This window comes from Phyllostomus hastatus, unplaced genomic scaffold (assembly GCF_019186645.2).
Source record: "Phyllostomus hastatus isolate PE091 unplaced genomic scaffold, TTU_PhHast_1.1 phas_scaffold_501, whole genome shotgun sequence".
Classification (NCBI taxonomy): Eukaryota; Metazoa; Chordata; class Mammalia; order Chiroptera; family Phyllostomidae; genus Phyllostomus; species Phyllostomus hastatus.
The window spans coordinates 37,158,347-37,446,704 of NW_025334033.1; the positions used below are offsets into that span (position 1 = coordinate 37,158,347).

Genomic DNA, 288,358 nt, shown 5'->3' on the forward strand with positions numbered 1-288,358 from the left:
ATGTCCACAGGCTGACCTACAGTTTGAAGCAGGAGGAACCCAAACAAGAAGCCACCAGGGAGATGAGTGCACAAAGGGGTCCAGAGGCAGGGACTTGGCTCCCAAGTTGGGTGCAGTCACAGGCCCTCACCACTGCCCTTTAAGGAGGTTGTTTTCGTGACTTCTCCTCTTATCTGTAAGAAATTAGCTTTTGTTCCTTAGCCGGAACTCTGTTTACTGTAGGACTAGGGGTTTGGCCAAATCCTAGGCTCATAGGCTAGAGGGCCAGGCAGTCTGCAAACATGGGAACTTGGGGTGAGCAAACAGTGGGCCTGAACTTGGTCTGTGCTCTCCTACTGAAGCAGTGAGGTTCCGCCGTCGCCTCCCAGCACCACGCGAACCCGGAAGGTCAGTTCCCACTGCGGTGCAGGATTCACGGGCTTCAGCAGATCGGTGGGTTTGCACTGATGGCTTTCCCTGTTTACCTACAGATATAAAATTCTCAGGTATATGAAGCTCCTTTTCCTATTGCTTGGAAATAGGATTTTTAGCTGTGTCCCTATTCGTGGTTTTTACACCTATGAGTGAATGTGGTCAAATTGCCAGTTATTTTTAAAATTACAGGTTATTATAAAAGTTCCAGATAATAGCTGGCTGGGAAATGCCATATGCTTTCATGAGGTGTGGGCGGGAGGGTGCTGCGTGGGCACCCTCAGCCCTTGCAGCGAGGTGCCCATGTGAGGACTTATCGCCCCAATAACAGATCTAGCCTCACACCACAGCCCACACCAAACCCCAATTACAAGTCACCTGATTACATGTCAGCTGCTCCCAGGTTATTAGTTATATTTTGTTGCACTCTTTTGCAGGGAGGTGGTGAAGCAAGGAGTACAGAGAGATTCAAGAAATGTATTAAAATTCCATGTAGTTGTGGGAGAATTTGCTGAGCACCAAATGCTTTATGCAATTTTATAAAGGCATCCTATAATTAAAAGCCAGGATTTAGAGAAATGATAGAATATCCCCATAGAAAAGAATGAGAAAGACCCTGGCTGAGTAGCTCAGTTGGTTAGAGCGTTGTCCTGATATGCTAAGGTTGCAGGTTTGATCCACAGTCAGCACATAAAAGAAGCAATAATGATGCATAAATAAGTGGAACAGCAAATTGATGTTTCACTTTTTTTCTTTCTCTCTCTCTTTCCCTCTTCCTCTCCCCAACCATCCCTCCTTTCCTTGCCTTTCTCTAAAATCAATAAATCAAATTTAAAAGAAAAATGAAAAAGGATAAAAAAAGATAAAATAAAAAGTTAGACTTTGAAAGGCCCCAGGAGATTATTTATAGAAACAGTATCAGACAATGAGAACTGACAAAGTTATTTTCCAATGTTAGATGGCCTGGTATCACTGAGGGAACTTTCCATCTGATTAAAAATAATTATTGCTGGCATTAAATCCGGTTGGAATTGCCCAGCACAATTTATCTTCTAGTTCATGCTGCTACCATATGCCTGACATTGTGGAGCAGAAACATTCTCTTTCATTCTGATAAATAGTACTTTGTAAATATTTAGAAATGAAAGCTCTGGATCGCTGAACAGTTCTGATGGGGAACATGTGCAAATGGGTCCGTTACTCATGTTCCTGACAGACCGTTTGAGGTGTGGGAACCGAAAGCACTCAGGGAGCCAGGTAGGCCTTCTACAGAAGTCTGGTTCGGAATGCATAGCAAGTGGGGTGGGGGGTGGAGGGGGCGGGCTGTCCTGCACGAGCCCTACTTCACAAAACTGCGCGTATCCTCCAGGTGAGACGTTTTGCTGTCTGGCTACTGCTGCGTGAGATAACAAACTGCTGTGTTTATTAAGCTATCTTTCTCTGGGACCCTTGACTCAAGAAAGAAGCCATGCTGAATGTGACCTGTTTGGAGAGAGGGTCTTTTAGAGGTAATGGAGTTCAAATGAAGTCATTGGGGTGGGCGCTAATCTAGCGTGATGGGTATCCTTCTAACAAGGGGAAATGTGGGCACAGACACGTGCATAGAGGGAAAGCAATGTGAAAAGTCAGAGAGAGAAAACGACTGTCTGCAACCCAGAGAGAAAGAAAGGCCTGGAACAGCTCCCTCCCTCATGGCCCCCTGCCAACACCTTGATTTGAGGTTTCTGGCCTCCAGAACTGTGAGATGATACATTTCTGTGGCGTTGGCCACCCGGTTTGTAACACTTTGTTACAGCAGCCCTAGGACACCAACCCAGAAAGAAACCATGCCCAGTGGTCTTGAGGAGCTTCTCTTTGGGGAACCTGGGTCCCCTCACTCTCCGGGCCAGAGCTGCTTAGAGGAGTCCTCGTTCTCCCTGCTCCTGTCAGGGGCGGCTCATTGGGTCACTGATGTTGGGATGGGGTGACCGTGGGTGGCCTGGCCTGTTGTGTCTTGCTTTCTCTGGGACTGTCAAGCCCACACACTCCTCCATGTCTTTTCTCCAAATGCTTCCTTGTGGCAAACTGTTCAATCAGGCAGCACACTCCCTGTGGTGGTGTGACCACCTTTCCCCAGGCCCTTTCTTGGGCTCCATTCAAGGAAAGGAGCATGTGCAGTGGAAACGTTGGTAGTTTGATATCTGTTGTCTCAGTGAGTTAGGAGAACACTCTGCTGTCTGGGCCTCTAACACCCTGAATAAACCCCTTAGAGTTCATGTGACACAGATAGTAGTTTGTGGTGGTCCCTGACTGTTCTGGGAACTGGAACTGGGTGATAAGAGCTCATCCTGGTCGCAGAGATGTGGGCATGCCCCTCCCACTGGAACTTGTAGAGGAATATAAATAGTAGTAGCAGCAACATTCAGTTACTATTGGATTCAGGTTGGAATTTCCTGTTCATGTTGTTTATGGGCATCTGACATCTCCCTCAAAAAGAGGACACTTGGCTAGATTATCATTTTCTCTGTAATTGTTGATGATGTTTGAAGAAGCCTATAGAAAATCATTCTCTAAGTATTTTGGATCATTTCCAATGCCCTTATTTTTGTTAAGGAACATCGCATCTGTCCCATGGATATTCTGAAGTCTGTAGCTTTAAACTTATCACCTGCCAGGAGAGCAAAGATGAATATCTTAGGACACTAATTTATATCTTCCTGTTCATTGTTAAAAATCACTTACCATCTTGAATATATATTCCAAAATAATTGCCATGCATAATTTATCAGAGTGAAAGAGTTTTTCTACTCAGGAAAGTCAAGGCCTGGGAGCCCGGTAATGCAGAAAAGGAACTGTGCAGAAAAGAATGTAGATCGCCATTAGGAACAAAGAGCACGATGCAGGAACGGGAAGAAAATGCAGGACAAAGGAGCAAAGGCATTGTTATTAAAGTTCCCAGAGAAGATGCTCGGAGGAGTTAGAGATTGTACTTTTCTTGTTCTCCTCAAACTGCTGACCAGGGCCGGGCCATGCAGCCAGACAGGGGGAGGTGGAGTGAGGGGGAGGGAGGCAGGGATGAGGACTGGGTGTTAGCAGGGCTGGGAGACTCCGAGAACAAGAAATAGAGGACGTTTGTGTCTGTGTGCATTCTCTCCTGACTGCACACACACAGATACAATTAAACACCAGGGCTTATCTAAACAGTCACCAATTCCTATAGCTAAATACTAGACTAAGTGGGATTTTAAAATAGCATTGATATAGAATAAATGCTATGGTTCTTTATCCCTTATCAAAGAAAATACTTTATGTAGAAACATTTGTTTTTTTTTTCAGGTTATGCACCAAACTGATACAAGTTAATAGCTTGCTAATGAAAACAGTGGATGGTTTGGGAAAGAGATGTTTCAGCATTTTTCACTAATGGGTGAGAAGGAAAGTTGTTTGAATAGCCAAAAAAAAAAAACCCCTCCCAAAAGCCATGCGTGAAGACTGCTGCCCAAAGTTATTATTGAAGCATGAACGCACAATTCACTTCTGACACAGCGTGCGTTTTCGGTTTCCAACCATGTTGGACTGTGACTGGGCCAGAGGAATTTTGGAGGTGCTGGGATCACCCTGCTTCTTTCTGGAGAATATGGCGAAGTAAGATGTGGAAATGGAGGAGGAGGAGCTCCTTCTCCCATCACTGACGCCTGAGAAGACGTCTCAGGGGGATGAGGGGTTGATGCATGATGACAAATGAACCTGCAGCTTGAGTTTAAATAAGAAATTAGTATGTGTTGAGAAGGGTTGGAGACTCTTTAGAAACACATGTGGACAGTTCTTGCTTAGAGCCTCAGCACCATCTCAAAGATGTTGTTGTTAACACTGTGCCTTCAGTGCTCCTTGAGAAGCATCTAAACTATACCGCCTCCTAGGAATGGGACAGCCCATCTTCATGTTTTCCCACACGCCATTGGGACGTTGCCCACTGCCTCCTTCACGCTTCTCAGTTTTATTCACTCCTCAAGGGTTCTATTAAATTTCAATTTTTTCCCTTGAAATTTCTTGACATGCCCAGGCAGTGGTGATTTTGATGTAATCCCATAAGACTTAATGCTTATATTGCTCATAGCTGGTATGAATTTTGCTCAGCTACAACACTGGGTTGACAAAAAAGTGACTGAGCAATGAATTCATTCTACTACCAGGATGCCTGCCATCATTGTATTTTTTAAAATATTAAATTAAATGACTCAGAATTCTGCTGGCCAGAATGACCAAAAAAAAATCATTCTTAGTTCTTATTGGGATTTGCTGCTCTACCCCTTCACTCAAAGCCACCAGGAGTCTTATGCAGTCTAGCATACTGCCTTCTGTCCTCTTGGGCACTTCTGAGGCACTCCTTAACCAAACCTACACGGTCTTTTGACAGCAGTCAATTCTGCTGCCTGGGGCATGGTGGTCTCTGAAAAGTCTGGGGGCTCTAGAGCACAGAACACAGCCCGCCCTTAAGAATATCCCTCTGCCATTTCCTCATAGGTATGTCCACCGCCATAGGAAGACATAAAGGTTAAGTCTTGAAAACCCTGCAAAGGAGAGCCAAGATGGCAGAGGAATAAGAGGAAGCTGCACAAACCTCCTCCCAGGACCAAACTGGAATTATAACTAAATTGTAGAGAAATCATCCTGAATAACCAACCAAACACTAGCTGGAGAGAAGCCTTATAACCAAGCACAGACAGAAGAAACCACTTCACCACAACACGCTGGTAGGGAGCAGGAGAGGTGTGAGAGGGCTGGCCGGGCTCCCATGGGTGGCAGCTGAAGTTCCGGTGGGATATTTCAGTGGCCAGGGCCTTCCCTCTGAGAAGTGTGGGGTCTAAACACCAAGCTGAGCTCCCCAGCCTAGAGCACCAGAACTAGGAAAGGAACCCAAATAACATCTGGCTGTGAAAGCAGCCAAGTTTCTGTCCACCAATGAGAGATAGCTAGAGACACAGAGAGCTTCTTAAAGGGCCAAAGAACACAATTTCATTTGTAGCCACTTACCCTGGGCTCCAGCAGAGGGAGGGCAGAGTGGACTAGAGACATGTGATGACAGTCTGAGTCTGCTGGAGAGAGAGCTGAAGAGTCAGTTGCCGGGATCCCTGTGCTGAGTCATTCCCCATACTGCAGAGGACACCTTTCTCAGGCAGAGCACTCCCCTCCAAGAGGCATCAGCCTGAGGGGAAGGAATAGCTCTAGCTGCAGGAATTACTCTGACCCACTTTGTGGAGCTTAAACTAGCCTGCTGAGAACAGCTTGAGGCTGTATCAGTGATTAAGTTTAACAACTAAGGCAGATCTCTGGGAGCCCTGAGACCAGCTGACCCTTCCCTGGCCCAGTACTGCTAAAAGCCAGACGTGGTGCCTAGTCTTGTTTTTCCAACGAAGGAAAGAATAAAGATCAGAGCAGAAATAAATGGAATAGAGCATAGAAAATGATACAAAAGATTAATGAACTCAACAGCTGGTTCTTTGAAAGGATAAACAAGACTGACAAACCTTTAACCAGACTCATCAAGATAAAAGGATAGAGGATCCAAATAATTAAAGTTAGAAATGAAAGAGGAGAAATAACAACTGATACCAAAGAAATACAAATGATTGTAAGAAAATATTATGAACTCATAAAAAAATTGGACAACCTGGATGAATGGATAAGTTTCTAAAACACATAATCTTCCAAAACTAAATCAGTAAGAATCAGAGACTTTGAATAGACAGATTACACCTGGTGAAATTGAAGCAGTAATCAAAAAACTCCCAACTAATGAAAACCTTGGACTGGATGGCTTCACAGGTGAATGTTACCAAATATTCCAGGAACAACTAACACCTCTCCTCAACCTATTTCAAAAAATTCAAGAGGAGGGAAAGATGCCAAGCTCATTTTATGAAGCCAGCATTATCCTAATTCCAAAACCAGGTAAAGACACTACAAAAAAGAGAAAATTACGGGCCAATATCCCTGATGAGCACAGATACCAAAATCCTCAACAAAATGTTAGCAAACTGAATACACCAATGCATTGAAAAGATCATACACCATGATCAATTGGGATTTATTCCAGGAATGCAAGGTTGGTAAAATATTCACAAATCAATAAATGTGATTCACCACATAAACAAATTGAAGGTTAAAAACCACATGATCATATCATAGGTGCAGAAAAAGCGTTTGATAAAATCCAACACCCATTTATGATAAAAACTCTCAGCAAAGTGGGAATAGAGGGAACATGCCTAAACATAATAAAGGCCACATATGACAAGTGCATTGCTAGCATCATACTCAATGGGCAAAAACTACAAGCATTCCCCTTAAGGTTGGGAACAAGACAGGGATATTCCCTTTCACCTCTCTTATTCAACATAGTACTGGAAGTCCTAGCCATAGAAATCAGACAAGAGGGAATAAAAGGCATCCAAATTGGAAAGGAAGAAGTAAAGCTGTCTTTATTTTTAGATGGCATGATACTGTACATAGAGAACCCCAAAGATTCCACCAAGAAACTGCTAGGACTGATAAATGAATTCAACCAAGTAGCAGGATACAAAATTAATATCCAGAAATCAGTTGCATTTTTATATGCCAATAATGAACTAACAGCGAATTAAGAAAACAATCCCATTCAGTTGCTTCAAAAAGAATAAAATCCCTAAGAATAAATCTAGGATGTAAGACACTGAAGAAAGAAATTGAAGAAGATACAAATAAGTGGAAGCACATACTGTGTTCATGGATAGGAAGAAATAACATCATTAAAATGTCCATATTACCCAGAGCAATCTATAGATTCAATGCAATTCCTATCAAGATTCCAATAACATATTTTATAGAACTAGAACAAATATCTCAAAAAATTATATGGAACCACAAAAGGCCCTGCATAGCAACAGTGATCCTGAGGAAAAAAAACGAAGTTGGAGGAGTCACACTACCTAATATCAAACTATCCTATAAGGCCAGAGTAATCAAAACATCATAGCACTGGCATAACAACAGACACATTGATCAATGGAACAGAATAGAGAGCCCAGAAATAAACCCACACCTTTAGAGTTAATTAATATTTGACAGAGGACACAAGCACATACAATGGGCTAAAGATAGTCTATTGAATAAATGATGTTGGAAAAATTCGACAGATGTGTTAAGAAATATGAAACTAGACCACCTTCCTATACCATACACAAGAATAAATTCAAAATGCATCAAAGACTTACATGTTAGACCCAAAACCATAAAAATTGTACAAGAAAACATAACCAGCAAAATCTCAGACATTGCTCATAGCAGTATTTTATTGGACGTATCCCCCCTGGTGAGGGAAACAGAAGAAAAAAATAAACAAATGGGACTACATCAAACTAAAAAGTTTTTGCAAGGCAAAGGAAATCATCAACAAAATAAAAAGACAACCCACGAAATGGGAGAACATATTCACCAATACATCTGATAAGGGGTTAATATCCAAAATTTATAAAGTACTTACAAAACCCAACACCAAAAAAATAAATAACCCAATTAAAAATGGGCAAAGGACCTGAATAGATACTTCCCTAAAGAGGACATACAGACTGCCAATAGACATATGAAAAAATGCTCAACGTTGTTAATCGTCAGAGATATACAAATTAAAACCACAATGAGATATCATCTCACACCTGTCAAAATGGCCATCTTCAGTAAATCAACAAACAGCAAGTGCTGGTGAGGATGTGGGAAAAACGGAACCCTTGTGCACTGTTGGTGGGACTGCAGACTGATGCAACCCCTGCGGAAAGCAATATGGAGACACCTCAAAAAATTAAAAATGGATCTGCCTTTTGACCCAGTGATCCTAATTCTGGAAATATATCCAAATAAACTCAAAACACTAATTCAAAAGAACATAAGCACCCCATGTTCATTGCAGCATTATTTACAATAGCCAAGACATGGAAGCACCCCAAGTGTGCATCAGTAGATGAGTGGATAAAACAACTATGGGATATTTACACAGTGAATACTACTTGGCAGTAAAAAAGAAGAAAATCTTACCTTTGTGACAGTATGAATGGACTTGGAGAATATTATACTAAGTGAAATAAGCCAGTCAGAGAAAGACAAATACCATATGATTTCACTTATATATGGAATCTAATGAACGGACTGAACTAACAGGCAAAATAGAGACAGGCTCATAGAGAGCAGGATGACAGCTGTTGGGGGTGGGGGAAGGTTAAGGGGTGGAGGGATCCAGGAAAAAGGAAAAAGGACTCATGGACATGGACAACAGTGTGGTGATTGCAGGGGGGTGGGAACTGTGAGGGGATCACATTGTTCAAATCAAACAGGCTCCCAAGCCCTTGTGATTTTTTCCCTTAGGGCCAAAAGAACAGCTCATCCATCCCTTGCCTAATGAATTTACCTTGATTCTCCACGAGCAAGAAAGGGGAGGGGTGTCCATCTGACAATTCTGTGGACAATGCAGTCCACGGGATAGTCTTTCTCACCATCAGATCTATACTGAAAATGAGAGAATAGAAGGGTTCTGCCTTTGTACTGGGAAGCTGTGCACGTCCTACTCTCTCGAGGTGTCATAATACAATGCATTTGTTTTGAATCTGATTAAAACCCAGGAGTAAACAATGCATATTAATTGATCCATGCACTTTGGTGAACAATGTATTTGCCTCCCTGTATTGATTTTTCTGAGCTAGCCAATAAGATGAGTAAACCTTGCATTATTTATCACTGGCCATCCACTGTGATGTTTAAGCCAACAGAACTGGTGTGCTTCCTGTGTCTCCTCAGAAAAAGTAGCAGGCTGATTTGGAAGAGATCAGGATACAGCATCAGATTTTCCCTCTGAACCTTTCAAAACTCAATGGAAGGGCTACCCACAGCTTTCTGTCTTCTTTCTCATCAGGTGAGTACACACATGTACAAGGAAAGATAGTACATCTGTAACCTTTGAAAGAAGACAATAGGCTAAAATTAGATCAAGTGTATTTTTACCAGTCGGATGAGTCATTTTCCCCATGAGGTTAATTATCATTAATGGCTTTAATTAAGGAGTCACATGAGGTATTTATCTTGGAAAATGTGGGTCCATGTGGTTCGCACTATTGGATTTTCGCTCTCTGCTGTGATTGCGCTCTTTCAAAACACCCTATTAATGTGGAATCTCTTTGGTGCTGCGTGCTAATGTTGTGATGCCTGGGGGCATATATCACGGTGACACTGGCCAGGTTTAGCCTGGCATTTAACTAACTGTAGAGCTAGAATTATTCTTGCGCATTTGAGGCTTACAAGTTGGAATTTCTAAGATAAATGAGTCAGTTGCATCTATTCTCTAGCAATTAACTGGTAATTGGGGCATTTAATCAGAATACTGACTTGAAGGACTTAAGTCTGATTAGATGCTGTTGGCATGAAAACAAAGATTCAACTTCGAGTCCATCTCACTCGTCTGTTATGTTCGCACCCTAAGTCTAGATCAAACACAGATGTCGCTTGTCAGTGAATATTTTACAAGCAAACGTATACAAGTAAATGGATAAAAATTTAATTAATTATTTAATTTTTTTAGATTTAATATCGCGCATCTACTTGGTGCAAGGAAGTTGCTCAGTAGTATGTAAATATGAATAAAAGTGCTGCTGAATTCCAGGGAGCCTTGGCTGGCCTAAGTTTTACTTCAGTTACAGTATAAATCAAGGCAAATAACTGTACTTCAGTATCTTCTCTGTAAAATCACCACCACACTTCATGACCCAGACATCGAAACTTGACAGACGTATTTTTATGGTTCGCACAAAAATAATCAAGATTAAACACATATTAGCAAAAGTCAGCAGTTTAAGCCTGGCCATGTATTAGAATCACCTGGAATGTTTTCAAACACACCGTGATTTCTGAACCCACCCCCACCCACCCCCCTCCCCCGCCCCTGCCCAGACCTGTTAGATTAGGATATCTGGGCCAAAGACCTTAGCATCCATTTCTCAAGTAGCTTAGGTGATTTTAAGTGTTAAGAAGTGTCAAATAGGCCAAAACAAAACAAAACAAAATGAAACAAAACTTAACTTTAATGATATGGGTACAGAGTTGTAGCAAGAAGATGGAGGACCCTAACAGTCCGGGAGGCCGGAGGAGAAACAGGTGTGGGTATGAAGGGGCGGGGTGGAGGCCAGGGCACAGCAGCCATCCTCTGGCCATCTGAGTCCGGCCCTGCACTTGCTTCTCCGCTCATGAGTACTCGACCCTGCTACCAACAGAAAAAACTCAAAGAGAAGTGCCTCTGCTTCACATCTGCCTCTAAAGCCCAGGCAAATGTCACGTGAGGCCTTTTCACTTTTGCAGAATAGGAAGACACTGTAAAAGAGGGGTGAAATGTGGGGTGAGTTAGATGACCTCAGTATTCCTCACAGCCATCCCTAGGAGACCAATCCATTCTCTTAGTTTCAATTACCATATTTTACCATGTATAATGTGTACCTTTTGCTCAAAATTTTAAGGGAAATATAAGGATCTTCATTATACCTGGGTAGAGCTCATTCTGTGTCTATGTTTATAATTCTTTTATTCATGCTTGTGTGTTAAAAGTGTAACTCTAGACTTACCTCTCTTCTTATGCTTCCAATAATGTCACCATTATTCACCCAGGCACCCATATAGTTCTGAAACTATATGCTGGGTTCCTTCCTTTGCATCATCTCCCATATCCGATCTCCTAGAATTGTCTGTTTGTCTCCTGATAAATAACTTTATCAGTTATCCTGTCCTATCCAGCCCCACTATCACTGTTCTACTTTGAACCTCCATCATTTCTCACCTGGATTTCTGCAACAAATTTCCAATTGATTTCTGCTAGGACCAGTCTTCAACCCCTGAAATCTATCCTTCATACAGTTGACAATAATTGTATTTAATACAGATGTGATCACATCAACTCCCTACTTAAACCTCTTCTGTGATTTTTCATTACATATTACAGTGGCCTTAAATTCTGGCAGCACATTAAACTCTAGAGTCTATTATAAAACACATCTTGGGGGTTTTTAAAGCTATCAATACCTGAGCCCCACTTTAGACCAAGTGAGTCAGAATCTCTGGGAATAGGGTTTGGGAATCAATATTTTTAACAAGCTCCCCGATTGATTTTAATACGCAGCCAGTGCATTTTAGACCAAATTCTGTTATGTTTAACTATTTTCTACAAAACACAACTTAGTTGCTCAAACACTTAGTGTCTTAAAACAACCACCATTTTATTATATCTCACAGTTTCATGGATTGTGAATTCAGAGAGAACTTTCTTGGGCAACCTCCGGGTCCACATCAACTGGGGTCACTCGTTGGTGTTTAGATGACAGATGGGCTGGTCTGAAGGGTTCGAGATGGCTGGCTGAAGCTGGAAAGGTGGGGCTCCACTTCCGCACACACATCTCAGATTAATCTGTCTCATTTCACGATGGACTACTCATGTGGCCTTGTTGCCCAAAATATGGCCCACAGGCCAGCATGTAGGCAGCGTCACCTGGAAGCTTGCTGGGGAGTGCAGTCACGGGGAGCATCATCCCTAGAGAGAAGGCAGCCCTGAGCCTAAGCCTTCAGAAGATCGAACTGTTTCCAATTAACTGTGTCCCAGAACGTATTGAAAAATAGTTACAAGAACACAAAAATTTGGCACTCAATAAAGTAAAATTCACAATGCTTTAGGACCCAGTAAAAAATTACCAGGATGCAAAGAAACACAAAAAAATGACCTATAATGTGAAGAAAAATCACCCAATCAAAACCAACCCAGAAATGACACACAGATAATAGAAGTGGTAGGTAAGGACATTAAAATAGTTATTTTTAACTATATATATGATAGAGTATATTGAATAAAGATGGAACATTCTTTTAGAAAAGCACCCAACTAGAACTTCTAGAGATAAAAATCATAATGTATAAGATGAAAACTGCATGGGGTAAGATACTAGCAGATTAGACACTAACAAAGAAAAATGAGTAAATTTAAAGATGTAGCAATTGAAACCAACTGAGACACAGAAAAAAAACTTAAAAAAAATAGAGCATCAGTGAACTTGACCTAATATACATGTTGAGTATAAGGAGTTTATTAAAAAATGCATATATGTTTGAAGAAAAGGACCAGAATTTTTAAAAATTTGGTACAAATTATAATCCTCCAGTTTTAAGAAGCCCAGTTAACCCCAAACACAAATACGTAAAAATGAGGAAAGCTATATAGAAAACATCACAATCAATTTGCCTAAGACTGGTAATAAAGAGAAAATCTTAAAGCAGTGAGAGCAAAAAGACTCACTATTTTCAGAAAACCAAAGACTAAAAATTACAGCAGATTTAATCACCAGAAGCGGTGAATGCCAGGAAACAGTAGAGCAGCATTATTGAAGTACTAAAAGTGAAAACACACAGTCTAGAATTCTATAGCCAGATCTTTTTAAAAAAGATTAAATGTCCATGGACACAGAGAAGGTGGTTTTAGGCATGGAGGAAAGGGAATAGTGCTGGAGAGGGAAACAAAATCCTCCACTTTAACCAAAATATTGTATTTTGTTTATATTTAAGAAAATTGGAAGTAAAATCTAAAGCTAACATTTTTTTCCTTGTTAGATGTGTACACAAATGCTTTATAGGATTCTGAGAACTTTGACATTTTAAGCTTATAAAAACCAATATAAGAGGAGATTAATATCCAAATATAGTCTATTACACAGTTCAACTTCCGTAATAATAATAGTGCTAGAAATCTACACACGTAGTGCTAAATGGCTATATTGCCACTGGATTCTGAAGGCAGAGACTCACTAAAGTCTCACAGAATGAGGGAGGATCTCCTTTGGTTATGCAGAACATCTTGGTTGAGACCCCAGCACCCTCCCCTTTTTTGTGAACTTAGTTTCCCTAAGCAAATGTTACTTTGTGATGCGGTTTTCTTTCTTTGGCCATCAGATGGTGCCTTCACGTAGCTGAAATTTGTGGGGTAGAGGTATATGGCTGGTGCAGCTTGATAATAATATAACATTTTGAATGTCGGAGGTAGTGCTGTGCTTAAAGTGTCAGCATGGGAATGGCGGCAGCCATGATTTTGAAGGGTGAGTCATTGTCCTCTGGTTGCCTATGATGTGACAAGACAGCTCGGCCTTCCTGACTGGCTACTGTCTTAGAGAGACAGGACCACACTAGCCGGCCTCTGAAAGGGAGGTCCCCAGGACGGTATGAGGAATTAGGACAGTCACCTACCCTCTGCTACTGCTGTTGCAGCTGCTGAGACCTTTAAACACCCCGGCTGTGTGTCCCTGAGTGAACCAAGGAGAGCCCGGCTTCCCAGGAACCCGAAGACCATCAGAACGGCCCCCTCTTTACTGTTAGATTGCACCGGGCCCTGTCTGAATCCATGAGAAAGTTTAGCCCTTTCATTTTCTGTGAATCCATCCCTTTTTTCCCCACTCGGTCATGGGAGGACAGCGGGTGGCGGGAAAGTGTGCTTGTGTTTGCCGTGTGCTCTGAGTCTCTGCTTTTGTGTAGGGGAAAAGCTGAGACTTCATTTCCAGGACTAAAACACAGACCTTAACTATCCTGAGAGATTCAGGTGGGTGCAGGGGCCCTGCAGCAATGATGAGTGAACCTCAAAATGTGATCTGGCCTGTCACTCACTCACATGGTGACTGCAATCAGTGTCAGGCCGAGCCAAAAATCTGCCATTGAGGGCCCTTGGCAGGTCCACGGAGTCGCCCCTCTCGGGGTGGAACTTGGCTCCTGTCCCTTCAGCCACCTGTGGAGGTGGGCATCCACTGCACCCATTGTTTGGGGAATTGGAATAATGCCACCGGACCTTGAGGCCAGAGATCTTGTCACCATTTTGGCAAAGAGAGAAGAATGCCCTTCTGTATTTAGCCCAGGCAGGGGGGTGGGAAAGAGAAGGAAGGTTGTCGGTAAGGTTTATTGAGCCCCAAAGTGCTTTGGTGCTTAATATACAGTTCATTCCATTTCACACAACTAAGCCCTTTTTCTACAGTGGCAGATGCTGTCACCTGGACGAGGTCAGGAAGATTCTGGTATCCACCGTTGGGCAGTCACCTCTCCGTCTGGCTCCCTGGGCCCGTCTCCTCCTCCTCTGTGATAACTTCTCTCTGAAGACTGTTGAGCTCTGGCTCCTGTTGGGGCCAGCCCCATCCATCTGGAGTGGCTGTGTGGTGTGATTCCCAGTAGTGTTTAGCGTTCAAGTCTTTTGTGTCCCCCAGGAGGTGTTCAGTCCCTGTGCAATTTAGTGGCTATAAAAGGAAATGTTAAGGGAAGGGGGCAGTGTCCAAATCTACTTGCCAGGGGCTTCAAAGGCTCAGTTCCTATCTAAGAGACTTGGTATTGCAAGCATATTGACTTTGTCTGTCATGTGTTTCCATTTGATTTTCGCCTGACCTCTGTGACCTCGATGATATTATCCAGATATGTCAGACTGGAAGCAGTAGGTTAAGGAGGAGAGGACTTAATTGGAGAAGGTAAGATGAGCTAAGTGTGGAAAGTGAAGGATTTAGAAAGTGGCTGTGAAAAGTGGCATTTTAGGTTGTGAGTCTGCAGGAGGTCAACAGGTCAAGTGAAGAATTCAAAGATGAATAAGCTTGGTATACTTGGGACAGAGCTCGTGGCAGGAAGTAACTCAGACAGGTGGGGTGAGTCTCCAGGAGCCTTCGAAGTCAGGCAGGTGTGGTAGGCCAGAGAAATCCAGTGTGGGTTAGTGAGCAAATACGGACAGATCTGCCTGGTACAAAAATAACGTGGGGGTGAAGACAGGGTCAAGAGAGCGAGAGGAGAGCAGGGATGTAGGGAGAACAGAAACTACGGCATCGAATGCCTGGTCTGAGGTTGGAATACCTGAGTTACAACCCCCTCACTCTCTCTCCCTCCTCTGCCCACGCCCCTTTCCCTGTCTTTTTCCTCTTCCTCTTATTTTCCACTTATTTATAACCTTCCCCTCTTTATTGGTTTTAATATTATTTTATGTAAAGCATTTCTCCCCTTGGTAAAAGGGCCACTACCTATGCAAGAATAAAAACTTAATTAAGATTGCTTTACAATATTAAGCATTTTTAGGTATTTTGAAGGAATAGCTCATAGTAACACACAGAAGATAATAAGACCGTGAGAGCCCAATGTGTTTTGAACCCCGCTATGGGTGGGACAGGTGAAAGGGAGAGACATTTTGGAGGAAAAGACAAATTCTCTTAAGGACATGTTGAACTTGAGGTGACTGAATGGTTTGAATCCAACAAGAGATAAATTGTTAAAGAATCTATTAATTATACATTTGAACTTCAACTCCTGAGAAGAGCAACTTAAGGTTGAGTCCCTACATTATACAGTAACCCTGCAGTGTTTAGGATTTTCCACAGGGAGACCTGGGGGAAATGGCATCAGGAGTTAGAGATGAGAGGAACAGTCAGCCGGTGACCTTCTGGGCTGTGGGATGATCCTGTGGAACGTCATGAAGACCAGAAGACAAGGGTGCCACCACGGCAAGAAGCAGCATGTTCATTTCCTGTTCAGCCTCATCACATCACGCTCAGAAGTACGCACACGATGCATAAAGAGAGCAAGCATCTGACGTCTCCCGACGCTGAAGGCTTTGCCTATCATTCAGCAAAAAGAGTTTAGCTAAAAATCCCCAAATTTTGATGGGAAACTTGGGCCAAAAGTTGAGTTGATTCGATAATGTAAAGAGGAAAATTGCTGCGACAGTTACAATTGTGTTCTGGAAAACCATTTTAACTTGCTGGACAGGGTACACATTTTAGTATTGCATAGCCAATCCTGGAGCTTCAGAAGTGCGAGTGGCTCTGTATTGGAGCAAGAAGAATCTGGAGCTTGGGGCTTGGACTGGAGATCACCTGGAGTGTGTGGTGGGGAGGGGCCAGGGCATGGTGTTGGAAACATATCTGCATGGAGTCACCAGTGTCAAATCTTAATGGAGGGAAGGCCAGCCAGGATGTCTAGTGTTCAATTTTAAATGGCTTGAAATCTCATACTATGAAAAGCACCTCCTCTTTGGAGCAGACAAAGATTTGTCAGATAGGACTTAAAAAGAATGAAGCACAAAAGAAAAACTGATAAATCTGACTTCAAAATTAAAAACTTCTGCTCACCAAAAGCAGCATTAAGAAAATGGCTAGAAAAGCCACAGAATGGGTCCAGAGACATGGACCTTTGGGAGATACAGAATAAGGGTTCAAGCCACACTTGCCTGGATCCTGAGAGGTGGTGATATCCCAGCTACCATGTGGGCTGTGTTATGAATAACCTTCACCCAGGCCATTCTGACGTGCTCCCTGGGTTTGGATAAGCATTTGAAAACTTTGTATGAGAACTTGAAATTTTGTTTCGGATAAACTCTCAGTGTCACTGATGTTGTACTCAACAATGAGATCCAGTTATGACATAAGTTCAGCCATTAAATTCCCCCCCTCCCTTTGTAAAGGCTTACACAACCAGTGTCCCCCTCCCACTCTCTCCCCCTCCTCTGCCCACCCTCTCTTTCCCTTTTTTTCACCTTTCTCTTATTTTTACCTTATTTGTAAGTTTTCTACCTTTATTGACTTCAATATTATTTTACGTAAAGCATTTTTCCCCTTAGTAAAAGGGCCACTCACTATGCAAGATAAAAACTTAATTAAGATGATTTTTACAACAGTAAGCATTTTTGACCCCCTAAAAAGTAAAATTCAAACTTTAAACAATTGGTTTAAGTGGTAGCACCGATCAGAGTGGATTGAATCCAGATGTTACTGAGTTATCACCTGAAAAAAAAAAGCCCCACCCACCCAACCAAAGGTCTACCTAATTTATGAATGAGACCCTTGATTCCATCCACACAAAGGACACAGCTGTCCTCACAGTGTCCTCCTGTTGTTACTTTTAAGTTTGTAGTGTTTCGTAGTAAATACTAACAAGTGACGTTACTCCTAGCCTGCACAAGTGCTGAGCAAACTCGCTGACACGTGTAGAAAAAGATGTGTTATTTTTGTGTTTCTTTTGTTCGCATTTTTCTAAAGTCTGAACTTGGTGAAACTAAAAACACATAATCAATTTTGAGACAGACATAAAAATCTTCTGAAATTCTCTCCCGAGGGAGAACAAAAATAGGCAGTTTCCAATGCAAGAAATAACTGTGGTTACGGGGAAACCTTTGACGCTCAGATTTTTCCCTCTCTATCCACTCTAGGGCTCCGAGAGCAGCTTACAATCATGGACAGAAAACCTTTAAGAACTTGTTCTAAAGGGAGTTATTTTGGGGAAAGTGTAATTGAAAAAAAATCATGGCTGGCTGGTTTAGAATTTGCCTTCCACAATGCACAAAGAATCACTGTTATAAACCTCCCTTATACCAGGGAGGAGAACTGGTCTACTGGCAAATTTATCGAGGGATTTCTCAGTTTAAGTACTATTTGTCTGTGAAATCTTTTGCAGATGGTGAAATTATTTTAGTCTGCTCTGGTATCCCTCAGACTTGTTTAAAAAAGAAGAAAAAAATTGGACCGATGAGTTGTTAATAATGCCAGGATCTAATTAGATACACTATCTAGATATTTTGCAAGAATCCATACTATTCAGATGATGTCAACAACTCTTATTTAAAAATAAAAACAAAGATGTCCCAAATAATCTAATGGTTTCTGGCAGTAAAAATGAAAAGAAAGGAAAAAAGAAAGAGGGAGGGCGGGAAGAGGGAAGGAAAGAAGGAAGGAAGAGGGGAAGGGAGGACAGGAGGAAGGACGGGTGGAAGGAAGGAAGGGAACGGAGCTCCCACTCACTTTGAAAAGAGAAATTTTACTGGAGAATGAAACCCATCCATCTGCTCCCAGAAGCATCAGTTTTCAGCACATGGGTCACTGCTTCTGAACAGGATACCAGCTGTGTGCCATACATGCTGTTGACGAGGAAAGATTCTAGTTTGAAACCTCTGGCTGGTGTCATATCACCAAAATCAACCAACCTGGAGGCCCAAGGGTGTCATTTGTCTTTAGAAACTAGATGAACCGAGGAGCAAAGGTGAACTCCTAAGCCCACAGTGCTAATCGTGTTAAGGAGAGCACTTGACCCACACTCTCACATTCTCTCTCACCAGGGGCTCGATGGCCATGGGGCCACGGTTGCTGAAACACTGGGGTGACAATGATGTAGAACACATGGCTTGAGTACTCATTGCATTTTATTGAACACAGCTCCTACAGGCTGGAGCACACACCTGTGTTCTCGTGGGGAGCACGGTAGTGACTAGAGCACAGACAAGGATATTTGGGAGGCTAAGTAATGTGTGTCGGTCAGATAAGTAGATAGAAGCAGAGCAGGATTTAAACCCAAGTCGTCTGACTACAGGTTCTTAACCCCTATTCCAACACCTCTTCCAACTGGATTGGGGGAAGGGCAGATTAGGAATATTTATTATTGATTATTTCCAATTTTCAAAGTTTTTTTTCCGTGACCCATGAGTCCACTTCTCTTACTTTACCCCCATCCTCAAATGGTAGTGCAGGGAACAGCAAAGATGTTCCTGCAGATTAAGCAAAGAAAAATATAAATAAATGTCAATCTTCCTCATACCAGCAGTTTTTCAATTCAACAAAACCTGAAGCTTTGAAAAACCATGTGAGAATAGAGTGGGAGGGGCAGGTGGGAGGAGCGGAAATGGGGCCACGGAGATGCAGGTTTCAGGATGCATTTTTCTGTTTACCAAGGAACTCCCGGTTTGGTTTTATTCTGCTGTTCTTCCGTGCTCTTTTAATGTGGAGAAAGGAAGCTGTGAAGCAAAGAGCTGCAGAAAACTCCAATGTGATCGGAAATGGCCAGGAGCCTAAGACCTTTCGGCCAATAGGAGGAAAGGAGAGAAGGTCATTATTTATGCTCTTCCAAGCTCTTGGGAGAGACTCTGGTCTGTGTACCTGAACCCGTTTGGCTAGCTCTCCAGGCCACAGAGGTGGATGAATACAATGATGTGTTGGAGTATGAACCATTGTGGAATTAACTGTGACAAAAAAGTCTTTTCTTTCTTATATCAGTATGTAATTCCAAACTCAAGGAAGCATACCAACTGTCTATTAGATATGCACAAAGGTGAACAGATTGTTATAATGACTGCAAAGCACAAAGGGTACATACAGGCCATGGAATGTAAGGACTAAATAGCCCACATCGGAACCCTGGTGGGAGTGAGTGGGAGCTGGGGAAGGGCCGCAGCTGCTGAGAGGATGCCTCCCCCGCCAGGCAGGACCTCAGATGTGCCACCAGTAGCCCTGAGTCATAACCCTTTGTCACCTTCCACAGGGCCCCGTGTCTGTGCCCCAGCCTCCACCCGGAGTCCCATTCTCATCTCCCAAAGCAACCTTTGGGTTTCAATAAAGAGCCATTTCAGTTTTCACAGCTCATTGAAACCCTTTGTGCTCTTGCAGGCTTGACTTTTTCTAATCATTCTACTAATCTAAATCTACCTCATTCATTTGAAAAATGTCAGCAATAATTTGTTACACACCTCTTTGGTTAGTTTCTGTAGAGAAACATTCTGTGTCATACTAGGGGAGCCAGTACCCTGACCTTTGAACCAAAGCAGGACTTCTTTCCAAGACACCAACTCTGGGGAAAAAATGCCTATGTGAGTGTAGAAATCAAGCTATTCTTCCATAGAAATATGAAAAATCAAATACAAGTTTGGAGAGAAAAATTTTTTGGTAATTGATTTAATATGTATTCAGATATTATTCAGTAGTCCTGAGAATTACAATATATGTTTCATAGGCCTGCTTTTTCATGATGTCAGTTTTGTACTTTTTTTTGCAAGATTTGTGTAAATATAAGAACCCTTAATAGGAAAAGTGGGATTAACTGTGGGTTTTGAGGTCATTCTTTTCTGCACTTCCTACCCATGTCATAAACTGGTAACAGTGTGGGCAGTCTGAGAAGCACCAATAGGAGCTAAATCTGTGCTTTACAAATCAATTCAATGAGTGTCAACCAGCAATTTTTAAAATTGAAAAAAAAAAGGGCAGAAGGAGTGAAATAGAAAATACTGGAGTTTATCACATGCAGTATATTTTAACAAAGTGTTTGCTTTAGGGGTGTGTGTGTGTATTGGTTCTTAATTGTACTTCATTAAAAAAAATGGAGAACCGTTGGCTAGACAGACAGCAGAGATGATGACAGTTTCTCTCATACTGAGAGAGGCTAGATTACTCAGAATGCTGGAAATGAAGCTTAGGACCTTGACTTCACGTAGAACCCACCATACCTCCTTATGCACACATTTAAAAATGATATGATAAAAGTAAAGTTTTCAGAAGAGTTTGGCAGTGGTATGGGTGATAGCTTAGGGGCAGGGGCAGATATAGAGATTAGACTATGACTGAACATTCTCAGGGCTGAAACCAATTCTTGCTATCTTAAGCATGAAAGGAATTTTTCAAATGGATTATTGTACAACTCACAGAAATGCTGGGACGTTTAGAGAACCAGACTGAGCAATGAGCAGAACTGGAGGGGGCTACATGGCCAGAGCCACAGTGGAAATCACACTGCCAGCACAATGCCTGAGCCCTGGGCGCTGTAGCTGTAGCTGACCTTGCATGCTGAGGTCCCCATGTAGCACTGACAATGGCCACTGAAACTGCTGCCCCTGACACTGCAGTAAAAGAATTCTCAGCTGTTTCCACCTCCTGCATCATAGCACCAGGTATAGTTTCTGGGGTGGGTACTTCTGGTTGGACAAGCCCTAGTGCAGGTACCTGAGCTCTAGCTGCAAGAGAGGCTGACAGACAAGTCATCTGCCATTTTGGCTTCTACAGAAGGAAGCAGTCTCTGCCTCTAATGACTCTGAAGCGAATTCCAACAGATGGTGGTGGGGGGACAAATTCCCACACACCACCAAGCTGTTCTCCAACACCCTGTGGGTGTCCTACAATTCAACTAATTCTGAAACTATCTACCCAGAGTTAGCATCAGATTCCACAGGTTAAAGCATCAGTCATATAAGACTGCTCCACTTCAGATACCAATAGAAAGTCCAGGTTGTCCCTGTACTTCTGACAAACTGGCTATAAATCAGAGGTTGCCAGCACCCACGTTTTCCTCGAATCAGATTAATTTGACACAGCAATTCATAGAATTCAAAACATTTTTTTACTTACTAAATTACTAGTTTATTACAAAAGGATGCTCAGGAATAGCCACATGGAAGGGAAGCATAAGGCAAGGTGCCGGGAAAGTGTGTGGAGTTTGCCTCTCTCACCAAACCTCTGTGCTCACCAAATCAGAAGCTCTTTGAACGCCCGTCCTTTTGCGTTTTTGTTTTTTTATGGAGGCTTCCTTACATGGGCATGACTGATTAAATCACTGGCCATTGACAATTCATTCAACTTCCAGCCCTTCTGCCCTCCTTGGAGGTTGATGGAATGGCAGAGGGTGGGGGATGTGGGGGAAATTGAATGGTCTAATTCTCTAATCACCCATGGTTGGGTTCCCTGGCAACCAGCCCCCATCTTTTGATTACTGAGGGGCTTTCCAAAAGTCACTTCATTAACATAAAAAAGACCCCCTTATTGCTCTCATCACACATCTCAGCCTCCCATCCAGATTTCACACCATAGAGGGTTTTCTAAACCCAAGAGTTGGTTAATTATGGACTAGAGAAATGACTGCAGAATTTCAACTGAGGTGATAAGGGCATGGCGTGATGGTGACTAAGAAAAAGAACCTCAAAGGACTAACCCAAGAGATTGGTGAAGGAAGAATCAGCCAAGGTGGTGATAGATTATGTACAGATGATTAATGATGGGGAATGGAAAAAGCTAACTCCAGGCTTCTGTTCTGGAGTAGATGAGAAGCTGGTACTGGTGACAGAAAAGAACTGAGAAAAGAGGAAACTGAAGGGTGATTGTGAAGCCATATTAAGGGTCATGCCGCTTAATGATTCTTGAAGTTAGTGGTCATACTGAAGAAAACTCCTTCAGCTATACCCATGGTTTGAATTATTTGTAAAGACTAATTACCTGATTGTATCATTATTGTGTGTGGTTCTCTTATATATTGTCACTGGTACCCAGACATTTCGTGGTTTCAGAACTTCCTAAGCCAATGTTCCCATGCGGACTTGTAGCCTGCATCCCACATCCTTTCAACACTCATTGCTACATGCATTTGGAAGACTCAACCTAGAAACTTAAAGAATGCTTTATTTCTCTTAAAGCTGTAACCTTTAACACTCACAAGAATTATAGTTTCCCATGAGATTCAGCATGTTGAAAGGCTCAAGAGCATGTGTACATAACGCAAACACAGAAGCACGAACACTAGATAATACATCTACATGGCTCCTGACTGCTGGTGGTCCCCACCCCTCGCCTCCACACCCCCACCCTCAGGTGAGAGGGGTTCGCTGTGTTTTGCAGATCCGATGCCCTTGTTCTCTCCTTTTGGGATCAGGGCAAGAACTCCATATCTATGCAAACTTGCTCATTTGCATCTTGTGTCTCACTACAACTTTTAACTACTTTAGACCTTGCAATTTAGAGAGTGTGGAGGGTTGGGCTGTTAAGAAAAGATAAAAAGACCACACAAGAGAGGTGCCCAAATCAATTTGTAGCAGTTCTCATCTAGAAGAGTGGACCAAAAACCACTAAAAGCCCTACAGCATTACTTACCGTGCGGTGTCTCCTTTCCTAATTACTCTTCTCCCACCTCCTTCTGTATGCTGAGCTCACTATGCGGTTCAAATTTCCTTGCTTTTAAGATGAAAGCAAGATAGCGAAGTCTCTCTAGTAATTCTACATCTCTCATTTTCCATCTAGCATCATAATATCTATGCTTCCGAGTGTATGCGCTTTTCCTTGTATTTCAGGAAAAGAAAGTGGGAAAATGTAAGTGAGATTGAGTTTAATGGTAATTAGGTGAAAATCAAGATACTTGAGGTGAGGCAAATCTTTTCTAGGTCTGGAATAATATGAAAGAAGACCAAAAACCAATGCTGGGATGAATCTACAATGAGTTCCAATCAATTGTTTATTTTCATAATTTTTAAAATCATACCAAACATGTCATTCCAGTTTCACCTTCCCCCTAAGCACAGCTAGTGTTGCTGGTTTGTGTCACCAACAGACACTGGTGATTGGACACTATATTCTTCAACTATACCTGCCTAAATCAAAGGAAAGATAAAAACAAGGTGGCTGAAAAAAATGCATTTTGTGTGACTCGATGGTCAAGAGTAGTGATACATACTGGAAAACTCGTAGGATCTTTGCTCATGGGACCCCCTTCTACCTGGAATCCTCTCCTATTCCCTCAGGCCACCCCCTTCATCTGGTTAACTACTCCTCCGTCTAGTGGTTTTCAGTTCAAATGCCATTTCATCAGAGAAGTCGTTCCCTGACCACCCAGATCAGGTCAAGTTTGTTTCTTCTCATAACATTTGAGTCTGTACTTGTGGATCTGGTTTCCACTACACATGAGGGCAGGAGTATGTCTTTTTGAATGGTCTATTTGTTCTAATATCTTGTACAGGGTTTGGCATATAGTAATCGCTCAATAACTATTGTATGTATGCATGAGTGTACGTAAAAACTGTTGTATGTATGTATGTATGCATTTATAATCAATCATGAGTCAGAGGTCCTGGCTTCTAATTCTAACCCTGCTTCTAACATTAGAAGAATTCTCTTGTGACCTTAAAATGATTGTCTTCACGCTGTTGATCTTGATTTCTGCATCTCTAAAGTGAATACTTGGGGCTGGCTCACAGCTGAGGACCTTCTGCTCCAAATTTCACGGTCCTGAAATGTTATGTGCAAATATTTTTGTAGATTAAATAACATTAAAGTTTGCCTCTAAGAAACATTCTACAGTAAATTATTAATGATAGGTCAAGGTAAAATACCATCTAGCCATCTCAAGCATATATTATCAGGATAGGCACATTGATTGTTCAGAGTAGGAGAGGAGGCTTATTTTGAGATGCTGGTAGATTTCCTGACTTCCTTAGGGTAGCAGGTTTGGGGATATTCAAACCTGGATAAATAACTGAGAACAGGGGTGGGATGGGGGGCATATATTAAGGAGTATTGACAAGGGTGTTACACAGCCAACTGGTGAGGAAAATAAGACAAGAAGATATTTCTATACACACAATAGTGAGTCCTTTTGAAAAGTGAATCATTGTATACTGAATTACTTTGTAAATTCATGCTTTCAATTAACGAGATTCTGAAAGTCTTGTCCAACCACATTTCGATCTCTCTTCATGCTTCTTCTCACCAACTTCCTCATTCTGTAACCTTAAAGCCAGTTTCAGAAAGATGCTCTAGTGGAGGGGAAGACTGGGCTCCGTACGGGGCCCATACGGGGCCCTAGGTGGGAATGCGTGTCTACCTCTGCTAGTGACCAGAAGGAAATATCCTGTGCTAATATTTGAAACTCTGACAGAGGCTTTGACATGTTTGCCAATGTTTTTCATAAAGTATTTGTTTAAAAGACCAACTGCATCCCAACCATCTCTGGACTGTATCTCGTTTTGCTTTAGCACATTTATCATCCTCTGTTCCTTCCTCGGCTGTGCAGCAATCTCATGGGAGTTTTCATTAAAAACCGATCTGCAGAGCAGGAGTCATGTCAGTGTTATGAATGAGGACAGGTCTGATAGCATCTCCGACTGCTGTGGGAAGAGTCGCGTGTTAAGCCAGGATGCTGGGTGAAAAGCAAACTTGAATGTGAGACAGCCCTGGGTGCTGATTGGTGGCTGAGCTGATGTTGAACCATCACTTCTGAGGTTTGGCAGCTCTGTTCTGTGGACCAGGCCCAGTTAGAGGGTCAAGAGAGAATGGGGGGATTATTGGGGCTGCTGCCCTCAACAATCAATGGGTAATGTACAGCATGGTGATGTTGCATTGTATCAGTATAATTAATAATACTGCATTGTATATTTAAAAATGGCTAAGTATATCTTAAAAGTTTCATCTCAAGAAAAAATATAACTGTGTGGCGATAGACATGATGATGGATCATCCTGAACTGTATACAAAATCAATTTATTAATTTGCATACCCAAAACTAATATGATGTTATATGTCAATTATCTCAATTAAAAGAAAAGTAATTCAGATAATACTACCGTTCCTGAAAGGTTTTCTATAGATCACATTTTTACAAGCTGACAGTTTGTTAAAGTGATCAACTATACTAGAATTATGTACTTTCTAAAAGAAAAAGTAATTTAGGGTTAATAAAATAATTTTCCTAAAAAAAAAGTAAAGAATTGATGCTATACACTGAGGGAAGGAGATGCGACCAGCCCAGTGTCCTTTGCTCTTCTTGCACATCGCCCTTGGGGGCACAGTGTCACTTCCCCTTAGCCACCAGTAAGCCTCGGGGCCAAGCAGACATTCCAGCTGCCACTTCCTGGCCCCTAATCGCTCTTACATCACTCCTGTCCTAGCAGGACTCCAGCTCAGAGACAGATAGGCTGATTCAACAACACAGTAATAACTAGTATTTGTTGAATGGTTCTTGACCATGCAATGTTGCTAAATGTTCTATATACATTACCTCTTTTATCCACCCAGCATCTTGAATCGTGGTCTAATTCTTTTAAACTGAAGCACAGAGTCAAAGTAGTGCCAATCTCTGGGTGAGTGAGTGGGGGTGGGGGTGACTGGGCAGAATTATGAAGACCTCCTGGCATTTGGGAAATGTTCTCCTTCTCTCTCAGGTTTCACTGGTGTATACATACACAGCAACTCACCAAGCTGTATATATGCTATGCTGCAATTTTCAAAAGGTTAGAAAAGGGACATAAGCTCCTCAGGGCAGGGTTCCCTGTGTTTTGTTCATCTGAGTGTCCACGTTACCTGCAGGGCCTAATTAGCTGCTCAAAAGATATTCACTGAGTGAGTACAGGCATGCAGTCTGGGTTTGTATCCAGATTTATATTTAATCATATAGTCATATTTATTTCTTCTATGTTTTGCTTATAGCTCTTGGTTAGGAGTATGTGAAAACAGGCTGAGAAGTTAAGTATGTACCTGTCTCAAGATAACCCCGCTAATTAGGGGATGGAAGCTTCCCAGGTCTGTGCTCTTAAAGCACTGCGTTAATGCTCCATATTCTGTTTCGTAAAACGACGGGTGAGAAATATGGGAATGGGGGTATGACTGGGGGAGAGGAAGACTGTACTCCTGATCTCAGAGCCATACAAGTGGTAGAGGAGGTCGCCAGGGGAAGGGAAGAGTCATTTTTCAGACTCGGAGGAGATGCTTTTGGACGAGGCTGTGCTGTGCGAGTCCTCTGATCCCAGGGTCAGTGACAGTGGCCGTAAGCACCGTACACACACAGTGGGGGGATCTTGCTGAGGGCCCAGAGCTTAGTATCTCAGCTTTCCTTGGAAACGAAACAGACTGGTTCTTGTAGTAGGGGCCAGCTTGCCTACACTTCACTTTGTGCCGGGCGGGACTGTAATGCAGATGGTGAAAAGCAGACAGGTTCCAAGAAAGCAAGAAGAATTCAGATCCCCGATGACTGGGCTCTTCTTTCTCTTCCCTTTGCCCAGTTTCTTTTCCCAATACAACTTGAATAAAATGAGGAGATCTTCTATTCTTGGTAAAACACAGCAAAGGCTGTTGGGGCCTCTGGGTCTTGCTTACCCAGGGGCACGTGATTGGTGGTCCTGAGGGTGGGGCCATATATCCCTGCAGCGTTCCTTCACACTGGTAGGAAAGAGAAAATGGATACACAAACAGCTACAACAGAAGAAAAAGTAAAATCCAGCAATTTCCCTTTTGGATATTTAGACAAAAGAAACAAATCACTATCTTAAAGAGATATCTGCACCCCCATGTTCATTGCAACATTATTTACAATAGCCAAGACATGGAAACAACCTAAGTGTCCATCAACAGATGAATAGATTTTAAAATGTTATATATACAATGGAATATTACTCAGGCTTGAAAAGGAAAACCTGTCATTTATGAAACATGGATGGACCCTAAGGGTCTTATGCTAAGTCATATAAATCTGACAGAGGAAGACAAATACTATGTGATCTTACTTACATGTGGAATCTGAAAAATTCAACCTCATAGAAACAGAGAACAGATTGGTGGTTGCCAGGGTTGGCGGGGGGGGAGGGGGAGGGGCAGAGGGGGAAGAGAGAGTAGACCTTAAAAGCTCTCATCATAAGAAAATATATTTTTAACTATGTGTAGTGATAAGTGCTCACTAAATTTGTGTGTATTTCACAAAATATGCATATACCAAATTATTGTGTTGTGCTCCTTAAATGAATGCAATGTTAGATGACAGTGATTTTCAACCTTTTTCATCTCATGGCACACATAAACTAATTACTAAAATTCGGTGGCATACCAAAAAATATATTTTTTGCTGATCTGACAAAAATAAGTATAATTTTGACTCATTCACACCGGACAGCCATTGTTGTGTTGGCTGTTGTCATTTTTTTATTTGATAGTCTAGGGGGAAACAGGTCAGTGCCCCTGACTAAGTAGTCAGGTGCTGCATGTTTTAAAAATTCTGGTGGCACCATTGTGCCGCGGCACACAGGTTGACAATGGCTGTTATATGGCAATTTTCTCTCAAAAGTAGGAAAAAGAGAAAGTAAAGTGTCACTAGAGAGGTATTGGTAAACATTTCGGGGGTGAGTGAGAGAGATGTTGAGAGATCAAGTAGCTGAAATCTCACAAACAGCACACACTCACACATGTACACGCTCATACACACACACACCAGATTTGCTGATTCTCTGGCCAGGAGGAGAACACGACTCAGCTGAATGGCTGCATCTTTTCCCCGTCAGATCTTTCCCACACTCTGAGAGCTAATTCTCCAAATGCTACTCAGAAACAGGAAGCTTCACTTGTGCCCCATGCTGCCCCCCACCATACTGGGGTGGGCTCTAGCAACCCCAAAGCAACCTGAGCCCAGCAACCTCTCCAGGTCTGAGCACTGCCTGCTTGGCTAACCCGCGTGGGAGGGAAGAATGAGGGAAGGGCAAGCAAAGAAGGGGGAGGCTGGGTGGAGGAAGAAAAACAAGAGAAGTCTGTGAGAAGAGGGCTTCAGGTGCTCCTGCTCCATCTTAAGTCTGCAGAATAGGCATCTATTTCGTCTGTGTATTGCACTCTCATAGAATACAGAGGCCAGGGATTCAGGGGGAAAATGCAGGTGGTGACCCCCTCGTTGGCCTCTTCTTCCATTCTGCTTCTGAGAACGGAGGTGAGGTGACCGTCGCTCTCGCCCCAATTTAGGCCACAAGGATGAGGCCACACACTCTAGAGGGAGGGGCTGCCGGGAAACAGCGCTGCCAAACTAGCCCTGGACTGTCTACCTCCAAAGAAATACAGTCCTCACCTGTGTAAGTCACAGTTATGTTGGGTGTCTGTCACTCACAGTTAGTGCTCATCCCCGCCGAGACAGACCGTGTTCAGATACTGCATGGTTTTCTTAACAAATTAAAATTTGAAAACCGATGACTGGATGATTACCATTGCACTTGATGAGAGCTGATGTGATCTTTCTTTCAATTACATTTTAAATCTCAAAAGCAATTTTGCAGTTCAAACTACGTGGAGATATTTTATTAAAGAGTAACCATTTTTCTTTGAAACCCTCATCTTCCTCCTCCCCTAAATTCCTCTCTCAATCTCCCAAACAAGACTGCTAATCTTTTAGAATTTCACATACACTTCTTTAAAAAAGATATTATTCTGCATTTTTTTTTTACTCAACAACGTAGCATGAATAACTGTCCATACCGGTATATTCTGCTCAACCACTTCAATGAACCGTGATCAATGAGCCAGTTGCCCCTTGGCAGACTTTTAGGTGGTTTCCAGTTTTCAGCATCACACACAACATGCAGGCAACACCTTGTGCACATGAGTGGTATTTTGATAGGACAGATTTGCGCAAGTGAATTTTTAGGGTTTAGACCTTCTACAGCAGCCGTTTACATTTTATTAGGATGAAAGTCACATAGCAGTTTTCACTGTTTTGCCTCCCAGGAGCAGCTACCAGATACAGAGCTCCAGGAATGAGAGAGGGTTAGTGTGAAGGCGAGGGTCCCTTTCAACCCCTTGTCCTTTTCGGTCTTAGCAGGCTGAAAAAGAAAAGGCTCCATTAACAGGGGGAGGGCCTGTGGCTCCAGTGAAAGGACAAAGCCTGTGGTCACATCTGGCCCTGGAGCCCGCTGAGCCGATCACCCCCAAGTGTTTTCTGTACCCAACTGCATACATTGTTCTTTATGGCTTCTTGAACACCAGGACCTGGATCCAGGAAAGGAAAGGACCTTCCTGGGGACAGTTATGCAATTCTGTCATTTGCTTTACATTCCGCTCATCATAACTGATTTTTACAAACAGTTCAAACTTGCTGCTGAGTGATGCTCATTTTTGGAGAGCCCAGGGATCTGTCGACACCATCACCTTGGCTCGTAGTTCTCATCTGCACCATTTCCCCAAGAGCGATAAATGAAACCAGCCCGGAGCACATTTTGACTGAGAGACTGGATCTATAAAGGCCAACTATTTTGGGAAGGAGGCCAGAGGCTTCCTAACCAAACAAGCACAAACTTCGTTTTCTTTTGCAGTCAACCATTTCCTTTTGGTCCCAGTCTATTTATGGAGATCCCTGGAATAGGTCACATCCTTCTCAGCACATTGTTGCTCAGCAGACCAGGCCTGAAGCCTTCAAACACTGGACCAGATATTCTTGACCTTTCTTTGGTCCATGGGTATACTTGGCAGCCTGCTGAAGCCCATTGAACTCCTTCCTTAAAATGTTTAAATCCTTGTAAAGTGAAGGAAATTACAAATGAAACAAGTCATGTTGAAATACAATTGTTAAAATATTAAAAGCAAATGTATTATATAATATTTGTGCTTTTTTGGTTATTGTTAAATAATAATAGCAGCAGGTCTGATAACTAGTATTATTTTGAGGAGGTGATGAGTATAAACAATATTAAACGATGTTTTCAGGAACTGAAAAATGATACGAATATATCTGTGATTCCACTAGTGACAGAGTCAGAGGTACTGTTAATACCATTGTATTTGCTGCCTACACACATAAAGGAAATACCACATTTTAGTTGGAGGTTAGTGAAAACAAAGATGCATTTTTTTACCCACCCTCATTCACAGACTCTAAACTCTTTCAGTTTAAAAACCTCTGCTCTAAACCCATAATCCTCTTTCCTGCCGGACCTCTCACCCTGATGTCCCACAGGCTATCCCAAGTCCCTCCCCACTCCCCACCCCCTCCCTGTCTCTACGGACACGCCAGCCATCACCCAAGCTCAAAATTCTCCGCACCCTCTCAGGTCCTCTCCTCCTGGGCATTCCTCCGTTGAGTTCCCTTTGTCCCCCTCCAATCCTTTTCCCTTAGTTGGGAGTCACCTGGGCAGACCCTTGAAATAATCTGCCTGCTGTTTTGCCTGATTCGGCCTCCTGCCCTCCAGCGGGTTCTCCACCCCTCTGGAGGAGTGGCTCTGTCAGAACACCACCACGTTCACCGTTCACCGTTCACCGTCTCACTGGGCCGAAACCCTTCCATGACTGCAGGATAGAACCCACCTCCCTAGTGTAGCACAGAAGGCCTTCTGGAGTCTGACCCCGCCCCCGTTTTGGCCCCTGTCATTTAGTTCCCTCAACACTCCAGCTCCCTATTGTAAGGAAAGGCTTCTGCTCCTCTGTCACCAGGGTGTTTCCTGTGCCCAGGGACTCCTCCCTGAAATGCCCTTCTCCAACCAGGCCTCCTGGCCAGTGCTAACTCAAGCTGACTTGTCAATTTATATACACCCCAGCTCTGCTGGGGTGTGCACGCGTTCAACACACAGTTGATCGACCATTTTCTCCTTGGTTTCACCACATCCACCGACAGCAACTATAAGATTTTACTTGGCTCATTATATGTTTTTTATCCATCTTTTTCTCATCTATCTTTTTCTTGCCACTAGGCATGCTCCAAGGGCCGTTACCATGTATTTGTTTTTATTTTTCTTTTTGATTTGTTAACATCTAGCACAGTATCTAGCATGTAGAATAGCTTAATAAACGCATGGGCTTAAAAAATAACTGAAGAATAAATGGATTAATAGAAGGAAAAATGCACCTAAAATTTCTTGCATTTAAACAAAGTGTCAATTGTCACACTGATTCATAATAAAGACTGTTGTGAAGCTAAAAACAGAACCTCTGTAATCTCATTTATTTTACTTCCATAAGCTCATTTATTTTTCAGCCCTCGTGTTCCGCATGCGCCCCTCAGAGATGCAGGGACTAAGAAATGCAGGACTCTGCTCTGCGTCTGAAGTTGAGAGACAGGCTCCAGACCCCAGCTTCAGTATGGCTGCTGGCTTGTCATGAAATATGTTCTGAGGAGTGTAGGCATTGCTGGCTCCAGAAACTCGTGTTTTCCTGCCAGTGAGTGAAAATTCCAATTCCTATTTGAAATAAATTCCGGGTTTGGAGGTCACTGAGTAAAAGTTTCGTAATGTCTAACAGAACAAAGCCAGGATTTTGGCTTTCTACTTGAGTAGGTCTGTGTTTTCTATCTTCTGATACCAAATGCCTGGCATGGTTCCTGTATGACCTGGTCCCTCACTCTTGAAATCTACATTTTTAAAAAAAATTGGTGTCGTCATTCTCATCCACACTATTCATTTGTAAATAGCCACTAGGCAAGTACTAATGTATCCATGTGATTATCTACTTGTTCTGTCCAGCAGCTCCCCAAATGTATGTGGTAGGTTTGGGGTGGGGCAATTTCAGTCTTTCAAATGAGGGGCAAACTTGACCTTTTTGCTTTGTTCAGCTCTGTGGTCAGTATAGTATTATTCTATAGGTTGATAAAGAAAATAAGGTGTTTGTGTGTTTTTATGATCAATATTCAGGGATTCCAGTCTTTGGAAACATTGTTGCACTCACATCCTATCCTGTGCGTCCCCAGCCAGTATGATTCTCCACTCGTGGTGAACTGTTGGGAAATAGGTGAGCAGAAGCAGTGACCTTCAACAAATTGACCAGGGCGTTCGACTTCCTTCTTAGGAAGACCCTCATTATCACTGACTTGAGAATTGCTGCCAGTTACAAGACAAATGTGGTGGCGCCACAGTCATTCATCAAAGGAAGGGGGAGAGCGGCCTTTGCAACGCGCACGGGAATGAGAGGAAAGGCGCTGGTGTTGGCTCGGTCACAGTGGTAATGTGCCCATGTCTCCCTTTCAAATGGAGAGTCAGAGCATCACTACGTGTCATTTGAGCTTTCTACTCCTGCACAGAGGAATGTTTTATATAACCCAGTCTCTCGTTCCAAAAGTCCAAAACCTTTCATTGTCACCTGCCCTGTGAGACAGTTCTCACGCAGTGTCTTCCATACTTTGAAGGACAGGAGACAGCTTTTGCTAAGTGTTGTTGGAATCCACAGACATTTAGTTGCAGCTTCTTAAATAATAATAATAAAACAATCTCCCACAAGAGCTAGCTATCTTTAGTATGCTCCTCTTTTTCTTTTTCTCTTTCTCTTTCTTTCTCTTTCTCTTTTTCTTTTTCTTTTGGAAATGCAAAGCACCTATTTCTCTGGCTAATCTGTACTTCAAAAGCAAGCTCAGAGACAAGCAAGGAATCCAAAATGTTTTTAATTTGTAGAAGCATTTTGCTTTTGAAAGAGTTGAGGCAATTTAAACACATACTTTACCAGAAGCAGGCTGGGAAATGGATCTGTGGCCTGGGGAATTCTTGAGCAGCAGCCATCAGAGAGCCTAGAACTCCTGGCATGGACATGGTCCAATAGGCTAAAGATGCAGATTCAGTAAGGGGGTGGACCCTGTCAACTGTCCTGCCCAGACATCTACTTTCACACATTTATCTGCTTTGCTCCCCTTTGCCAACCTCCCTGCACTCAACCCCACCACAGGGGTTGGTTGCCTTAGAGACAGAACTAAAGCTAGAGACAGGAAAAGTGCCCATTGGGCTGGGGTGCTGTGTGCTCCAAAGGAAGCAGGAAAAGGTGTTGGGCCATTGGCTGAGGCTCCATGGAGAAAGTCACTGCCAGAACCCTGTGCCAGGGAGAAAGTCAAGGAGCACCAGGTTTCAGGGGCCTGAGCCAAGCACACAGAGCTGTGTCCAGAGATGCCAGGCTGCAGGAGGAAGAGAGAGGAGATTCCAGTCACTAACCCCAAAGTGTAGGGGTGCAAAGCCAAGGGAGACTGAGAGCATACCATATGGGCTAAGACAAAAATGGGGTAGCTTACTATTTTTGAGCTGCATCTCATGTGTGTTAAAGTAGCAAGGGTTTTCATGAGTAGACATCAATCCTCTTTTCTGTATCAGAAAGAGGCATCTCACCATTGTCTATTCCAAAGCTAAGGCCTCTGAGGGCATGCTGGATACCATGTCCCTCCCTACAGCCATGCAAATCATTCTATCTTTGGTTCTTCAGTCTTTCTGCAGTAGCTCTTTCCTGTCAACTTATAAACCTACTCCAATTTTTCCCATATCAGGAAAACATTGCCTTCCTAAATTATGGGTTTGTCCTAAGTGATACAGTAAGAAAGAATGAAACAAGAAATAAAAGGAAGGAAGGAAGGAAGGAAAGTAAGAAGGGAGGAAGGAGGATACTTTTTTTGTTTAAGAATGTGTACATGCATCATAAACGTTTTTAAAAGGTAGGAAATGATTATTATAAAGGTCAAGATAGAGGGTAGGAGATACCATACAATACCCTTCTGGGGAATTGATAATATTCTATATATTTATCGACATGTTTATTTCTTTATTATTTGTTAATTGAACACATATATTATATGATTTTCTACAAGTGTATTACATCTTAAAATTTTAAGAAGTTTTTTAAATTGAAAAAATAAAACAGCAACAGGGACTGTGCTTGGGGTCTCTACTTTTTTCATCTCTTGTCCTTCCCTCCTTATGTGGTTTGATTTTCTTCTCAGGCAGTTTCTACACACAGTAAGAAAGTTTGACATCACCTCAGAGTTTGCAATCCAGAATGAAAAAGAACACCTCTCCTCTGGGACCTGTAAATCAGATCTCTGGGCGATGTTCACTGCTGTGCGCTGGGCTCACGCCCACATCCAATAGTGTGCTGGTAAGCTGCCTTTTGGTGGAGGGTGGGGTAAGGGCTGATTTGTAGTGTCTGTTAACTTCTGTGTTGTGAATACCTCCACCATTGCTGATTTTAACCTACCAACATGATGCCACTTGTGAGCTGGAAGGAGCTGGCTCTAGCACGCCACTGCCACATGGCTGATAACATCAGTGTGGCCAGGTGATGAGATGCTCACTTTTTCCTTCCTGGGGCAGACGGCAAGCATAGTTTTAAAAGGACACCATGAAGATTTTCTTCACCAGAATTGCACAAAGTGGGAAGAGTGGCTGGCCAGAAGATAAGTGAAGACAGAGCACCAGAAAAAAGGAATGAATGCTGCACAGGTGAAAACAAAACATGCCCATTGGACTCTGCTTTTATATCCTTTTCCCTTCTCCTTTTCCTCTTCTCATTCTGTGTCTGCTCTGTGTGATCTCATCCATCCCTATCGCATTGATGTTGATGAAACAATGATTTCCAAAATCTACATCTTCCACCCAGACTTGGCTTCTGAGCCCCAGCCTCATGTTTCATCTGTCAACTGACTATCTCCATCTGGATGGCCCCAGCAGCCACAAACTGTGCAGATCCATGATTGAATTCACTTTCTCTCCCACAAGCATATTCCTCTGGTTCACTAGTTACAAACTTCAAAATCATCTCTGAATCATTTCACTGTTCCTCCCTCCCCACAACCCCGCCCCTGCAATCTGGTCAGCAAGCCTCAGTTCTATTGATTTGTGCCTTTAAAGTATCTGTGAGATGTGTCCCTTTGCTCTCCCTTCCAGTCCCATTGCCCTAATTCAAACCCACACTATCTTTTGCCTTGACTCTTACAGTGATCTCTTACCTGGTCTCCAGGCCTCCTCCAATTCATTCAAGTTTCAAACAGCATAACCTTTCAAAAATACAAATGTGGCCCTGGCCGGTGTGGCTCAGTTGATTGCAGCATTGTGCTGTGCACTGAAAGGTTGCGGGTTCGATTCCCAATCAGGGCACATACATAGGTTGTGGGTTTGATCCCTGGGTGGGGTGCTTACAGGAGGCAATCTCGATTGATAGTCCTCTCTCACACTGATGTTTCTCTCTCTCTCCCTCCCTTCCTGTTTCTCTAAAAGCAGTGAAAAAAAAATTGTCCTTGGGTGAAGATAAAGAAATATACAAATTCGATAATGGCTCTTTCCTGGGTCAAACTCCTGTAAAGCTCCTGTGACGATCCAGACTCCTTAGCACATGCGCAGAGCCCAGGACTGCCTACCCAGTCTGCTCCCTGGTGCCATCGGGCATCTCACACTCTGGGCCTTCACACGCGCTGCTCTTTCTGCCTTGAATTTGTCTCTGGTAAGTGTGAGTCTCCCTCACTGCCCACCCCCAGCCCTGGAACTAACTGCTGCCTTATCTGTGCTCCCACAGCTTGTGGTGCAAACCTTAATAATAATCCTTAAATTGCATTATAGTTAGATGTATATTGAGAAGTGTTTTCGAATGAATGAATTGTAGATATTTAGTGAATGGGAAAGGCATGTGGATCATATCCACTAAGCTCTACAGTCCTGGTCTTTATTTCAATGATCCAAACCCTTATTCTGCCATAGAGGCAGTAAAAGTTCTGTTTCAGTGTTAAAAATAATAATAAGAAGAATAAATCATTTGGGCTGAGTCTTGACAGTTCATCAAACTGTCTCATCAAACCATAAGCTCATCAAACCATTGGCTGAAAGATGCTGACAGTTCAACAACACATTTCCTTTTTGTAAAAAAAATCTGTATTTATATCTCATGTCTAGATGAATATACTTCCTCTTATTTCATGTAGAGTCAGATATATTTTAATATTAAAGAATTATTTTTGAGACACTCTTCTGTCTGTTGGAAGGCAAAGTGCTGTACAATACAACAACAAAATCTTTCTGCAGTGGAGCTGGCGTAACGCTGCGTCCGCAGGCCCCATCAGCTCTGGTACGACTCTGTCTGTTGAATTGCAGCGGCGTTAACTCTCGTTATCTCTCATTTTGCCAAAAGAAAAATTTAGGCACAGAATAAGAGTCAAGTTTGAGTTAAAGGAAAGCAATTTGATCAGTGTGCTTCTGTTCCTTGCTCCAGTTTCTAGGACACACTTGCTTCCTCAAAGAGGCTGAATAACTTCAAGTGGGAAATTAAGAGAACTGGTGACCAGAGATACAAGGGTCTAGTTGTATGAATGGAAAGACTTAAAGAGAAAAAGTAGAACACAGGACCAAGGCTAGACTGTGGAATGAAAATTAAATCAAAGTGGAGTGTTTTCCCAAAATTTCATCTCTCAGTTGCAAATTCTCTAGAATAATATAGTTTTAGAGTTTAAAATGTTATCCTGGTTATAAATAATTCCCTTTCTGGATATTGGCATTAACATCTGAATAACTGCAATATGAAAATGAAAACCATCCGCAAGCCTCCACTAAATTATAAGATCAAAGACTTGACTCTAGGATGAAGTTACTTATGGCCCAGTTTTTATCCACTATGATAAAGATCTAAGACAAGAGTAAGAAGTATATGGAATTCTTGCTATTTTTCCCCCTTTCTCCCATGTCCAAGGTCAACGCCAGCGAAGAATTACAGCACTGGTTATTGTGATCTGTTTGCCAGTCTTCAAGCCTCCAGTACAACGTTATTGGGGGAACCACTAATAATCCATCACGGTTGGCCCACATTTCAGTCAAGGATGTAACAGGAAGCAGATGGCACAGAGTGGGAACTTTACAAATGTTTACTGCACGGTCTCTTGCTAACCCTTGCCACTCCTAGGCCTGAAGGGGCAGGTAATTTGGAGAATTCAGAAGGAATGGCCGTGTAAAGAGAATATTTGGCGGGAGCTTAGCTTTTGATGGTAAAGCAGCCAACCCATTATTGCCTGGCAGGGAGGGAGCTGGGGAAATACATACCCGAGCCTCACCCTTCTCTCACCCTTCGGTCTCCTGCCAGTGGGTCTATTAATCAGGCCCAGTTTGTACAATCTACATCAGTCAGCCCCTGTTTCATGGAGTGGAATGGAGCAGATTAGAGAGCAGATCTGGATGGATAATGGGATGTATCTATTTATATATCTTCTGAGACCAGATTGAAGGCATGTCACATGTAGAGCTACCTTATCATACCGTCTTCTGCATGTGCGTGCAAAGACAAAAGACAGGCTGGGCTGCTGATGCTAGATGTCACTGAACTTTTATGTCTTCCTTTCCCACTAGTTAGGCAGGAGTGAGCCGGTGTCCTGTGAGATGGATGATGCAATTCTCCAAGTTTAACATAGTTCTAAACCAATTGAATTGTTGGCAGGAGAACACCAGCCAAGGTTGTTAGAAAGATGTGATAGACTATCTTGTTTCTAACACGACTCAAGCAAAGCACCCAAAGAAAATTTCCTCCTTCTTTTCATCTGCCTGCAGATGGGATCCTTATTTCTCTGGAGTCATCTGCAAGTGTTACTGATCCCCCATCTGAATCCCCAGCCAGTAGAGAAGCATGAGCTTTTGGGAGAGTTTATTCATATCCAGCCTATATATTTTTGTTTGAAACCTGATATCGTGACTTCAGAGCCAAGTGTCTTGTGATCTGCCATCACCCAAATGTGTTTTTAAGGCGTCATCCCAATGGTGTTTTCTTCTGCTGGAAATAGGATGTTGTTGATATGTTTCTGTTGTAGAAAATGTTTCATATGCCAGTTTTCAAAAATAAAAATTCTAAAACTGTCCGTGGAACATTCTAGGAGGGTTCTCAAGGGTGGAGAAGGCCTTGTCCAAGCAGGGTGTGTTTTGTATCGGGCCTGTGTTTAAATGATCACATCAGGAGAGCAGCCTGTGGGATTTCAGCTTAATTGAAATATATACTGTTAATGCAAAGAAGAATGAGGGGAAAAGAGAAAAACTGATATTAAAAATGAATTTAATGTATTGCTTCCCCCCCTTTGGGTACAAGGATAAGTAAAACAAAGAGGTGTAAACATGAATTCTATATATAATTTACCACTAGTTCTCATTTGGTTGTTTAAAAATTTATTCAATAGATGTTTATAGTCAATGTGGTCAGTGTGTCTTATTTACAATGTTTCATCAGAAAAACTAAAGACAAGTCTTGTGGGATGTTTTCTAGCTGTATTTAAGGAGGTTTGTCTCACTTTAATATTTAAAGACCATGTATGAAACAATAAAATCCCTCTTTCCTATACTTTATGTTTGAAGATCTTTCAAGCCTTTATAAATAATAAGCTCTCAAGTACTCTTCTGAAATTTGGTTTTATTCGCCCTGGACTAGAGAAATTACACAAGAAAATAAAGACCCAAAACCATGGGGCAGGAAACAGGACTCCCCTCTTTCCTGTTACCTGCACCGCTGCCTTCTGACTCCCCTCGCTCCCCATTTCCCTGAGCACCCCCACCTTCCTTTTGGCCTCCTGTCTCAGTCCTCTCTCATGGTGTTACAGTCCCCGTGTCCCCCTAACATAGTTCATTTTTATTCTTTCCTCCTTTGAGTTCTTTTTAACACTCATGTTTCCCACCTTTCCTGAGCCATCCCATCTCTTAGGGTCTAGTCTGGGAGGTGCTTAGGTGTCTGCACTTGATCTCAGCCAAAAGGCCGAGAAGTGATGGTGCTTAGGTATCTGAATACTCAGCCTACTTGCCCTTCCTATCAGTTCACATGGGTTCAGTCTACCATGAGAAATACATTATAGTCAGCATGTGGGAGTAAAAGGGTGATTGAAATATGTTCCTGTCCTACAGAGTTTACAGTCTAATGAGGGGGTTAGAACTGCACATGCCCAATCATAGTTCAAGATAATAATAATACATGTAATAATAAGGGCAGAAATGGGAATCCTTATAAAGCAAAGCCTCCCAACATAGAGCTGAATTCTAACTAAGGATGGATGAGACTAGAAGGCTTCCTGGAGGAGGTGTCATTGAGGACGGGTCTCCACCAGAGAAGGGGAGCAGGGGAACCTCCAGCCAGTCAGAACAGTGATGGCAGGGGGTGGGGCTAAAGATGTCCCTGCTCACACTAGGGAGAGGGAGGGCTGTGGGAGTGAGTAGAAGCTCTAAGGAAAAGAACGCAGAGGAAAAAAGAAAAAGCAAAAGGCAGAAGCTTGGAGACTGCCTAAATTTCAGGAAGAGACAGGAAGAGAGACCAGTGAGGGGGCTTCAAGAAAGCCTTGGAGATTGGAGGAGAACCAAGAGCTTAGTGGCAGGGATGTGAAGGGAGGAAAGAATTTCCAAAAGAGGGGATGGCTAATAATAGTTATGAGGAGAATAACAACTAACATTTGTGGACTACTTAGTCTGTGCCAGTCTCCTAACAGAGTTAAGGGACAGAGTTAGGACTTGTACCCAGGCCTGACTGCTGCCAGCACTCTTAACTCTACTGATCACAAACAGAACAAGGCCCCAACTATACCATTGACCACTGCTGATGTCCCAAGTGAGAGATTTCAGTAGAATGGTCAGGACAGGTTGCAATAAAAGGAAGTTAAGCTATTGTGAGTTTGGAATCTCTTCCAAAAAGTATAATAGTGAAACTTAAGAAATGGGGCAGTAGCTTAAGGAAATAAGAAGACTTTTTTTTTTAAGGGGAGCTACTTAGGCATTAGGTTGAACATGAGCTTGAAAATGTGAGAGGAGATTCCTAAGGCCAGGGGAGGAAGTAGGACCAAGGACACCCGTAAAAAGATTATCTTGAGAATGATGAGGGACACTGCTTCCTGCCTCTGAGATAAGAGACAGGAGGATAGGATGAGCACAAAGCAAATCTGCTCCAAAGATAGAAGGGTTAAGAAGTTGATCTAGGATGGCCTCCGTCTCCTCACCAAAGGCTGCTAGTGAAAGGAGCTGGGAAGGCTGAAAAGAGAAAATGGAGTGGCCACTGTAGATCCCGTGCTTGGAAAAGCTGATCTGTACCAAGTGCTAAGTGTCTACTTGGAATGCTGAAGAAGCCTGTTTGGGATGCAGAATACGGAACATGAAAACAATACCACCGCAGCACAAGATGAAAGTTGTTTTCGAAAATAAGGAATCACAAAGGCAAAAAAAAAAAAAAAAGAAGAAAAGAAAAAAAGCAGATCCTCATTCCAGTTGAGTGCCTCTTCCCTTCCTGGGTTTTTGGCTAAGAACACAGTAACCAAATAGTTTGGGTATCTATCTACCAGAGAGACCTCTGATAAATTAAAAGTCACCTTGGCAGAAAGCAGTGTTCCCAATGCCCATGGTGCAACAAAAGGTTCTTTGTAGCATAAACACCAAAGAACAAGGGCTCGAAGGAGGAGTTTCTGAAGTACCTGGAGAGCCAGTTTAGGGACAGGACAGGAAAATCTTTTATTACCCATTGATATAGCATTTGCCTTTCTGAATTGATCACAGAGCAAAGGACATGACCCTGAGCTCTGAGAGTCCAGGGTTCAAGTCTGGGTCCTCTATTTACTAGTGTGGGAATTTGGGCAAGTTACGTACTCTTGCTGAACCTCACCTATAAAATGGAGATAATAATACCTACTACCTAGAGATGTCATAATTCAAGGAGGTAACACATTCCAATTCCTGTTCTTTCCCTACTTGCCTGGACACTAAAATCTCAAATTCTAAGTTGTAGAAGCAAGTATTTATCACATTCATCATCATTCTCTACTGCCCCCTCTCAGAGATTTAAGCAGGTCTTTTTGTTTAATGACAGAAATTATTTTATATTTGTTAAGCAGGGAAAAAACGATCAAGGGCAAGTCCAGTGTAAATCTGGGGAAACCACTAAGATGCAGGCACCTGTATAGAGTTCCCCTGGGGTGTCTTTTTGATCCACTAGTCACTCCTACTGTCCCATAGTATGCTCTCCTGAACATCTGAAACAAGATTTAATGGAGGAGGAACCTTGCGGAAGAGAGGAAAGGCAGGCACTGTGAAGTTGAGATAATGGAAGGTTTGGTGTCCCTTCCCCGTGAGTGACAGAATTGGGTATGTGAGACTTCCTCAGAACCATCTAATCTGGGTGTCAGGAATTTGTTTCTAGAAAGACAGGCCTCATGCTGGGAGAGTAGAGCCCTGTACTCTTCAGATTATGTTAGGTGTAAAACTAAGAATAGCAGTACAACTCTTAGGTTTCCCAGTCACAAAATTCTTGACAATGACGTTCCTTAGCTTTGCAAAAATTTTTGGACGTAACCTCCGTGAGAAGTGCACACTACTTCAGCAAGAAAAGGGGAGTGATCAGAGAATTCTTGCAAGATTCTACGTTATCTCTAGTGACCCACCTGCCTCTCCAGCCTAGTCTCTGCCTTCTCCCCTGTCATTATGATGGCTTGACTTCCCCATGACCAATGTTTTCCCCTGGGCACTATCCCATCCCTTGGTCCTACCGCAAAACATTTGTTCTAGTAATTGTCTCCCCTCTCCTGTATCTTCAAGTTCTCCCCTTCTACAGGATCATTCTCATCAGTATACAAACATGCTGTTATGCCTGTTGTCTTAGAAATAACCCTCTCTGACCCATTTCCTCTTCTAATTATGCCCCAGTTTCTCCTTCCCTTTAGAGAAAAGCCCCTTGAAAGATGTGTGCAACCTCCATTTGCTTCTCTCCCTCTTTCCTGAACACACTGAAGGCAGGTTTGGGTGCCTACCCTTCCCCTGACATTGCTCAAGGTCACCAGATGTGTGACAGCATTGCTAAATCAATTGTAACTTCTCAAACTTTATCTTAATTGACCCACAAGCAGCATTTAACCAGGTCAATGCCCCTTTCCTCTTTGAAATACTTTCTTCTCTTGGCTTTCAGGTTCTCCTGGATTTCCTCCTACCTCACTGGACAGGGTCTTCTTCATCTCTTCACACTGTAAATATTAGGCTTCTCCAGAGCTCAGCCCTTGGGTGTTTTACTTTTCTAATTACATTTACTCTCTTGGTAAGTGCTGCAGTCTTATGACTTTAAGTGCCATCTCTGAGCTGATGATGCCCATAGATTTATCTTTACTCTAGACCATTCTTTAAACTCATAAGAACACTTGTCCTCTTGACATCTCCAGTTGTCTGTCTACTTAGCATTTCAAACTTAGCATGTCTAGAACCAAGGTCCTAGCATCCTCCCTGAAGCCAGCTTCTCCTGCAGTCTCCAGTTACTAGAGCAGAAGGGCTTTTCCATTCTATCAGTTCTTTCAGCAAAAAGATCTGAAGAGCATCCTTGACTCTTTCTTTTCTCTCATACCCAATAGATCTTGCAGCAAATGCAATAGCATTCGCAGTCTTCACATCACCTTCCCGTTATTGTCCTGGCCCAACTCTCCATCAGCTCTTACTACCACGGTCATCTCCTTGCTTCCACCCTTGCCCCCTCAGTTTCTTCTTAAACCAGCAGCCAGAGGTATCCTGTCAATACAAAATCCAGTCATGACACTCCTTATTCAAAACTTTTTGGGGGCTTCTTTCCATTTCATTCAGAATAAAAGCCAAATGCACACAATGATGCCCTGTTTATCTCTTGACCCATTTCCTACTGATCTCCCTCTCAAGTACCCCAGTGAAGTCAAACTGACCTCCTTGCTGTTCCTCAAACACCCCGGAGGCATGCTGCTGCCCTAGGGCCTTTGCGTTTGCCACCCTTTCACCTGGATTGCTCCCCTCCCAGATACTCATACGGCCACATCCCACACTTCCCTTATTTACTCAGACAAGATCATCTCCGGGAAGCCTATTCTATCTTCTGCTTCGTTTTTTCTCTCCTTAACACTTATCTCTACCTAACTATATATTTTACTTACCTTGTTTATTGTCTTCCTCTCTAGAATGTAAAATCCACAAGATTAGAGATTTTTTTTCTCTATTTTGTTCACAACTTTATTCCAGCACCTGGAACAGTGCCTGGCACATAGTATCTACTGAAAGATTTGAATGAATGGATTTTATTAATTGAATCTATTTGAGTAGCCAAAGAGATTGTCATCAAATTTTTAGAGAGGTATTTGTGGGGGAGGAGGCGGCAAAAACCTACTGATCTGGAGTATTTAAATTCATGCCAAAGACATCACCCTGTAGCAACCTTCCCCATGGTAATCAAGGGTGAGACTATCAGGGATAGCGTGTTCTTAGCTGCACACTCATGGCGGGCCTCCAGGCAGAAAGCTTCCTGCTGCCAGTGAAGAACCAGCTTTGTGGCTTAACATTAAGAATAAAACCGTGATGGTCACATATCCCAAATAAGGAATCATGAGCTGAGTAGAATCCTTAATGATTTATAATATGAAAGTGATAGGATGACATCTCGGGGCTGGGAGGAAAGGCACAGTGTTATGGTCTTGGTTATAGTTATGGTTATGGATATGGATGGGAAATTTGTTCTGTCAAGTCTGTGACCCAGTCACATTTCCAGGGCTCAGAAACATGAACTGAATTAGATTTAATGTTTCTTGTGTGTGAGTGAAATATGGTTTCTTCTTTTGAGGAAAGAAGCTCTGCTTTAAGCACCCAGGTATAAGAGATTTATGGATAATAAATATGATGTAACATAACAGCTGAACTCACAATTTCAAAAAAATTTGCCCCCCCCCAGGTATTAATGAAATGATTAGCTATATGATGTTAGGTAAATCTAGCCTCTTGAAACTAGAGTCTGTATCTGTAATATGGTAGGATAGGCTACATCATCACCAAGGTTGATTTTCTACTCAGATTCTTTTGACATGACATCATCTAACCCTTTGTCCTATAAAACAGAAAATAAAATTTGTCCTGCATAGCTCACATTTTGCTTATGGGGATCAAGTGAGAGAATGCTTTTGCAAGCTCTTGGTAGACTAAAACACTTTGCCCACACAAAACATTTGTTATTACTACTCTCTATTAGTTTGATGAGATGTGTTTATAATATATTGTCCCCAAGATATTTTTAGGAAAAGATACAACTCTAGTGAAGGGCAAAGTTGACTATGTTAAAACATAAAATACTTGAAAGCTTATCCTTTGAATTTTTTTAAAGTGAAGTAATTTTTAAAGCTATATCAGGTATGATTGTCTTGGTGGTATGTGACAGATAAGATAACTCAAGTCATCTATGTAAAAATGTGAATAAAACTGGGGCATCCAAGGAAAATCACCTTCAGGTGTGGCTTGATCGAGCTTCCATGATACCAACATAAACTGATCCTTCTCCTTTTTTCACACCGGCTTCCTTCACAGCAGGTCTAATCTCAGGCCTTGTATAACCATAAAGTGTCTTCCGGCAGTTCCTGGGGCTACATCCTTCCAAGTCTGAATACAACAGGAAGTGGAAAAGCCTTTGTACAGTTAGTATTGGCAAACATCCGGCAATTCACATACAAACATCCTGAACCAATGTCTGCGACCAGAAAAAATACAGTATGCTGTTTGGTTTAGGCCTGGATGTAAATTCTATCCTTGGGCCAAGAGGGGAGCTCTGTCCAGCTCTCCTGGATTAGCAGTAAGAACATCCCCCAACCAAAATTGGTCTATTGACCCAAGAAGATGGAGCCATTGCTGAGAAAGTGGGCTGTGTGTATATATTTCATAAGAAAAATATAGGCATCTACTCTTGCCCATTGCTGCTGTACACGTTCTCCAGTTACCAAGAAAGCAGCATATCCTTTTACTTGGTGAATGAGCACACTATTGGGAGACCTTATTAACTTTTGTTAATAGAAAGCTCTGCGTCTGCAGAGTAGACCAAATATCCCTGAGAGCCTGTGCAGTCAGCTGTGATTTCCTTGTCCTTGCTTTCAGGTACAGCTGCCTGGAGCAGATCAGCCATGCACTAACATCCCTGAGAAGTGCTGTGTCCTTCACAGCATCGGTACGAACGTTTTCCGGGCGCTGCGGTGAGGCATCACTCTCACAGAGTTCAGCGGGGAGAAGCCAGTCTATCCTCCAAGAGCAAATCAAACACAACTTTGTGGGTTTGGTGGTCCGCTGCCAACAAGAAGACTGATCTCTGAATTAATAGGTCATGACAGGATGACTTTGGAGTTCTTGGCAGAAAGCAGTATTTCCAATACTAATGATCTTTATGGCAAGAAAAGGTGTCTCTGCTAAGTGGCCCATATTCCCCGGTAGCATTTGCATAAAGGATCAGCTCTATTATTTTATTTAATGCCAAGATTTCCCAAGGTGAAGGAGATGATGGTACTCAGCATGAGTGTGGTCATGTAGCCACGGCCAACCCTGTAAACAGTCTGACTGTGGAGGACGTACTGTCAACGTGACAGGTTTTCACATGAAATTACACTCTCCTCTGAATATGAGAATGGAATCTTATCATGGGAGCCTTGCTACAAGGAGATTTGCTTAAGCTGTCAGACTGTTAAATAAATGGTCTCTTACAATTTGTTTATAGTTCTACCGAGCACAACTTTCAATAAGGAAGGAAAATTTTAAGTGCCTGGAGGGAGATGGAAAACGGATTATGCCATCTACTTCAGTGGCTGACCTTTATCTCATTGCAGGGACTTTATTTTTCTGAGCAGTGAGGAGAAAACAGTAAAAAGGCTGCTTCTAAAATTCCAGGGGGCACCCTGCATATGTTAAGATATGCGAGCACTTCATAGTCAAGGTGGGGGCTTTCTCACCATAATTTGTATTGGACTACAACTCAAAGTCTGCAGCTCAAAGCAATCTGGTCTTTTACCTACCTTCACTATGATTTAATATGACACTATTATCCCTCCAGTGAAGGCACGATTAAAAAGCAGGAAAGAGTAAAAAGACCCCTAAGTTTCAAGGTTCACATTATTTCCCTTGCAAGCTGTTTATCTGCCTAAAAGTTTTCCTTTGGTTTGTGTGATTGCTAAATTTTATACCTGGATATTCATCACCAGAACTAGTACAGGAAGGTTTGGCTAACAATAAGTCTCAAAAGCTAATTTGAATGTTTCCAACAGCCAGAACCAGCTGCTCTCCATAAGAGACTCATCTCTGGCCACGTCTATACTCCTGTACCCAAAACACGTGGGAGGGATGGGCTGAAGCACGCCCCTGAAGCCCGCATTATAATGGGATTGGCAAACACGTCCAGAACAAGCTTTTCCTGAAAAATTTCTAGGGAGATAATCACTTGCCACTTGTCAAGTGTAGGCAGGTGAGTGTCGTGGTTAAGTGTTCAGATGCTGGGATCACATGGACCTACTAGCTGCACAACTTTTTCAAGTTACTGTATCTCTCTGGTCTCCGGTTTTATCATGAGGATAATACTAGTTCTAAATGCAGTATTGTCCTGGGAATTAAATAACGTAATAGCCATGAAGTTCTTAGCAGAGTTTCGCACTCAGTTTAAGCACTTGCTAAATTAACACTAAGTTAAACATTACAATATTATCATCATCTGATTTATCTTAAATATATGCTTTTGTGCCTATGAGTTAAAAACTATATAGACAGGGAAAAAGTATAATCATGTTGAGAGACCCTTGTTTCCGTGTTTTCAGAAATGAAGATAACCAATCTCTTCTTCTTAAAAGTATAAAACATTAGAGAGCCAAGGTTTTAATCTCAAGGGCCAATGGAGGTAGTGAGGGATTTTAATTTGGGAGATAACATTAGGCTTATTCTAGGATTACCCTAATGAAACACATTGTTATTTACTTTTACTTTGAATATACTGTTGCCGAAAAAACTTCTAAAAAGTGTTGGACACTGCTGTAAAGGTAAGTGTGAGTGCAAATTTTTCCCGTTGTACACTCATGCACATACACACACTCTGAAGGAGACTAGATTTTTTTTCTCCAGCCAGGACAGCTACCTCTTTGTGCTACTTCTGTATTTGCTGAAATGTCTCTCTTAATAGTGGTGCATCTGAAGAAGGAATTTAAAAACATAAAATTTTTGTCCTCCTGGGCTTGACAGGGCCAGTCACATCCAGGGGACTCAGGGAGGGGTCAGGGGCTGAAATGAAACTCTGGAAGCCGGTGTTCCTAGGATCCGTCGGTCAGTGCCAGCAGCCAGTGCAGAGGGTAAGGCGAGAAGAAGCGAGTGCCAGGCAGCTGCTGCCAGCCATGCACGCTCGGGCGGCCCGGCGGAAGGGTTAACAAGTGAGCCTCTCGCTTTAATGATGTAAAGCAAATTACCAATACACACATGCACTCTTGAAAATGATCGTGTGGGTGCAGAGGAAAGAGACTTTTCTTGCCCTTATTTTAAGAGAAAATCATTGCCTTTCTGTGAAAAAGAGGCCCAAGGAATATTAAACAGGGAAAATAGGTGGCAAGACAAAAAAAATACTCTGGTTTCCTTGGCCAATGACTTTTGAGACATTGGTATTTTCTTTGGCAGTGTCAAAATAGAAAAATAACATGTAAAGACTAAAGCCTTCTCTGACTGTCTGTGTTACACATTCGCAGCACAGGAGCAGCCGCAGCAGGACGATTTATAGACGGTGATCGCTGAGTCGTGGTCTCAGGTGGTGCCTTGCAGGTCACCGAGGCTTTGGCCTGTAAATGGAAGGAGAAGGTCATTCATTTACCAGTGTGGCACATTAATTAGCGGCAAATTTGGCTGGTGCCAGCGTGTGAGGAGGCTTGAGGTATCTCTGGCCCCATCTGCTGCGAAAATAATGATGACCAACATTTTTTATGCGAAGGCTTTTCTTTCACAGGGAACTCCTACTTGGTCGTTCACAGGAAAATGAACTATGGAGATTTTTATTCTCATCACAGTTTTTTTTGTTTTGTATTGTTTTTGTTTTGTTTTGTTTTGTTTTGGTTGACTGTAAAAGGGCTGTTCTTCCATGATGTTTTTGTCATGTGGCTGGTTAAAGAGCTCCCAGATTTGAGGAATTCTCTGTTTCCTTTGTTAGTTGATTCTCCTCAAACCCTGAACCCTGCAGGAAGTATTTTAGAAAACGAGATCTAAACTTAGCTCTTCAGGGTAAAGTAGCTTCTCTTTATTCCCCCTACTTCCATCCTTCTCCCGCTGTACTGGAGCCTGGCCTCCCAAAGCAGATTAACTGGGGACGGACTTTTCTCAGGGAAGCTGTCAGGACACCCTCCCTGTCCTCGTTGTGGTTTCTGAACTGGGAACTCATTTCTTCTTGTTTCTGTGCATGTTTGTTTATTTTTTATCCAGGCAGCATTGCTTGCGTTTAATCATGTGTACCTGAGATTAAAGGCCGGAAGAAAGGAAATAAACAGAAAAACGTATACAGGAAAACGAAAACAGTGTGTGACTTTTCTCAGATGCCATGTTTCGATTTCAAAAATAAGTGAGTAAGCAAAGGCATGAACCTGTCAGACCGTTTTCATTTTTGTCCCTTCTCCCAGGGACGGAGCAGGGAAGCGACCACTCCTTTTTTGTGGTTATTGTTGTTGTGTTGACACCTACTCTGTTCCTGGCTTTTCTTGGAGCTTTCATGCATAATCCTTACTGGCTGGATGCTTCTAATAACTCCCAGCAACTCATTTTCAGCAACATTTATTTTAAAAATCCAGTAAGAATACAAGAGTCCTGTGCAACTTGCAGCAGAGAACCATTTCTCCGTTAATGACGTATTTGGATCTTATTTCTTGGAGAACTTTGCCTATACGTCCATTTCCTCTGTAGCCCAAATAATGAAAACTCTGCAAGAATGTTTGCTGATGGGTGCACCTTTGAGTTTACAAAGATTAATGATTTTAAAATTGACTCTACAGACCACTAGCAATGAAATTGACCATATCCAATTTTGAAAGCCCTAAGACCAGAGAGAAACTGCAAATTAGCAGTGAGAAGGTAGTGTATTCCTGGTGATGTGATGTGGAGCCCAAGCTGGTACTGGTCCAGGGAAGTGTTACAGAAAGCTGCAGGTTGGGCTAGTGCTGTAGCACTGGGTTACCTGAAGCCACCCGGACCTGAAACATGTAGGTAGGTTTAGGAGACCTTCACTTGCAATTCCTGAAGAACTTGAAGTAGTAACAGACTGGTGATCATGTGATTATATTAGTTACAGTTAATAGTTATTACATCCTAATGACACGAGGTATGAGTGAAAAGGAAAAAAAAAGTAGTTTAGGCCATTATCTTGCTTCTGTTGAAATAATAATAATGGTAGCAACAATACCAGCTAATATTTTTTGAATATTTGCTATGTCTTAGACGCAAGGCTTAGCATTTATGGTACATCATTTCGCTTAGTTCTCACCAGAGTCCTCAATGGTACACAGTATTATTAATTGTCCCCTTTTACAATTGAAGAAACTAAAACTTAGCAAGGTTAAATAACTCTCTCGGCTCAATCAGCTGCTCAGTGGTAGACATGAGTTGAATCTCCATCTACTTGATTTCAAAGTAAAAGCATTTAGTCACTATCTTTTACCACCTCAGTATAGAATACTGTTGCTCTATTTTATGGAATCTCATGACGGTGAATGGGTAGCTCAGATGGATACAATGGCCAAGAACTTAGTCAGTCATTTGAAGGTCCTTTAAATAATATCTGTAGCTTCTTGTGAGAAACATTCTCTTTGTTTAACAATGAACTGAAATTCCTCATACTGTCCCTTCAAACTCAGCTGTCACAGATATCCCCCTGTGCAATTAGAAGCTCAGTTAATGTGATCCTTTTCCTCCTTCAAAGAAATAAAAGCAAAGGTAAGTGTTATGGTCTCTACGCTCCTTAGTGAACACCTGAGTTCCCATCCAACTCTCAATGAGACTTCATATTTGGGCACCTACGTAGCATGACATATGTGACCTGTGGCACTCAAGAGCCTGGACCTATCAACCAAGTGACTTCAAATGCTGACAAGTGACATTCACTGAGAAGTAATGTTCTCTTGTTGTTCTGATGTAAATCACTTTTCCTTTCAAATATTGTAACACAGGATTTTCCATCTAACTGAAGAAGGGTTTATTCAAGTATAGGTGTCAAGTATAGTATTGAGTGTCTTTTCAAGTATAGGTTTTCCTAGCCATTGTGGGTTAAAGGGAAAATGCTATTTTAAAGACTGATTTTCATGACATCTAAAACTTTTTGTGCTCTCTTGATCCCCTTCCCTTTTCTCTCCTTTCTCCGACTCATTTAGCATTTCTCAATGGCTTTATCCCCCATGATACCACTTGTAAATTGAACGTGTGCTTTACAGTAACAAAGGCTAAAGAAAGGGTGGCCTGTGTGCCAGAGTGATTTTCAATTTCTTTTGAAGAAAAAGTAAGAAAATTTGGCTTGAAAGAAGGGCAACGAGACATGGAGAATTCTGCCTATTTCTCAACACTCGGGGTTTGGTTTTGGTCCTTGCTTTTTTCCTTTTTGAGTTTTAGTACACATTCTGGGTACTAAAGCCAGCCTCACCTCTACTACCCCTTAGGCCTAGCGGTCAGTCTTGGCCAGTGTCCAAGTGAATTCCCTTTCTGTGATATAAGACTAGAAAAACAAAAGTAGCTTCTTATGTCGAGCATTAGTAAAGTATGCCATATCATTCTGTTGCAATCCTCTCTCTTCTATATTTCTCCACTACTCCATTAAGTTTCAGGGTGGTTAGAATACCCAAGACTAAGTTTTCACTATCAATGAAACTCCTTCAAGTCTAAAGAAAACAAAATGGAACGGACAAATGATTTCTTCTGTCTTTCCGTGATGGCTTTATTAGTTTAAAGAGGCGAGTGAAACAGTAAGTTTGCATTTCTATCTCATGGAAGATAGCAATTTTTTTTGGTAACCACGTCACAGTTCATCTAAATTTGAGTATGTGAAACATAAGAATCCAGAGTTAGACTTTCTGGCTTATTTCTATAGCAACTGGAGTACAGAACTATATACGGGGAACCACTTGATAAATATGTGCCAGCTTTAGCACCCTTCTGCTTCATAAAGACGCTGGTGCATTTGAGCAGCTCCAGAGGGAGGTAGATAAAAATGATGAGCACAGGAAGGCAAAAGCGACGGGTTGGTTGTTGCTGATATCCAAGCTGCCTACATCCTCCGTAAGTTATGAGGGTGTGGGCTGATGTCAGCTACTGATTGCTGTGGAGAATTTAAGGGGGATCCCAGTGAATCCACCAGAAAGAGAACGTTTCTGAAGCATATTGAAATGTATAACTGGAAGCATGATCGCTACTGAAAATTAGAGAATGGGGAACTGTTACCGAAATTTGATAATATCACTCAACTAAAAAATACGCTTCAGCACAGATGATAATGATGGAATCAGTAGCGCTGCCAAAGCGTCCATTCACAAATTAGAGAAGGGCTCAGCTGTGGTACTGGTTGAGCCTGGACAAAGGAGTGTGGAAAGAGAAATGTAAAAACTGCAAAACATTATGTTTTTTACTTAATGGTACGTCAGGCAGCCTTGCCTCCTTCCCTTTTCTCTCTGAGTCACCCATGGTGTGCAAACTGGGACTTAGGGGGCTCACACACTGGAGAGAGACAAAGTGCAGAATGGTGGGTGTAGAAGGAACTAGGGAACAGTTTTTACCGATCAAATATGCACCCGGAACCATGGGCTTCTCTTTAAAACTCAAACCAACAGCACGCATTCCTTAGGGAAACTGGGAGCATAGAAAGGCCCCAAACTGTTTGAGTCCTAACTTTGTAACAGCAGCAAGTCACTGAGGCTTTCTGAACTTCAGGTGCTCGGCAGGACCCTGGGATTGCAGTGCCTGGGTTACTGAATACATCCATCTCCGGGGGCTACTCTAAGAAATTATTACAAACCAGGAGACTTCAAACAACAGAAATGTATTCTGTCTCAGTTTCAGAGGCCAGAAGTCCCAAATCTAGGTGGTAGCAGGCCACAGTCCATCCAAAGGCTCTGAAAGGAGAATCCTTCCTGCCTCCTTCAGCGTCTGGTGGCCCCAGATATTTTTTGGCTTGTGGCTGCTTTGCTGCAGTCTCTGCCTCTGCCTTACAGGTCTTTTTCTTCTGTGTCCCTGGCTTCTCTTCTTCTTCTAAGGACACTTCTGATTCAATGTAGGGCCCACTTGGTTAATCCAGGATGACCTAATCTTAAGGCCCCTTTCTTAATTATATCTGCAAAGACCCTTTGTCCAAGTAAGCTGACATGCACAACTACTGGGGTTAGGACTTGGACATATCTTTTGGGGGGTCACTATTCACTGGATTATCAAGTCCCAAAACTTGTTGGTCCTTCACAGTTTATTGTGAATTAGTCTAACCAGATAGCAAATGTATGTGAATAATAATGAGAGAGTTCTGCTGAGAATGGAGCAGGAGCCGTCTTGGAGCTTGGGATGTTTTACAGGAGGGAAGGTGAAAGTAAGTACCACTGGTGGTATGTTGGGGATCCTGGTAGAGGCTGGAACTCCCTGTCCTGGCATTGAGAGAAGGGTGCAGGGGGAGAAAGGGGGAACAGGAAATTAAAGACAAATGTTCCCTTCCTTACATTCATTGCTGGGGCCCTGGTGATTGCTGCTGTGTGTGGCACAGAAAATCACTTCCGTCAGTTCTGCTTTGGCACACGTGCCACCTGGATCTTAGGTCTGATCTGCTACATGGGCATGAGGTGAGGTACACCGGTCCCCCTGAAAAATAAGTGTACATTTGAATCAGGCAGCCAGCCCCTGTGACAAGCAGGGGTGTGTGTGCATGTACACGATAAACTGTTAGAGTTCCTCACTGTGAGGAGCAGAAAGCAAGGCTGGACCTGGGTCTCAAGGAAGGTGTCCTCTGTTAGCCCCACTCTCATGTCTAATACTACCAGAATCTGCAGCTATCACACGGCAATTTTGAAACCAGTAATGCATGACCTCATTAGGGGCCCGATGTTGGCAAAGTCCATCGGCAGGGCTGTAGGTGATCTCTGGGGGCATCATTATTGACTTCAACATTTCTGCCTATTCCTAGCACTCCTGGAATAGCTTTGAAATTTAAAGGGCATCTTAGGAAGAAGGATCTAGACTCTAAATCTCTTCCTTGCTAATATCTGTTATATATATTGATTTATTCTTAATAATAGCTAATATGCAGTGAACATTCAGTTACAGGGTAAGCACTGTTCTAGATGGTTAGAGTGCATCATCTCTTTCATTCTGACAAGAATCTTGCAAGGTAGGCATATTATTGTCTCTGCTCTTAAGATTAAGAAACTACTGACCAGAGAATTTAAGTAACTTGTCCAAAGTCACACAGCTAGTAGGTAGAGGAGAGGATCCAGAAATCAAATCCAGGTGTCTCTAACTGCAAAGCCCTTACTATAAACCACAGCCGCTCCCAGCGGGGGTGGGGTGGGTTACCCAGACAAGCAGTTTGCACAGCAGAAGGAACTAGGGAGGGATCCAGTCAAAAAGAAGCTTCTTACAAGGAACAAGGACACATAGAGATCTAGCAAGTGAGCCCAGAGTATTTTCAGACCTTGTGACAGGTACAGCCTGGAAAAAAAAAACCCACCCAAAACAGGATAGATGGTTGCTCTCAGGAAAGCTTCCTTTAAGAAATGGGACTCCATGTCCTTATTTAACACAGAGCAAACCCTGTCTTCAGGCGTCTTGCGTCTCTACCTAGCTAAAAGTATTCCAACTTCTTAAATGCAAGACTGGCCTCTTCGCAGCGATGCTACGCAGACAGCGCACAGCTGGCCGACAGGAGTTCAAACTCACATATAAACACTAGTTGATAGAGGCCCTCTCGCCGTTTTCACAAGCTGCTGTGAATAATTCTGAATCTGAGACCACTAACTATTTAAAACGCTCAGTGATAATTGAATACAGCTGTTGGAACATTTTTAAATGATTTTTGTTTCAGAGTTAGGAAACACCAGAGAGACTTGTTGCTCCAGTTATAAAAAAATATATATTCTTGGGAACTCTAGTTCTAGAAAAATAATTGTGCACGTGTTGGAGGAGGAAAACCATGCAGACCTTTCTGACATGTAATATATAAACGCCAGTTCCAGGCCCTGCCCATCAGCTCATAAAAGAAAAATATGATTTAAAGTGTCTATTTTTCAAGTTACTCCCATGAATTATTATGAAGAGGGCCATATTTTCTGTTCAGCAAAAAAATAATTTTTTTCACATGTTAACTCCAGGAAAGTTTAAAATAATGGAACTTTCTCCTTGAAAGAAAGTGTTCCAGTCACTGTTGGTGTAAAACAAACTACCTCAAAATATATAACCGCTTAAAACAACAACCATTTTTAATAGGCTTGTGGAGTCTGTGGGTCAGGAGTTTGCATAAAGCACAAAAGGGATGCATTGATTCTGTTGCATGACATCTGAGATCTTGGCTAGCAGGGCTTGCTTAGAAGCTAAGGGTGATTGAACGACTGGGGCTGCAGTCCTGTGGGGGCTGCTTCACCCCTTCTCTGGCACCTGGGCTAAGAGGTAGGATTGGTGACCAGAGCTCCTACGCACGGCCACTCCATGTGGTCTGGCTTCCTCGCAGCAGAGCAGTCGGAGGTTCAAAATGCCAGTGGTCCAGCCAACACTGCAGGAGCTGCATCACCTGTCGTGGCCCACAGCATCACTCCCACCACACTCTATTGTCCAAAGCTGTCAAAAACTCACCCAGATTCGGCAGAAGGGGCACACACCGCCCCTCAATAGAGAAGCAACAGGTCATTTTGCAGAAGAGCATGTGAGGTCGGAGTTATTGTCACATCATCTTCAGAAAAATACAACCTGCCATAAAAATTAAAAGTGCCAAAGTGGTTCAAGATGCACATTATCCAAGACGTGAGTTGACAGCTAGAGAAAAAAACTTAATTGGAATAAGTTCCTTGAAGGGATATATACGTATTTTATCCAGGATACAATTAACCACAGTAATAATGACAAATCTTACAGTGTTCACTATGTGCCAGACACTGTTCCAAGTGTCTGTATTAGTTCATCCTCAGAGGAAACTGAGTTGCAGAGAGATTAAATAACAAGTCCAAAATTACGCAACCAGAAATCAATAAAACCAGGCTTTGAGCCCTGGCAATTCAACTCTATTTGCTGTGTGCTTTAACCACTCTGCTATATTGTTTCTCCAACCCAATGGGAGAAATAGGTACGTTATAATGAAAAGCAAACTATAAGTTGACATTTATTATTTCTAGACCTTGCTAGGGAATGGGGGCTGATCTTTCTTGATGACCTACCACATGCCAGGTATTATGCTCCACATGTTACAATAACCCTATGAGCTAAGTACTATTACTGCCATGTACTGAAGAGAGGATTGAGGTTCAGAGTCAGTAAGTGACTTCCCCAAAGTCACAGAGCTGGCAAATGATGGCCCTGGGATTCAAACCCAGAGTTACCTATATATTTATTCAACTTATCTGCTCATCTCTCCAGAGCTACAGTCTACATACTCTCCAGGGTTTTCATCACTCTGGAGTCTTTCGCTTCCTTTTTTTTTTAAGGGTGTTCATTTTAGTAATGTTCGTAAAGTTTAAAACTACAAAGAACATGATCTCCATCAATAGGAGAGTTGCTAAATGAAATACATGTCCATGCAGTGAAATAACATGCAGTAATAAAGTACAACTATAACACTGTTGTGGAAGGAGCTACAAGTCATACTGAGTGACTCACACAGTACATATGCACATATAGAATTCCACTTATGTGTTTCCAAAGCACCCACCAAACAATACCAGATATGGCTGGTTCTGCTATTGTGCTTGCTTTTAAAACAACTCATTATGGCACAAAAGATACTTAGGAAATTATTTATCCGTAACAAAATTTTCACAATTGCTTTAGTGTAATTCCATCAATGAGAAACTAGGTGAAAACAGCAACCCAGGCCCATGGGAACCCACAGATCACACGCATAGCACGTCTCACACCAGTGGCTGCCTGGATCCGCCGCATGTGCCAGCAGCCACGGCTTTCGATGCTACGTCAGGCAGGCCTCCTCCGGCCCATGTCCACAAGCCAACTTCAGGGCTTTTTCAAGGTACATGCCCTATTTACTCTAGAATTTGCACATTCTAAGAATATTCTAGAATATTTCTTAACAATTTAACATGTTTAAAACTCTGCCACAACTTCAATTAAGTTGCTGTACTTTTATTGCTTAACATCTCTGACCAGGTTTTTGGGTGATGCCCCCTCTTTCTACTTTTTGTCAGAAGCCCTGTGGTTTTTATTCTGTGATTTTCACCTGGTGATTTTTTTGGAAGATGTTGCATTATAGCAGGACTAACTGTATTTCAGTAGATACACATACAAGTACCCTGTTTCATTAAAACTGTTAGCACTGTAGTTTAGTTTCATGTAATCATGCAAAGCAACAGAACATGTTATCCTGTTCTGCAGGGAAAATGGGACTAAGACCCAGGGAACCTAGTCCTAGCTTTGCTGTCAACTTTCTATTGCTAGTAAATTTGGACAAGTGATTTGGCCTTGCTGAGCCTCCCACTATTAAAAATGGGATAACTGTCTTCCACTAACCAAATATAGCTCTGTCAATAAATGAGATGATTGGCTTTCAAAGCACTGTACAAAATATGCATGGCATTCAAATGAAGTGTGCTGGCATTTCTGTTAAGAGAAAACAGTAATGATTGGGGGAGGCATGGAAGGAATAATTGAGTGCCCATGCTTCTTAAACATGCATCTGACAATTGAATAGCACTCCTTACTTCATGGTAAGGGTTCTCGAGCTCCCTGTCACCTATCCAATGGTAAAGGAAGCTCAGGACAGGACGCCACACTGAGCTGAGAATGTGCTGCCCCAGGGACCTCACGCGTGGGCTTCCCGTTTTCCTGCGGTGAGGAAGGCCGAGGCCAGCTCCCCTCCTTCCCCCCCTTGGCAGTGGCCCACCAGGGCGGCAAGAGTCTTCTGTTTTACCTTGGGTTCGTAGGTCCAAATCAGGAGGCACCAGAGTTAAGCTAATCTCAAGGCCCAAATTCACACCCCGATTATCCTCTAACTGTAGCTGGGAATGTGAAATAGAGAGCAATCGGTAGTTTTCCTTGAGTTCCTGGTGCAAGGCAGCACAAAAGCTGTGACACGCAAGTCCACATGAACCATCTAGACTGCCTGGTCTGTGTATTTTCTGATTTTATTATGTAACCATCCCAATTCAGTAAGCCTGACGGTTGTGGCCCTCAAAGATTTATTTAGGTTTGCCTTTCCCTCCTCTTTGTAACAATTCTCAGTGTTGCTCATCTCGATGACTTTGCCGCCTATGCCCTGGAATATGTACACGATGTCTCTGACAAAGGCAGCCTCACTTACTTCCACATCTCTCCTTGGTCTTGTCGCATTGCCAGAAACAGTGTTGGGGATACCTTTTGAGGTAGCATTTTGTGAAGGAGACTGGTTTGCAGGTAAAGTCCATGCAAGACGTAACCCCCAACTGCTGTAGGAAACAGTTTTCTACTCCTGGAGCTCATTGAGACTGCATGCTTACACTGCTGAAGCCACTGTTCCCACACGGCCCCAGCTGTGCCCTGACTGAGTGCTGCGACCCTGGTAGCTCAACGGGAGAGTCTGAGGCCTGGCATCCTCACAGTAGGGAGTTGAGTGGGCATCTCTTGGTAGTGCTTGGGCAGGTAATGGAGCATAACTGGAAGCCTTGTTTGGCTGCTTGCATGGGTCTTCACTAAGGCTTAGCAAGAGGTAGGGAATTTTCCACTTATTTTTCAAAACTCCCTGTAAATGACGTTTTCTATGGGGTTCTGAAAACAATGCAGCATCTGCTTCTCTTCTCTGTCAACTAAGTTCTTTCTTGATTTTTTTCAGCATCTAGAAATTCATCTCAACAGTTGGGGAAAAGTTGCTGCCAGTAACTCGCACAGCACGCTGAAACTGCTGGGCTACATACGCTTCGCTCTTGCCTGGAATCCAGCAGCACAGGTTCAGAAGCAGGATCTTCAGCAACTTCTGGTCGCTGGTCACCAGCCTGGAATCCTCGCCAGAGACCAGGAACCCATGGATCTGCTGGCCCCAGGCTGCCCGCTCACCCTGAGCCTGGCGCACTCAGGAGGCCCAGACCCGTGGCCCACCAGCTCCTATTCCTGGTGTTCCCAAAAGGCTAAGGCCTTTGTGGAGTCTTTTTCTTCTTGATAGCATGGCATTTGGGATACGTAACTGAATAAGTCAGAGCAGCTAAAACCTCTTGGTTTGATAGTGGAGCTTTGGGGACTAATGTTGCAACATTTGTGTTTGTCTTTGCTGGACATGACCCATCTCTTTTATCTTAGGTAATGAGCCTGTATTCTAGAAGGATTTTTTCCTTTCTTCCTAAGAATATGACTTATTGAATACCTGACATTTCCAAGAGTTTATCCTTTGCCCTATCAGACCATTAAGTGAGCAGTAACTGCTCTGAAAATATCTGTGTTTTGCTTGATCTTCAGCTATAACTTGACAGGCACTCAACCATAACATTATGATTATGAAGCACTTAGGGAGGATGGCATCTGCAAGATACTTTCTAAATATTTTCTTATTTTGTGCTTTTCCCTCTAAGTCTCCAGTCCCAACTGTGCTGTGGCCCTTAACTGATTCTGAGAGGGTTTCTTGAGCTGTCGTGGAAGAAAGAGGCAATTTGATTTTGGAATCCAAAGATATTTTTTCACTCTTTTTTGTTCCATTGATGTGACAGACAGCTTCAGCTCTTGTGCCAGACGGCTCTCTTCTGACTTGCTTTCTGTGTTGAGAACCGATGTGTTAACTCATGGTCTGTGGGTTCAGAGGGCTATACTGTTTGCCCTTTTCTTCGAGAGCAAAAACAACACCAAATATATCCTTGCTTAAAGACCAACACTATGCTTTCCAGGGCTAGGACTTAGTGGACTTTATCCACAGAGAAAGTTGAGGGTTTTCAATGATCAGTGCTCTTATCAAGTTATAATAACATTCTTTGGGATCACATCTGTTCCTAATGGGATAGAATTTAAACTAATGACAGGAGATCAAGAGGAAGTCACAAAGATTTAGACAGATACAGAATCTAACAACACAACATTCAGGCATCAATACAAGCAGGAATGTAGTGAGTAAATGATATTTCATGTCAAGGTATAACAGCCACTTGGATGTCTTTTTTACTTCGTTTTCTAGTCCATAAAGCTCCTTGACAAGGAGCCAGACTGTTCTCATCTTAGAGTATGTTTAGTGCCCAGCACATGGTATGTTTTCAGTAGATGTTCATTGATTTGTTCAGAATTTTCTAAGAAACTTGCTCAGAGGGCTTTGTTTAAACATGGAATCCCTGGTCAGAGGAACTGAAACAAGAAAGGGCTGAATTTTTTACATGTGGCTCAAACCTCCCAACTCTGCAGCCCAGTGCACTCCACTTGAAATCATCCGTAGTGTTCAGTGGGCTCAGGTACATTATATAATAACTGTGATTTATGTGTAGTCCCACTGGAAACTTTATTTATAATTTGCCCAATCTCCTGAAGGGCTCCAGAACTGTTCACAAGACTTAGTACATATAGTGGATACTCAATATAATTTGCTGAATGATTGCAATACTGAATCATCCATCTCATTAGGAAAAGCTTTTCTATTAAGTTCCACCTCAGTCACAGAAGTTACTCATCAAATCCCATTCTGAATGAAACTGCTGTTCTTTGCAAATATTTAAGATATGCAGGCTTTGGTTTTTGCCTTCAGTTTTCTTCAGGGAGAACTGAATTTCTACAAGGAATGGAGGCCCTCCCCTTCTGTCTTCTGAGGCATACTAAATTCATTCTTCATCCAGATTGTAAGTGTGAACATAAAACACAGACTTATCTTAATCTCATTATAGGGGGGAAAAACCCCACAGTTAAGCTATTTGAAATAAAGAGAAATTTTGTGTAAGGGTCTGAAGAAATCCTGTGACTAATGATACACCTGGGACCTGTGGGAACTCATCTTCAGGCAGACCATTTCTCTTGGTCTTTCTCGGACTATTCTCTGTACTTCTTGCATGTTGGCTCCATCTTTCCTCATGAAGTCAGCTTCTTCCACGGCTTTTTAGGGTCTGTTTTCCCACAACTTCAGCTACATTTAACTTTGCATTTAGCTACATTTTAAAGTTTGACCAAAGCCCTAGCTGGGGTAGCTCAGTGGATTGAGTGCAGACCTATAAATCAAAGGGTTACCAGTTCAATTCCCAATCAGGGCACGTGGTGGGCTGTGGGCCAAGTCCCCAGTAGGGGGTGTGTGAGAGGCAACCACATATTGATGTTTCTCTCCTTCTCTTTCTCCTCCCTCTAAAAAGAAATAACTAAATAAAATATTTTTAAAAATTTAATAAATACAATAAAATTTCACCATAAAGCCAATTCTATTATTAATCAATTATACACGACTTTATGGCTCTGGAGTCTACAATGTCAAATAATTCAGTCTCTATGTTCCCAGTCCCCAAATTTCCAGGAGAATTTGAATGGCCCAGCTTGACTCACATGGCTATTCTTGGTCCAATTACCAAGGGGATGAGTCATACCCCTTCGGGGATGTTAGCAGGAAAAGTTCTCCAAAAGCGGGGTTTGGGCAGAAGGAAATGATGGATGCATCTAGAACAAGAAGCTTCAAAAACTTACCATGGAAATGTGTTTTTGGAAGAAGGAGATACTTTTGATTACACTGTGGTAAGAACATTTAAAATAAAAAAGAATAAAAATTCATTCCCTTTCCTCGTAGTCAATGCTAATTCACTTTTTGTTACTAAAACACATCTCCATCTCTGGATCTGATAGTTCTCTCCTACAAATGACCCTCAGAGGATGATTTTCTTGAACTCTGGCCTTGTAGGTCCTAAGTTAGAAGCCAAATAACAAGGATAAATCCTTCAAACATTTTTTGTTGCTTCTGGCAGTTTTATTTGTAATGATCATTTGGACTAAATTAAAGTGAAGTTGAAGATAGTGGAACTCGAACTCCAGGGAAAAGATTGAAAAAGCTGGGGATACTTTTGAAGCTTAAGAAGATGAAAGCAATTGTAAGTAGTCTTGAACTTTTCTTTGATAATTTACTCACTTAAAAATCTGCTTTCTTAAAATAGTACATGATTTTATTGAATAATTAACTTTGGAAAACATGGATAATCTTACATCTTAAAGATTTTTAAAAAGGCTGACTAGAAATGACTATAAATTTGATCATTAAACTTTTTTAAAATGGTGCAATTTTAACTTAATTATAGAAAATGTATAATGTTAATTCCCTGTTACCAAGAGCTGACTTCAATTCAGCCTCAAATATCCCATCTACATTAGACATGTTTAGAGTACCTGCTAGCCCATAGTAGCTCCTAGTGAGGCAATCTCTACGAGAGAGAAAGGGAGAGGGAGAGAGAGAGAATATGAACCAGAACTAGGGGACACGATCCAGTCCAAGATTGACTTTTAACGCCTGATGTTCAAAAGGTGTGTATTCCCTCTCTCCGAAATGTGAAGTAAGAAATGCCAAGAGAAGGAACTGGGGAAATATTATTGGGAGCAGAAGCGGACCCATTATAACTCAGAGGGACTTGATTTCCAATGTGCTCTGCAAAAGTCAAAGAGGAAAGAAAGTAAGAGCAGAAGAAACCCGCCTAGAGATGGAAAGAGAAAAGCAGCAACACGTTAGAAATCCGGCATCTCTGAGGGATTGACCGTCCAGTGGTCCCTAGAGCTGCCCAGTTCTGTTTTTGACCCATGTGAGGCTTACAACAAAACCTTCCTTTTCTCAAAGGATCATGAGTGGTTCTCTGCTTCTTGTAACTGAAAAGGCCTAACTACAACACTGTTTTATCCAGGGGTCATGTAAAAAAGCCAAGGGCTGCCAACTTAGATTAGACGATGAAACTTGATATTTTGATATTCACAATACTGACATTGACCCTTTGGAAACTGAAATTTGAAGAGGTTTGGGGTTTGCGGCGATGCAGAACATTTGCATGTTGGCCTGCTCTCCCACAGCAATGAGCTCGGACCTTCCCTGCACCCATGCTGATGCAAGCAAACTTAGCATCTGGCTTGGGACTCGGCTACAGCAGACACGGCGCCAACAAAGGCATGACAGAACTTGTTATTGCTCGGAGGTGAGTGGGCCACTCCAGTCCAGGGTTGAGATGCCTTTCCAGTTCCTGAACAAGCAGGTGGTTCCTTGGCAAAGCCATGAACTCCTGTCCTCAGTGTGAGGTGATGAAAGGTCCTGAGGTTTTTAGTCACCTTATGTACTGTAGTCATTCTGGTCGCTGGGGAGGACGTGATCTGGGGGAGGGCTGGAGGTGCCAGCCCCTTGTAACAGTGAGAAGGCTGACGAGGCTGGCTCATCCTGGGTGGTGTGTGTGTGTGTGTGTGTGTGTGTGTGTGTGTGTGTGGCGCTGAGACAGAGATGACCCTGGCATGCCCTGAGAGTGAATTGGCTGTCTTGCATCTCAGGGAGAGTGTGGGATCCCTTAAATGGCCTCAAGGGCTTTAAGCTCTTACTGAAGGATCAACCAGAACAGAGTATGATTCACCTGCATAATGTATCGAGAATAGGCATCTGTGGCCCTGTGCTTTTAGTCCCTTTGAGAGATGGAGGTATATCCAGTTATTTAAGTGGTCCTACATGCTGGAAGTGCTGACAATGACAGACATATAAAAAGACAGCCAGCCAATATTGCCAATAGGTTTAAATTAAAAATTTAAAAAGCAATTGAAAGGCACTATATTGTATTGCATAGATTCTGGAATCAAATATTCTGGGTCTAAAGCTCAGTTCCACTGATTACTACCTGTTTGACCTTGGTCAAGGCACTTAAATTCTCTGTACCTCAGTTTTTCCCCATCTATATAATGGGGATGATGATTACACTATCCGCCTCATTTGGTTACTGTGAGGGTAAAATGCACGAATTTGTGTAAAGCCTGTACGACAGTGCCTGGCACATAGTAAACATTCGGTTGGTGGTATTGGTTATTATTATCTGCTGCACTCCATGTACAAGGCATGGAGAGGTAAAGACTTATGGAGACCATGCGGTGATCAACCACAAAGTTCCTGTTTGGCACTCCTTCTCTCTTCACATTCTAAAATAAAACTGAACCTTGCATTTCTCACGCCTCTACAAAGGAAGAAAAAGGTTACCCATATCTTATCCTTAATTATAAATGGAGAAAACGAAAGAATGAAAAGCAAAATTTTACCCTAAAGGTGATGTCACTCTGTATTTGCTTTTGTTGTTTTTTTTTTTTTTTTGGTCACTGAGCTGCTCTGACTTTGCTGTCACTCTCTCCGCACTAGCATGCAGGAGCAGCATCCCTTGGCTGCCCTCCAGGCAGCGTACGCCCTGCAGAAGCTCTAGGACCACACCATGAAAACAGTCCCAGGGCTCGGCACAGGGTCCGGCGCAGAGAAGACACTCACTGTCCATTCACTTAGTCTAAGTGATTGAACGTCAGGTTCTGTCCTGCCGTTTTTTTTTTTTAAGATTTTATTTATTTATTTTTAGAGAGGGAAGGGAGGGAGATAGAGAGAGAGAGAGAAACATCAATGTGCAGTTGCTGGGGGTCATGGCCTGCAACCCAGGCATGTACCCTGACTAGGAATTGAACCTGCGTCACTTTGGTCCGCAGCCCGAGATCAATCCACTGAGCTACGCCAGCCAGGGCTTGTCCTGCCATTTTGACCTCATCGCCTGCTGTCTCAAAATCTTCAACAAGACTTCGCTTTTTCAAGTTTAAATTATTTATCCTATATTTCAAACCTTTCCATGATCTTACCTGGAGTGAACTTTCTTATCTCCTTGTATCTAGTCAGTTCCTTTCACTATTTTTCACTTACTTCAGTTAATGTATCTTCCTTGGCTGTGCTCTTCTTACTCATTTTCATCCCACACATAGTGTACTAAATATAATTCCTTCTATAATTTAACATTTTGTTTGCACCCGAATTTTCCTGCTTTCTCTCCATTGAAATTATAGTGATAGTAGGCAATTTAGAGGTGTTTCACAGCTCATATCCCATCTCATCCAAAGCTTGCTCCGTAGCAGCTACACTTGAACTTCATGACCCTGACCCTTAACTCAGGCTGATGGAACCATGGGTGTTTTTTGTTTGTTTGTTTTCAGCCACTAGTTTTCGGGTGTTTTCTTTTTCAGAAATAGGTGATTTTATCATTATCCTAAAAACTGCTTAATAAAAGCTCTAATTGTGCATGGAAAAATATACTTAGAGCTATAGACATTTCAACTGAATGTACATATCATTGTATTACAAAAAATTATGGAATGCAAGAAACCTCTCTATTGAGTATGATGTATATAGTACCTAACATATGGTAAGTCTATGATAAATGCCAGGGGGTTATGAATTTTAAAATGCCTAGAGGAGGAGGGAGAAGACAAGAGATTTGATTTTTTAAAGATTCTTTTACTAGGTTTTAGCATCTGTTGGTCTGGACATAGAAGAAGATACAGTTAATAACATGCTTAACTTTGAATAAAATGTTCATAATTTCACAGAAGAAGGAAATTTGGCTCACTCAGTTAAGATTCTTTACTTCTCTGGTGTATTTGTGGCTTGTTGTTGGTCAACTGTAAGTTCTTTCTGGCATATTAACTTTAGCCAGTCACAGCATAAGGGCTGAATACACGAAGGGAAAGACTCTGGTATAATTGACCAGTCACCAGCAGAGAGAAAGGTTAGTAGGCATGTAATTTACCAGGCAGGTAAACAATTCATGTATTAACAGTTTTGATTTGTGTGGGCCTTCATGTGTTTAATTCTCCCATTACTGTGATGAAGCTGCAACCTTGATTTAAGGTCTTTCCAAAGGAACGAAAAATGTCATTTTGTTTTATTATTTCCCTGAGGGGAGTAGTTATAACTTCTACCTATCTGGCGTTCGTTCCTACTTTAATTGTTGACCAGGGTGGGGGTGGGAGGCCAGTTCCATCTGTGCTGAGCTGCGAGTGTCCGCGTGCCCTTGAATTTCTTGTGTGAACTGGCACGCAGTAGTGGAGATGAGGTCACTCTGCAGCATGTGTTGATTTCACAGCTAAACACACCAGGTCACTTCACATGTGCAGTTGCCATGGCTGAATGTAAAAGACTATGAAAAGGTAAGACTAAAACAAGTGTATTCAGTATCATTCGAGTCAAGAGGACGTTCATAATCAAGTTGGAGAGGGATGAATCACAAATTTGAGACCTCACTTCCTTGTACCAGCTCATCTTTTAGTACTCCCCTCAAAGAATCATTCTGCTGTATAGCACCTGACAAGTTTTTAGAAAGCATTTTCCTTTGGGTTCTTTTCTTACTTAGATCCCAAGGTCCCAGTTGCTACGATGGGAACATTTCACAAGTAGCAGGGAAGCTGCAGATGGTGCAGATGCTGCAACAGAGACCCACACCCTCCCTGACGGCCCCTCGTTCTCCGATCAGGATTTCACCGCCCCAGTGGGAGCCTCTGGGCCTCCTGCTCTCCGGCTGCCGTCCTTGCAGCTGTGGCACTGGCTGTATCCATCACCATGCCTCAACACAATAGGTCCTAAATAAATATCTATCAAATTGATGTATTACCACAGGGCTGCACAAAACATGTACAGGAAGCTTTCGACACATATTTATTAATTCATTATTATTTAATATTTGCATATCTTCCCTCCCATGACATTATTCCTGTAGTTTTATTCCAAAATGACACTACTATGTGCGTTTTAATACTTCACAGTATACAAGTTACTGTCACATGCATGATCTCATTTAATTTTCTCAAAAATCTTGTGGAATATGTGGGCAGGAAATCATTATTCCTATTTCACAGATGGGATAACTGAGGCAGGCATAAAGAGACTGTGATATAGAACTGAGGTCTCCATCTCCTGAACTAGCCTTTTCTCCACTCTGTTCTAGCCGTCTCCTGAACTAGCCTTTTCTGCCATTCTCCTGCCTCTTTAACCTCTTCCATCAGTCGCTGTCTCCGTGGTGATGCAGAATAGGGAGGGCCTCCTCCAGGACCATTCATTGCTACGAGTTCCCTTCACTGTTTGCAGTAACCCTGGCGTTGGGCTAAGAATGTGAAAATAAATTCTTTTATTCAACAGTCACTTATGTAGCTTCTAAAATGTATATCTTGATTTTAACAAAGCATTCTATGATCTCATGCTATCTATGCAGGTGAAATTGTCAGGTGATTTTACTTTTTTATCGTTTCAACAACTATGCCCAACTCTCCAGTGGCTTCCAATATCAAAGAGAAGAAAATCAAATGTTTACATCATTACCCTGATGCCCTGTATGATGTGTCTGCTACCTCCCTCTCCAACTTCATCTTACACCCCTTTCATGCTCATTCAGAAAGCTCCAACAGCATGGAGTTCTTTTGGTTCCTAACACACGCCAGGCTTTTGCTACCTTAGGGCATTTGCACTCGTTATACCTGCTAGAGGGAATACCGTCAACCTCTCAGATCTTGCACATGTGACTCTGTCTTGTCGTTCAGTCACCTGCTCACGGGCCTTCTGGAAAGGGCTTTTCCTGGGCTCCTTGTTAAGACAAAAAAAGCTAACTATAGGGTAGCATGCTGCTGTTTCACTTAAGGATTATTTAAACAAACAAACATATACACACAGGATAGTACTGGAAAAATACACAAGAAATTGATAACAGTGGTTTCCACTAGAGAGAACTGCAGGATGAAAGTTGGATTAAGAGAATTATCATTCTTTTGCATTATTTGAATTGCTTACCATCTGTATTAATAGCTATTAAAATAATTAAAGCCTCTTAAAAAGTACAAAAGTAATAAGAAAAAAGAACTCATTGATTTGTTCAAACTTCACAGAGTGAAAATGTAGCAAGAATAAACATTTAATATTTCATTAGATTCAATAATTCAATTGTACAGATCCTGGTGAAATGGACCCTATTTAAGAGAAGTTCATCTGAGAAAAACCCAAGATTTTATTGACCACCAACTCAATGTCACCCAACCACATGGCTGTTAAAAAAAGTAAATGAATCCACCGAACGGCAGCAGGACACATACCCTCGTCAAGCGCACAAGCACCATTCATTCTTCAGGAGAGATCACATGTTTGGCCACAAAGCAAGTCTTAACGAATGTAAAAAGATTAAAATCATACCAAGTACCTTTTCTGATCACAATTAAATGAAACTAGAAATCAACAGCAAGGAATATTAGAAACTTGAAAAATGCCATATACAGAAATTATACCCACACTCTTGAACAATCAACGGGTCAAAGGAGAAATCGAAATGGAAACCAGAAACTATCTGGAGACCAGTGAAAATATAGTGCACCAAAGCTTATGGGATGCACCAAAAACAGGACGAACAGGGAACTTTGTAGTGATAAATGCCTACATTCTAAAGGAAGTAGGATCTCCAATAAATCACCTAACTCTACACCTCAAGGAACTAGAAAAAGAACAACACACTATGCCCTAAGTCAGCAGAAAGAAGGAAATAAAGGTTAGAGCAGAAATAAATTAAATAGAAAATATAAAAAGACTAAAAAAATCAACAAAACAGATGTGGCAAACACATGCAATGAAATGTTACTCATCCCTAAAAGGAACAAAATCCTGTCCTGTGCTACCGTCTGGAAGAACCCTGAGGACAACTTGCTAAAGAAGGCAGAAGGACAAACTCTGCACGATTCCACTTACACGAAGTGTGGAAAGTTATCAAACTCATGGTGGTAGACTGTGCAATGGTGGCTGCTAAGGGCTGGGGAAAGGGAGAAACGGGGAGTCCTAGCTCCACGGGTAAATAGTCTCAGTCATGCAAGGTGAAAGCATGCCAGAGATCTGCTGTACGACAGTGTGCTTAGAGCTCACGGTGCTGTGCTGCACTCTTGAAACTTCGTCGAGGGTCTACCTTGTGTTATGTGTTTTCTTGCTACAATAAAAAAAGTGAGTGAACCTTACAATAACAATCAAAGAAATGCAAATAAAAAATTACCACCTGTCAAATTAGTACAGATTTAAAAACGCTAGTGAGAGTTCCCCAAGGCAGCCTTTCCCATTCACTGCTCCTTACAGTGTAAACTGGCAGGCACAACCACTTTTAAAAAGGCTTTGGAAATATGCATCAAAGGGTCTTAAAAATGTTGGTACCTTTGATGTAATAATGTTGTTTGTAGGAGCCTGTTCTCATGCAGTAATAACAAGTGTAAATATGTTTGTTTACAAAAGCAAAAAATAGAAATCTTCCAAACATCCCATAAGCAGGGAATGGTTAATAAATGTTGACACAGATGATAAAACAACAAAAATATTTAGGAAGTTTTAGTGACAAGAGAAAACAGCTCGCAATATAATATTAAGTGAAAAAAGGCAGGATAACAAACTGTAAAGTGTGGTTATAGATGGTATTATCACTACTATGTAAAAAAATTTAAAATAGATGAAGGAAATACATAAAAATGTTATATGGGGTTGTTTCTGGATAGTGAGATTATGGATATTTAAAATAAGATTTTTACAAATCCTTTTTTTTTCATGTTTTCCAAACTTCTGATGATGGCCTCCTATTACTTTCCCAATCCGGAAAAATAGGTATAATTAAAAATGAAATATGATCTAGGTTTCATGAAAAAAGGTGATCAGTTTGTCTAAATATGTATTTTTAAATATATTGCAAGACTAAATTACTCTTTAGTCTTTGCAAACATAAACATGTAAGGTAGAATGCAAAGTGACCAAAAATTAGACTCTTTATCTTAGAAATACTAGAAGATATTTGATTGATTTTATTTGATTTATTTTAAGGTATGTTTAAGTAAACACACACTTTTTCACAGAATTTTTAAATTCTAATTTAGTAGAGGTAGACATAGCAGGGAGAGAAATCAAGGGAAAACTTTACATTATTTGTGTGGTAAACATATGGCCTCTCATCATCCAAGTAACAGCATCAACTCCCTCTGGGGTTCTGTGGGTGGGTCATCCCCTTCGGGAGAGTGGTTCAGGGGAGACAGAAATGGGAAGGCAAGCAGGGAGGGAAGAGGAGGGTCTGTCCTGGCAGCCAGGTCGGCCAAACCCACTCTGGCTTTCGGTGGGTTGGCAGATGGCACAGCCAGATTGTCCCACCAGCCTGGAGCTACTAACTAAAACAATTACATTCAAGAAGAGATAAATTCATGCTACAATCAGATTCCAAATATTAGCTGGGGATGACAGTGTAATATTCTAATTGGCTTAAGTTGTGAGCAGAAAACTCTAATAAGGGATGCGCAGAGAAAGGTACAAGCTAGCTTCCATAGGGATGCAAACACTGACTCTTTGAGAAAATCATGTTTATGAACCACACTGCTCAGCCCCCCTCCTGCCTTGCCATTTAATCTCACATGAGATGTGTTCTATTTCTTTAATCATTTTTTTGTTATTCTATTACAGTTGTTCCTATTTTCCCCCTTTGCCCTCCTCCACCCATCCTCCTCACTACCCCCACAGTCAATTCCCACACTGTTGTCCACGTCTGTGGGTCGTTCATTCATGTTCTTTGTCTAGTCCCTTCCCCTTCTTTCCATCTTCCCTCCATTATCTTTCCCTCCCCTCCCCTCTGGTCATTTTCAGCAGTTCCATGTTTCCATGCCTGTGATTTTTTTTGTTGTTAGTTTGTGTTCTATTACCTTCACTTACATATGTTCCCTTGAAATCAGAGAAAGCAAATTTGAAGATCTTGGGCTCAATCTTGAAAATAGACATGATTTTGCTGGGCCATGATGTGTTTAAAAAAAAAAAACCCAACAAAATCTTGAATGAGTTGACGATAGTTAAACATTGAGAGATTTGGTGCAAAAATCGAGATTTGGGGCTTTAAAGGGATTAAATTTACCAACCGTGAGCTGATATTGTCAAATGACAATAATCAGCTGGAGATGAGTGACAGATACCCTTTTAGGTGGCATAGGCTCACCAATTTGCCACAGTCTTCACTCAGCCCATTTGCCCATTTGCATTTCCATTCCTGGCCCCTGCACACATTCCTGAGGTTTTCAAAAACTAATGTGTCAACCCTGAGCTGCCTAGGATAACAAGCCTCCATTGATACAAAACTCATTCAAAACAGCACTTCCTGTAAGTAATTCTGATTAAGACAGTCCTGATTAAGCACTACAAACATCCTCAGAGGCATGGTGGGCAAGTAGAAAGAGACGCCCCCCTGGAAGTCAGGGGTGCTGTGGGCATATAGAACAGAGGGCCTTAAAAGGGACATCTTAAGGGAAACTCACAGCCTAGTGTTTAGAACTTAGTAGGAGGTTAATAAATATTTGTTTCCACTCTAAGAGCAGATGCAGAGCACAGTGAGGAAGAAATGGAGCCAGAACAGTGTAATGCAATGCACCAAAGCACAGCATGCCAAGAGAGAAGGAGGGAGGAAGTAATTGTAGCCTAGAGAGCAGCAGCAGCAGCAGCAGCAATAGACCAAGCCAAGAGAAGTTAGAATGACAGAGTCAGGTACTGTAATAATGGGGACTGCATAATTGTGACATGATTCTGACAGATGTTTGCTAGTCACACATCTATATGCTAAGCAAAAGCATAGAGCAGATAGATGAAGATGGCATTAATCAAGTAGAAATTGAGACAGAAATTCACACCAGGACACTGGTTGAAAGAATTCGACCCTTTAATGAAGGATTGTTCGTTAAAACTATAACAGAATATGTATACAAGTATAGGGAGCAGGTAAAATGTGCAGAATAGCTGTATTCAGTTGAAGGATAGAATTTCTATCCTTAGCTGAAGTAAGTTAATTGTTTAAAATTGTTTTGTTTTGGGCTTACCATTGGTGTAGTTTTAGTTACTTCGGAATAATTTATTTTGAAAGCCTCAATTTTCCTGAAGCAGCATGTCACTACAGTAATAACCTGGCAGAGAAGATTAGACAAAGGGTGCTGAATGTGGCATGGAAGGTTACAGATGCAATTATTTTCTTCCCAGCCCTTTGTTAGGGTCATAGCCAACCAGTCACTGTTTACACATAGGGTAGCTTTTGCAGTATTTATTTCTTTAAATATTTAATAGTCTTGAGAAGCAGTGACTGGCAGTAATATGTAGACTTTCTAGCATGTTGTGAATGCTTAATAAATGGTAACAATAAAATCCTGTATGATGAAAACAGCAGTCAGTAGACCTGTTAGACTCTAAAATACTTTAAAGCAGTAGCAGTAACTATTTAGACAAGTATAAAAAGCAAACAGTGCCTTGGCTAAATTATGATAATAAAGGAACATTTATATTCACTAAAAAGTTCACCTAGGTAATTTCCTCTTAAATTCCTTAAGGAATTGAGAAAAAGTATGGGAAAAAGTGGATAGAGGATGGATAAAAAAAAAAACTTAAAAAAAACAAACCCTGCTGTGTGGAAACCTGCTGACCACGAACTGGGCAGCTACATCCTGCACAGCGGCGGAGTGCTCCAACTGCCTTCAGAACTCCCTCTAACCCATTACCAATTTCTAGACGTCTCCAAGCTCTGACGGACTTGGTTTTGGAAGAGGAGGCACGCAGGTGCCTGTGTGAGACACCTTCAGATGTATGTCGCAACACAGTGACCCCGGGAAAACAAATGCTTTTATACCCCCGACAGAAAGTTCTTTATTAGCATTTAAACCTGGGAAACTAGGCTACCTGAGGAACCTGGACCGTTGCGCTTTTGGGATTCTGCGCAGCCCTCAGCAGCTGGAAAACTCCGCAGCGTGGACTGAGGACCTAGCGCTCTAAGTTTAGGAAAGGAAGCGAGGGGGGGGGAAAAATAGAGCTGCTCCTTTAAGAACTTCCTTTCCCTTTACTCTATGTTTACATAACATGGGGGCTGATCCGCCGCGGGGCCCGGCGAGGGAAGGCGGGGAGTGGGCGCGGGAGGCCCCACGCACGGCAGGAAGGAGCGCCGCGCGGGTCCGGGGCTGCGGGCTCTCGGCTGGGGGCGGGGCGGCTCCCACCTGCCCGCGCGCGGCGGGGCGGCTCCGCGGTCCTGCCCCCGCCCCTCCCCCGCGCGCTGCCTCCGCCCCTCCCTCCCTATCCTGTTCCTTTCCTCCCTCCCGCGGGGCTCCGGAGGCGGCTGCAGCGCTCCGCGCAGGCAGGTCCCCTGCTGCCCGGTCCCATTTGTTGTCTAGTCTGGCTCGGGGCGGCCGCGGCTCGCGGAGCTCCGGGAAGCCCGGCGGGGCAACCGCGCAGCCACGACGGAGCAGCCTCGGGACTGGCCGCCCCGCGCCCCATTCGCCGCCGTGCCCTTCCCCGGCGCGCTCACCCCCTTCTCGGGATGGGATTGTAGCGGCGGCGCGGACTCAGCGGGGATCGCGGCGGAGGCGGCGGCGGCCGAGCGGGGCTCCATGTTTTCCCCCGACCAGGAGGAGCACTGCGCTCCCAATAAGGAGCCAGTGAAATACGGGGAGCTGGTGGTATTGGGGTGAGTCCCGGCATCCCCGACCTCGGGGAGCTTTGGGGCTGGCGGCGAGCGCTCCGGGCTGGGTAGCCGCCGCGCGCCCGCATCCCGAAGCGGCGCCAGCGGGGTGGCTCGGACGCTCTTTGGGGACCACCAGGGCGCTGGGAACAGCCAGAGCGCCTGGGAGGGCTGGGACGGCGGGCGCCGAGGCGGGAACTAGGATGCGCTCTCCGCGCTGAGGACGGCGGCGGAGGAAGTGGAGGAGCGGGCCCGGCCCCCGGGCGGCGGCGGCGGGGACTGGGGTGACCCCACGCCCCGCAGAGCTCAGTGCTCGCGGACGAAGTGCGTGGTAGTACCCCAGGGGCAGGGGCTCGACTTCCCCGAGAGTGCCGGGCCGCGGAGGGTCGGTCGGGGCCGGGGCTGAGGAGCCACCGTCGCTGGCACTTGGCTGTGTCGCAGGAGACCCTCCGATTGGCGGAGCTGAGCGGCTCCCGAGGCCCGGCGCCGGGGGGCCCTCTGTTCCTCCTCGCTATGGGCCCCGGGCCCCGAACTCTGAGCGAGGCGCAGCCAGCTCGGCGACCTCGGCCGGCCGAGGGATCTGCGCGGTGGGCGTCCGCGGGCAGCCCTTAGGACATTGTTACGGCGACCGCGGCGGGCGGCCGCAGCCCGCGGGCTGTGAACTGTCTCTGACCCGGGCGGGCCCGCAGGCCCTCGGCTCTCTGCGCCGGGAGCGTCCCGGAGGGGCGAGGACGCGGCGGCGCCCGGCCGCACCCCCTCGGCCCCTCCACCCCGGGCCGTGGCCTCGCAGACGTCCTCCCGGCGGCGGGGAGCTCGCCAGCCTCGCCTTCCTCGGCTCCCTCTCCGCTTGTGGAAACCACATTTTGAAGCTAGTAATTATCCACGATCGTTAAACGGCAGCAGTGAGAGACTTCATCTACTTCCCGAGTTTCCTTGTGACATTTCTATTGTTTACCCTTAATAAGCCGGGAGGGAGGCTTCGCCGCCTGGAAGCTGGATGAAGTGGGCAGTGAAAGGGAAGCGGACTGGGGAGGGGGAAGCGCAGGAAACTCAGGAGAAACAGCAGCTTGGGTTTAGTACTGGAGGAGAAAGGACTCCTTTCTCCTTGGGATATGTCACTCCCGGGAACCCGCGCTTTTGCCCTTGTCTGTTGAAAGACCTGTACTCAGAACATCATGGGTGCTGATAAGTGGGCTTAGCACACAGGTGGGAAGGATGGGAAAACTCAGAGCTCTGAAGAAAGTGTTTTGATAACGGAATACCTCGAAGTGCGTGTCGACTTAAAAATCATTTTAGAAGATTTTTAAAGGGAAGCTTCCAGACACAGGACAACTCAAAGTTGTCTAGTCCTCACTTTGCCGCTACAGGATTAAGTTATTGGAAATCTCATTGCTTATTTTGAAGCTATGTGCAAATAAGCGTTTTTCTCACCTGCACCTAATTGCACTTAAAAGACAGATGTTAGGGTTCACTGGAAGGAGGGAGGGACGACAGGAAAAAAGGCAGAGGTTAGCTTCTCTTATGTAACCTCAGCCCAACCTAATTTTGCAGAGTTTGGTTTTGTTTGTGTGGCTGGCTTCAGAGTGTGTTTAACATGGTGAACCTGACAGGAAAGATTAAGTTGTGCCAGAACTTTATTTCATTATTTCCTTTTGAGGAAGTCATTGTCGAGATGCTTCAGAAAAGCAATGTGTGAGTGGGCCTGGAGAGGTTTTATGTTCATAGGTGGAAGTGGAGGGCATTTCAAAACCCTAGAAAGGATTTGTACCCTGGATTGTCCCGGTGTCATAGGCTCACTCTAAAGTCGGCTCTGTCAATGCACAGCCGACTGAGTGTTCTCTAATGCTTTCCCAGGAGACCCCGAGTATGACATAGTTGGCACTTACCTGACACTGTGTGCACCTGCTATGTGCGGGCACTGTGTAGGCATTGAGGATCAGCAGGGGACAAGGAGCTTTCATTACAGTGTGGTGTGGCAGGCGTGAACAGAAAGAAACATGTAAACAAATGAATAATAAATGACAGTTTCAGGTGTTGCCAAGTGTTCACCAGAAGCAGGTTAACTCAGGGAATGTCTGCTCCAGGCAGGTGTTTTCTTTAGGAGGTCAGGGCAAGCCTCTGAGGAAGTGAAATGTGAGTTGAGGCCAGACTGCTCAGAAGATGCTGGTTTGGTTTTTGAATACTTGACACAAATTGTGGTCTTTTTCTTTTCTTTCTTGAAAGTAGGTTTTTGACTCTTTAGCAATATTGAATACATCAAAGAATGCCAGGGGAATAGTGAAAAGGTAGGTAGACTTTAAAAAGACCCTTAATTCATACCCACCCTTAGGACTTGAGACCGTGTCTTCCCTCTTAAAACAACAGTAACAGTGAAATAAAAAAATGTTGACCTTGCATGCCTGATCATCTAGGACATAAATATTGGTAAACAGAGAATGTGTTGTAGATTGTCTTATTGATACAGTTAATCTTAAGATCGAAAAATGGTCAATATTGAGCAGAAAGGAAAAAGGACTCATGGACACGGACAACAGTGTGGTGATTGTGGGGGTGGGGGGTATAAGGGGACTAAATGATGATGGGAAAATACAATAAAAATTTTTAAAAATAAAAATGCTCAATATTGATGGAAGTTTTTATAAAATACAAGGCTTCTTTTTTTGAAACTGGCATGTGACTCTCCTTTTTGGTTCTCTTAAAGTTTGTAGTGAAATGTCACTGAAGTCCTGGAGTGCAGACAGGAACTGTGTGTGTCTGCACACATACATGTATATGCGAGGACCTGTATATGTGTATGTCCGTGTCCATCTAGAAATACTTCTGCATCTTGTCACGTGTTACACGATATCAAGGGAATTTCCAGGCATTTAGGATTTTAGTAGGGTCACCGCTTTCTTGGTACATAAGTGGAATTTAATTATTTCATGACTCTGACCAGTGAATGTAATCACAGCCCCAACTCTTGGCTGTGCCCGTGACGTAATTGAAGGAAGAGAAAATGATTGGTCTCTTAGGTCTTTTTCACCGTGTTTTAAACCTGGCTACACTGTTAAAGTTGGGCAAGTGTGTCAGGATTTGAGAGGCAGTTAAGTGTAGCGGGGAGAACAGGAAGGTACAGTCAGGAGACCTGGGTTTTATTCCTTGCAGGCTGGCTTTGTGATTTTCGCTTAGTCCCCCACTCTGTCTCTGTTTCTTTCCCGCTAATGAAAATGATCGGATTAGGTAGTCATCGAGGGCCTTCCTGGTCTGTATCCTGTAATACTTTAATTGGCTGAAAAGTGGAAAATGTATCATTAATGTATTCTAGATAACCTGGCTTTAGTTGGTTTTGTATATTCTTCAGCTGATGGTGGTAGAATTTGAATGGGATCTTGGTTAAATAGCAGAAAAGACCAGTGCTGTGACTGCTTTTTATGAAGTAGATATGTGCAAAAGAGGCCATTGAAAAAAAATTACAGTTGCTTAAGCATACGTATATTTGGCTCATTGGTGTTAGGCTGTCCACGATGGCATTTAAATTTGGTAAAACTTTCTGTTCCAAGTTTAAGAAAGGCAATGATGTTTTGAAATGAAGCTAAGTAGGTTGAAATAGCTAGTATAAAGAGAGAATCTGATAGAACTTTGGAACTGGAAGGGGCCTAAGAAGTCCTGGTACATGTTCAGCCCTTTTACTTTACTGATGAAGAAACCGAGGCTCCAGGAACGGAGGAGACTTGTTTAAGTCTGTAGCCGAGATGGATCACTGCACTGCCAGGTCACTGCTTCCCTACTTCCGTGCTGGCAGTTCCTCAAAGCTTCAGGGTTGTTGTTTTTTGTTTTTTAACTTACATGAGGGGAGAGGAATACCTTTCTGGATTCAATTTGAGGCATGCAGCTCCCTTGCTGACTAATGGCCCATCATGGTTTTTGGGAAAATATTGCTTATATTCTTAGTTTCTCTAATCTCACAGTTGAATGGATAGTATATTTTGCAAGGCTTTACTTTTCATTTGATGTTTCACAAATGTGTTTTTATTGGCTCTTTCAACCAAAGGTTTTTAACCTAGGGTCCACAGATGCAATCCAGGGAGTCCTTGAACTTGGGGGAAAAATTGCATTTCAGTTTTCACTATAACTCAAACTGAGATTTAGGATTTCACTCGACTAAGAGAATAGGCAACAAACAGACTTGCTGCTAGATTTGTTGTTTACTGCATTAATACAGGCTACATACACTAGTGTATCACAATTTAAAACTATCTTGATAACTAAGTATAATTGACTTCACTTACAATCCTTTGTATTTTACTTTATGCACTTAAAAACATTTTCCTTAGAAGGGTTTAGCAGGCTTTACCAGATTGCTATTGGGATCCTTGGAACACAAATGGGTTAAAAGCCTTGAAAATGAAAGCATATAAATATGACTGAAAATGCAATATTTTAGTGGAAACTGACCAGGGACTACGTGAAGGTCAGAGAGCACCTACTTTTCCCCCTTTGGATGGTGTAGTGTTCTATCAAATAAGACAGAGAGGACTGTTGCTTGAAGAGTTCATGGTCTTTATTTTTTAAACAAGCAGCTCCTTATTTCTAGATGCTCTTTTTGTTTTAACCTTGGCACTTTGCCTTGTTTCCTCCTCCTCTTGGTAGTAATAAGAAACCTTAAAATATACCCTAACACTCCCTTTTCTCATCCTCCTCTCTAACTTGGGCTCAAAGACATCAAACACTAGTATTGTTTATAGACTAAAAGGCCTTTGATTCTTTCTTTAAAAAAAAAACAATCTTTACTGTATTCAGCGTCACTTGGTGTGTGGGGTGATTTGAAGAGCTCAGATCTGTTGGTGTGGATGGAGTGTCTAATTCTGTAGGCTATTAAGGGTCACGATGTAACTGGCTTTGGGTTGCTATATATTCCTTTACTAACTTTAGCCTTGTTTGGGGTCTGTGGCTGTCTGTATGGTTTCTCGTCTGGCTTGCTCAGATTTATTTGTTTCTCTCTTTAACACACCAAGACCGAAACCTTCATTAGGACTCTTCATTTTTGGTTGTATTTCCTCATGTGATCAATATTTGGGGATGTTTTATGTAAACAAAAATAAAAGCAGGTCGATTGAGGTCCCAGCAACTTTACCAAATGTGTTTTATGCAAAAGATAAAGCAGGTTACACAGAAGACACCCAAACCCTTAAAACACTCTTGTTGCTATATTTGAGGGAGACTGATCTCGCTGCCCTGGGGCCGTGGTCTTGCAGCCGCTGTGCGGGGCATCAGCAGTGGCCTCCCTGAGGGGGGCGTGTGGGGCTGCAGGCTGGCTTGTGAATGGGGACCACAGGGACTTTGTGGACTTCACTGGTATGGGAGAAAAAGGTGTTTTTAACTCCTTTCCATTTAATTAAAGGTTTTTCCTGGCATATGCAGAATCTGTTTTATAAAAAGAAAAGTGAGGGTAAGAATGATTTGTTGCTAGTTCTTACTGGACTTATTGTCACCTTCATCTTTTGGAAAATAAAATAACAAAAGCAGAAAGTGCTTTGTATTTCTTAGTTTTGTCTAAATAAGATATTTTCAACCACTATCTCACCTACCTGATATGATCAGTTTTGAGGTATGTGGCCAGTAATTTATGACAAGTAATAAAGTGTGGATCTTTGAATGATTCAAAGATGTCCCTTTAATGCCGTCATTTTTTATCCACTTGCATTCTGACATGTTTTCTCAAGTGGGAGTTACATTGGGCTAGCCAGGAATTTATTCATTCAACAAATATTTATTGGGTGCCTCCTCTTCCACACACGGGGAATACAGCTAGACAAGGCAGACATGTTTCCGCCCTTGTGAATTGCTATCTCATTCTTGTCACAGCCCCTTAGTGAGCAGTCATCACTGATACAGAGTTCATTTATTTATTCCGCAAATATTTGAGCATCTACATGCTCTGCTCAGATGCAGTGGTGAGCAAAGCAGGGCTGATCCTTTTCTGCGGAGCCTACAGTTCAGTCAGAGAGATAGAAAGCAATTTAGAGCATAAGCTGCGATGGGGGACACATTAGCAGGTCACCTCGCCCTGCGCCAGGAAGAGAAGAGGATGGCCAGTGCGGGCGAGAGGGGAGGAGTGCTCTCGGAAGAGGAGACACTGTATTCTAAGACCCAGAGGTGAGTGGTCCGACTGCTCCACCGGGGACCAGAGGAAAGGCTGGTTGAGTGAAATGATGAGAGAGATAAGAATGGGAGGACAGATTATGGAGGGCTTTAAAAGTTATCAGAAGGATTTTGGGTTTTATTCTAAGGGCGTGGGAGACTGTAGCTGGTTTTCAGCTCTGGAATGGGAGTGGGGAAAGCAGAGAGGGATGCGGTAGGAAGTGGAGGGAGACCTGAGGCTGGGCCCAGAGACAGGCAAAGAGGGAATGGAGTGTGAGTGAGCAGGCAGCTGTCCTGGTTGCAGTTTCTGGTTCTGGTCCCTCGTGAGACCTCATTGCATTCCCTGCTCAGAGTTCTGTTGTGACTGGCCATCTGTCCATTCAGTGACTCAAAGATACTAGCACTTGGCCCCACACAGCAGCAGATGAGATGGGCTATGACCCTGCCTGCGCTGGTGGTGACGGCTGAGCCAGCAGACAGGTAGATAAAACATTTCATCTCAGAGAGTGCTATGAGGAAAATAAAGCAGGACGAGGGGGGGAGTAGGTGATTGGGTGGGTGGGCAGGAGTGGGGACTAGTGGCGGGATTCTTGTAGACAGAATAACCAGGAAAAGCTTTTCGGAGGGAATAGTCCTGTGTCCTCTGAAAGGGCCCACCTTTTTCAGTTTTTATTTATTTTCTTCTGTTTAAGCCACCCTGCCTGGAGTCTGCTCCTACAGCCAAAGGATTTCTAGTTCTCTATTGGTTAAGGTGGGAAACTATATATACAATTTATATATAGGGAAACTATATATACAATTTACTGAAGGGAAAATAGAAGTGTGAACAAACATAAGGACAATTCTGCAACATCCTTAGGCACAAACAGGGTTCAGTCCGCTGCGCTGCTTGCCATGTGCCCAGAGTGGTGGTTGCATCCCACTAGAGTGCATTGAAACCCTCTGGGCTTTCCTTTGGGGGCACCCCCATAAAGTACAGGGCACACCTTTTCAGGTGCATGGTGGGAAACTCACCTAGTATCTTGAAGGAATGGATTCTGTGGCACACTCCAGCCCGCCCTGCTCAGCATTGAGGTGTCTCTGGGGCTCAGAGAATGTTTCACGATTTGAAAGGAACACAGATTCTGTAGCACAGCTGCGGCTTTGTAAACAATCCTCCCAGCATTTAAGGCCCAAGTTAAAGGCTCCCTGTAGTACTAACCACCTACTTTACTGACATCAGATACTCCAATTTCAACCTTTGTTTGTTTTTCTTTTTGTCAGTCACCTAACAGTCATTTTGTCACCTGCAGAAAGTTCTGCCTTGAAGGGAAGCAGGCCATCTGTTCTGATTCCGCCAGCTGCTCTGGGCTGCATTGCAGTACACCACGGTGGCGCGGCGTTGAAAGGCTGTGGTCATTAGTGCCTGTTAATGGTGGCTGGCAATACTGTGGAATACAAGCCTCTTGGAGGACAAACCTAATAAATATGCATCAGGGGTATTTTCAGTAGCAGGTTTTAAGACTATTGCAAGTCATTCTCTATTGAGGTTTTATTTCCAGCCATCCACATAATGCTTCTCACTCTCAAACACTTAACTCTGTTTCCTGCTTTTCTGCTTGTGCAGAATCTGTTTTCAGGATAAGAATCGTTATTTGAAGCTTTGTACGTCCACTCTAATTTATGCTGGTTTAATAGAATCCAACCAAAGCAGGCAGTTGTGTGTTTGGATTCTAGGCTTTTGGTATAAAACAGTTATTTCTTATTACCAAGTGCCTCCGAGGAGCCTCAGAAGCTCCTTCTCGTTTCCCGTCCATGCCTGGCCTTCCCATGCTCCCTGCTACAGTCACAGAACATGGCACTTGTGACGGGTGAGCAATTAGAGTTTTCTGGAGCACTCGATTGATTGGTTACCTTGAAGAAAGGCCCTTTCTGCCCGAGGATCCAAGACACAAAGTAGTATGCTTCATGCCAGATCTCATAAAATTAGGCAGACTGGATCCTTGCTGTAGTACAGGAGAGTCATTACAGTTTGGGTTGAGGATAGAATCGGTGTTTTTCCTCGGTGTGTTTGTCAGTAGTTTATGCTTCTCAGCATAGTTTTTCACGTACTTGAACTATTTTCACTTAATGAGCTTTCAGTAGTTTAACCCTTTAAACTGTCTAAGGAAAGGATTGTACTTAATGGTCATGTTCTTGAGGTGGACATTTACCCAACTTTCCCAGTTGGTTTTGTAGCCCACTGGAGATCAGATAAGTCAGGGTTTTGACTAGATCCCATGTTCTCCACCTGTGGTCAGCAATAGGTCCTTGTATGTGTGTGCTGGACCTCCCATAAGGAGGCGAATCTTCTCCTTTTGACTCTGGGCTAGTTTTGTGGTTCACTTGGACCAATCTGTATAAAGGAAGCAAAGCTTTGTGACTTCGCGATGTTGCCTTAAGGGGTGTTAAAGCTTCTGGTTTTGTTCTCTGTATTAGTTTACTATAACTGCCATAACAAAACACCACAGACCAGGAGGCTTAAAGAGCAGAAATTAATTTTCTTACAGTTTTTGAGACTAAATGTCCAAGATCAGGGTGTCGGCAGGTTTTGTGTCTCATGAGGCCTCTCTGCTTGGCTTGCAGATGGATGTTCTCACATTTTTTTCTCTGTGTGTGCCCATCCCTGGCACCCTTCCCAATTGGGACACTAGTCATATTGGATGAAGGCCCACCCATAGGACCTGAGTTAACTTGAATCACCTCTTTAAAGACCCTCTCTCCAAATACAGTCACATTCTGAGGTACACTGGGGATTAGGACTTCAATACATAAATTTAGGTCAAAACACCCCCTTAGAAGGCAGTTGCCATAAAAAGAAGTCTGACTGTCCTGCTGGAGAGAGTGGCTGTGGTGGGTGAGAGATGAAAGAGCAGAGGAGGCCTGGCCAGCCCCTGGCCAGTCCAGTGGAGGCAGCAGACCTGTGAGTGACGTCATCTTGGATCCTTGAGCCCACTGAGCTGCCCCAGTCTACTCCGCCTGGAGCAGAGGTGAGCCGTTGCTCCAAAGCTCTGACAAATTAAAGAGCCGTGCATGCCAGTTGTTTCAGCTGCTGTGCCATCCAGCTGTGTAGCCAGCTGCTGTGTTGGGATGGTTTGTTATGCAGCATCGGACTACTCCGACACCACGGCATTGCGGCTGCGTGCAGTTCAGTTGTCAGAGCGGGCAGACTAATACGGAATAATTCACTGAGTGTTTGTTGAGTGTTTTTTTGTTTCCTTCAGGTTATTGGTTATTTTAATAAGCACAATTTTAGCGTTTTAGATGAGTTATTCCAAATATTAAGAACTATATGGTCTGAAAATTTTAGCTAACAAAAGCATTTGTGGAATGACTTTATCACATGTAAGTCATGTATGAGACTCTGCGTTTGTTAATCTCCATGATCAGTATTACCTCATGAAATTTATTGAGAGCACGGCAGTTGAAGAGTGGCCTAGCTTAGCTGAGAACCATGCTTCCAGTGGATTTGAACACAAGCGGCTCTAACCTAGGACAGCTAACTTGTGACAGGTTTTCAGGTCTGTAAAAGCCACCTGACATGAAATAATACAACTAACAGATTTGCTTACAGGAGGTCACTAGACCAGCACCCTGCAGGTCCAGGGCAGTGAATGGGCAGAAGAATGTTTCAACACTGCAGTAGGGAGGTGAAGTGATAGGATGAACAGCTCGCTTCTATTGGTTATTCCACATGGGAATAGTAGGCACAGTTTCAGCTTCGTGAGAAAGTGAGTTAACTAATTCTCAGGATAGAACTTATTTGAAATGTCCAAAGGGGTCTGTGTTTTCTCTTTTGTCATTCATTTCCTCCTACCTTTGTCTCCCTTCCTCTGCTGGGACAGTAGCTCATGCTGGCCCTAGCCTTCCCCTGAGAGATAGTGGTGGTGGGATAAAGCCATCATTCTCTCAGTGGTGTGGTTGGAAGCTTGTGTGGGAACCTGTGAATGTTTTGGGGTTAAACCCCACCCTGCAGAGCAGTCAAGGATCAAAGAACCTTTATGCTCTTGGCCAGCTGCACTCTGGAGCCTTGCTTTCCCTGAATGCCCAAGCGATGGTGTCCTGTGTGCATTGCCCACCCACAGAGAGGATCTGCAGCCCCACAGCCCTCTTTCCCCAGACTCCCAGGAGGCCGAGTACAAACCATCCATGAATCACCCTGGGGAGGATTAACTGGTGCTTCTCTTCCAGGCTGTTATTGCAGCCCAGGGTCTTGGCCGTCTCTGGCTCAGCTGTGCCCAGCAGCGGAAGTGTGGGGACAGCTGGGACGGCATTGCCCATAGAGCAGCCCCCCTGGTGGTGTATCGATCCTATTGCCAGGAAAGAACAGCAGGTTCATATTCTGTTTGCAGCAGGTACAGGGTCTCTGCTCACTGTCCTGTTGGCTCCCCATTTGCCCATTACTCCCATGTTAACCTCCGCCTCATCTTCGGGGCTCTCTGCTCCCTTTGAATTGAAGTGCAGGCCCCTGCTCAGAAGCCTGCAAACAGAGGTGTCCAACCTTTTGGCATCTCTGGGCCACCCTAGAAGAAGAGTTGTCTTGGACCACACATTAAATACACAAACACTAATGAAAACTGATGAGCCAAAAGAAAAAGGTTTTAAGTAAATTTACGATTTTGTGTTGAGCCACATTCATAGCCATCCTGGGCTGCATGTGGCCCAGGAGCCCATGGGTTGGACGTCCCTGGTAAAATCATCTTTAAAGGGGGAGGAGCATCAGGATCTGAGCGCTCTCATGAGCGCTCTCGTGCGTGTGCTCTCTCTCTCTCTCCCTCTCCCCCCTCTCCCTGCAGGAATGAGGAAATTTTGGCTAGGCTGTTGCTACTTAGTGGCCTGATTCTTTTTCTCTTTTGGGAGGTGCACAGGGATGATGTCTTAGTATCCCGTATTGAGTGCTTACTCTTAGCCAGGTCCTGTGCACAGTGCTGCTCACGCCTGGCTTCCTTACGTTCTGACCAGGGGAGGTGGCTACCATCACTCATGCACGACTTTTGAGAAGCCAGTGCAGGGTTGTTGGACTGTCATGTGACAGAACTCTGATTTGAACGCAGGCCTTTCTGACTCCAGTACCCTGGTTCATAAAACTTCCTTCTACTGTGTGTGGTTTTGAACTTTATTCATTTTTTAACCAGATCCTCTCCCTACTGGGTATTCTTACTAAACACAGTGACCAACCTTCACTCTTTTAATGAAGTTACCAGTAAGATTATTTCTTTTTTAGTGTTTACAACTTATACGAGCTCTTTTGGGGAAATTGCCTACATATGTACTTTGCCCACTTATATTACTAGTGCATTTTCAAAAGAAGATCAAATATATGATCTCCAGGGAGTAAAAATTTGAATTCTCCTCATCCCTGCTGCCTTATTTACTTGAATATATTACAATTAAATTAATGCTTCAAGGAAGACCTGCTTTTATAATCCAAAATAATTCGAGTTTCTTTCTCTGGTTTTGAAGCCGCGCATTGAGGTGTGCTTCCTGCAGGGCAGCTCTCTGATCTCGGTAGCTGGGGCATGCACCCCGAAATCTTCCTTTTCTCATTTGCTGTTGCTGGCGATAACTTAGGCCTGCATTTGTATTTTGTTGGTAGCTTTCGAAAGGAGCTTCAAGCACTGTCTTCTCAAGTAAAGGTTTGTCTGCCTGGATATTAATGTATGTTGATTTTTCTTCTCCTGTCTCTTGATCTTCCTGTTAGTATTGATTCAGAGAAAAAGCCTTCCTAGTCCTTTTCATCTCCTCACTCACAGTACTTAATCCAACTTGTTCTGGCAGTGGAACTAGTTCAGCTAATCTGAAAAGCATAGGCCAGGAAAAGTGCCTTTTATTTGTTTATTCTAAGTGTTAACTTAAACCAGATGCCAGCTTGAAGGCTTTGATGGAGCTGTTGACTTAGACCCTTCTGGAAGCTGGTGTAGCTTCATGCCATAAAGTTCCAGCCTTCCTGTGAAGGCAGTTAAGCCTTTTTGGCTACAGATGTGTTGAGGCACATTGGACCCAGAATTACGTGGGGGCAGGAGCATTTGTAATAAACAGGCAATGTCAGATATCAGATGGCAAAATACCAAAGGACAAATATAGCATCTTGATAAGCAATATTAGATGTTATATTGAGAAAAAACAGAGACTTGGAAGTGCTACAGGGGGAGTAATTCAATCAGGAGGTTCTGATAATATAATAAACTACTACACAAGGGTGAAACTTGAGTGGTTTACACACCCTAGAATGCCCTTCAGTTGAATTATTGTCTTATAATGGTTCTCTGCCCCTGTACTGCTGTTTTAAATATTAAAAAATAACAACTCACCTTGTTCCCAGATAGGAGAGAAAAGACACAAATCTTCATCAGCTGTAATAATCTGTGTGCCCATCTTCCCGTCCCCAACACCTTCCATGACTGTCAAAGCTCATGTTTTGGGTTTATTAGTTGGAAACACTGTTCTGGATAATTATGCATATAGATTCCGTGTTGCAGGAGAAACCAGACTGCTCCTTTATGGTGCGGAGTACAGTTTAGCTGTGGTGGTAAGCCTGAAGGCTTCTTTAGCTTCTGGGGGAGCCCTCCCACACCCCACATTCTGTCCTGGAAGAGGACACGGCTCTCCATTCTCCTGGCAGTTTGCTGACTGTAGGAGGCAGTGAGAACTTGGGTCCCTTGCGTGGTGTGCCAGGCTTGCAAGGGGCCCCAAGCCCCTGCCCTGTGCTAGTTGCTCCATTTCAGCAGACCTCCGCAGGATGTGATGCCCTCCCGTTCGAGAGAAATGGGGAAGCAGAGGTGCTGGGGGATTTGAGTGACTCCAGTGAGCCAGCAAGCGGTTATTTAGTCAAGTATTTTGAAGTTTAGGAGTTTTGAGTCCAGGTCTCAGATTCTAAAACTTACACACATTCTACTTCTCAAAGCCTATAAATCTTACACCACTGTCAATAATAACTTTTAATAATGAACTTAGTGTTTGGCACTAGGTTCTGAAGTTGTGTTTGTAACAATAGAAATGCTGGTGATTTCCCCACTGGACCACCTGGGGTGGGTGGACAATGGTGTAGGGGACAGCCCTGCGGGGAGCCAGCCCCTCCTCACTGCTTGATGGCTTTGCCTGCTAACACTTCCCTTTATGTTCCTCTCCTTCAGGCCCACGGAAAGGGTCAGAGGATGCCTGCCCCTGTTTTCCTGTTACCTCCATTCAGATCAAGTGTGGACAATAGCACTGCAGTCCCTCAGGAGAGGGGCACTGCAGGGCTCCTTAAACTCAGCTGAAGTGGATTTTTCTGTGATCTAATTGTTTTTTAATCCACTTGAAGCCTCATCATGTTAGTTACCATAGATCACATACTCTTTGATTTTGCTGGTGTAGTAATTTCACCCCAATTTCTCCTAGGTTTAAACCACTTTTAAGTTATATGTCATAGATTCTCATAAGTTTTAGATGTCAGTACTAATCATTAACAATAATCATTTAGCTTTCCTCCACTGGCAAATTTGTAAATGGAAATTTTTAAGGCAAATCATTTATATTCAACTAATGCAGAATTCATTTAAAAAGCTCCACGCTAGCCCTGGCTGGTGTGGCTCAGTGGATTGAGCCCTGGCCTGCAAAGCAAAGGGTTGCTGGTTTGATTCCCAGTCTAGGGCACATGCCTGGGTTGTGGGCCTGGTCCCCAGTAGGGGGCGCTTGAAAGGTAGCCACACATTGAAGTTTCCCTCTTTCTCTTCCCCTCTCTAAAAAAAATAAATAAATAAAACCTTTAAAAAAAGCTGTATGTTAAAAAGATGATATATAAAGAATGTTAATGAAATTTTGGAAGAAGTAAGAAAAATCACCCACAATGTTAATATCATTTTTATTTTTCCACACATACTTTGTTATTGTTCATGTACAAAAATATTTTATACATTTCATTTTATACATAGTATACGTCCTGCTCTTTAAAATGTTAACTAAAAACTGATCTCTATTTTAAGAATTTGATTAAAGCTAGATAAGCCAAAGATACTGTTTTTTGATCAGAACAGATATGTTTTAATAGGTTATCTAACACAATTTCAGCTTCTTGGGGGGGTTCAGGTAAAGTATTGGAAATTGCCATGTGATATCTAAGGTTCTTACCTGTTCAGACAGGTTCTGTGAGAGGAGAAATACAGGTTTATTATATCCACTGAGACCTTTAAACGGTCTCTGAAAGACTAGCATGGGTGCTAGGGACATGGCTTCTGAAAATAAGTTTCTTAGGAATTTAGAGGAAAGGACACTTTGAAAGACATGTCTCCCCAGTCAAGCCCAAGATAACTTACAGTTTTGCCCTTGGGGCCTACCTTCTGACCTCCATTAGGTGTTCATAGAACTTTCTTCCTCTCTTCTTCATCTGCTGTGCTTTGCACCTCAGTCCCCCTGCAGTGTCCTGCTTGCCCAGGATGTAGCTCAGGTGTCACTTCCAGCACGATGCCCCTCCTGACTCCTCCCTTTCCCTTGGCCTGGAACAGTTATTTTGAATGGGCTCTTTGTGCCTTGTCAGTGTCCCCTTCTTTGGGAGCCCCTTCAGGCCAGTGCCAGGTTTCACTCACTTGCTGTCTGTCCCAGCATCTTGTGTAGGATGGGGACTGGATGGATGGATGACCAAGGGTATTTATCGAGTGGATTAAGAAATGCTGCCCTGGAGATATAAGCTTTCTAATATGGTGGCTTCTTACTCCTTTCTTTGCTTCCTGCTCTGGTTTTAAATAATGGATTATTAACTTTTAAACAGGTATTTGGTTTATTTATAGTACTTTAACTAGCTTCCTAAAAGCATTGTCCTGTTTGCATCTTTCAAGCTGCAAGGTTCTTCAGCATATGAACATGATGGGTGCCTATTGACAGTGGTGTCTTCGGCCCCGAAATGAGATGGTGGTAAATTTTCAATATTCCTCTTCAACTTTAAGAAAGAGGAAGGGGTCAGAGTGGATGAGTACAGGGATGTGGTCTGAAGCTGACAGTAATTTCAGTTTTAGATGATCTTGGTGTGTATTAAAAATCTTCCTAGAAAAATCAACAAATCCAAACATGTTTTGACAGTGATAAATCTTTATTTTTACTCAAAATTAGTTGCTGTGGTGTCTTATCTTTCCACTCTGAAGTCACAGATAAATAGTCTTTCTATTATTATTTCCTGATGCTTATCACAGTGGGCCATTGTGTTGGTGTGAGGGTTGGGCCACTGCTTTTTCACTCTGCATCCACTGCTTTCAGAGTCCTTAGATTTTTAGACAGCTTTGTGCTTATAATGTATATATGATGGTTGCCGTTTAGCCAACTTTAATGTATTCTTTTTATGTCCTTACAAACATACTTGTGTCTTGACTTTTCCCTTCCATCAGACCTGTTGAGTATAGCTTATTGCGTAGTTGAAGCAAGACAGCTGGGATACTCTGGAAGGCAACTTGAGTTTATTTCTTTCATTTCTTTTCTTTTTAAAAATCATTATCACAAGGAACCAGAGATCTTGCCGTTACACTGTTTCTGCTGCTGGAGAGAGCTGTGTGCAGGAGAGGAGTATCAGGCATTTTTCTTCCCTGCTTTTCCTTCACTCCGCCACCCCCGACCCCCTGTCCAGTTTCCCATCCTGCCTTCTGTTGGTAGAATTCACTAGTGAATATTTGTCTCCATTCTGTATTCCCACTCCAGTTCTTACAGGGACCATAAGAGATAATGAAATGTCTAAAATTCAGGTTATTCACGGGATTTATAACAAATAAAAGGAAAATGTGAGAGGAAAAAATTGCGTACACATCGGAGAGCAGTGTGGGGGTATGAAATACTCTGAATTAAGGCCCTTGTCCTTCATATGTGTCTCTGCAACCCAAAAGCTGTATTCTTAGGGTCAAATCCACACAAATCTGGCTCTATGAGCATGTGGGCTGCCTCCTGACTTGGCAACATATAGAAAGGAAAAGATGGTCTGTCCTTAGTGTGTGCACACGTCTTTGGGAGTGAGCTGCAGTCTGTTTGATTTGTGAATCATAGTTTCATAAAGTGGTTTGATGAATTTGTTCATTTAGTTTTGATTAGACCATGATAAGAGACTGTCTTATTGTGAAAGCTGGGCTGATTATTTTTTGCCTTGTAGATTTTTCTTTCTGGTGCATTATGGACACCTGTTCTCAATAAAAAAAAAATTTAACAGAAATTGCAGATTTTTTTTTCAAAATGAGAAATAATGTTCAGGCATGGTAGCCTGGAGATTTTGGTAGAACATTGGTGGTTGATGAGTCAGTTTATTACTGAAGATCTGTCTAAAGTGAGATTTCTCCAAGAGCTGACATTTTTGGCTTTCTGTTATAAATGTATTAGCTACACCTGGTGACTGTTATTAAATCAAAAACAGCCTTTATTTTTTCTGATAGAACACATTCTAAAAGCTGGAACTCGGGTCTCTTCTGGACCAGAAGTAATTGGGTAAAAGAAGACGTAACAATTTGCTGAATTTTCTAGTTATTAAGAAAATTGAGCCAAACTTTATATAGTAAGGCTTTCAGTTACCCAGAATGTTTCAGGCGTGGCATACTTATGGACCATGGAAGTTTTAGATTAGTTGATAGTTAGGTAGAAATCTCTGAGGATTTCTTTCCTGTGATGTAATTGACACGTAGCATTATAGTCGTCTCAGGTGCGCAGCATCACGACTTGGTGTTTGTATGTAGCATGAAACGACTGCTGCGGTAAGTCTAGTCAACATCCATCCTCATATGTGATCGCAGATTTGTTTTCCTCGTGATGAGAACTTTTACGACCTGTGGAGGATTTTGATACAATGCAGTAAATACATGGAGTCTCCTGAGTCTTGCTCTGATGGCTTAGGCTCACCTTGTTGACCCGGATGAGCATTAGCGATCATTGAATGACACTGAATTTGAAAGCTAGAAACCTGGGACTGACAGGAATCCTATGAAAATCTTCTTAAAACATTTTATTTCCATAAATAAAATTTTGAAAATAAAAATTATGTATCAGTGGCAACTGTCCCTTGGTGAAGTTCCATTGGTTCATTTGCATTCTGCACATTTGGGTTTTGCGGTGTCTCCCTGGCGCTGTGCCGGAGTGTGCAGTCCGCAGCTTCTTTGGCTGTGCCCAGAGGCTCTGGGTTGAGGTAGTGTGGCAGCAAAAGAAACACACTTGCTTCTGTGGAGCATATGATTCAGAAGCATCAGTGTTAACTGCCAGATTATATTTTTAACCTTTTAACTGGTGGTTTTTCTTAATGCATCGAGCTGTTGAAAATGAGATTAAATCAGGGTTTCAGCTGAGGAGAATTGGTACCAGAAAGCAAAGCTAGAGCTTGTCATACATGTGTGAGATATCATTCTCCAGGGCTGTTCATTTGGAGGGATGCCTTTGTGTAAATAAGAATAAAAATAACAATGGGAACCTTCAGCCCACTGACCTTGGTAACTGTGGCATCCTCTGGTGTAATTTATTGAATGCCAAATGTATTTAATTGATGTATAAAGCATGGAGTTTATATGGGACATCTGCCAGTGGTCTCACTTTAAAGTTGAATGGGTGTCTTTCTTCTCCTTTTACTCCTTTCCTCTGTTTTCCTCCTCCTCCTCTTGTTGTAGGTGAGCAGTCTTAAGATTATTCCTTTTCAGGAGACTGGCAGTTTGCCTTTAACAACTAACTTCCTGTAGGATTGTCAGGTGGAGAAGAACCTGCCAGCGTAGAATTAGTCTGTTTTCCAGCTCTCCTGAAAAGCTGCTTCCCTTTTCCTGCCTTCTGGGTGGAGGTGACTGTTACCAGGCTTGGTGTCGGGTCCTGCAGAGCTGGGAAGGTTTGGTTGGGTGTTGGCAGAACAAAGGGAATTTAACCCACCCAGTAGAAACTTTGTTTCCATCTGCTTATTGCACTAAAGGTGAGAGCTTCAAGTTTATAGGGAAGAGCCCAAGATAGGGTCTGTAACCTCTTTCAAAAAGTGGTTTATGGCTTTGTATTAGCATAAGAATCCCAAAGTAACTTTGCTTTCCTTGGGAGATGCCTAGTGAGATGATTTTCTCAAGTGAAATTTGAGAATTTCTTTCCAGCCATTGGAGTGGGTAATAAGAGGAAAAAAGGCTTTTGCGGCCACATTAACAAGTAATTGCTTCGTGTCTGGATTAAAGTGGAGGAAAAGAATGAAAACCTAAGCTATCCAGAGTTTAGTGGGCCTTTAGAGCCCATTCTGTGGCCAGGACAGCACACTTTTTCCAGGTTCCCCCCCAAGGAGTCTGGTTCTTGGTCACGACTGGAATGTTGCTTATTTGAGTATCCAGGGTCGATCCTTCTGTAGACAATGAGGCACATGTGCAGGCGAGCTGGTTTTGTACAGGCTTTTCTCCTTTTTAGGACACCAGGGAGCACAGTTAGTATATGAAAAATGACTACTCACATTAATGTGTGGTCTCTTTACATTTTCATCAATAATCAAAAAAAAAACAAAACAAGAAGATTGTGTGATCAGAGTGAGGCTGGTAGTTTGGCTTTAAGATCTTAAACCATCCTGAGTTAATTTAAGTTGCTTATGTGCTTTATTTAGGGAGTTAAACGTAAATTCATCTTTGCCGACGTGTTCAGAAACCTGTAAGAGTGATGCTTGGATCACTCTCATGGAAATGTTATTTGATTCTAGACATTTCTATTTGAAGTGCGGACAATGAGCCCATCGATCTGCTCTGGGTGGCAGGTTCCTGCTGACTGTCGCTTCTTTCCTGTACTGTTCCAGGGGGCTCCAGGGTGCCCTTTCCCTGCTCCTTTGCTGCAGACACCCCTGGAGAAGGCTGCCCTGGGCTGTCTAGTGTTTTGTGTGGGGCAGCCAGGTCACGTGCCCTGCCTCTCACCCGCCCGCTCTGTGCACCAGCTTGCCGGGGCAGTGTGCGTCTGCGGTGTGCTCACTGGAGCATTGCAGTGCTCAGAGAGTTGCTTTCTCCACGGACTGGCTGTTTTTGTTTAGAGCAGTCATTTTTCATGAGGTAAAGCTAACTTCAGGGGCAGTCTTTGAAATTGTACGTGTAGTTAGTAAGACGTGCTGAGTCCCAAAGCAGAGAGTGTGTTTTTACATAGGTTTTGACACAAAGCCCCTTATTATTTGGAGTTTTAATCCTGTTGTGGAATTAGAAAAGACATTTTCCAGGATTCGAGCATTTCCTCTCCTTGGAATCCTCTGCAACTTTTTAATCAAGTAAAAATGCAGGTGGTTCTGTGGTTCTTTTTGTCTTTTGAAGACTAAAAAACTGTTCATGAGTTACTATTTCTTTTTAATAATAGCTGTACAGGAAAGTACTGTGAAATGCAATTTCCTAAGAGGAGTATTATCTAATAGGGTATTTGCCAAATTAAAGTTTCTGTAACTGTGACTCAAGAAACTTTGTAAAATGATCTCCATTTGGCACATTTAAGAAAAAGTCAGGTCTTATTGTTAGAGATGTATGAATAATGATGGAAAATTAAAATTTTAAAGATTTAATCTGTCAAGTTAATAATAGCATTTATTTCTGACTATAGTTGATTTGTGACATAACTAAAAGATAGAATGAGCAAATTGTTTTCAATATATTGTCAGTCTAGTAATGTCTATTGTTCATTCATTCAACTAATTTGAAGTCTCAGTAGCATGATTATGGGAATAGCTAGTTCATGTTGAAACAATTATTTCTACTTTGTTGTTGGTGTATTTGTTTTCTCAGGTGCCTTTCCCCAGCCTGGTTTTTGCTTGCTTCCTGCTGACAAAGTTGATGAACATCTGGGGAGGCGGTGGGAAAAAGTGGGGGTTACAGGTGACTCAAGCTGGTCCAGCCACAGAGAGCCGGAGGGGTTTTCAGAGTGTGGGCAACACAATCGCGGGGGCAGCTGGGTGGAGGTGGACTCACTGGATAAACCACAGAATCCTTAGTTATCTGACTGCACACCTTGCTTCTTGGACACTCTAAATGACAGGGCATTACATACCCAATCGTGTTCCTTGGTTTGGTGCTGGCAGGGGGAGGAGGAGGAGGAGAAGGAGAAGGGGTGAAGGGAGGCACAGAAATCAGACAGGCCAGGGAAGGTGGACCAGTAGGAGAGGGGGGCGAGAGGAGAGAGACTGTGGGGCCGCCAGTGATGGAGTGGGATTGGAAACTTCTGGGTTTTCTTTGTATTTGGTCGTTTCAAGATTATTGTCTTATTAATTGCAGTTTCAATGAAACTGCATTGAAAATTGGTATATCTATATTTTGTATTCAATTGCTTGTTTTCTAAGCAGAGTACCATATAGGGGTTTGTTCGGTGCTTTTAAAGTTCATTTCTTATTGAACTGACCCCTTTCCCCCCATCTATCTGTTCCTCCTTTTACCATTGTTTGCCTTTTCTTCGCTATTCTTTGGGTATATTCACATTTCAGTTCATTTTTTAAATCTTAGATTTACTTTTGATCAAGTGCTTTAGGTCCTTTTAAAAATGCTTACTGCCTTTTATATTTCAGCTTTTCCTTTTTTGTTACCACTGTTCTCCCGCGTTGTACAAATTTTTTTAAAGTTAATTTTCTAAAAATATAATTCTGGTAACCAATAATGAGACTCCACCAGCACAGATGAAGAGGAGAAAACCTAGGGCCGGGAGAAGTCCTGACAATAAGGCTACCGCCCCTCACCCCCCCCCCACACACACACACACTGACAGGCTCCTTTCTTCAGAAAGGGTGTTGCAGACCAACTTCATTATTAAAAGGGAGAGATGGGATTTTAGTATTTTAGGCTTACCATTGGTAGGGCATTTCATTGTTGTTTAAATTGGCTTTCATCAGAAATTAAGGACTAATGGAAAATGGGCCTCCCTCCCCCAACCCTGTTTCCTCCCCTGTTAACATCTTAGCGCGCGTATGAGTGCAGGGAAAACTCAGTCCTGTGGGAGTGTGGCCGAGTCGTGCAGCGTGTCCCACCTGTGCAATGCAGGCATGCGTGTCTCAGTTGAGTATACTTATATATGAAAAGTTTGTAATTTTACAGAACCGATACATCTTTCCCATTAATGTCTTTGGGAGTTGTGAAGAATAGTTAATAATAACCCCCACCCAAAACACAAACAAATAAACAAACTCCTTCCTCTAATTCCAGATACCCATTTAAAATGATTTATAGCAGTACCAGTGGCTGCTTTAAGTGGACCATTTGAATATATTCTTGTTAGGTGCAAATTAATCTAATTTTCCCAAAAGTAGTAACGGCAACAGCAAATACAGTAACAATGAATTCTTCATTTTTATGTCACTTGTACAGTGAGGTCTACAAAGAAAAGGACATAAATTTAAACAAATCACTGAAAATGACTACTTTTTTGAAAAGAAGTTACTTTTGAAAGTTCCTAAGTGGAGACTTACAATAAAGCGTCTTGTGCAGACACAGCACAGCCTTCAGCAGGATCACTAACCCCGTTGAAGAAGGTCTCTATCAACATCTCCTGTGGAATGACAGCAGGAAAAGAGAATGTTCAAAGCTTAAAATTATTTTAGCTTTAAATTTGATGCCAAGGAGAGAGACCGTGGGGCCGCCAAGGACTTAGTTGTGTTTTTAGATTGAAATTTAGGTTCAGCTACAAGACAGTGAAACACTGATGGTCCAAGAACTAGAGCCAGGAGGGTCTGGTGGGTAAGCGGGCGGTTGACTTGTTGCCGGGGGTTGCCGGTTCTTCTGTAGGCACTGGAGGGAAGGCCAAGGGGATGGGTGGGGCAGGTCCATGGAGCTTGGCAGGTTTGCTGGCCAGAGCATGTGGAAGTTGACACAGCAGCCGAGTGCTTATTTCTGTCCTCTTGCCCCTCGTGCATTATCGTTTCATTGCCCTGTCGGCTGAAGACAGAGCATCAGTTCAGTAATGTACGGGTGGCAGTCTTGTCTAGTTCGGTTAGAACCCAGAAGGTTGGTGAACGAGCCTTGGACCGTCAGGCTGGGGTGGAAGTTGCATGGTGCTGAACTGTTTCCTTGTAAAACTGGGGCTTCCTTGAGTGAGATAAAAGTATAGCTTGGTTAGTTTGCATTTCTTTCCATTTTATTGACATATAACTGATACACAGCACTGTAAGTTTAAGGAGTATACTGCACAAGGACTTACCATTTGTTGCAAAATGATTGTCACAAGTTTAGTGAACATCTACCACGTCATATAAAAGTATAACCTTCCTTAATTAATTGAAGACGGAATGGTGATTTGATTAACAATGAAGATGTTTCACACTTTTGGGGGATTGTTCAGTCTACTGTGTGTATAGATCTGGGAAATCAAACGCAGGCATAAATGTTGGACCAGAATCTCCCTGTGCCTCTGCTGCTCTCGCTTCAGTGAACTCATGTAGAGGACTGGCCGGCCTGCGAATGGCCAGTTAGGTAAATAAACACCTGTTCTTTTGTCTACAATTTTTCTGAGTGGAATTAGCCTCACAGTTTTAGGAAGTAATTTGCTTCATGGACCATGTTCATGGATTTGTTTATGGTCCTTATTTTATTATAAGGAAAGTTCTTTGTAGCCTTGTACAAAGATATTGGCAAAGCTTAAATGCAGATGCATTGCACGTGCCCTTTCAGTATAGTATCAATTTAGTTCTCACCTTTTCCCATTCTAGAGAGTTCTTCCGTGAGCAGTGATCACTAATATGACTTGAACTTGCTCATCCCTCTTGAGTGGCCTTTGAAGTAAGAGGTAGCTGTGGGCTTGCAGATACTGACAGTGGTTTCCATTCTATCTTTAAAATATTTGCTCACCCTTTGAAGTTAAAACAACTTCAACTTTTCTTCAAATGAATAAGCAATACATACATTACCCATTTATAAATTTGTGGAGCAGAATCAGGACATGATCCATCTTCAGCGTTGTTCTCTCCAGTGGGGTTTTGTCCTGCCCACGGATGGCCCTGTTTAAGGATACATGGGCCCACCCCAGGGATTTGCCCCCATTTACCAGTGATCGTCCTCAGATGTCTCACAGTCGGCAAGTTCTCAGAGTTGGGAATTTAATGTAGAGCTGGTAGCGTATCCACTAACTCTGAGTTTCTTAGCCAAGAGAGACAAGATTTTGGAAACTTTTAAGTATGCTATATTTGGAGAGAGCTATGTCTTCCCAAACATGAAAATGAAGTCATTTTCTGTTCTATCATTTCCCTGAACATTATTATTAGAAGAAAGGGTCACAATAGGAAATCTCAGGGTTACCAGGAATCTACAGATATACCAATGGTAAATAGAAATACCTCCTAATTTCTTTTTACAAATAATTACCTTTTCCTACGTAAGCTTCAACATGTTCAGAGGCCCCACCACATGGAGGAGACGGTTGCCACCTGTGCAGTATTTCCCTGACAATCCCCAGGTCCCTTCCTGCTCCTCTACAGGGCGGACCCACAGTCGTTGGAGGGCCCGCATGGACCAGGTCCTGTGACAGGCCTTAAACTGTTCCATGGCTGCCAGGGCGTGTGCTGATGTGTTCTCCTCTCTGCACCCCTTAGTCTGTCACGGCATCCTGTGTCCGATAGACAGTATCCTAGTATGTACTCTGCATTTGTTTACTTGGCTTTGTGTCTCTCACACTAGAATATGTGCTCCTTGAGCCTGAGGACCATGTCACAGTTGTATCTCACAAGTGCCTGCGATATCGTAGGGACTTAGTAGAAATATGTTAAGCAATGACTGAATGAACAAATGAATCTTTCAGACCCTTCTCTTTGCATACTCACGTACACATAATTACATATACCTTTGTTCTTAACAAAATTCTTTACAGAATTTTCAGTTTGATTTTCTTTTTCAGATAGTACAGCTCCTTTTCATTTTAAGCACAGAGGATATGATTATAATGATATATTTTTTAAAAATACTAAAGATTGATATTTACAATATTTATTTTTAGTAAAATAGGAGTACTCAATTCTCCTATTTTAAATTGGAAAGATCCAGACTACTGCACTGTATTTAAAACTTTTTTAAAAATGCAGGGCCAGATTTAGATCTTTTCATTTAACCTTAGCTTTTTTTTTTTAAGATTTTATTTATTTATTTTTTTAGAGAGGGAAGGGAGGGAGAAAGAGAGAGAGAGAGAGAAACATCGATGTGCGGTTGCTGGGGGCTGTGGCCTGCAACCCAGGCATGTGTCCTCACTAGTAATCGAACCTGCGATGCTTTGGTTCACAGCCCGCGCTCAATCCACTGAGCTATGCCAGCCAGGGTTTTTTTTTTGCTCTTTATAATGTATAATTTTAATCTTACATAAAAATTCTAAAAATAGTACAGGGAGTTCTTGCACACCTTTTCCCCTGCATTCTCTAGTGTTTTCACTGCGCATAACCACAGAACCATGACCCAAGCCAGGAAGTTAACATCAACAGAAGACTGGTGTGTAAACCACAGATCTTACGTGAATTTCACCAGATTGTCCCTGGATGTCCTTTTCTCTGTTCTAGGATTCAGTCCAAGATTTCCCAATGCATTGGCTATCATGTGTCCTTACTCTTCTCCAGTCTCTTGACAATTCTTCAATCTTTGAAGACCATGACACTTTTCATAAGTAATGGTCAGTTATTTTGTAGATTGGCACTCATTTGGGGTTGGGCTCATGTGTTCTCTGTGCAGTCTTAAGTGCACAGAAGTAATGTGCTCTTCATGAGGAGTGCATGAAGATGAATGTCTTACCCTGATCCCTTGGCTAAAGTGATGTCTGCTTAATTTCTCCTTTGTAAAGGTGGTGTTTTTTTCCTTTGTAATTTGCTAAATATCTTGGGGGAGATGCTTTAAGACTGATTTTTGTATTTCTTAAACTTTTCTTAATTTGTCATAGTTTAGCATTCATCAGTGGATCTTGCCTGCATTAGTTATTAATAACAATGTTTGCCTAATGGTGGTTTTGTATTAGGTTGGCCAAAAAGTTCGTTAGGTTGGCCAAAAAGTTCGTTAGGTTTCTTCTGTAAAATAAAAGTCACATTTTTCATTTTCACTAATAACCTTATTGATTTGGATATTTTGAATATGTTGGCTTTCTCTTGCTGTTGGCTTCTAGTGGGTAGAGGCCAGGGGTCCTGCCAAAGATCTTCCAACGCATAGGACAGCCCCACAGCAAAGAATTATTTGGTCAAAATGTCCATGGTACCAAGAAACTTTGCAAACCACTTTTTACACATTTGATGAGTCATAGCACCTTCACCATACACTGCACAAATCTTTTTTTTATGTTTCAGTTGCATTTTTACCTTTCTTGAAATAATGAAGCATAATACACTGAAAATGTTGCATGTCTTCTTCCATCTTTAATATTAAAATAGCTTCACAGAAATTCACCAATTTTGGTAATTTTTAAAAAATGCACGCTGATATGACATCTGCCACAATACAATCTAATAAAATTGTTTCAAATGAAGTTAAAGGCAACTAAGTGCTACTAGAGCCATGGTACAGTAAAAACATAATGGACTTTTTGGCCAACCCAATATTTCCTTCATTTTTTTGCCATTTATTAATTGAAATTACTCTGTAAAGAAAGCTTCTGAAATGAAGTCTCTTCATTTCATCTGTATTTGTTATTTATATCAAAATTTTATGGATTACAACCCCAAACTGTTACTATTTATTTTTTCGCTCATATTGTTCCAGTTTCGGTCAGTTGGTGGTCCCTACACGTTGGTTCCTTTCTTGTTGCTGGTGAGCACTCCCTCGTTTTCTGGCTCCACAAGCTGTTCAGAATCATCTTGTAGTTTTCCTTCACCAGCTCTGGAGTGAACCATTTTTCCAAGAAGCCTTGCTTTCTTTTGCCGGAGAATGATGTTCAGGAGCCCAGATCTGGGTGTTAAGGGAGCTCGTTGCTCCTAGCCCTCTCGGTGGACACAGCTGGGAAAAACTCAGATATGTGCTAACTATGCTTGCATGGCACATTTATGTTTGTTTATTTATCTTTTATCTATTCTAGTCCGTCCCTCTTTCCTTATGTACAGCTTCTTTCTTAGACAGTGAGGAACCTGGTTCTCATTATCTCCAGTATACTTAGTGATGTGTTCAGTCCTGTTGTGTCACTGAGAGTTCAACCAGAGAAGTGGAACTGGAAGATAATGTTCAAACAGTGGTATCCAACCTTTTTGGCACCAAGGGCCAGTTTTGTGGAGCGGGGGTGGCAGGGGTGGGGTGACAGGAGGTGGAGTTTGGGCATTAATGTGTCTCCCCCCCAGGCCTTCCCCCCACTCTGCTCACCTCCTGCCGTGCCGCCAGGTTCCTAACAGGCCACCTACCTGTCCTGTACCGGTCTGTGGCCTGGGGGTTGGGGACACCTGCAATAAAAGATTAGCTGCAAGGAGTTGTTTCATGTGATTGTGGGGGCTGGCGAGGGAAGTCAGAAATCCTTAGGGTACGCTGTCAGGCAGGGCAGGCTGTAACTCACAGGCATGGGGCGAATTCCACCTGCTGTCCACAGGTGGAATTCTTCTTCAGGGACACCTCAGCTTTGCCCATGCAGCCTTTCAGTGGATTGAATCAGGCCCACATAGATTATCTGGGATACCATATTTTGCTGTGTATAATGTGCACTTGTTTACCCAAATATTTGAGGGAAAAATAAGGGTGCACATTATACACGGGTATAGTGATTACATACCATGGGTATAATAATGGTGTGTAATAATCCTGTGTAAACACACACAAAGGCGTGGGTGCACATTATACATGGGAGCACATTATATGTGCTTATTTAAAATGCCTGATTGTGGACTTCAATTACATCTACAGAATACCTTCATAGAAACACCAAGATTTGTGTTTTACTGAATAGTCGAGGAGCGTAATCTAGCCAAGTTGACCCGTGAAACTGACCATCACACTTCACACTGCATGAAGCAGTTACAGAATTGCTCACACGCATGTCTGTGAGAAAGGTGGTATCCACTTTGGTTTTTAAGCTCTGTTTTCTATGTAAAATTTATAGATTTGGCAGTGAAGATAGAAGACTGCTTGCTAGAATCTCCAGTTATCCGTGACATTTATAAGCTTATTTATTGTTTGTCCCCTTCACTTGGACCCCTGTTCAGTCTTGCCCTGTGTCCCCAAGACTTGATGTGACGTCTGGTACAGTGAATAGCTGTTGGATTAATGAAATGAACAAGGTCATTCATCCTATTATTTGTTTTTTTACCAGCTTTCCTGTCAGTGTTTGTATTAAGAGAGAGGAGTGAAGGGGAAGACCCAGTTGGGAAGGGGTAGAAAGAGACAGAAAGATGGGCATTAGGTTAAATCCTGAATTCCAAGGAAATACCTTGTTCTCTTTACTTCGGGTTAGTAGTGGAATACTTCAGTGAAAGTCAGAAACCTGTTCCTTTCACAGAATGCCTGCTGGCCCTCCCCTCACCTTCCACTCCTGCTCCTGACTCCTTCGATAAGTTCTCCCTGGTTTTTCTACCTTTGAGAAAGGGATAACTCCCCATAGTTTAAAACTGCAGAATAGATTAGTTTGAGGACATTATACTTAGAAGCAATGCATGTTTTTGCTGTTTTGGAGTAGTAGCAGCATAATGCAAACTGTCACTTATTCAACCATATTTTATGAGTGTTTTCCTATGGCATGCACTCATTTGGACTAATAGAAGAAAGGATATGGACCCTGCTGTTAAAGCGTAAGTATTCTAGTGCACTGTTTTTCTAACTTAAGTAATACATGGTTCTGTTTCAAAGGAAAAAAGTTATCTGTCATCCCCAGTGTTGATTTACATTACTCTTATAATAATGTTACTTAGGGATGTATAAATATGTAACTAGGAATAAACACCACCTGCTTATATCTGTTTTACACCTCTAAGCCTAAGCCAATTTGCAATGAAATATAAAACTACAAAGTCACAGGAGTCCAGATTAACTGTCTAATTTAACGTGACAGATGATATTGTTTTGCTAAAACACAGCTCTGTTTGTGATACAGAATATTGCATTGACTCTTAAGGGCCAAGGCATTTGAGTTTGGCATGCCCCTGCTGCCAGGGGTGACCCAGTCTTCCCACCAGCAGTTCCCTTTCGGAATATTGGATTCTTTGTTCTTACACAGTGCAGTGTGATTTATTCAGCCTCCTGTTGGTCCCCATGTGCCATCTGCATAGTAGGTCTGCCTCTGTTGGTTTCTTGTTAATAACAGACAATTGAAGTGGTAACAGCCCTATCCTGATTGTAAATGCAGTACAGACTGGGACACTGAGAAGAAAGGTAGAAAATGGGCCTCTTGATATATTATGGGACCCCAAGAATATGTCCGTAAATCCCCATGGAGGGACAGTGATTCAGTAAAGAGAGAGGTGTGCAGACATACAGTTAGCGTGTGATGACCGAGTGCAGCGCTGGAGGCATGTGTGCAGGTGCACTGGGATGTGGGAGACAGTGTCAGCATTTAGGGTGAAGCTTGCAGGATGAGAAGGGCTTTAGAGAACTGTCAGCCTGGACAGGGTCGTGGGGACCTGGTGGCCTAGGTAGTTTGGTATTGTTGGAATGGACTACAAAGGAGAACTTTTGAAATTGATGGTGGCATTCTGACACAGTCCTTATTATGGAATTCTGTGTTTACAAGTTGAGGGTAAATTTTGCTTATAACACTGTAAGATTAAAAGCCTTCGTTTTTCTGTTGATGAGTATTCTATTTTTCTTTTTTACAAGTTTTTTGAGGTATAATTTATGTGTCATACCATTTACCTATTTCAGTTGAATGGTTTTGTAAGTGTGTATGTTCATTTACAAATCATCACCACAGTGCCATTTAGAGCACTTTCGTCACCTGCAATGTTCCCTCATGCCAGTTTTAGTGAATCCTGCTCCCACTCGCCAGCTCTAGGCAGCCACCGACTTGCTTTCTGACCCTATAGTTTTGCCTTTTCTAGAAATCGCCTGTAAGTAGGATCATAGAGTACATAGTCTTTTGTTCCTGGCTTATTTCATTTAAAATGTTTTCCAGCTTCATCCATGTTGTAGCGTGCATCAGTACTTCATTCCCTTGTGTGACCAAATGATACTCTGCCTCATGGATGGTGGTTTCTCCCTTCACCAGATGATGGACATTTGGGTTGTTTCCAGGTTTTGGATTTAATGAATAATGTTGTGTTGGACATGTGCTTGCATGTCTTTGTGTAGACATATGTTTTCTCTGGTAGGTAGTAGTAGAATTACTGGGTCTTATAGTAAGTGTTCATTAAACTTTTTAGGAAACTGCCAGACTGTTTGCAAAGATGCAGTACCATCTTTCTGAGTGTATAGTCTCGGCAAGAATGTTGTCGTTCACAGTTATGGGGACAGCAGCACGTGCACACGGGGAGAGGGCAGGAGAAGCGGTGACAGGCCCTGTGGTGGAATGGGTCGTTTTCTTTGTCTCCCACTTGATGTTCTGAATTCCTCCCCCAGCAACAAAATGTGTAGGATGACATTCTGAGGATATTGCTTTCTTTCTGTGTAATGTTAATATAATTCCTTTTTCTCTTTATGAGCTCTGGTTGGTTTTATGTGCACTATCCATCAGACACTGGGATAGTGAAGGGTGTCCTCGTAGTGATCTCCCGCTGGTTGCAGCAACACCCCCACACTGTCTGCTCTGTGACGGAGTCCTCTGGCCCAGCTTTTAGGAAGTGAGGGAAAAGCGAGGAATGTGGAGGGCGAGTGGATATTTTTAGGTGTGTGGTTTGGGTGTATGTTGAAAAGGAAAACTAGGAGTATTGTTATGTCATCATTACCTGGGTAGTATTTTGACCACAACTCATTAGTCTTGGAATCAGATTTGTACGAGACTGAATGTTCTGTGTGTAAATAGCCTGGGGACAGACAGGTTGAGGTTTAATGTTTTAACAGCAGTAGATGGGAAGGAAGTTCAGGTTATTTCATATCTTTTGGTCACAATATGAAGTTTAGCACCAAGACCAGTGTCTCTCTTCCCTCTTCAGTCTGGTTCTGTCTCTGGGTATTGGCATCATCAGCCCCGCAGACCAGAGCCACAGAGTCAGCCCAGATCCTTCCCTCACCTCCCGCATTGCATGGGTCGCTAAGTTTTTAAAAACTTTTTCCCTTCCAATTTGACTTCCCTTTCCTATCCTCCCCATGTCTGTCACCTCCTAGTTCCTTTTCATCTTTTCTCCACTCCAGTGCAGCCTTCTTTGTGCTGCTAGAGAGATAATGCTAACAATGAAAGGCAATTTATGTGACCCTCTGGGGATTTATATGGAGAAATGCACGCATATTGACTTCAGGGTAAAGTGTAAATTTTCCATCTCCCTTGGGCCCCTGAGTATAGCCTACAGCCTCGTGGATCTGCCTGTGGCCGCTCAGGTGTCCCTGGCTCCCTGGAGCTCACAGTCTTTGCAGATTGTGCTCTGCTTGTCTTGGAAACGCTGTCCTTCACCACCCCTGTCCGCTCTGAACACGTCAGTTCATCCTTCCAAGATTCCGTGGTGGTGCCCAGGCTACCTGACACCTTTGTAGATGCCTTTCCCTCCCCACCCCTCTCTTCCTGTTGCCACACAGCACTCTTACAGCCCTCTCTATTTGTGTCCCAGAGCGCCATAACCGTGTGCTTGCTCCTCTGTCCCCTCACTGTGCCATGTGCTTACTCTCTTGCATGTTCGTGACCCTGACATCTAGTACAGTGTGTGGCACTACGTGTGCATCAGCAAGCATTTGCTGAGGAGTTCGGGCTAACGGGGTTGAGCGACAGATACTGGTGGGAGACGAGAGGCTGTCCATGCGAGGAGGAGGCATGTTGGGTCACTCTGCACCTTGCAGGATCAGATGCAACCCACTGCTGATTGGTAGAGCTTCAGCAGATACTGCCTCCTTATATGATTTGTTTCAGTAATCAGAAGCCCTCATGCTGAGAAAATGTAGACTTATATTTTACACAATCCCTTTACCACTAGGGCTGTAATGAAATTGTAACAAGAATTGTGAGCTTAGATGTCAAAGTCTACAAATCTATTAGATAAGCCTTAAACCACATACATACCCACAGTCATGGAAAAGTGAGGGCTTTGCATAGTGTCTTTTTTCCTGTTTAACTTTCTCTTTATGCATAGCTCTGCTTTGCTCTGGTTAGATATTCGGGGTACAGCAGCTTATTCTATGTCCTTTTTCATTTCCACAACATGCCAAGCATGATCACATGTGGAATTGTGGTTTATAAAAGAATGCGTGCCTGAGGAGCAGGGAGTCTGTGAAGGCAGTGCTATGACTGAAGACACGCAAGGATATATCTCATCACCAAGTAGGTCTGTGTGTGGTTTCAAGAGTTCCAGTTTCCTTGGAGATGGAGCCCACCACTTACTTCTTAGTAAAATCCACATCATGCTGTGAAGAATCTTTTTGTCATTTTGCTGGATTGATTTTTACCTGAACTTCAGGAGTTGTACTGCCTCAGTTCATCTCCAGATTATATCACATCTCATTCCTTGGAAGCATCTGTGAATAAGGCGTTAGGATCTCTATTTAAAAAATTGCATACCTTATATTTTCGTACTTGGTCTGAGAGTGCAAGTGTCTATCAGAGGATAATGCAGATATTTTTTGTCTTTTTCGTTTATATTTAAAGGACATTTAACGTCTTTCCTCGCATGTACAGAGACACATTTTTCCTGTCTTCCTCTTTTTTTGGTGGTGGTGGAAGACTTTAAAAGGTCTAAAACTTTCTGTGCTGCTCCCAACTACGTTGTGGGCAGGATTGTTGGCTTTTCGAGATATCTGTGGGATAGTGATTACCAAAATTGTTATTCAGAGGAAGGTTAAAACTTAGACCTGTATAATTATGCTTGCTGTCTTCCTTCTCAGGGCAGGTGTAAGGGTAAGTCAAGTGAAGTGCTTTGATCTCCTCAAAAGCAAAAGAGTTTAGGGAGGAAATATGGGGATTATGTCCCTGGCAGAAAGCACCGTGTAACTGTCAGGCGTGTCTGGTGGTTCACACTGAGGTTCAGTGTTAAGTGCAAAAATGCCAACTTGAAGGAAACCATTTCCCCCTGTATAGCCAAAGTAAAGACATTTATTTAAACAGAGTTTAAGAATGAAGATGGATTTTAATGAGTGCCATGTGTATTGATTGATCCAATATAATCTTATAATTGACCCCATTCATGATCTCTTACCCTTTTGTTTATATTTTTACCATTTTAAAATAGTTTTAAAGTAGTTTTTCAGATTAGTCTATATCTGATGTAATAGTGTGCAGCGGAATATTTATTAATGATTTTTTGGAGTAGATATTTAAATGAGAATGTTTAAGTACATGTTTAAACATATTTTGAGGTATTTATAGGATTTGGAAATGTCTTTCAACCTTTTATTTCTGTGATTCTGAAAGCTTGAAGGGTTGTCAGATAGAAAAGTATGGACTTAAGTTTGTATAAGGAAGACTGTGAGCAGAGCTGGCACGTCCTGTAGCCCCGGCTCGGTGGTGGTGGACGCGCGGCTGGGCCTCTGGCTCAGAGACAGCAGAGGCCTCTTGGTGGCAGTGGAGAGGCTGGACCAGGTGATGCCCAAGGTTCCGTCAACCCGAGATCCTGAGAAATCTGGTAGAACTTTATACATAAGAAGACTGAAGTCTAAAAAAGGTTAATGATTTTGCCTCTTTGATATTAAGAACTTAAGGAAATAAGAGATTCAGGCACCTTTGTCATGGTTACTACCGGAGCTTAGAAGGAAGAAATGAAAATGAGATGGAAGGCCAACTGCAGCCGACCAGTGTTCTGACAGTGTTGTCTGTCCGCACCTATCCACAGTGCCCCCGGGGGCCTCTTTGAAGTGTCTTTGGCCACCTTGAGAGCAATTGCAGGGGTTTAATGTCACATGGGCTTTGCATACACAGTTTCTCCTGTTCTTCCCTGAGCCTCCCCATATCTCTCTGGTGCATTTTTACTTCCTATCTACTGCATTGCTCTACATTTTTCTCTGTGAACTCTCCTGACCCTTGTCTACCCTGTACTTAACTGGCCCCAGGTGCTCCATCTTTGGTGCTTTGTTACTTACACAGACCTGTCTTAGAACAACACCCTGTATGTAAGTGGTACTCATTTCTCAAGGGACTGAACTTACTACACATGTTACATGAACCTGACAGCACCTCAACCATTGGGACATACTGTTTAGCTAAGGGTTTTCATCTCAGCTCTGTGATGGCGGACAGGTTGCTTAACTAGTGCTTCAGGTTCTCATCTATTAAATAAGAATGTTAACAAGGCTTCCCCCATGGGGTTGTTAAGAAGGTTAAATGACTTAGTACATGTAAAGTGCTTAGAACAGTGTCAAGTAAGCATTTAATAAGTTACAATTATTATCTTGGCTATGGCTAAAAACCAAGTTATTAAGAAACAAATTATTAGTAGAGTTTATTTAAGAAGACAAAGCAAATTTGTGGCTTAAAGAAAAAGAGGTTAAGTTCCTCTTAACAAAGATAATCCCCAAATCACCTAAATAGTATGGCTGAAATGTAATACACATTTCCTCTCTCACGAAGCGGCCAAGCACTGAGCGGTGCACTGCTGCTGTGGCCCACAGGGTCACTCAGGAGCCCAGGTTCCTTTCATGTTGTTCCTCTCAGGAAGTTGGTTTCACTCCCACAGTGTGAGCTGCCCTAGCTCCTGTCTGTGTTGTAGCCCTCAGGGAGGAGCAGAGTCAGGGAAAGTGGTTTCATTTTCAAGGAGAGGAGCCAGAAGTTTTCAGGCCTCACTCATGGTCCTATTCCATTGGCCCGAACAGTCACATGACCTCATAGTTGCAAGGGAAACTTAGGGAACTTTCCTCTTACTATTGGTTAGTGTACCAGCTATGCCACCAAATGCCATGAGACGTTGGGAAAATTGCTTAACCTCTCTCTGTGCTTATTTTCTTATCTTTAAAATGGGGTAATAAGTGTGTGCACCTCATAGGGTTTTGGTGAGGACTACATTAAGTTAGTATATGGAAAGCATTCAGGACAGTGCATGGCGTAAAGGAAGCATATTTAAATGTCAGTGATTGTGACTATTATATTACTAAAAGGGAGAATGAGTATTGGTGGGACAATGAACATTCTTCCCTGGGAGGAAAACCAGACACTGGGACCCCCTGGCCTGCCTCATTACCTGGGCTTTTGGAGTGGCCGCAGCTTTAGTGTAATGACTGTGGGCCCCAGGAACTTGGGCTCCTGCCTTGCATAGGTCTTGTTTAGGCCTTCTCAGGTCAGTATGGAAGGGTGTATGAGCTGTGTTTGGGGTTTTGACTTCTGAATTTTTCATATTTAGCCCTGCCTTCATTGTAGGTTGTCATATATATATACACACCAAGGAAATAAATTAAAGGAAACATTTTACTTACAATGATATTAATTTATCCTTATAACATTCCTTTTTCTTTATAGCATATATAGCAGTCAAAAGATGGCTGTAAAGTGAAATTTCATTTGCTGAAATCCATTTCCAAGTTGAAGTCAATTGGAAAATGTGTATTCATGGGAAAGGCAGTATGCAGTCCACTTATTTCTAGCTCCTGCTTTTTCTTCAAGACATTGTTATTTTTTAGTGACACAGTGGGCTGCATAGTATACAAATGCATCAACCTTGGCAGCTCTCAAACTTTGCTGCATAGCACTATTCTAGGAGGTGGTTCTGCATGTGCCATGATAGTAGAATGTTAGGTCAAATAAATTTGGGAAATATTGCATGCTGTATCTGCCACTTGGAGATTCATAGGGCACATTAGCATATTTAAATGTAAGCAGGGTGGTAGTAGAAAAGCCTGTTTAATTTTCTTTAGCTCACCTAACAAACTTTTGAAAATGAACTGTTTTTTTTTTAAAGATTTTATTTATTTATTTTTAGACAGGGGAAGGGAGGGAGAAAGAGAGGGAGAGAAACATCAATGTGTGGTTGCCTCTCATGCACCTCCTACTGGGGACCTGGCTTGCAACCCAGGTATGTGCCCCGACTGGGAATCAAACCAGCAACTCTTTGGTTCACAGGATGGCACTCAGTCCACTGAGCCACACCAGCCAGGGCTGAAAATGAACTGTTTTGATTTATTGGTTTATTTTTGAGTACCACTGCTCTGGCTATTCTGGGAGACAGGGTTCTCTATATTCTGGTTTGGACAGTATGCAGAGTCCTGATCCACCTCAACGTCTAATGCATACCAGGCTGCTAATTCGATGAGTTGGCTGAAATTCCTGCTCTTGTCATCAGAGTTGAATGTGTGAATATAAAGCCTCTTACCCAATTCATCCTTAAAGAAGGCGTCGGAAAGATGGCCCCATGTGAGGGAAATGGAAGTGTGACATTGCCTGATTTGTGGTGTTGAGAATTCCCTGCCAGGAATTAATCCAGAGATAAATTTTTTAGATTTAAACTTTTCAGAGGTCTGATTGTACTCTAATGATAAATTACACGAGTTAAAAATTTGACAAAAGTTCTATATAAAAGAATTAAGTATATTCATGTCAAGAATATCTGTGGTAGAATTAGAAAGGGGATTTTTTTTTTAATTTAAAAAGTACAAACATGAGAGATAGATGCAGAGTTTTTTGTAGAGTGACAGCTTTCCCAACTGTGGAGAACTCCGTCCTGCTCGTCTGCGGGAGATAGTCCATGCACACATGCCGCCTGTGAATGCAGCCATGTGACAGTTTAGACACATTTTGGCCTGTTGAATATACATTTATTTTTTCTTCCTATTCTAAGGGTTGATTTTATTGCTGGGTCTTATTTCACATCCAAAATGAGCACTGTATCATTAGACATTAAAACATTGTGACCACCTTATTTAATGAAATACATGCTTTTCTAAATGTTTCATTCTAATTAAAAAAAAAACTCAATATAGTCCTGACCAATGTGACTGGGTTGGTTGGCAGTTGTCTGGCAAAGCAAAAGATCACCGGTTTGATTCCCAGTTAGGGCACACGTCTGGGTTGCAGCTTCCGTCCCCAGAATGGGTGCGTATGAGAGGCAACTGATCGATGTTTCTCTCTCACATTGATGCCCCTCTCCCTTTCTTTCTCCCTCCCTTCTCTGCTCTCTAAACATAAATAAATAGCATCTTTAAAAAAGTACTCAATATAGATATTTAGAAGATACAGAAAAATATAAATAAGAATTAAATTACATAATTACGCTGTCTGTCAATAACCATTGTTAATATTTTGGTGTATTTATTTCAGGTTTTCTTATGAATACTTAATGTTTTGAATGCGTTAGTGATACCATATGTACATTTTGTTGTATTCTCTTGTTTTTGTAATCCTTTTTCATTGCTAGTAAGAATTTGTGGTAGGTATAATTTCATCATGTAGAATCACATCATCGACTTAATCCATTGTTATTAAACATTCAGGTTATTTGCAGTTTTTTACCAGTATATGTAATGATATAATTTAACATTTTTGTGCATAAAACTTGAATTGCATTTCAATACTATGTACTGACAATAGATCCCTCAAATTAGAATTACTAGGTCAAAGAACATGAATACTTTTTATAAGGGTGTTGATATATGTTGCTACATTATTTTTCAGGGAGATTATACCAATTAAGATTCTCACCAGTGGTGTATTACTATTTCACTTCAACAGTTTGGTAATTTTATTGTCAAATGATGAAATCTTGTGTCATTTGCATGTTTTTGATTCCTGATGAGATTAACACATTTAAAAATATTTATTAGTTATTGTTAATTTTTCTTAGGTTTTCTATTTATATTCTTTCCTATTTTTCTATTATGTATTTGTGGGAATTTCTGTGTTTTTCTTTCATTTGTAAAAACATTTACCTAGTAAAGATATCAAACTTGTCATTATTGTTGCCAATATTTTTTTTACTTTTGTTGGATGTGGTAATTTTTTTTTTAAGATTTTATTTATTTATTTTTAGAGAGGGAAGGGAGGGAGGGAGTGGGGGAGAGAGAGAGAGAGAGAGAGAGAGAGAGAGAGAGAGAGAGAGAAAGAGAGAAAGAGAGAAAGAGAGAAAGAGAAAGAAAGAAACATCAATGTGTGGTTGCTGGGGGCCGTGGCCTGCAACCCAGGCATGTGCCCTGACTGGGAATCGAACCTGCGATGCTTTGATTCACAGCCTGAGCTGAATCCACTGAGCTATGCCAGCCAGGGCGGATGTGGTAATTTTTGATGTGAAAAAGTTTCAGATTTTTCTGGGTTAGTATAAACATTCAACCTTTTTTTTTTATTTAGGTTTATGACCGTTGTTCATGTTTGCCCTTTGAGTATTTTAGATTTTGTTTTGTGGTAGAATGTGAGATGCAGCTCTAAACAGTTTTTTTTTTCTTTCAAAGTACTTAGTTTCTGTACACAATTAATTCAGTAATCCAATTTCTTTCCCATTGACTGGTGGTCCTTTCTTTAACTTCTGTTACTTTCTTATAGCATTAAGGGTCTATTTCTGGAGAGAAATATCTTCTGATCCAGTGATTTGTGGTTCTTGTTCTCAAGCACTACATTAATTTTTACAGCAAAAACACTAGTTTTATATGTTCTTTTCCTATAGTTTATACCCCTTATTTCTAATTCAGTGTTTTTGGTTAAGCTAGGACTTTTAGACCAGTGTTCAATACAAAAGGTGACATCCTTAGTTTGTTCCTGATTTTCAGTATAAATGCTTTAATGTTTTCCCTTTAAATAATTTATGTGAAGAAAGTCAGTTTTTATTCTTGGCTCTTAAAAACATTAATCGGGAATAGCTAAAAAATTTTATCACATCTCTTTTAAGTATCTGTATTAGGACTGAATTTAAATTTAGAAGTTGTTTATAAAGTGAATTTTTTTAAATGAATCACACTTTACCAGAACTTACACTGTGAATTCCAAAATGTGTCCCTAGAGAAAATGCTTCGGCTTCAAGCAAAATATATTTTTTTAGGCCAGTAAGTTTCTATCCCTGAAAAGGCAGTAGAACAATTTCATAATTACTAGATAGAGAGAAAAACATCTTCAACCAAGAGATGGAGTTTGAGAATGCCTTCTAGTCCTTGACATTATTCATAGGAACTCTTTCAGAAACACAGGGTTTAAAACTATCAAATTCTAGAAACCTTGAAGGCAGAAGTGCACTAGAAATCAGGATCCCACTACCGCTCGCCTGTGTGACCTTGAAGGTGCCTCTTCATTTGACTTTCATGAACATCTGCACCAGCACTGCCCAGTAGACATTCTGTGGTGGCGGAAATGTTCTGTCACTCTGCCATGCAGTGTGGTGGCCACTGTCCACACACATGTGGCTGCTGAGCCCTTAAAGTGCAGCTCATGTGAAAAACTGAGTTTTTAATTTTATTAAAATTTAAATAACCCTATGTAACTAGTGGCTATTATATTGAACAATGTAGCTCTCGAACTGTGCTTCTCTGAATGGGATTAGAAATGTCCTAAGAATCTTCTTATCTTTAAGAATTTGTAAATTGGGAGATGGGGGGTGGGGCTCTAATTCTTACCTTATTGATGATATACTTCCTCTGTTCACATTACGTACATGGCTGTTGATCACTCCTATATCCATGTAAAAATAATGTGTTGTTTGTGGCAATTAAGCTAATGTATTTTCATGGTGAAGATGAAGGGGTTTTGTTTTGTTTTTTTCCTTTTTGCAGCTGGTGGCTTAATGCTTCAAGCTAAAATTAACTTCTTGATAGTATGCATTGTGGCACTGCAAGGTTGGTTATTAAAAAAAATCATTTACTAGGGAGAGGCTCCGAAAGCCCTTTTGTGTAATTGACCAGATTCACCTACTACTTTACTGTTACAAAATGAGGTTTTAGAGAGTGCTTTCATTTCTTGAAATAAACTTGATGTTTTAGTACATTTTTATTTTGAATATTTTCTTGATCATGTGTTTTAGCTCTTAGTTACATGTAGGTGTCTTAGAAATAGGAAAACCTTCTTCAGAAAAGTTATATGAAAGGAAGTGAATCCATGCAGCATCATCAGACATAACACAGAGCCACGGATGTCTTGGGGCTTTGTAGCTTGTTACAAAGTACTTACATTTGGTATAAAATTACTCTGCTGGCTGGCCCCAAAATTCTGTCATGGGTAATTGAATAAAGCTAATACATTTTCCAGTATAGTGTGTTGAAGACTTAATTGTTGTATACAATATCAATTATATATCCTTTTAGTAAGTAATTTGTCAGAGCATTGACCAGTCACGTTCAAAATTTGGGTATGCTTGTCCAGGCACTTCTGTATTTCTAGGAATTTCTAAAAATTCTCTGCATACTTTAAAAATTTAAAGTAGATAAACATTAGTGGAGTAGCATGTATATTAATTAGTGTGATAATTTTTAGGAGTAGTAAGGGAGGCATGCCCTGAAATTTTCAAAAAGGAAAGGAGCCCTGGCTCAGTGGCTCAGTTGGTTGGGCGTTGTCCTGCAAAGCGAAAGGTTGCTGGTTCAGTTCCCTGTCAGGGCACATGCCTGAGTTGAGGGTTGGGTCCCTGGTTGGGGTGCATATGAGAGGGAGCTAATCGATCTTTCTCTCTCACATCTACATTTCTCCCTCCCTTTCTCCCTCCCTTAGTCCCTCTCTCTCTCTCTCTCTCAAAAAAAAAAAAGTAAAAATAGAAAAAGGAAAGGAGATTGGAAGTAATTAATTTTGTAGTTAGGAATAATTATATTACGTTGTGCTACAGAAGATATTCTAATGCTATTTTTAATTTCTGGCTTTAATACTTACTCAGACTTTGGGCCAATAATCAAATTTCTTTGTACCATGAGGTTCTTCATTTAAATTGCCTATAGCTTAATTCATATTTGATGATGGCCTTAATGTTAGTTTAAGATGCTTCCTTTTTAGGCAGCCTCTTAAGAGATGCTCACTTTTTGAAGGTCTCTAGAGTAGAAGTTGTATATTAACAGATTTAAAAGAATCAGTGCTTTGCCAAACAATTATTAATTTTATCCTAATTTTTTGTCTAAAATTGGGTTTTAGCAATTAAGACTTTGGATACACATTATTTAGGCTATTTGAGGGTGATAAATTTTAATTGACATAGTGATTTATTGAAAAGAAAACTAAGGTGTACAATTATTTCATCTCCCTCATTGAAGAAGTAGTCATTGAAACATTTCCATTTTCTTTAAAAAAATTTTTTATTGTTGTTCAATTACAGTTGTCCCCATTTTCCCCCCATTGCTCTCCCCTGCCCCGCCCCCCTCCCCCCTCCCACAGTCAGTGCTCCCTCCTGTTGTCTTTGTCCATGGGCCCTTCATACGTGTGCCTTGATATGACCTTCCCCCTTCTTTCCTCCAGTATCCCCCTCCCCACTCCCCTCTGGTCACTGTCAGTTTGTTCTTTATTTCCATGTCTCTGGTTCTGTTTTGCTCCCTTGTTTGGTTTGTTGATCAGGTTCCACTTATAGGTGAGATCATATGGTCTTTGTCGTTTACCACCTGGCTTATTTCACTAAGAAGGAGCCCCTACCCTTTGCGACAACATGGATGGAATTAGAGAAAATTTCCATTTTCTTATAGCCATTTTAAAAAGGGACACATTTGAAATTACCTCTAATTTTAGACTTCTTCCTTCAGAACAAAACAGTATTCTTCTAAATATTTTTGGTGGGTATACATGTGACATTGTATGTATGTATCTTTAACCCCAAGTCTTTAGGTACTGAGGAAGTTTCTTTTTTTTTTTTTTAATATTTTATTTATTTATTTTTAGAGAGGAAAGGGAGGGCGATAGAGAGAGAGAGAGAGAGAGAAACATCGATGTGCGGTTGCTGGGGTTTATGGCCTGCAACCCAGGAATGTACCCTGGCTGGGAATCGAACCTGGGACACTTTGGTTCCCAGCCCGCGCTCAATCCACTGAGCTACGCCAGCCAGGGCTGAGGAAGTTTCTTAAGTTAATTTGCTTTTGAAATGCAGGGTATCCTTTAACTTTTGCAGTATGATGCTGTGTAACAAATCATCTCCAAACTTAGTGACTTAAAACAACAATCATTTATTCTCATGAACCTGTGGGTTGGTTGAGGTGTCTGCTTTGGACTGTGATGGAGTGGTTTTGCTTCCCACTGCCTTTAAGTGGCTTGGGTCTCCTCCATGTGTCCCTCATCCTTCTCAGCAGGCTGGTTGGGACATACTTTCCTGTCTCCGTGGCACAGGGGCCGAGGATAACCCCAACTGCCCAACACATTTTAAGTCCCTGCTTGGGTCACATTCGTTAACATCCCATTGGCTCAAGCAAGTCGTGTGCCCCACCCAAAGGCCCGGGCAAGGAAATTAATTGTAACGATAAAGTCACGGTGCAGGGCATGTCTTCAGGGAGGAGCGAAGAGTTGGGACCAATAGTTCAATCTACCAAATCCAATTTATACACCTGACATCTTAATTTAGGTGATGAGGGGCTAAAATGAGCACACATTAAAGTGATGGAAAAAGAATAAGTAGGATTTAATCTGTTTTTTAGAGTTATAATTGGTAAAATGAATAAAGAGGCATAGAGTAAGATAGCACTAATTCCAGAATAAAATCTAATAAGTCTTTACCTGGTTGTGTATGAGTTGTACAAATCTTGTGCTATGTCAAATCCATTTCTTGGGTTTTTCTCTTTGTGTGGTATTCTTTCTTCTTTTAGGAATTAAAAATTGCTTCAGGGTAATACTTAAAAAATAATTTTCACCCATAGGGTAAAAAATAGATTCTTTGACATAAAGTACTATTATGCTCTTAATACATACTTAATCAGAAGTCTTGCATGTTTTAAAAGGAACGTAAATAGCCTTCCCCATTCCTGACTCACTGCTTACCTTCAGGTATTCAGTGGAAAAAGCTCTGCTGTTGGCCCTCTAGCAATGCAGAAAAATCCCGTTCAGTTCAGTAAAAAACTTTATCTTGTGTGATTCAGTGGCAGCACCAGTTTGAAATGGAAAAAAGACTTTGAAGGAGAAAATGGGTAACTATTAGATAACAGATATTCTTTTCATAAACAGTTATTTTTGGGTAGCCCAGGTTTGCTTTGCATGTTCTTGTGTTTTGTCGGCCCTGTTGGGGAGAGAGCAGGCAGGGAAGGTGACCTTCTGCATCCACAGATACCAAATAGATGCCAGAAAGAACAGCATTGCCCAGGGGCCAGGGCAGGCCTGGCATTCTTGATGCTGGGGTCCCCCCCTCCCCGGCTGCTCCTGAGTTAGACAGCTTTGCCTTATCTCCCAGCACTGCACCAGAACCCAAACCGTAGAGTGCTGTGCTTTCCTACTTTACGGGGAAGAAAAGTGAGGTTCTGAGAAGGTCAGGGACTTATGCAAAGTCACATGTGGGACTAGAGGCAGAGGCAGAGCCAGGCTGCCGTCCCCTTCTTGCCTTCTCACCCTGCCCTTGCTGCAGGGGCTGGATGAGCATGTGTGTGGTATAAATTCCGCAAGAACAGCTTAAAATCTGAGCTTCGGGAAGAGTACTGTATTCCTGATAATAAAAAAAAGCTTTAATACTTCACTTTGGGGGATATTTTGTATAGGGAAGCTAGAAAACCTTGAGATAAGAGAAAGGTAGCCTGGAATAGCCACATACCAACTGCTGCAAGGATGTGGGAGTCTTCTGGAACTAGCCAGTGGTTGAAGGGACAACTGCAACCTCCACCTTCCTTGGACAGGCTGCAGAGAGTTGGATGAAATGCCTTCTATGTTCATATTGAATCGAAGTGTCTGCAAGAGGTTTGGGAATCTCATTCTAAAACTGAACTTGAAACTCAGTGTTGTTTTCTTTGTAGCTGAGGAAACTGAGGCCCATCTTGGGTAAGCTTGCAGCACCAGCCAGGGAGAGAGCTGGTGCTGGAATTCCTGTCCTGGCCCCTGTACCACTGTCACTATTTCCGTACTCATGTGATGACCGTTTCATTGAGCTCCTCCTTGGTTTTAAGGTGCCCTGCAGAGTGAAGGGGTGTCTGCAGAGAAACAGGAAACTTCTCAAAGAACATCCGGTCCACGTGGCATAAGCTGTCACACAGGTCTGGCACAGGACTGTCATTAAGTTTCCATGACTTGAATCACGTGTAGGAAATGCCAACACACCAGGGTAGTATCCTAATTCAAAACTTACTGTTCTAATTTACGTTTCTGCCATTGTGTTCTGTAACTCACTTTCATTAGCATTTATCAGTGTTGTTTCAGAGTTTGTTACCTGTCTGCCTGCTCCACCTGACTGAGTCATCAAGAGACAAGGTGTCTTTCTATATCCTTTGCCCCTTACCACCCAGCCCTGGTGCCTGACTTACCTGAGACACTTCATTTGATGCATTCTGCATGAATATATAGATTTTCATATTCAACAGATCTTAAGTAGCTCCTTGGAGCAAAGACCATTTCCAGCCAGAAATGGGATACTGAGAATTTTCATTTTAAGGCCAAGCCTGGCAAGATTTTCTGAATGAATTTATGTTAAAAAGCAGCAGAGGGTTGCCACCGAAGGGGGTAGACTGTTGTGCTGCTGCCGTTGTTAGTTTTCTGCCGTCGGCGAAAGCCTGCTGTTTCTTTTATGAGGCCCTCCGATGTGCAGGGCTTGCGAGGCACAGCGGAAGGAATATCGTGTCCCTGGGCTTCATGTGTGAAGTTCATCTGGGCAGGGCAAGTCCAGACGTGGATGATAGGTTAACCAGTAAGGAGCTGGGGCCGTACTGATGTGAAGCTGGTGTCAGGCACCTACTGGTTTCTGTGTATTTTTTTATACACAGTTGGAATTGTGCTTTCACTGTTGTGAGCTGTGGTGTGGTGTGTTGTGTTCCCTCAAGACAGGTGCCACCTTGCACGGCTTTATCAGGCTGTGTGCCCTGCCACCATGTCGCTGGTTTCTAGTGTCACCCGTCTGTCAGTCTGCAGTGCACAGTGTACTCTGGTTGCAGTAGCTGCTTGGGGTTTGTCTGTGACAGACGCTGCTTTCAAGGGAGGGCGGAGCCTTCTGTCGGTAATGAGCAGCGGGCAGCCTGTAACGTGTGATCTTTCGATGCCAACGCCGCCTCTGCTCGGTGCCCACTTCCTCTTTCCCAGTCCCACGTGGGTGCTGCTCTGTGTGTTCAGGCTGGTTCACATCGAGTGCGATGCCTCCGGATTGTGACTGGGGGTTCCCCAGCACCCTCTCTTGCTGTTGTTTCCTAAAGAAAATTCTTAGGGATTGAGGAAAAAGGACTCATGGGCATGGACAATAGTGTGGTGATTGTGGTGGGGAGGTAGGGGATTATAAGGGGGCTAAATGGTAAAGGGAAAAAAAGAAAAAAATTAAATAAAAAAAAATTTTTTTGACAAATGCGTTTTTAGGTGGCAGGCATCTTCTCAAGACTCTTTACATTGTATCCCAAGAGATGCCTTGACTTTAAAAATCAGAGTTGCCTACTGGAAAGAGTGTGACTTTTGGAGTCAGAGAAAACCAGGTGTGGATTTGGGTCCTGTCTGCCCCGTCCTCGTCACACAAATGTGTGTGTTCAACCACGGAAGTCTTTATCTGTCTACTAGGAGTGATAACTAACACCTTCCTGTCAGGGTGTCTTGGTGCATAGTAAGTGCACAGCAAATGCTATTTAAAAAAAACATTAATACATGAACTCTGAATTTTCAATCAAGGAAAACCCTTTATTACTCCGTGAGGTTTCTTACACAGGTTTTTCATTATCCTTTACAGCCTCCAAATACCTTCACTGTGAAGGCCAACTATTTGCTCCGCTTATATAGTTAAATTTTCATCACACATTTACTAAATAAGTGGATTTTTTAGGTATCCACATTTTTTAAAAAATACGAAGCTTGAAAGGTAGCGTGTGGGTTTGAATCGAAGTGCCCCTGTTCAGCAGCTGAAACAGGTTTGTCAGCAGCCCTGGGAAATCTTACTTCTGCACACCTACTGACCGAACAGCTTGCCAGGCCAGGAAACATTCTGATCCTCTCTTGTGGAACAATAACTTTTTGCCTTTGCAAACAAAATTTCACCTTTATGTCTGGGCTCTACTCCCCTACACAAAAGATGGTCTTCTGTCCTGCCATGTAGTTGCTTTGGAGGGTTTCCGTGCCTACCATGTGCCCTGTGCAGTGGGCCAGGTGCTGGAGATGGACTCCCTGTTCCCTAAGGGGAAGAGGGTGGATGGGGAGGTGGGAGAGGCAGATTTGTGATAGTGTTCAGGAGGAGTAACACGCTTAACTTGAATTAGATCGGGGACGAAGGAGAAACGGTGAAGCAGGGAGAGGCAGACTGCTGAAGGGCTGGGGCTCTGTTCAGGGCTTCTGTTACTGTGTAACCAGCTGCACCAGGCTTAGTAGCTTGAAACAACAACTGTTTTATTCATTGCGTGATTCTGTGGGTCAGGAATTTGGACAGTGCTCAGCTCGACAATTCTTCTGCCCCGCATGGTATCAACTGAGGTCACTTGGTGGAATTCAGCGGGCGGAATGGGTGGTCTGGAAGGTCCGAGGTGGCTTCACTCTCAACAACTAGTACCTACCTCATCAGGGTGGTTGGAAGGCTGGGCTCAGCTGGGACTTGCAGCCGGAGCGCCTGTGTGTGCCCTCCTCAGCATGGTGGACCCAGGTTTCTCACATGGCAGCTTAAAGCTCCCAAGAGACCCAGGCAGAAACTGTAAGGCTTTTTCCAGGCCTGGCTTTGGAAATCTCAGACTGCCACTTCTTTCCCATCCTGGTGGTGAGCAAGTCACTATGGCCAGCCCAGGTTTAGGGAGAGGGACTTAGACTTGCCTCTCAGAGGGATAAGTAATGGGCATTTTGGTCGCCCTTGATTTACCACATTGTGTTCTTTGATAGGAGAGCCTTCGGGGGACTTTCAGGGGAGACAGTTGGATGGAGTGGTAGGTGCATGATACGTGGCCACGAGAACTTTCAGATTTGGAGAAAAAGATGAAACAGTGGTGGATTGAAGACTCAACAAGTGCTGGAAGTGAGATAGGAGGTGTGGAGTACTCTGGGCTGTGGGGAGAAGACAGAACTGGGAGTGGAGATCAGAGTAAGACTGATGATTGGAGGGATTTGCTTGTTTTTAACTTTGCTTGTTTGCCTTGAAGATGGGTGAGGTGACCAAAGACCAATCTTTTCCAAATCACATTTGTGGATTTTAGTTCTACTAACTGATTAACACTGTTGAAATTCCCTCTCATTATTGGTGATACAATTTTCTTTGTATACAACACAGTCTTCTGCCTGTGGCTAAGAGGGCATTCTTTCTATAAATGGTTATGTTTCCCAGGATCTGGCCTTGCCTTCTTTACTTCTTTATTGTGTATCTTTTTCTTCAATAATCTCATCTGCTCTTATGACTTGAACTGCTACATGTGTGGGAAAAGCATCCAGGTCTGTAATTTTTGTTGCCTCCTACAGGTCTTCCCTGGATAACCCTTAATTTCTTTTTTTCTTTTTAATAATGCTATTTCCCTGGCCTAGACCAGAAGCCTATATAACACTCTCTTCTCTGTCCCTTGCTCTGTATAGCTAAACAGGTCATCAAGTACTATAGATTGTTTCCATTAAAACCAAGGTTCACAACTGTGGCTGCAAGTAAGCATCACCCATAGACCTTTTAAAATGTGCACTCCTGGCCCTGGCTGGTGTGGCTCAGTGGATTGAGCATGGGCTGCAAACCAAAGGGTACCAAGTTCGATTCCATGTGCCCTGACCATTCCTAGTCAGGGCACATGCCTAGGTTGAGGGCCAGGTCCTCAGTAGGAGGCACGTGAGAAGCAACCACACATTGATGTTTCTCTCTCCATCTCAATCTCCTTCCTTTCTCCTCTCTCTAAAAATAAATAAAATCATTAAAAAGTAAGTTAAAAAAAACATAAAATGTACACACCTGGAGCCCAGTCCCAGAACTACTCAACTGGGCTCTCTTGAGACTTAGGTATGCCTGCTTTTATGAAGCCTCCCTGGGGATACTGATGCTCATCTCACATTGAAAACAGCTCTCTAAAATTTTTCTGTAATCCTCCAATTTATTTCCACCATTGCTGCTTTGGTTTAGGGTTTAGCGTTTCCTGTAGCTACCACAACAGATTACTACCAACCTGGTGGCTTAAAATAACAGTTTGTTCTCTCACTGTTCTGGAGGCCTCAAGTCTGGAATCAAGGTGTGGGCAGGACCGGGCTGCCTCTGAGGATGGTCTTAGGGGCGGAGCCTTGCTCGCCTCCTCCCGCTTCTGACGGCTCCAGGAGCTCCTTGGCTTGCGATGGCCAGCCCAGGTCTCTGCCTCCGTCTCCACACACTTATCTCCTCCTCCCCCCCCGTGTGTCTCTTATAAAGACACTTGTCTTTGCATTTAGGGCCCCCCGGTGTCCCAGGGTGATCTCATTGTAAGACCTTTATTTTAACTGCATCTGCCAAAAAAATTCCCCCCCCCCAAAGGTCCCATTCACAGGGCTGGGACATGCATATATGTTTTGGGAGGCGGCTGTTCAATTTGCCATACTGCTCCTGTGGTTGTGGTAGTTCTTCCCCACCTGGTCACCTTGATTCCGGCCCGGGCGTCCCTCCGGCACTGCGCCGCAGTCACTTCCTGCAGCAGGTCTGCGGGTACTGTCATTTTGTTCAGCGTCATCATTTCGTTACAGTGTCGGTGAGAGACCATAGGAGCTTAACTCTTGGTTTTCATTAGCCTATAGTGAAATTGACTGCATTGTGTGTCACTTTTCATAAAGTCACAGAACCTATTTAATGACAGTATGTGTGAACTTATTGTGTATGTCCAGTCATGTTAGTCCTTCGCTTAAATCTTACCAGATTCCCCACTCTCTTGAGGGTAAGAAGCCACACCCCTTATCATGGAGTACCTGGCTGTTAAAACCCAGCCCTTGCCTACCTTCTACCCTTCTTTCCCAGTGTTTCCTCTCGTTTTGAGCTTCAGCTCTGGCAGTACTAAGTTACCTACAGCCCTCCTTGCCCTTGTATATACTGTTGCCCTGTGTTCCACATTTGGTCTTGTTGTTCAGAGTTCAAGACAGTTCAAGCACTGTCTCCTCCATGAAGCCTCCCTTAGTGCTTGGTGCTACGAGTGCGTGAAATGACTAGTGCATTCACATAAGTGTTTTGTCAGACTTGATTTTGTGCTTTTCTTTCCTCTTACCAGAGAGTTCTGTAGAGACAGGGAAGCTGATACTCATTGTGGTAGCTGTAGTACTTGGTATTATAAATGTTGAGTGAATGGTCACAGAGTTTAACCTAATTAGAAACTTGTCTCATCTTAACAATGGTTTTCCACTGCTACCTTAGTTACTTCCAGTAGGATTTTTTACTGATGGTCATCTAAATGTAGTAAGTAGACTGACATATTGTTTGCTTGACCTGCGATATCTGTATCTGGCTCAGGCAATTTAAATTAAAATGTTTCTATAGATGTTAAGCTTGACATTTCTGGGTTTTGTATTTTTTTCTTTGTATTAGATACGGCTTGTAAGTAGCAGAAACCAACTTGAGTTAGCTGAAACTGAAAAGAATTTCATGAACAAGAGTCAGATATATCCGAGCCAAGGGAAGCCCTTAAGAATCTACTCTTTTCATTTCTCTTTGCTACTTGTCTCTGTTCGTCTGCTTCATTCCAGACTGACATGCTCACACTTGGGTGCTTACATTTCACAGCTCTAGCCATCCACGGAGACTGGCTGGTTGTCTCTCTGTCCCATTTTTGAGTTTTCCGGGATAAGACTGTCTTTGGCCAGCTTGGGCCAGATGCCTGTCTCCAGCCACGGTGGTGCAGACGGTGCTGGCCTGGCCGTTCCATTCACACGAGGCACCGGGGCTCTCTTACGCCGTTAAGGGATGGATTCCCAAGAAGGGAGTGTTGTTGAGAGCAGATCCCTGAAAAGTGTCTGCTGTACTCTTCCTAGGTGAGGTCCTGCTGACCAGCAGTGGATAGGTGAGAGGAGGACGCATCAGAGAGCCAGGGAACCATGAGGGGAGAGGCCCAGCAAACTTTGCCAGATGTTGTACCATTTGCCTGTGGACCACAGTGGGGAAAATGGTCTTCTGAATTATGTAGAGTCCTGGCTTTAATTGATTCATGTTCCTCTTAATATGGAATGTTCATCTTGATTTAAGGAATACGGAAATATATTAGAACAAAGTGGGTTTATAGTGGTTGTTTACTCATGGATATGTCCATCATACTAATAATCACAAATGTGTCTTACAAATAATGTACATTATTCTGATCTTGCGTCAGAAAAGGAGATGGGTCCTTGAAAGAAATCATCTCTGTATTGTAGAGACATTTTTTATGGAGCAGACGTTCCTTAGTGATGGAAATGGTAACAGATTAAAAACAGTGAGAATAACTTCTGGTGATAATGTAAGTCCATTGTCATACTGGAGCTACCCAGTTGTAAAAGAAACACATGAAAACACTTGTTTTCAACTTTTACTGTTCTCAGTGGTCCTGATGTCCCTCTTTACCATCCTGGCCACCATGCGCTTCCTGACCAAGGCTGGAGTGTTAGGACAGGGACAAGCCACCAGATGTGCTGCCCCTGACTTGGGTGTTCCGAAGGAGCCTTGGGGCTGTCATTCTTATCCATGTAAATACGACCTTCTTCCTGTTCTCTTCTCAAAAAGAATTGCCAGGGGAGAGGTGGAGAATGGTCATGTCAGTGAGCAGCTTGAGACAGCCGTCAGAACACACAAGGACCGATGAGTTCAGAGCTGGAAAATACAGTTGATGACAGAATCACTACCTGTAATCCCGCATTTACTTTAAACACTGCTATTAGCTTAAGGTATTAATACAGGATATCTGCTTCAGGATATTAGATGTCTTTCAGGTGACTTTTTAAGTTACTTGACAGTTTGTGGACTAAAACTCATCTTTTTTATCTTTGGGCCATTTTATGGGCTACCTTCTGGTAGGGTCATATTTTATATTTAATTTTTACAAGCTATTTTTAGGCTAACCTGACAGTGTGAGGTTCAAATAGAAATGGGAATGAGTGTAGAGAATTCAGAACTTTTAACAGTGGAAGTAACTAAATTCAGTCTTCTTATAAATATAGATCCTACAGACATTAACATGATTTGGCAGTGAGAGATGAGGTTTAATTAGCACCGTATTTTTTGGACTATAAGACGCACCCCCCAAATTTGGGAGGGAAAGTGGGTGCGTCTTATAGTCCGAATGTAGTTTACCTGGCTCACTGTCGGGGTGGGGTGGTGGTGGAGCAGGGTCACAGGAGGCAGGAGTAGGGTCGCCGCTGCATTTTCCTTCCAAATTTGGCGTGGGGGGGGGGGGCGGATAAGGAAAGTGCATCTTATAGTCCAAAATATATGGTATCTATTTTCTGACCAGTTCATTTAAAAATATTTCTGGCATGTTTCTCTGGGGTCCATTAGAACAATGCTTGCTGAACTGAGCCAGTGCTCACACGGCCTCTGTAGAACTCTCATTTGCTTATTTATGCTCTGTCTGTTTCCAAAAATATTTGGAGACTCTGACTTTATAGGATAGGAAACCTATAATTACATTATGCATCACTCCTAAATTAAGTTTCTGGAAGTGATTTGAATTTCATTATGGCTGAATGTCTGTTCAGCAGCCCTTTCCTTCCGTGAGGTGTTCAGTGGACAGTTCCATGTGACCATTCCTGTCTTTTCCCTGTTCCATCTTACTTTTCTTCTTAAAACTTTTAAAACCTCCTTGAATAAGTGAACTCTTTCATCTTTGTTTATAGGTACAATGGTGCTTTGCCTAATGGAGACAGAGGCCGGAGGAAAAGCAGATTTGCTCTCTATAAACGACCCAAGGCTAATGGAGTTAAACCCAGCACGGTCCACGTGATATCCACGCCACAGGCATCCAAGGTAGGAGGCTCCTGCACCGCCGGAGGGCTCGGCTGACAGTGACTCACAGTGATTCCTTGTTACCCCTGGTCCTTTCAGTCTTACTTCTCTGTGGGGCAGAGTCTCTCAGGCATTTGAAGCTGGATAAATCTTGGTTGTGAAGTGCTGTCCTGTGCATCGTAGGACATGTAGCAGCATCCCTTTGTCCACTAGGTGCTGGTAGCACATCAGTCCCACCCCACTGCCTACTGCCACCAACATTGCGACAACCAAAAATGTCTCCAGACTTCACCCAACATCCCCTGGGGGGTGGAGTGAGCAAGTCCCTCCCACCCACCTCATAAACCACTGCTTTAGGGTGTAGTGAAACTAGCATGTATCAGTTGAGAATAGTTGTGGTAAAAAGATAAATGATGTTCTTTATTCTAGAGAGTGTTTTTTATTAAATCTTGTATGAACTTCATTAAGATTATTTTCCTTCTGCAAATTGAGTAGTAGGTGTTTTCACATAATTTTTGCTACGTGGAATTGAATTTGTATAATTATTAGAAGGATTGGAAGTAAACAGAGCTAAATGCTATAAGAAGTCTGTACATATTTTCTCTCATAAATTTCAAGTGAATAAAATGTTAATTTTAAGAATTACCTCATATATTCTCTGATATAAAAATGAGGACACGAATCTCAGTTTATCATTTTGGTTGATACATTCTTCCGATTAGTTTTATGACAATTTTCCTTTTAATTAAATATATACTTTAATGTATAATATAGTGTATATAAAACAATTCTATAAAACAATTAGGTGTACATGAAGTATTTCATATGGGGCACTGAATATACATGTTTATCATCATGGGTTAGACCATCTGGAATAAATAAAAGACTTGATTCTCATTTTTACTGAAAAATCCATGTTCAAAGAGAAATGAATGGCTTCATGGAAGCACATGTGGCATTTATACTCAGTCTTAGAAACGGATTACTTTTGTTAATGTTTTTATTTAAAAAGCTCCTGTGGTTGTTTCTGAAGCAGTGCCTGGGAAAAGTTTGCTAGAATGTACCAATTAAAATTATATTAATGAGGGAATGGCTAGACAAGGCAGTATCAAACTCCAAGGAGCCAGGAAAGGAGAGATTAACATTTAGTGGCAAACTTTTGGGCTGGAGAAGGGCGAGTCAAGTAAAAGTTTCAGGAAGGGAAGGATACTTTGTAGGGGAAACAAAGAAAACCTGGTTTACAAACAAGATTCTGAGAAATGGAGGAAGTGAAATAGCAACAGAATGTGAGAGAGTCAAGGAAATATGGGAAACACTTTATAGTCCAAAAATATCTGGTGAGGAAGGACACCAAGACAAATGTTTTTAAAGTGTGGGGTAGGGGCCAAAATATTCTGATGTTATAGACATGGCCCTTACAATTTTGTCTGTATGTTGACATTTATCTTTATTTCCTCTGGCTCTCCACCTTTTTTATTACATTAATTCTTTCTAAACCTTGGATTTTATGTGGATACAGTGGCTTCAGCTATTGTTAAAAGTTTTTGAGAAGCCTTTGACTCCTCAGGCATCGTGCTGTGAGAGAACGTGAGCGGCGTCGGTGCCGCTCGAAGACCGAAGACCGGTGGCTCTTACTCGTCACTGTCTCCAGTTGCTGCAGTTTTGGCTTTTTGTGTTTTATACTTGTACCTACACTTGACCTGAAGTTTTTCAGATTACAGACCTTTTGGTAGTTGTCTTTCTAAATCTGTGTTTGAAAGTATCAGCCGCAGTGCTATAGTAAGGGAGATTGGGTTTTGGTCTTGACCCTCTCCCTTTTTTTTTTAACTTTTTTTTTTATTTAAATAAGGAGAAAGAGTTGGCTATAGGCAGGAGCCACGTTGAATCCTATCAGATACTTTGGTTATAAGGGATACAAATGATTCTGGCTTAGAAAAGAAAAAGAAAAATGGAGAACTTAAAGAATAGGGTGGGAATAGCTCTCAGAAATGGGTGGAAAGTTGAGTAACTGGGTTTTGTGAGAACCAGAGTGTCAGCAGGAGTTAACGTGGGTATTCTTTCAGGGGTGTTATGAAGTGACTTGGCTCCAGCTACCTTCTACCTCCTTTAAAGGTTTTGAATTCTCAGGAAGGGGAATTTGATAGGGCTAGTCCAGGTCAGCCAGCCATGACCAAGGGAGATGAGTGGACCAGACATAGTTATTGTGAGCGGATCAAATACCCCATATGGCATTTCTGTCATGCATCTTACTTGCTGTGTACCTGTAGGTTGAGGGCCTCGCACCTAGTATTTCATCCCACCTGAACCTAGCACCTGGGCCACAAATCCCTCACTCCTGTGCCCTCCTATCCCTGATCAGCTTTGCCCGTCCACCCCGGCTCTCACCTTCTCTGTTGGCACCGTTGTCAAAGTCTCTTACATATTTAACTTTCCTTAGATGGTCCTCCAACTGCCCTAATTTAACTGAATCCTGGATTTTATTGATATATTCTTCTTACTCTGTTTTCCATCTCTTCCCGTTCACATAACTAGAAATGTTTTCATTCTGTTTCCACTTCAGTCTCCTTTTTAACTCTGCATTATTAACTTAACAGCCCTAACCCTGCTCCTGACCTCACTGACCTACAGGTCACTCTTCTGCATCTGTCAGTGGTTCAGTACCTAGGCAAGCCGATCCCTGTGTCTCCCCAACCCTTGTTTAAACATGAATTAGCATCCATGGTTCATTTGGTGCTTACACTCAGTTTCAGAGACTGTCACTTCCTTTCCACTTCTCCCACTGTCATTTGAAAGTGACCATACTTTCCGGTTCATTCTACTTGTGTTTACTTTTAGCTTCTTCTCATCCAGACATCGGGCCCTTTTGCCTGTCCTTGTTTGCCCCAGTTGTTAGCCCACCTGACTTTTCCATCCATGTTGTTGACTTCACCCCAGATGCCTTTTCTCTGGTACCTTTTGGCACCTGCTGTTTGTGAGTTTGTGGCTCTGGGCCCTTCTAAGCCCTACGGATTGTTTTTCTTGTCATTTTCTTGCACACCCCGTTTCCCATCAGAGTGCCAGGGTATGTGGTGGTACTTGGTAAAAGCAGCTTGAACTCAGTCATCAGTGGTTTGTCTGCTCTGAAAGTTCTGATTCTGCAGCATTGATAATGGAAAGGTCACCCTCAATTGGAGTTATAGAAGTGAGAGTTAGAAGGGTGTGTGTGGTTACCATTATTAAATTTGAGCACGTGGCATTTTGACTGTGTTGTTTCTTCCCTTTGCCACAGTCATTTCCTCTGCAGCACAGTCTGGGAGCTAAACAGGGAGTACACCTTTGCTGATGGTAGCAGCAGCTGGGAAATGGGACCTCTTAGTCTTCCGTGCATGCCAGTGTCCGAGCTAAATCAGAGGGGATAGCACGTGATGCTGTGGTTGTGTAATCTCTGTTTGTATAACCTTTAGTTCTGTACATATTTGCTCTTGGGATCCTAGTACTCAAAAGAGATTTCTCCTATTATATAATGTGTGTTGTTTTTTAAAAAAAACAACCCTTAAGTCCTATTTTACTTTTGACATTTCTATTACACAGACATAGGGTATTTAGCAATTTATTCACCCATTCATTTATTCACCAAATATTTATCTAGCTAGCTCTTTCTATGGCCAGGCATCATGCTAGCTGTTAGATACACTACAGTCAACAAAACATGCCTGTCTGGGGCTAACTGTCTAGCAGGTAGGCAGACAGTACGTAATCATGTGAATACACATTTAACTGCATCTTGTGGAAGAGCACAGTGACGGAAGAGAATAAGGTGCAAGCAAAGGGGGTGCGGAGTCGAGGTCAGGTAGACAGGGAAGACCCTGAGGGAGTGGCTTGGGGACTGTTAGCCATCAGCTGTAAGGAGGGTTAGCCAGGAGAGCAGACACACCTGGAGCTCTCGGGAGTCTGCTTGGAGAATCCGGGCTTTTTTCTGAGTGGAAACATGGAAGGGACTGGCATGACATAGCTAAGAATTTAAGTTGATTTATGTTCGTTCATTTACTTTTTAATGAGGCGGGGCAACTGATTGTTTTTATCTAATCAGCAACTAGTATGATGATGGTGGAGGTGGTGCTGCCTGAGAGGTGACTGTTTCAGTAGTGACATGGTTTCAATTTAGCGACATTACCGTGGGAAGCTCTCCATCGTGATTTTCCCTCCTTAGATTGTGCTGTATGGAAGTCTCCTTTTTTGGTTATTTGTACTTTTAAAAGTGACTGAATATCGCTTGGTTCCAGTTGGCATATTTCAGGATGGAAAATATCAGTAGTCTTAACATGACTGTTCAGAGGAAAAATTAGGGCTATTTAATGTAATTGCTACAACCAGGATTGCTCTTTAGCTGTTTGCACTGGAGTGGCTCTCTTGTTTGATAAGATAATGAAACTCTTCCTTATCAGTCAGTGAATAATGCAATAGTAACTGTGTGAACTGGTAGAATAAATACACAAATTTCAATGTAAGCCCATTAGTTCAACCCAATTGTGTAGGCTGCAGTTGGGTTTACTTTCAGAGCACTCACTGCATGTCTCTCCAACCTGGATCTTGGGGGCAATGGATGACCAGGCTCCCATTTGGAAAGTTTTATCCTTTTAGATACCACAAACATGAATATCTGAACCTGTCTGAAAAGAAAACAAAAAAGTATTAGTAATAAATTGCAGCCCAGAATATCTTTTGATAATATATAAGAATATAAACCTAAAACAAATAATTTATATATTTAGGATGAAGTACAACTTATTTCAGTGAAAAATATAAAAATAACCTAACTTTTTACCTTAAGGAAAAAAAGAAGAAAAAAGGAAGCCCAAAGTTAGTGAAAGGAAGGAAATAACAAAGAACAGAAATAAAGAAGATCTAAAAAAATAATAGAAAAGCAATGAAATTAAGAGCTGGCTTTTTGAAAAGGTAAACAAAATAGACAGACTGTTAGTGAGATTCATCAAGAAAAAGTGAGAGAGTGCAAGTCAAATTGGAAATGGAAAAGGAGATGTTATAACTGATGGCACAAAAATATGAAGAATCATAAGAGAAGTCTATGAACAATTATATGTCAACAGAATAATCAACCTAGAAGAAGTGGATACATTCCTAGGAACATAGAAACGACCAAGACTGAATTGTGAAGAAATAAAAAAACTGAGCAGACCAATGAGGAGATTATTTAAATGTAAATTTAAAATAATTTTGTGACTTAAACATTTATTAAGACTTTAAAAATAGGGTTTTTTTAATGAATGTATCATGGTGGTTTAGAGTTCTGGTCCTGGTGGCTGCAACACATGTGTGTTGAGATGAGAAAACAGCTTTTAGAAAAGGTAAACTAGGCCTAGGAAATTTTTGTCATTGTTTACAAAGCTTCAACCATTTCACAAATAAATGGTTTAATAATTTACTTACTATGCAGTATGCAAGACTTTGAAGATAGATAATGGTTTTTGTTGATTTTTTTGGAGCTGGAAGGAACAGCATCTGAGATATTATTGTCATAATCAAGAAAAATCATCTCAGTAATATTTACCTGAAAACTTTATGAATTTTATACAGATGGTAAACATTTATGTTAAAGAGAAGAAAGTTCTCTCTGCTGAAATTCTGGAAAACTTTTGGGATATTTTCATTTGATGCTGTCTTACTATATTTAGTTTTCTCTGCATGGTGCCATAGAAAGATAAAAATCAAATAAGCTATTTAACATTTTTCTTGATATTTTTATATGTATCTTATATCAAATCTCTGCTATCAAGTTAAAAAACATGAGAACTTAGAATTGAAATAGTGAAGTATTTGCCTTTGGATGGGCAGTCTATGGTATTATTGATACAAACTCAGTTTAGAAATCATATACAGACTTTAATATTTACTTTAATAGAAATTGTGAGGTACAATTTTGAATAATTTTTTTGATATTTGGATTTATTACATGTTATTCTAACCATCCTTATTTCTTTGGTTTTAGAAGAAGGAAATTTTCAATTGTTAAGGCAGGTAGATTTATTTGACGACTAACAGTTGATAGAACATATAAAATCAAATACAGGAAACTGTGATAGAAAAGCGGAGAATTTGAAATAAAGCACAGTATTCCAAGAAAAAAAAAACTACTAAATTATTCACCCTGGCTTGTGTGGCTCAGTGGATTGAGAGCTGGCCTGCAAATGAAGGGGTCACAGGTTTGATCCCCAGTCAGGGCAGATGCCTGCGTTGTGTGCCAGGTCCCCAGTGGGGGGTGTGTGAGAGGCAGCCACGTTTCTCTCCCTCTCCTTGAGTGCTTCAAAAGTAAACCCAACTGCAGCCTACACAGTTGGGTTGAACTAATGGGCTTACATTGAAATTTGTGTATTTATTCTACCAGTTCACACAGTTACTATTGCATTATTCACTGACTGATAAGGAAGAGTTTCATTATCTTATCAAACAAGAGAGCCACTCCAGTGCAAAGAGCTAAAGAGCAATCCTGGTTATTAGCAATCACATTAAATAGCCCTAATTTTTCCTCTGAACAGTCATGTTAAGACCACTGATATTTTCCATCTCTTCCCCCCCTAAAAATAAATAAATAAAATCTTTAAAAGAACTATTAAATTATCCAACAAGTTACATGAAAATGTACTTACTTGATGACAAATATGAAGAATATAATTGACTTATAGTAACATCCTTTTACTGTATTGATTCTTGGAATTCTTAGCCAGGTGATGTTTTCAAGGCACCATAGATTGAAGGTGAAAAACATTTTGTAAAATTAAGGTGGATAATTAAATATGACAATCCAGTAAGTGATTTCCATGGTCTTAGGTGATAATAGAAACAGTGAATATAAAAATATCTTTAGAGTTAGAAAAAAATAGAATTTAATCCACATTAGTTCAGTAGAAAGTAATAGGAGATTTACCTTGTACATTATTATATTTTAGGAAAATACGTATCAAGATTCAATTCACCATTGGCTTATCTTTCAATTAAATAGGAGAAACTATTGGAAGAGTTTGGCTTGTTATTTTAAAAAAGCTCAGACACTGCTTGTTGGATGACAGATACAGAAAGGAAAGGATTATACCAGTAACTTCCAACACTGAACAGATGAGTTGGAGATTATTAGCGTGATTTGAGGAACGATTGGAGCTCTAACTTGCATCATTTGGGTACTATGTGTAGTTCATATTATTTAGATAATAAATGAGAATGTATTAAAATTTTTTATTTATATACTAACATATTTTATTAGCTGAGAATTAAATATTATCATTCGACATAAATTTTCATAAATATGTCATCAGGCTATTATTTCATTTTAGGTTTTACATAGCATGAGTGTTAACATCAAGAATTAGTTATTAACTATCAGCTACATTTCCGTAAATTTTGGCTAAGCGCTACTTTTCTGTTTTCATAAAGTTTTTTTTCTTTTTTGACATTTTGCCATTGCAGATACTATACATTTAGTAATTTAGAGCTGTTATTTTCCCTTGCAATTTTTTAGTTTAGTTTTTGACATCTGCTGTTCACAAAATAACAAGAGTAAGCTTTCTTGTTTAAGTACATTTTCCTTCAAATTTCCTAAATAAAATATTGAGATTTTTACTGCTCTGTTTAAATTAGGCAGCTTGACTTGCACTGAAGAATAATTATTTATCACAATTTTCCCTTCCAGTTTGTGTGAGTCTTTAAGGGAAGTTATATGATGTTTGAGTGTATTTTTAAAATTACACTTTGAAGTATGATTCACAGTACCTACTGTGAATAATTCCGGAGAGTTGAAGAGTTGATTCAGAGTATTACATTTTTCTTAGTTTCTGCAGTTAATATGGTTTGACACTAACATTTTTGTTTTTCTGACCCTTCTTCTAGCATACATTGTTTTATTGTTGCAAGCACTAACAACTAATGGGAATTTTTGTGTGTACAGAATAATCACAAGGTCATTGCCTTACTCATTTTGTTCATTGATATCTAGCATAAATCTCTGCTCTGCTGTGTGGTGTAGACAGAAGAATTACTCATTGTTTTCTAGTAAAAGAGACATCTCTGTCTTTCCTGTATTTGTGATGTGGTTGGCAGAATAATGCCCCCCAAAGATGCCCACCCCTTAGGTCCTGGGGCCTGTGTTTGTGTTACCTTACAGCCAACCTCACAGCCAAAGGGACTTTGCAGATGGCATTAAAGCCATAGACTTAAAACAGGGAGGTTATCTTGGCGTATCGGGGTGAGCCCAGTGTAATCACAGGAACACTTAAAAGTGGAAGAGGGGGGTGGAAGACTCACAGAGATGCGAAGGGAGAAGGGGCAGAAAAGTTTGGAGTGTGAGCAGGACTCACCCTTCTGTCCCTGGCTTTGAAGGTGGATGCAGGGGAGCAGTGGATCAGGGTACACAGCCCCCTCAGACAGGGGTGTACAGCCTGTGGCCTGCGGGCTGTGGGCTGCCCAGGATGGCTATGAATGTGGCTCAACACAAAATCATAAATTCACTTAAAACATTATGAGATTTTTTTGTGTGTGGTTACGTGTCTCAGTGTATTTAATGTGAGACCCAAGACAACTCTTCTTCTTCCATTGGGCCCAGAGATGCCAAAAGGTTGGACACGCTGTTAGAAGATGAGGACAACTCTGGCAGGCAGCTATTGAGGAAACAGACCTCAGTCCTCTGTTACATGGACGCGGTTCTTCCAACAATCCGAATGTCCCCGGAAACAGACTCTTCCCCAGAGGCTCTCTAAGGGAACACAGCACTTGATTTTGGCCTTGTGAGACATGGGCAGAGACACCACCAGATCTGTGAGATAATGAATTTGTGTTGTTTGTAGCTGCCAGGTCTTGCGGTAATTTGTTACGGCAACAAGAGAAAACTGATATGTACCATTTTAAGGGAAATTAAATGCAAAGTACCTTGTATTACTGAGCAGTTCTTAACCTTATATTGGGGGAAAGGAAAAGATGGGGAAGCCATGAAGAAATTGGGGATTAGGGGAGAGGTTTGAATTTTTTTTTTTAATTCTTTTGGATCCAGAGTATTGGACCTGGAAAGCTTGACTCTAACACTCAATAACTTATATCATAGTGTAATTTCTGTATTACTGATTTGTAATAATTATACTATTGACTTGATGCATGTACTGGTTGGAAAAATAATATTTAATTTGTGTCCTTAAAGCACAATTTTATTGAAGAGTTGCTTTTAACATGTCAGTGTGGGAGAATACTTGTAATTATACGTATAATTATGCCTTTACTAAAACACACTTGAATTATGACCCTGATTCAGACACTAACACCCATCTTTTTTTTTACGTACATGTGTGGGAAAAGACTCTTTTCTTATAACTTCCTTTTGTAAAAACATTGAACATGAAAGTTGGAAGGAATGTATTTGTACTGACTCCTCATTTTACAAGCGAGAGACTTGAAAAAGGTCGGAGAAGCCCAGTAAGGAGTGTCAGGTCACTACGCCAGGCACGCTGCCCAGGACCCAGGAATATTAGTCCATTGTTGCAGGCAGCAGGTGGAAAGTGCTGTGGAAGATGGGAACCAGGCCGGATTCCACTCCTGACCCTCCCGCCTCCCAGGAGGGTGACTTGGAAAACCCATCTATTTCCAAACTAGGACTTCTATAACCATAAAACAAATCAATATAATTGTTAGTAAAAGTGGAAGTTGCTCTGGAGACTTAGGAGTAGTAGCCCCGTTAGGATAAGCTGTCCCGTCTTAAGTCAGATTCCGTTCAGAGAGAGCCTGTGTGTAACAAAGGGAACAATGGTGGAGGCTTGAGTTCAAGCAGCTGGTTTGTTTGCAGTGGTGGTTATGACACCAAGTGGAAAAGCTACATCAAAATGAACCCTGTGCCGCTCGGAAGGAGTCATGGCCTATAAGGGAGGGTCACAGAAGTGTCATTGGCTAACTTGACTTGTCTGTGGCTCGGTTTGTTACACCGTCGCCTTTACGATGAAGTACGGGATTGACCTTCTGTCTGTGAGAAAGTACTTCGGCCTCTTTGGAGTCCTGCTGCCGACCGGTTCACAGGGTGCCTCCTTCCAAGCTCCCCATTCACCACACCCGGGTCACTAGTGACCTTTAGTTTTGCCTTACAGGGTTAGAGTTGATGGGAGCTTATGGGAACCTGGGTGCAGGAGCTCTCAGATAGAAAACTTGTCCTTGCTTTGCTGCTTGTCCTTACTCCGCTGCAGCGGAGCCCTGCAGGACCGGCCCCCTTTTCTCTGTGGTCCAGCCTGACTGTTCGCTCACGTGCAGCTCCCCTGGCGCCATGTTTTCCCTTGCCCCCACACACCTTTGATGTTTCTTCTCGTTTCTTGGAAAGTGCTCCAGCCTCCTGTACTAACCTGTACTGCCACTGTTCTTCAAAACATGACCCAGTAGTCAGTTCCTCCTAGAAACTCCCCTGAAGTGAAGTTCCAAAAAACGTGTATATCCCGCTGTGTTAGAGTTGCCCTGCTGTTTGGTCATGCTGGGCAGCAAGCTTCTTGAAGGCAGAGATGGTCTGTCCTGTCCGTATTCCTACTGGCCAGCACAGTTCCTCAAATGTGGAACCAAATAGTGTGTTCTGCCTTGGGCATGTGCTAAGACAGCTGATTTTCCAGACCGGTCTGTAACTCACATGTTGGTGTTCTGCAAACCCACAGGCATGTGCACAGATCAGTTTGTAATTTGGGCACATTTGGTAATTAAAATTATTCTTTTCCAGTTGTTTCCAAATTTTCTCTATGGTAGACCCCGTCGTGGTAACCAGCTTTATATAAAAACTTGCATGCATCTCTGATCTTTTTTCCTTCTGATCTCAGGAATCACATATTTGTTATTGACAGTTTTAAGAAGAAATAGTTAAGTTTTGTAACTTATGAAAATAAGAATGAAAGTGTGGCTTTTGGAGTTTAGACTTTCTGATGCTTAGTTTCCCTTGTTTACTAGCTGCAGACTCTGGGGCAAAATACCTTTCTGTGACTCACTTTCCATTTTTAGAAAATGGATTTGTGTCAGTCAGTTTAGGCCCAGTTATGCTGCAATTTCAAAAAACTGCCAAATTTCAGTGGGTTTACAACACAGCATATTTATTACTCACATTTCGTGTACACTGTGGATTAGCATGGGGCTGTGTTCGTTGTAGAAATTCAGGGACCCAGGCTGATGGAGAGTGCATCTTGACCTAAAAGATCACAGAAGAGGTAGGAGAAAGCATTAGTTCTTAAAGTCTCTACCTGGAAGCAACATGCTTGCATTTCATTGGCTAAAGCAAGTCTCATGGTGAACTGAATTTGAAGTTTGGTGGTGCATAATCCTTTTGCAGGGAGAGGCATCAAATACTTGCAAACAGTAGTGTCTGCCTGCAGGTAATGACTCATTAAGGGAAACACTTGGACCATACCATATGGCTAGTACAGTATCAGGATGCCCAAAACGTTCATTTAGTTTTTTCTGTAAAATAAAAGGCACATTTTTAATTTTCACCAATAACTTTATTGATTTGGATATTATGAATATGTCGGCTATCTTGTGTGGTGTGACGTTGACTGTTCTCAGTTAACGTCTCAAGTTGATTGCTATCAACTTCAACTGGTCTTTGAGGGGACCATCGTCTAGTGAGAGATCTCCAGCATGAAACTTTGCAAACCGCTTTCAACACGTTCTATCAGTCACAGCACCTCCATATGCTGCACGGTTTTCTTTTTTTGCATTTCAGTTCTGTGCTTACCTTTCTTGAAATAATAAAGCATAATATGCCGCAAATATTGTACATTTTCTTTCATCTTCAGTATTAAAATGGCTACAAAAAATTCACCAATTTTGACGTTTTTTCTTTAAATGCACACTGATATGACAGCTGTCACAGTACAACCTAATAAAATTGTTTCGAATGAAGTTAAAGACAGCTAAGTACTACTAGAGCCACATTACAGAAACAAATGAACTTTTTGGCCAACCCAATACATGGTAGGGATTAATTAATGTTTGCTAGTATTATTAGTAATTGGTTTCTCTGAAAAGCATTAATTATCTGTTATAAGAAGTTATAAATAGGCCCAGGATATGATGAAACCTTGTATCCATACTTAATTGTTGACAATTTGATTATATAAAAACTTTTATTTAAAATGTACTGATGGATTAAAAATTAAAAGCTACAGTTTTGTGATTTGAATATAGGCTTTCTTTATAAACTTTACAATTTAAATTTATCATTTTCTTTACGATCACAGCACTGGAGGTTGAATAGTGAGTAGTTTCTGAGTTATTGAACCCACTAACTTTGAAAATCAGTGTATTTCATCTCTGGATAATGTATTTAAAAATTAGAACATTTTGATAAGGCATTCTTATGTTAAAATGCATGTGGCCTAAGTCAGTTTTGGTGTTGCATGCATTCTTCAGACTGCCAACATCCGGTTCATTCTTTGCTTTTGGAACAGAGGAGCAGTTCTGTGTTTTCCAGTGTGGAGTTAAACCTTGGTTTCACACAAGTAGTTAGATAAAAATCTTTCTTGCTCTTTCTATAATGCCTGCTTCAAATTGTTTATATGAGTATTAGTGATTTCCCTCTAGCATTAAAAGAAGTTGTTTCATTATTTTATTCTATAATATGATATCATAAATCCAAAAATACCATACTTTTAAACTTACAAATACCATTGACATTTAAGTTTTATAAACTATGCAGAACTAATATTGTTATAATTGTTTCCCCTAAAATGAAAGAGAAAGAGAATTCTGGTAAACAGAGCTTATCTAGCATTTTTCATTTTAAGAAGACTTTCTTTAAAGTATACAAGTCATAAATGTGGAGTTTGATGGATTTCCATCATTTACACACCCTTTTAAACAGTAGCCAGATCAAGAGACAGCATTACCAGGACCACAGGGACCCTCTTGGTCCCCTACCATAGTCCCCCCCACACACAGTAACCAGCTCACTGTCATCACGAACCAATGCTGTAGGTTAGTTTTTATATTTATGTAATTTGGATCTATAGTATGGGTTGTCAGTGCTATATAGTATTCGGTTGTGTGAATTTATCTTGTTATCCAGTATGCTTTACAGTTTTAATCACATTAAAACCTCAGTTAAATTTTTGTAAATTATTTAAGGTATTTTTTTAAAGTTAGCTATTTTACTTTAGAATATGAAGCCAGGATAAACAGAAGTCAGTAAGAACTACCAACATTCATGTTTACAGCTTACAGCAGTTTAAAATGTAGCAACTTCACTTAGAAAACTGATTTGCCTATTAAAACAATAATTATGGAATTGAATATTTCAGTGAAGAACCCTAATTTTATACTGAACTTTGAACTTTATAGTGTGTTGTATTCCTTTCCTGAAAAACATACCTGTGTTATAGCTAAGGGCCCCCGCATGTCACATTTTTTTTAGTTTTCACATTTGTCAAACAGGGAGGCGGCTTATTATCAGAGGCGAGAAGAACACAGACTTTAATGTCAAACCTGACTGGAGTGAGCCTCAGCTCTTCCCTTTGCTAATCACGTGACCAGGACAAGCCTCAGAGCCCCTTTGGGTATGACAGCCTGTCTGAGCTGTGAGGATTGGATGGAATGAACACACACACACACACACACACACACACGCGCGCGCGCGCACACACGCCTCCTGGCCAGGGTGGGCTCTTGGGAATTGGTAACTGTTCTTTTAGTTACTTCACAAGGGAGTTGGAGGGATGTGATGGAATCATGTGGTCTTTTGAAAGCCATTCTGTACCCCCAATAGTATAGCAATTACTGTTCAGCATAAACATAATCAGTGTATTGAGAAGACTTTAGAATGATTCCCTTTTGTAAGTGCCAGAGGTGCTCATTCCCACCAGATGTGTAGTTGGATTTCAATATTTAAAAGTGTAAGCACATCCTTTATATTTAAATGTTTATTTAATTGCACACCAAAAAAAATTGCATCCTTACAACTTTCTTCTGACCTGTGAGATCTGTGTGTCGTAGTGCCCCTCCCCTGGCATGTGTCAGCCTCGTCCCCTCGAGTCTGTGTTCCCGGTGGGCTCGAGCTCCTGGAGAGCGGACCCCGCCCTGCAGGCGGGTGCCGGAGGGAGAGTGTTCAGTGGCCGATGGAATGAACAACAGCCGTCCGTGATTTTAGAATCCCTTACTTCCAGTTAACTTACATAATTTTCTGAAAGTACAAAGGAAATGAATAACTTTGGCTTGGAGACATATGAAAGCTTTTCTCAGAAAATGCGTATTTTTAGTATTTCAGATAGTCGAACTGGTGAAATGTTTTTTCTTATTTGTGAAAATTAATCTTTACCTGACACCTGGACGGAGTCATCAGGTGGGAAATTGAAGTGTGGCTGGTTGGTTGGCAGCAATGAGTCACAGTGGGTGGGGGTCAGGGGGTGAGGGGATTGGGTGGGAGGTTGGGTTTGGGTAGTGGGCTTCCAGCAGCAAAGGCTATAACTCTGCTGTGGAAATGTTGACTTGGTGGGCATGCAGTAAAGGAGAAGGCGGGAGAAGTTATTAAATGCTAAGATCAGATTGTCTGCACCAGCTGGTGGAAAGGCCCTTTCCCACAGGGGGGGTTGCTAGAACCCATGAGGAGCCCTGCTCTGTCCTTGTGGCCCTTGAGAGAGGAGCAGTCAGAGTGGACGTGATTCCTCTGGTGGAGTCACTGTTCACGATAGTCTTCAAACTCTGGCAGCCCAAACTGTGATTCTGAAAACTTTTCTACTTGACTTGTGATACAACACTCATTTTTTTAAAAAAGGAGTTTTGACTCCTTTAAAAAAATTCTTTATTTTGTTTTAAACACAACCCTTTTATTTCTATTCATAGGGAAGTTATTTTTGTTTCTGAAAAGTTGAATAAAGAATTTAGTACCGATTTACTGAGTTTTCTTCCACTTAATCTTTTAGTACACTGATGTATTTCTGGTGTTGTATATTTCTTGTTCGTTATTACTACTTAAACTGAGTCGTATTGAACAGCAGTAAAGGAGAGAGTGATTATCAAGGAGTTTAAGATTATTTTAGGTCAGGGTTTTCAGCCTTTGGAGGGATCATTCTTTGTTTGGGACAATGAGCAGTACCCCTGGTCTCTGCCCACTCGGTGCCGGTAGCACCTCTTGCTCCCCAGGTGTGGCCATCAAACATGTCTGCAGACACTGCTACGTGTCCCACTCTGGGGAGGGACACTGTTCGGACTCTCAGCTGCAGTCATACGGAATCGGGTGCAGAGTGCCGGCTCTGGGCTGAGATTCCCGTGGTTGAAATCCCGGCACTTCCTTGGCCAGTGACAACCAACCACTCTGTCCCTCAGTATTCTCATCTCTCAAGTGGCAGAAAATATTATTACTCAGCTCATAAACTGGAATTAAGGAGTTAATATATGTAAAGTTCTTAGCTTTGAGAACGATGCCTGGCACATTGTAAATGCTCATTGTGAAAAACATGGTCATTATTACTGCTTGTAAGAACACCTGGTTATCCTATTACATCTGTATTTCCCACCTTCCTTCCATTGCTTTTTATTCTTTTACTGTGTCACATAATGGGACCTGTGGGGAGATCATAATTGAGAAAGTTCTTTTAGCAGATTAACTTTTATTCTTTTTTTTTATTTTTTTTTAAAGATTTTATTTATTTTTTAGAGAGGGAAGGGAGGGGGGAAAGAGAGGAATAGAGAAAGAGAGAGAGAGAGAGACATCAATGTGTGGTTGTTGGGGGTTCTGGCCTGCAACCCAGGAATGTACCCTGGCTGGGAATCGAACCTGGGACACTTTGGTTCCCAGCCCGCGCTCAATCCACTGAGCTACGCCAGCCAGGGCTAACTTTTATTCTTAAAAGCTGCATTGCCTCGTGCTTGGGCAGACAGTAGGGCAAAGCGAATTGACAGAGGACTCTGGCAGGTGTCCTTTCCTTCAGTGGCTGTGCGCTGCTGAGCAGAAACCATTGCTTGAAATCGGGCTTTGCAGAGATAGAGAGCGGTGCCTTGTAACTTGACTTTACGTCCAGGGTTAGTCTGTCTCTGACGTGGAGTAAGAAGAGCTGGTCTCAGCCCTGGCCTCAGGTCCTGGAGCCTCTCTTCTCTCAGGGCTGGAGGCACATGCAAGCTCTCCTGTCCCTAACCCGAGATGGAGGTTGAAAAGCTGCCAGATGGGGCTGTGGGCTGGAGAGAACGCTGATTTTCTCTTCTCCCCCAGCTGAGGGAAGCGCTCTCCTCCTTGAATTTAACCCATTATCTAATCTAACAAGGATGAATTCATTTTGCCAAAGTCTTGATTTTGGCAGTAGTTACTACTTTCATGTAATAAAAAAAAGTGGTGTCGTGGGAGGGGACAGGAGCTTGGGTGGGGGAGAAGGAGAACAAACAGCAAAGACTACAAGGAAGAAAAAAATTTCTCTAAAATCTAAGAATGAAAAGAGAGAAGGAGTTGCAAACAAATCTGTAGTCATACAAACCAGAACAGACTGGAAGTAATTTAAATCAGCAAAATATTTCCTGTGATGGTACGTGCAGTTGAATTACACTCAATTTATAGGTTAAAAATGCATATGAATTAATTCCAAATAGGTTAATGACAGGTATTCTTTGAATATTGCATTTGAGTTTCCGGCTTTTAAAATATACTTTTGACAAAGAATAGGAATTTTTGGTTTAGAAATATATTTTAAGTGAATATGAGATTTTAAAAGGTAAGTCAGCTTCCCTTTTTGTCAAAATGGAGTATATAATTTCCCCCGGTGTACGACACCCCTTTTCTGTTACATTAGGAAGACTTTAGTTCCCCCTGGTTACTTTTCCCAGCACGAACACCGAGGCCCCCGTGGCCCCCGTGGCCACTCTGTAACTACCGCTTTGTACTTCTCGTCCCTTCACCTTTTCACTCACTCCTCCCCTGCACCCCCACCCTCTGGCAGCCGGCGGAATGTTCCCTGTATCTGAGAACATTCTGTTCCGCTTGTTCATTTATTTTGTTTTTCAGATTCAATTGTTGATAGATAGGTATTTATGGGCATTTTATTATTCATATTTTTTACCTTTTTTGTAGTTGAAAAATAAAAAATATCAAGAAAACAAATTAAACTGAAAACTCAGGCCCGGATTTACAGAATCTTTCTAGAATTGCTTGGCTATTTTGAGCCAAAGGCTCCTAATTATTGTTGGTTCTTACTCGGTTTGAGAAGTTGATAAGAGTCTTTACCAGCTAGTGTTTTTTTGTTTTTTTTTTCCCAAGTAGTCACTGTGTCTGAACATTGTAGGCTGTTGTATGGTAAAATGGACTTACAGAAACACAGCCGAGGATAAGATGTTTTTATTGCCGGAGATGCAGAGCGCCGACCGCGAGCATTCCCGCTGCGGCGGTGGCGTTTCCAGCGTGTCCCCTCCTCTCTCCCCACACAACAGTGTTTCTCTTTCTTTTCTGGGCATCTGCTTCTCTCCTGCCACCGTCTTCTGTCCTTCCCACCTTCTTTGTAGTGCCATCACCACCTGCCCCGTAGCCTGAGTGAGAACCTTACCGCGTCCCCCACAGATCCTGTAGTCACACCGACCCCAAGTTCCAAGTCCATTGCCAATCTCCAGTGCAGACATGGGCAGCGGTTCCTGGGTGGACGGGTGGATGAACCCATTCGTGGTTTTCCTACAATACTTCAGGCCATAGTCTCCTCATAGTGTCTTTGTAACTTGAGTATTAAATATGCTTTTAAGGTAATGTGAAACTGTGTCTCCTTCATACTGTCACGTCTGCTCAGTGACACCACTGTACCCAGTTGAAAGCTTGAATCATCTTCCATCATTTACAAGGTAATGGCCCCAAGTCCAGAGACTGGCATGTGACATTTTCCACATAGTGACCCCGTATCTTTCCAGCCTCTCTTTCTCTACTAGTGGCCCCTTTCTGGCATTAGAAATTCAGCCAGTGGGCAGTTGTAGGGGATTTGTATGTTTAAGATCTTGTCCTTCACATACGTGAAAACAAGGACTTGCTGTTGATTCTGCTTTAGAATTCAGGGACGAGCTATGTGAAATTCGGATATCCCTGCACTCACTGTGGGGAATGATGGTTCTAATGAATGCATGAGATTTTACGTCCCTGATGAAAATGAAATCTCAAGCTGTAAACGGAATGCTCATGGACTTAATGTTTTTCCTTGACACATGTTTCTGTAGCTTTCAGTACAAAATGTTACTGGGTGTCCTGCAGGTGGAAGGATGCATGCAAGCCCAGAGGTAAACATGTCCAGAGAATGAACATAATTTTCTTTTTGGTGTTCTTGTAACAATCCCTGTGAAAGGTACCATGTGTCTAGAAAATAGGGATGTTTCTGAAAATCTCTGGGGGCTCAGTCTTCTCACTGTTTACTTGTAATGTTGTGTCTGTGTGTTTGCCTCTCACCGTTCCATGATCCGCTCACTCTCTGGTTAGGGACGTGGGTGTGGGGAGACAAACGCGGAGACAGCGAGAGTGGGCTGAGCCTCACCTTCCCACCCACGGTGCTGTCCCAAGGGCCCCATTTCCCTTTCTTGTCTTCGGCGCTCCTGTGGCATCATCTGTCCGCACCTCACAGCTGGTTTGAAGCTGAAGCAGTTTTCAGTAGCATCTGTTTCCTAAGGCATTTACGAAGCTACTTGGGCACTTCAGCAGCTATAAAACAGAATTACAGTGGGAAAGACCTTTCAGCAATGTAAAGGCTTTAGTGTCAGTGGAGATATTTTCATTTATGAAAATTGGCACTAATGAAACATGTGGGTATACCTTTCCTTTAAATGCTACCATCTGCTATATTAAAATACTACAGACCACTCGTCAGAAGAAACTTCCCCACCTTTGCTGTTTGAGTTTATATTCAGACATTTCTTACATTTCCGAGTGGTTCCACAGGGATCCTTTTGGTTGTTTAAATGTGAGTCAGACCCAAATTGATCTAGATTTAGTGCAATCCCGATCAAAATTCCGAAGGCATTTTTTTGCAGAAATAGAAAAAGCAATCCTAAAACTCACATGGAGCCACAGAAGGCTTTGAGTAGCTGAAGTAATTCTGAGACAGAAGAACAAAGCTGGAGGCATCACAGAGCTGCAGTGACGAAACAGGCAGCCCCGGCACGGAAAGCCCAGACTAGACACAAACGCTTGCGCATTTGAGTGGTTCATTGACAGCAGAGACGCCGAGGGTGCTCTGGGAAGGACCGTGCCTAGGAGAGTTGGACGGCTGTGTGCAGCAGAATGAAACTGGTTTTGTAGCTTATACCACACACAAACATCAATTCAAAATGAATTAAATACTTGAATGTAAGACCTAGAACCATAAATATTTTAGAAGGAAGTATAGAGGGTAAGTAAGCTCCTTCATGTGGGTCTAAGCATTGATTTGTTAGATTTGACACCAGAAGCAAGACAGTAAGTGGGACTACATCCATTTACAAACCTGCACAGCAAGGGAACTATCAGCAAATGAAGAGTCATACTCTGGTTTCTCTTCAGATCTCAGGAATCTTCCGCCTTTTAACGAATGAAGAGTCAGCCTGTGGAATGCGAGAAAATACTTGCAAGTCATAGATCTGATAAAGGGCTTCTATCCAAGATGTGTAAGGAACTCATATAACAGCAACAAGAAAAAAAATCTGATTTAAAAATGGGCAGGGAACTTAATAGACATTTTTCCAAAGAAAACATCCAAACGGCCAACAGGTACATGAAAAGGTAGTCAACATCCCTAATCATCAGAGAAATGTGGAAGAAACCCACGGTGAGATGTGACCTCACAGTTGTTAAAATGACTATCATCAAAAGGATAAGAGGCAGGCATGTGGAGAACTGGACCCCTTGTGTTCTGCAGGTGGGATTGTAAGTTGATGCAGCCACTGTGGAAAGCAGTATGGAGTTTTCTTTAAAATTTTCAAATGAAACAATGTATGATATAGAAATTCCACTTTTTAGGTATATGTTCATAGGGTCTCCAGGATATATCTGCACTTGCATGTTCATTGCAGCATTATTTACAGTAGTCAAGATATAGAAACAACCTAAGTGTCTGTCAGTAGATGCATAGGTAAAGATGGGTTTTATATGTTTATATGATGGAATGTCATTCAGTCACGAGAGAAAAGGACATCCTTTCATTTGCGACAACATGGATGGACGCTGAGGGCATTGTGCTAAGTGAAGTAAGTCAGAAAGAGAAAGACCTATACTGGATATTATCTATATGGGGAATCCAAAAAAATCCAAACTCATAAAAACAGACTAGAATGGTGGTTTCCCAGGGATGGAGGGTGGTTTTCCAGGGATGGAGGGCTGGGGAGAAGCTGGTCAAAAGTATAAACTGTAAGTTATAAGTTCTAGGGATCTGGTGTACAGCATGGTGATTCTAGAAAGTTGTTGAGAGAGTTAGGTGTTCTCACTACAAAAAGAAATGGCAATTATGCGATTAGCTAATAGAATGGTGGTATCATTTTGCAGTATGTAAATGTGTCAGTCCAGTATGTTATACATCTTAAACTTGCACAGTTTACATGTCCATCACATCTCAGTAAAGCTGGGGGGAAATGGGAGTCACATCTTTGAAATCCTGACGTGTCCAGTTTTGGACACCATTATTAGAGGCTGAGGACCACCATGAGCTGTGCTGCATCTGGCAGAGCGTGAATGGTGCTCCTGATAGGAGAGGGCCATCTCCATGAATGTGTCCGCAGTTGGTGGGACGTATCTTTTATTTGACTTCAAAATGTCAATTTAATGGTTACTGCGTGTGGGGAGCGGGGAATGGGCTGTGGTAGAATTAGGTACTTACTCATGTTAATAGATGAGTAAAATAGAATACATAAATGCTTAAAATATTAACTGATTTTTAAGTGCATATTCCAGGATTGTAGAGGCTATGGTCTGAAAAAGAATTAATACCAAGTGAATTTAAAAACTAGAGAGAAGCAAGAGATTCCTTAGGAGTAATTTCCTTCCTTAAAGTAACTGTATCTGTTTCTTCCGAAGCATTTTGAGGAAGGGGAGTTGCAAATTGTGAATCCTAAAACTCATGTGTTTGGCATTTATTTCTGAGGAAGGTCCTTCCGAGTACATGTTCACTGAGAAATTTGAGCTCCAGAAAAATTTTAGTCCTTGATAACTCGCTATCTGGTGTAGAGACTGGAATTATGTCACTGTCTCTGGGTTGATCGACTTTGCTTTGGAAAAATGTGTAATCCTGTACTTCAAACAAACTAGATTCATTGCAGATGTGGCTGTGAGAAAAAAAAATCTTCAACCCCATGCTTTCCTCCTACATGCCTCTCCCTTGCTGAAGCTCCCTGGCTTCCTGAGCCGTGATCACACTGCTGCCCACGCGGACCGTCCTTAAATCATTATTCCCAGTGTTTCACAAGTATTGTCCACTTTTATTTGAAAATGTTTAATGTTTGTTAATGTGAGGGTTCAGATGGGAATTTCTGTTGATTTCTGGCATTTATTAAATGTCGGGTGTTTAAAATCCTTGCCTATTCTTGAATTGCATTAACTTTAAAAAATGTTTAAGGCCTCTTTGTTACACATATTACATATATTTTCTTTGTGTTTTAATTTTGTTATGGTATCTAATCCCATAATTGAGGGGTTTTTTTTAATCTTGATGTAACTATATCTGGAATTTTTTTTCACTTATGATTTGTAAGTTTCCCGTTTTGCTTAAGAAATACTTATCCCAAAATTTATATCTTCTCTTAGTTTTAAAATACTTTTATTTTTATATTTAGATATTTCTTCCATTTAATTTTTTTGGTTGTTTTCGAGTTAATATTGATTTCGAGGCTCCTGTTTGCCCGGCCCTGGGCTGTGCCTGGGATGAGTGAACAGACATGGTTCATGTGCTAATGGAGATCACAGAGGCAGACCCAGGCAATGAGTAAGTAACCAGACAAATAAATGTGTAATCTTCACATGCGCTCATGAAACAAGCAGTGATGGAGGAGTGCTGTGCGGGCCAGGATACCGCTGAAGCTACGCTGGGGTATGAAGGGGTGCAGGGAGTTCAGCCGTGCAAAGAGAACGGGAGAGGAATGGAGCCAGTAGCAGACTTCAGGGTCGGGCCGCAGAGTGGGGTGGATCCGGGAGGAGCGGAGTATGTGGAAGCAGGCCCTTCACACTTGGTGAGAGACCTTGTCTCTGAAATAGGTGCGGGAGGAAGCTGTGGGGCTTTAGCAGGGGATTCGTGACTGAAGAGAGTTTTCTGCTGTTGAGATGGAGGGTAGGGATGGGAGCAGAGAGAGTAGTTTGGAGGCTGCTGCAGTAGGTTTGACCAAAGACGAGGTGCCTTAGACAAGTGTGATGGTTAATTTCATATGTCATTTTAGCTGGGCAGTGGGGCCCAGATATGTCGTCAAGCATTATTCTGGATATTTCTTGGAGGGTACTTCTTGAATGAGATGAACATTTTAATCAGTGGACTCTAAGTAAAGCAGATTGGCCTTCATAATGCCTGTGGGCCTTATCCAGTCAGCTAATGGTGTGAGTAGAATGAAAGACAGACCTCCCCTGAGAAAGAGGGAACTCAGCAGACGGGTTAAGACTTGAATTGCAGCTTCAGCTCTTCTCTGGTCTCCAGCCTGCTGGCCTGCCCTGCAAATTGCAAATTTTGGACTTGCCAGCCTCCAAAATCACATAAGCCAATTCCCAAAATGAAGGGGGAAGAAGTTACACACACACACACACACACACACACACACACACACACACGTTCTGGTTCTCTGGAGGGCCCCGATGGGGGTCCAACAGAGGTTGGGGCAGTAGAAATCAGAGAAGTGAGCGTATTTTTGAGGAGGAAACATCAGGACTCGCTAAGTGGAATAAATTGTATTGAGTGGATGGTGATGCCATTTATTGAAGGGAAGGCAGCAGAAAAGAGCCAATTTCAGGAGAAATTCAAGCATTTGGTTTAGGACCTGTTTAATTTGAGGTGCCAGTGAGATCCAAGTGGAAGGGCTGAGGACACATGTTGGAGATAGGATCCTGGGACTCGGCAGTAGAGAGGAGCAGCAGGTTTCGGGCTGAGTACTGGAGAGCCCAACCTTGGAAAGGCTAACGAGGTGAGAGCAGGAACCTAGGAGGAGAATCAAGAGAGTGTGGCATCCCGGACGACTCGAGAGAGCAGTGTCTCGAGAGCAGAAGGGGGTAGCTGACATCAGATGCTGCTGAGTGATCCAGTAAGATGAAGGTTAAAAAGAAGCAACTGTTAGATTTGCCACCTTGCAAGTGAGTAGTTACATTTGCTGAAGCAAAGTTGGTCGAGTAGCTGGAGCACAGTGGAGAACGGAGTGGGGGAAGGAGTGAGCAGGAGGTGAGGAGGTGCAGAGCCTGCCTGTGGCAGCTCTTTGGCCAAGATATGCCGTGACAGGGGACAGCAAAACTAGGGGTGGGGTAGTTGAGGGTTTGAGGGTCAAGAGAGGAATTTTTTTTTAACTTTTAAGATAGATGATAGGAGGGCATGTACATATGCTGATGGAGATGATCCAGGAAAGTGGAAGAGTGATGCCAAGGAGAGAGAGGGTGTAACTGAAGGAACAGGTCCTTGGGAAAATGAGACGGAGATGTGTCTCGGAAAACAAGGTTTGTACATGGGAGTCACAAGGCAGGAGGGGAGGGGAGGAAAACGGCACAGCTGCAGGCAGGTGTGCGTATTTGCTGCCGAGGGGGAAGGAGCTCCCATCGGACATGGTTTTGTTCTCACCGTGACAAAAGGGAATGGGGTACTGGGAAGGAGGTTTGAAGAAAGAGGTAGGAGGTGGAGTGGGGAGTGGGGAAAGAAAGTTAACTCAAGAACCAGAATTGCTAGTGCTGAGTTAGTGCTGAGCACCCAGCTGAGGGTTGAGGCTGATTTGGAGTGACGCTAGTCTATCTGTGTTTTCCCAGTGTAACTATTTTCCTGCTTGGCTGCTGCTGTGGGGAAAGAAGAAAACTGGGTTAAAGTCTGACAAGCAGGACAAAGAGGGACACGTTTTAATGGAGTGGTTTGAGTGATAGAAGGAATTTCCATTTGATGGAAGGGGTACTGGTGGGTAGTGAGAGACCTCCGGGAACTGTGGTGAAGGAATCTGAGCAAGCGGCCTGTCCGGATGAGAAGTTGTTTGTGTGTGGTGTGAGGTAAGGGGTCCAACTGTGTTGTTTTTTGGGAGAAGCAGTTGTGTCCAAGGCCTGTATGGGGCAGTCCGTCTTTTCTTCACTGACTTCACCTGCCACTGTTCCCGTGTGTTACATTTCCATGTAGTCCTTGGAGCCCTCTGTCTCTTTGTCGTTTGCTTTGCGGGCACACATGGCTTTACTCTGGCACAGGGCAGCGTCCTTCAGGCCCACAGGCTGCACTTTCTCCAGACCTGCCACCTGGAATGGACGTGTTCCTCCCCAGTGTCATTTAGCTGTTGCCAGATTGTTCTCCAAGATGCTCGTAGCATTTTAAATTCCTGCCAGCAACATAGGAGTTTTTGTTTCTCCACATTTGTACAAATACGTGAGGTTTTCAAATTTGATCATTGAATTTTGGGAGAGGATTTGGTTGACCTCCTCACTGTACCATGCAGGAAGTCAGAAGTCTCAAGGTTTTAATTTTGACACAGTCAGATGAGTCTGTCTTCCTGTCCTCACAACCCCCACTTGGTGGCTTTTTCTGTCATGTGTCGTATTTAAATTTTCTTTTCCACCCTGATGCTATAGGTGTTCTTTCTGATACTGTTTTTTAATAAACTTTAAAGTTTCGTGTTTCATAGTTTGGTCTTTAAGTCGTGTAGAAGTTATTTAATGCAGGTTGTAAGCTAAGTACAGATCCAGTTCTGCTTTTCCGTGGCTGTGACCAATTTTCTCCGCATTTTCCCCCATTGGCTTTCTCACCATAAACTGAATTCCTCCATAAACACGGGGACCCACGCGTGCAGCTCTCCGGTCTCTCCCATTGGTCTGTTCGTCCCTGACCCAGCAGCACACTTGTTTCTTACTGCAACCTCGGGATAAATCCTGACGCTCGGTCAGATACTTCCACCAGCCTTGTTTCTTTAGAAGTATCTTGACTATTCTTGGTCTTTTCCTCTGCATATGAATTCTGGGACCCAATCTCCAGGTTTTATTTATCAAAAGGCGTGTTAGAGTTTTGATGGGAATTACATGTAATTTATAGATTAATTTGGGGTAAAAGTTATCTATTATTGAATCTTCCTGTCAACATAATTTCTATTTATTTAAGTCACTTTTTATGACTTCTAAATTTTTTCTCCACAGATATCTACTCTCTCTTTAAAAGTTTAGCTCTAGGTAACATATGGTTATCATTGCTATCATGAACTACATCTATTTTTAAAGTTCTGTTTTAAAGTTTTTCATTGTGAAATGGAGTGCTATTGATTTCTACATACACATGCATTTAGTAACTGGTTTTTGTTTTGTACCTAGTTCTTTGATCAAGTTTAATAATTTAATATTTTGGGGAATATCTTCCCTTTGTTTTGGATTTATAGGCAAAGTTATATGTAACATACATGTTTCTTTTAATCATATCTATAATTATATCCCATTTTTCTATTTCCTAATATTGTATATTTTTATTTCTCTTTTTGTCCCTGCTTAGATATTTTTAATTTTACTTGTATTTTTCAAGGGACCAGCTTTTAACACTGCTTAACTTTTTCTACTGTTCCTTATTTTCTTAAATTTCATTTATTTTAACTCCTAAGTTTCTCTTCTCTTTATACAGTAATTCTCTAAATAAAAGCAGTTTTATTACTCTCCGGTGTGATCCACAGTGTCCGTCCCGCTGCTCTGGGCCTTCCTCGGGAGAGCAGCCCCGTGGCGTTCTGAGTCACCGTCAGTGACCGTCCCGAGTGTCTCCACATGCCCATGTTTGGACATCGAGTGTCTTGGCTCTGTTTGGGATCGCACCGAAGCCATTGACTTCCGTTCCATCTTTGTGTTTACACGAGAGACGGTTTAGTCTGGGTCGTTTTTCATCCTCGCATGTTGCTGCCGGGGCGGAATCCCATCACAGAACTGGGAGAGTGAAAGGGTCAGCTAGTCACAGGTGGTGGATTTCCAAACTTAATTAAAAACTATTCTCTATTATCAGGAACATTTCAATGGAAGATTATATTTCATTAAATCCACCAAATGCTTTATGGTTCTTCCTGTTGGCTTCTTGGGATGCGGTTAGTAAAGAACCGAGGTCTATAACTGACAGGTCTCAGTGAAAACCCCTCAGAAACAGTGAAGTTTTGTGGTCAGTTTGAAGATTCTGATTACACCCAAACCCTGTTGGTTACATAGACATCTAAGAGCTGCTTTGGTGAATTAAAATACTTGCACATACATGATAAACATGTCTCTCAGCTATTTCTCCAATCTTTATATATAATTTGAACTCAGATTACTGAGATCCAGGGTTTCAATTCTGCCGTATTGCAGGTTCTGCGTATGGCTGTGTCATATATTTCTCGAGGTAGTGGTTGAGAAACCTTCCTGACTTCACGCTGATGAAGTGTCCTGGCGGGTTGCCTTCACTGGAGAAACCTACCTGACAGTGGCAACACGCAGTGTGTTCACCTGGTAGACAGACAGGTCAGCAGGCTAAGTGATTAACAAAGAGTTTGTACAAAACAGGGGACAGTGATTTAAAGTCAGAATTTAAGGCCTCTCAGTATAAATGATTATATCCTTTGCAACATAGTTTTCATAATTTGTTTTTCAAAATATTTGTAGTTGTTACTTGAAGAGAACAGAATGGATTTCTAACTACTTTTTTTGCTACTATTACACCATGCTGCCATAATAATGAGAACTCAAAGATAGAGTGCTTACTGTATGCCAGATACTGTGCTAAGATATTTTCATATGTTTCCTTATTTTTCTTCTCAAAAGTCTCACAAGGTAGGGATTTTATCATCCCCATTTTTCAGTTAGGGAATCCGAGGCACAGAGTGATTAAGTAACCTCTCCAAGATCACACAGCTCGTGAGAAGTGGCCTGAAGACTCAGACCTGCTCTGTCTGATGCCCAAGCCTGTTTTCATAACAACCATACCCTGTGTTCTTACCCTAGGGGGTATAATCTGGCACTGGAAGTGATGACTAAAAAAATCTTACTAAAAGATGGTGAAATAATCAATAAAACCACCATTCAACCAAAAATACATTCCTATGTATCATAATATTGAATTTTAGATTTACAAGTGAACAGCCTACAGGTCAGACCAGGATGATTCTTAAAAATAAAAAGAGTAACTGAATTCCTGACTCAGGTCTCTCCTTGTTGAAGTTCCTGTTAGACTAGTTTTTACTATCTTAGCAGACTTCAGTAGAAGAATTATTGGCATGTTCTTTAATTATCTTATATTTGTTTTTTTTAAAGATTTTGTTTATTTATTTTTAGACAGGGGGAAGGGAAGAAAAAGGGAGGGAGAAACCTGGCCTGCAATCCAGGCATGTGCCCTGACTGGGAATCAGACCTGCGACCCTTTGGTTCGCAGACCCATGCTGAGCCATACCAGCCAGGGCAATTATCTTATATTTGCATTTCAGACATTTGATTGTTTGGCTCATAGTTTTGCCTGCTAGATGCCATTAGTGGTTGTTATTAAATGAAACTGTCTAAGGATTTCACAATTATGTTTGATTTTAACAGGCCTTTTTTTTTTTTTACATCAAAAAGGCACACAGTGATTTTAATATCAAAATATGTCTGATTTGGGGGAAAACACCAAATAAAATAACATTAAGCCTCAGTCTTTAAATGTAAAGTTAAGACAGAGCACGGGCCTGTGAATTTGGAGGTCTGGAGCTGGCTGCCTGCTTGGGCCTCCAGATAGAGGACTGACTTTCTCTGAGCCTCAGTGAGGAAGCTGCAAAATGCAACTGTGTCAGTCTCGTTTCCATGCAGCTCTTCACATTTCACATGCCATCAAAGGATGACTCTGGATTGGCTGGTGGTTTTCCATCAAGACTGTTACTTAGGAGAAATTGTTAACAAGAAATTGTTACATAGGAGATATAGAGAAAGATAAGCTGGAACCTGTGACAGATTATTTCATTTATTTATTTATTTATTTATTTATTTAAAGTAATCTCATAAGGCACCTTCTACTTAATGTAAGGTAGTTGTTCATTCATCCCGGAGTCTTGCACCATAATGCATCCAGTGGTGCCATTTATCCAGGAAAGTTCTGCGGATTTAAAAAGTATGACAGTGGAGCTCTCCTTTTAATTTCATGTTCTTGTGTACCGCAAATTTTGCATGCATTCAGCCAACATTTATTGAGGGCCTGCCTTCTAGACATTATTTTTTTAAGGTCCTTTTTTTTTCAAATTATTCTTGTTTGTTCTATTACAGTTGTCCCAAGTTTTTCCCCTTTGCCCTCCTCCATCCAGCTTTCCCCCCAACCTCAGTCCATCCCCACACCTTGTCCGTGTTCGTGAGTCATTCATACATGTTCTTTGACTATTCTCTCCCCTTCTTTCCACCATCTCCCCTCCCCCTTTCCTAGATGTTATTTTTTTGAGGGAAAAAAAAGAGGAAAAAACCCTTCTCCATGTGTCATTTGGTTGAATTGTGTTGTCCAGCTCCACCAGAAACCATATGGCGATGTGAAGTGATGCTTTTGAGCTGCTAAATATCTCTTTGCTATGTTAGTAGTGGCTCGGTTGCACTGTGGTTGATCAAGATGCGGTTATGAATGTTTAACCAAGGGTTCCACTAGCTAAATATCTACAATAATGCCATGAACCTATGGTCAATCAGTACATATTCTTTTTCTACAAAGACTGAGTTCTTATTGCTGAGTCACTTCAAAGTTAAAACAGCCTTCTTAACCACAGGCTTCCAACATTACTAGTAACATTCACTGTGGCTACGAAAATGCATTGAACATTTATTCTGTGTTAGGTGTTGTTTTAAGCACTTGGTGTGTCCTAACTTACTCTCAAACCAATGAGGCAAGTTCTATTACCCCTATTTTACAGATGGAAAAATTCAGGCACAGAGAGGCATGAGGTAACCTGCTAATGTCACACAGCTAGTGAAATTTTACTTGAAATATGAAAATAATTTTGCGGTTAATAATTGCTTCCTTTTTTCTTTTTGCCTAGTCTTCAGTTTTTCTGTAATGGCATACTGTCTTCTCTCTTCCTCTCTCCAAATCGCTCCTTGGCATCACCCGACTCATCAGTTATCTGTCACTTCTGGCTTTCTGAGCGGAGACAGCCCTCCTGAAACCCTCACTTGTTTACTTTGCTCAGAACTCGTCGCCCTTCAGGCCTGCTTGCTCTCTGTCTCTCTCTCTAATTAATAAACAAAAACAAAAAGAGAGATGATGATGTCAGTTCCTGCCGCTGGAGGAGTTAGGTCTGGAGACCCAAGCCATAGGCAGGGCTGAGCTCCCAAAAGGAGATGTCAGCCCTGGATATCAGGCAGACATGGAGTCCCCCTCAGCAGGAGACTGGTAGGGTCAAATTGCCGTTGAGAACAGTCACTTTGGTGACACCTTGGCTTTGTAGAAATGATCAAAGGTTGGTGACTACCTGGAGATCAGTCAGCAGCTGTTGCAGCAAAAATCCGGGCAAGAGGGTATGAAGCTTCTACTGAGTAGTGGTGATGGAAGTATAGAGAAGTGGACAGGGAGGCACTAGTGGGTTAACTGGAAGCTTGCATCAATCCTTAGACTGGTTGGATGAGGCTAGTGAGAGAGAAGAGGAGAAGGCTTGGATTATTCCTGAGCTTCTGACTTGAGGACATGGCTGGATGGTGTGATCCTGGCCAAGGACCAGAATCCTTTCACTTTTCTTGGGGGAGGAGGATAGGAAGAGACTTCAGTGTTGGATAGGCTGGATTTAAGGCACTTGTGAGACCTAAATGTGGGTGTGCAGAAGGCTGTGAGACGTGTGGGTCTGGAGCTCAGAAGTGAGGTTTGGGCGAGAGTAGGGAGTTGCTGGCATAAAGGCGGTGTTTAGAGAAAGAGCGAGTACAGCTCACGCCTGGGGACAGCTTTTAGACTGATGAGAAGACTGGGTGTGTTTAAAGGGCCTGAAGAGGGGGAAGCTCTAGCAGGGCTGTCCAACCTTTTGGCCACTGTGGGCCACACTGGAAGAAGAGTTGTCCTGGACCACACTTGGAATACATGGTGACACGTAATCACAAAAAATCTCATAATGTTGTAAGCAAATTTACGATTTTGTGTTGGGCTGCATTCATTGCGCCCTGGGGCCACATGCAGCCTGCTGGCTGTGGTTTGGGCACTCCTGCGTCTCTAGAGGGTGGGAAAATAGTTGGGGAGGGGGACTTCAGGACCAGGGGAACGGGCAACAGGCTTTGAGGCTGTGAAGAGGTCAAGCAAAGAGAAGACTGAAAACACCCCATGAGACTTCTCTGTGTGAGGGGCACGGGGACCTGAAAGGATGCCGTTTCACTGGAGCATGGAGAGATGGAATGGTGTTGGGACAGACTTGGTCACATGGACTGTGAGGTAGTGGGGGGTGATAACACAGCACACCCGGGAAACTCACGCAGTTTGACTGAGCAGGAGACAAGAGTATGACATTGGTGCGGGAATGGAATCAGGGAAGGACGTGTTCATGTATTTCTAGATAATAAAAGTCTTGAACGTGCTTAAATGCTAAGAGTCATGAGTCTGTGAGGAAGGGGGGATAACTGATCAGGCAGGACACTAGAGAAGGCAGAGGGACTGGCCTGAGCTGGCATGAAATGCTCTTCCATTGTAACAGGGAGGAAGGAGGATAGCTTGGAAGCATAGATGGAGGTGAAGACTCAGTGGAAGTTTAAAATAAATACTGAAAAAGCAAAACCATTCAGTGGTTTGAAAAGTAAATAAAATTTTGTGCCTTTGAGTAGTATTCCTGTGGAGCGGAAGACGCAGTGTTGTGGCAGGGATGTGCCCCAGGACCGCTGGTGGCCGTTGGCAGGCACCCGTGCTTGGGGACATCCCAGTGCGGGGCGCTGGGTCTTGGGGTTAGGAAGTAGCTGGGAGAGGGAGGGGAGTCGTTCCTTAGATGCAGTCGAAATAAAAGGCTATTCTAAGTATCATGGGTGTTTAAGGGGATAATTGGAGAATTGGATGTTTTTTTCCTGTGGGCCAGTCAGTAACCATTGTTTTGATGCTTGAAAAGACCACAGATAACCTACCAAACAGTAGTCAGCTTGCAAGCGTGCTCCCAGCGGGAAGCGTGGCAACTGTTCAGAAGTTTGCTCTCTTTTGCCAAAGTCGGGTACTGAAGTGACACGCCGCATTTTCTGGGGTGGCTGCAGCAGGAAGTGACCTAATTAGAAAGAATGGTAACTACAGGGACTTTCTGGTCTTCTGATTTACAGGGTCAGCGCCTCAAATTGCTTCTCTGCACTTGATTGAAACGGATTAGTTGTGACTTGTTACCAGAGTTAATCAGAGAAAAAACAAAAGTTATATTAGAATGTAGATTTGCATGTCACCATTGCATTTCCTTTTCAAGGACATTTTAAAGTTGTTATTTTAAAAGAATCTCTCTGCTTGTCCTCATCTTCAACACTCTCCTCCCCAAGTGAATTATACTTTGTCCAATGTTTTAAGAGCTTCCTTCCGGTTTCACGTCACTGTCCTGGTCATACCAGGTGCTCCAGTACGCTGTCATTGCAGAGTTTAGTAAATGAGTCTTTGTGAAAAGACTCATTAATCATGCGAGGCTGGATGTGCTATTTCTATTTCCAGCATTCCACTAAGGGCCACTTTGTTTTTCTAGAATACACAGAGTGGTTCCCCTTCACATGTTTTAAAATAATGTAAAAATCTTTGAGTTTGTCACTAGCCCGTGCTGCATTCTGTGACTTTTCTCTTTCCTCCTTGAACATTTTCTTTGTTCCCCGCTGTTCAGTGTTACATCAATCTAATACCAATTTCCCTCTCAGTTTATGGCTCCCCTGCACTGGCTGTTAACCTTTGATACGGAACTCTGTCAAGTGTTTTCTGAAACTCTGCGATCACTGCCACTGCTTTTATTAAACCTGTCGGCACTGTCCTCAGAGGGATTTGCCACATGTTATGTGAGAATGACTTGCAGGGCGGGGAAGCTTGTTGGCTGTGCCTAATCAAAGTGTGCTCAACAAGTGATCAAATAAGGGCCCTTGGTGTTCAGTGATCACACGGCTATTGCATTGTGAAATCCTGGGAAGGCAGCAGAAATTAATAACAAAGGAAATTACCATCCAAGGGCAAAATGAGCACAGGGTTTTAGGATTCATCAACTATATACATCATTTCTTATTGCCCTTAGACACATGCTAAGATTATTAGATCCTAATAAATAATATTCTTCACACATTGCCGATGAGGGCAGTGGAGCAAAAAAAATTACTGAATAAGCTCTATGTCAGCTCTAATATTGTTGACATTGTCATTGTATCAAAATCAGAACAGCTTCCACTGTTAGCTCCTGACTGTGTCTCGGTCACTGTACTAAGAGCTTTATATACATGATTTCATTTTAGTGTTTCAGCAGATATTGTTGAGCACCTACTATGTACCAGGTACTGTGGCGAGTACTGGGGACGCTATACTCACTACTGTTCAGGAATTTATAGTTTGGTAGGAGATCCTGGCAAGAAAATCAGAAGCCCCACTACACTATGATAGTGCTGAGGTGCATTTGGAGTAGAGAATGGTTTTTTTAGCAGGTTCATTTTCCTTCAGCAGATTGTATTTCCATAGAAACACAGTATCACACAGTGTGGGTAAAGCACAATTAAGCTTTCATGTCACCTGGACTCACTGGGGAACAGGGTGGGGTGACTGCCAGCAGTAGAGGGCTGTCAGAGCCTCAGTGCCCTCACTCTGGTGGGCACTCCAGGGGGCTTCCAGCTGACGGCTGAAAGGGGGGCAGCTGTCAAGACAGCTGGGCCCTTTCTTGTCTGGCCACAGGATAGAGGGTGTCTGTGTCTGCAGCGTCCACTAGTACAGAGCGGTGGCCCCGACCAGGAGTGGACTCTGTTGCCTTAGGTTGTCCTGGGGGATGGCCATCACACTGCCTTCTCTCTGGATGGAGTCTGGACCCTTATCTAGATGCCAGGCACATTGGGGACTGCTGGAAACTCAGGACTGGGCCTCACAAGGCAGAGGTGACATTCTCATCTTTTTCAGACATATAGGCAATAAAAGCTAGACACCTCTTGCATGTCAGGCACGGCCGTGGTGCTTACACTCAAAGTGCTGTGTTGTCAAGTTGTATCAACTAGCTTTATAAAGAGAGCTTTAACGTTAGTTTAGGAATCAATCTGCTGAGACAAGAAAGAGTCATTCTTGAGAGCCTGCCGGCATGGGGGGCAGGCGCCCCTTGTGTGTGGAAGTGCCGAGCAGGGAAGCCTAGCTCGGTTCCAGGGGGTTGGAGAGGGCTTTCCAGGGGAGATGACATCCAAGCTGTGAAAAATAAATTGGGGGGGGGGGGGGAATGACTGTTGAGATAGGCACAGCAGAATTTCCTAGAATTAGAAATACTTCCACTTGACAGGAAGGTGCGGAAGAGAGAGGGGCTGTTAGGAAACTGTCGCACTGGCCTTTCCGTCTGCGTTGGCATTTGCACTTTTGGTGCAGAAGCAAAGGCAGGTAAAACTGCCGGCACCTTGGCACACACTGAGGCAGTGGCTCCGGACTGTCATTGGTCCATTCGTCATTGCCACAAAACACCTGCAGTTAAAGAAAAATATGTAGTTTCACTTGCTGAGTGGTAAACATTTTTTAAAAATTAAATCTCAACCCTGAGTACATACGCCTCTTCATTATGCCTGCCGACTTGGGGAGTGCACAGAGAGAGAGCTGTCACATGCCCTACTAGTCAGTGGCATAGTTGCTGACTGGCCGGCCTGGCCACCGGGAAGGTCATCCTGGGGTCATGCTGTGGTTGGGTTTTTGGGTGGTAGGTGGGCCCGAGTTGAGATGTCACTGCCTTGTTGTGGCCTGTCGGTCACCCCCCGTGAGGCCTGTCCTTGAGTTGCTATGTCCTTTTCCCTGATGGCCATGGGCTGGGTCAGATGCTCTTATAGTGCACCTCCTAGACAACATTTTGCATTTTGTACAATACATATTTTTAGGTGTATTTTTCAGCTTTGTCAGGGTAGAGAACATATTTCATTGATGTCTGTATCTTTAGTTCCAGTGTACTTGGCATCTGCTGAGCAGCAGTGTGTATTTTGGGGGTGGATGGATGGGTGAATATAAATGAAGATAGGCATTTGACCTCAAAATTTTAGAGAAATTTCATTATAAAAGTATTAAACGAACATGTTATTTTTGTATTGGGGATTTCCAGCAGGTAATATTGCCAGGTGGCTGAATTCCAAGTCAGAGATGGGATGGGGATACTATTAAAAAGTCACTTTAATTTTTTCGAATTTGTAGATCTAGCTAAGTCACCTCTTTTCCTTTTTGTAAGAGAAAAAAATCATGCTGCCAGAATTTAGAACTCATACAAAAGCAGACATGCTGGCTTCCCCCCCCCGGAGAAGTGTAGTTCTGGGGAACACTGGAATCAGAAGCCCCGAGTCGAAGGGCGGACTGGGGCCTTCGCCTGCTCTCCAGCAGGGCACTGAGAAGCGCCTGTCAGGTGCTAGTAATGGCTCTGGTGTCACAGTTCAGGGCAAGAAACGACAAAATGAAAGCAGAGAAACAGTTGTAGATGTCACCAAAGAAGAGCAAGGAAATAAAATAGATCTTTATCAGGTACGTTTTATTTGTTTTAAGACTCAGCAGTGTTCTCATCCTCAGAAGTGTGTGAGCTCGGCAGGAGGTGACTCCGTGGTGAGGGACTCTGCGTGCCCGCAGGCTCGGCCCTCTCGGTGGAGTGGGGCACACGGCTCGGGGGAGGGCGTGTGAGGACAGGTGCCCCGCAGGCTATTGCGGGGCCAGAACAGCCTGCGGGAGAACCAGCCAAAGAGAAATGTTGCTGTTGCATTGTTAGCGAATGAACTTTGGTATTCTTTTCACGTGCTTTTGGATTTCCTCCAATAGGGGCGTAGAAGGAAACAATAATTGTTTTTTAGATTTTACTAGTTTTATAGCTTTTTACAAAATCATCAGTTCATGAACCAAGACTAAAAGAACTGATTAGAAATAAAACAAATCAGTTGTTGAAAAGCTCATGTTTGGTGTGAAACTGGAGTGATATTTTAACTGAAGTCTACATTTTGGTAGCGGGACACATGAGTTACAGAGCATTTCATTTTCAAAATTAACTGGGTCTGAAGAATCAGAGCCTTAAAATGTAGCCCAGCTTTGCAAATAAAAACTTTAATTGGGCTCACAGTTGTTTAATTACACCTGTCAGCTCTTGTCACTTTTGCCACTGCTGTGAAAATTCAGGTTCCTAAGGTTCGTGATGTCCCTCAGTGGCTCACAGAAACTGTGCATCCAGCTGTGCTTTGTGGTCACAGGGCACATGGCTCTGATGCTGGGGAGTGTAGGCCCCATTCGTGCTGATGTTGTCCTTGTGTTTTTGTGTGGGAAATACCTGCCAGCACTACTCAAGACCTTGCTTAATCTGGTTTGTATTTTACGAAGATGTCAAGTCTGAACTTTCAAGGTAGCATTTGATTTTGCTTCACTGTTTAATCAGCATTATGAAAAAATACACTGTGTGTAGCTACTGATGCATTTGCTTTTGATGTACCTGTGAAGTAATTTATCTTTTACTTGGTTCAGATTTTGTGTGTTGTGTGTGTGGATTCTTTACTGGAGGGCAGGGTGGAGGCTGCTGCTGGTCTTAGAGTCACACTCAGTTGGGCTTGTTCATTCGTAGTGTGGTTTGTTAAGGTTCCTTTCTGTTTTGTTTTCTGCCTTCTAAGCCCATTGTGAAGTTACCCTATGTTCAGTCTTGTTCTTTAGTTCCACTTCCAAGTTTATTGTTAAGAGAATATGAAACTACTTGTTCAGCAGAGTATGAGGTAGTATTGTTGGCTCTTCGGGTAGGACTATTATTTTGTAAAATATACATATTCATATCCAACAAGGCATAGTGCTTTCTTGCTGTAAACATAGTAACTCCTACAGGCAGGTATTTCACCTAGCTTGTACCATTTTTGTCAAATGTATAACTCTTTGTTGTATCTGAGTGTTCATACATTTGATGATAGCTTTACAGTGAACAGTGCTAAGCAGTCATAAGCCCATTGTAATTACATCCATTTTACTCTGATTGGGAAGGAAGAAAGGATCCGGATTCCGCTGGCAGGGGCCGTGTTGTGCTCAGAGCTCCCTTGCTATCAGGATTCATGTCCTCGTGGCTCAGTTTTCTGGCTCCTCTGAAAAAGCTAATTCAGTTCCTTTGGGCACTCACTCCCCAGCAGACAGTTGGCTCTTTGCCATGAGCTGTTTGTTGACAGTTCTTGCTGTTCCTGATGCTGATTAGCATGCAATGTTACAATGTCCCTAGGAATAATTTTGCTTATTTACATAATAATTTAAGAATTTAATAATTTTCAAACATGTCCTGAGTTTCCAGTTCTTTGTCAGCATCTTAATTCAGTTCTAGAAGTTTTTTTTTAACCATTTGCTCTGTGCTTAATAGTGTGTTAAGTACATTAATTAAAGTGTTTCCAAATAGGTTGTTGTTTCTAGTCATAGAATTCCTGATATTCTTTTGCTGCTTTATAGTGTCACGCACACATTTCGTGCGACAGTAGTAGTCCCGTGAGATGGAACAGCCAGCAGTGTTGTCACCCCTTTTCCCAGATGAGGAAACGGAGGCCCTCGTGGGGCACTGGGTGCACCTAGCTCCACGCAGCTTGTGAGTGTTGCAGGTGGTTCTGCACCTCTGCTTCTGTGGGCCTTACAGATGAGGTTCATGTTGTGTTGTTACAGTGGAGGGAGGACTTTGTGAATGACAGCCGAGCCTGGGACTGTTCTTTCCCTCCCCTCACTGTACCAGGGAGCCTTTCGCTGGTGCCATTTTTGACATTTGGATTAAACAAAACATCTGATACCCTTTTATTCTGCTCCACACTGAAAGCTAGAGACATATTTCATTACAGGAAGAACAAAAAGCAAAAACACATGAACTAGAAAGAGGCAGTTTGTGTATTTGATCACTGCCTAACCTTTGAGGTTTTGACATCGCAGCAGGCATCTCTCTCTGTTCTCTTTTGTTGCAGCTGTTTTGGTCCAACCTGGTGTCACTTCTCCTTGGTAGCTTTGCCTCTCCCTTCCATGTGCCCTTGACCCACGGTGACCACCTCCATTTCACACAGCTTTTAGCTGACACTTACTTGTGTACTCAAGCTCATGTTCAGCTAGCTAATAAAGGACTACTATTTATTAAGGCTCATTTGCCAGGTGAGTACTTTGCCAAGTATGTTTCACATAGTGTCTCATATAATTTCTTCCAGCTGCCCTGCCTGTTGGTTCTAGTCATCCCTGTTTGATAGATGAAAAAGGTAAGTGTAGTGGAGAAACCTGCCCCTCGCTGCACGGCTGAGGAGTGGCCGAGCTGAGATTTGAGCCCTGTGTGTGTGTGACTCCGCAGCCAGTGGTCTCGTGAATGAGCAGGTTAATTCTGTGCCGGCCTTTGGCAGTTTCAGTTGCGATGCTCTCTCATTGTTTTCTGGGATGGCTCCTTTAGGAGGATGTAATCTGGTGTTTTTGTTTTTTTAATAGCTAGCTGCTTTTGCACTTAAAACATTTTTTTTCTATTCTGATGTTCAATCAAGCAGAATTAGTCTAGTGTTTATAAAATCTAAGCCAAGAATTTCATCTTATTATTACTTATATCTTTATGGTTGTAAAGCAGAGATGTTATTTCAGGTAGATCTTTCAATAATAAAAATGGTTGGTGCTATAACCAACATTGCTACTTCTTTAATCATTGCCAATTTGGACGTATTTGAAGACTGTGTAGAAGCTTCGGTTGTATAGAAGTTAATGTTTTGTGCCAAATTTTAAAGCTCATTTATTTTTGCCTCCTCTTCTATCTCTCAGAAGTTTTCTTTTTCGTAGTTGGATGTTATCTGGGTTCCTTTTGGACTCTGGTACTGTGGGCCGGGGAGCCCAGCTTTGGGTTTAGACCCCACACTTCTCAGGGAAATGCCCCAGCTGCTAAAATACCCCTGCAGCCGGGGATGATCTTCAGCTGCCGCCCGCGGGAGCCCAGCTGGCCCTCTCGCATCTCTGTGCTCCCTGCCAGCCACGCCGTGGTGGAGTGGTTTCTTCTGTCTGTGGTTATGAGCCGTCTCTCCAGCTAGTGAGCAGTTGGTTATTCAGGACACTTTCTCTACAGTTGAGTTGTAATTACAGATTGGTCCTGGGAGGAGATCAGTGTAGCTTCCACTTACTCCTCTGTCGTCTTGGATCTCCCCAGAAGTTTTCCTTTATTTTTCCCATGAAGTAGAAACATTACTCTGCTTTATCTTTGTGGGTATATGTTTAGAAAATCAGATCCAAGACTCTGTGTGTTTGTGTGTGTGTGTGTAAGAAAGAGAGTGAGAGATGAAAAAGAAGAAGTGGGGGTGGAGAGAGGAAGAAAAAAAGGTGGAGGCATGGGCAGACACACTGTGCCTCCTCGCACGACCAAAAGAACAACAACAAATTTAAAAACAAAAAACGAGAACTGCCAGAAAATTGAACTGTATGGAAGCCCAGCAACCAAGGAGTTAAAGAAGAAACATTCATCCAGACCAGCAGCAAGGGCAGAACTGGGCAGCCGAGTGGGGAGGACTCGAGACCAGGCAGCAGCTGGAGGACTGGGGTGAGTGAGGCAGCGGCTGGTGGAGGGGGCAGTCCCACATCTGTGTGCGGATAAACTGGGAGGAACAGCTGGGGAGTGAGACAGACCATGAAACTCAGGGTTCAGCACAGGGAAATAAAGGATCAAAACCTCTGACTAAAAACACCTGTGGGGGTTGTGGTGGCAGGAGAAACTCCCAGGCTCTCAGGAGAGTTTGTCTGAGGGACCCACAGCGTCCTAGAACATACACAAACCCACCCACCTGGGAACCAGCACCAGAGGGGCCAAATTTGCTTGTGGATAGCAGAGGAAGTGACTGAAAGCCAGCCAGGAGCCGAGCAAGCCTCATTTCTCCTTCTCAGACCCCTCCCCCACATACAGCACCACAACACAGTGACAAGGGTTGCCCTGCTCTGGTGAATACCTAAGGCTCTTCCCCTCACTACGTAATAGGTGTGCCAAGACAAAAAATATTGTCCAAATGAAAGAACAGATCAAGGCTCCAAAAGTAGAACTAAGCAGTGAATAGATAGTCAACCTATCAGATGCAGAGTTCAAAACACTGATAATCAGGATGCTCACAGAATTGGTTGTAAAATAGAAGAAAAAAAGTGAAGGCATGCAAAGTGAAATAAAGGAAAATGTACAGGGAACCAACAGTGAAGGGAAGGAAACCAGGACTCAGATCAACGGTTTGGAGCAGAAGGAAGAAATAAACATTCAATCAGAACAGAATGAAGAAACAAGAATTAAAAAAAATGAGGAGAGTCTTAGGAATCTCCAGGACAACTTAAATGTTCCAACATCTGAATCATAGGGGTGCCAAAAGGACAAGAGGAAGAGTAAGAAATTAAAACTTATTTGAAAAACTAATGAAGGAGAACTTCCCCATTCTTGCAAAGGAAATAGACTTCTAGGAAGTCCAGGAAGCTCAGAGAGTCCCAAAGAAGTTGGACCCAAGGAGGCACACACACACCAAGGCACATCATAATTACATTAGCCAAGATTAAAGATAAGGAGAGAACCTTAAAAGCAGCAAGAGAAAAGGAGACAGTTACCTACAAAGGAGTTCCCATAAGACTATCAGCTGATTTCTCAAAAGAAATCTTGTAGGCAAGAAGGGGCTGGAATGAAGTATTCAAAGTCATAAAAGGCAGGGACCCATATTTAAGATGACTCTATCCAGCAAAGCTATCATTTAGAATGGAAGGGCAGATCAGGTGCTTCCCAGATAAGGTCAACTTAAAGGAGTTCATCATCACCCAGCCCTTATTATATGAATTGTTAAAAGGGACTTATCTAAGAAAAAGAAGATGACTAAAACTGAACTGTAAAATGACAACAAACTCACAACTATCAGCAACTGAACCTAAAAAAAAAAGCAAACAACTAGAACAGGAACAGAATCACAGAAATGGAAATCACATGGAGGGTTATCATCAGGGATGGGGAAGGTGGGGGAGAATGGGGGAAAGTGTGCAGGGAATAAGAAGCATAAATGGTAGGTACAAAAGAGACAGGGAGAGGTTAAGAATAGTATGGGAAATGGAGAAGCCAGAGAACTTATATGAATGACCCATGGACATGAACTGAGGGGGGAATGTCAGTGGGAGGGGAGGGTGCAGGGCAGAGGGTAATGAAGTGGGGGAGGGAAATGGGACAACTGTAAGAGCATAATCAATAAAATACATTTAGAAAGAGAAAGAAAGGAAAGAAGAAGAAGGTGTGAGGGAGGAGTAGAAGGGAAAGGAGAGAGGGAGACAGAGGGTTTGGTTTGCCAAGAAGATTACAGACTAAGCTACTAAAAGCTATTTGCCTGAAACTGTGCTGTGTCTGTAGCATGTACTGTGGTTTACAGACACAAAAAAATTTGGTCAAAACTATATGTGGTGCGAGTTTAGTCCTCAAAGACGATAAATATAAAGGGGGTGTTCAGGTGATGCATGTTAAGGCAGTAGGCAGCATTCTTGTGCTGCTTTGGCCTGGACTTTGTGGAAGCTCCAGATTTATTCCTTGTCCTTACACTTTCTTGGACAGGATAGGTTGAATTTCTAACTCTTTCCCTTCAGCTTTTCTAATAGTAAACAGATGCTTAAGAAATGAAGGTAACTTTAAATACAAGCCATTTGGGATATTGTGTCTCTTAATTGTTCATGGATTTTTAAAAAAAATTAATGTTGACTTACCTGAAGTTAAAAACTGTTTCAATTTTTAACATTCTACTTGTTATTAATGTTTAGATCCCTAGTCTTTTACCACCCTCCCCCTCTCAGTGACCACCGGGTGATTTGTTTCCCCCTTAGCACTCGGCTATTGCAGTCATATCTCATCTTCTGCAGTAAACCCTGCATCAGTCTCAAACAGGCTGGAATAGTCAGGTTCAGCAGAGAAGTCCATCAAGGGTATCTGGGCTGCCAGATGCTTGTAAGAGGTTCCTTCACCTTCTTCCCAGGACTCATTGGTTGTTTACAGGCAGTTCTTAACTGACCTATTATTCCATTTCCATTTCTGTAGCCAGTTTAAAAGCAGAAAATTAGATGGGGAAAGTCATACTTAGGTTGGCAAACTAAAAAGTTACATGCCATTGATTCATTTTATTCAGTTAGATTTATTTGTTTATTTCGACGTGTTCTACCTTGCTCCATTCCGCAGCACATTTGAGGCCATTGACATCCTTATAGAAAGAGTCCCTTGTTGTGTCTTTCATGGATACAGGCTCCTTCAAGAAGCTCCAGATTGAAAAAACTCAGGCCACAGAACAGATCACTTAAGTGTTCTGCTAACACTTTTTATTGCTCAGTGGCGCTTGCCGTGGGAATCCTATCACAGGCAGTCTAGGTGAACAGTAAGCTAACAATGGACACTGAGAACTTTACTTTTTTACTAAATATGTTTCTTATCTGCAGGCTTCAGACATTTAGCTGTAGCTTGTTCCTGGCCTCTACTGTCTTTATAAGACACTGGACAAGGGGCACAGCAGAGACGTGCCCCAGCTGCTGGCTCCCTGTGACAGCACGGCCACCAGCCACGGCGACTGCATGGGGCTGCACTGGAGGAATGATGGTCTGACTCTGCTGCCTTAGAATCGGATCAGTTTCAACTGTGCAGAGGCATGAGGGCAGGGGAGTGCTTTACTGTTGGACACACAGATGACAGCCTGGCTGGAAGCTAGTGTTTGGAAGAAAATAAAACAAAAATGTTAGTTTTGAAGAAACAGCTCTAAGACACAGCATGGATCTATAGTTTTCTTCTAAAAAAATCAACATTTTCACCCCAGAAAAACACCCAGAACCAAGCAGTACCCTTCCTGTGTTTTGGCATTTATGTAACAGTTTGTATAAAAGGACCATACTGTATAAAGTGATTCCAGTACGGGTTGCTGATTCTGCCAAGGCCATAAGATGAAACAATCAGTCTTTTGGCTCTTTTGGATGGAAAATTTTAAGAGTGTGACAATACAGAGGAAGAAGGAGGGCGGGAGGGTGGGAGGGAGAAATCTGCCCTGTGATTGAAGTGGACAGGGTGGGAGTGCCGCTGTAGAATCCACACCTCTGCGTAATAATTGGTAGCCAGCCACGGCCAAGGTGAGAGGAGCTCAAGGAGGTGTGCAAGAAATGGGGAATGGAAAGGGTGAAGGGTCACCCAGTGGTTCCACCCTTGGTGACTAAAACCCCAGATCCTGTGAGGATTTCTGGAAAATACATGCAGCTGCACAGTTCACGTTGTGTAGCTATTACATTTATTCAGAGTTTTCAGAAACACATGGTCCTGTCCTTACACCACTGTCAGGAAGGAGAGGAGGCCCCGAGTTTATAAGTCAGACAGGCCCTGTGCGATTCTGTGACATGAACCACAGAAACAGACGTGAGACAAAGCCATGTTTTCTAGGTCGCTGACGTTGCATTTCGTAGACTACACCCGAGACTTCTAATACCTGAACCTAAAGAGAACGAACACCATGTGAAACACTTAATTTAGGCAACTGAGGAGAAGGAAGCCCTCCCTCTGTAGAATCTGGGCTCAGGAAGCGTTGCTCAGTCCCTGAGACATTAAAAGGAGCATCTCAGGCCACCAGGTTGGGTATGGAGCAGCGTCAGGTGAGATGACCGGAGGAAGTCACATGGAGAATGTGGACACGTGGATTCCCAGTCTCAGCTTGCCTAGGAATTGTGGTGTTCGCAACAGATCCTAAGGCTTTGCCTGCTAGCTTTTGAAGCAAAAATCTGGAAATAGACACACATTGTTCAATGCCCCAGTCTCTATCTACCCATAGTGCTCAGGTGTAATCATTTCATTTGGTAAAACAAATTACAGAAGACTTCTGTTGGCTACATCCCGAATTGGGATTGAGGATCTCTTCTAAATGGTCCCCAACTGCCGTGATAACAAGACCTTTAGCGACTAGAGGGTGAGACTGAGACACAAACCCATAGGTGCCGGAGATGCTACTTTTAAGAGTTCTCCCTCTTTTTAAATTTTCTTTTATTGTATTTTTTCCATTACCATTTATCTCCCTTACATCCTCTTCCACCTCCATGCACTCCCTCCAGCTGCACCTCCCCAGAGATGCCAACCTGCTGTCTATGAGTCTGTCTCTGTTTTGCTCGTTTGTTCAGTTTGTTCATTAGATTCCACATATGAGTGAAATCATATGGTGTTTGTCTTTCTCTGACTGGCTTATTTCACTTAGCATAATGCTCTCCAGATCCATCCATGCTGTTGCAAAGGGGAAAATATTCTTTTTTAAGGCTGAGTAGTATTCCATAGTGTAAATGTGCCATGGTTGTTTTATCCACTCATCTACTGATGGACGCTTGGGCTGCTTCCAGTTCTTGGCAATTGTAAATAACTCAGCAGTGAACATAGGGGTGGTTTTATTTTTCCAAATTAGTGTTTTGGGTTTCTTTGGATAAATTCCCAGAAGTGGAATCTCTAGGTCATAAGACAGTTCCATTTTTAATTTTTTGTGGTAGTTTCATACTGATTTCCACAGTGGCTACACCAGTCTGCATTCCCACCACCAGTGCAAGAGGGTCCCCCTTTACCACATCCTCACCAGCAGTTGCTGTTTGTTGATTTACTGATGATGCCCATTCTGACTGGTGTGAGGTGACATCTCACTGGTTTTTGTTTACATTTCTCTGATGATTAGTGATGTTGAGCCTTTATTCATCTGTCTGTCGGCCACCTGTCTGTCCTCTTCAAGCATCTGTTCAGGTCCTTAGCCCTGAATTTTTTTTATGTGTTGAATTTTATGTTTTTCATAAATTTTGGATATTAACCCCTTATCAGATGTACTGGCGAATATGTTCTCCCATTCTGTGGGTCATCTTTTAATTTTGTTGATGTTTCTCCCTCTTTTGCATTTGTGTAGATGAGCAAAGGAAAACTTTACTGAAATAGTTGATGGTGTAAGCATTCAAATTTTATTTTATTTTGTTTTGGGTAGTTATGTCCTCCCTTGGGATCAGTTGTTCTTATTTCCCTTTTTTACAAAAGACAGGCAGCGGTGCTCAGCTAAGAGCATTGTGAGGAGCTCAGCACACATGTCTGGTGAGACACGGGAACCCTGGAAGGAGCTCACTGAAGGTTAGCTCCCACCTCTTCGCTCGCACAGCAGAGAGTGCAGAGCAAGAAGTCGTTGACTGGAGTAACGGTGGTTTTGTATTGGGGTGGATTTCCTTTATGCATAATGGCCCACGGTTGCTATTCTTTTTTAGCTTTGGGCTGCTTTTGAATTTTTCTGCCTCCTTTTCTTAACTTTTTAAAAAAAGTTAACCGAGCTCCTGCTGTATTACGTTAAAAGCTTTTATCTATATCATCTCATCTAATTTTCATTGCAAGATGGTCTTTTCATTGGTGTGGCTTAATTAAATATATTTTGCAGCTGTGATAGTTTTTTTTTTAATTCCAGTGCAGAATATGGACCAGAATTCATTCACTTAATTAGTCTGAGGTAGATTTCTCTCACATCACTGTTTAAAAAAAGCATTTGAGTTGCTGGGTAAAGGCAGCATTGACTGACACTTTAAAAGGTTAAACTAACAACATCTTTCAGTTAGGGGGAGGTGGCCATGTGACTGTGTACCAGGCACTCCTCAAAGCCCTTCATTCATTCATTCACTCATTCATTCATTTTATTTTAGTTAAAATGGCTCTGTTGGATTTATCTAGGAACTCTTTGTCCATTAAAATGAAAAATATTCTTATCAAAGATAATTCAAAAAGAATTTGTTTGGATGGAAGAACTGTCTTTTTAGTCACAGTGATGGATAGCTGATGCGGCAGGGGCAGAGCTAGTCCTACCTAGTCCATACAGATGCGAAAATGGTGCCCTCTCCGGGCAGATCTTGCCCCTGAGGCACAAGCCTGGTGAATGGATGATGCTTTTGTGCAAAATAGAGAAAAGCCTCCCTTTCTCTGGTGGACACCGCCCATCACCAGAGTGGGTGGCTCAGGGACCTGCGTGCAGGCTGTCTTTCAGACCCTTGCACTCCCTTGTGCATCACACAGCTTGGCCTGACTCTACACCGCAGCCCAGTTGTGTGTGTGGCGGGGTGGTGGTGGTGGTGGAGGAGTAGAGGAGGCGGCAAAGATGTTGGTGGAGAAAGGACAGAGAATGAATGTGGGAGAGGATAACAGGTACAGGGCAAAATGATGGTTTGGGAACGGGTAAACAAAGAAATTATTTCCAAATGGGAGGTGGGGAGATCCAAGGAGAATGGTGACAGACTGCCTCTGCTTAAGGCTAGTAAGGCAGTTTAGTCCTCAGAGTGGCCCTTGATGCTCTAGATTCTAGAGTCTAGACTCAGCCTATGGTCAAAACCCAAAGGAGGTGGCTGTGCAAAATCCAGCAAAATCATGCTGCTCTTACCACCACCCTGCCACTAGGGGAATCTTTCCATAAGTCCCTGCACTTGTCCTAACTTCTCTAACTGCAGCATTTATCCACAGAGCTTATGTTTAGGGGCCAGAGCTTATTAGGTTCCCAAGGCTTTCAGGGCAATGGAATTAGAGACACTGGAGGGATGGTGTGAATTGTTTTGGAGCTTTGACATTCTCCCCTTTGCTGATTCCCTGCTACTGAGTTTTTTTCAGCCCAGAGTGGTAAAGGTAGCCCTGGGTCTTTGAAGAATGGCCTGGTTTAACTCCCATATTATCCTGTTTCCCCGTGGATTGCAGATGTGCAGGGAAAGGCCAGTACAGTGGGTTGAATACAGTTCCAATAATGGGAACACAAAATATGGAAGCAAATGTAGAGTGGATGTGGAGAAAGGAAAATCTAGTTGTAAAAGAGCCTATTGATAGTTGGATACACATCTTCATTATTTTCCTTCTTTTCATACTAGAAAATATCTTACTAACTTCACTGAGGGCCAGGCACAGATTTTAAACCATGTGTAGCAGCTTCCTAAAGCTGCAGAAAGGTGAAAGGAATCACAGTTGGGTTTTCAGTGTTTTTCATGTTTGGAAATCATTTACTGTAATTTCTCAAGGAAGGGATGCTGTTTGCTAAAATTCCAGAAGGAGATTAATTTGCCAGTTTGTATCATATAATACCTGTTTTCCTACACTCAGCCTCGTTTTGGCAAATGTAAATACAATAGGATATGAGATCAATTTATTTTAGTATATTTCTGAGAAAAAAATGACTTGATAGCCTGCAGAATAACGGGGCAATACAAATTGGCCTTATGTGGATATATGGATGAACATGACCTTTAAAAAGAGAACAGAAAGGGGACTGAGGAATGTGTACATGCACTTTAAAAGTTCTAGTTTAGAACTCAGAACAGATTCAGAGCTATCCAGAGTAATACCTTGGATGATGTAGGTATTCATTTGAATGGAATGGTTTCATGCAAAATGCTCCCTATTCAGAATACTTGCTTCAGCAAAGTGATTTCAAATTGCTTTCAAATGTAGAGGCTTGTGATTTAGGCGCAGAAAAGAGCAGATTGTTTGTGCTGGCATTCATTTACTTTAATCTGTCCCAAATCTCATATTCCACTAGGTAATAACTATGACTTGATATACTTTTACACGGTTTTTGTTAAGTTGGAATCTCCAAACTTGGAAAGTCCACCATATCTTACTCTCTATTGGTTTTTTAAAGACTGTAATAGTTCACTCTGAAACTTTGCTGATAAAATTGTTGCTCTTGAGAAAAGGGTCATCTGTTCAAAGTTCAGTGGGGATAGAATTCTACAACGTAATATAATATGCTTTATATATTTCCTTCTAGAAACTTCGATCATACACAAGTTTTATCCTCTATAGTTTGTCAAAAATTTGTTTTTATTATTAATCTACAAAAGCAACTTGGAATTTAAGTAATATCTTTTATGTGAAATGTATTCATTTCTCTCTATATAAGTGGAATGAGAAGGTTTTGCTATGCTTGTGTAGGGCTTGTTGTATTATTGTATTTAAGAAGGTGATCTTTCCATCTTGAGACTTGGCAGAGTGAGGAAAATGTCAATATGTAAAATGCAGGTGAATGGAAAGGTAAAGACCTGGTAAAGACCCACATCCACCCTTCTGTTCGCTTGAGCTGCCTTCTCTGGGTCCCCTCACACTCTGCACATAATCTCGTCATAGCAACAACTGGAGTAGTTGTGCTCAGTGCTCTGCCTGATTTGAAGGTCTTGGTTTGTGTAGGTATCTTTGTATCTTTGGTGTATGTGGGTGCTTAGTATGTGGAGAGTGAATAAATACATGAACATGTGCATAAGTGATCATGTTTGCTGAAGATGACAAGAGAAGGGAGGCCTGACCTTGGCAAGTGGGGAAAGGATAAGGCCCACCCAAGAATCCAGAGTAGCAGCCATATGAACCTGGGGACTCTGGAGATCCAGGCTGGGCTTCGGGCTGGTGTTAGGAGACAGTTTTGAAATAAGGCAGAGAGGCTGGCTTCTCCAGAAGTTTGGGTATCTGAGAAGCCCAAACTGAGCACAGAGTGTACAAAGAGGTAAAACTATAAGAAGTGACATGACATCAAGGCTAGAAGCGTTAGCAGAGGAGCCAATAAAGAAAGAGACCCTGGACGAGGCTTGTGATGCACTGGCCTCCCCTGGAACTCCTTGAATGATGTGAGAGGAGGTCCATCACTGACCTGAACTGAACAGACTTTCAAGGGAGGTCGTGTGCTAGTTGTGAGAAATGTGGAGCCCAGACTGGCCTCCAGCAGGCAGCCAGGGGAGCTGCCTGAAGGCGAAGGAAAGGTGCTATGGTCACAACTCCAGCAATATTACCTTCTCAGGAGAGGTTTTGCCTGCTTAGCTTCTTCTCCACTCTGCTTTGTTTGTTTGTCCTAGAGGAGGTAGACACTGCCCAAGGAAACCCATCCAGAGAAGCCTTCTGACTTGGGGCAATCTGAAAACCACTTGGCCACAGCTGCCTGTCCAGGGTGGGGGATCCTTGATTCACTAGTCCTCATTCAGGTGTTTAGGATCCTCCTGTCATGTGGAACCGAGGTACAGAGAAGTTATGAACCTTGCTCAAGGTCATTCATCTAATACACTATGAAGCTTAAATTTGAACTCAGTCTGGTTTCAGAATCTATGCTTATAATATTAGTCTACACTCCCTTGGCCAGCATAGGAACCACCTGCCCTAAGTAGGGCTGCCAGGGGAAGGATCAACATACAGATTCTAAAAGCTTCCTCTGCAATAGACCTGATGAATGGCGGCTGACGGACCAGGCAGTCCTACATTTGTATGTGAATAAACCAGGAGGAACAACTGGCGAGAGAGATAGACTGTACAACGCCAGGTTCCAGTTCAGGGATACAAAGCCTTGAAACCTCTGACTGTGGAAACCTGTGGGGATTGCAGCAGTGGGAGAGACTTCCAGATTTGCAGAAGAATTTATTGGAGAGACCCACAGGGTCCTAGAACATACACAAACCCACCCACCTGGGAACCAGCACCAGAGGGGCCAAATTTGCTTGTGGATAGCAGAGGAAGTGACTGAAAGCCAGTTGAGAGCAAGTGACATTATTCCCTCTTGGACCCCTCCCCCACATACAACACCACAACACAGTGACAAGGGTTGCCTTTCCCTGGTGAATACCTAAGGCTCCACCCCTTACTATGTAACAGGGGGAAAAGACAAAAAAAATATGGCCCTAATCAAAGAACAGATCAAAGATCCAAAAATAGGGTTAAGCAATGAATAGATAGCCAACCTATCAGATGCAGAGTTCAAAACACTGATAATCAGGATGCTCACGGAATTGGTTGCAAAATAGAGGAAAAAGTGAAGGCATGCAAAGTGAAATAAAGTAAAATCTACAGAGAACCAACAGTGAAGAGAAGGAAACCAGGACTCAGATCAATGGTTTGAAGCAGAAGGAAGAAATAAACATTCAACCAGAACAGAATGAAGAAACAAGAACTCAAAAAAATGAGGAGAGGCTTAGGAACCACCAGTACAACTTTAAACATTCCAACATCTGAATCATAGGGGTGCCAGAAGGACAAAAGGAAGAGCAAGAAATTGAAAACTTATTTGAAAAAACAATGAAGGAGAACTCCCAGAGGAAAGGAAATAGACTTCCAGAAAGTCCAGGAAGCTCAGAGAGTCCCAAAGAAGTTGGACCCAAGGAGGAACACACCAAGGCACATTATAATTACATTAGCCAAGATTAAAGATAAGGAGAAAATCTTAAAAGCAGGAAGAGAAATGGAGAGAGTTACCTACAAAGGAGTTCCCATAAGACTATCAGCTGATTTCTCAAAAGAAACCTTACAGGCAAGAAGGGGCTGGAAAGAAGTATTCCAAGTCATGAAAGGCAAGGATCTACATCCAAGATTACTCTATCCAGTGAAGCTATCATTTAGAATGGAAGGGCAGATCAAGTGCTTCCCAGATAAGGTAAAGGAGTTCATCATCACCAAGCCTTTATTATATGAAATGTTAAAGAGACTTATATAAGGAAAATAAGAAGATCAGAAACTATGAACAGTAAAATGACAATAAACTCAGAACTATCAGCAAGTGAACCCAAAAAAAAAAGTCAAAAACACCTGGCTGGCATAGCTCAGTGGATTGAGCATGGGCTATGAACCAAAGCATTGCAGGTTCGATTCCCAGTCAGGGCACATGCCTGGGTTGCAGGCCATGGTCCCCAGCAACAGTACATTGATGTTTCTCTCTTTCTCCCGCCCTTCCCTCTCTAAAAATGAATAAATAAAATCTTTAAAAAGATCAAAAACAAACTAAGCAAACAACTAGAACAGGAATAGAATCACAGAAATGGAGATCACATGGAGGGTTAGCAGCAGGGAGCAGGTGGGAGGAGCATGGGGGAAAAGGTACAGGGAATAAGCAGCATGAATGGTAGTTACAAAATAGACAGGGGAGGTTAAGAATAGTACAGGAAATGGAGAAGCCAAAGAACTTATATGTACAACCCATGGGCAAGAACAAAGATGGGGGAATGCTGGTGGGAAAGGGGTTGCAGAGTGGAGGAAAATAAAGGGAGAAAAGAAATGGGACAATTGTAATAGCATAATCAATAAAATACACTAAAATAAAAAAAAGAAGCTTCCTCTGGCTACTTCAGGTTAGTGAGCTGAATTAACTCCCAACTCCCCAAATGAACTATCCTATCTTTGTTGAAAAATAACATGACTATGCTTCCCATCCCCCAGCAGTTGATAATTTCTTGCATTCACTGAATGAAATACTGACGACTTAACAAATGTTTATTCTGGTTCTTCTCTCTCCTCTCTGAATAGTGCCCTTTGCCTGTCATCATTATATCGGCTGATGATGATCTTGGCCTTTGTGATGGCTACAAAGCAGGTCGAGATTCCAGGGATGGGTGTGGTGTTGTGATTAGGATCCCATTGATGCCAGAAGAAGCTCACTAGAGCTAGGTCACCTGGGGTTGATAGAGGACCAGGGGTTGTAAAGTGGTCACTGAAGTCTTGGGAGATTTCAGATGCAGCTGGGCCTCTCTCTAGTTCTTGTTGATTCTCCTCAGGACTCTGTTCAAGTCTCCTTTCTCCCTCTCTCTGCTTCTGTAGTTCTCCACTCATGTGCCATCAGCCTGAAAGTGGCCCATCGGGCTTCTGAACCCCCACTTCACTTTGCCAGTTTTCATCTTCTCTCTGTACTTAGGGCTGGCATGTCTGTATGTCATTTAGGTGACTTTTTAGAGCCAAACCTTGAGCCACTGGCCAGCTCGTGGACTAACTGCCCTAGACAGGCTGCCAGCCCTGAGATGGCCACCTGTGTGCAGAGGCTGGCTCTGCCAGAGTCGAAGCTTGGCCACATAGATAGTAGTGGTGTCCGCAATACTTGTTCGTGGAGCATCCTCTTCTTGGAAGATCTAAGTCTTGAAAGTTTATGAAAGCATGGGTGATGAATGTTTCCCTTCCTTATGGCGTTCTTAATACATAAGCATCTCCCTGGTGGAATGTCTGCCTAGTTTTCTCTTTGGCTTATACTGTGCCTGCTTTTAAACCAGGGGAAGACAGCGAAGGGAAGGGCATTTCTGCATATTTTCAGGTGCAAAGGAGCATCCTATTTCTGGATGGTGGGGTTAGGTCTCCACTGTGTATTTTTTGATTCAGTTTCATTAGCTTGAGGATTACAAGGAATCAAATTCAGGAAGCAGTATAACTCTTAGTCCTTGGAATTTGCTTTTGCTTCTGTTTTGGTGCTAGTGGGATTTTACCCCCTCACATCTCTTTTTCTGCATCTTTCCATATAGTTAGTGAGATACTGGAAGAGGTTGCAGTAGGAGCTGTGGCTGGACAATGTTTTAACCTTGACTGTACATTTTGACAGGTTTGAAGCTCTGGTGTATGGCATCAGACAGTCTAGTAAGCCTACTTTTCTTCATCCCTCTGATCCATCACCATCGACTTTGGGACTAATAGTAGTGTTAGTGTCTGGACCATGACAAACCAGTCTAGAGAAGGAAATAGATGAGGCAATCCAGGGTCCTGAATTTCTAGCAGCATCAGATACCTCTTTGTTAGGTCATAGAGATCCAGTACAACGAGAGTGATGTTGTCCTTGGAAGATTTGTCCGATACGTGTCGTATAATTTGCACATTGGAATAAGAGGTGCCAACTCCCTGTTATAAAATAAAGTCAGTCACAGGGATGTAATGTACAGCATATGGAATATAGTCAATAATATCATCATAACTTGATGCAGTAACAGATGATTACCAGGTTAATTGCAGTGATCACTTGGCAAGTCATACAGGGCCAAAAATAGGTTTGTGGTTGTTAGTATGGAGAAAGACATGCAGATTATGATGATTACAATAGCCTTATTAACTCTGTGTTTTATATATTCACAACTGAAAACCTACTTTTGCCCCCCCAGATAAATGTTGAATAACTATGTTGTATACCTGAAAGTCATATAACATTGTATGTCAGCTGTACTTTAAAAAAAAGAATGAAAAGGAAATAAATGCACATTGGCACTCAAGTGTGAAGCAAAGGAAAGAATATTGGATAATGGAGCATCAAAGAAAAAGAATACAGATGTTTGTTTATTATTTTAAACTTTGGTTAACCTCTCCGTTTTGTAGGGAAATTTCCCAGTGTTAATATGCATTAGCCCCACATTCAATGATCTGAAGACTCTTTAACTAGGAGCCCTGACCAATAGGACTATTTGCACCATTTCTCAGTTCCTTTTTGCAGTGAAAGTGACACATGGGTTGAAAGTGGAACATTATAGTTTCCAGGTGCCATTATCTGCTGAGAGTTCATGTATCACTTTAACTTGTGTTCGTTGTGATTGTTTTAGTCAACTGTTTTGTGAAATTGATAGAATAAAATGTTTAAAGTTTATAAATCTGACCACTAGCTATGCTAGTGTGTTTCAGAATAAGCCTACTGGATGTCTTACAACACACGTGCTTTGGCATTTATGTACAAGTACTGACAGCATTGTTTTAGCTACAGCTCTCTGTAAGAGATAAGCTGGGTGTGATGAATACCAGGGGGAGACTTATTCTTAGGCTTTAATTACACTTTGTGTATTAACTTCTACAGCAGCTCTCGTAGTAAGTGGCTTTTGAGGAATGAGTGTGACTTCAGCATATCCAGAGTCCTAGCCAGCTTTGAGTGGGGTGTGTGTGTATGTGTGCGTGCGTGTGTGCATGCGTGCGTAATGCATGCTCTGCTTGCCCTTCGGCGTCCCGTTTCTGTTTTTGATAAAGGCAGTAGTTGCTTTTATAGTTCTGATTCTGCTCTGTTGCTGTTGCTTACTCATGGTGCCTTGCTTTTGTGTGTATTTTTTTAGTTCCTACTGTGGGTTCATATTCTTAGAATTTTACCAGTGGCAATTCTGAGGCCAGAGGTAAGGGTGGGCTCCCTGGAGAGGAATTACCCTGCTGACTGGAGGCATTCCTATCCCACCCAACCCAGCCCCCTGGACAACTGGAAATTCAACTCTCCACTGAGGTTTTTTGGACCTCAGGCTACTTTGGGCTACAAACTTATGTATGGCCTGACTTGTGATTATGAATTCTTGTAGGTGCAAGGGCCTCTCCCCTCTTCACGTAGAGCCAAGACTGAGACAGACGATTGTGTTTGTAGTCCTAAGGTGTCAGTTTAATTCTAATTCTCCCAAACACTGAGGGTGTGGTTCTTTGGTGTGGCTTATTAGACACTCCACTTGGGGCAGGCCCTGGGCTTGTTGTTTGTTTGTTGGTTGTTTGTTTCTGTCTCTAGCACCACTGTGAGGCTGAACACATAAGCTCATGTCTACCTGGCCCAGCAGATGCCCCTCTGGCAAAACCACTTTTAGTCCCCTGCTTACGGCTGAGGATTCCCACCTTCACTTAATCTTTGGCTTCTAATATTCCTTACTAACCAGACAGGTCTTGTCTAACTATCTATTTTTAACATTTTATCTAATCTTTTTAATTTTCAGTGTCTAGACCAGTCAGAGTACCTACTTGGACAATCTCCCTCTCCACCCCCAAAGTGGAAGTCCTCAGTTAGTTCTTATTTTTTTTTTTAAGATTTTATTTATTTATTTTTAGAGAGAGGGGAAGGGAGGGAGAAAGAGAGGGGGAGAGATCTCGATGTGCAATGTGAGAGAGAAACTTCAATCTGTTGCTTCCCACACGCTCCCTGGCTGGGAACACAACCCACAGCTCAAGCGTGTGCCCTGACCGGGAAGGAAACTGGTGACCTTTCCCTTTGAAGGACGACACCCAGCCGACTGAAACACACGAGCCATGGCCTCAGTTAATCCCCGAGACAGCTTTGAGCCTTTCTCTATAGAGCCCGCTGCAGGACTGGCAGGCTCTGTTTCAGAATTCACGTCCGAGGCGCATCCAGACCCCACGGTAATATTCAGTGCTCTCTGTTCGTTCAGAATCCCGTTGTAGTCAGACGGCTCCGGTTTCCAGGTCCCCTTTTCCTGCATGGAACTAAATGCTAGTTCCCTTTTATCTCTCCCAGCTGTTGAATATTCTGCTCCTTGAAGCAGCACAAGTACACCTGCCTCTTCATCTGGCAGCTCTTCAGGTGTTTCCTTCCTCATTCTTTTCCTGCGCCACTAAGCTTTTTGGATTAAGGGCCCCCAGTGTCTGTCACTCCTCGGGCAGTGTGACTTAGGATCTCCATTCCCAAGCATCAGGATCACTGATGGGTTCCCTCTGTTTGATGGCTGGTTGTCACCTCCTCAGGCATTACATATTCAGAACGGCGTCAACTGTGGCAGGCATGGCCAGACCACACCAGATTTTGTGGACTGCCCAGACGCTCCTTTCCATGCCCTTTGTGGCTTTGCGTGAGTAGCTCTATGGTTCATTACAATCACGTCTTTGCTCACCATCCCCTGTTCTCCCGACCCTCTAACCCTGATCTTTTTTGTGTGAACTGTCTTAAGGCAGCTCTTATTCACCCTGAAATTATGAATAATAAGCATTTTAAAAAGGTAAATGATGTGCTGTTACCTGATTCCTTTTGGAATGGGCATAGTAAGCCCCTGATGTGATTCTATTTATCTTTGCTTAAGAATAATTTACTTCAATAGAAAATAATCTAGAATCTCAAAAACCCTTAAATTGTTGGTTTGAAAACCTAACACTTTGATTTGATATTTTATTATACTTTGACTTGATACTTTGACTTGATATAATTCTGTCTGCAGCAGTTGGTAGTTATTCAGTTATAATAATATATAAAAATTTAAAAATAACTAAATCTTTTGAAGTAATATGCCTCTTGCTGTTATAGTGACCCTTAAGACATTTTGCAGAGGAGTTTCATTTACTGTCTTTAAGGGAAGAGATTAAAGTTCTTAAAAATCTCATTTTATCCAATATTTGAAGTCAATTGCTATTTTATATTGACTGTATCAATTAGATTTCCTGCTGATTGCAGTCGTCCAGTATATAATATATTAAGGAAAATCTATTAATTATAATTTAGGTTCCTGTCATAAGTATTTTAGAAGACTTTCTAGCAGTGGTAGTAATAGTTAAAAGTGTTTAATTTCCTTAATACATCTCCAGTTATTTTTGCTCTTCTCAAAATAAAATCTTCGTTTCTCATGTTCCTGTTCTGATGTGACTTCTGATTGTGGGTTCACTAGTTTTGTGTAGACTTGCTATAATTACATTATGGCTAGGTTTGTCCTAAATTTCAGGCCATGAAGTTGGTGTCTATTTGATAAGTTACTAAGATCATTCAAGAAACTGATTGCACAAGAACATAAAGCTTGTCTTCAAAAGTCAGCCAAGGGGCAGTTTCGTGTCTGGGGACATGTTTCCCGTCGTGGTTAACCAGGAGGGTCCGAGGGTTGAAGTTACTTGAAGGTTCGCGCTCTCCCTCCTGGGAGCACACCTGTACCTTTTCCTTCCCTCCTCCTTCCCCACAGGCATGCACCTCCTAAACTCCAAGGATCCCCAGAGGATCTGTAAGCAGGGGAGCAGTGGGCAGTGGCAGCTTTGTTTGGGACTGACCCCTGAACCCGTCCCCAAGGCCCCCTTTGCTCGGACTCCCCCGTGAGCAGACAGCAGCCCCCCCGGGCTCCCTTCCACCCTGTAACCTCTCTAGGGAGCCAGAGCAGCCGCCGAGGCTCTCCTGGCGCTTTTTCTGGCCTGGGCCCTTCCTTGTTTCACTGTCCCCAGCTTTAATAAATGTACTCGCAAAAAAAAGTTACTTTAAGGTTCACGTAAAAGGATTTATTCAGTGAATGAGGAGAAAAAATCCTTGCCTACAGATAAAAGAAGTTGGAAGAGTAACAAGTAAGGAAGGTAGCTGAAAACTTCCTTGAAATGATTAAAGCAACCCAAGCGGTGAATTAAGCATGCTTTATTAATGGTTAAAGTGTTTTTTCATTGATTTTGATTGGAAGCATGAGTGAACTCTAAATTGTATCACATTTTTGGAGAGGACTTTTAATGCTAATATCACTTAGTGACCTGAGATATTATTTTAAAGTGTAAATTCATCTTAATAAAATGACTAAAATAGTGGGAAACATTAGTTATTAAACCAAAAAATGATATTTATTACCTGCCTTGGTCTGTATAGTTTCAACACTGCAAAATACTTACATTTATTAGTTTTAGATAATCTAGAAATATGAAGAATATCTGTATGTTCTTTCTTTGAGATTGAAAATAGGGAAGTAATCCTTAAGAGGAGAATATTTTAGAATATCTGCTTTTAAAAATTCGTAATGGGTGTCACAGCAGGATGCCCAACTTGTCCGACCTGGTGTGAGTTCAGACTGGCAGCCCCAGTTGGCAGGTGAGAGCCCACCTCCTCGGAGGGTGAGCAGAAACACTGTAACGCTCCTCCTGGGTGAACCCGCGCCAGCGGTGGTGGGACGGCTTTGTGGCCGTGGGCCCTGAAGGAGCGTTCCCAGGACAGGCGCGTGTTAACACACACCTTCTGGGAAGTATCTTCGGCTGGCAAGGACTGCCCAGTGCGTCCATTTTACCAACAGGCTCTGATCTGTGGCATGTGTTTCCTCCTGTGGGAGAAGGGAGCACAGTGTGGGAAGAATGCAGGCTCTTAAGCTGGACCGCCTGATTCCAAATCCCTGTTCTTTGTGACCTGAGGCAAGTGAACTCACAACTCAGTTTCCCATTCATAATATGGGATAATAATACCACCTCCTTCTTACAGTGGTTTTGAAGAGTAAATCAGTCCATATATGTTAAATCTTTCAACTAGTGCATAACACATAATAAGCATGCATTATTTTAATTTTTGTTAATGTTTTAATTTTTTTGCTTTTAGTGTTATCATGTTTCCTCTATTCAGTCCACAAAAGTGGATCAGTAATTCAGAAGTGGTTCACTGAAGTAAAAAAATGAATGACAAAAACAGGAATAAAACACTACAGCTCAAAATAACATCATAAACATAGTGAATAGAAACTCAGTATAATTATGGAATTTGAATCTTAGTGCCCAGGAACCAGTGGATCTACAGGTTGATGATGTCACTCAAGTAACAGAAAAATAAAAATTGTGAACAGAGAGTACTAGTGACTCTGAAAAATGGATTTTACTTGGCAGGTGATTTATTTGTCCACGGTCTCCAGTGCTTTCCCCATCATGAAACTTCATCAGCTCACGGCATGGCTTTTGAGTCATTTTCAGGCAAAGTACAGAGGAGTCTTCTCAGATCAAGTACACAATAGTGTTTTCCAGGGTGAGATTGATGAATTTTTTTGCTAGGGGCCCAGAATAGAGTAAAACCTCAGAGACATCAAAGTTTCATTCATCATAACAAAAGCAGATTTGCTGAGAAGTTTGCAACATCAACCTCAAAGCTGATGGCAAACATACTCAAAGGGCAAGAGGAATGAAGTTACAGAGAAATCCCTTTATCACATGCTTCCCTTGCTTGGCACATCATACCCGCGGTGTAGTATGGGGGCACAGCCATGTGTGTGCGAAGGAATATTTTACATTATAGTTTATTGAAATCACTAATAGAGTCAGCCCTTAGCATATGTCTGATAACATGTATCAGGAAGAAATGTTCAGTGATTTTTCATTGAAAAACTTCGCTTCAGAAAGAGAGAGTTTTTAGTTGTTTATTTGTGGACTCTGATGTCAGTATTAGGTTCCTTGACATTCCTAATGATGGAGCACCAGTCAGCGAGCAGCCAGGGAGATGCCGCTCTGCAAATAATTGTCCGCACTCCACCTTTTCCACTGAGAGGGTAGTGAAGGCACTGTCACTAAATGTCTGTTTTCCACTGGCCTGTGTGAGTATATGTTCACAAGTAAATATCTCAGCTTTTCTACATTGAATTTTGCTGGCTGTCAAGATATTTTTGAAATAAGATGTGGAGTAAAGTATTTGTTCATGGTCCTGTTGTGAATAAAAACCATTTCTGGGATATCACTTGGTTCAGTCAGATATTACATCACATAAGCATTTTTATCTTTTCTGATTTAATTTTTCTCTTCCTAGTCAATGACAGAAATGAAATGCTGAGAACTTCTAAAAACTGGATGATGCTGCTAACAACTTGATTACCAAGAATTTGACTCTTTTCTAGCATATAGTGAATTTCATCCCCAAAAAGCAATAATAAATTGAGCATATGTAAAAATCTGAGGCAAAGAAACACAAAACAGTGAAGAAGCCATTCACCACTTTCTCCCAGGTTGAAACATTCCATTTCCCAACTTTAAAGGATGACTTAGGTTGCTAATAGATGCTAAAAGAAACCTTTAAGAAGTTTCTCCATGATACCTGGCTTTATTTTTAAGGCCAATATCTGCACTACCTACTGGAACAAAACATTGCATCCATTGGCAGCTGTCTATATCACAATAAGTTATGATTTTCTAATTTATCTAAATTAAAATATATTTGAACCTAGATGTAAGGATGTGCTGATAGTGAATACCTATTATTAATTTTTAAATATTGTGTTTTATTGATATTCCAATATTATGATGAACATAAAACATTTTTTCGATGACAGTCAGTCAGTCATCTGCATGTACCATATGCCCACTGAGTAAACTCATAGCTGGCAAAATTTGAGCTATACTGCTTTAGACATTGGAGAGCTATTATTCTAGTCTGGTGTTCAGTCTGTATTATTCAGTCTGTACAGGCAGAGCTTCCTCTGGGAACTATTTATTCATCTGTAAAAGTGAGAATAGCCAGGCAGTCTCACGCACTAAAACATTATTACTTATGAAACCGATAGACTTTTTAAACCGAACAGCTCCTTTGAATGCCATAGACCCTACAAGGCTGGAGGTGACAGGAGGCCTGCGGAGTGTCTCGTCCGCCCCTCCTCGGTGGGCGCGACTCTCCCCTGTAGCTCACCTGGCCACTCTCCCTGGACTTTCCGAGTGGGGGGGTGCAGCAGTGAAGCCTCCGGGACGTGGAAAGGAGGACAGGTCCAGTGCTGGGCAACTCGGTTCCATTTTCTGTAGTTGAAACTCATGTAAGGTTTATACATTTGTAGTTGAATCGGATGGTGTCTCTTTCCTGTAACCTTTATATTATTGATTTTCTTTCAGGGAATCAAAGCCAAACAGGAAAAGTATTTAAAACTTTTTATTAATAGACTTTTAATTATTTAAAGTCAGCTACTAATCCTCCTCTAAGACATCACTTCCAGGGCAAAATTGCTCTGGTTCTATCAACCCTTCTTATTGTCCATCTCTCCTCCTCTGTTCTCTTTGGCCCATGTCTCTGCGTTCAAGTGCTCTTCAGAACAGTTGTGGGCCACCTGTACTGGATTATGACTCTGTTTTGTTATGTAAGAAGTGGTGTTTACTGAGGCAGACCAGCTATGTGCCAGGAAGTGTGGGCTTGGCACAGTCCTGTGTTATTTAGCCCGTACAACATTGCAAGTAGGCCTGGTTGCTGACAGTGCACTGATAAGGTAACTAAGACTCAGATATTAAGTAAATTGCTCCAGGTAACTTAACCCAGGAAGTAGCAGAGCTGTGTCTCCTATTCCCTTTCATATTTCATGGCACCATTGACTCATATTGCACCTTTGTTACACTTATCGCCTCAGCCACATCCTTTTTTGAATTAGAAAAAAAATATTGCATGGATTCTGAAAACCTTTAAATTATACAGAAATGTATGAAGAAAACTCTGTTCCACCCCGGTAACTCTGGTGGTAGTATGAAATGTGATTGCTTTTTACATTCTTGTTCTACCACTTAATTTCTGTACATAAATAAAAAAGATTATGAAAATGTACCTGTTTAATACTAAGGGTAGAACAAGGTAATATGTATAAATGACATGTAGAGTAGTGTCAGGAACATAGTAAGAACTCAAGTGTTAGTTGCCCTTATTCATACAAACACGTGGATATTCAGGTGAGTGAAAATAAATACAATACCATCAACTAGTTTTTGACAAGTGAGCCAAGTATACTTAATAGGAAAAAGATAGTCTTTCAGCTAAATGATGTTGGAAAAACTGGACAGCCACATGCAAAAGAATGAAATCGGTCTGTCATACACCAGTCATAAAAATTAATTCAAAATGGATTAAAGACTTAAATGTAAGACCTGAAACCATAAAACTCCTACAAGAAAACATAGAATAAAAGCTCCTTGACAGTAGTCTTGACAATGATTTTTTGGATATAACACCAAAAGCACAAGCAACACAAGCAAACAGGTGGGACCACATCAGACTAAAAACCTTCTGTGTAGCAAAAGAAACAACAAAACGAAGAGGCAGCGTACAGAACAGGAGAGATATTTGCAAACCACATGTCAGGTAAGGAGTTAATCTCCAAAATATACTGAGTTGGCCAAAAAGTCCGTTAGTTTTTTTCCATATAATAAAAGACAGATTTTTCATTTTCACAAATAACTTTACTGATTTGGTTATTTTGAGTAGGTCAGCTGTCTCCCACATGTGATAATGTTGATTGTTCTCAATGTCTCGATTTGATCGCTGTCAACTTCAACTGGTCTACCTGACCGTGGAACATCATCCAGTGAGAAATCTCCAGCATGAAACTTCACAAACTATTTTTGACACGTTTGATCAGTCACAGCACCTTCTCCATATATTGCATGAATCTTTTGTGTGTGTTTCAGTTGTGCTTTTACCTTTCTTGAAATTATAAAGCATAATATGTCAAAAATGTTGCATGTTTTCTTCCATCTTCAGTATTAAAATGGCTATACAATTTTGATGCTTTTTAAAATGCACGCTGAAATGACACCTGTCACAATTCAATCTAACAAAATTGTTTTGAATGAAGTTAAAGACAACTAAGTGCTACTAGAGCCATCTTACAGAAAAACCAAACAAACTTTTTTGGCTAGCCCAATATAAGGAATTCACACAACTCAAATTCAAAAAGACTAATAACCCATTTTATAAAGAGGCAGAGAACCTGACTAGGCTTATTTTAAAGAAAACATACAAATGGCCGACAGATCCATGAAAAGATGCCCAGCACCACAAATCATCAGGGAAACGCAAATCAAAGCTCTGATGAGACGTATGGCTCTCATCACACTTGTTATCACCAAAAAGACAAGAGGGAGGAGTGTTGGTGGGGATATGGAGAAAAGAATCCTGATACACTGTTGGTGGAAATGTAAATGTTCACTGTAGAAACCAATATGGAGATTTCTAAAAACATTAAATATAGAACTGCCATGTGATCCAGCAGTCCAGCTTCCTTTATCCAAAGGAAGTGACATCACCATCGTGAAGAGGTGTCTGCACCCCTATGTTCGCTGCAGCATTACTTACAATAGCCAAGACGTAATAGCAACCTAAGTGTCCATCGGTGGATGAATGGACAAAGAAGATGTGAGGTATTATTCAGCCATAGAAAAGGGCAATCTGCAATATGAAACAACATGAATGGACCTCGAGGGTGTTACACAAGGTAAAGTAAGTTAGAAAGACCATTACTGTATGGTAATCACTTACATGTGCAACCCTAAAAAGCTGAAGTCATAGAAACAGCAGAATGGTGGTCTCTGGGGGTGTGAGAGATGGGGAAACATCCGTCCCCTATGCAGCATGTGACTGTAGTTAACAGTATTCTAGTGTGTACTTCAGGGTTGCTGAGAAAGGAGATCATAAGTGTTCTCGCTGTAAGAAATAGTAGTTATGTGCGATGATGGATATGTTAACTAGCCTTTCATGGTAGTCATTTTGCAATATATGCATGTATGAATCACCACGTACACCTTAAAATTACACAATGTTATGTGTCAATTTATCTCATTTAAAACAGGAAATATAGAAATGTCTTATCCACATCAGGCTAATAAAACTATTCCTTAAAAAAAAAACCTCAATGAATTAGCTTAACAACAGTTTACAGGTAGGTGAGAATCAGTATGGTAAGAAAATATCCAGAATAAAAAAAGGCCATGCAATAATTTAAAAATTGCTTAATCAATCCAAAATAAAGCTTAGAAAGTTGTTAAAGCAGGAATATACCATAGGTAGGACCAATAGAAAGCACGAAGTCAGAAGGTAAATACATCTGTTATATCTGAGTAACTGTAATGAATTAAATGCAGTGGTCTAGGTGTTCCAAATTCTTTTTTGCAAAAGAAAACATACATATATGTGGAATTTTTAAAAAAAAATTGCTGCATTTTTTCCATTACCATTTCGTCCACTTACACTCCCTTCCTCCACAGTCGCAGTCTCCACACTGGTGTCCATGTCTGTGTGTCCTTTTTCCGTTTTGCTCAATCCCTCCACTCCCTAACCTCCCCCTCTTAGCTGTCATCCCGCTCTCTATCTACAAGTCTCTATTTTCCTCATTAGTTCAGTTTTTTCATTAGATAAGCACCCCTGTATTCATTGCAGTATTATTTACAATCACCAAGATGTGGAAGCAGCCCAAGTGTGCATCAGTAGATGAGTGGATAAAACAATTGTGGGACATTTATACAATGGAATACTACTCAGCTATAAAAAAAGAAAACATTACCCTTTGTGATAATATGTATGGACCTGGAGAACATTTCACTAAGTGAAATAAGTTGGTTAGAGAAAGACAAAAACCATATGGAATTCTTTAAAAAAAAACAATAATGGGAGCAGCCTGTATTAAATATCCTCAACCTGCTTTGATCACCCAAAATTTATCATGTTCTTCCGTATATGTCAGTGTACTGTAGTTTTTTTTCTTTTTATAGCTGCAAAGTATACTGAATTCAGTTACTATATTTAGCTATTCCTTAATTGATGAGTATTTAGGTCGTCTTCATGCTATTACAAATAATGGTGTGGGAACAGTCTGTATACACATCATTACTTGTGAGAGCCATAAGTAAAAATCATTATTTGTGAGACCTGACTGTCTGAACCTACACATAGAAATTGACATTTGTCTCCTGAAAGATATTTTGTCTCGGTTGATGTGGCCTGTTTTTACAATGCACTGTCACTGGGTAGATTCTGCTGCTGTGATCCAGTGGCTTCATTGTCTTTGGCTTTATGTCATTTTTTTCATTATGATCAACCTACCCTCCTTGACATCCTGAAAACTGTGGATTAAAAAAGGTTGAATTCAGCAGAGTTTAGGACAGAACATTTTGCTTAGTGTAATTTACTTTGTCATTTATTTGTGTGTTGGCCATCAGAGGAGTCCTCTTAGGCTGAAGCTGACCTTTTAGGTGCAATTAGTCGCCCAGATGTAAGGGACCTTCTACCATACTTCTCTGTTGCATGCACAGCAGTGTCACAGCAGACCTCGTTAGGTGCCTGCGTCAGCTCTTGTTAGGACAGTAGTCCTTTAGTGAGTAGCCTTCGCTACCCAGTCTGGAAGAATGATAAATTACTCTACATTTGGGGAAGCTTGACATATAAACAACAGATGTCCCCAGTGTGGGAAATGTCTGAAAAAATGTCTCAAAATGCCCACAGGTTTGTGTGTGCGCGCGCACACACACACACGCACAGTGTGAGTGTCACTTTGATTCTGTTGGGCTGGCGTCCATGTGATTGGCATAAGCATTGCCAAATTCCTTTTGGAAATTTTTTCTCAAGATCAAATTTAGTATAATCGGTTAAAATATATTTTCAGAATATTGGGTTGATTTAAACTATTAAAAGTGGGTGTATGAAGCTGAAATAAAGTACAAAAATCATTTTCAGTGTCTGCTGTGCTATTACTATGCAGTGAACATGTTACATGACCCAGCTAAACATGGGGCTTTACTGAACATAGCCGACAATGAGAACACATGCAGTTTTGTGCACATTTGTATTTGTTCTTCACCCTTTAAAGATTTTAGAGGTTAAAAACTACATATATCCCTTGATTTGAACCTTTCAAGAGTTCTAAAGTGACAGAATACAGATTATTCTCATTTTCTACTTGAAGAAAGTGAAGCACAGGGAAATAACTGCTCAGAAAAAGGGGTGATTTATTCTGATCCTCAGGAGCATCATGGGAACCTTCACACAAGAGGTTGCCTTTAACCAGGGCTCTCCGTCTTGTTAAGGGCTGATTGTGGAGAGGGGCAGGAGGCCAAGCAGCCAGCAAAGACAGAGAGGCAGGGAAGAACCCAGGAGGGTTCAGAAAGCAGAGCGGCTGGCACATATTGGGAGACTGGTCCAAAAGGGGAATGTGAGTCCAACACCAAGTGAGTCCTGAAGGCCAGGTTCAGGAATTTGGGCTTGCGTCTGTAACAGTGGGCAAGCAGCTGAGAGAATGTGAGGAAGGAGAAGGACTCCCATGGGGCCCAGAACAGAGCAGAGACCGGCTGCTCCTTACTGTTCTGAGGCTTGGTGGTTTAACACCCACAAATGTTCCTGTGCCCTCAGGAAGGACAGCCACACGCTGGTTGTCTGTGTTCACTGCACCGTTTAGTAAGAGGGTTTTCCCCTGAGTGCCTCGTGAACACGGTTAATCGCCAGCTCAGACCTGAGTGCATGGTCATCCCTCCAGTCATTGCCTCACTCCCAGCGCACATGCTCTGCGGGGCCTGCCCCACGGAAGCGCGAGTGCTTTGCTCAGTTCACCCCGCAGTAGTCGCTCTGTGGCGTGGCTGTGGGGGAGGGATTGTGTGATCCTCACACATGCTTATTGGGTGTAAAAGATTGATATGGGTATCTTTTACTTCCCAGAAATGCACATTTGAGGATTCTAATCTTAAGGAGTTCATGCCTACTAAAATTCAAACAGTGTTGAGCATTTATTCTGTCCCAAGCACCTGTCAGGGTGGGAGGAAGGAAGAGTAAGGTTAAGTCCCCAGGCAGGTTTTGTGCAGCATCATTTATTTCTGTTAATTTATTTGTCTGTCAGCCCTTATCACAGTGCTTGGCTATTCTTATTTGCAAGTCTTATCACTATGAATGCCTTCCCCTCCCCCCAAGGTACCCTTTTCCCTGGTTCTGCGTAAATCCTGCTACCTGAGCATCCTCCTCAAAAGCCACTTCTTCCCAGAATTCCTATCCAGCTCTTCCAAGCCATTGTCAGTTTAATTGAACAGACCCTTGCGGAGTGTTCTGTTAGGTACAAGGCCCTGTGTGAGTGACCTAGGGACAGGAACTGTGCCTGACTTCATCTTTATAACCTCAGGACTGGGCATAGCAGGGCCTCCAAACACGTCTTGTAAGGAAGTGAGGGGCTTACATTCTCTTGAGAAGGCAAAGACTTCAACAGCAGTGGGGGCAGCACGGGCGGCCTGTGTGTTCACTTTTATGGGAACTGGAGAGGGCAGAGACTGGACACAGCGGTGGGAGTGTGGCCCTGCTGCCCGTCCCTGGAGCATATGTGCATTGACTCACTCAGCCAAAGGTCACTGAGTGCCCACCACAGTCCACAGCTGTCTGGGCCCTGTGGGTCTGTGATGTTGAGGTAGTTTAAATGCTTTTGAAGCAGGGAAAGCATTTCTGGGAGATTTGTTTGACTCATGTGTTTCACGCAGAGTGTGGTGGGTGTTCTCTAGTATTCACTAAGGGACAGAAGCCCCTTTTATCCGTAGGTTTTGGAAAATCCTGCCTTTCTTTGTGAGAATGCTCTAAGCAGGTCTGTCCTATCCCACCTGTAATGCCATGTACTCTACCTGGACTTTGGCTTCTGACTTACTTCCAGGAGCCACCAGCACGGTGGCTCACTGTCCTGGTGGACGGTGGGGCCTGGCGAAACCCTGGGCCATCCTGGAGGCCTGTCCATTTGCCGATGGCTGTCTGACTATAGCCAGCTAAGTCAATAGTAGAAGATATTGGTGGTTTCTCAGATTAGGTTCTTTAGAGGCAAAGCCTGTGTAAGTGGTTTATCGAGAAACTGCAGTCAGAAGAAAGCAGTAAGGAAGTGAGGGGAGCGGGAGAGAGCCAGACAAGCAGCTGCTTCTAGCCGGAGTCTAGCCTCTGCCTGATCCCCATGGACCACACAGCTGCCCACTTTGTGGCAGGAGCTCAGCCTTTTTTCCTTGTTTATGGGCATTATCTTTCAGTCGGTTCTGAAGTAGGTGACCCAAAGGACCTTCCCCGGAAAAGGGCTTAATTGTGAACCCTCAGCAGCCAGCACCCACTGCCCTGCAAAGCTTCACTGACGCGGGCGGTCTTTATAAGCAGAAGTTGACACTTGCACTTGTTAACATTAGTGCATCTCTTTCCATTCACAAATGGAGCTACCTGCCTAGGAAGATAGTGGTATAATATTTATGCAGCACTTTGAACTTAAAAAATCAAGTTTATTTTCTTAGTTTGCTGTTTCCCTGCAAAAACTGTGTTAGGTAAGTGGATAGTCATTGATGTTTTACAGCTGCGAGCATAGAATATAGAAGGCTAAGTGACTTCAGGTCAAGTAGCAGAGTTTCTACTGGGTATTCTGTTTAACCCTTGCAGCCGTCCTGTGAGGTGGCATTGTCATCCCTAGAAGTAGGGATGCAGGCAGGGTAAGTGACGTGCCTGTGTCCTCAGAGCTGGCACACAGTGGAGCCTGTCCGACCCCACCTCTGCCTTAGCCCCAACAGTACCCCGCCACCGCTAGGTGGGGCAGGCAAAACCAAGTCCAAAACCCAAGTTCTGACCCCTACAACTCTTGGAAAGAGGCCTCTAAGCATAAATGAAGGGCCCATCAGCGTGAAATTTTAAATTTCTCAACTGTTTAAAACTAGCACAGCATATCCAGCTGAGTTGTTAAAGCTTGGGGGGTTGCTCCCTCAGGAGTAGCCACATTTGTGATGTTTTAGTTGTTCAGTTTATATTCATCTTGTATTCCCATCCAGACTGACGTGTCAGCTTGAGACTCCAGACACTATGCACCGTAATTCCCTCGGTTTTCTCATAGTGAGGCATAAATAAATTATGAGGTGGAACTTTGAGAATTTTTAATTAATTTAAGTTGAGAATACCATGGGGTAATACTATCTCAGGCATCTTGAATGCCCGAGAGGACAGGCTGTCCTGGCTCAATCACTCACTTGTCTGGCAGCAGCGGTGGGCGCCTGTGCCCGGCATGGTGCTGGCTCGGCAGCAAGGGGCCAGCACCGTGTGGACAAGGGAATAGGGAGCTGTGACAGCAGCCGAGCTTTGAGGAAGGGTATATTTAGGCCTTTAAAGTTATGTTTTTAGTTAATGGCAGGATAACTCTGTTTAAAAGTAAGAGCGACTGAAGCAAAGATGCTCTTACACTGAGTCCGTCAACACGACAGTCCTCATTGGGACACCTGTGTGTGAAGTGCTGGCACGCGGTCCTGTCACCGGCCAAGTCAGCAAGCTCTGAAATAAGTGTCAGGACATCCATTCATAACACTTTAATATTAGAGTACATCTGACCTGTGACATATTACAAGATGAGTATTGGTGGTCATGATGGAGTCAGTTTGGGTTAGCTAAGAGAAAAACTATCATTCAGTTCAAAATAAAAATTAATTAGAAATGTCAGAAGCCAGGTGTGATTCTGGGGAAAGCAGATACCTCGAAAACATTTATTGAAATCTTACGGAAAATAAAAATGGACTTCAGTTGTCCCCTGAATGTTTTAGCAAAGATTTTATGTTGAGGCTGGGTTGTAAAGTTTGGCTTTTTTTTATTTAACATAAATTATACAGAGTTAGAAGTGAAAAACTTTAGAACTTTATGGGAATTAACTAATATATAAAATAAATAAACTCACTAGTTAGGCTTGCTATACCTTAAATAACAGATTTTATTTCAGGTTGATAAATATCAGACAGGTCTCCCCTCCTTCATCCATATGCACTGATTAGTATAGGCCATACCTTTTAAAGTGACAGGTTTTGAGAATGTACGTTCTGTCTTCCGTCCCTAGCCTTTACCTTCAGACTTGTACTGGCGTATGCTGTTAAAGGTACCAGATGCCTGAATAGTTCCATAGGATGCTTTGCATTATTACATGCTGTTTACTCTGAAAAACATTAAAGTAGGTGGTGTTATTTTCCCTTTCAAAGTATGAGCTTAAGTGTTTATGTTTCCCTTAATAATAACCTGTATATGTAGGGCCCTATTTTAATAATAGTAGCAGGCAGTCAAGGACAAATAGGGTGTGATTTAACTGAAATTAGCTTTATAGCAAATAAGTATGTTTTCTACTGTAGATGTGCACAACTGGCATATGAAGCAGTGTGTACTGTGTGTGTGTGCTAAGAACTAGTCTAGGTCCTGGAGGTAAAAGTAGTGAACTTTGTAGGAAAAGTTCTTACCCACTCAGAACTAACTTTCTGATGTGAACTGGGAGAAAGACAGTAAAATAAGTATCAACTATTAAGTGCTCAAAAGAAAATAAAATAGTATTAGAGAGAACTAGATTACCACTATAGTAATGCTAAAATTTAATGTTACTAGGAGTGCTATAATTCAAGAAGATGAATTGTTTAAGTTTAAGGTTGTCATCATTTCAAGTGTACTAGTTTCTATCCCCCAAACTCTCCTCAGGATTTCCTGAATGTATGCAAAACAGAGTTGTTTCTACCCATGGAGAATTAACTGCTACAGAAGTTCCTTGCCTCCCTCCCCCTGCTGTAAACAACTGCAGCACTGGACAACAGGCAGCTCGGGGCTGTGATCGCTCAGAGAAGGGAAGGAGAAGAGGCAAGCTGCCTCCCACGTCCTGTTGCCCGAAGGCAGTTTCCAGGGACTGTCACAGGGATGAGGAACCAAGCGGCCCTGCGATCTCGCTGGGTTGAAGAGCCGGAGGTTACAGTTGAGGCAGCTGGGGTTTGTGAGGGAGAGCCCCAGAGGTGAGGAGCCTTCACAGGGAGGAAGAGTTCTGGACGGCGGCAGAGGACGCCGCTTGAGCCCTCGGCTAAGTAGCACTTTGCTCACGTGTAAGACAGAGCTCCACAGGGTGGGCAAAGAACCACTGGAAAGCAGTAAGTCCAGTAATTTCTGTAGCTCACAAAGGGCTGGGGATAGTTCACATTCCCACCCACAGGCCGGAAAGACCTTGTAATACAAGGGAAATAGGGTAAAGTCTGCAGAAGAGTATCACCTAAGTAATGAGGCTGAATTATCCCTAGATTAAAGTCTGCTCTGGACTTGCCCTAACAATTTTTGAAAGCAAGCCTTGAGAGAGAAAACTGATCTGAAGCAACATAACTGCCTGCCAGAACAAGTCCACCTGCAACAGCATCCAGCACCCAGAAACATAACACTCAGTGACTAACAATGCAGAAAGCAGTAAAATATGATCTGTTGGGCATGGTGGGGGTGGGGGGATCAAGTAATAGAAACAAACCCAGTATTACAGACGGAATTAATAGACAAGGAGGTTAAAACAACTGCTACAATTCTGTTTCTTATCAAGAGTGTAGAAGAAAACATAAAGGTGTTGAGAGAAGTGAAAGTATAAAAAAGACCCAAGTAAGATGTCCAGAGGTGGAAAGTGCACTGGTTGAGGTAACAGCAGAGTGGAAACTGAAGAAGAAAAGATCAGTGAACTTAAAAAAGAACAATAGAAAGAATCCAGTGTCAGGCGGAGGGAGGAAAGTGACAGAAAGAAATGGAGAGATCCACTGTAAACTGTGGGAGCACGTCAAGTGGTCTCAGGTGTGCGTAATCGGAGTCTCAGAAAAGTGGGGGCGGGGGGTGGTGGGAGAAGAAAGAAAAGAATGGCCATAATCAGTTTCAAATCTGATGAAAGTGATAAATCCAAGATGTGACATGGTCAACGGCCCAAAGAAAAGAAACATAGGGAATACCAGAATAAGACTCATAATCAAATTGCTAAAAATAAAAGTGCAAATTTTAGAGAAGACATAACTATAGTGATGGAAAGCAAATCAGTGGTTGTTGAGAAAGAAGAAAGGAAGGGCCGGGGGAGGGGGGGGTCGGGGGGCAGTGATTGGCTGCCGGGAGTCCAGAGGGGGGGGGACCTTTCTATGTCTTGATTGAAGATGCGGTTATGTAACGATACTCATTTGTCAAAACTCATCAAATTGTGCACTTAAAATTGGTGAATTTCAGTAAATATAATTTGTACTTAACTAAAGCTGATTTTTAAAGTGTGCCAAACAGGTTTTCATAAACACCTGAGGGTTTGATGACAGCCCTCGTGGAGTGCACAGCGTGGTGAGTCCTTCAGCAGCTCGCCCCGCCCTGTGCCGAGGGGATGCAGCAGCGCTGTTGCCTGCTTCTCGTCAGCCGCAGACTGCGGTGCTCTGTAGTGGGGACCTCAGGATGAATGTCGACGGGCAGATGTGTGTTCAGAGTAGGATAACCAGTAAAGAGACTGGGGGCCGTGTGTTCTGAAGAAAATCGAGAATGAGAGACTTTTGACTAAGAGAAGGAGATACTGCAGGGAAGGTGCACACCAGCTGTCTCCAGATACTTGCATGGGGCTTGGACTCCTGCCCCACCTCCCCCCCCCCCCCCCCCGCCCCCCGAATGTTCTGGCTGCAGGGAAGTAGGTTTGCACCCACAGCAAAGTTTCTCAGTTGTTCAAGTTTGGCAACTTTTTGGACTAGATGGTGTTTGGCAAGGATGGTATGCTGTCAAGGAGATTCCAGAAACTTCTGAATAACATGCCCCAATTTCAACTTCTGTTAATGCTTTTAAAGTGTGACCTGTGATTGCACAAATGACTTAAATTCAGTGGTCTCCCTGATGTCTCCTGCTTAATCTCTCTGCCCCAGCTGACAGGTGTGCATATTGCTTGTTTTTGTAATGCATCCTTACAAAGTCTACTTGCATGTGATGCTGCTGTATTTTCCGGGTTCTTCTCTCACTTCTGTCGCGGTTCTTCATTTATGGTTATTTTGATAGGTGACTGAACTACCTTGCTGTCAAACTGATTCCCAAAGCTACAATCTCATAAATTAGATCATGAAAGTTCTATAAACCCCCCTCCCCAAAACTTAGAAATTCTTTTCTAAACACAGTATAACGATCGAGTATGCAATGCAGTGTACACTCGCCCATTCACTAAGGAAATCGCTTGTCCTCTCCAAGTCAGTTTCCTTATTTTACAGAATGGGGGTAATTATATCTACACTTGGTGGTCGTGTGCACCAAATGATTAAATAAAATAATACACATGAAAATGCTCTGCCTTGCAAACACACTCTGTATACAGAGAGGATTACTAACTTGGTTATTAAGGTGCAGATGCTTATTTTACTTTATAAATCTGTTTCAGGTTTCTTGTGTTTAGAGCTGTATCCAAGCAGAGGATTTTATACATGTAGATTGCTTATCTAGTTAAACTTAACATATTAAGTATATCCCAAAGAATGTTGGCTTTTCAAGTACCATAAATAAGGCTTGTTTACTCTGGTCGCAGTTTTATTCTCGAAAAGTTGTTTGGTGGGTGGTATCTTTAGGGTTTACCATTCAGCACAGGCTTCATCCACTAGCTAGCAATACTTTTTTTTTTTTTGGTAAAATTTATTTATATTTTGTCTCTTCCCAGAAATCAGAGGCAGGGCTGGTTTATTTTAAGCAGCAGTCTAGAGGCAGAGTCCTAAAGCAAGTCCGTCCCTTCAGTTCCCCTCTCTTAGCCAGTGAGTACAGTAGCACAGCGTTGACCCTGGTCGTTTCCAGCTGCAGCTCCAGGAGTTTCGTTCCCCAGCGTCCCCAAGGAGCAAACGTTGTGTTAGTTACTGCATGGCTAGGCCTTCTGATCGATGGTTATAGTCTTACTGACTTGAACACCAAATCCGATCTGCATCCCACTGTTCTCAATATCAAGCCATTTTACTTTCCCAGTGATTTTTTGATTATGTGTAAATGGATTACCTACAGATTTTGCCCATCAGACTGTTTTCCCTGAGATGTCCCTTACCCCTTATTCTTGTCTTCCAGCTCTTAATGTCTCAAGGAATGTAAATTGATTTTATTAAGATCTGAGGTTGAGTAGGGGGTGACAACAGTAATTCTTCACCATACATAAAATGTATTTTTTTTAATTTTATTTGTTTATTTTAGAGAGAGGGGAAGGGACTAAGAAAGAGAGGGAGAGAAAATCCATGTGTGAGAGAAACGTCGATCAGTTGCCTCTTACACAACCCCAGCCGGGAACCTGGCTTGCAACCCAGGCATGTGCCCTGACTGGGCATCGAACCAGCGACTTTGTGCTTTGCAGCACGATGCTCAACCAAATGAGCCATGCTGGTCAGGGCAAAAATATGTTCTTACAATGGAAGATGGCATTTAAAATCGTTTCCACTGCATTCCTCTTTTACCAGATGTGTAAGGTTTTATAATATGCCTACGGACTTGGGTAGTTGTTGTTGGGACCGACCCTCAAACTACGTGTCTTGCTCTGCATCAAACATTCTTTCCACGGTCACATCACGTCCCAGCACCGCTGTTGTCACCATTGGGTTGCTGTGTTATATGACGTCCCTATTTCTTTTGGGTTCTCATCAGATAATTCAGAATGTGAAAGTTTTAAGATAGAATATGCAGAGGAAAGAGCATTTTTTTTGTATAATAACTTTTATTCATTTTCACTAGTGACATTTCACCTGAGGATTGTTCAGAAGGTTACTGCGCAATGCTAGATGCTTTGATTCTTTTGCCCAAGGATTTAATAATATAGTCTCCCACGCTTTCTTTGGTTAGCCCAAATTTCTTTTAAACATACAGCCAACAGACAAATATTGGTGAACATGTAAGAACTCAGGATATAGAATTTTTATGAGCCCTTACTGAAGACAGATTTCAGCCAAATAGGAGGTAGATGGGGACCCTCTGGCACAGAGACGAGCATCTCATCATTAAATTCAGTGTGCTCCGTAGAACTAAAACAGGAGAGAGTGACTGCCACAGAAAAGAATGTAAATGTTATAAAAATCTGACAATGTAGAGATAATAAATAATAAAATAAAAGGTGAGATAGGAAGAGGAGGAAAGATGAGAAGTCATGTATGCATGCTAATGTCCTCGGATTTTATAGCTGGGAGACAAAATCATTTAAAACAGAAAGATATAAGAATATTTAATGGTTAAAAAAAGCAAACAGCAAGAAACATTATAAAATCAATTAAAAGTGTGTGGGGGAGGATGATAGAGAGGAAATGAAAACATTCTCATTTATCATTGCTCTTATTAGTGAGTACAGCAATGTTTATGTAGTTGTATATATAAAAGTAACCACAAAAATAGAAATGTTACTCTTCTGAGTAATAATATAAAATACAGAACATAAGGCAAAGAAAGCACAGACCATAATGTAAAAGATTTTTTTTAAAGGTACTACAGAAGCTCAGAAATGGAATTTAAAAAAAATAACCACTTACAGTAAGTAGCATCACACATGTAAAGATCCTTATTATTTTCAGAGTCCGTGTTTGCAGATTCACCCACTCACTAAAGCTTGTTTGTGGCCCTCCACTCACTCACTACTGGTGGCACTTTCCCAGTCACCGTGGGCGTGAGCAGCTCAGTGAAGAATTCCAGTTGCCGGCTAAGGTTGCACAAGACAACAGTCTGCCTTTTTGTTGCCACTCTCCTACCATAAACAGTTACTTGTCAGAAATGTATATAAACGAGGTGTCTTTAAAACAGAAACACGCATGAAAAAGGTTACATTTTTATCAGTTGACAAAAACATTATATCCAGAGGCTTACAGGAACCTAACCCCATATTTCCCCTTGGTCAGGAATTTTCAGCCTTTTTCCTCTCACGGCCGCATAAACTAATTACTTAAATTCTTCAGGGATACCAAAAATTACATTTTCTTACAGCTCTGACAAAAACAGCATATAATTTTGATTCATTCACACTGGAAAGCTTTTGTTGTCTTAATTGTCATTTTTTTGACAGTCTAAGGGAAAAGAAGTCAGTTCCCCTGACTAAGCAGTCAGGTATTTCATGTTTCAAACATTCTCGTGGCTCAACTGTGTGAAAAATCACTGTCCTAGGTATTCCCTAATTCAGTGTTTGTAATAACTTTACAAAATGTAACTATGGCAGATAAGCATTGACTGTACTTAGGGCTGACTCTAACAAAAGGTGTGCAAGACTTGTGCATTGAAAACTATAAAACATTGCTGAGAGATAGAACATATCTCTAAATATATGAAGAGCTATGCCATTTACATGGATCAGAAAACTCAGTATTTGTGTCAGTTCTTATCAAATTGATTTGTAAATTCAACACATTCCCAATGATAATTTCCAGCAGGCTTTTTAAAAATTGGCATTCCCTTAGAAATACAAAAGCCAAAAACACCAAAACAGTATTGAAAAAGAAGAACAGAATTGGAATGCTTATACTGACTTCAAGACTTTTTTGAAGCTACAATAATGAAGACCGTGATATTGATGAAAAGATACATAATAGAGTCCAAAAACAGACTCACATACATATGAACAAACTGATTTTCATCGAATGTGCAAAGAAAATTCCATTGAAAATGAATAGCTTTTTAAGGTACTGGACCACTTGGATATCCATGTGCAGAAATATCAACCTTGATTCATACCTTTTACTATCTACAAAAATTAGCTCAAAATATGTATCATAGACCTAAATATAAAATTTCTAAAAGGAAACAAATATTTTTGTGATTTTGGATTAAACAAAGATTTCTTAGATAGAAAACCAAAAACATGATTCATAAGGGACAAATTGATAAATTACCATAAAAATTAAAAGCATTTGTTCTTTGAAAAAGATTATTGAAAGAATGGAAAGATAAGATGTAGACTGGGAGAAAAATATTTGCAGATCATCTCTCTGATAAAAAAAGAATTTGTTTTCAGAATGTGTAAAGAATTCCCAAAACTCAATGATAAGAAAATAGCCTAATCTTTAAACATGGCCAAAAGATTCGAGCAGACCCTCTACCAAAGAAGATATACAGGTGTCACATTAGCACAGGAAAGTCTTCTTAGTGTTATTAGTCACTAAGGAAACACACGTTAAAACCACAGTGAGATGGCACTCCATACTCATAAGGATGGCTAAGATTAAAAGATGACAATACCAGGGGCTGACAGGATGTGGGGCAAGTGAAACTCACACTCAGTGGTTATGGGAACGCCAAGAGGTGCAACCAGTTTGGAAAATAATTTGGCAGTTTCTTAAAAAGTTAAACATGAACCTGCCATATGTCCAGCCCCTTTACTCCTAGGTATTTACTCAAGAGAATGGAAAGCATATGTTCATACAAACACTTGCACATAAATATTTATAACAACCTTATTTGCATTTGCCAAAAACAAGAACTAACCTGATGTCCATCAACAAATGAATGGACGAACAGATTGTGGCTTACCCTTGCAAGGAAATACTGCTTAGCAGTAAAAGTAATGAACTGTTGACACGTGCAACAACATGGATAAATCTCAGAATAATGATGTTAAGTGAAAGAAGCCAACACACACTCCCCCCCAAATAGTACATAGGGTAAGATTTAATTTATGGAAAATGCTAGAAAATGCAATCTAGTCTATGGTGACAGAAAAAAAGTCATTGGCTGCCTGGGCATGAGGAGGTGGTTGGAAGGGAGGGATGAATTCAAAGGGGCGTGGTGAGGAAACTTCTGGGGGTTATACATATGCGCACAGTTTTTATCATGATGGTGGGTTTCACAAATATATGAACATGTGAAACTTAGAAAATTGTTCATTATAAATAGATGCAGCTTATCTCTTAATTATAACTCAGTAAAGCTATTTTTAATCAAAAACAATAATAATAATATAACCTGGAAGTATAGCATATATCTTATACCTATCAATATATGTAAATGTTCTAAACTTACATGTTGAAAAATTGGATCACATAAAAAATATAATTATGGGGTATATATAAGACACATCTAGAAATGTTATTTATATTGAGCATAAAATTATGGAGCCTGCCAATGAAATGCAAGCAAACAAAAAAAGCAGAAGTTGTAATCTTAAAGATTTAATTCAGGGTAAAAAACTATTAAGCAAGTAAAAAAGGCTTCTGTAGAATAAAAAGGGATGCAACCCAGTGAAAGTTTGAGTTATGATTGTTACGTATCCTATAGCAGCATCACTTTCCTTAAAATGTACAGGAAATACAAGGAAAAAAAGAAACAAATTTTGCATTATATGCATGTAATATGACCTTTATATGCTGAAAATAGAAACTATTTCTTCTTTACAAGCACTTAAAACTGTTCATACAAGTGTTCAAGTAATATTTTACACATAAAAAGTAAAATAAAAAATACACCTTAAAGAGGAATGGAAAATTCTTAGCTTTATCTGGGAGTGAGGAAAGGCTTGCTAATTGTGGGGTAAAATCTGGAAACCCTTAAAAATACTGACATTTCATTGTATACACTTATAAAAAAATCCACACAGCAAAAAACTCATCTTAATTAAAATGAAAATCCAAACGAGTGGGGGTATTTACAACAGACAGCAGGGATAATTTAATGTGTAGGAGTACCCACTAATCCGTAAGAAAAGATCAATAACTCAAAAGAGTCATGGACAAAGTATAGAAAAAGTTGATATTAAAGAAGAAGAGATGACTTTTAAGCATTTTAAAACATGTGCGGCTTCAGTCATGATAGTAGAATTGCTACTTGCTAATGAAAAGCTCAGCGATGGCCCTGGCCGGGTGCTTGGAGCAGTGTCCTGCACACCGAAAGGTTGCTGGTTGACCCCCAGTCAGGGCACATGGCGAGGTTGTGGGTTTGATCCCTGGTCCCGGAGGCAATCAGTCGATGTTTCTGTCTCACGTTGATGTCTGTCTGTCTGCCTGTCTGCCTCTCTCTCTCTCAAATCAGTAAACATATTCTTGAGTGAGGGAAGAAAAAACAGCTGTCTTTGTTTTTGAAAAAGGCGCAACGATGTCATTTTCACAGACCAGCCACTACAGACCACGACATTTCATAACTCCCTGGGGGCATGGGGGGACCTCACCCTTGTGTACATCTGCTGAGGGCTTAAATAAAGCCCTCCTATGGTACAACTCCTATGAAAAGTAGTTTAACAATAACTTTGAGTATTAAAACTGCACATACCATTTGATCCAGCACTTTTATTTCTAGGCATGTGTCCCGTAGATATATCCGACCATATGCAAAATGAATACATGGATGTTCTGTGCAGCATTGCTTGTAAAAAAACAATAACTTTTAATTAAATAAAAGACTTACTGGATAAATAAGGCTATGTCTGTGCATCATCAAAGAGAATGAGACAGCACTAATAGCCAGCAATGTAGACCATTCCACAAGTGGCACTTGTAAGTGAAAGAAGCAGGAACAGCGTGTCGTGTGCAGTGCGCTGTCATTTCTTACTGCATTCTGTGCTGGTGTGGACATGGACTTTCCCTGAGAGGATCCACACTGACACTAGTAATAGTGGTGCTGTCTGATTCAGGTCTGGAGTTGGAAGGAGCATACTGTCCCCCCGTAACATTTGGTACTTTGTGCACATAGTACCTAATTAAAAATATTCTTTGCCTTAGAAATCAATCCAAAACTTGGAGGACCTTACAGAATTAAGTATTAACTTATCCAATTGAGATTATGGAGGGTATAGTAATAAAAAATAGCCGAACGTAATAGTACTTACTGTGTGTTGGACACAGTACCCTGGATCCTTTACAAACATCATCTCAGTTTTTCCAATAACCCTTCAAGGTAGTTGAGTACTTTACAGATTAAGAAATAGATTAACAATATCATCCAAAGGCACACAGATAAAAAGACCCTTTAAGAACTTCAGTTGACTGAGGCTTGATGAGTAACATCCAAATATGTACCCAGATTCCTGCCTAAAACATGTATGAATGGCATGTGTGGTGGGAGGCCATACAAGTTAGTTACGTGTATGTTTTCTGTACTTCCAAGGAAAGATAGCTATTGTCTTATTTAAACTTTTTTGTATTAGAATTATAACTCGCATGATTCCAGCAGGCTCAACATCTTGAAAATACCAACTGCCAAGATAAATGTTGTCTTTAGAAAGTAAATATTTTCATGTTTCTATATAATTATGATGTGGCCTTATTGAACTGGTTTTAGCCCATAAAGAAAACGAGATTCTTCAGCAGATGGGCAAACTTTAAATTAAGGCCAATCTTTAAAAATAAATTTCAAGTAAAATGAGGGAAAAAATGGAAAATATCCCCTCTTTTTAAATGAGGGCCTTTGTTTCTATCACGATACTAACCAGTAGGGTTTTGTGTTCTGTTTTACTTTGAGCAGGGGTAAATTTCAGTCTTTCTGTTCTGCAGCACTCAAGGGATCCCTTTGACAGCTGATAAACCGACCTGCATGTTAAATAATTATATGGTGGGTCTTTGTGTGTCTTAGTGTAAAATCGATTTATGTCAGATTCAGTTTAGAGCATCTGGAAGTTCTCCTGCTCGTGGCCACAGATCAGGGCTTGTGTTACTGCTGATTCACCGTGGCACATGGTTTATGGTAGACACCTGTACATTTTTCACCCAGTGCTCTTTAGAAAAACAGGTATACCTTGTTTATCCGGTAAATACATTATTTAAAAAGAACTACCTAAATGAATTCTTGAACAATAAATTTTACTTTTTCCACTTAGTAATTTTGCAAAATGCTCTATTTTTATTTATGATTCCTATTTATTAGGGTTTGTTGATTTAATTAGCTTTATTTCCTGTGGCAAGTAGCATGTATGTATGGAAATATTTGTTCAGATTAGATGTTAGATGTAGCAGCAGAGAGATTCACATGCATCTTTAAAGCATTGTCCGTTGACTAAGTAAGTATCTCCCCATAAAGTTGACCAACTCCTGTTCTTAATGTGCGATTGCAGTTAGGTTTCTCTCCCTCTCTTAGTCTTAAGGTGTACACTCACCATTGTTTTAATTTTTACTGAAGTAACTGTCATTTTACAAATATATCTCATCATCTTCACTTCTTCCCATGCCCCTTCTTGCTCAAGTCCAAAACGAAAAATGCTCTAAAGAAAATGCATTCGTTAAAGAATGAATTTTTTGGAGGTCACTTTCTCTGCCTCTTACCAGACAAGTGTGGTCGCCACCCTCTTCCAGATGACCACAGGCTGGCCCTTGCTGCAAGGTTAGACCCTCAGGGGGCCTGCGGTCCGATGTCTGCTGTGTGCAGTGAGATGGGTGCAGTTCCAGAGCACTGCCGTGAACTTTCAGGACTGGGCCCCTTCCTTACCCTCCCCGTTCTGTGGGAGCTGCCACTCAAAGTGAGGATGTCTTTGTGGGGAGAGGTCTCCAGGGTTTGCACTAAAGTGTGCACTTTCAAAGTCACGGTTAGAGATAGGCTGTCATTTTTGGTGACTGGTGCACATAGAGTGATTAGTAATGTGACATGTTTATGTGTATAGACACGTGTTCCTGTGTGGGAAAGTACACTTCACCCCTACTTCTGAAAGAGATGAGGCAGGGTAACTGAAAGAGGGGAGTGCACATTAGGTTTGCCGAAGAGGTGTTACAACTACAATGAAATAATCTGCAGAAACTTGAATCTGAACCTTTCACTTGTTCAGAACTTTGTGATACACGGGCAGATATAGAAATAGCTGAAAAGCATCTTGGCCCTTAGACAGCAGTGACTTTCCTGGACATGGACCAGTGCTGGTAAGATGACGCACCCGAGGTGCAGAATGCTCAGGTAGCTTACCCAGAGTCCTATAGCCGGCCGTTGGTGAAGCAGGAGTTCAGCCTGTTAACCATACTATTAACCGTGCAATACCGTGCCTGCATTGAAGCCTAGTTTAAAGAGACAGGAGTCCCTGCCCTCAGAGGGCTTTCAATGCCATGTAAGCGGGAAAGTGTCTGGGACAGATCGCCACACAGCACGAGAATGTGTTCTTGCCCAGCTCTGCAGCGGCAGCACCCGTTGTGTCATGTGTTCTGAACTATACCCAAGTCAGGTCCTCTCTTCTGCACCGGCACCACTGACCGAGTCCATCTGCCGGGGACTGAGGAATGACTCCAGATTAGAAACAGTCTCCTCAGACCTTCTCTGCCATCTGTGGGTGCTGAACTGACCACCTCTGTCCTGGCCCCTGTCCAGTACTGTCCATGCAGTAGGTTCTCTGCCAGGGTTTATCAAATAGCTCAGTGATCTCATCCCAGACAGGTGTGAGAGTGGCCCAACCCCAAAGTCAAAGCTATTGCCTCTAACAAATAGACTTATCATTTTGATTTATTTATTGAACAAAACACTGTTGATTTTGGTGCAATCCAAGGTAGCATTTTGTGACTTTCTAATCATAGCTATGATTTGGGCACTCATTTGAAATATGGCCTATTGAAAAGATACAATATTTTAAAGAGTATATTCATGCAAAAATAAGTTAATTCCTTTAGCCACTTCCTCTGTTTAGAAATAGCACTCATACATATTTTATACATAAATTGACAGGGATGGCATAGTCCTCATCTTTCCTGTAGCAGTTTGAACCAGACTGATTGAGGATTTATTGCTCAATTATACTTGTCAGCCTGACATAAAAGTCATTAGTTCTGGAAAAACATGTTTGCCTACCAGGAGTATCTCTAATGAATATGGTCAATATCTAACATATATTTAAAGCTGAACAGAACAGTAACAATCTCTGACACGCACATTACAGACTGGGAGGAACTGGTGCCAAGCCCCTTGGGTCTCGAAGCAGCACCCTCAGCGCAGGTTTGCATTTGTGGGGAGATGATGCCACGTGGAACCTTGTTCCCGCTACCATGAACACAGTGAAACCAGTGCTGCGGGTGCCGACTCTCTCTGTTGGTGAAATGTAAAGGTACGACTAAAAACGCAGGAGAGGTCATGTGATTTGTTTACAGTTGGTGAGTGACTTGACTAGGGTTCAAGCATGGGGTCTAGTGTTTTGTTTTCTCAGCACCAGAATCCAGCAGCCAAGTTGACCTCTGCGGTGTGCACACACACATGGTCTTATTCTCTGTCCCTAAAGAACATGGGAACTAGGCTCTCAGCAGGACAGACCAGGTGGTCGTATTGAGACAACCGTCTGGCACAAATGTTTCCCTTTGCCCTGTGTTCAGCCACGTGTTGTGCTGTCGGTGGAGAGTGTGGTGAAGCGATGCGCTGCCACTGACCTCACGGGCAGCTGTCCTGTCACCAGATATGCTGACACCCTCCAGTCCCTTCCCCACCCTCACTGCCCAGCACCACCGAGGACACAGAGCTGCTTAGTAAAGTCATTCAGCGGTGATTTCCAAGCTGCTGCACAGTTCACAGCAAACTTATTGATTTGCTCATAAATGTGCACATTTCTGCCATAAACATCAACACTAGAAGTTGTTTCTGAACGAGAAAGGTTCGATTCGTTGGCCTCATTCAGTCCCGCTCCCAAACAGATTCTGTCATTAGGTTTCCCCACACCAGCTGACCGCTGTTTCTGCAGCAGCGTGCCCCTCCACAGAGCGCCTGTGTTCAGTGACCGGAAGGTCTGTGCGAGGCCAGCCCAGACCTCCGTTTTATCAGGTCCTTTCTGCAGCAGTAGTTTTGCAGTTATTTATTTAAATTGTATAATGGCCCAAAATATTAACTCATATATTAGAACCAACAGTTCAAGTGGCTGAAAATAAACCTGCCTCAAACATGCAGTATAATCGGCTCAGAAACCTGTACGTACGCTACCGTGCCTTATTTCAGAGTGCGAGTTGTGGACATCATTTTGAAGGCTGTTGGGAACACAAGCTCATATTATGTTTCTTGGTAGAACCCCAAAGACAAAGAGGTTGCTGGCTCCCTGAGATTTCCTGGGTCTGCCCCCGGCAGGTGGGCTGTGAGAGCATCTCTGACTTCTTGCTGAGGTGTTTGCTGGAAACCGAAGGATGGGGTGCAGTGAGGAGCATCACAGAATACCACTGCATTCAGGCACGTGATGCAGAGCTCTTCAGAGCAGCTCTGTGAAAACTCGAGATTCATCTGGAAAAGGTTCCTGCGATGCAGAAGCCACACCAGGTGTCTGGCCCTCTTTTGAGAGGCAAAAACAACCCCGATTACATCCACTCACGGAGGAGAGAAGGTATGCAGGCCGCTGCCCCGTTTCCAGTAATACATTCGCCTGATGTGGCCAGACGCAGTGCAGCCTCAGGGCAGGGACCACAGTTGTGCAGCCGTCAGCCTCCAGGGCGGCCAGACGGGAGGGGCAGTTAGACCCTTGAGTCCTTTGCTTCTAAGGCATGGTAATAGAAAAATCAGATGCGGATTTGAAGAAAAAGAATTTCATTTGAAACTCAGATTCACGCACACACGTTGCATTCCCTTAAATGAGGCTGAGTCTAGTTTAGTAAGAAACACCCTGTTATACCCAGTGTGTGTGGTTTGCCAAAGTTCGGCGTCATACCTTCTAAACTAAATAGTTTTCTTCTCCTGTCCCCCTAGTACCCTTTCTGTTCCTGCTCCACGTGTGTAAAGACTAAAAATTGTCCATGCGACATGTTTGGTGGCCTTTGCCTCAAATGCTTTGAATCCTGTCCAGATTCCTTTTCTATATTAACTTATAAATATTAATTGTATACTATAAATACTAATATATAATTTTCTTCACATCTCAGTCATGCAACAGCTGAAGATTATCACAGTAAGAATACATACTTGCCCAAACCACAGACAGCGTCTTAACATGCATGCACTCCAGAACACATGAAACCACCTACTCTGTGTAGAAGCGCTCCACTACCCATACCTGCCCCGTGCCCTCGGGCGTGGGGAAGGTGAGAACACAGATTGCCATCATGTCTCATGGGACTTATCATAAATGTTAACAAATCAGAAAAAATGCCCTGGCACCGACAGGCCTTGAAATTGATTCGTTCAGTTGTTTTGTTGTGTAGCTGACTACTGCAGAACTTACTGGCTTAGCAAAAACCATTCGACTCGGTTCACGATTTTGTGAGGGTCAGGAATTTGGGAAGGGTACATACACATGGCAAATGCTGGGGCAGCTGGAACTGAAGGTTCATTTCCAAGTGGCTCCTTCACTCACATGACATTTGTGTCTCCAGGGACTCCCCTCCTAGCCTGGGTTTCTTCTGTGATGGTCTGGGTCTCCAAGAGCATGTGTTCAAGGGTGGCGGGTGGAAAGGCTTCCTCTGACCCAGCCTTGAAGTCTCACGCGTCACTTACGCTGCATTCTATTGGCCAGCAAGTTACTAAGGGCAGCCCAGCTTCAAGGGAAGATGAATTGCATTACACCTAATCTCCAAAGCTGCAAGTTGGGGTCTATCAAGGAGCTGATTATAAAGTTCCTTTGGGGAATAAATTACTGGTTGCCCCACAACTACTTTGCATTTGAGGATAAAAAGTGAAGCGTTGCATGTGATTTCTTCACTTTGTATTTGATTTTTGCCTTCGTGAGCTAAAACTAGAGAGCCTGGCTGAGACTCTGCCTGAGGTCAGGTGTGGTGGTGACAGTGCTACCTGAGCACGGACAGTAGTGGCAGGACAGGGCTGTGAGACGGTGAGGCGCTTCTCAGTCGGAGTGGCCGGGAATGGGGTGGTTCTGTCCACTGCAGCAGGAAACCCAGGAGGAGGGGAAAACGTTCGGGCCAAACAATGTAATGATACTTTCAACTGCAGGTAACACAATACCCCACCCAAGGCAACCTAACCCCCTCATTTTTCTCATGGAAGTCTGGGGCAGGTAGTTTCAGATTTGGTTCAACTCAGAGATGTCAGGGCCCAGCCCACTTCTCTGAGAGTCTTTGACCTTCCTCTCATGTTGCAAGATAACCACCTCCGCTGCAGGTACCACATTAATATTTTATTGACAGAGAGAGGAAAGAATTTTCTCTTAGTGTCCCCCACCCCCAAGAGCTCCACCCTGGTCAGGATTGGCTCACATTTCCATGTGCTGGCTTCAGAGGAGAGTGGGAGAGCTGGCCATGGCGTGTTCAGGCTTTTTCATGGGAAGCCAGCTCTGCTAACAGGCAGAAACGCATTAGGCAGGTAACCGATACGTCTGCCGCAGTGATGGATTCCGTTTTCTCTCCCTTCATAGTGGCTAAAGGCTCACTTGGCAGCCTTATAGAGCTGGAATTAAATGGGCTAAATCATAACTATGATAAATTGGGATTGTCTAGAAACCAGTTTCTCGGTGTTTTTTTTCCCCCCTTTAACTTCGTGATTGAAAACCAACACCACTGCTCCTTAACAAATAAAAGATTTGGTTATTTCCCTTGTACTTTTAAAATATGAAGGAAAGCTCTCTGGCTGCCCTGGAGACGTGTATCCCTCCCAGAATGCATCTTGCAGGATTGCCTCTCCGGTGTTAGTCCACATTATGCGCCTTTGTAAGTGCCTTTGCGAGTGTGTGTGTACATGCGGGTTGATGGGAGGAGGGCAATTCTGTAGACGTCATGCACCATGTTTGTTTCAAAGTGTGGAGGCTCAGAGAGCTCTCTGACATTTAAAGTTGGGCCAGGACAGCCGGTTCCAGTGGCAGAGGGTGGCTGGGCTGAGCTGACCTGCGACCACGGTGCAAGCATGGTAAAACCCAGAAAACCTAGGTCTTTACCTAGGGAAAGGAAGTATCTTGGCTCAGAAAGGGCCTCGTTTGGGCGTCTGTGATTGTGGAGTAGTGCTTCAATTTCTAGGCTGGATAAAGTTAGAATCCTTTTTTATTCTGTGGATCTGTAATTGTAATGGTCTAATCTGTAATTGTCCAATTGTGATATTTTTAACCGGATAAAATTCACATGAAATAAATTAGGGCTGAGAGTGTCACTAATGGTACCTTTGCTGGTGAAAAGTGGGAGGAGGAGGGGAAGACCCGAGGAAAGAAGCTCTGAATCTCATCTTGCATCTGCAGCACTTTATGCATTCATCTGACACTCGCTGAGTGCCCACGTGCCCCTGTGCTGGGGGTGGGAGAACAGAAGAGGCTGGCCGGGGCTGCCTTCCACCCTGCCTTCTCGTCACAGTAGAAAAGAGAATATGGAAAATCGCTGTTGTCTACCAGGCAAGCTGGTTGGGCTGATTTTCCTTATAGCTGTAAAGTGTTTCATTTCCAAATTTGAGTTAGTATAGTAAAACCACATTATGTTACAGTAATTGTGTTTGAACTAAATTATAGTGAGTGCCAAGAGAAGGCCTTACCCATTCTCTGATATTTCAGAAATAGATTTCAAAGCAACTTGGTGCCTTGGGGCCATTTTTATTTCCATAACACCTGAATGATTGACTCAAGTCAGTGAATCTCTAATTGACTACAAGCTGTATTTCTGAAAGTCCTGTTTTAAATGTTAAAAAGTATTGTTCAGAAATTGATACTTGGAACCAAAGTAAAAAAGCTTAAGGCCTTACATACTTCCACAAGAGAGCAAAAACTGAGCTCAGGCTTCACCTCTCCTCTTAGCCCCCCTGAGCCATGCAGGTCTGGCCCCACGCTCGACTTCAACATGCAACAAGATGACGTGAACCCTAATGCATGTCGCGGGAATTTGGTTCCCCTGGTGGCTTCGCGTGTCCAGTTTTGACTGCCACCTTTTGCTCCAATTCTCAATCCTGGCTTAAATACCAGGCTTCTGAGGCCCTCTCCTCACCAAGTTTCTCCTCCCTGTGGGTGCAGCCTGTTTGGGCCCCGGGGGTAAGGGGGCGTTGGGCACACCACACGGGTAGCCCTCCTCTCCCGGCTCAGCAGTAACTCCCTGCTGCATACAGGGCGTGCACTGCCTGTCGGCCCAGCCTCTCGCCCCTCCTGGGACTTGTTTCTCCCTGCAGAACCGCTTTCCCCACTTCCCAGTCTTCCCACATCTAGAGGCTTCTGGAATGTAGCCCTTGGCTGGGACTTTCTTTCTCAGAAAGAGGGTTATTTCTAATCCAAAAGCATCCACCCTTCCTAACCCTGGTGATTCAGGTTTAGCCACATTAAAAAAAAAAATAAAGAAGTTTGAAAGTGCAAATATTCCTTAATGGGCTTAATGTTCATTGTGTCCTGGGTCAGGTGTTCTAAGCCCCAGAGTCCCTGCACTTTCTTCCTTGTTTGGGGCCGGCTAGGCAGGGGTCCACCTCGGTCTTCATGCTTCTTCTCTTTGCCATGGGCAGTTCCCAGGTGCGGTGCCCCTTTCTCTATAAATAGACTTTTTAATGTTTCATAGGCTTCTAATAGTTTGAGTCAGAAGAATAACTGTAGAATAGAACACCTTAGAAGAATTGGGTCCAGTAACGACTTAAGGCCTGTGAAAGGGCTATTTCTGGTGCCTGCCGGAGCGGCGCAGTGTGGCGGGAGCGTGCCCAGGGCTGTGCGAGGTCATGGGGTGAGCAGAGCATGCCTTCAGACATTGGTGCCCAGCACATTTGGAAGACCTGTTTAAATGTTAAAACCACCAGCATGCTGTGGAGCATATACAGTTTATAATAACTTTAAGTTAATAAAAAGATAATAAGTTTATCTTTTTAAGGTCATGGGTTTTTTTCACTTAACTGTAAAGATAAACATCTCATCTTAAATTGGAAATAGTTGTATATTAATTTGGTTTTCAAAAATGTCATTTTATTACTGCCATTGAATTTAATCTCGCTCATGCCAATAAAAATCAACGATTATGTTTGTTGCTAAAGTTGAATAGTATAAGAAGTGTTTTTTTAGATTCCTGACCACATTAAATATATAAAATATTATTTCTAACACTTGTGGTACCCTAATGAAGCACGCACAACAAAACATCAGTTCCACCGTTCAGTTTCTCGGGGCGTGGCTGAATAACCACGAGATAGGCCGCGCTCACTTCACACCTGATCTGGGCTGTCGCACTGTTCATGACTCTGAGCAGTTGTGTGAGCCAGACATATGTGTTCAGACGTTTTCATTAACATGCTGTGTGTGTCTGTCCGCTTCCAAGTGTGTTCTTGCTCTTTATACAGTGTAATCTTCAGTAAGTGCTTAATAGGTAGACTTATTAAAGTTTTATTATACTTAATGTGAAAGAGTAGGAATGAAGATATGTCAAAGTAGAATGGATTAAGTGTAATTGAAATAATTTGGAGTAAATTTAAGTAAACTTCATTGTTAACTTGGAAATTTAAAAGTATGTGACCACAACTTAAGACGTGTGTTCAAAGATTTCATTATGGAGAAAATAAAAGTAATATTGTATTGTTGGTTTCTAGATTTTTTTTGAAAAAGACTTAATTTTAGTCTAAAAATTAAAAGGTTAAAACTAACTTAGCTACCTTATTTATCAATTCAGTAAATATCTGGGTTAAGCAACTGCTTGTAGAATATTTAAATAAGACATAGAACAGACTATACGATGAGGGACACAAAAAACCCCAGAATTATCTTCTGAAGGGTAGGCCCCTAGTAATACAGGCTTCCCTCTCTCGGTGGGTGTTCTAGGAACCCATCTGTACCAGTGTGCCAGCGGGCATTGTTGTGAGAGGCTGCGTTAGGCTTCAGTGAATTTTTTTGAAGACTCTTTCAACATGTTTGCCCATCTCATGATGGGTGATTTACAAGAATACCTGCCCATGCCACACTAAATGTTCAGCAGTTTTTGACCAAAAACGGCATGACCCCCATGCTTTACCCTCTCTCACCCCTAGCAACTTTTTTTTGTTTGTTTCCCAGATGGAAAAAGTCCTTAAAGGGAAACATTTTGCTGATGTGGAAGAAGTGAAACAACAGCAGAAGTACTAAAAAGCATCAAAATGCACCAGTTCAAAAACATTTTGAGCAGTGGAAAAAACATCTTGATGGATGTATTGCAATTAAATACACAATCTTTTATAAGTACCATTTTTTGAGGTATCCCCCATAAGTATGATTATAGCTAGAAAAGTACATTATATAGAAATTCTTACAGAACATTTGTAGTTTTTTCAGTGATTCTTTTACTATGATTATAATCTCTATTACACAGGGAAAATACCATAACAAAATGTTACTGACTTACCTGTTGTAGTGTGAAATAAGTCCTAAAATTTTAAATAAATCATGTTAGTCTAAAAATTCTATCAGTTAAGATAACGTTGAGGAAGTGCTTTCCCCGCTCCCGCCCCCGGGAATATGATTAAATCAAGTCTTGCAAACTGGTAAATTAGCTTTGAATAGAAATGAGTAAAATGTTGTTTAGATTAAGGTAGGACACCTGGTAAAAGCAGACTCTCGGCCACGGGCTGCTCTGTAACTCAGGGCGCAGCACAGGGGTGGCTCTGAGTGTTAGGAAAATGCTGGCTTGTGTTGGGCTTTGCTGGTAGAATAATGTCTCTTAACTATAAACAGAACTGTGGTTAAGTTGTTGAAACAAAAAATTAATGAATTTTTATGTATTTTTATTTCATTATTAGGCTATCAGCTGCAAAGGTCAACACAGTATATCATACACTCTGTCGAGGAACCAGACTGTGGTGGTCGAGTACACGCATGATAAAGATACGGATATGTTTCAGGTAACGTGTTTCTTTTTTTAATGGAAATTTCGGGACATTATTCCTTCAGTTCTGTGTTTTGATATGTAATCAGAACTTCTAGCACACTAGCTTCTGGGGATGCCCAAGAGGAAAGAGGCAAGGATAATACAAAATTTATTTCTACTTGGTTTCTGAAAGACTAAGAGAACTTAATTCTAAAACTGCAAAAAAAATCATAAAGATTACATTCTCAGATCGCAATGCAATAAAAATAGACTTGAATAACAAGAATAAATATCTTTATAGCCAGCTACTTTTAAAAGCCAGCATGTTTAAAATACTTCCTAAATAACACTTGAATCACAGATGACATCAAAATACAATTATAGGCCTTTTTAAAAATAACTGGGAACATTATATAGCCAAAACCATGAAATGTGACTGACAGCATACTCAGAAGACATGTAAAAACTTAAGTGCTGTTATTTAGAAGAAGGGAGGGAAAGAGAGGGGGAGGGAGGGCTAAGGAACTAAACATTTATCTCAAAAAAAATTTTGAAGTCCTATTTAAAAAATGAAAAAGCAGAGGACAGGTTCAGGAATAGTTTTAGCAATAAGTAATAGAAACTCCAGGAATACATCAAAAGAAAGCAGGAGGGAGGAAGTAATAATGGAAAAAAGTCATCATTAATTTAAAAAGAGAATTGCTTTATCCAAGATTTGGTACTTTAAAACAACAGGAAATATAAATTAAGGCTAATAAAATAAACAACCAAACACAAATTGGAAACCATGAGGCTTTGCATTTTTGTATGGAGAGTTAAATTATTAATTAAATGTTGAAACAAATGTCAAAAAAGTACCATAGAAGCTAACATCAAAAAGGGATGTAAATAGCGTTTACAAAGAAGAAAATACGCTCAGCCTTGCTTATGAAAACAGAAATGTGAATTCAAATCACACAGATACCATTTTCTTTCCTTACCAGACTGACAGGAATCCAAAAGTTTTTGTCCGCGATGTGGGAGACACTCCCCTACAGACTGTAGAGTGGTACGGCCTCTGTGGGGTGGCGAATGGAAACGCCTATGAGAAGTACAAAATTCGCTCTTCAACTCAGCTCTTCTCCTCCTAAAGTTCTTCTCTTCCTAGAGCTTCGCCTCAGAGATACCCCTACATACATGCAAGATGATACTTTTATCAAGCCATTGCTTGAAACGTAGTTGAATAGTAACAGTTTACAAACAACCAAAAGTGCTTCAGTAGGGGACCAGTTTCATGAATTTGGGGACAGCAATACAGATGGGGCTTTCAAGGTTATAAAACAATGAGGAAAAGCTTTGTGTGCAGACACAGAAAGAGTTCCAAACATATTTAATGAATTAAATATTAATACAATTAAATATGTTGAGCCATTGATAGTATCATATTCAATTAAGATTACTTAATGTTGAATGTTAATAAAGTAAATAATGTTATTAAATATTAAATTTAAATAGTATATTAATCATTAAATATTAAATTAGTATAATTAAATGTTTAATGCTTATATGCATTAAGTAAAGCATTTTCCTTTGTGGGGAAGAGGACTAGGCAGGGGGTGTTATATACTTTTGGGGGCAGGAAGTATTCCATACTTTTTGATTTTTTGAGCTTCGTGAATATGTTAGCTATTTAAAAAACTAAACTCCTTATAGCTAGTTAGAGCCGTCATCATGGTCATGGGTATAGACATGGTTATGTAGGTGCCAGTTTGAACGCAAAAGCAAGATGTGTCATATTTAGACAAAATATTAAGTGGTTTTATTTTTCATCCTATTTCATTTTATATTTCAAATAGTTTTTCTTCTCGTTCTACAGAATAAAATCTCTTCCTAAATAAGTATTTGTATACTTCCCTGTTGGTATTTCTGTGGAACTTCATAATAATTCTTTTTTTTAATGCTTTGCAAAACTATGTAGCTTCCCTTTGTAAGATTTTTTTAACTGTTTTACAAAGAAGATTCTCAATACTAAAAAAGTGAATTAAGAAAAGCTTTAAAATATAGTAAATGCATTTTTAATTCAATGTGTTAAATGTATAGATTTAAAAAACAGGTAGGCAAAAGTAGGTTTACACCTGTAAAATAATAATAAGAGATAATACAAGGATAAACTATTTTGCGTACTCACAACTGCAAACCTTTTACCCACCTCTGTATACTTTAAAATACTTCTTTGAAAAGGTTTACATTTGTTGGTGGTGCATGTTTTACCAATTGAAAGCATCAAGTCACTGTGATGGCGCATGCCATTACATCACTATTCCTTAAGTGACATGTCGTGACATAATGTGTCTATTTTTCATTATTGTACAACCACATTCTTCTTAATTCTTTACTTTCTTCCTTTTCATCTCTGCAAATGCAGAAAGAATTAAAGACTTAGCTGAAATTTTTTCAGCTTCTGTTACTATTTTTTATTATGGTAAGAACATTTAATATGTCTACCCCCTTGAAAAATTTTTGAGTGCACAATACAGTATTTTTAACTATAGACCTGATGTTGTCCAGCAGATCTCTAGAGCTTAGCGGTACCTATCTTGTGTAACTGAAACTTTGTACGCGTTGAACAGGGATAAAGAGAGGAAAAAGAAAAGAGTAAGTGAAGTAAAAGCTAAAGAAGAAGATAGTTTATGAACGCCATCAAAGGAAAAGGTGAAATGGCTTAGGGAGTCCCTGTCGGGTAATGCCCAGTACACTCTGGCCTCGAGGGGAAGGGAAGTGGCCGGTCCCTCTCGGATTTCTTAGTTTCATAGATGCCGACCTGGGTGCTGCAGCACCTTAAGTTTTTAGGTTTTGTTTGGTTGGTGTTCAGTTTAGTTGGCTTATAGTAGTTTTAGATGGTAACACTAGCTATCTATATAGTTGAGAAAAATGTTTAAGAATACCAACATTTTTTCAATAGTAATCCCTTAAAACGTGTGTGTGTATCTCTCACAGCTGTCAAGTTCACTCTCATGACCTTCCATTCATCAGTTTCATTTCTGGAGTGCCTGCTCCTAGTTCCTGTCCACAGACAGCTAAGGCTTCCCTCCCACGGCGCCTGCATTGTAGAGGAGGCAGAGAGACCACAACAAGCAGGCGTTCCAGGCGGAGTGCCGAGGCCGCGAGGCGGGAGCAGAGTGAAGGTGAAGGGAAGTGAAATGAGATGACCTTAAAAAGGCAGACAGGCCGGGAGAGGTAGGCCCTTTAGGCCAAGGAAAGAATTTGGGTTTTGTTCTAGGAGTTTGGAAGAAGCTGTTGGAGGATTTTAAGCAAAAAGAGGTATAACCTGATTTATGTTTCTAAAAGATGTCTCCAACTACTGTCTGTAGAGAAGAAGGTTGGAGGCCAGTGGGAAACTAGAAGACCAGCTTGGAAGCTAAGGCATGCGGTCCAAGTAAGAGCTGGTGGTAACTGAACTAAGGTGGGGAAAGATGTGTTTTCAAGGTAGAGTTGACAGGGTGGCCACAAGGCTAAACGTGGGTGTGGATGAAAGAATCAGGAATAATTCTTGGGTATTGATTTTCAGCTTGAGGAAATTGGATGTCAGCCCCTGACATCGGGAATCTACGGTTCAAAGGGGATCAGGGTTCTATTTGGAGCATGTCAGGGTGCCTCTGAGGCATCCAAATGGAGATTGGGTATGCTAGTCTGAAGTTTCAGGGAGAGATCAGAGCTTTGTGGCTAATAAATTTGATTTAATGAGATTACCTAGGGAGAGACCAGAAAGAGAAGAGACGGGAGCTATTTACCACCTAGCCTGGAAGGGTTTCATTATTTGAATACCCGGTTCAAATGGGCCAGGATATGCTGGCTGACTATAAGGCCTGGAGACCTCCGCAAGAGTGGCTTCAGCACAGCATGGTGACAGAGCGCAGCTGGAGTGCGTTGAGGAGAGACGATGAGGGGAAGAGGAAGGAAGTGGAGGTAGTAACCAGTGACAGGTTTTTCAAGAAGTATCACTGTTAAGTGAGTCAGAGAAATGAGGCAGTAGCTTGAGGGTGGCTTGCAGGCAAAGGGAAGAGTTTTTTAAAGATGAGAGACTGGTCTAGAACAGTACTACTTAAACAGTACTCTGCCGAGCATCAAAATGTCTGTTAACAATACAGAGTGAGATGAGTAGGAAATTGTAAATTGTTATAGCACTTCGGTATTACCGACACATTGAAACAGGTAACCATTTTCCTAATACTCATTTTTGTTGCATTTTTTATAAAGTATCACTGGTAGGTTGAAATTTAAACAAAACAAAACAAAACTAGTTCTTGACTCCATAGAGGCCCAGTTTGAGAAGCTCCAGAATGTGTGACAGCTGATGGCATGATCCAGTCTCAAGAGAGATGGTTGATTCAGGGGAGGGGGCAGCACAGGAGCCAATATCAGCAAAATCCTCAGGGAGTGGAGAATATTGGGATCTCAGGCATCAGTGGAGAGATTGGTCCTGAATAGCAGCAGCAATATGTCATCCTTGTCATAAGGAAAGCCGGACAGTGTTACAGGTGCAGGGACATGGGAAGGATTGGGCTGGACAACATGAGGGAGGCCCTTTCAGGTGCTCCCGTACACTCTTACCTGTGCTGACTTCAGCAGACAGCCAGGCAGACCTAAACTTTTCTCACATATACTAAAATGGGAAGTGCTAAATGATGCTGTGTTCATGACTACCCATAGTAGGGATCAAAATTCTCACTTGTGGCTGTGGTATGCATGTCAGCATGATATATATGATTATCAGATGGAATTCAGAAACGTCTTGGCCTATCCACATGACTGTCCTTAAAATAATGTAGAGTTGGTCCAGTAAACAAAAGAAAGGGCAGGATCTGAGTTTTCCACAGTGGGCGGTGAGTTTTCAGTAGGAAAGTGGCTCAGTTTTTTTCCTGGCAAAAGCACCATGAAGTTTGTGACCTGCAGTATGAAATTGTACTTGCACTCTGCAGGTTCAAGTGGAAGTGCATTGACAAATCCCGTATGACCAGTCAGATAAGTATCATGACTTGAAATAATTGATCCTAGCAGTATGTGTTCCAGTTGGAACAAAATGTCATGTTTTACATCAATTTCAGTTAATTGATCCAGACATGAATTTGATACACTGGGATGAAATCAGGCTGGCCTTTCTTGAAGAGCATAATCTCTGTAGACAAGGAGCAGTTGTGTGGCATTCTACAAGAGCGCGGTTTGAGCTTTGAGCTTATAACAGAGCTTCAGAAGGCATTACCCTCTTCCATGGAGGAGTCGGAGCTTGGGTCAGAGACTGTGTTGTGAGAACTCTGGGTTTTGTGAGGTGACCAGGCAGTTTTAGAAGGTCACATTTTACTCCTAAGCTTCATTGGAATAGAGGCTCAGGATGGGTTTGTTTCTGAGTTTGGAGTAGTCTTTATTTTCTCCTTTATACTTGTCTATTTTGTGAAATATTTTAAATAAGTATTTGTTACTTCTTCAATTGCATAAAAGCTTTTTAAGTAAAATAAGTCAGAGAAAGACTTATCACTTATATGTGGAATCTATTAAAAATTGAAGTCATGGAAACAGAGACTAGAATGGTGGTTAGCCGGGGCTGGAGGGGTGTAGTCTAGGGAGTGAGGGAGTTCTGGTCGAACAGCACAAACTTCCAGATGTAAGATGAGTAAGTTCTGGGGATTTAATGTGCGGCATGGTGATTATAGTTAGTAATGCTGATTACATACTTGAAAGTAGCTAAGAGAATAGCTTTTTAAAAAAGACTTTAAAAAAATAATTAGAGCGGTCTGAATTGGAGCTTCTGAGTTACATACCCAGCTTTTAAATGAATGTGGCAGAGAGAAGATTCTGCAACCATAGAAAGATGAATTGTATGGTGATTTGATTTTGTAATATCTCTAATTTACATTTTATGTTGCATTTTTTAACAAGTTACAGTTTTCTAAACCTGACATGCATACATTCAGGCAGTATGTATCTACTTAAGTTGATGAGTTTCAGTGAACCCAGTGGTTTAGTTTATTCTAGGCACATTTCATTAGGACAAGAAATTAAGGTTGGTAAAAAAAAAATAAGAGAAAATAGTTGTCTGTTGTTGGTTGGTTTGAAATAGTCTGTGCATGAGAATGTATATGTGAGATTTACAAAATAAATTTAATGTTGTTCCAGGAAGCAAGCAGAGCTAAATTATGCATGATATATTAATAGTTTTCCCTTTCATGCATTTGGATTAAAAGTATATTAATGTTGCTTATATTTTAGATAGAATTTTGAGATCAGGATAAAGATACCTGGAAAATTGACTTTTGGGGATGTTACATGTACACACTGGTGTTCCTCCCATTGGCCGCTCAGAATCAAAGTCACTGCTGTTAGAACATCAGTCTGTGTGGGGAGAAAGGACGCATTTACATACACATAACTGATTTTAAGTCAAGTCTCTTTGGCATATATAACACTTATCATCATTTTCTAGTTAGAGATTCATAGAGCATGATTACATAAACATTTTACTATTTTGTCTTGAGTTTTCCTTATTTATAAACAAATTCTTAACTTCTCCCAGTTCAGAAGACAGAGCAGTCCTCATCTTATTTGGATTTATTGCTTATGAAAAGCTTTGTTAGAACTGTAAGATCTGGCCAAGGAAATACATTTCTCTCTGGCAGCATTTTAACTTATCAAGGAAAGTAAGTCAATATAATATTATTGGCAACTTCTTAGACTTTCCCAAGAGAGTTTTTAAAACTCCAAAGTTGAACTGTTAAGAGCAGCTTTTATTTTTCACTGGACCGCACCCAGACTTTGGGCCGACCTGTGTAGCCCTGTCTCTCCGTCCTGGCTGCACGGAGGAGTGGTGACAGGTGTTTGATCTCTGCGTCTGGGTTATGGCCGCTCCGGCTGTGTGCTGTGAGTCCCGGGGGGGGGGGTGGGGGGTGCGGTGTTGGCACAGAGGGCAAAGCCAGGTCCTGGAGTGGACAGGGGTGGGGGCAAGAGTTCCTTTGTTTGTTGGCTTCCTTTAAAATCTTGCTTTTTTCCACCTGCAAACACGCGTGCATGCTCGTGCACACGCGTGCGCACACACACACAGAATGATTCACCATGAAAGTAATGCTCCTGCCTGATGCAAGAGGTACATTCTGTTTGGAGTAAGATCTCTTCTTCTTCCAGAATAGAAAGTTGAGCTTTTCTTCTAATATTTAAGATTGGATGGTTGGTTATACCACATCATCTCCCTTAGTTTAAAAAAGAAAAGGGGAACTGAAGTTTTCATTAAATTCTGACCCTCGAGGCAGAGATAATGAATGTTAAAGGGATCTTGAACACTCATTCCCCTTGAGCGAAGTTGGTGGCGTGATGACGTTTTTCAAGGGAGTTACGAGTATTTCGATTTACTTAGGTGGGCAGATCAACCGAAAGCCCCATCGACTTCGTTGTCACAGACACAGTTTCTGGTGGTCAGAACAGCGACGAGGCCCAGATCACACAAAGCACCATCTCCCGGTTCGCCTGCAGGATAGTCTGCGACAGGAGTGAGCCTTACACAGCACGGATCTTCGCGGCCGGGTTCGACTCTTCCAAAAACATATTTCTTGGGGTAAGTACTCTGACTGTGTCCATTGTCTCAAGAAAAATGCTTCTTATTATCACATACAACATTTAATTGTGATCCAGACATTCGCTCTACATGATGCCTCTAGTTAGATTTTGAGATTTTAGTTTTCAGATGGCCAGTTTGAAAAGCTGTTACTAAAAATCTGAAAATAATTATCATTACTTGTTTTATTTGCCATAATAACTATACTATGTATAGTAATTACTTTTTAAAGTATATCTCAACATCATGCATAATGTATTTATGGTGGACTTAAGGGGATTTATTTCATAGGGAAAAATAAGCAGTCAAATCTAGATAATTAGGGTTTAAAGGAAAATGTTAATCATTCATTTAAAAATTGAGTGTTTGCTATGTTCATATTGGGTTATAAATGTGATATCACAGAGAACAAAACATTAAAAATCTCTGCTGTTGTAGGGCTTCCATGTAAATTAAACCCCGAAAGTTCTAGTGAATATCCAGTTTTCATATAGTTTCTTTTTGAATCAGGATATTTTTGTAGGGGAAAAAATACACACAAAATGGCCTTCCAGGGTCGTCCAACCTGCCGTCCGCAGGCCGCACGCAGCCCAGGGTGGCTCTGAATGCAGCCCAACACAAGGTCGTAAACTTACCTAAAACATTATGAGATCTTTTTGTGATTATGTATTTAATGTGTGGTCCAAGACAACTCTGCTTCTTTCTGTGTGGCACAGGGATGGCAAAAGGTTGGACACCCCTGGAACCATAATGAAAAGGTATAGTCCCCACATTAGAAGTGCCAAAAAAGGGAAGGCCAGCTTGAGGGTTGGTTATTCAGTGGTTCTGTGACCTCCAGGAAACCAGGTTCTGTCTGGTCCTCTGCCTCTCTGGCACATTAGCTTCCTCGGGTGAGGTCTCGACCTCTGGGTGAGAGGTGGCTCCTGCACCCCCGCATGCCCCACAGCGTGGAAGCTTCTTGCCGAAGCAGAGGCGGCAGAGGCACTGTGGATCTCTTGCAAGCAGAGAGGTCTTTCCAGGAAGCCTCCCAGAAGACTCACTTGGTGCCATTGGCCTGAACTCAGCCACACGCCCACCCCTAAACCAGTCATTGGCACGCGGCTGGGGCCATCATAACTGGCTTGTTGTAATCAGGACCTACCCGAGTCATGGGAATGATACCTGGCTCTGTCCCTAAGAGAAAAGAGTGAAATCACTGTGGCACCATCATCCAAGTGTCTGCCCTGCATTATATCAAGCTGCTCTGGCCTTCCACCTGTGAGGGTATTCGTACCAATTCATATGAAAATACAGTGGCCACAAATTGTTGGCTTCACACTTGCTGAAATTTTGTATGTTTCATGGAAATGTTTTCCCTTCCTCCGCACATTTCCCTGATAATGAGTTCATGTAAAGCATCTTCAAATAGTAAGATGAGAGCACTGCACAGATAAACTGAAGAGTACACACCAGATTCTGCAATCACAGGGGGTGGGGGACGTGAGAAAGCATCTCTGAGGGGGAGGCCCAGGCATCAGGTTATTTTTTTTAAGCTCCCAAAATAAATGTAATGTGTCTCTGGAGATAAATGATTTATCCATTTTACCATTTCTTTCCTACTGTTGGACTAATTGCATATTTTATTATTCTGGTTACTAGTTTTAAATAGAAAATGAAAATTCACCACTTTCCTCCCCTCTGCTCCTAGCCAGTATTTTAAAGAGATTCTAGAGTCCCTTCATTTCTTAACATGATCTTAACATGGTTTTTTTCCTGCTCTCCAGGAAAAGGCAGCAAAATGGAAAAACCCTGACGGCCACATGGACGGGCTCACTACAAATGGGGTCCTGGTGATGCATCCCAGAGGGGGCTTCACGGAGGAGTCCCAGCCCGGGGTCTGGCGTGAGATCTCTGTCTGCGGAGACGTGTACACCTTGCGAGAAACCAGGTCGGCCCAGCAGAGGGGAAAGCTGGTGAGTAGACTTCACTCCGGCCAGTGCAGCGACAACAGCCTGAGTTGAGGACTGCCCTCCGCTCCCCTGGAATTCAGACCCTTCTCAGGGGCACGGGGGCTGGGCACCACCGGCGGGCAGAAGGAGTGTCCGGCAAGCCCCTGCAAGTGGGAGGGGAACAGCCTCCTTTTGTTAACGATTAAGCTTTCCTCAGAGCGGAAGGAAATTACCTGTTGTTCCTTACAACTTTAAGAGCATAATCTCTTATTATATCACTCACCATGAAAGTCCACTTACATTTACTTTAAGAAGAATAAACTTATTTTTAGTGTAAAACTTTACTAATTTGGAAAAAGCCTGAACAGTTTGACTAGTGAAAATTGTGATTTACAGAATAATTTACTAGACTTTCCAGAACTAAAAGATAATTAGTTATTACCTTTTTAAAAATTTATAGTAAGAAATTAATATATAATTCCCTAAATAGTTCACCAAAATTGTAGTTATGGCTTTTTACTTAAATCAATTCACATAGTACATTGACTTGGCATGCTAATATTTTCCTAGAACGATTACTACTTACCCCAAATGCCCTAACGCAGTTAGTTTTTTACCCTTTTCTTCCATGGAGTGTAATTACAGTACCTTCAGTGAGCAGCTTTGGGTATCTGGCCTTGCCGTAGTTCTGGGGCACAGTGCGCAAGCGTCCTCAGTAAGGTTTCTACTCCAGTACTTTTAATTAACTGTTAGGTAGAAGCTAGAACAACAGGGAATAAATGTTTTCTTCTGAACTCCCATAGAAAAAAATACAGGGAAATAGAGGATTGGTCTAGCATTTTTCAGAGAGAAAGATGGTAACCAGATATTTTTAAGGCGGAGAAAGAAGACAGGGGACTATTTTACTGTCCTGGCTTGCTGTTCTCTGCTGGCTGTTCGTTTTTAGGGAATTGTTTAAATTTCTATTTCATACCATTATTCAGCTAGGGTACAACTTCTTTGTTTGACCCTAAAGCCCAGCCTTGCAGCATCATGGCCGAGTAAATATGAGAAGTGCTTTCTAAGAAAGGCCGAGCAAATTCCGTAAACTTGGCCTAAACATTTTTAAAGAGATTTTACACAGGGAAGAGAAGGTGAAAGCATCTTCCCGGGTTACTCTGCCTCCGATCACCGGATGCTAGTACACGGCACTGACCTGGGCTGGCCACACTGGCTGTTCGTCGTTCTACTGGGAACAGCAGGAAGTCAGGGAAAGGCTGCCGGGCGCAGGCCCCGCACTGGCGTTTCAGAGATGCCAGCTCAGAATTTAACCTGCGCAGCAGCCTTGTCAGGGGACTGGCATTGTCCCCATTATGTGGATGAGGAAAGCATGGTCTGGAGAGGGTACATATTGCCCAGGGTCACAAAGTTAGAAGGTGACACCAGACTGGGTTGAAACTCAGGCTCCCCGATTGAGTCTAGACTCCGGGCCGCCACTCCGTAACATCCTGAGGGGAGTCACACCTGGCTCTCACCTGAGACGGTTGCCACCAGAGCATTTGCCTCCTGGGCAGGTGTAAAGCACACGCAGCAGCCCAGAAGGGCTTGTCTGTCCAGGGGGACACGTCCCAGCGTGCGTGCCTTGCCGCTCTGATAAACATGGGGGGGCCTGGCTCACACTTCTGCAGTGTGCCAGGGAAGTTCACAGTGCTACGGAAACAACTCCAGAAATAGCTTGAATGGATTGTTTTAAATATAGACTAATTAATTTAAAGTTTTTCCTGTAAGTGACCCTTAGACCTACAGAAAGCCATGCTGTACCATTTGATGATAGCATATAATTGGCCTGGTCAGCAGTAAAGATTTCCAGGTTTCTGTCAGTCTGACCTTGGGCTTGTGGGTGACAGAGTCCTCCCTGCAGTCCCCTCTTGTGTACTTGGGGGAGCTTGTCTCTGTCCAGGATGAAGCCCTGCACTGATTCTTTGCACTTCTCATTCCGATGTATGACTCTTTGGTCCTGTGCGTGTTGCTGGTAGGAGTTGCTGTAAACTATGTCTATCTACAGACATCACTTGTACTTTAATATGCAACTGTGGAGATGAAAGTGACCAGCTGAGTCCCGAATATTTGTCACAATGAGAGCCGATGCCTGCTGGCAGGGTGTTTTGTGTTAACGTCACAGTCGGCGTTTAGTGTGAGTCCTCATCCTCTTGCGTTTCTAATAGGTTACCTTGGCTTCTCATTATCACAGCAAATGATGCACCCTTGGTACTTTGTACTTGATCAACATACTTAAATGTGGGGGCAGTATTTTTTTCAGGAGCTTAACCCTGAGTTAATAAATAGGCGAATGAACTATGAATTGTGCCCTCCTCATTTACCTGGTCAGCGATAACATGGTAACATTTACCATATTGCTCTAGCAGACTCGAGTATTTTATCAAATTATATTCGAGGTTATTTTATTAAGCTATATTGGCTTTGTGTAAAATTAGGTAAATTCAGTTACGTTGATTTACTTACCTAATTTTAGGCGAAATTATAAAAATAACCCTAGTGTCACTACACGTAGGCTGTACCAAGTGCTTTGTGTTAATTCTCTCTGTTACTCAAAGCAACCCAATGCGGTCAGTGCTGTCACTGTCCCCATTTACAGGTGAGGAAACCGGGCTTTAAAAGGCTGTCACTGGCTCATAAGTGGCAGATGGGGATTTGAATTCCCCCCTCTAAGCTCAGCCATCTGGTATGCTGCGGTTGTTAGGTTTGAACTGCCTCTCACTCCCACAGCCCTGTCTGTTCCTGGTGCCTTCTCCTTGCTCTGTTTTGTTTTGTTTTGTTTTGCTTTGTTTTGTTTTGTTTTTGTAGAATTTGACAAAGAAAATCCGAACCCTTGCCTCTGCACAGTGGTGTCTTCATCGTCCTGCCCCCCACACACTGTATTCTGGAGAAAAGCTACACATTGTGTTGAGAGACAGTGGAAGCACATAAGAAATAACAAATAAGAAGGAAAACAGGCTGCTCTCTGGGCAGCCACGATATATTAATGGTTTTGAAGTCAGGCCACAGTTTCCAGTCCTGGTTCTTCCACGTGGTGGCTCCACGTTCTTGAATCAGTGCCATCCCAGGAGACCTGAACGACCAGTGGGAGTTTGCCAAGCTGCAGGGTGGACGTGGGTGGGTGTGATGGAGAATTCTGTTCAGAGGGCACTCCTGCACCTTCCTGTGGGCAGTCCAGCTTCACGCATGCACAGGCTCGGACCCCGTGCACGCAGCACGGGCAGCCCTGTCCCACAGTTAGCTCCAGCTGCAGAAGCTGAGTGGCCATATCATGAATGGTCAGAAGTTTGGGCTTCATCCATCCTGATTGCAGTGGAGAGCCAGCACAGCCCTTTGAGCCAGAGAATGGCAATTTCTGCTCTGCCCATACCTCTCTTCCCCTTACACGGCTCTTTTTCTGCACCCCAGCCTTAGTAGGGGGAGGCCTGGCTCTGTCCCCATCCTCCCTGCCCTCCCAGGGACCCTGATGGGCAATGCCATCCACTGCAGGACTTCAGCTCAATGCCGATGAATCCTTCTCTGCGCCACATCTGTCTCAGAGGCTGCAGTCCCACATGCCTATGTGCATGGCAGTACAGACACTGCACAGCCCACAGGCCCTACACACCCCAAACTGACCTTACTATCCTTTCCCCCAAATCTGCCATTTCTGCTCGATTCCCTGTCCATGGAAAAACCCGTTCTAGGTAAACACTGAGTGAAGCCAGATGTGTAAGTCTTTCTTCCTAAATTAGGAGCTAAGGACCATGAGTCTGATTCCTCCACATTTGGTACCTGTGCCCCTTGTCTCTTGCCACTGATACTCTCTCTGCTGCGCCATGCCCACCCTCCTGGCCTGGAGAGAGAATTCCCTTTTTCCCACCTTCAGTCTATATCCAGCCAGTCCGCCCTCCACACCTCCGGAAGGGACGTTTGGAAAGGCAAATCTGTTCTTTTATAGCTTCATAAAACTCCCTGCTGACTCCCTTTGTTGACTCCTGAGGCCAAGCAACCTCTCCAGCTTAGGCCTCTTGTCCTGCCCCCACGCCCTGAACCCCATCCAGCCACGTTCAACCACCTGTGGAAACTTCTTGAGCTCCTTGTTCCCTGAGTGCACGTGGTGTTTGGCCTTTTCATGCCTCCTTCTGCTGTGTCTCCTATCCTACCTGCTGACTTAGGATGGTAACTTTTTCAAATGTCTGTTCAAGGAAAACCCTTTAAAAACCATACCTGACTTTGTCATCATCAAAGTCACAGATGCAAACATTTACACAGCGCTTCTTGCATCCCAGACACTGTTCCAAGCATTTTATTTGTATCAACTTCTTAACATTTACAATCCCTAATCTCTTTACATTTTACAGAAGAGGAAATTGATAGGCCAGGACTCTAATGGCCCCAGGCCTCAGAGCAGGAGGTGACAGAGCAGGAATTCAGACCCAGGCAGTGGGCTCTGGAGTCCACGCTCGCAGCCCCCGTGGTGAAGGGGCAGCACATGGGCAGCACATGGACAGCACTTGCCACACCTGTTGACCGTCAGCCGGGCCGTCTGGCTCCCACTGCTAAGGAACAGGCTCTTCAGGATGGTGGGCAGTGGGAGGGGGTATTGGTCTCACACCATAGGGCTTAGCGCATGTGCTGCATGCGGAGGCAGCGCTCAGATTCCTGCTGTGCTACCTGTGCTTCCCCTCAGTTCTTCCTCAGCCTGTGAGTGCCTGGTGCTCAGCCCAGCTGTCCTCTCAAACATGGAGGCTCCCACCAAGCTGTTCTGCTCCAAGCGCTACAAATGCAGGAGAAATGCCATTGTCGGGAGCCAGGGGGTCAGCAGGAACCATGGGGACCACTGCAGTCGTGACTGCAGGGCCCCGTGGGGTCTTCCAGGTTGACTGTGGGAAGTGAGCTCGGTCTTCACTGGGTGCACTGGTAGGGCATCTCCCCCTCCAGGAGAGCAGAGAGCAATTGTATGGCTGCCTGGAGGAGGGGAAGTAAAAATCTGAGATTGGTGCTCATTGAAATCACCGCTATGTTAACTGAACACTCAGCCAGGTAGATTGTGCTTAGGGCTTTGCTCCTGCAGTGTGTGTGTGTTGTATCCAGTGCTCAGTTGAGGAAGCTGAGGCTCGGGGACGCAGTCACTCCCCCAGATCTGGCTTTGGTCCGATAAACTGCCTCCCTGAGCTTACTTCAGAGGGGACCTGTACATTTTGAGAGGAAAGAATGTCAGAGCCATTTGCCGAATTTCGCTGCTAAATGCATGTCCACCACACTTGTTCCAGGTGGAAACTGAGACCAACGTCTTGCAGGATGGCTCCCTCATCGACCTGTGCGGGGCCACCCTTCTCTGGAGGACGGCGGACGGCCTCTTCCACGCCCCGACACAGAAACACATAGAAGCCCTGCGGCAGGAGATCAACGCGGCGCGGCCTCAGTGCCCCGTGGGGCTCAACACGCTGGCCTTCCCCAGCATCAACAGGAAGGAGGTGGTGGAGGAGAAGCAGCCCTGGGCCTACCTCAGCTGCGGCCACGTGCACGGGTACCACAACTGGGGCCACCGGAGCGACACGGAGGCCAACGAGAGGGAGTGCCCCATGTGCAGGACTGTGGGCCCCTACGTGCCTCTGTGGCTCGGCTGCGAGGCCGGGTTTTATGTAGACGCGGGACCGCCCACACATGCTTTCACCCCGTGTGGACATGTGTGCTCAGAGAAGTCTGCAAAATACTGGTCTCAGATCCCGCTGCCTCACGGAACTCACGCGTTTCATGCTGCCTGCCCTTTCTGTGCCACGCAGCTGGTTGGGGAGCAGAACTGCATCAAATTAATTTTCCAGGGTCCAGTAGACTGATGCCCTTGACAGCCATCTACGACTTTATTAACAAGTTACTGTGAAGATTTTTGCCACTAACTCTCGATTTTACCTTTTTATAATGCTGTTTATTAAGGGGTGGGGGGGTGAGGCTGGGAGGAAAGAGGGAACACAGCAATGAAACATGCTGGGAATTAACAGATATCAGTGGTGTGTTGCATGCTCACAACAGCAGCATCGTCATTGAAGTCTGCTTGATTAAACCACATCATCTTTGTAATAATTGAATTTAAAACACCATGCTTTTATTTTAATCTTGGGTTTATAAACTTTTTTTTTCCTTTGTAGCTTCGGGTAACACTTTCAATCATATTTTACAAATGAAGAACTGTATTCAAAAGTTGTTGGCTCACAGTACACCACCTCCCTTGCTGCAGGGTGCAGGTATGGCCTGAAGGACAGGTGGCGTCCGGGAGCCCCCGGCGCAAGCCAGAACCTGACCAGACACCAGAGGGGTGGCTCTGCGAAATGCTGTGGTGGGCAGGGGACCTTAGGCACGGGCTGTGGTTTTGAAATCGGGGGCTTCTTTTCTGATTTGTTTTTCTTTTGTTTGGGGGAGAGAATATTCATATGTTGTCCTATTTTTTGTTTTTGGTTTTGGTTTTTTATTAACTTTGGTGGAATTTAATTATTTTATATACACATTCACCAAATACCTTGGCACTTCAAACAAAGAATTTTCCCTAACTTTTTAGTCTGGTTTTTGTTATTTCTGTCTAATACATTTTGTCCCTGACACTCACATCGTGCATGGCCAGAACTGTTTGGGTGATTAAAATGTAGCATCTCTTAGAAATTCTTTCACCGCCAGTGATCATTGCAGTGGGAAACACAGTCTAGGTACTCTGACAGCAAGGTGATTTGCTTACCAAATTGTTTAAGATTTAAGAGCGATTAAAAATGAGATTTTACTTTTTAAAACCACTTGTTGGGGTTTCATAATTTTTTTTCCTTAAGAAAGCCAACATTCTGCAAGCCCAAGAGCGACACATCACAATGACACAGGCGTGTTTATCCACTCCCGCCCCGCCATCTGCCACCTCCCCTCACGGCCTGTGGGCTGCAAGTCTTGAGAATGTTTGCAAATCAAACCACATTTAAATGTGATCATTAGACACACGCAGCACCAAGTGGTGCATCTGCAGAGATCATTGGAAATTCCTGATTTAAAAAGCGCAAATGAGTGTTTACAGAGGATTAATTAAATCAGAATTTCAGATGAGCGCCTCCATCCCTCTCTGCTCTTTTCATTTCACTTGGAATAATAATTCCTGGATGCTCATTCTGTGTGGTACCGGTCTGTCACTGCTCCCAGAATGGGAAGATCCTTCAGGACAAAGCTGGCAGAGATGAGACAGATCCCTGCCACCTGGAACGAGGATTTATTTAAACTGACATCCCCTTAATTGAGCATTGCACGTTTGTGCTACACTTCTCTTAACTTTTGTAAAGCTGTCTAATTTATATGGTTCTAATATACTATATCCATACTTGAATTGGTTTTTCCCTGTTTTGCCTACTGGCAAATATTTTACCTATATTCAATTGTTCTAACCCATTTTCAAATGTCCTTTTCCTTAAAGTGGTAAGATATATTACGCTTGACTGCTGCTGCTTAATTTGACTTAATATATAAAAAGTTAAGCCTCTCAGTTACAAAATAGTTTTTCTTTCTAATGGAAATTATTGTTTAGAAGGAGGTGTTTTGTGTTGGTAGGTTTGGAGTGATGTGAACACCCAACAGCAGCCCTCTGACTGATAGCTCGCTCTGCTCTGTGAAGCGTCCTCCCCTGCAGACAGAGAGGAAGCAATGGGATGGCCTAAGTGATACATCACATGCCTTTTGATTTAGCCAGACAGAGTCTCCAGTGTTTAGCTTTCACTGACAGAGTGTGTCCTTTCAGTCTGGATTCTTTGGGCTCCACAAACTGGTAGAGGAGGCACACAGGCCCTTATCTTGCTGCACAAGGTGGTTTGAGGACTCTGGACACCCTAAAAGCGTAAATGGCCTTGCACACAGCAAGGCTGGATTTTACCTGTCAAAAAATTTTTTTCCAGAAATATGGTCTGATACAATTTTCCTTTTCAAGAATTGTATATGTCTAGCAGTTCTGCATACAACATATGTCCCAAAATAAAATTATCTTCCAACCTGAAAAGCTTCTGACTTTTAGCAAAGTCAGATAGCTAAAAAGTTGAAATTTGGGTAATAAATTCTAAAGTCCTGGAAGGGGGAACAGTGAGCTGCCCTCTGTCAGCACTGCGTCTTGCCCTCTGACCTCCACGTGAGGTCCCCTCCCACCCTGCCTAAGAAGCAGGGGGAGGGCAAGTCTGCAACAAGGAAACTGTGCTCGTCTCGGCCACATCTAGTCAGATCCCCTTATAATTTTGGCTATTAAGATTTCTTTTTGAGTTGGGAGCAAGTTAGTTTGTAAGAATAGAGAACTCCAGCTCTCCAAAGTAGAGTAATGGAGTTCAGAAAAGGTAACTTCTCAAAGATCACTTTAGTTATGTCTTGCGTCACATGAAAGGGTGAGTCTCCCTCCCCCATGTACGTTCATAGGAAATCACTGACCGATTATCCTGAGCTCGGCCTGACCAAAATGCCTTTTGTGAATAGGTTTCTAGAAGTATGGTCCCAGAGATGTATTCCCATAGATTTTTTTTTTCAGTTGTTTACTACAAAAAAAAAAAAAGATTCAGAATGAATGGGATACAACTCAATATTTTTCTAGTCTGGAATTTTTTTATTAATACTTGGTGCTGCCAGGTCATGCATGCTGCAACTCTTAACATTTCCCTTATTTGGTTATGCTTTTTGCAAAAAGGGCTACAGTTCACACTGCAGAGTAAGTATTAAGCTTTTCGGGGTGGTTTTTCCCCCTCCCCTGTGGCCCAAAAGAATTAAAATCTTTTAATATAAATAGAGAGCATATTTATCATTCCTCAATAGTTAATTATAGAGTCTGGTACCTTTGTGCCTCAGGGAAGCCACGTGATGTAACTGGTTATAGAATTTCAGGGTTAGGGTTTAGGAAAGGAGAAAGCCATTGGAAAAATGACGGGCTCCATTAAGGAGACTAATGAATCTGGATGCAGAAATGTGCCAGGAACCGGCATACACATGATTGTAGTAGAATTTATTTCCGGCATCAGTAGAAAAACTGTTTTAAGTTATTGCATATACTGATCAGGAAAGTTGAGGAGGACTTTTTTTCATAAGTTTCAATGCTTCATTTTGCTTACATAGAAAAACTCAAACCCCTGTTATATGGGAGCTCAGTATTGTTGTTTGGGCACTTTTAAGAGTTTAAGGAAAACATTTGCCCCTTCTTAATTTAAGGGTAACATAGGTTACAGAATTATTACCTGCCCTTCTATGATTTTGATTAACTTCCTTTTCTAGAGCCATTCAGTTCTCCGGATTTGCATGAAGGCCGTGATCACACCGTTGTGAGAGCTGGCTAAACCCTAGTTATCTTCATGCAGTCCTGCCTGGTGACAGTGGAGTTTCTGACAGACAAACCTCAGAACCTTGAGTTTAGGCCAGGCCCAGCTCCACCCCTTGCCTGTCAGTCTGGTGCGCCCATCGCCCATCGTTCAGCCTGCTTGGGCGGAAGGTGTGAAGTTCCTCCTTCGGTGCTGGAAGCGGAACGGGATCCTTTCTTTATGACCCGGTCAGAGGCTAATGAGAACACTTGAGGATCTTCTGAAAAGAATGTAAGAATTATTGAAGTAGTGAAACAAGAAGTTTCAGTGTTTCTTTTTTATGAAATGTATATCCTCTCAAGTAAACTTTAGCCCTCATGAACAATCCCTAGAGGAAGGTAGGGAAAAGCAAATATTTCTCCAGTTCTGTTTAACTATTTCTAAACAAAATAAACTCAGTGAAAGGGAAGTTTTTTTTTCTTTTAAAGCTGAGGTGACAGATTCCTTCTGTGTGTTGAATAGGCTAGAAGTGCAGGAGTGGTCATATTTGCCATGTATAGTGTTATGAGCGGTTAAATTTTATGGCTATATTTGTAAAACTGTTCTTTTATATTTCATGTCAAATTGAAAAATTATTTCTTCACTGTTGTACCTGTGGAAATACAAGCCATTTTACAGGAAAAAAAATCTTCAAAACCTATTAAACGGATCTCAGTGTGTTTGTGAGTGGTTGTCTTCAGACTCTGCGGCGCTCGTGAGTTCCCCGGGACGTCCAGCAGGAAGTTAACACGAAAGTAGACTTGAGTGTTTGCATTTCTCCAGCTTCCAAGCTGATCCCAAACAATTACGCTTGTTCTTGTTTTATATTCCACACAATGCATACATATGAAAGTCTGGATCCTGAAAATCTCCTTAGTTTTCTTACTGAAAAAATGTCATCAGTGCTTATATTACTATTTCTTGTGACATTACATTACTGTCAAATTAACTTCCCAATGACCTTCACCTGGCTTGTAGAACTCATGGATTTTTCTATCTGATCATTAAACTCGTATTGCTACTTTTGTGAAAGTCTTCATTCACATTTAACAACAAGGACTATGTATAAACCTTCAAGTCTTAAACTGATGTCTTTCATAAGAAAATACATATATTTATGGTAATTTTTTTCCATCACATTGATATTTAAGGAATCTTAGTATTGTTGAGATAAGTAGATTTTTCACTTCACAAAAAGAGCAAATGCACACTTATATGGGCTTTTCTTTCAGGAGTTAAGTGTACCGTACTTTTACCAAATTGAACATGCCATCAGTTGTGAGCTGTGTTATTATGAATAAACATCGTTACAGCTGTAACACACATCCCCTTCAGCAAGGGTACAGTATTCATGGGGAAATAATTGTGTTCAACAAACACAGTTGGAACTAGATATCCACATGCAAAAGATGAAGTTGGACCCTTACCTTACATGGTATACAAAAATTAATTCACAATGTATCAAAGAGCTAAAACTATAGAATTCTTAGAAGAAAACAGTAAACCTTTGTGGCCTTGGGTTAGCCAATGATTTCTTAAATACAATACCAAGAACTACAAGCAACAAAAGAAAAAGATTGATAAATTGGACTTTATTAAAATTAAAATGTTTTGTGTATCAGAGGACACAGTTGAAGTAAAAAGACAACCCACAAAATGGGAGAAGATACTTGTGAATCATGTTTCTGATAAGGGAGTTGTACCCAGAATATGTGAAGAACTCCTAGCTCATCAATAAAAAACACCCCAGTTTAAGAAATGATCAAAATATTTGAGTATCAAAATATTTGATATTTTTCCAAAGAAAATAGATGACCAATAAGCACATAAAGAGATTCTCAACATCATTAGCCATCAGGGAACTCCACACCATGAGTTAGCACTTTATAGCCACTGTGACAGCTAAAATAAAAAATGTGTTGACAACTTGTTGAAAAATTGGAAGCTCGTGCACTGTTGGTGGGATCACAAAATAGTGTGGCTGCTTTGAGACAAGCAATTGTGCAGTTCCTGAAAAGGTACAATGTACAGTTACCATGTGACAGCATTTTTACGCCTAGGGATATACCCAAAGTATTAAAAATAATGTGTACACAAAAAAACTTATGCATGAATGTTCATAACAGCATTATTCATAGTAACTGAAAAGTAGAAACAACCCAAAAACCCATCAAATGATGAATGGATAAACAAAAGGTAATACATCTGTACAATGGAATATTACTTGCCTGTTAAAATTAGTGAAAGGCTGATACATATCACAACATTAAGTGAACCTGGAAACATCTGGAAACCTAAGTGAAAAGAAGCCAGACACAAAAGGTCACATATGGCATGCCAGAAATATGCATCTTACTACCTAATTAAAAAATCCTGGGCACATTTTAAGGTACTCCCATTGAAGAATAATAAGCAATGAAAAATACTCTCAAAACTGAACTGAAAGTAAAAATTTGGGAAGAGGAAACCTTTGAAAAACAGTATGTTAACATAATTTATTATTCCTTTTCTTTGTCTATTTGTATTTGGAAAAGAAGTTACTTAAATCCAAGTAGATATTTACTGGAACTGTGGGGTTTCTGTATGAATAAATACCCGTGTGCTCCTGGGGTACTTGCCAGAGTTTGAATGAAAGTATGGACATCATGAAGAGTAGCAGAAACAGCCTTCAGTATAATCTTTAACAAGTCATCAGTTAATTTAATGTCATCAGAACATGTTCAAACTTGGACCATTCTATATATTTTTTTCACATTTTCTTCTTTTACTTTCAGGAACCTTTTAAGTAATTTCTTTGTTTTTACTACCAAGTTTGAAAACACCAAGCGCTTGGGTGAGAGGTACCATGGCCAGGTGGAAAATGATGTGTTGTAAGAAGAGCCAAATCGCAAGAGCTCTAGGGAGTGAAGAATGCAGAGAGCAGACATAGTGAGGGGAAGGGCCGTGTGACCCGCGCTCACGCACAAGTGAGCAGTGTCTACAGCGACTGTTCCAGGGACGAGATGCAAACCACAGCCGCACAGAGAGTCTGTGAACTGAAGGGCGGGGGAGATGATCTATGGCCAAGAAAGACCTGGACAACATCATCCGTTTCTGCAGGAATCATTTGTGCTGAAGCCATGCGCACTTTCTAGAGAGCTATTCGAAGAGGCAGGTGTTTAGATAATACATCGCTGCTTTGCGTTTCTGTAACACTTTCTGTCTGAGAGCTGCAGAATGCAATGCAAACATTAACTAATAAATTAAGCCTCATAGCACTTCTGCATGGTCAGTAGACATAATAGCTGTTTTTACAGTGCAGGAAAGGCAGCACCCTGCTCAAAGGTGCTGAAGTCATTTACCCAAAGTCGTGAAAGGGGAAAACGACAAACTCTTTCAAAACAGGGTGTCAGTTCTTCCCATGCTCGCATGATGTGCTTTTCCTCCCTTGGCAGGTCAGCAGCTTCGACAGCACGTCTCCTTCTGTGGGACGTGTGGCCGTGAGGGAGGGGGTGCCTTGTTTCCGGGGGTTCATTCCAGGAGACCCGTCTTTCATTTAACTGGGAGACGGTTTGACAATAATAAGCCTTTGATCAAAGCCTTCACTGCTTGCTCTCTGGTTTACCCAGGAATTAATTTGTTTGCTAATGCTGGTCTCTTTCCGGGTATGACAGTGGCCTTTGGCTCAGGAGTTATGTGTTCACGTTGCTTAATCTGATTTGTGTAAAGGACTTAAAATACTACGAGAATATCAAACAACCCCAACATGTCTGTGTAGGCATTGATGTAATTATTTGTTTTTCAGATATTTTAATATCTGAAAACTCATCAAGTTGTCTTTGAAAGTAGTGTGTGACATCTTGACGAAAGACAGCACCACGTCCTTGGGGGGCCCGACTGGCTGGGTGAGACGTCCCTGCGAGTGCACCTGCGCGCTGCTGCTGCTGTCCATCATCACAGCCTGTTGTTCTGTGTTGGTATCGCCTCTGTCCTCTTTCTCTGCGATAACCCACACGGTTTCTCCGGTGCAATAACATGTCAGAGGGAAACAACACGAGGAAATACTGTGCTGGCCAAAAAGTTCATTTAATTTATTCCATACAGTGACTCTAGGAGTGCCCATGTGTCTTTAACTTCATTCAAAACAATTTTGTTAGATTGCATTGTGACAGCTGTCATATCAGCATGCATTTTTAAAAAAAACATCAAAATTGGTGAATTTTTGTTCAGCCATTTTAATATTGAAGATGGAAGAAAATACACATGTTCAGCATGCTATGCTTTGTTATTTCAAGAAAGGTAAAAATGTAACTGAAATGCACAAAGAAAGATTTGTGTCATGTATGAGAAGGTGCTCAAAAATGGTTTGCCAAGTTTCTTGGTACTGTTGACATTTTAGCCAAATAATTCTCTGCTGGGGGGCTGTCGTATGCACTGGAAGATGTTTAGCAGCACCCCTGGCCTCTACCCACTGGAAGCCAATAGTAGGAGATGGCTGACACATTCACAATATCCAAATCAGTAAAGTTATTGGTGAAAATGGAAAATGTGTCCTTCACTTTATGGAAAAAATGTAACAGACTTTCTTGCCCACCCAATAAAAAGTCCTGGTGCTCCCAGTCCCTTTTGGAAAGAAAACGGTCACCGCTGTGACACAAAGTTGTTGTGAGTCTACCGCTGCACACGTGTTCAGACTTCTCAGAGAGCAACTTACCTGCAACTCACTCATGTCCTTAATTTCCACTGTTTTCTCTTCAGCATAGCAAGAAGTAGGAGCCTTTTTCTCATAAAGCAGGGCATCACTTACTTGTCACTGTTTAATATTCAGCCTCCTTCCATCTCCAGACCCTGTGCTGTGCCCGCATTAGCACTCAGAGTGGATAAGATTATTACTCATAATGCTAACAAATTACATTTGGCGCTTTGCATTCTCAACCTGCCCCTGCCCTGTTGTCTCCCTGGCCTTCCCAACACCCCAAATGCTGGCACTGACTGCAGGGGTAGGGGGTGGGGAGGTGACCTGGCCCTGAGGTGGCAGAGTGGGGACCAACCCCTCCTCCTGGTTTCCACGGGAGCTGGGAGCCCTGGGACTTGGTTGGAGGATGACCAGCACTGGGAACTCGGCATCGCATAGAAGTTCTGCCACAAGCCCCAGTCCTCTCACCAAGGAGTGGGTGCTTATCCACAGCAGGGACTGCCCTGTTTGGGGGGCGGGCAGTGAATGCCCATAGTTTAGGAGAAAGAAAACAAAACCATGCTCCGTGATTCTGATACAGCCTCTGGGAAACCAGTTAAAATCCTCTTCATAGGCTATGATGCTTTTTAAAAGGATTCTTTGTGTTAGCGTCAGGACAAAAGTCATCTTCGGGGTGGGGACTGTTTATGACTGGTGGGAGCAAACCGCTGGGGTCAAAGGGGAAACAAAGGACAGGGTCTGGGAGCAGCACCTGGCCCAGCAGCCACCAGAGCCCCCGCTACACGGGTCTGGCCAGTGTGGCCTCCACACTTGCCTCACCACTCTCTTGTGTGTGGAGGTGGACACACTTAAAAAAGAACTAAAAATCTGGTGACAGAAGAGAAACCATCCTGAAATGGTCTGGAGTGGGAAGGAGGTGATTTCTTGGCGCTGGGCTCTGTGGTCTGGCCTTTGGAGTCTGGGTCCTCCTCCCTCCCTCCCTCCCTCCGAGGCTCAGGCGTCTCACTTGAAGAATGAGCGCAGCGTCCGCTGAACGATCATCCCTGCTGCTCACACTCTTGTTATTTTAAGATTTTTAGGGGGGAAATACGCTCTTTTCTTTAGGAGTTTGTATTGTAACCCTTGAAGTAGCCATAACAAAAACCAGAGTGTGTGAAATCATTCCTTCTGAGCTTCCAGAGAATTTGTGTTTTGTGACAGAAAAGCAAATTCTTTCTTAATCATTTGAGCCCCTGCTAGACTAAAAATTGGCAGGCTTGAATGGCTTTTGTGACAACAGGAAATTTTATGGCTACAAATTTATTTAGGGTTGTTGCTTGAAACTGTCAACAAGATGAAAAACCAACCTATGAAATGGGAGAAAATATTTGCAAATCACATATCTGGTCAGGGGTTAATACTCAAAATATATAAAGAACTCATACAATTCAACAGCCAAAAAACAAACAATCCAGTTAAAAAGGGAGCAAATAAAATCTTTTTTTAAAAAAGCCCTGGCTGGTGTGGGTCAGTAGATTGAGTGCTGGCCTGAAAACCTAAGGGTCGCTGGTTTGATTCCCACTCAGGGCACATGCCTGGGTTGCAGGCCAGGTCCCCAGTAGGGGGTGCATGAAAGGCAACCACACACTGATGTCTCTCTCCCTCTCTTTCTCCCTCTCTTCCCCTTTCTCTAAAAATAAATAAATAAAATCTTTTAAAAATGGGGGTGGGGCAAAGGAAATGAATAGACATTTTTTCCCCAAGAAGACATAAAAATGGCCTATATATATAACCATATGTGTGTGTATATATATACACACACATGCATCAATTTTTATACATCACTCCTATATATCCTATATATCACTCTTTTTTAAAAATAATCTTCATAAACACATTTTCAATGAGTTAAAATATATATGACATGAAGTTTGCCATTCTAGTCATATCTAAGTGCACAATTCATTGGCAGTAAGTACATTCACGACGTTGTGTGGCCATCACGTCAATTTCAGCTAAGTTTTTCCCTCTGATGAATGTGGCCAGGGGGACTGGCGGTAATGCTGTGGAATGCAGATGGAAAGTGATCCATTACAAGCCAAGACGCCTGCTGCACCTTCTCATGCCCCGTGGTAGCCTCTGACACACACCATTCACACAACAGCACAGCTTTTGTTACCACTGTGGCTCAGCAGCACAGAGCTGCTGGTTGATGTTGCCAAGTAGACGATCCCAAACCCTTTGGCTCCAGGGTGACCAGTTATGGCCATCTTGAGGCCTCTTCCCAGCCCCCGTTAGTTGTTTCGTAAATAATGCCTTAGTGCAAAGTTATGAAGTTGAATAAATTCCTCCTGTGAATCAACTCCTACTAAATGAAATCATCTCCAGCGTTAACTCCAATAAAAACCGCAACTGTCTTGGTAATTAAGAAATTATTTACTCTATTTGCCAATGTGTTTTCTGCAACTGCATTGGAGACACATTCTAAGAAGAAAACCTTTTTCTGGCCCCACTCTTGTCACAATTCTAATGTCGCTGACTTTGCAAAGGGGCCCCATCCTCCGTGTCCCCAGGCCAGGGAGAAGTCGTCTCTACTGCAAACAGCAGGACATGGAGCATCACTATCAATGATAGTCACGCAACTGATTCTGCTGTTGGGAAGATTTGGATTTTAAAAGCTAAGTAGTTTGGATCTTTGCAGTTGATAACATCCTGTAGATGAGCTGTTGTTCACACTTCTTGACCACATTAGGCAAGTTACCTCCCAAGTAAATAGATTTTAGGATCCATCCATTTTCATACAAGTATTTTAAACAGAAATTGGGACTGGTGTGCGGGTGGGGAAGACTGTCTCAGAGAACCCCGATTCAATGAAGTTTAAACAATGGGAGGGAGGAAGCAAAGAATTACACCAAAAGGAAGGAAAGTTTTCAGCAGTTGTGCCGACTTAACCAAAGCAGGTAAGTGAGAGTGGACGGTCAGCTGTGTGATCTCCGTGATGTGATCAGCAGCCTGGGGAGGCGTGAGTCCTCAGTGTGGGATGAACTCCAGCCCCGACCGCAGAGAGGTGCTAGGAGAGGGGACAGTGCCTGCAGGTTGTGAGTCGAATTCTGGCCTCTGCATTGTTCCAGGTTGATAACTGTCCTGTGCCGCTGAACTGAGAGAGAGTTCTAATCTAAGGACTAGACAGAGTCCTTGCCCTGGGGAAGCACCCACTTCCTGCCATTCAGAAACAGTGGTTCCACTCTCTCCTTAGAGCTCACTGTTGTCCGACAGCATCATCTCCCTGCATGCTCTTCCATTTCCTTTTCTGCTGAGAATCAGCTGTAGAGTGGGACTGGCAATTTCAGGGAGCTTTGAAATGAAATCTGTCATGTCTCTTTACTCTGATTTGCCTTCACGTGGTGAGTGGCTAGCATACAAAATCACAGAGGACTTAAGTCACAGATGAACTTGACTTCTGGTGCTGCTTTCTCCCCAAATTGCTTGTCTTCTCCTTTCTAGATTCTTGCCCAGGAAAGTACAGAATTATAACTTGATGAGTTTATAACCATGGCAACCTCTATACATTATCTTTTGAAGGTTCTAGACTGCATAGGTTTACATGTCCATGAAGCCGGTGCTGGGTGAGTAGTTACCTGAACAAGAGCAGGGGCCTATTAGAAGGGAGGTGGTGGAGACAATTCCCATTTGACACTGCCCACCTCGCTGTGCATGAGGAATCAGCCTCCCCAAGATGTCATCTGTATAGTTGCTGCAAACCCTATATTCAAACCCAGCTCAATCTGTAAAACCAGTACACTTGCACAGTGCCGCTCCCATCCTAGTACTGACAGAAGCCCGTGACTGGGGGTTGCTTTCTGGCCCCGAATCTTGTGTTCCGGCGTGTTGTCCCTAACCAAAATCTGTGCCCCTGCATCTTCCCCAGGAAGTCGTTGGAATGCTGTACGAACACAGACACTTCCTAATGGTTTCTGGGGAGAATCATTTAGCGTGGGTTTTTAATTCAATTTGTTATCGCCGCTCGTATCGCCAGGAGGCATGCATAAAAAGAAGACAGATTCAAATATCACATTAGGGAAGGTGCGGTAAGCCCCACTAAAGGGGAGCCGGGTACCAACTGTTTGAATTGCTGGGTCTCGTTTTTGAAACATGGTCACTTTTTAAATGCCTGGGCCTTAAATCTGGAGACTCTGCTTCCCCTTCTCTGTGCTCACAGGTTTCCCGGGGCGCTGCTGTAGGGATGTATTTCTGAGAACGACTCGGGTGTCAGGAAGTCAGTGATGAATGAGCAGACATTACTCGGGCAATGTGGTTTTCAGACAGGGACTGCATGAGAATACATTTTCGGGTGCTTCTGTTAGTGTTTAACTTGGAGACTGTGTATACAGTAAATCAGGAGGGCCAGTAATACAGTGCACAGGGGCATGTTTTATATACGGTCCTGACAGCGTACCATGGCTGTCTCGCCGAGAGGGGCATGGATTTATGGTTCCATTCTCGCAGGTGGTGGCAGCTAATACGTTGTAGCTCTCTGTCTGTACCTGGGAGTATTTATTTTTTGGTTCATCCTGAGGTAAAGGGAAAGTGTAAGGCAAACTTTGGACTTTTTGACATAAGAAATGCAACCTGTGCTGTGATTGCATAGCTTTTAAAAGACGGAGAAGTGGTTGAGATACAACACACTTGTCAACAGATCTTTCCAAGGCTCGCTTTTGTGGTGGCAAAGTCACACAGGGAAGGCAGGACCTTTGACCCCCCAGTGGTCCTCTCGTTGCGTCTGTGCGGCAGGGATGATGTAACCGACAAGAAGAGCAGGCGCAGTGCCTAGAGCCCACGACCCTTCCAGGGACCCACAGAAACGTTTTCATTTTAATTTCTCTTACAATTAGAAGATAAAAATGAATATAATAGTAATGAATACAGGGGTGTGGCAAAACTAGGTTTACAGTTGTGAGTATGCAAAAACAGTTATTATTATTATTTATTAATCATTATATTATTTTTCCGTATGGACAACTGTAAACCTACCTTTGCCCACCCCTGTACATAATGATGGACCCAGCATAGGTTATACTTATTTTTACACTAATGAAGTTATCAAATAAATTTAATGTAATTTTTAAATGAGGGAAGGAGCCCACAAAAAAACTAGATGTGCAAGTCCATGAAAGTCACAATGTGTCCCTATGGGGGAGGTAACACTAGGCTTAAACTCCAACTTCTTCTGTGTCCCTAGGCGGGCACCAGAGACTGCCCGTGGCATCGAGTGGTGAGGGTGAGCTGTTCCTGGTCTAGAGCAGCCTCCAAAGAGCCTGCGGGAGAGACTGGGGCTGTGTGCGAACCAGGGCCGTAGCCCCTGACTTTGATTCCATTGTGCCCCACCTTAGCCATCCTGATAAGCTTTCAAATCATCCTTCTGAGCATCTCTCCAGCTTAGCAGTTTCCTAGGGCACTGGGGACAAACTGAGGAGCTTACACAATCAAAATTTGTTTTCTAATTGTTTGTGGGGCAAGAGGTTTGAATCAAGGTGGGGGCGGGTTTGGCTCCTTTCAGAGCTGTGGGGAGCAATCTGGTCCACCTCTGTCTCCCAGCTGCTGGTGGTTGGCGGCAGGCTCTGTGCCAATCTTCAGTGGCACCTCTCTGACCTCTGCCTGTGTCTTCACGTGATGTTCTCTCTGTGAGCACATCTGTGTCAAAATTTCTCCTTTTGAGATTGTTACCTACAAGGAGTTCTCATAAGACTTTCAGCTGATTTCTCAAAAGAGACCTTACAGGCAAGAAGGAGTTGGAAAGAAGTATTCCAAGTCATGAAAGGCAAGGACCTACATCCAAGATTGCTCTATCCAGCAAAGCTTTCATTTAGAATGGATGGGCAGATAAAATGCTTCCCAGATAAGGTCAAGTTAAAGGAGTTCATCATCACCAAGCTCTTATTATATGAAATGTTAAAGGGACTTATCTAAGGAAAAGGAGATGATTAAAACTATGAACAGTAAAATGACAACAAACAACTGAACCTAAAACAAAAACAAAAAGTAAGCAAACAACTAAAACAGGAACAGAATCACAGAACTAGAGATCAGATGCAGGGTTATCAGCAGGGTGGAGTAGGGAGAATGGGGGGAAAGGTACAGGGAATAAGAAGCATAAATGGTAAGCACAAAATAGACAGGGGGAGGTTAATTATAGTATAGGACATGGAGAAGCCAAAGAACTTACGTGTACGACCCATGGACATGAACTAAGGAATGGGGGAATGCTGGTAGGGGAAAGGGCAGTACAGGTGGAGGGGAATAAAGGGGAGAGAAAAATGGGACAACTGTAATAGCATAATCAATAAAATATACTTTAAAAAAATTCTCCTTTTTATATGGATACCAGTTATTCAATTAGGGGCCCCTCCAATAAGTCCTCATCTTAACTAATTATATCTTCAAGGACCTGTTGCCAAATAATATCACTTCTGAGGTACTGGGAGTGGGGATTTCAACATATGAATGGCGGGGGAGGGGAACAAGTCAGTCCCCACACAGCAGTTCCCACTAAACCTGTGCTCTAAGTGTGGGCCTTGAGTGAGAGCCGCTTCTGCCTGAAGTTCTAGAACGCAGCTCAGCATGAGCCACCTGCACACCCCTCACCTGACATCTCCCCAACTTCCCTGGCCAGGTCGGTGTGCGTGCTCTCCCTCCCACCAGTGTGGCAGGGGTTCTTGTGCCCAGTGCTAGCTGGGGGTTACAGAGGCCAGCAAGGAGGGGTCTTCATCTTGTGCCTTCACAAACCCCAAAGCCTGCTCTCCAGCAAGAAGAAAAAAAGTAAAGAGTGGGCCGAGGCCCTACTGGTGGGGCTCAGTGGGGTGGGTGTCATCACTGCAAAGCAAAATGTTGCCGGTTCAATCCCGGTCAGGGCACACGCCTGGGTTGTGGGTTTGGTCCCCAGTCGGAGCATGTACAAGAGGTAACTGATCAATGTTTCTCTCTTACATCGATGTTTCTCTCCCTTTCTTTCTCCCTTCCTTCTCTTCTCTCTAAAAATAAACAAAATCTTAAAAAGAAAAAAACAGAGTGGGCTGAGGAGATGAAGTGAGACAGAAGGTCAGCAGACATGAGAACAGCGAGGAGGGGGAGGAGGGGGCGTAGACAGGTAGGATCAGAGCCAGAGGGCCCTGTCTGATGGTTTCTCTGTCAATTACACGCAACCCTTCATTAGCAAGATGGAGGACGCCTTGCAGGCCAGGGTCAGGAGCATGGATGCAGAGTCTAAAATGCAGGTGTGGGCGTGGGGAGGTAGCGGGGTGTTTGCAGAGCTGGCATAGAGCCCAGGATGCGTGGGAAGTGCTGAACAGTTCAGCAAAGCATCTGTGGGCATTAGCCCGCTTACTTAATCAGCAATGTAAGCCGCCAAGGCTCAAGTCATCTTTGTACAAATGTCACAATGTACAGGAGTGGGCGGTGGAAAAAGAATAGACTTGGAAGTTACACAGAACTGGGTTTCAGTTCCAACGTTCTGAGTCCACTTGACTTTAGGCAAGTCACTATGTTTCTAGTCCCAAGTTCCAATGACTTTGAAATGGGAATAAGAATAATAACACGTACTCCATAATAGGCATTATTATTATTATTATTGTAATACACCATATGTAATTACATGAAGTGCCTCATGGAGTCCTGGCGTGTGGGAGGTGGTGAATAAAGGGCCGGTAGTAATGGTGACGACAGAGTCTTGTACTGGCCAAATGCCAGCCTCGTTCACACAGGTCAGGGGCATGAAGTTGAAACCGGGGCTTAAACCTTCAGTTGTTCTGAGCTTAAAATGCATGCACAGAGTCTCAGGTATTGCCCCTGGATTATAATTCTTATAAAAACAAGTGGACATAGGTAAAAGGGGCCAGGGTTGCACTGGAAATGTTACCCTCTACTACTATTGGTGGTGTAGCTAAAAATGCCAGTCAGTTTCCTGGCATTTTTTACAAAATTTGTTATTTATTGATTTTAGAGAGGGGGCGGGGAGAGAGAGACAGAGACAGAGAGACAGAGAAACATCAGTTTGTTCTTCCTCCTGCTTATGCATCCATTGGTTGATTCTTGTATGTGACCTGACTGGGGATCGAACCCACAAACTCGGCCTATCAAGACAATGCTACAACTAAGTACCTGACCAGGGCCTAGTTTCCTGGCATTTGACCTCTGCTCTGATCTGTGAGTGGGAAAGTAATGATAATAATAAACACTTATATGGTGCTTCCCATGTGCCAAGTCCTGTTACTTATATTTATGTATGTTAGTTACTTTTTGTAATCCCCACAAAGTAGAGATTGGAGTGAGTGCTATTATAATATCCCCATTTCTACAAATGAGAACAGCTACAGTGCAGGAACACAAGGGGCAAGTTCTTGTCCCAGAGTACTTGCCCGTCACCACTATGTTCTTCTGCCTCATGTCCTGGATTCCCTCTACACTGTGACTCTCCCGAAGTGGGGTGCGTGTGTGTGTTGGGGTATAAGCAGGCACCCAACCCTCACCTCCCACCTGCAAAAGCAGGAGTGAGTCCTTTCATTTCAGTTGTTCTCTCTGATTTTTCTGCAGAACATCTTGTCCCTTAAAAAGGGATACAGGAAATGAATAGAGAGGGGTTTCAAAACAAAATTGAGACTAAGTCCGCTCTCATCTTATGCGTGTCTGGTAGATAAACCTTCCCAGCGATAAGCTCTTTGGTGCTTGACCTCTTTCTCTGGAATATTGAGGCACACCATAGATGACAGTGGTGCCCCTCACTTCACGACCTGTGCCCTGGCCACCTGCTCAAGTGTCTCCCTTCCTGCTCCTGTGTTACATCAACTCTGTGGACTAGTATGTGGCCATTGAAAATTGGTAACTCATAAATTAAAATGTGTGACAATGTGGAAAATTATTTACAATGCAATGTTCCGTGACAAGGTTGCACACGAGATGCACATGTGTGTAAAATCTGGATGCATAAGGACAAGGCTCTGAAAGACTTGGCAAAGGAAACTTGTTTCCAAAATCACACACTTCTTTAAGTCTTGCAGTTACTTTTAAAAAATGGAAATAAAATGAGATGTTTACCTGTGCCATCAATTGTAAACATAATACACACACATAGACTCAGTTTTTTGGACCTGGGACTGCCTCTGAGATTGATAAAAATACCTATTAAAATGACAGAGATTTTACTGGATGTTGGGAAACATATTATAGGATAAGTAATGTGCTTTTCTCATCCTGTTTGAAATTCCTAAGTGGTTGGAGATCTTGAGAGTAGGGAGGAGAAGAAGATGGAGAGATGATCTTTCTCTTTAAAATGTTATCTCGCACTAGGTGCCGAGAATAAATGGGAAGCCTCCAATCCTTTGAGGAAGGAAACAGCACATAAATAACAAATTAAATATGGACTAAATGAAATGTTACTTAAGCAATCTCACTAGGCACATTTTTCAATGAAATCTATTAGGTATTTTTTAGTTCTTCATTTTCTCCACTAACTTAAAAGTCTTACTTGCCCTTGTTGCTCCGCTCTGCCTCTGCTGTACTCACTGAGTCATTTGTTGTCAGCTTTGGGCACTTCAGGTTTGCTGGAGTGACATGAATTTTTTATAACTCTGCTCTGCTTATTAAGACATCCTTTTAGATACTGCACATAAAAGGTGTTCTTTCGAAAAAGCGCGGTGCCATTGTGCATCTGCAGTTCGTGTGCTCAGTTGGTCCGAGTCAGCTCCCATTTCAGTACCTCCTTAGTGTGATGCATCAAAGGACTTAGAGAAATTAATCAGCCTCATTCCAGAACAGAGCCTTCATTCCACAGGATGTGTGGGTCATTAACAAAAGCTCATTTTCCCCCATTTCAAAATTGTTATAACAAAGAAATAAAAATGAATATGACTTGGAGTAAGTGCAGTCCAAGACTAATTACCATTCAAGGTAAACCCTTAGGTTAGAACTAGACATATTGTTTTCCGATCCTTGGAGGTCAAATCCATACATATTCTGGCTCATTCTGTTGCCACAGTCCCTGGACCATGTGATGTTTCCTCATACTCCTTAAATACTTTGATATTAAGATGATCCTTTGAGAAATCAGTATAAATGATGTGGAAAGCAACAAACTCGGAGCAAACAAACTTGCTGAGAGGTCCAGAATGAACCCATTGTTCTGGAGTAAAAAGATTCTAGAATATTATGGCCAAAGAATAGGCCCCAGTGAAGGAGAAGAGAAAGACTCCAAGTTTGGAAATGTGTTGAAGTTGCCATAATTGTGACGGTTGGTGTGGCAGAGACTAGACTTCTTGCTAGCTGCCACGTGCTGCTGCTCTAGTGTTCCAGGCATGGCCTTTGGGGGAGTGTGGGTATCAGTCTCAGCATCACCTTCAGGCTTGTTACAAATGCAGATAGACCATGAGTGGATTTTTGTCTGTTTTTGTACTTGCATTCACCTAGTGTCTTAACAGTGTCCAGCACACGTAATTGCTGGGTGAATTAATTTCTTGAGCTCAGTCCAAATTATTGAATTAAAATCTCTGCAGGCAGGTCCCAAGCATCTGCATTTTAACAATAGGATCCCCAGGTGGTTCTTAGACACAGTTAACTGTGAGAACCATTGTTCTACTGGGCATGATGCTGACCAATACACTTAGGCTTGAATGGTTCCTTTGAATACATCACAAAATCCAGAAGCCTAAAGATTAAGGAACAGCCATACCTTGGTTTCTACGATGGCAACAATGACTATTCCCTGACATTGTATAAAACATTTACACCTATTATCTCTAGGTCTTAGGTTAGGCAGTTATTCTTACTCCCATTTTATAGGTGGAGAAATGTGGACATATGCAAATAATTAACAAAATAGGAATTAAAACCTACCCTAGCAGACAAAGGTTAGGAGATACTTTTAGCTCCTTGGGCAAAGGTACAGCATAAATCCCAGCATTATTATTCTCAACACTTTCCCATAATCACTTCATTCTCTTTTATAAGACTTCAGGTTTAATTGGGGGTTCCAATAAGAGATTTTATGTGTTGAATGGATTTAGGTTTAATAATCAGTCTGAAATGCAGAGTCAGAAGGCCAGCTGACTTCTAATGAAGATGCACTTGGGAGATTAGATTTTTAAGAAGATATTACAAGTTTATACTATAGAAGTAGGCATGCAGAAATAGTAAGGCTTCCGGTTAAGATGGCGGCAGACATGGCTCACCTCTTCACACAACTACATCAAAACTACAACTAAAATATAGACCAACCATCACTCAGGGACATCATAAATTGAGCTGAATGGAAGTCTAACAACAATGGAATTAAAGAAGCCCTATCTATCCAGACTGGTAGGAGGGGCACAGACATGGAATGAGCCGGTCTAACACCCACATAGATAAAAAATCAGGAGGGATATCTTGGGAGTGAGGAGTCTCAGCCCCACAACAGTCCACCCAGTCCAGGATTCCAGTGCCAGGAAGATAAGTCCTCACAAATTCTGGTGGCAAAAACCAGCAGGGATTGAGTCAATGGAAGAAACTTCTGGATCCCTAAGCAGATCCTCTTTAAGAACCCGCACATGAATTCACCTACACAGAATCACTTCCTCTGAGGTCCAGCACTGGGGTAGCTGCTTGAAAGTCACCAGGAGTATACAGGAAGAAACTGAAGTGTCTGGAATCAAGGTGAGCAAAGGCCATTGTCCCTTTTCTAAACCCTCCCCTCACAGAGCCAGTAAGCTGGTACCATATCTGAGACTCCATCCACTTGGCTAACACTGTTTGACATGCCTTGGAGATCCCTAGAGCTTCTGCCCCACCCAACTTACTGGTCTACCAAAGATGCTTTTTTTCATATAAATGACAAGTCTTGGCTCTTAAATCCTTTAAAACAAGCAACAGCTGGCTTCATTGTGTTCTATGGAAGCCAGATTAAATTCACAGCTCCACTTTGCCAGGGAATCTTCAAGCCCAGCACAAGTAGCAGCCATCTCAGATTGCTTTACAGTTCAGGCAGGATGCCCTGGGCAAAACAAGGGTGGGGGCTGATCTTGGCCTACAACACCCAGGGAAACCCCAGGGCCAGCACAAACAGTGGACAGCTACAGACCACATTGGAGCACAGCTGATCATCCTGCTCCTGCACAGCTGATCCTCCATGCAGGGCAGGTTGGTGGTCAGTGGTCACAGCCAGTACTTGCAGCTGGCTGGTCTGGGTAAATCCCTCCCATTGATCTTCCAACAGCAACCAAATCTCAACTACAAGTGGAGGGTGTATTCAGCCCACACAAAGGGCTTACCTCAAATGCCCAGCTTAGATGATAGAGGAGGCTATGCCACTGGACCCACACAGGACACCTACAACATTTGGCTACACTACCAAGACACAGAGTCAAAGCAGCTCTACCTAATGCATAGACACAAACACAGGGAGGCTGCCAAAATGAGGAGACAATGAAACATGGCCCAAATGAAAGAACAGATCAAAACTCCAGAAAAGGAGCTAAATTAAATGGAGATAAGCAATCTATCAGTTGCAGAGCTCAAAACACTGATTGTAAGGATGCTCAAGAAACTTAGTGAGGACCTCAGCAGCATAAAAAAGACCCAATCAAAAATGAAGGATACACTAATTGAAATAAAAAACAATTAACAGGGAAACAACAGTAGAGTAGATGAAGCCAAGAATCAAATCAATGATTTGGAACGTATAGAAACAAAAAGCCATACAGAACATGAAGAAAAAGACTCCAAAAAAATGAGAGTAGTATAAACAGCCTCTGGGACACTTCAAGAGGTCCAACATTCACATCATAGGGGCCCCAGAAGAAGAAGAGAAAGAACAAGAAATTGGAAGTCCATCTGAAAAAATAGTGAAAGAAAACTTCCCTAATTTGGTGAAAGAAATAGACATGTAAGTCCAGGAAGCACAGAGAATGCCAATTATGATGCATGCAAAGAGGCCCACTCCAAGACACCATAATTAAAAGGCCAAAGATTAAAGATAAAGAGAGACTCTTAAAAGCAGCAAGAGAAAAGAAGTTAGTTACCAGAGAATGGGTGAAGAGGTGAGGAGATTAAGAAGTACAAGTGCAAGTGATTAAGAAGTGCAGGCCATGACCCCCCACAACCGCACATTGATGTTTCTCTCTCTCTCTCTTTCTCCCTCCCTTCCCTCTCTAAAAATAAATAAATAAAATAAAATAAAGTTTACTTTGTAGTCTTTAAAAAAAAAAGAAGAAGAAGTACAAGTAGGTAGTTACAGAATAGCCATTGAGATGTAAAGTACAGTGTAGAAAATGAAGTAGCCAAAGAACTTACACGCATGACCCATGGACATGAACAATGGTGTGGGGATTGCCAGAGGGAGTGGGGGACACTGGGTGGATGGGGGCAAATGGGGAAAAATCAGGGCAACTGTAATAGCATAATCAATAAAATATAATTAAAAACATAAGAAGTAGACATGTAAATATTTAGCAGAAAAAATAGGGAAGGTGTCTGACTATACTAAAACTTCGGGTACTGACAGACATGTGCATTCCAACACCTACTATAAGAATAATGTAGCTTGTGAGAGAAGTTTAAAATGTGGATCAGCCAGCAGAATTTTTAGGAAGGATCCTGTGGGGATAGCAATGGGAAGCTTGGTCAGTTTCTCCCATTAGTCACTGCTGGGGGCCCCAGGGAACCAGGCACACCTTCTTTGACCTTGGCTCTCCCTCTGGACTCCTCGCCCCACTTTGGTCTTCCTCCTGCATGCCACACCCTCCCAAAGAGGGAACACAGACTTTCCAGCTCCCTAACTGCACCCCTTCTTTGCTGTCTCCAAAATGTGCATTTGCTTACTTCTTTTGAAATACTTAATGAATTTTTCAACTGGGCACCAGAAGGAAATGGGATTAACAAAAAGAACAAGAAATGAGGAAATTAAATATTATGGGAAATCTCATACTTATAGCTATATCAGAGCAATTTCCGCCAGGAAGTTTATGACATATCGCTGGCTAGGCAATTTCTTATATTCCCAGCACTCTTGGGAATATTTTAAATACCAGACAGGCACTCTTACCAGAGATATTGTAAGTTTAATGTATTTAGAATGCTATATAGTACATATCTGCTAACTTAAGTGCTTTGACTACACATGGAAACCAGCAATTTGAAAGTGAATTCACCCACAGCCAATGACCCTTTGCCCTTCCCAAGGTGGGAATGCAAAACAAGAATTTTGTTTGCATCTCCATTCAGTTGCCAAAGCTTTTGGTCCTGTACTTCACTTCTATATATGCCTTTTATGAAAATGTAAAAGATGCTAGCTAGTCTTTGCATAAACTCAGTGACCAGTGGTTTTCAAACTTAAATATACATGAGACACTGAATGTACTCATGTATCTTAAGAATTTAGATTATGTGGTTGGTTGGAGCATCATTCCATAGACCAAAATGTCATGAGGTTCAATTCCCGGTCGGGGGCACCCACCCAAGTTGCAGGTTCCATTCCCAGTTGGAGGCACATATGAGAAGGCAACCAACTGATGTTTCTCTCTCTGTTTACCTCCCCCCTCTCCCTCCTTTTGTTCTCTAAAAGCCGTGAAAAAAATGTTCTCAGGTGAAGATTTAAAAAAAAAAGTATTTGTATTCTTGATTCCTGATCCCACAACTGATTCAATAGGCTGGGGGTGGAGGGTGGAGAATCAGAATCTGTGTTTGTAACAGTCTCCAGGGTGATTCTGAGGACCTCTCTTTGAGCACTGAATGGTAGACCCTGCTGGAGAAGCACAGTGCCCTGTCTTATCTAGGTTGGACACTCGGACCACAGCTGTGCCCTGTGAGACACGAATAAAGCTTGGAACCACTCTTGGGTCCTGTTCATTCCATAGCTTCTTGAATCCTGTTACGTAGAGCTGTGGGCTTATGGTTGAAGAATTCTTCCCTGCATGTGATCTCCAAAGCCTCCTCCCCACGGGCTTCGAGACACCATGTATTAATTAGGATCATTAAGCTCCTTCACCTATCCTGGAGGGCCTCAGTTATTTCAATATTTATTTAACTTGCCAGCAATATTGGCTCAGGCTATGGGACTGACTTTATTCTTAACCTGTTACTCTGTCAGTCCTCAAACTTGGATGGGCACTCTATCACTGGCACAACTTATTAAACATAAGGTGCCAAGTTCACCCCAGGCTCATGAAGCCAAAACCCATGCTGTCTGTGCCAGGGATTCTGTGACTCTGTATATGAAAAGCTCTATTGGGGGTTCAGGTGCCACCAAACATTGAGAATCATTACATAAGCCAGTTATTCTCAAAGTCAAGTGTATTGAGATTACCTAGACAACTTGTTTAACCAGATCACTGGGTCTTCCTCCCAAGTGTGTGGTTTGGTAGATCTGGGTGGGGCCTGAGAATTAGGATTTCTATCAAGTTCCCTGGTGATTCTGATGTTTATGGTCCAGGCTCACACTTAGAGAGCCACTAAGTAAGCAACTAGGTGAGCCTGAGTCATACTCAGTCTCACGGCATCATCACACCAAACACTGGGTGGCCTGAAAACAGGTTCCTATAAGAAATGCTTCCATCAAAAGCCATGGAATTTTTGCCTCCAGCCCGAGGGCACTTTTTGTTCTCAGGTCACCCACTCAGGTAGCAGAGGTGGCTGAGAGACATCTCCAGATATTTTTGTGGTGTCTCTCCATAACTCACCTGGAGAGTAGCCCTGCCACCTTAAAGCTACCCAGGCCATAGCAATAATGGGCCCAAGTGGAGTGCTGTCCCTCACTCACCCTTTGCTAATGGTGCTATGTTGTCCAGTTCAGATGCAGCCCTTTAGGTGGTCCTTGATCACTCACAGGTGCTTCCTCAAAGACCAAGCCTCTCAATTCCATTCCTGCCCCCTCAACAGAACTACAAAGGCATTAGTTGGTAATGTTGATTTTATAGGCTGTTTCAGGGGGGATGGAGAAGAGATTACATCATACACTAACAAGCAAAACATCAAACTCTCCACCCTGGTTGTCTCTCTGTCCCCTTTGTCCTCTCTGTTTCCCCCACCAATTTTTTGTTAGTCTCTTCCTTCTGATCCTGTACAATTCAGGTGCCCTGCCCCACCAATTTAATTTGTATTCTTCAACCTGAAGCAATCCAACACCACATATGAGTGCAATCATGTGATTCTTAGCTTTTTCTGACCGACTTATTTCATTTAGTATAATATTTTCAAGCTCTATCTGTGTCACAAAAGGCAGTATTTTATCTTTTCTTATGGCTGAGTAGTTTTCTATTGAATGTATGTACCACATCTTCTTTATCCAATCAACCATCAAGGGACATTTCGGTTGTTTCCATGTCTTAGCCACTGTGAATATTGTTGCAATGAATATAGGGGGCCTTTGTGAATAAATGTTTTCAAGTTTTTCAGGTAGATACCCAGAAGAGGGATTGCTGGGCCATATGGTAACTGTATTCCTAATTTGGGGGGGGAACCACTGTACTGTTTTTCATAGTGGATGTACCTGTTTACATTCCTACCAGCAGTGAATGAGACTTTGTTTTTCTCCATAATCTCTCCAACACTTGTTATTGCTGCATTGCCCTTGCATTGGCCCCTTCCTAGAAGTTCTTCTCTGAGCCCCAAGCATAGTCAAGATCTCTGAGACGATTGGAGACTGAACAGAGAAGATCGTTCATGGAGGCGGTCTCCCTGAGCTAGACTCCAGAAGAGGTCATTCTGTGAGTCTCTCTCAGGCCCTTACGGAACCTCTTTCTGTCCTCGAGGAACTTTGTTACTTAGAACTCAGAGGGATCTAAAACTGTTCAAAGGTGTTGAAGGTGATGACAGAAAAGAAATAAGATATATTAAACCTAGAAGCTAAAACATGTCCTTTTGATTTTTTGCATGTGCTTAAAATTCCTTAAACTACCTTAAAATGATCACCAACCAAATTAATGTGATTGTGCAAATGGTCACTGTCCTTGTATTGTGCCTCTGCTTGTTAAAGACGTCTGGCTGCTGTCCGGCTCTTCAGTGGATCAGTATAGTGGTGACCTTGGAATTATATCACCTCTCCTTGCTCTGCCCCGTATTTATGGGTATGTGTTCATTTCACACTTGCTAACAAAGACAGATCCACACTTCGGTGAGATTAGCATTGCTGGCTGATTATTTACCAGTGTGTTTTCACTGGGGGTTGATTCCAGGGTCATACAGGAAGTAAAATTATAGAGATATGTTTGGAATTTGTCTTTAAATTCTAATGCCTTGGCCTTTATTGCTGTGTGCATTTCTCTGCTGGGTGGGTGAGATGATTTTCCATGGGCACTAAGGTTAACTCTCTTCTTTCTCATCTCCTGGAGGTGTGAACTGGCTGGGCCTCAGTGAAGCACTAGGCTCTGACAACTTGCTTGATGGATGGAGCTGTCAAGCATATCCTCAAACCCGAGATGAGAAGGACATTGCCTCACCTATCAACTCTATAAATCAGACAAACAAAAATTAGTAACAGGCTAGCCTGGGAATTCTTTCTCAATTTACTATTCTTCATAGATCATAATCTTTGGAATGTGCTCCAGAAAAAAGAGAGAGAGACTTTACTCTTCCTTTCCTTTAAAGAATTAGCATTGGTTTGCTCTATGAAAGAACTTACGACAAAGACATCTGGAAAAAATCTGTACTCTATGGACAAATCTGTTGTCTGTGGCCCGGCATATTATCTTCCAGGGGTGTCGGAGGTCTGACTTGAAGTGCAGTGAGGGAGATGCGAGAGGAAACGTCAACACCAAAGGGGAACTGGACAAAGTGGACAGGGCAGCAGTGAGAGGTCAAAGGGAAACCACGAAATGTGCCTGAGTGAGAGGAAAGCCTTTCCTTGCCCGTCAGAGAGGAGCACTTCCACAGGTTCTGGAATATTGCCTTATAAATCCACCTGCTTACTTCCATATCAGTTTTGCCTGGTAGACTTTGAACTCCCTGATGGCAGGAACAGAGACTCATTCATCTTTGTGTCGCCAGATTCCCAGCTCTGCACCCATAGCAGGGACTCAGTCATAAGGTCAATAAATGAATGAATGGATTCAAGCCCTTCAGCAAAACAATTGGAGTAACTCTTGTTAAAGAAAGAACTCCACAGCCTGGCAGAAACTTGTCTGAAACATTACCTGGATTGTGAATATATAAAAAGAAGTGATGGAGAGTCAACTGCAACAATAAACATAGGTTTGCCTACTTTATTCTTAGCTGAGGAAACAAAATTCATACTTGCAAACAGATGATGCCGTGAGTGTTCTATATCCAGTTCTTCGCTGGGGAAGAAAGCGTCGATTAGGCTCTGCTTCTCTCTGGGGCCCCACACTCACCACTGTGCCCTGCTCCACGTTGGCATGCCTGGCCTTGGAATTCTTTCCCATTTCCCTCATGGAAGGGGCATTGTCCCTCCCTTGGGGCTTGGAGTAGTTTTAAGCCAACCATGATGTGGCCTCTAGCTCTGCCTGGCCCTACTACGTTCATGTTACTTAAGCTTCTGGGTCTTAGCTTCTCCATCTGTAAAATGTAAAGACTTGTACCTTGGTCGCTAAGCAAGATGTAGATAAAAAGTAAGATGTCGGGGAAGACTGGAGGGCGTTTGCGTGACACAAGGGTAAAAATAGCCGAAAGACAGATAAATGCAGTCAAATATTTTGGAAAGATGTCCTTTTGCAGGGGTGACAGCTGCTGCTGGTTGCGGGAAGCTGCTGTCTGCTACTGACAAACAGACGACAGCTTCCCCTGAACGGGTCCATGTGTGGCCTCGAGCAGATTTGCCATTAGTTTTTTGCTGTTTTTTAAAAATTTTGTTTGTTTTGACCACTGAAAAATAGATTTGGCTGGAGTGGGTATATTTCCCGCTTGACCAAATCCTTTTGGTGTTTTGAAAGCTTTCCAAGTGCAAAAATAAACTCTTTTTACCCAGTTTGAGTCAGATGCTCAAAACACTCGATAAAAATAGCTGTTTGCGGAGCTGCTGCCGACTGGGCTCTGCCCCCGGGATGGCCAGCCCCTGCGAGGGCCTCTCTGCGCAACAAGCATCACCCCTGGTTTGTGCTGGAGTTGGTCCTTCTCGCTCTCATTTGGGATGTCCTTTTTATGACCCGTGCAAAGTCGCTGTGATTGCAGAAAGTTGGGCGGGATCCAAGTGACACAGTGCTCTTTCCAAACCATCTGCATCTAGGTGCTTTCTCCATTGAAGGGATCAATGTTCGGATTTCACTCTCCCTTTCTCTAAGGAGCTTATGCACTCACTCTGTCTCCTGGGCAATTTAATAAATCCGATTAATCAGTATGTCAATTGTAACAACAACAAAAATAACATTGTGGATATTAAAAGCTAAAATGCAACGAATATATGCCAGCCACGTTGTATGCATAACTAAACATTATTCTACTTAATTCTCATAACAAATTCATGAAATCCATGCTGTTAGTAGTCTCCATTTTGCAGATGGGGAAAATGAGGCTCAGGGAAGACCAGAATCTCGCAGCTCAAAAACGGCAGGCAAGAACTCAAACTCAGGCCCGTGTGCACAAGTCCAGGCCTGCGGCCAGTGTGCCATGCTGAGCGAGTGATGCCTGGCATGACATTCATGGCCGTCAGTACTGCGACCCTGGATCTCAGTCTCTCCCAGCGTAACCCTTTATGTTTCTATTTCAGACAGGTCATTCAAGGCCGAGGCTTGAATGAATGCGTGGTCTTAACTACAGGTTGTAGGAAGTGTGAGGTTCAGGTGCTAAAAGTCTAGTACCCAGACTCCCCTGAGTGCCAAGGCTCCTCACTGGCCTTGAAAAGTGAGAGTTGCTAAGAAGAACATGGCCTGGGCGTCAGCACTGCAGAGTTGGCTTTATTCTTATTGTTTGGAAAGTTGCTCTGCCTTTTGGATAGTCATTCAACATCTGTGGGGCTTAATTCTGTCTTTCTGAAGTTGGAAGTAAGTGAGGGTTAATCAAGCAAGCCTGCTGGCTGGAAATGTACACTTCAACAGAGGGACTAATGGGTTTGAATCCTGGGGTGGGACACAGGTTCATAACCAAGAGGGATGCAGGGTGCTTCTTCCCAGACACCCCTGCAGTGCCTGTGTGAAGGAAGACAGCAAAGCCGAGAGCCCAAGGCCACCTTTGGGAGACCCCGGAAGACTGGAGGTCATTGATAAGTCAGGCCGCCCAAGGTTGAAGGCAAGAGCTGGTGGGTGCCTTTCAGGATCCAGGAATACAAATCACTCCACTGGGTTCATCTAAGCTGTTTAATTTATAGTTATATGGGTAACAGTAAAAGTATAAAATAAGTATTTAGCTGGTTATCATAGAAATAATAGCATCATAAAATAAATTGTAATATGGGACCCAAGAACCTTTCATTCCATCTTCTCTCTTGTCTCTGTCCGTTGTTGATGCTGGCTGTTTCTGATGATATAAAATTTTTAAGAACCTTCACTTCTGGGGAACTTTCTTGTATTATTTTTAAAAAATAATTATCCCTCTTAACTTTCTGCTACCTCTTCCTTAAGATCTTATTTAGTGGAATGCTGAAGTTTTTAGAGTAATCTGCTATGTTTATTGTGTTTGCTCATTTTATACATTTGTGTATTTGCTGTGTACCAGGTGATATCCTTACAATTTTTTAAATAAATTATTTTTATTTCAGTAATGATGTTAATCTCTAAGAACGTCTCCTGTTTTGTCATTGATCCCCTTTCCGTGGCAGCATGTTCTTGTTTCATGGACACAAAATCCTCTCGGCACTCTGACACGCTAATCTGAATTTTCAAACTGTTTTCTGAATCTGATAGCATCTCTGTTTTCTCCAGAACATGTGTTTTTCTTCTTCTTTCTCTCCTCCCCTCCTTCCTCCTCCTCTTTGTTCTTAACATTTCTTCTTAATCCATACTATTGCTTTTCCTCACACGTCTGACGACCTCTGAAGGGCCGTGCGAGTGCGCGGGGCCTTCTCGCTGTCTGTCCTCTGGCTCCTTGCCTGAGCAGTCGGGCTGACTTCGGTTCCGTGCAAGTGGAGCGTTCTTGTCAACAAATGGCCTCCACTGAAGGAGCGAGGGTGAAGAGCACCGCCACACGTGCCAAAAGAAAGCAGACTTTCCACTGGTGCTGAAAGTGTGGGAAGTCCTTCGGGGTGCTGTGGAGATCTGGAGTGCCCTCAGCATCCCTCCTGCCACCGTCCCTTTGCAGGCAGAGCCCCCACTCTGCTCCCGAGGACTCCTGCAGGTCCCTGTTTCAGCCAGGTGGGGAGGGGGAGGCATGGCCCCTTCGCCTTGTCTGTCTGATTGGGAGCCTGGCTCTGCCAAGACAGCGGCTCCCTTCTCCACCTGAGGAATGGAGCTCCTCCCCGCGGAGCCTTCTTCTCTTCACGTGCCAGATTTCTCGTCTGTTACTTCCATTTCTCCAACCACGTGACCCCCATTTACTTTCTCTTCAAGACATTCATTAAAAATCTCTGATCTGCTTATAGTACCCTTCCTGTTTTCAGTACGGCCATAGTTTTTCTTTTTCCTGTTAAGTTTTACCACCATTTCAATCAAACCTTGAAAGGGAGAAAGGGACATCACACGTGTTCAATTTAGCATCTGGAACTGGGAGATATTACCCGAACTCTTGATGATCTCTCCGGGCTTTACAATCTTGGGCAGGGAACATGGCTAAACTTCTGATTTAGAAACCTTAGAGATAGTTGACCATTGAGATTTGACTTTAACTACTTGGCAAGATGTGACCCTGCAGTCCTCTTCAGTGTGCTTCGATGGGTAACTGCTTTATTTTTCTCCCCTTTCTTTGCTGCATTAGACAGATAGAAAGTAAATACTTCCCACACCCTGAGGTCATTTGAAGATTATGTCTTCCCTGCCTTTAAGAAATGGGATCCCTTTTTGTTTGGTTGGTTGGTTGCTAAGAATTTGGGTTCTATTGGTAAAGAACAAAAGAATCCATTTGCCAGGTGAGGTACGCTGAGGAATACAGACAGGCTACAACTGGGAATTGAGAAAAGCCCAGAGCAGGTCGGGGCCAGAGGACAATGAGATGTCTTTGTGACAGGGCCCTGGACATCAAGGAACTGACGTTGGAAAAGTTGTCTGAGAAGAGAGGGAAGAACTGTGCAGTAAGGGGCATTTCATGCTCAGGAGTTGCCTCAACTTCTGTAACCCAACAACCATGTAAATATAAACAGCCATGTGACTGCTGAGTGTTTTCTTGGTCCAAGGCACTGTGGTAAGTGCTTTACCTAGATTGTCTCCTGTAATCATTGCACCAACTCGAGGAGGTGGGAGTCATGTGCTGGGTATGGACTACCGCCGTTTAACATCATTCACATCTGTTTCTGTGTATCTTCCTATGTTGTTGGTGTGGGAAATATAAAGACTACATTTTCCAGATTCCCATGAAGCTAGGGTTCTGGTTGCAAGGAAGTTCCACTTGTAAGAGGCAATGGCCCACAACTTGGAAAGTGGAAGTGAGGTGGTGACTATTTGCTTGCTACCATTGGTGCTAGTAAGTAAGGTCAGATGGGCGTGAGTATTTGCCACAGGAATCGCTTATTTCAACATCAGGTTACTGGCTTTGTGGGGGTGAGAAGCAGTGGTGGCAGCAGTGCTGTGTCTTTGCAGCCTCCGGACATCAGCAGTGGTGGTGTGCCGTTGAAGTCCGTGCCCCCCTGGCGGCTCACCTGACTTCTACTACTCCAGTCTACCTTCCAATTCTGAAGTACTCTTTCCCTCTTTAGATCCATTTCTTCTTGAAATACCTATAATTTTTTCTATACGAGACTCATGAACACTATTATCATTTCCATTTCATAAGATGAGGCAAGTGAGGCTCGAGACCTTAAGCACCACACCAAGAGTCACCCAGCTATTAAGGGGGGGGAGCTGTATTTGAACCTAGGTATGTCAGTCAGACTCCAAGGCCTAGGCACCTTGCAACTGCATGTTACTGATTATTATTCTCCATCTGAAATCGGCTCATACTAATGTAGACTACTCAGTCCGTAATATTTAAGGGTAGACCAAAGACTGGCCCCCCAGCAATAGAACAGGTACTTTCAGGATGAGTGGGTCAGGACCATGGGTTCCACTGAGGTTAAACTTTGCCTTGATCTCCTTGACCCAGGTGCTCTGCATGAGGTAACTGGAATCCTTCAAATGACTGTACCAGCTCTGAGTTTTCTGTAGATCTCAAAAAATAAATTGTTATCTTGGTGTAATATATCCAGACAGGTAAGTGGGAGCCTGCCCATTCTTTTTGAAATTAAAATAGTGGGAATACTCTTGATCCTGAAAACAAAAATCTTTTGCAGTTTTCATATTCCCATCACCCACTGATGCTTTATTAAAATGTGAGTAAAAGCAAAATATCCCAGAAGTGAGCAATGATGCAGAAGATATATTTTGAGAATTTCTACATCCTCAGATTAAGACCAGTTTGTTGCTATAAAAATATTTGTCATTTGAAGAGATAGAACTTATGAGTGGTGGTTATTATACATTTGTTTGATTCAAATACTAATAGGAGCTAGGTTATTCACCATAATTAAAAGGGATTTGGGTCTCATCAAATCAGCTCAGCATTCCTCATGTGACTTCCCCAGTTTTGTGAAGAGAATGCTGTAAGGATGTGCTAATGGACATCTCATTTTAGATGGAAATGCTTTGTTCCTGTAGTAATGCACTCAGGATTCTGCAGGTGTTTGAGCTACTGAGCTCAAAAAGCCTGGGGATTATCTAGCTGGTGCTTTGAGGCCATACATCCATTGCTCTGCACACACGCTAAAATCACAGATGTTCCACTTCAGACGGCAAGGAGCAAGGTAAGCCCATTGTAACTGGGATGAGCACTAAAGTCTGATGAAGCAGAAAGCACTAGTGGATATTATGGAGAGGACCTGAAGAGTTCTGTCTGTTATTTCCAAGCACTTAACCTATTTATCTAGTCTGGATGAACTGAGGGCACCAAGATCTAACTGAACATGGTTGGGATTGGGGACATTATGTGTGCATCATATTGGGGACCTGCATTAATTCATACAGTGGAGGAGGGACAGAGTGAGAGAAGGAGATCATACGGGTGAGAGGGCTAGGGTCAGACTTCAACCAGGTAATTCATAAAAATCAGGTTCACAGGCCTACCCTAACTATATCTAAGCATCGCTCCAGTTGGGCCAAGAAACTTCTCTTTAATCAGAAAAACATTAAGAATATCAAATGCTCATATTACTGCCAGGCATTTGTATGTGAAGGAGACTTAAACATGTATACTCATTGTAAACTTGCATTTGTCAGAGGTCTGGTATGTACAGGGAACTCATACAAGTAAGATCTAAGGAAGATATGAAGATATTAAATCTGTTTTCACTTTAAAAGGATAGTTTGTAATCTGAGTTTAGGGTCTCAGCATAATGGAGTTTCATTGTAAATTTAAGAAAAGCAATATTTACTTTTCCATGGGAATAAGTCATGGTTTCTTTAAAAGGAGTTAATGGAAGCCTCCAATTCAAGTATACTCCAAGGATACATTTTTATCTTGTGTTTCTGAACAATCTTTTTTTTTTTTGGCAACCTCTTTCAGCTATGTGAAACACAGCTCAGAACTTGATAGGAAACACAAAGTCCTCTTAGCAGCAAAGTGATGTTCACAAAGTCCAGGCGCTCAAGGTCATGCACTTCACCTACAGAAAAAAACTCTTAGGTGTTCAGCAGAACCTCTTTGCCTTCATTTTGCCCACAAATGAATGAGCTTGGTTTTCTGATTATAAAACAGATTGGAAGCAGCAATTAGAAGGGCTGGTAGGTCAGTGGCTACTATAGATGCAAGTTAAAAACACAGCAGTAGAAATTCAAGGAAGACTCTTAAAAAGAGAATTCCAAGCACTTTCTTGATACCTTGGGGTGATTGCTGTGAACAAGATTGTACTAGGATGTAATGTATGCCCTTGAAGTTTATTTGAGGAATTTGAGGTGTTGGCTGTTTTCCAATATATGAAATTACCTCAGCCCATTGTGTTCTTTTAATTCTTATTTCTACATTTTATAGCAGTTATTTCTGTAAAACAGTTGGTACAAAATAGACAGGGGGAGGTTAAGAATAGAATGGGAAATGGAGAAGCCAAAGAACTTATATGTACGACCCATGAACATGAACTAAGGGGAGGGGGCTAATGCTGGTGGGAGGGGGTGCAGGGCGGAGGGGAATAAAGGGTAGAGAAAAATGGGACAACTGTAATAGCTTAATCAATAAAATATATTTTAACAAAAGGAAAACAGGGATTCAAGGAAGAGTGAAGCACAATTTAGAAAGGTTGCTATCCACAAAGACAAAAGCTGAAATTGGTGATTGAACAGGGAAAACCATGCAGATGAACTCATTTCCCATGAGTACGCCACAGCCACTGTTTCACTATGTGCAATTTTACTGAAAGGGAAAAAAAGTAAAAGGTTTATTTTCTATTCATGGCTACAGGTATGTGCATATATGAACATATGCTAGTAAATGTTATCAGCATATGTATGTACATACATAAGCACATAACATTTCCATACTGTTTTAAGTGAGTACATATGGGTGTGTAGATGTGGTCGTCCAAATTTTTCTGTGATTAGAAGGTTTTTAGAAGGCATGTGAAGGTTTAAATATTATGATCTGGTTAGTTTTCAGTTTTGCCATTGCTTAGTGATTCGGGCTAGGAACATCACATCATCTGTTTGTCATAGCTTCCCCTTGCTCATTAGAAAACTGTGTTTTCCTTGTAAGCCTACAGTTCTTCCAATATTCTAGACACAAGTGTTAGAAAGTACAGCGTGCAGTTCTTTGAAGTTTGTTTTCATGACGACTTTCCCACCGGTGGGTCTGGGACTGAGACGTGGGCCGGCAGTCAGAGTCACGGGGCCTGACGCTCAGCGACCTCGCCGTGTACGGAGCACATCCACCCAGATCCTTCACTCGGTTCATACGGTCTTAAGTCTTTTACAATCTGTAACTGTTAACCCCCTTGTTTAAGAAACTAGGTCATGCCCTGGCTGGTGTGGCTCAGTGGACTGAGTGATGGCTTGCAAACCAAAGGGTCAACGGTTCAATTCCCAGTCAGGGGGGAACTGCCTGGGTTGCCACATGCCTGGGTTGTGGGCTGGGTCCCCAGTTAGTGGCATGCAAGGGGCAACCACACATCGATGTTTCTCTCCCTCTCTGTCTCCCTCCCTTCCTCTCTCTAAAAATAAATAAATAAAATCTTTAAAATAACAAGGAAAGAAAGAAACTAGGCCATTCACTTTGTGGTAGAATTTCAATCTGGATTTGGCTGAGGAGTCCACATGATGATATTTAACGTATTTCTCTATTCCCCCCCACCAAATCTTTAAACTAGTATTTACATACAAAGACTTGATTAAATTCAGATTCAAATTTTTTAAGGATACCTTGATGGTAGGGCTATGACTTCCTATCGAATCACATCCAAAGGATCCTCGTGTCTGCCTGTCTTTCCGTTAGTGCCTTTAAGACCCAATAGTCTAATCAGACTTGATCCAGCTATTATAAAAATTCCTCACCAAAACTTTACTTAATACTTTGTGCAGTCATTGACCATTGTCTAGCATAGGCTCATTGTGAAATCTGGTGTTCCAAAATGATAATTTTTAAATTCTTCTGTTCCTTACCTATTTTTAGCTGGAAATCTATAAAGAAAAGCTTGCCCTTGTCAACTGGCTGGAAACCCTAAAATGCATTTCCTATAACAAAGGCAGGAGAGCTGCAAGCCTGTGCTTCCACCACTGTGCTGTCCTGGAAACATACTGCTCTCCTCCCGGCGGTACAATCGACCAGGCCTGGCGTCAGGAGGCTCTAGGCAGGGAGGTCCCTGCCCTTCAGTCCAACAGAGTCTATGCAGACGGAAACAGGATTGCTGTTGGAAGATGGAGTGAGGGGACAGGGTGTAGGTAGAGTTCCAGGTGCATCCCAGGAGACTGATGCAGGCTCAGAACTGGGGCGTGATGAGGACATAGAACAGAGATCCTCCCAAGAGTAAGGACCAGGCCCACTGGATGTGGTTGAAAGAGGGAGGGTGAAGAACACCAATGGACATGAGAGTTCTAGGGTCTCGGCCCACACCAAAAGGAGACTGTCAAAGTACGGCTGGGCTCCTTGGTGTGGGCAGGGAGTGAGGAGGAAATGAGGGGCTGACTGAACACAGGAGTGAGTGTTCCGGAAGGTGCTGCTGAAGGGCCGGCGTTTGGATGGTTGAAGGATTGTGAAGTCCCACTCGGGCCTCAGGGTGACTGTGCCCCAGCTGGTTTGGCGCCGGCCACTTCCCATGGACCCTGATTGAAAACTCCATTCCCTACTGCGACAGAACAAAAAGGACCTGATTTCCAAAGGGGCACAACTGGAGAAAATGGGGCATACTGACTGCATGGCCAACATAGTCACCCCTGGTTCAAAGAGTACTGCCCGGTCAATGAATCCTCCATCGTGTTTCACCCATGTCTGACCCCACTCCCATCACACTCACGTAAATTCTCAAAAGAAGAAGGAGAAGGAGAGCGAGAATGAGAATGAAAACAAGAACAAGAAGAGTTTCGGGTTCCAGAGTCCAGCCCTTGGCCAGTATGGCTACGATTTATAAATTCAAAGAGTTGCCAGGCCCCCTGTCCTTCCCCTCAGCCTCTGACCCTCTCCCTTTGGGAGTTTCACAGGACCATGTCCACTGTTCTGTTCAGGAATCGAGGAGTTGATGCTGAAAACCAAACCCCTTCAACCAATTAAATTAAATTTTCTTCCTGCTGCATTACTTACACACAAGAGTGTCAAGAATTATTTTTAGACAAAAAAAATAGCAGTTTGCTGGTGCTTACCATCCAATTTGTAACAGATTTCCAGACATTAACACTTGTGAGGTTTTGGCCACATTTAATCACAAAAGTAATTCTGTATTCCTTCAATACGTTCTGCTAGGGGGATAAAAATAGTGAGGCATTCTGGTTGGGTGAGCGCCGGCCATGGGGCTTTGCTCCCCAGTTGCTGTTTTAACGTTGTTATGAAATTGCTGTCCTTTTTTAAGGGCATGTGTTTGCAAAGCAGCAAATGAGGGTGGCACGGTATCTGATGTGCTGTAAGCTCAGCAAGGCCCTCAGCGTGCCAGAAATGAGATCTTTCCACAGAGCAAGTGAAGAGAGTAATTGTGTCTGATTATCTTGCCAGATTTTATGACTGAGAAACTATATATGACATGCATTTTAGAAAAAATTTCTTGCGATAACAAGGACTTGAGTAAGTAAAAACTACTCTGTAACCACCGTCAGGGACCCAGCTTATCTTTTCTTGTGGACTGGCCTCTAGCTGACCCCTGAAAAGGGAAAGACTCTCCAGTAGGAAGAGCAGCGTGTGTCCGCTTCTGCCCTGATTTGTTCTTGTTTTCTTGCACGACTGGAGTTGTTCAGATCTGCCCATCTGAAGTGGTGCTGTCCCTCGAAAGTGCGTGTCACTACAGCCCATTGACATGGATCCTCCTGAGAAGGCTGGCACCAGACTCCAGGAATCCCGGTGTTCCTGGGCCTCCACACTCCTGCTGTAGAGTTTCTCGGCATGAAGGAAGGGCCCACAGAGAGAGGAACGAGAATCCACCCCTTTTTTTTTTGAGAACCTTCACCCCTGTGCTGCTTTTGCAGCATCTTAAATGATGTCTTCTTCATTGTTCATTTTGTGTTATTATTTTTATTTTCTGAATTCTCACCTGAACATGTTTTATTTTAGAAAGAGAGGAAGAGGGGGAGAGAAACATCTATGTGAGAGAGAAATATCAATTAGTTGCCTCATATAGGTGCCCTGACTGGGGATCGAACCCATAACTTAGGTATGTTCCCTGACTGGGGAATCGAACCCACAAGTTTTGGTGTATGGGACAAGCTCCAACCACCTGAGCCACATGGCTGGGGAGCTTTGTGTTATTTTGTAATTGAAGATCCTGGTGGTAGACTTCCTGAACCCTTGAAATAAGTTCTCCTTTACTTGACAATGTGGACCCCAGGAAAGAAGATACTTATTAAAAACGGTTCCCGGTCACTAATTGGACTTAAAGAGCAAACAAACAAAAAACAAAATCAGAGGCAAGGGAACTCAACATCTCAGGGAGAACCCCTGACTCCTGGGGGGTCCTCAGTAGCCCCCCTGCCTGCTTTGCCTTCCAGGCCCTCGTTTCTGCCACGTCCGCTGTGAAACCTAGAAACTCAGGCAGCACCAATCTCTAACTTCAACGACTTCCAGCAAATACAGGGTCCGGCAGAAGTAAGGCCTGCTTGAGTGTGGTTGGTAGGGTGATAATATGGGTGTAATAATTTATCCTTTTAATTTGAACATTTCACCTAAAATATCATACGGTGTGCTGGAGAGTGATAGTGTTATGTCACAGAATTACATGCTTACGAATTTTTAATAAAAAGGGGCATTAGTTTTACCAGACCCTGTGTATTTATTTCCTTAATGATCAATTCTATGATGTCTTACATCAACTGACATGATTGAAATCACAGTGTTTTAGAGCTGAAAAAAAGTTAAAGAACATCTAGTTCAGCATTTAGCCACAGTGTAATCTAAGAAACCCCCAGAAGAGGGATGTGGCGGGGAAAAGATTCCACAACTGTATCGGGTCTCTAGGGCTCCCATAACGAAGTACCACCAACTGAGTGGCTTAAACAATACAAATGTATTCTCTCACAGTTCTAGAAATTGGAAGGCTAAGCCTGAGATATCAAAAGGGTTGGTTTCTTCGGAGGCCGCTGTCCCTGACTGGCAGGTGTGGCTGCTCCCACCTACCTCACGTGGGGCTCCCCTCTGTGTGCGCTGGCGTCCCAACCGCCTCTTCTTTTAAAGATGCTGACTGATTGGACCAGGGCCCACCCTCATGACCTGACTTTACCGTCAGCCCTTTAAAGACCCTGTCTCTAAACACTGTCACATCCGAGGTTCTGGGTATTAGGATTCAATGTGTGAATTTGGAGAGGAGCACAATTCAGCTGCAACAACAAACAAATTGGGGGAAGATTCTTGTCAATTTCAAAGTCTCATTGGCTAAATTTCAAAGACTCTCAGAAGCTGTTGAACTAGCAAGCTGGTCTAAATACATTTCACCCATTGTTTCCAAACTGTACTTTTTTAAAAAGATTTTATTTATTTATTTTAAGAGAGGGGAGAAGGGAGGGAGAAAGAGAAGGAGAGAAACATCAATGTGTGGTTGCCTCTCACACACCCCCTCCTGGGGATCTAGCCTGCAGCCTAGGCATGTGCCCTGATTGGGAATCGAACCAGTGACCCTTTGGTTCTCAGGCCAGCACTCAATCCACTGAGCCATACCAGCCAAGGTCTCCAAACTGGATGAAATTTAGGATTCCTTTTTTCCTTCCCAGATAATTTAGAAGCACCAATTCTGTCTATCCCCACCATTGTACAAATAAGAATACGAGGCTCAGGGATTCAAGTGACATGGCTAAGATCAGTTTGTCCACAGCTGGAGCATGACAGGGTCTCACCATTACAGATTCACAGCCTTGTCGAAGCTATGACCCATGTGGTCCAGTCTCAGAGCCAGCACACATTAAAGAACCTGTACCTCCATAGGAATTTTATTGTTTACTTGAATGTCTTAAATGAAATCAAAGAGCACCTAAGTGACCACCTCGGGCCCCACTTTCCTCATTTTCCCGATGTTGTAGAATGCCAGACTCTCAGAAATGTTTTGGTTACCATAGACTTCACTGGCAAAACAAAATCAGAAACACCTCCTTTACCCCAGTCCATGAAACTTCACTGTCTCTCCTCTTCCCCAATATTCCAGGTCTTCGTTGTGTGTAGTTACTATCCTTTTAAGAAGTCCTGCCCTGGCTGGAGTCTAGTAGGAGTTACCTTCTAGTAGGAGGTGCTTGAGAGGCAACCACACATTGATGTTTCTATCCCTCTCTTTCTCCCTCCCCTCCCCTCTCTAAAACTAAATAAATAAAATATTTTTTAAAGAAGTCCTTATGATCCTCCTCCTACCTCTCTGGGCTTTTCCCCACTTTTCTAATGTTGCTGATCCAACATTAGAAATGCCAGAAAAACAGGTCTGGCAAAGAAAAACCCTCCTCGGGGCAAGAGTGGAGAGAGGGAAATTGGAAGAGGATGATAAGCAGCTTTTGAGAGACTGTGGGAGATGGGAAGTCAGGGACCACCCCTAAGGTAATAAAGCCTCACCTCCCTGCCGCCCAGCCTTTCGTCCTTTCTCTGTGTTTGTCTCTCAGCCCTGGGTGTTGTCAGGGCAGCGTCATTGCTCATTCCAACAGACCCAGCAGGGATAGAAATTGAGGGGGAGGGGACCCCTCTGGCTTCTGCCCTTTGAGGAATAGCCCTGGTTCTCAGATTCTACCCTTGATAGTTCCATTCACCTCACAGCCAATGAGTCATCGGGAATGGCAGTCATTTATGGTAGCATGCCTGTTGAGGCAGAAATGTCAAAAATATTACCCATGGTGACAGTTCACATAGGCAAGAGTTGACAGAATACTTACTCAGCTCAGACCCTAAATGTGCTGCTCGCTGCTGTCTTCTATTACCTAAGCCCATTTATCTACGCATTTTTATTTCAGAAACAACTTCAGGGAGACTGAAAGTACAAGGACTAATTAGGACAACTTCTGGATGAGAGTAGCCATTTCTGCCTTCTCTGAAACACTGTGTGAACACCCAGCTGAACACCCAGCACTTGCTCCTTTGTGTGCAGTTTCAAAGGCTTCCTCCGAGAACATGGGGCTTTTAAATCAGTGGGACTCATGCTCTTTGTGGTTGGCATATGATAAAAAAAAAGAGAGAAAGAGAGAGAGCTTTGAAGAACCCAGTCCTGCTCCATCGCTATGAGTGCCCAGCACCTCTTGGCCTTTTAGGCTTATTTCCTGTTCCTGGCCCGAAACATGTCCCTTGAATCTGAAGGCAGAGCTGGCTTCCCCTTCTCTCCTCTGGCAAGTTTCTCAGAGCTGGTTTGCCCTTATTCTTTGGCTCTATCCTCTCCCTGGTCACCACCACTTGCCTCAGCATGTCACTGGCCCTGACACGGTTCTTCTCAAGGGCAGGAATAAGGAACATCTCTAGAGTTCGGAGCCCAGAAATAATCTCCTTCCCAAGCTCCAGAGAATTTCCCTTTGGACTATAGGAGGGAGCCCCAGGGCTCTTGCACTACTTCCGTGGTGTCTGGGTTGATGACTGGGAGGGCTTTGGAGGTGAAACGGCCACCAGGAGATCTGCACGGACATGGCATATAGAGGTGGCCAAGGGGATGATTTCGCCACACACAGATTTCTTCTCTCCCTGTTTTTAATGCATTGCTGGATATGAAATATCAGACATAGTAAATATACCTGAGAATATTAATAAATGAAAGTGAAAACAAGCTTTTAAAAACCTCAGCATAAAAAAAAATCCCACAAAGTATATATTGTTCCCTCCAAAAGAACTGATCTTTGCATGATTCTTATCTCCAGTCATTTGTATTGAAGACATTTCTGATTTGTTATTGCAATAGGCTTTCTGAAGTCAGATGTGATGCTCATTATTCTCGCACGGTGGTTTTATCCTTGCATTTCACAAGCAAACAAGGGAACCGCGGGACCTGGGGATGCGCGCCGCTCCACAGCCCTCACACCTTGCAGCAGGGCTTACCAACTCCAATACGGAGACTGTGGCAAAAAGGCAGCACTGAGGCCCCATGGAGGGTCCTCTGGGTCATCAGATGAAGACTAAAACAAAGCTCGTCTGTTCTTAGATCAGTTCTGCAGTAACGGATTTTGTCTTTGGCCAATGTGTCTAACAGGGTTCCATGTACATGTAGGTTAGCAAAGACAGTTGTGAGAAAAAAGAGAAACATTAGATGTTCAGAGGATCGTCTTTCCTTTTTTTCTCCTTAAATCAATAATTTGCATTTATCAGTTGCAAGTCTACCCCAGCTTGGGGCTGTAAGTATTGTTCTAAGGGAAATAATATGTGATCTCTAATGCACTGGCTCCCCACCCCCATCTTTCGCAGATTTTCAATTTCTACCTTTATCCCTGTGATCACAGGTACACTGTCCCTCCTAACATGGTCAGCCGTGGTAGGAGATATTTCTGATTAACATATGAAGTAGACCAGGATCCAACATCTAGAGAACCATCTGGGTCCTAGAAGGCTCTTAGTGAGTTGGTGAGGACCATCCATGACAGCACGGCCTGTGCACTGAATGAGGCGCTTGGAGAACAGTTTCAGCTAAAAAGGAAGTCAAAGAATTCTGGTTGGTTTGGTGCACGGTCACTTCCTGCTTCTCCGGATAGCCCCTCCAGTGACCTCCCTTTTCTCCTTCTCTTGCTTTCCTGTTCGTCTGTCCCCCACAATTTCCCACTGTCCTTATTCAATTCCACAACACGAAATACTTGTGTCTATTCATACTGTTTAGGTATGGCTCATTCATGCAGCTAAAGTCGTGAATAACTTACTTGTCCACAGTGGAGAAGGAAGAACAGAAAAAAGGGGAAAGAAAGAGAATTGCTCCTAAATTGTGAGGCCATGGTTCAAACAGCCAGAGAGAACTTGATTTTGAATCCCTGTTCTGCCTTTTGCTAGCTGAGTGATTCTGGGAAACCTACTGAACGTCTATGAGCCTTTGTTGCCTAGATTGCAAAATGGGCATTTCGGGTTTGTTGCAAGAGCATATAGGTTCCTGGCTCACAGTAGGTGCTGAGGAGAGGATTGCTATTAATATTTTACATGGACAGAGTTATAGCATACATACAATTTGACATCCTGCTTTCTCATTTAACACTATAGTATGAGCACCTTCCCATATTCTCCAAGCTCTTTGTAAACATCATTTTAAAATGCTAGACAGTAGTCCATCAAAAAGATGTACTGTAATTATGTACATGTTTCTTTATTTTGGGATGCTTAAATTTTTGTTGTTTTGTTTAGTTACAAAAGCTGTTACATCTTTGAACATAAAACCTTTTCTGCATTTACTTTCCAGGGGCTTTATTCCTAGAAGTGGAATTACTATTGATACAGAGAAATCTGATCAGATCACTGGGGAAAAGTAGGGAGGGGCTGTAGGAGGAGTTTGCCTGAGTCAATGGTAAATAGCCTAGGACAGGACGGGTTGAGAAGCCGAATGCTTCCAGAGCACATGGAATTATGAACAAGAAGGTTTGAAATAAAAGAAGTGCTCTTGGGTTCTTGGGCTGGCTTGGCCCTCCCTGGCTCTTGGGCTCTCTTCCTCGAGGATGCCTGGATGATCGTGCTGCAGCTGCCTGCATTTTCCAACTGACAGTATTTTGGATAGGAAGAAGCTCTGGGCACAGCCCAGGGTCAGGCAGGCCTGGCACAGGGTGGCAGGGTTGTTCTTCTTTGGGTGTTCTAGGAAGGGAACCTTCATGAGGCAGATGGAGAATTGTTGATCACAGATAAATACTAGGAAAATCACTGCTGGATTGCAACTGTTATCTAATTAACTTTTTTCCCAAACCTCTTATCTGCCCTTTTCTTCTCCTTATAAAAAGATCAGCTTGACATGAGATATTAAGATGGTTTTTAGGGTACATTACCCACCATCTTTTCAGATTGTCAGCATCCGAATAAAGTGCCCATAGAGATTCAATCCTTGTCTTATTGGTTCTGACAGTGACAGGCAGCACGAACATCAACTTTTCCAGTTTCCTTTTCACTTGAAATGATATATTTATACATGTTATTTAAGAAGCTTGATTTGATTGTTTCATTACTGAAGCCTAAAAGCATTCTAACTGGAACACCAGCATTATAATTATTGAAAACCTTTTCTGAATCAATTCACACATGCAAAAAAAATCTTAATTTTGTTCGAATTTCCTGTTCTTTAATTCCTGATGAGATCACATGTTAATTATTCATCTGTTTATTAATAATTTGCATTGTCTTTTCCTAAATTATATGGAAATATTTTTTTCAAAGAGCAGTGGTCTGTGGAGGAGGGTCATTTGCATGCTGGTCTGAGCAGTGTGTGACATCGGGGGAACAGTTAAGGTCAGACTGGGAATGAGTCTAAAGATATCCAAGGATGCAGCCCTGGCTGGAGTAGCTCAGTGGACTGAGCACAGGCTGCGAACCAAAGTATTGCAGGTTCGATTGCCAGTCAGGGTACATGCCTGGGTTGCAGGCCACAGCCCCCAGCAACCGCACATTGATGTTTCTCTCTCTCTCTATCTCCTTCCCTTCCCTCTCTAAAAATAAATAAATAAAATTTTTTAAAAAGAGTGGTACATTAAAAAAAAAGATATTCAAGGATGCCTATTGCTCATTTTCATACAAATACTCCTTCAACTTCAACTTGCATAGTGCCTTTAGCCCGATGAGATGGGCTTCTATCCAAAATATGGTAATGATGAAAGTCAGTCTTTCAGGACTGTTTGTTTGCAGAAAACTAGACCTTGGGGAAGACTGTCTCTCAGAAAGGAGGCAGGAAGTCTGGTGGGTATGGTGGGTAAAAGAAAAACAAGACTTACAAAAGTGGAGGAAGGGTTGAGCGAGAGCAAACGCTCACTGAGGACCCGCCATACAGGAGCACACACAGCATTTCCCTTCCCTTGGCCCTGACTTTCCCAGTTTCACACCAGTATGGTCCTGCCCCATGGGACTTACTCATGTTGCTGCTCTGGCATAAGAACTTTTGCATTTTCTGTGTAGAGAAATGTTTCCAATTACTCTAGTTTTGAAACAAACTTTGAACACAAGCATTGGGACATGAGTCTTTGATTCATTTCCCAGAAAAGGAAACATATGAAAATGATTCACACTTTCTTTTTATTAGCACGTTAGAGAGTCATCAGTATTAAGGTAATGTGTAATGGTCGGATAATTAGAAACTTAAATGGCCTGGGTTTAATAGGAGGTTTTCAATATTATGGATAGTCAGTGAATTCAAGCCTGCCTGAGAAATGCCCCAAATGAAGTCTTGTCAATGAGCACATGGATAATGCATGGCTGCAGTTGTTTAATAAAGACATTGAATTTCTTTTTTTAAAGATTTTATTTATTTATTTTTAGAGAGGGAAGGGAGAAAGAAAGAGAGAGAGAGAGAGAGAGAAACATCAATGTGCGGTTGCTGGGGGCCATGGCCTGCAACCTAGGCATGTGCCCTGACTGGGAATTGAACCTGTGATGCCTGGTTCGCAGCCCACGCTCAATCCACTGAGCTAAGCCAGCCAGGGCAAGACATTGAATTTCTGGTCAAGGCTCTAGTAGATTCCATCAAAAGCTTGTTCTTAACCATCATAAATGAACAGATCAATAGTTAGTAGTACTGCTAGCCAAGTTTAAAGCCAGATAACTCTGATCCCAAGACAACTCAATTTTATTTGTTTGTAATTCAGAGGCACTGTGGTACTGTAGACAAATTGATGTTTGTTTCTCCAATTTATGTATCCCAAGGTCCGCAGCTTGAACCTCCTTTCACTGAGCCCGCCGAGACCATCTGCACTCATCTGCAGCCTGCTTTTCTTCTGCTTGTTGTTGAGACTTTTTATTACCCAAGTTCCTTTATTAGTGGCATCTCATGGGAATAGATCTGATCATCTTTGGCAAGATCCTTAATATCCTAACCAAATCAAAATGTGGACTCCACACCAAAGCTGAGAGGGAAAGAACATGAGAACATGTGTGTGGAGGGGGACAGCAGGGGGGAAGAGTATTTTTAAAAGACATGTAGGACAGTTGGAGGTGCCATGTGGCCTGTATATGTGTTGGTGATGGCGTTTATGCCACTTCACATTGCCTGTTAGTTGTGCCCACTACTTAGTGATTTAAAAAATAATATTGCTTAGCTTTAATGAGAATTATATTGGAAAGAATAGAATAGGGGGAAAAAAATCCCAGATCATTTGTGTTTCTGGCTGCCTACTCTATGTGTGCAAAATTATAAAATAAACAGGATCCCAAAATAGTACTTTTCTGCTTGCCCAAGAAATCCTCCACTTAGCCCTGAATTACAAAAGCCTGTGGTTCAAAGGAACTAGATAAGGAATTAGGCTCACAGTGGAAGGAATAGGAGGCAAGACTAACTTTAATGAAGGGCTCAGATTCGGCTGAGTTTGTTGGTGTTTGTCAGGGGAAGGTAGTTTCTCATTTTCTGGGGTGAAGGTCTGGAAACGCAGACCCTACATTTGTGATCTAAGCTTTTCTTTTCCTTCCCTGGTAGAGCTCTGGGTGGACAAGAACACTGCTGCTGCCTACTCGGCTACAAAACCACTTAATTCTTTTTAAAATTTTTAAAATTTTAATCATTGTTCAAGTACACTTTTCTCCCTTTTACTCCCATTCCAGCCCATCCACCCATCCCTCCCCACTTCCCTCCCATTACCACCCTCCCCCTAGTTTTTGTCCATGTGTCCTTTAAATTTGTTCCTGTAAACCCTTCCCATTGTCCCCTGAAATTCCCTCTTCTCTCCCCTCTGGTCACTGTCAGCCTGTCCTCTATTTCAGTGTCTTAGACTATATTTAAATAAGCCAGGCAGTGAAAGACAAATACCATATGATCTCACCTTTAACAGGATCCTAAACAACAAAACAAAGAAACAAGCAAAATATAGTCTAATTCTTTAAGACAGTGTTGCCTCAGCCCTGGCTGACGTAGGGCTGGCTGGTGGGGCGGAGCCCTGGCAGTGCTGGCTGATGAGGCCTGAGTTTTCAACAGCCTCTTCTCTCTCGCCCCAACCCATAGGAGTTAGCATTTGGCATCCAGTCCCCACAGCCAGGGTGGCACCTGTATCAGATCCAGATTCTTAGCAATCGGGATTTCTGCGAGCAGGGCCCAGGAATGTGCATTTTTGACAAGTGACCCCCGTGATTCTTAGGCTCACCCAGTCAGACTTTTATGCTCAAAGTTTAACAACCACCATCATTTTCTTTTTCTTTTCTTTTTTGTAACTGGAATCATCATGTTTTTAAAAAATTTTCATAATAAAGAAGAGTATTTTGACCAGGTTGTAGAAGCATTGGTGGTTTGGATGACATGCGGGCTGCACTTGGCCATCTGACTGTGACTCAGTTTGGGTAATCCAAATTGATTCGTCCCCAAGAGAGCCACACTAGTCACTTCCACAGTGACTGCTGGGTGTGGGCTGTGTGTACTGAGTGCTTTTTATTCTATTCTTCAAAAGATGCTTTCCTGGGGCAAGAGGAAATGGTGTTACAAGACAAAACCAACTCCCGGTATACTAATTGAGTGTGCTTTTAATCTAACTATGAAGCGTTCCTTAATGGCTTTAATATTAGTAATTTCTTTTGTGTATTCTATGCATATCCCTAACACTGAAAGATAATAATATATAGCAAATTCTTGATTATTCACTTTGTGGATTTTCTACATTTTGTATTCCGAGCTCAAAGTCTCCAGTGCCCAGAACCCTGCCAGGTTGACATCTCCCAGTTATTTCAAGCTAAACGTGACCGAATAGGTACAGCTGCTACATAAATAAGGATTTCACATTTTTGCGTAATTTCGGTGCAAACCTATGGCTTTCAATGAAAGGCTATGGATTGTAATCATTGTTCACAAAGTTGGATGAAAGATACAGTTTTTATACGGGTTTCTGGTTTGGGTCCAAGTTTAGTGCATGTGCTGCGGAAGTGAGCGCGTGTTTGTGCTGTCATTCTCCCTCTTTAACTAAATAATAACTTAAGATGATTAGAAAGTGGTTCTTGATCCAGGAATTATTTAAGCAACATCAAGCATTCTTGCTTTCCGGGAAGACAAACGTCTTCGCACTTTACTTCTTGAAGTATACCCAGCACACGAGGGGGCCCTTTAAGAACAGTACAGTTTGATTTAAATCTTTCCACACCATCAGCTGGGAAGACACAGCTCTTTGGCCAGCATCTCTCTTCACCTCTTTGTTTCTGCTCCAGCTTCATCCCTGGCCAACCTGACATTTGTCAAGCCTCCAGGCTGGAAGACATTCCAACATTCTCTTCCTTTCCTACCCCAGCCCCAACTCCAACCCCCCGACACTCCCAACTAGATCCACATGCCCAAGGGCAGGACGCAAGGTCAAGCCTGTCAACACTTCACCCTCCCACCTCAGTGCCATAACCAAGTTTTCTCAGCTCTGACTTAACCCTGTGGACTGCACTGGGACTTAACCCAGGCATCTCCTTGACCATCTCACTGTGGATTATTAGCTCTATTGTGAAGCCTGAAGTATTTGGCATACCCTAAATAGTATATTTTATTTGTTTAAATCCTCATTGTATTTAAACAGTTGTTCTTAGCTGAGGGCAAATAATTTTGAGAGTGAGCTGGTCTCTGATGACAAGACTGGTTATACAATTCCTCCTTCAAAGCTGAGCACTACTGAAAGTGAAAGGAGGTGCTAAGTGGATATAAGATTCATGCAGGACGTGCAATCATTTTACTAATGAGGCAAACAAGTATCTCGTGCAGGGGTCCTGGATCCCTATCCTTTGCGCTTGCCATTGGGGAAAGAGCAGAACGGACTAAGAAAAGTGGAGGCATGGGAAGAAAAAGAGGGAAAGAAGAGGCAAAGTGGGAGGAGATAAGGGAAGGACTAAAACTTACTTTAATATGACCTCTAACTGATACAGTCACAGTCTCTAAAGTACACTAACTGGGTTCCTGCCAGAAGAATGAGTAAGTCCAAGAATGAGCAAAAGTATCCAAGGTTAGATCACTGGAGCTGACCCCACCTGCTAAATCCTTACACCACGGTGTTTGATTTCTTCCCAGGGTGCTTAATGGGTTGGGGCTAATCTCAGCAAGGACTGGGCTGGGGAAGAGTAATATATATGTGGCTGGAATATATAACTAGTTTTTCGCCTCTCCTTTAACCTTGTAAATCTCTTCCCAATGACTTAGCACCACTGCCTCAGGGAAAGGATGACTCCACAGAAAGCAAATAACCCCAAAGGACTCAATTATTAGCTGTTTTGGTTTTTAATGTTTTGGCCTCAAGAGAACAGAAGGAACTGGAGTGTGTATAACCAACATGGGAGAAGTGAGAGTAGTAACAGAGATGCTTCCCCAGTCTACACTGTTCCCCCTCCTCCAGCTGAAAGTGACCCACCCCCACCCCCTTCCACCACTCAGGAAAACAGAAAGCAAGGAGAAGAGAGGAGCACTGATATGGTGAAGAGTCTTCAGTGGGAAAGGTCTGTACCATGTTCTCTTCCTGGGGTGAAGCAAGGAGAAGTTTCCGCAGCTGAAACTCTAAATACTCGTGCACACATTTGGGAACAACGCCACAGAGGACACCTGGTTTTACTTTCCCAGATAGACTCTAGGAAGGAGGGAAGACCCCCAAGTAAGTATGGCTGTCTACTCTGTCCTGGCTGATGAGTTTGAAAAACCCTCACAGTAGACCTGTGAATGGAAGGGGTAAAGGAGAGTGCAGGGGGCAGGGAATGATTCTCTTTTACCCAAGAGAGCCACAGAAGTGACAACTGACTGTGGATGGCCCTATTAAGTTTTCTCTAGTCCCAGAATGGAATGGAAGCATGAAGGTTATCCTGCATGCCGAAGAGGGTCCTGAGAGTTGGCTGGCCCAGAGCCAGACCCAAAGACACTGTTATATGGCTCATACCAGGGATGGCTTAGTTGTGATGAACAAGAGTCCACATCCCATCAAAGCAGCTGTGCTGGTGAAGAGTGATGCCCACTCAAATGAGATGCTCCACACACCCCTAACCTTCATTCATGGCCATTTCATAAGCCTCAAAATTGAAAGGCAATCACAGAGAAAAGACAGCCACACCAAAATAACTAAAGTGTCTACTGCTTGGAAAAAAGTGGTTTCAATACAAGTTTTAACTTCATGTATTAAAAAATTTAATTTACTTTGTCCATAACTGGGTTTGTGAACTGAGATTCAGTATGACTTGGGTTCACTGAGCTGTAGCTTGTACCATCTGGTCCTCAAACACGGTACCACATGGCCTCCGGTCATAGCCCGGTGTCTTCAGTTCCTCTCTGGCATCAGGTTATCCTGCCCCCACACCATATACACACTCTTACTTCATCCCAGCTGAATGCCTCTTTGGGTCAAATGTTCTCCCTCCTGTTCCCTTAATCTCCCCCTAGACACTACCCGGAACAAGGCAAATGTCCTCCTGTGTGTATGCAAGAGAGTCCAAGGACTGTGAAAGTTCTCTTTTTTCTCATCTTTCCTTCTGTATTGGTCCTACCATGCTGTTTGGACTATCTTTGAATACCATATTTTTTTAATCCTCACCTGAAAATGTATTTATTGATTTTAGATTGAGAGGAAGGAGAGAGAGAGAGAGAGAGAGAGAGAGAGAGAGAGAGAGAGAGAGATTGATCAGTTACCTCTGGTACACACCCAGACCAGGGACCAAACCTACAGCCTAGGTATGTGCCCTGACCAGTGATGGAACCTGCAACCTTTTGGTGTATGCAGTGCTGCTCCAACCAACTGAGCCACCCAGCCAGGGCTGAGTACCATATTTTAAAAATCAATTGTCGGTGCCAGGGAGCACCTTGGTTCTGGGTAATAGAGCAATATGCACACCTGTGCCATGCCCCCATGCCCTCCTTCCTCCAAGTACAGGCTGGATACACATCATTGGGGCACCAGATACCTCCTAATGCTTTTCCTTCCCTAATGCTTTTCAACATTGCACCAAGGCTATGAATGAGTCACTTTACGTTGATTTTATCATCATGATTGCCATGCAGAAGTTCTCTCTCAAGTATTTCTTTGTGTGTTTTATGTACCGTTTCCTTCTAGAAAAGAGCCATCTGCTCTGGTCAGTATAACTGCATCACCTCTATGTGCTTTTCATTTGGGTCTTGACCTTAGGTGATGCGGACTTCTCATATCCACATAATGCTAATGAAAATGTCCTTATCTAATGAGTTATGACCTAACAAATTACTTTAAATAAGGTTACCTAGGGTGAGGGATAGAGAACTTACACCTCTCAGCACAGCTGGCAAATGCAAAAAAAAAAAAAAAAGAAGGTAAAAAAGAAAGGTTCTACTGCCCTTCAGTATAGCTCAATTGCTTTTATGTTCTTACAAGTCTGAACTTTGACATACATTTAACCTCATTCAGTGTAAGTTTGACATATGAGTATTAATATACCCTCATAATTATGTAGCAGGTAAGATGTTAAAAATCCAAGTTATTGCCCTGGCCAGGTGGCTCAGTTGACTGGAGCATCATCCTGTACACCAAAAAGGTATGGATTCAATTTCCCAGTCAGGGCACATATATATTGTGCAGTTTGATCCTCAGTTGGGGTGTGTACAGGAGGCAATTGATTGATGTTTCTCTCACATTAATGTTTCTTTCTCTCCTTTCTTGCTTGCTCTCTCTCTCTCTCTCCTTCTCTCTTCCTCTCTAAAAAAATAATGGAAATATCTGCAGGTGAGGATTAATAAAAAATTGGAGTTACCATGTGTGTTAAAACATAACACACTATTTTTCTGTAACTTTACAAACTTGGTGTATCTAGGTACCCTGCCCCCACTCTCCTGGGACATTCTATTGGGGGTATACTGAAGCTTCTAAGCAGTGGGAAGGAGTGGTTGGCCTTCAGTATGACTTGGGGTTCACTGAGCTGTAGCTTGTACCATCTTGTCTTCAAACACTGTACCACGTGGTCTCTGGTCATAGTCCAGTGTCTCGTTCCTCTCTGGCACCAGGTTATCCTGCCCACACACTATGTACACTTATTTCAATCCAACTGAAAGTCTGTTTGGATCCAGAAACCCTCCTGTCCCCTTAGTCACCCCTTTGATACTCCCAGGAGCAAGGCGGATATCCTCCTGTGCATGTAAAAGAGTCTAAGGACAGTGAAATTTCTCTTTTGTTTCTATCCTTCTGCATTGCTCTGCACCATGCTGTCTGGGCTGTCTTAAAAATCAATTGCTGGTGCCCTGGCTGGTGTGGGTCAGTAGACTGAGCACTGGCCTGCAAACCAAAAGGTTGCCAGTTCAATTCTCAGTCAGGGCACAGGCCTGGGTTGTGGACCAGGTCCCTAGTCGGAGGTGCGTGAGAAGCAACCAATTGATGTTTCTTCTGCACATTGATGTTTCCCTCTGTCTCTTTCTCCCTCCCCCTCTCTCTGAAAATAAATAGATAAAACCTTTTAAAAAATCAATTATGGGTGCCAGGACCTTGGCTTTAGGTAATGAAAAAGACATCCTCAAAGCTATTGTCTGTTCTATAAGTTTAGAACATGTATTGAAAAGTTCAAAAGGAGAAAGTGGATTTTCTTGTTCTTTCTCATTCTTTTCCTTCTCTGATGCCAATGAATGGCACACCACATCCATAATACAGACGCATCTGATCCAAATGAATGCAGCTGACACAGGAAGCAGGGAAGAGGGGAAGTCACTGAACAAGGACAAGATGAGGGAACTTTGGTTAGTTTGACAAGATGTTACCCCACCCCGATCTCTCGGGTGAGATCTGTCATTAAGCACACTTGAGTCATCTACTCTGTCTCCTATTCCCCACATTGCAGAGATCCACTTTCTTCACAGGCCTTACTTCTGTAGTCTTTTCTTTTGGCATTGTCCTTGCTCTGCATTTCCACCCTTCCTTTATAGTTCTGACTCCCTCTGCCTGATTCTGTGCTGGTTGCTGGGCACTACCTGATGGGAAAGGAAACGGGCAACGGCTGCTGTCTTTGGGTCCTTGTTTCCTTCCTCTCTTTTTTTTCCTTCCCTCCTTTCCCTCCTGACTCGAGGTGCCAACTGTCACAGAAATAGCTGCTTCCAGAAGGGAAGCTGCCAAATCCAGCAGGAGCCCAGGAAAGGAGGCTGGCAGAGGTGGTAGCCTTCATGGCGTCTCCTTGACAAATATCACAGAATCCTATTTTCTGTACAGTAATAGCCTTATTGACTATCATTCTCTTTTTTTAAAATTTTGGGGGTGGAATTTGATTTTAAAAATACTTGCTATGTTTGAAGCATAGCTTTAAGTCATACTTTGAGGGGAAAGTGATTTCTGTAAGAGTACAACTCTAAAAAGGATCCATTTCTATCGAGACCTTTAGGAATGCTGTCATTTAGAAAGGGAAGGGACATGTACCATGCTTTCAAAAGGCTTAGTGTGTCCTGAGAGGCACTTTCTATATGGACTTTTCAAGACAGCTTTTGTCTCCTCCATAAGGACAATCATTTTATTATGAAATTCTCTCAACATTATATATAGATCTGACTAGTATTTATCTTAAGAACAGACTTACCCTGTGGGCTCAGATTCTGTGTGTGTGTATTTAATGCTCTTACTCCTGTGCTCAGAAACACTTGTGTTGCCTCACACATTAAGCTGGAGTAAGTTGTCAGAAAATGCAATTTTAACTGAAAATCATATGACTTCAAAGAAATCTGCATATAGTTGCATTTTTTTCATTTATCCAGCATGTCAGAGTGATATAAATGGGTCCTCTAAGCAACTCAGTTCTGAGCTGAGCATCTATCTTATGTGAGAGGAACTAGGTTAGACACCGAGAAGAGGTAACGATGACTGAGGACATCCCTGTCTATAAGAAGTTTGTAATCAATTTGGTGAAACAAGCATTGAAAGAAGGCACCAGCACACAGGGAAGAATGAAATACCTGTAGAAGGGATATACCAACCAACCTGGGCCGGGGATACATGGAGGGAGAAGGGTAAATTCTGAGAGAAGGTCAGGAAAGATTTCCTGAATAGGAGGCTTTGAGACGTAAGGAGGATGTGGTCCTCAGGGGAACAGGAGAAAGGTCCTCCAGCATGAGAGGAGAGCAGAGAGTAATCCCTAATTTAGACTTTTATTACTTTACTTCTAAATGTGTTATTGAATCAACTTATTGTCTTCCTGCTTCTCTCCCCAAAACATGACTTTAAGCATATCATGTACACTTCTACTCAAAACTCAGCCATAGTGCCCCATGTCCCATTGCCGGTTGCATGAATTCCAAACTCTTCATTGGACTTTCAAGGCTTTTCTCACCCTGACTCCAACCCATCTCTCCTGCTTTGAGCTAACTGATCTCTAGCATCAGATGTCTGGAAGTGAAAGACTCTGGACCAAATATGCATCCACAATATTTTTTAGATGTTTGAATACATTTTCTACATGTTATAGTCAAGATACTTATTCTCCAAAGGGAAGAACCAAAGCTCCTTGGGCAAGTGGCTGATGAACCTGGAACATCGTGTAGCACCAGGAAATAAGGAAGTGCTCAGAAAAGATGGGGCAAGTCAAAAGAACATAGCGCCAACCCGAAAAACTCTGCATGGCCAAATCTGGACAATTAGAACAACAAAACAAAAATGAATGTATTGGATTATAACCCACAAAATAAAATGTCTATTAGTCCATGCAAACATAATAATTAAATAAATAAGTAAATGGAGAGAAAGGGACAGCTTTTCCTTACAAAAGAATTCTAACTAATAAAAATAAAATGAATGAGGGAAATACAAAATCATCATGAGGCAACAGCACAGTAATAATTGCTGTAGGCAAGATTAACTGATGCATCCATGCATCATTATCCCTCAAAATGTTTCAGAAGAAACAGGATGCCTGGGGATTCTCAGAGTATCTCCCCTAAATATTTATCACCTACTGAAATATACATGGTAGCTTTATACTGAAAAAACACAACAGATACCACCTTAACCAAGTGATCAAAGTGGATATCATCAGTAAATAAGACATACCAACGTTATAATATAACACACTGGGAAGGGCACAACATCATTGCCATGGTATTTTGGCCAAAAATGCATAATATGAACTTACCCATGAGAAAACATCAAACACAAATTGAGAGATACTCTATGTAATAACTGACCAGTTATCACCCAAACTGTCAAGATCATAAAAGACAAGAAGACTAAAGAACCGTAACAGATTAGAGGAGACAAAAGAAACGACCACTAAAAGCAATGTGGGATCCTGGACTTGATCCCAGAACAGAAAAGGACATTAGGGGGGAAAAAACCAACACTGGGGAAATGTGAATAAACACATTTGTTATATTGCTATAACTATAATTTAGTTATAGCAATGTTAATTTTGTAGTTTTTATCATTATACTATGGGAATATAAATGACTAATCTTAGGGGAAGCTAGGTAAAAATTATACATGAACTCTCTGTACTATATTTTCAGTTTTTCAGTGAGTGTAAAATTATAAATAAAAAAGTTAAAAAATACATCAGGATTACAAAAATTATAAAACAAGCATCACTCAGAACTGGCAGAAATCAAATTGAGAGGAAGTCCGACAACTACAGAATTAAAGAAACCACCATCCAGACTGGTAGGAGGGTCAGAGACAGGGAACAGACTGGCCCCATATCAACATGTGGTGGGTAAAAATTTGGGAGGGATATCAAAGGAGTGAGGAGTCCCAGCCCTATGATAGGCCTCTCAGCCTGGGGTATCAGGGCCAGGAACATAAGTCCCCATAACGTCTGGCTGAAAAAACAAGCAGGGATTGAGTCAGTAGTGGAAGAAACTTCTAGAAACCCAAGCAGTTCCTCTTAAAGAACCCACACACAAACTCTGTTCCTCCCTCTGAGCTCCAGCACCAGGGTAGCAGCTTGAAAGGCACCAGTGACATACAGGGAGGAACTGAAGTGTCTAGCATCAAGGTGAGAGCTGGAGGACAGCTTTCTTCCAGACAGAAAGGTAGGTAAAGCTACAGAACCTGCAGGCAAGTGCCATACCTGAGACTCCACTGATCTGGCTAACACTGTTTGCCACACCCTGGAGCACTCCTGTGGCTCCCTCCCACCCAATTTATAGCTGTTAACAATAGCTTTCCCATATATATGCCTGTTCTTGGACAAATTTTACGACCTCCTAAACCCTTTCAAAGAAGCAACAGCTGGCCTCAGTGAGCCCCTAGCCCCTATACCTCTTGCTAAGAGGCACCAGACACAGCACTAGCAGCAGCCAGCATAGATTCACAGCTTGGCTTCACCTAGTGATCTCCAAACTCAGCACAATTAGCAGCCATCTCAGATTGCTCTATAACTCAGGCAGGGTGGCCCTGGGGACAACACAAGTGGGTGCTGACTTTTGTCTGCCTCACCTGGGAAACCCCAGGGCCTGCACACCCAGTGGACAGCTACAGACCACATCAGAGCACCACCACCCTCCTCCTGCACAGCTGATCCTCCATGGAAGGCAGAGGTTGGAGGTTGGAGATCAGTGGCCACTGCCAATCCTTGCAACTGGCTAGCATGGGTAAATCCCTCCCATTGACCCACCAACAGCAACCAAGGCTCAGCTACAAGAGGAGGGTATACTCAGCCCACACAAAGTATGCACCTTGAGTATCCATCTTGGGTGATAGGAAGACTGTGCCATTGAACCCTGTAGAACACTTACTACCAAGATAGAGAGTCATAGAAGCTCTACCTAATACATAGAAACAAACACAGGGAGGCTGCCAAAATGAGGAGACAAAGAAACATGGCCCAGATGAAAGAACAGATCAAAACTCCAGGAAAAGAACTAAACAAAATGGAAATAAACAATCTATCATATACAGAGCTCAAAACACTGGTTATAAGGATGCTCAAGGAACTTAGTGAGGACCTCAGCAGAATAAAAAGACCCAGTCAGAAACAAAGAATATGCTAATTGAAATAAAGAATAATTTACAGGGAAATGACAGTAGAATGAATAAAGCCAAGGATCAAATCAATGATTTGGAACATAAGGAAACAAAAAAACAACCAATCAGAACAATAAGAAGAAAAAGATATTTAAAAAACCAGAGGATAGTGTGAACAGCCTATGGGAAACTTCAAGTGTTCCAACATTCACATCATAGGGATGCCAGAAGAAGAAAAGAAAGAGCAAGCAATGAGAAATCTATTTGAAAAGTAATGAGAGACAACTTCCCTAATTTGGTGAAAGAAACAGGCATAGAAGTCCAGAAAGCACAGAGTCCCTAGCAAGATAGATGCAAAGAGGTCCACTCAAGACATAATAATTAAAATGCCAAAAGTTAAAGATAAAGAGAGAATCCTAAAAGCAGCCAGAGAAAAGCAGTAATTACCTACAAAGGAATTCCCATAAGACTGTCAGCTGATTTCTGAAAAGAAACTTTGCAGTCTAGAAAAGATTGGCAAGAAATATTCAAAGTCATGAAAAGCAGGGGCTTAGCCAAGATTGCTCTACTCAGCAAAGATATTGTTTAGAGTCAAAGGGCAAATAAAGAGCTTCCCAGACAAGAAAAAACTAAAGGAGCTCATCATCACAAAACCATTATTATATGAAATGTTAAAGGGACTTATTTAAGAAAAAGAAGAAGATCAAAACTATGAACAATAAAATGGCAATAAATACATATTGATCAACAATTGAATCTAAAAAACAAACTAAGCAAACAAGAAGAACAGAGACAGAATCATGAACATGGAGAGCATTTTGGTGGTTGTCAGGTGGGCGGGGTGTGTAGGGGATGGGTGAAGAGGTGATGTGATCAAGAAGTACAAATAGGTAGTCATGGAATAGCCATAGGGATGTGAAGTACAGTATAGGAAATGGAGTAGCCAAAGAACTTACACACATGACCAATAGACGTGAACAAAGGTGTGGAAATTGTCTGATGGAATGGGGATGCCAGGTAAAAGGGAGTAAATGGGAGAAATTGGAAGAATTGTAATAGCATTATTAATAAAATATTTTAAAAAGTTAAAAAAAATATTTCACATATATGCACACACACACACAGTTTATATTTCTGTGTTATCTGGGAAATTGAAAGGCCCACATATGACAATTTGGCATGGACCAGCAGCTACTTCCCTTTAAGTGGGGCATGTGTTTTTCAGTTTGCCACAGTCCCTTCCTCTCTCTTTTGTGCTACATGGGTCCATGTTCTATTTATTTACTGTGCTACAAACCTAGTTCCAAGAAGCATTTGAGTTTCGAATTCATTGCTCAATAAAAATCCCAAGTTCCAGGCCAAATGGTCTACCTGCTGTTCTCTAAACAAGCTTTGTCTTAATCCTTCCCATATTCTCACAATTGCTCAAGCTGTTCCTTCTGTCTGAACTGACTTCCTGGCTCTATCCCCAATGCAATTTATTTCAATCTTCCCCATCCTTTAAGAGCTAGCATGCAGATCCCCTCCTCCCTCAAGGCTCTGTCCTTCAATTGAATTCATTTCTCTCTCCTTTGAACAAATAAGGTGTTCCTGAGTGTTCCTTGGAAAATAGCACCATTTTTTGCATCAGCCACTTCTTGAACAGCAGCTATGTCTCAGGCATATTTTCCTCAGTGGTACACCCATATGAGCATTATGTCATCTTCCATCATCTAAGATCTTTCAGGCCTCAGCTTCTGGTCAAGATGGCAGCATAGTAAATGTAGTATTCACATCCTCCCACAACCACATCAGAAGTACAACTAAACCACAGAACAACCATCATTCAGAACTGTCTGAAATCTTGCTAAACAGAAGTCCTATTAATCAGGATATAAAGAAGAAGTCACATGGAGACTGGTAGGATGGGCGAAGACTCCAAACATACTGGTCCCATACCCATGCATGGTGGATAAAAATTGGGAAGGATATCTCAGCTGAAGAGGCCCCCCCTGAGGAGCAGTAGTCCCAGCCTCACACCAGAACCCCCAGCCCAGGGTCCAGTGCTAGCAAGAGAAGTCCCCATAACTTCTGGCTATAAAAACCAGCAGGAACTGATGCTGAGTAAGATAGAGGGCTTCTGGAGTCCCAGACATTACTCTTAAAAGGCCTACCCAAAAACTTACTCAGTCTCACACACTCTGAGATCCAGCACTGGGGCAGCAGCTTAAAAGGCAACAGGGACATACTGAGAGGAACTGAAATGTCGGGCATCAGGACAAGAGCAGAAGGGGCAGCTTTCTTCCAGACAAAAGTACTGGCAGAGGCCATTATTTCTTTTCTGAGCCCTACCCCCACAGAGCTGGCAAGCAGTCACCATATCTGAATCTCCATCAACCTGATTAATACCAATTGCCTGCCCTGGAGATTCCCTGAGACCCTGCCCCTCCCAACCTTCAGGCCCATCCAAGCCATGTCCAGTGGTTTTTCCATACAAATGACACATATTGGCTCATGCTTCAGACTTTTCTAAAATTTCTCAAACAAGCAGCATCTGGCCTTGGCATGCCCTGTACCTCTCACTAAGTGACCCTGGTTCTAGCACTAGCAGTAGCTGGTCCCTCCTGGACCCTTCCGAGCCCAGCACGAGTAGCAATCATGTGCAGATTGCTTTGTAGCTCAGGTTAGGTGGCACCAGGCAGAACACAGGTGGTGGCTGACCTTGGCCTGCACCTCCCAGGAGGCCCCAAACCAACACATACAATGGACAGCTTCAGATCATGTATAAGCACCACGCAACCACTTTCACAGGTTACATGCTCAAAGGGCAGGCTCAGAGGGCACCAGAGCCCCACTGAAGTAAGTCCTGCTCTGTGGGGTTGGCTCTTGCATAGCTGATCCTCCATAATGGTTGTGGCCAGTCCTTGCAGCAGATTGCCCTGGGAATAAATTCAGCCATTGGCATGCCAACATCAATCAAGGCTCAATTACAAAAGGAGGGTATACATAGCTCACTCAGAGGTCACACCTGGAGTTTCCAGCTTGAGTGAATGTGGAGACTGTGCCACTAGACCCTATAGGACACCTACTCTATAAGGCCATGCTGCCAAAACCAGGAGACATAGCAGCTCTACCTAATACACAAAAACAAACACAGGGAGGCTACCAAAAATGAGGAGACAGAGAAACATGGCCCAAATGAAGTAATACAGCAAAATTCCAGAAAAAAAAAACTAAAAAAAAATGGAAACAAGCAATCCACTAGATGTATAGTTCAAAACACTGGTTATAAGGATGCTCAGTGAACTTAGGGGATGAGCAGATGAACTTAGTGAGAACTTCAACAAAAAGATAATAAACAAATGGAAATAGAAAACATAAAAAAGGACCAGTTAGAAATGAAGAGTACTGAAATGAAGAATATATTACAGGGAATCAACAGTGGAATATATGAAGCAGAGGATCAAATCAGAGATTTGGAAGATAAGAAAGAAGAAAACACACAATCAGAGGAGCAAAAAAGAAAAAAAGAACACAAAAATATGAGGATAGTATAAGAAGTCTCTGGGACAACTTCAAGCATACCAACATTTGCATCATTGGGGTACCAGAGGAGAAGAGAGAGAGCAAGGAATTGTAAACCTATGTAAAAGAATAATGACAGAAAACTTCTCTCACCCGGTGAAGGAAATAGACATACAAGTCCAGGATGGGCAGAGAGTCCCAAACAAGACAAACCCAAAGAGGCTTGCATAAAAACACATAATAATTAAAATGCCAAAGGTTAAAGACAAAGAACGAAGCTTAAATCTGCAAGAGAAAAACAGTGAGTTACCTACCAGGGAGCTCCCATAAGACTGTCAGCTAATTTCTCAGTAGAAACGTTGCAGGCCAGAAGGGAGTGGTAAGAAATATTTAAAGTAATGAAAAGCAAGGACCTACAACCTAGATTACTCTACCCAGCAAGGCTGTCATTTAGAATAAAGGGACAAGAAGAACCTAAAGAAGTTCATCACCACCACACCAGTATTATATGAAATATTAGAGTCTTCTTTAATAAAGAGAAAAAAACATAAAAAATGTGAATAAATAAAATGGCAATAAATACATATATATCAATAATTGAATTTAAAAAACAAAATAAACAAACAACTGGAACAAAAACACACTCATAGATATATATATAGAGAGAACATTTTGACAGCCAGATGGGAGGGCTTTGGGGGGATGAGAGAAAAAGGTGAAGGGATCAAGAAGTACAAATTGGTAGTTACAGAATGGTCACAGGGATGTAAAGTACAGCATAGGGAATATAGTCAATAACATTGTAATAACTGTATGGTATCAGATGGGTACAAGATTTATTGGGATGATCACTTAGTAAGTTACATGATGTTTAATCATTGGGTTGTACACCTGAAACTAATACAATGTTTTATGTCATCTGTAATTTAAAAATTAAAAATTATCTAAAGTAAAAAAAAAAAAGGAAAGAAAAACGATCTTTCAGGATTGAAGGAAGGCAGATACAAAAAGCAGCAATTAGAATAGATGTGGAAGTGCTATTGACACAGAGAGGTCTGATCAGATTACTGGGGAGGGGTTGGGAGGGGCCGTAAGAAGACACAACGGTAAGCAGTCTAAGGCGGGATTGGCTGAGAAGCTAGTGCCTCCAGAGCACGCGGGATTATGGGCTAGAAGATTTGAAATAAAAGAGGGCTAGCTCTCTGGCTCAGAGGCTCTGGTGCTGGCTTGGGCTCTTAGGCTTGCTCACTTACTCTCTTCTTCCTTGAGGGTGCCTGGGTGATTGTGCTGCAGCTGCCTGCATTTCCCAACGGACAATATTTTGGCTAGGAAGAAACTCCAGGCATGGCCGAGGGGTGGGCTGGCCTGGCACAGGGTGGCAGGGTTGTTCTCCTTTGGGTGTTCTAGAGTGGATGATCTCTGAGGCAGAAGCCTGTTATTCTTCCAAAATTGCATGGCTCTTGTATCTTAAATTGTTTTAATTTGTAAAGTAACCCTATAGAAATAAGATAACTAAAAACTAACAGGGGGAATGCTAGAACTCAGGTGTTAAGAGAGTTTAGCCTTAATTGGGGGTTTTAGTGATTAAAACTGTGACTAAAGGGTTAAAGAGTTT

At 42.5% G+C, this 288,358-nt stretch overlaps 1 protein-coding gene and 1 pseudogene across 1 annotated transcript; one reads left to right on the top strand and one right to left on the bottom strand.

Moving 5' to 3' along the window:
* Positions 1-332: 332 nt before the first annotated feature.
* Positions 333-64,286, bottom strand: LOC123807886 (annotated as a pseudogene).
* Positions 64,287-72,450: 8,164 nt separating this feature from the next.
* On the top strand, positions 72,451-231,623 carry PELI2 (pellino E3 ubiquitin protein ligase family member 2). The gene is made up of 6 exons (XM_045823251.1): positions 72,451-72,831; positions 123,586-123,715; positions 212,022-212,123; positions 219,471-219,668; positions 221,432-221,620; positions 226,888-231,623. The coding sequence occupies exons 1-6, from the start codon at positions 72,755-72,757 to the stop codon at positions 227,452-227,454; spliced, it is 1,263 nt and encodes a 420-aa protein (XP_045679207.1). The 5' UTR covers positions 72,451-72,754; the 3' UTR covers positions 227,455-231,623.
* The last annotated feature ends 56,735 nt before the right edge of the window (positions 231,624-288,358 follow it).

What these genes read in the sequence shown, in the direction of transcription:
- PELI2 (XM_045823251.1), top strand. Translation starts at nt 72,755, where the DNA reads ATGTTTTCCCCCGACCAGGAGGAGCACTGCGCTCCCAATAAGGAGCCA. An exon ending in CCACGCCACAGGCATCCAAG is followed by an intron (nt 123,716 to 212,021) that starts GTAGGAGGCTCC and finishes TTTCATTATTAG; the next exon opens with GCTATCAGCTGCAAAGGTCA. An exon ending in CCCAGCAGAGGGGAAAGCTG is followed by an intron (nt 221,621 to 226,887) that starts GTGAGTAGACTT and finishes CACTTGTTCCAG; the next exon opens with GTGGAAACTGAGACCAACGT.